Here is a 280283-nt window from a genome sequence, read left to right as displayed (position 1 = left end):
ATTGTGGTCGAGCATTGCAAAATATGTACGCCAGTGTTGATACGAATCGCCACATAATGTTGGCTTTACCGGATTTGTGCAATTGTGTAACAATTGTGTAACACTATAGAACACTCGATGCGAGTTTTTACCGTAGTACTTGCACCGAAGTTATAATACTACTACAAAGAAAGATTTGCTGCCAGGTTACATTTAAGATGTTCTCATCAATACTTGCAAAGAATTGCAAAACACTCAAACTTTGTGTCAGCAACACATAAACAATGTAATGGTGATGGATTTGATTTCACGTCCGTTACTTTCTTCGCTGTGAAACCATCTCACAAAGGTTTTCTTCACTGTTCTTCACACTTCATTCCAAGTAAGTCTTCTTTCACTTTACATAACATAGCAACAGTTTATTCCATGACAAACCTAACAATTAACCACATCTTGTATAAATTGTTACTGACGCTGCCAGGCATGTTTTATTGCTGAATACTGCTCTTCTAGCAAACTTTATTTTATCGACGTTTCGGCTGTTATGCAGCAGTCTTCTTTAGGAGGTATAAAATACTGCTGCGTAACAGCTGAAACGCCGAGAAACGTCAATAAAAAAAAGTTTGTCAGAAGAGCAGTATTCAGTAATAACCAAACCTTGTGTAACTCAGAATTAAAATCGATTGCAAGGTTTTAGTGGTACAACAAGTTTAAAATGCAGTTTGGGTAAAAGGGTAAATTTTGAGTGTAACATTGAAAATATGGCTTTAACAGACTGGAACTAATGTATTGTTGATGTTACATGAATTTATATTACCATACCCTTTAACTGCCACGGGCCGCATCTCTGCCCAAAAAAGGGGGATATTCCTAAAATTATATCTCCCGTTGTAATTGGCATAGCGACCTAAGGTTTTCAGCAACAGACAGCTTGAAGTTTAAACTTTTCTTCGGTGAGCAATGTTGGTATGTTGCATGATTTGTCAAACGTTTACTTAAAAGTTAGTTTAATTTAAGCACTACCTGATACAACCATGGGTATATTTCCTCAACAAACAATACTGGCATTTTGTGTTGGGTTTAGTAAGTTTCCATCCGGTGTGTTAAAAATCAGAATAGATGAAGATTTTTCTTAACTTAAAAATAAGACAAGTTACCTTAAATCGTTGTAATTTAGTCAGTAATTTTGTGTCCAATTCCAGGATTTCTTCAACATGTTTTCTTGGTTGTTGCATGAACCTGATAAAAATTCCACATTAGGTAAGCAAGCAGAATAGGTTAGATTCACAGCATCTTTGAATATTACAGAAAGATAAATATATGCCTTTTTAAAAGCCAAGATTCATTACATTTTCACAATACAATTAAATTATAAATGTCATTGATTATACTGTACAATGTACTTACTGCAGAATGCTAGCACAGAATCACAAGGCTATGAAAGGACATATGTTAAAATTGTTATCATTCACATTTATCCATGACTTTCATAAAGTATGCTCAGGTTTAATCCAATATTTTCTGCTACTTGACAAATTCCTGTAAAATTATTAAGTACAAAGTAATTGGCATTAGCCTTTCACAATATTCAAACAATTTATTAAGATTAATGAAGAATTCCAAATGCAGGTAAATGTAATATGTAAAAAATGTTTGGTGCTATTTGCACAGATTCTAGTCCAATCAAAATTTTTCCACTGCATGTTGTTGTTAGCAACACTCATGACAACAAAAATTTTCAAAAGAACTGCTTACACCCACTATTGACCACCCTTACAAGATATTATTGGAGAAGATGTAGTGGATTTAACACAACAAACCTCACAAACCTACTGATTTTATTTCTTTAACATATGTAACATGCTCCACCAGTCTTTTGTAACATAACATTGCTTTAGGGCAGTGATTCCCAACCTTTTTGTGGTTGCGTACCACTTGGAGGTGAACAATTTCGACGCATGCCACCTAGTTGAGTGTTACAAAGTAACCTAGGGGATGAAGTAACGAACATTTTGGGATCACTTACGTTTTTTTCAATTCGAACTATATCCGCAAATTACGGAAAAGTGTACGCGTACCACCGGTTGGGAAACACTGCTTGGTGCATTCATTAATGTGGTGGATTCAATTTTATATTTGACATGTAGATTTATTTTGAAGATAAAAAAGCTTAACCTGAAAAGACATAAAAAAGCTCTCACATTGTCAATGTAATTCATAATTGAGAAAATAATCCAGCCTTTGTTTGGGCCTAATTGACAAATAGCTCAGTTGCAGGGTTTAAATATGGAAGTGCTTGATCTGCTTTTTGGTGTATTAGAAATCAGATAACAACTTGTTAAGTTTGTCATAATTTTTAAGTAACTTTTCAGAGATGGTTGGGTGAGTTTCGCAGCAGTTGGAATGGCGGAACATGTGATAAATTGCAAAAAAAAAATGATACAACCATGCAGTTCGGAGTGGCACAAAGTTGTTGTAATCTTACAGATTGCACCCCGACCAATAAAAATTAAAAAAAATTGCTGCAAAAATAGCACCACTTAGTGGTTAAAAGTAGGGTTACTGGTCTGTCTGTATCCGTATTAATGATGATCCCAGTTCCAAATTATCCTGCCCGGCTGGATCCGGATAGTTGTCAATCAAATCCTGCCAGATAATTTGGATCCGGCAGTTTGTTAACACTGATTCAAGCGTGTATTTGACCGGTATGGCAAAAATGTTTGATTGCCAAACAGAATGATATGTGAAGGTTAGCTTATCATGAGTGGAACAAATCCAATTAATATGGTATAACACGTCACGAAAAACCTTAATAACAAACAACCGAAAAATCGGTAGTCGGCGAGTATCACAGACTGGGTCCCAAAAACGAGTAATTTGCGATGTTTGTCTGTTTTTAGGACAAAAATGCTTTCCTAACTATCCGGTAAAATTGAGGGGAATATCCGGCCGGGTCTATCATCTATAATACAAGTAACAATCATATGAAAAGAAACCAAATTGCGTTGGTTACCAAAGTTTAAAGTAATAATAACCGCTGGTATGCTAGCCTTACCGCTATGACTTTTATACTAACTAGATACAACAGTATGAATGGCGGTTAGTAAATCCTGGTTGGTTCCTTTTTTTAATCTTCTTTCTTTAACAAACACAACAGTCAGAAGCTTCTTTTGACTCAGCAATATTTTTATTTACGATGTGTCATTTCGGATAGAAATCGTATCACAAATTTAACCAGAGGGCAGTGGCCCAAGTGTTTTATTTACAATAATGTGAGAAATAAAACAACCGAGGGCAAAATCCGGATTATCTAGTCGAATGGTGCATCAGTTTCATCCTAAATTTACAATTGTTGGTTTGCAAAAATATCATCATGAAAAATGTTACGCAACAGAGACGTTACGAAATCAATTTCTAGGAAGCTCATCTATTTTTATCAGCGTTTGGTATTACGCAAGGCCTGAACACAAGGTCAAAACCGATTCATGGGAATTATAATTGCATAACTCTTTGTTTTCTGCAATACGCCCTATCAGTATCAGGTCTACAATTATCGTAGTTGCACTTTTTTATACTCTTCACTTTGGTAAGTTATCTTTTTTTATCGTCGAATTTGTCATTTGAAACGGTCAGCCTTCTTCTTCGTTAACGTCAATGTTGGCAAACTTGAAATCTTCAAATATAGCTGTGTTCACATAATTCTGAAAGAAAAATACTTTGGTTGTTCACAAACAACACAAACATAGCTCTAATGTAATTAGATCAAGATTTCCAAATTATTACTGCGTTCCTAGTAGTGTGAAAAACCTAGTGGTGCAATGTTAATGCAAAAGGCACCGTGGACCATTTATAATTTACTGACATAATATTTTATTTTTTTAGCACACCGGGATTTGAACCCAGGATATCCTGTCCACAAATACCTATCTGGTTTTCATCAGCTTAACCAATGCTGCCAATCAACCGCCGAGTGACATAGTTTTGCAAAGCATCAATGATAAATTGTTGCCAACTAACCCTGCTTGACCGGGCGTCACACATCCGCTCGAGGGCGATACAGAGCTGTGAGAATGTGGGTCGGTCGTAAGGACGATCTTTCCAGCATTGATACATCAGAGCATAACTGCAAACAAATATACATTAAGCAACGCATCACAAATATCACAGTGCGGTTACTTCCGGCCTTAGTTTCAGTGAAGCTACCACAAGCCACGAATGTGGCACAGGTGTGGGGAGCAACTTGAAACTATTGTTAGTAATTTTTTTCGGATGAGTCTGCTGTATTGTTACAAAGCCACCAAACAAATACGGGGCGTTTTTTTATTCAGTTGTTAATCTTTGATTATAGGTTTTTATACTTTCTCGGATCCAAAAGATGTTCAGACAACTTTTGCATATAATCTAATCACGGATTGAAACCCCAGCACATAAACGTACACTTCATCGTCACAGTTGATCGGTTTGTCCATTCGAAAACCCGTCGGCAACTTTTCGTATAACTCCGCACACGACATCCCACAGTAGGGGGTTCCCCCAAGACTGACTATCTCCCACAGCAAGACGCCGAAGGACCAACTTGGCAACAAAAATAAAATTATTATTTATTATATTCCGGTGGCTCAGGCAAGTTTAGTTGCAATAAAAGTGCTTTGCAAATTTGAACCGAACATCTATACATAAGCTAGCTTTTTGTCACCGTACAGCTCACTACAAACGTGCTTTTCACAGCAAATTCACAAATCACAATTCAAACCAGCAGAATCCACGAATTTCGACTTACACGTCGCTTTTCGAAGTATAAACGTTGTAGTTGAGGCTCTCTATCGCCATCCAGCGTATGGGTAACCTGGAAACTGTTTTCTTCACGTAGACTCCCTCACCACGTGACAAACCGAAGTCGGCAACTTTGCAGATGAGATGATCTCCCAGGAGGATGTTGCGTGCCGCCAAATCCCGGTGAATTAACTGGGAAGGTATTGAAATGGTTGAATTACCTTGCAAACCACAGGTGATGCTTTAATTTCAACAGCTGAACATTGCATTGTAATGAATATTTTTATTTTAAAAAAAAAGGATGGTGTTTAACTTCTAGAGCAAACATCCTAAAACCAATATCACACTGTCAGTGGGTGATCTACACACAAAGTTAGTTTGTTTTGAATATGTAACAAAAGTAAATTGTATATTTTGTTAGGAAGAACCTTGCTGGCCTGGCCATGGAACTAATGCAACAGGTTGAGGTCGTTTCATAAACGATATTTCCTATTTCATAGCAAGTTGACACTGCATTAAAGTAAGTGCTTTTGTGTGTGTTGTTACGAATAGATTCGGTGGTTTTGGTTTGATGTTGGGTATTGGACAAACTTGGTATTTTCTTAAACACGCGGGGTCGATTCGCATGGACAGGCCTGAGGACTTTCTAGAATAAATCTTTAATTCAAACCTGTTTTTCACTTAAGTACGACATCCCCTGGGAAACGTCAAAAGCGAACTGGAGCAGCTGAGTTTGAGACAGAGTCGTATAACTGCCATCCAAGTCATCCGCTTTGCGGCTCTTGCGCAGAAACTGGAGGAGGTTACCATTGGGAGCGAACTCAGTACAGAGATACATCGCGTTGTCGTGCTCGCAAGCTCCCACTAACGACACAACGTTTTTGTGATGCCCGATGCGGACCATCGTGTCAAGTTCGGCGAGAAAGTCACGTTTATCATCGAGGGTGCTGCCGTCTGCAAGTTGATAATGGATCTTAAACAGCGGCATGTGAACTTTTCGTCTTACTGCTGGCCAGAAATTGTTGACAATTTATCATAGATATTAAAACAATCTTTAAAATGTGTGTGAGTTGATTCAAACATCAAGCAAACAAACGGTTATACACGTTTTATATCGTTTCTGCGACTGCTTATTCACTTACCATGTTTATTTCATTGCAGCAAATGACTTTCTAAGGAATATTGTTATATTTAAATAATAATATCTTATGCAATTAGATATTTGCGATTCCAAAGATCATCACCCTTTGTCAAAACGCCACATAATTTCATCTTATCATGTAGTATTATCTGCAAGAATGCTAATTTCTCTATTGGTCATTAAACAATGTCAAGTTAATTGAGAGGAATATGTAAGTATTTATATAATATACCTTTAAGCATCTTCACAGCAGTTTGAATAATCTTCCCATCTTTTTGGACGATAGCTTTTACAACCTGGCCGAAATTTCCGACTCCGAGTGGAATATCTTCGAACAGAATATTTTCCCACGGGAGAATCAGAGATTCCGGGAAGATCTAATGGTCGATACGATATTTTATGAAATCTTTAAACGTTTTCAAGCGTACAAATACGAGGTTTTCGAATTCAATTTATGGAAACCATTTTTAGTGTTATAAAGTCGCTAAACTGTGTATTCGAAATTACTGAAATCTACCAAAGTCCGATCAGCATTTGTTCTTGCGACTCTGCCAGAGTTATTGCTTAACCAATGCTGCCAATCGCCCGCCCAGGTTCTGCATTTTTCTGGATCGTGACTTTTTTTTAACATGGTTTCAAAGCACGCCCAATAAAGATTACAAAGAACATGGAAAATAAAATTAATGAACAAACTTTCCGTCAATTCAACCTTAAATTTCTGACATCGAAAAACCAATGCGAGCAACTTACTTGTCCGGAGTAAGTCGACGGCGCCCGTGAGTTTGTCGAGTGTTTCGAATTAACGGAAAGCATTGTTCCGGAACGCGAGTTAATACCGCCACCCTGTGACGAAGAGCCGAATGTTGAGTGTCGGTTGTTGGTTGAAACTGAATCCATTTCTACGTGACTCGGACAAGCCTGCTGTGCGCCCTTGCGACATCTGGTGGAACATATTTTTGATTCGTTATTTTGCTTTTGTGTTGCATGAAAATGTTTATTAAGGTTTAAAACATCTGGTTATTGACAGAAAGTTACAGGAAATAAAAACTTTTTCAAAGTGTTGAACAGAACATGAAGCTTGCAGGTGAATTAAGCTACAGAGTAACAATATTAGGCATACATAAGTTTAAGTGAATACCGGCAATATATAACAATAAACATTATGATGATGACACAAATAACTCCACCCAGAACAGCAAGAACAATCTTAAACACCCAAGTTTGTCCAGTAGGAACAACGTTGTTGGTATTGGATGCATCGAGGATTTCTGAGGAGAGAACAACAATCATTTTTTATGTTATTTTTTTTGAAAATGCCGCTACAAAGGCGTTTCAGCTCGATTTAGCGTAACAAACTGTCTTATTTTTAAGACATTTCAACGATCCATAAATATTTAAATACAAACAAGGACCATATTGGTATGGCGGTTTGCCAACTGTCTGGGAAGATGGATTTCAAAATATTCACCTGATGCTTTAGTTGTGAAACGTAGAACAGGGTTAAGCGAACTGAAACCGACGTAATTTCCGGCCATGAGTTCAATTTCGTAGTGTGTTGAGGGGTTGAGACCATTCAGTTCCTGCGATAAACAAACACTGCAGGTTTGCCACATAGAAATCGTAGAAAAATTAGGGTTAAAATCATAAAAAAAGATTTGTGATTTCTACCCAGTCGGGTCGTTCAGTTTCCACGAGAACAGTAGACGGCAGCGGGGATCCTCCGGAACTGAGAAACCGAATCTTGACGTAGGTGATACGGAAAGACTTGCTAACCGTCCACGTCACAATGGCCGAAGATGACGTCACGTTAACGACTTTTGCCTGATCAGGAGGGGGCGGCAAACCTGATGAAGGACTGCAGGTAAATTTACTGGTGACGTATATGGGGTGGGGCATTTTATGAATGCTGGTTCCATACATAGCAACATAACAACAAACTCGGAAAGAAATAAAACAAGACAACTCTAACCAAGTTTATCAGTTCTCCTTGTTATCTGTGTGGAGTAAGGACCCAAGATTTGAGTCTTGGCGGCAATCTTAAACGCGTAAACCGTGTCGACCCTCAGTGACTCGATCAACACAGACAACTTCTCACCATTTGTTATCTGGAGAAGGAATCAAAAAAGCTTTTATTTATTTTTTTTTGAGCTTTGCAAGTACAACATCCAAACAGAAATACTTTTCGTTAGTAAAGAAAGGTGAAGATACCGATATAGTTAGTGGTTGAGAGCGTGGACGTACGCGTAGTATACACTACTGGTGAAAACACACAGTACATTTTGAACGGGTTTAATTAGGTGGGAATTAATTATTTTTTTTCATTGCACTAACGTAAAATGTCCTCAAGCTTGAAACCATCAACTCGAGGTGCAAAAATTTGGAGTCAAGCAGTTTGAACAGAAAAGTCAAATGCTAGTCTTTTGAGCATACGTTTAAAACACCACTGTGTTCTTCATCACTTCTAAGTAAGAATGAGTTGCAGCAAGGCATGCGCAGAGATAGGCAGTTGGTCGTCTGCGTGCTCCATGATAAGCATATTAGTTTTTGGCTTTCTCTTCAAACATCTGCTCAAGGTTTATAGAAAACTATCTCTATGCATTATATGCTACCTTGGTTCTCCAATGCTCGCTGGTCTGACGTAGGTCATCGGTGTAAATGACCTTGTATGACGTCACATTGCCCACGTGATCAGAGTGGGGAGGGGGCGCCCACCGCACGGCCACAGACTGGGAGTTGATGACGTCAACTTCAATATTTTGTGGGGGGAGGAGGGGTCGATCGCTCATTGTGCGAACGGAAGTGACGTCAGACCAGTCGCCCGCTTCTATGGTAAATCCCCGAATGCGAAACTGATAGACAGTGTAGGTCAACAAGCTCTGAAATTTAAACATTAATTTGAAAGCGGGATTTCCTATAATTCCTGTACTAGTGGATTTTAGCAAAACACAAGTGTAAGGTAATAATAAAGAGAATTAACATGAAGTTACGTCATCGGTAGCTTGCTGTGTCACAAAGACGTCTTTCATGACCCACATATCTTGCAAATGTTTACAAGCTAAATATTTTTTGTCACAAAATGCTAATTAGGTTCTTGCAGTGGACAAATGCAGTGATAAATTTATTTGTTGTTACTAAATGGTGTATTCGTGTCGGGGAGTCTTATACAGTCTTTTGCTACTTTCAGACACTATGACCCATCACAACATTTATCGAAAACTCGCCACGATATTTATCGAAAACTCACCACGATATTTATCGAAAATTCACCACGATATTTATCGTAAACTCACCACGATATTTATCGATGTTATGTTTCCCGGATGTTGACTGTTCAACTTCATCCAATCTCCTTCCTCCTGTTTCATCTCAATCTCGTAACTTCTTAAAACTCCGTTCGGGTTTTGGGGAGAATTCCATTTTAGGAAGATGCCGCTAGATGTCACTTGTGAGGCACGTACTTTCAACGGTTTGGATGGAACTGTTCGTTAACATAATTACGATTTGAAATACAAAAATATCAATTAAGAATCAGGATATAAATTACCAACACACAACGGTTTTAAAGTCGATTTAGATTTTCCGCAAAGAATCTCCAACACCAATAATATCTTGTCTAGGGGATTTTTTTGAAATTTAGGTGGAAAATGTTAGTTTACCATCTTCGAGCGTCATAATCACTATGACGTCACTGAAGTTGCCTGCCCCCTCGTGGTTGAAAGCTCTGACGTGGAAAGAGTATGACGTATGCGGTACGAGCTCGTTGAAATCACGTGACATTTGTGACGTGTTTTTGTGCATTCGCATTGCGTTGGGTGAGTCGTTGCCAACTTCAGTAAAACTGATCTGGGAACAGAAAGCAGCATAAGGTTGTTGATAAACTAAGAACCTGAGAATACGGGTGGGCTGATTTTGATCAGGTAAATGTACATGATCACTCCTGGCAAAAGCAACGAAGGAAAGGAAAGTTTGCTTTTACCTCGTAAAATAAAATGGTGTAGATTTTGGAATTGCTTGGAGTGAACCAAGAAACGGAAACAGACGACGAGGTGAGGTTACTATAGGTCACTCTGGGTCCTTTCGGCTTTGCTGTAAGAAATCATTAACTTAACTTTTTTCGCATGCTTTATTGTGCCGCGAAAGTAGTTAGGTCTATGCACAAATTTTTGGTGGATATTTATGGATATCTTTTTTGACCTCTCACACCGCACTAAAAGTGCACGGCACAATTGCCTTGTTTTTCTGCAATGGGTCAACGTACTTATATGCATTACAGATGATTTTGACACAAAATATTTGATTAAAGCAAAAGAAATAGTAAGTTTATAAAAATATTCATAAGATGGGAGGAAAACGCGACCACCTTTGATTTTATCAGTGGCCCTGCTTTGTCGTGCAGTGAAATAAAATCGTCACAAACGTTGAAACAAATCATTGAGCTTACGTAGTCGACCCATGGTAACTCTGGCCTCTCTCGATAGATCTGAATCTCCCGCACAATTGTAGACCTTCACCCTAACCCCATAAACTTCGTGGGGGGTGAGATGTCTTATTGTAAACGAGGGTTTGTCCTCAGGTTTCTGCAACTGGTACATGTTGTATTTTCGCTTCAGGCCTGAAAATCAAGGTCTTCTGTTTGTTTTTGAGGAAAATAGTCAATGTGGTATAAATCCCCGAAGTACGAATGTAAATTCCAAGCTTGTACCGTTAGAGTCAATATCAGCAACACAAGCGTCAAACTCATGTTATTTCTAAAATAATTTACTTAAGACTTATCATAACAGTAAGATATCATTTACAATATACCGAACGGATTTTTAATGTGGCGCAGGTTAAGAACCCAACTCTAAGTATGGTCTTCAGTCTCCACGTTACACCACGTAAACTTATCGTTCCACCTCACCTAGGGGATAGTAGAAGATCTTGTAACCCAGAATGTCGCCTTTCAGTGTTTCACGTTCGGGGTTTTCCCATTGCATGTAAAGCGTGGAGTTGTTGATTGCATACGATTTTGTGATCACTGGGGGCGCTGTTGGCTCTGTAAAGAAAAAAATACCTCAACGAACAAACAAATGGCAACATGGGTTAAGACTCACGACCCATTGGCTGTATGGGGAGACTGATCGGGATTCTTGGCCACATTAGCCTGGGTTCAAATCCATTAACCATTAACCACCGAACAAACCAGGCAACCAAATCAACCAAAAGACCATCCAGACACCAAGACCACTAACAACCACTTACTTCCACAAGATGTTGAAATGGTTGCAACTGGACCAGGGACTCCCTTTCCACTTTCTCCCCCTTCTCTGTATAAAACCACCCTGAAGTGGTAGCTGGTGTATTCTTTCAACGGACTGATGGTGATGGTATCGTTATACACGTTGCTACTGCAGTGAAAAACACCATTGCCAACTTGAGTGGTGTTTGAAATATATCGACTAAATCGCTCATTAAACAATTTACATGGCAGTAAAACTTGTAATTGCTTCGCTACTTGTTTTCCTGACAAGTTTGCATAAAATAGCATTAGCACGAGCACCTTATATAGGATCTCCAGAAATACATTTGAATATTAATAAATTATCAACCATCATCTTATGGCAATTGGAAAACATACTTTTCGTAGTGGTTGTATGTTGAGTCGGAAACCTTTTTAAACTGAACAATCGTCCTTGTGATTGGTCCATCTCCTCTGAATGTCCGGCTGTTTAGACCAATAGTAAGCTGCGTGGCTGCTTGCTTGATTAGGACCGGGGCGTTGATTGGTCGAGGCAGTTCTTTCAAAATTAAACTTAAATATTTGATTTAGGGTTTATTAGGTGTTATGTCAAATGGTAAAAGGATTTGAAACTTCGTATACAGGATTTTTCTTGTTTTTAAAATATACGGTTTTGTAATCATTTTTTACTCGAAATCACAAAATGCCTAAAAGACAAACCTAAACTTCTGAGTGAAATGAATCTTACCTGAAAGCGTAAAATTAAATGCCTTCCGAGTCGATCCTGCAATGGTCGTCGAAACGCAACTGTAAGGTCCCAGGTACAGAGACACAATCCCCAGTGAAAATATGGCAATGGTTTTATTTTCAAGCATCAGCGTTCGGTTCGGAACAGTTTCGTTATTCTCGCCTCTCTGGAGCGAAAATAATTAATTTTTACTCAGATAAGTGAATTTTGCGTGCATTATCTTAATTTTGTTTCAAAACATGTTGTGGATATTAACTTTGTGTTGATTTCTCCTTCAAACTCATTAGTTTTTAACGGTGTATGATGAAAATTACTTTTTCACAAAGTGATCAGGGACAGCACCACTTTTACGTCAAACTCATAACGTCATATTTATCAACAATGCAAGAGCAGACCTCAAAAAAAGCCTATAGATACTTCCGTGCCCAAATGCAAGCAAACGTAATGTCAATATACTAATAATTTACTTTCAATGAAGGCAAATAAAAACTTCGAATGTTTCTACAGAGAAACAATAAAGAAACACCTTCAACAGAATTTCGCCCTCGATCGGTAGGGGAACCCCCGTCACCAAGCACTGCACTTCCACCCTTTGTCGTGGGTTGACCTTCAAAAAGGTGGCATCGGTTAGTTGCGGAAATGAGCTTAATATGGAAGAAGTTTGGATGCCTTCCCGAAGCCGCGGGAGGCTTGCAATACCGCACGCCAAACAACAATTCCACGATTCGCGTGAGAAAGTTGCTGATGTGATTGCTACGAGGCGATTGAGCTTTGAGGAACAGTTTTCAAACCAAGGTGAATTACACCAAAGACTTTACCTTGAAAGAAGGAGGGATTGCGGTGATACCGACAATATGTGGAGGTTTCTCTACCACTCGAAGTCGGGCTGGTTCATCGTTTTGTTTTCTTCAAAAAAACATAAAATTGTACCTCAGGTAAAAGTTATTTCGTAATTTCATTCAATCTGATCCACAATGTTTGCATTTACTGCGAACCCTGGGGTTTTATTCGAATAATAAAATTCAAACTCACTGAGCGTTTCCTGCAGTGGCCTTGTCCGACTTGCAATGGGGGCCGAACCATCCGGGGGAGCATATGCACCCCCTAAACCTGTCACATTCCCCATTCTTGCATAGGCATTGTTCAGTGCACCCCGCTCCGTAATAATTCGGCGGACAAGCTAAAATAATAAGTAAAGTAGGTCCAGTACAACTGAAACATATCTTATACACAATTCATATTATTGGCTCCACATTGCTTATCATATGAAACATATCAGTTTGTTGCTGGTGCTACAGTACCGACCTATGCGGCATGCTTGGTCTGTTTTTTATCTGTGTCAATAGGTCCAGTACAACAAAAAGTTTGATCTGTTTGTTGTTCTTTGCTTAGACGCGGTCATATACTAGCAAGGCATGCGAAAAAATGATGGTCATTTTCATTTGAAAGTGTAATTTTAATCTCTTTTTTTAATTTGTTTGGAATTTTGCGGCAGGAGATTGAATATATTTGACATCCCAAAACAGTTTTCCAACTCACGTGTTTTGCAATCCGGACCCGTCCAGCCCGTCATACACTGGCAACCGGTCACGTGACACATCTGGAGGGCTCGGCATGATCCGTCGTGGGTGATGTTGGTGCAGGAGAGGGAGCACCCGTCTCCGAAATGAAGATGGGGACACGCTGGAGGATATCGAGGAAATTAAAGATGAACAACACAGGTGGATAGAAGATTCTTGTGTGTTTTGTTCTCGAAAATTGATTTTTTTAATGGAAATCTTATTGTTTACTTCTGCTAGAGAAAATGTCGAAAATGACTACAGGAATCATCTTGTGCAGGTCGGTGACCGGCTCATACACTCGCGCTGATCGTCCTTCACTCCTTTTGGAGTCTCGGGAATGTAGAATTTGTTTACTTCTGTTTTGCCGTTCTGGCAAATGTGTGAACATGTGAAAACATCTTTGTTCAATAAACGCCTAATTTACTTTGCGCTATTTTGCATCTGGGTCGGTTAAATAATAAAACTTCTATATTTTGTTTTCGAATTGATTTTTACATTTTTCGCAATGCTGTCCAGTGAATCCTGGAGGACACCGACATTTTCCTGTTTTCTCGTCACAAATTCCCCCGTTCTTGCAAACCGGACAGGGTCTGGAGCAATTGTGCCACCAAGTGGTCATAGAGCATTCTGAGACAACAGAGAGAAATTGCTTGATCGTAATACAAGAACAAACTATTGCGATATTTTTATAAACTTATCAGCAAAATTTTTGACCAATTCGTTTCTGATGTTGCCAAACATGTTGATAATACAAACTGCCTTTTGTATAACCACGGACGTTTCCTATTACAGAGAATTTTATGCAGTATAGAGTTTATCGGAAAAAACTGCTTCAGTAAAAAAAGGTTGGCCAGTAGAGAAAATAAGCTTATATTTTCCAACGTACCTCTAACTATGACAATTGTAGCGGCTGAAAAAAATCCGCTTTCGTTACTTCTGTGAGCCATGTACACCCCTGCATCACGCTTCGTTACATTTTTAATCACCAGACCGCGACCACCTCCGACCTGTGCATTCAAAAAGTGTCTGAATTTTTATCCTAATTTGTGACGTAAGGTTTTACCTGGCTAAACACTTATCTCTTTGATTGTTATTTAAATTAAATTTGTTTGCTCAATTGGTATTAATTCCTAATGGCTTGCGGGAAATTGACCAACACGAAAATTTTATAAGCGTAAAATCACACGACCATGGACATTTTAAGTGCTACAACTTTGGATTTAGAGAAGAACTTGAGGAATTTGACTGCAGGAATCAACTTTTGCAAATCTGTGACCGACGGATCTGTCTTTGCAAATCAATATAACATTCCCAGGGCTCCAAAAGAAGTAAAAGACGATCAGCGCCAGCATAAGATCTTTAATAGAGAAATATTAATTTCGCCTATTGGCATCTTCAGTTTCTATTTAAATAGAATCGTCTTTTACTTCTTTTGGAGGCCTAGGAATATTAACTTTGGATTTATCAACAACTGCACATGAATGTTTCTATAACACTACCGGCCATATTTTGTTGGCTGGCATCCGTAGCTTGGTGCTGTCTTTCCTCCAAATCACCGTCAAGCTGGATGTGTCGGATGAGCGCGCGGATATCATACTGATCACCACTCTCTCCCCGGAAACCACCAACTGGGTGAAGAGTTTGGGGCGAAGGGAACCTTCATAAAGACCGAAGGAAGAGGAATTTTAGGAAAAAAATAATTTAAAAACTATCTGGTTTGAGTTTTTATATCGATCGACTTGCTGCAGTTTAATAGACATCGTTTCTATTGTTTAGTACAGATTAGATTGGTTACAAGTTTAAAAACTCAGAATAAAAAGTTGACTAACCAATCTCGTTCATTTTGAACGTGACGACCTTGTTTTGACCTTGTCCGCACACATGGGGTCCGACCGCTTTGACGGGATTTCGGCTCCACGAGTATTTCAGTCCAGTGCGGTTTAAAACGTTCTGAACCGAAGCCTAAAGAAATTTTGGAAAAATCTACACCAACTTGGCCACGTGGTTGGTACTATGGAATTTCAAAATATCTTGGGTGCAAAATACTATTCCAAGTTAAAAACATCTGATTAACGATCAAATGCAGTTCACAGATTATGCTTGGTAGGTCTTTTTAGTTTTTGCCCAAAGTATGCAACGATTTGTAAACAAACATTCATATAAAATTTCGTTTCATAGGAGATATTTTAAGCCGAATTTCCATTCAATTTGAAATTGCCCACGCACACGCATGAGCGTCTACTGCGTATATCAAGAAGGAGCAATCTTACTATGATTTGTAAGTTCAATACACAGTGAACTTTCCTCAAGATTTGCCCACAAACAAATAATCCACATCAAGTTACAACATACCCCTGATGTTCGTCTACCCGCCCACGGGAAAAGCCTCCTGATGAAGAGCTGGGATCTGATCGGTTTCTCCGATGTTTCGGTGCAAATAATAGATGTGTTCCCTCTGCTTGGAACCATAGGCGAGTAATTGAACACCACGATTTCACCTGACAAGAAAACACACTTTATTAAACATGATATGGAGAGATTGAAAGAGTGGGGTTTAAAACTTCTTCTGAAAGATACCAAGGTGTGTTTGTTTCGGAAATTAGATAGAAACGTTTGTGCTCTACGATGACTATCTTGTGTTGTGGAAAAATATCAAGTTGTCTGTTTCGTTGAAGCGGATAAACTGGTGTTGATTTTTTTCAAGTCACGTAATTCGTAAGTGAGATGTTTTGTCACGTGTCTTCTGCCTTGTTGCTGTTTAAACTGTTACCAAACAGAGACAGACCTTAACGCCAGTTGCATACAGTCGTTACTGGTGGACGTTTTGGGCTTTCGATTCAACACTGCTGCTATAAAATTGGAAAATGAGAATTTATTCAAATAAGACACACACGATGCTTATTTTAGCGAAATAAATTTGTCTTTGGTAAGAAAGCCGTCTGATTTTGCCTACGGAGATCTTCATGCCGCTTGTAACATTGTTCTTGATATTATTTTTATAAGTTAAGCCTTATGAAGGAAGTGTATGACCTCCAAGCAACATTACACTAGAGATTGCAATACATGGAGTGACAGCATACGTTGAAATACTACATGGTGTCAGAAGTAGGATTGGAACCAACGCCTCCATTCGGAGACCATTGAAATACTACATTTCGTGCCATCTTGTTATGAGATACCGCAGTTGCATAATAGTTTATTTATGCCAAAGAACCAGCAGTTTACCGACTCAAAACATCCGGATTTGTGTCGGTAATCCGGAAATATAACGCCCGATGACCCGACCAACTTGTCACATCAAATATTGCCATATATGGAAGTAGGGGGTATTTAAATTATTAATCAAATACAGAACTTTATCAAAATTTTTGTTTCAAACGTCAATGCCTTCGACGTCATTTCTCTGCAAAAGGTTTTTGCTCGTGGTAGAAATTAAGTGATTGCTACGTCAGTAACTTTTTTTGTAAACGCGCCTTGAAAGATTGAAGAAAACCCGTTGAAGTTCGATGTCGGTCGAGGTCAATAATACAACAAAGATAGTAACATATTCAAATAGTGCTGGAGGTACAGGCCCCTATATTGCTTCCTTCCTAACAGTTTCTGTCCATAATTACGACTGTGACTCATAAAAGTCATGCACTTGTACTTTTCTCATCAACTCAATGAACGCCTGTTGTTTATTTGAGTGACGTCATCGTGGGTAAATGTGAACTCCGTGTCCGATCTTGAGGAAGCAACACAAAGACTTACATGCAACTAACAACATGTAGGAATGGATTGAAATCAACAAGAGCCCTCATAAACCACAGATAAACAATTTAGGTCGAAGACATTTTAGGAACTAAACACTCATCTATACCATATTTTGTAATTGGTCGTTTTCGTTTAAATGTTTTAAGAATTACATAATTATTGATTTGTTGACAACATTTAATTCCTCTCCGCAAATATTTACCTCAATTAAACACAAATTTACCTGTGGCACAGACGATGAATGTAATTAACACAATCCATGTTTCAAATTTCTTCATCTTAATCTTGAAGTGTTTCGACTTTATTTCAAACCAATCTTTTTAATCAAAAATATTCTGAGGATATTTGTAAACATACGTCACAACATTACGAAACTCTCTGATATCATCTTTGTCAAAGTTATAATTTCAAAATCGAACACTCGTCTACCACACTGCCTTTTAGCTTGAAACTCTGAAACATCTTTATGTGAATAGTGTCCCCTCTGCACGAGCAACTGATCTCTTCGCAAATTTTACGTTGGCTGAGTAAATTCGTTTTTGCCCTGACGACAAACTTTATTTTCCCACTGTCTCATAAGGTACAACAGACCAAAATGTTTTGGCCTCACGGTCCAAAGTATGCGAAAACCCGATGCAATCCTTGTTTTGTACTGTACCTTGTCAACGACTTCCGGTTGTTTGTCGCTCGCTTCCATTTTGGTGCATTCTGACGTCACAGAGACCTCCACTGTTGCTTATGACCAATCGGCGCCGGCACTGCCGCCGTTGATAGGTTATGAGAGATTTGTTAATCAGATTATTTGTGAAGTTTGTCGCATTCTTATCATTCCTTATGCCGATGATTGATCACCATGGGTGTGAAACAAGAGTTTTTCCTGGTTTTGATCTTTCAGAGCGACCAAATCGAAAGAATCTTAAACATGATAGTCTTTTCTACTCACTAACAACACCGTCATACATACACGGTTGTATATTCGCTAAAGAAAACAAAAAACATCCAGGGTCTACATGATTTCTTTTTATTGCGAAGCTTTGTCGAGTGCATTCCTATGAAATATCTTGACATTTAGGTTTCAGACACAAAAGTTGTATCTTCACTTATGTTCATGTGATCAGAACTTTTTCCACTTTGTTAAAGCACGAACAAAGGTATCATAACCAAAGGTCTGGATCCCACGGGGCAGACTTGACGCCAGATGTTGGCCGAGGGCGTTTGAAGTACCGCCCGGTATTCACGCCATCTCTGGTTGTGCATTTGACATTTAAAACTTGGCTAGGATTGGAAAGTCGTCTCGTTTCATGAGAACCCGAATCTTTTACTTCGAGAAGGAGCTGCATGACGAGGTGCAAAGAATATAGGGTGTGGCTGAAGGCACCAAGATCGGGGGTTCGAATCCCGCCAATGGTATTGCTGATAAAAATGCGATTGAAGGTTTGTTTCATTTATTCCATGTGGGTAGTTTGTAAAAAATGATCGTCTCCAAACGACGTGGTCCCACACAAGACTTCCAAAGGTATCTAATTAATAAACATGAAAATAAAACATTCAATATAATCGTCTTTCATACAAACAAAATAGCCAATGAAATGGTTGAGAACTTCATGCTACGGACGCTTCGATTGTTTTCTACAATCATTTTCAGTGTAAATTTTGTTTGTATTTTCGGATTTGTAAAACAGCCAGTTATGTTCATAATCGTCATTAGTGCTGATACAAAATAAAATCTACCCACAAGACTGTACTGGCCGCGTTACTATGGTGACGATAAAATATACTGTAAGTGATCAAGAGCGCTTAAAAAGTTTGTTAAACACATTTCCAAGGGGTGTGCAATAAGTGTTGTGCGATAAACAACTTTCACAATACATTAACAATCATTCACGGTGACTTGAACTACGCCCAGAGTCGGCCAACAACATTGTGTAATATTGGGTCCAATGTCACCTGGGCGTTGGTAATGGTGACTGCGGTGAGGAAATAGATCCTTTGCCTTTATAAGCAGCGCGACAAGTTGACTGGAAAAACATTTTCCGGTTTGGGGGGGCATGATGGAGTCAATTCAAATCGGTTCTGCTGGACCAGAGTAACACGTGTTCACTTGGCTGGCTTGTTAATATGGGTTGTACTAGAGGCTGGATATGAAATTAAACCAAACAGTACTTGTATTATAAATAGAAACGACCGCAGACTTCGACTTTTGACTTTTAAGCAATCAATGGTTGCAGTTTGAACCGAAAACTAAACACACCAATAATGCTCGTGCATATCAACTTTTAATAGAAGACTTTCTGGTTGTTTTGACCAACGTTAGATATTGATTTGCAATAGATGATGAAGGTTCAAGCAAGCATCCGAAGCTGGATGATATTTGCACACGAATTTTCACAAACTTAATTGATTTGTCTGGGTTACGGTCTCTGCCGTTTAAAACATCAATGTTTTTCTTTTGTTTAATTTCATGAGTTGAGTGAGGTCAGAGCTCATAGTTGTTTCACAGTTCAATCTTTATTTCTTTTCTTTTTCTATTCGTGGCAAAGTATTTTAGCTTTAAACAGGCGGAGATTAGGTAGCCTACATAGCTTTAATTAAGTCTAATTATAGTCAAAATAGCTGGGTTCATTTATAAATTCAGTGTTGATTTCTATTATTCTTTTCATCTGTTTTGCTTTATTCAACGAATTCTACAAAACAATAGAGGCGTCAATAGAGTTCGGTTAAATTTACCCGGCCACATTATTGTCAACCGCGAGTCTTGGTATATAAGTCGGTGCCAACTGAAAGTGGTCCTTACATCTAAATAATATCGTGACCGACCACTTGTGGCGTGAAGAACTTCAGGTTCTTGTCACTAAAGGCGGTATAGAATGGGAACTGTTCTGGATGAATTATTTCAGGAGTTCGGTCCAAATCACATGTTACCCAGGTACGGTTCGTTGCCGAAACAACAGGTTTTACTTTAACGTCACCTTGTTCATTAAATCACTCCGAATATCGATTTTGCCAGCACAGGAAATACTGGTTTGTTATTCAAACAGAAACATGTGATTGACGGCGTTGCGATATGCGTTTAATTAGATAATCTGCACCATGAAAAGTGTTTAATAAATATACATCATTGGAAAACGAGTGTGTGCAGAGACAGTAGTTGCAATGCTAGCGATTGATTCAACAAAGTTGGTTCATCAACGCGTTTCCACATCCAGTGCGCAAAAACGTGATGAAGGTAAACTCTGACATGATTTGCTCGAGCACGCATGACGCAGTGTTTTTTTGTACTCGTTCGGAAAAAGATGAGAATTTGGTTAGGTTTGCTTTTGAAAGTCTTCGAGGCGTGAATGGAGATCCACGAACCCAATCGTGAGCGGTACGTGGGTTTGACGGTTGACTGACCTCCCATGTTTTGTCTTGCGTACAAAAAGCCTGACTTGGCTGCAATGTGATTCTGTACAGTGTGGTACACCAGGAAGGGGTAACTCGCATTTCTATTGATCAACGTATCAGTGTAGATGTTTGTTTGAAAGTAAATTGTTTTGTTTTCATGCTTGTTGATTTGACAGAGGTTATTTTTTATTTGCCAGTTATCAGACAAGTGACTGGTAACCAGTTGGCTTATTGAACATCATGCTAGCTAGTTCGCTCAACGGCCAACCGGCAAACTAACCATAGGTTAACCCTCTAGGTTTACGTGATCTGTTATTTCAGGGTTACCATCAACGTACTTACAAGATATGGTTTTACCAGTTGTGCATATATAACCAGACAATAGATGTCATAAAACAATAGTTTGCACAAACAATTCTATAAACTTGCGTCTTCAGTTTACTTTGATCTATGTTAAATTTACATTGGTTGTCAAAAACATACTCCAATTTACTTGCATTTAGAGGTCGAATTACAGAAGGATTTTGAGCACTGTAATGAATGTTAAGGTCGCTGTTCTGTTTCCTCTGTTTTTGGGGAGCGTTGTTGTGATTTGCTGCATATTTCAGCTTCACTTCATGAGCAAGTTAAGGAGGTAGGGGATTTCCGTAACTCATATTGAATTCATGACGTATACTTTTACCAAAAACTTTTATTCTTCGGTTGAGCCCTTAAAGGTAACAAAAATAAGCAGGTAAAAACGGTATTTAATTTAACTTGAATATGAACCGAATAGCCAATACAGTGCTGGAAAACATGTAAACGTTTCGATTGTTTCTACAACCATTATCAATACAAATGAAGGCGGATCGGCAAAAATGGTACGGTGAAGTTGGGAAGTTCTAGAAAAAGGCGGGGCCGGTTTTCCAGCACTGTATTGGCTATTCTGTTCATATTAAAGATTTACAAAACCGTTAGTTATGTTCCTAATTTAACCTGGTTTTAATGGCGCAAGTCTTTAACTTGTCGGTTATTTACCACATTGAAATCGTTTAAAGGTTGATACAGGTGGTCACTAAAACATTGCTCAGAATATTTGTACAACTTTCTAGACCCAAAAAAGAAACCGCAAACCCGCAATGTCAACTTGCAAACTTAACGGTGAATTCGACCCCGGGATATTTAACATTCTCGAAACAGATCCCCCTCGATGAAGTGTTTCACAACAAAAGTTGTTCCATCAAGATCGGTAAGAACTTGGCATGCTCGAAAGAAGATAATTTTGCCATAAAATGTGCGAGTATTTGTTAAAAGTCTATTAAATCTCAAAGCAAAAGTAAACAAACAAAGGGAATGATATGATATCACGGATTTTCTGTTCTACCGTCCAAAACGCAACAAAAATAAAATCACAAAAAAATGGTTTATAAGCAATTCATATCACCATGAATAGGTAATCGGTTGTCAAACTATCAGCTAATATAGCAACATGTATCGTGTTTACATGAGAGTTGGCTATTTCGGCGTGCGGGTAAGGGCGACGTTTTGCGACAGGGTTTTTTATTTCCAGTAACCAAAGTTCAACACCGGAGATGTTAAATTGTTCACAGACGAATGTGGTTAACATTAACCTCGCCATAAAGGGATTCACACCTGCAGTGCGGTTGGCGCCAACGCGACAAATCATTTCAATATCTACAGGGTCTTTGTGTCGTAAAAACGTTAATAGGAAACTGCATTTGGTTTTATTATGCGACAATTAACTTAGTTATCTAATATTATTCATGTACCGGGCGTTTACTTACGACATGTGTATTATTTGGTTCGCTTTGATTGTTGGAACAGCAAATGACTGTGTTAGTGGCACTGATCTACAATATTTCGTAAAATAAACATTTTCCAATGTCTAAAAATTAATTACCGCAAAATAATTTGCGCCATTCTCAACAATAATAATCCATTAATCAATTTCTGATATTTTATCACCAAACACTCAATATACAAATAAAATTAATCATAACAAGTCAAAAACCCAACGAAAACAAGCTTCGGATCATCGCGGCTGACGGAAAAGTTAAATCAGATTTAACTCCGCCGTCAGACGCTTCGAGCGAGAAAATCACGCCGTCACGGCATGACGCCGGCTGGTGTGAATCCATCACACATTAGTCGACATTAGTTTATCAAAATAAGCTGTTTGCAAAAGTATTAACCATATAAAGGAACGTAACCTCAGGATTATGATTTGCAGGTATCAGATGGAGAATGACGGTTTTTGTCAAATCTGCAGCTCCCAACTTCCAACGTAGGGAATTGTTTCGCCGCACGTGGGCGTCAGTGAGCTACTATGACGGTCTCGCGATTCGGACAATTTTTGTCATCGGGAGTTCAAACAATCGTTTGCAGAATCTTCTCGATGAAGAATACGAGAGATACGGAGATATCCTGCAGTACGTTGGACCCGATGACTACAAGTTAGTATCAACGTTGCTGGTATAAGCGTTCAGGTGGAATTCAATACAGAAAAAAAAATGCATTAAGAATAGAAAGAAAATGCATTAATCAAATTGAAAGCGTTGGCAATAACCGCAAAGTTTCCGACAAACACATTATATAAGGAGGAGGGTGAACATATTTTCTCCAACAATTTTGATATTCATTCTCGAATTTAGAGCTCTTTCAAACAATTGCATATAACATTTCTGCGTTTTTTCAAACAAAGTTAAATTTTCACAGGAATATCGCCCTGAAGACATTGGCCGGCATGCAATGGTCGGCCGAAAACCTTTCGCAAGAAACTTTTTACTCAACAATGGACGATGACGTCATGGTTGACGTCAAGGCGATGTTGGAAGAACTGAAATTGTGGGATGAAAAAGTGAAAGTGAATAATTGGCCGGAATATCCGATTATTTGCATGTACAAGAAACAAGCTAACACGATACCTATTCGTGGTGATAAAAGCAAGTGGTTCACCTCGAAAGAAGAATACAAATGGACGAAATGGCCGGATTTTTGCCTTGGTGGAATGTACAGCACGTCTGTAAACGTCATAAAGCAACTGTTCGAGATTTCCAAACACTCCAAGCGTTTGAGTATGGATGACGTTTGGATAACAGGTGTTCTGCGTGAGAAGCTTGGCATGCCGGCTGATATGGTCGTCAAACCTTCTACTGTAGTTGCAACACATTATGAGGGTTACAAGGGACGACAATCGGAAGATATTCGTGGATTCATGAAATTCGAGTGGGAAAAGTTAAAAGCAAAACTTAACACGAATAAACTTTGTTTGGTCGAATCGTTTGTAAGCTTCACTAATAACAAATAAAAGTAAGATATTATTATAGTTGTGAGGAAAAAACTCTATTGTCAAGTAAGATATAGATTTTGTACAGATATTTATACATTTCTTTGGAGCAGTATCAGTTAGCCGCCAGAGTTTTATGCCTAGGAAACCTAATAGGTTTACCTGGCCACGATATGTCCTGGGTTCGATTCCCGGACTTGTAAACAAAATTACAAAACTTGCGCTTACCAGGTTGGTTCCCTCAGTGTCTCAAATGTACGCTGTGTGTGGATATCACCGAGTGCCAATTACAATGTCAGACCTTCCAAACAGGCTTAACTAAACAATCCGGTTTATTTGAATTACACTGAATTCCTTTTGGTAATTGAGACGTCGCCCAGGCTTTTCAAAGATCCAAAGAATCCGTTTGTCTATTATCAGATTTTTCGATACCTCCTGAATGACATGCTGGAGGACAGATTCCTCTTAGACAACTTTTCCAAAAACTTATCCACAAATCCACAATTTGGAGACAATGATCTTATGATTAACAAATCAGTTAATAATTTTGTTAATTTTTCCGCAAAATCGAGTCAATTGCATTCGACTCCTTTACGACAAAAGCTTCATCATTTCCACATCTTTTGCTACCCATAATCACCAAGGACTTATTAGAGTTAACTATTATGATTAATTTTTCACGGAATGTCTCAGATTTATGAGAAATTATCGGGTTATTGGACGCAATTAAAGGTTGTCTTAAAAAAACACAACTGCAACGTGAAACCTCATTGCGTGATTAATTGAAGATTTTAAGCGGAATTCGTTAAACCAAAAAATTAGATAAAACTTGGATAGGATCGGAAAGTCGCCGTTGCATGGGAACCCGAATCTTTCGCTCTGAGCGGGCTGCATCTTTAATACAAACAAAATAGCCAATGAAATGGTTGAGAACTTTATGCTACGGACGTTTCGATTGTTTTCTACAATCATTTTTTCAGTGTAAATTTTGTTTGTATTTTCGGATATGTAAAACCGCCAGTTATGTTCATAATCGTCATTAGTGCTGATACAAAATAAAATCTACCCACAAGACTGTACTGGCCGCGTTACTATGGTGACGATAACTGTAAGTGATCAAGAGCGCTTAAAAGTTTGTTAACCACATTTCCAAAGGGTGTGTAATAAGTGCTGCGCGATAAACAACTTTCACAATACATTAATAATCATTCAGGGTGACTTGAACTACGCCCAGAGTCGGCCAACAACATTATGTAATATTGGGTCCAATGTCGCCTGGGCGTTGGTAATGGTGACTGCGGTGAGGAAAGAGAACCTTTGCCTTTATAAGCAGCGCGACAAGTTGACTGGAAAAACATTTTCCGGTTTGGGGGGGCTTGATGGAGTCAATTCAAATCGGTTCTGTTGGACCAGAGTAACACGTGTTCACTTGGATGGCTTGTTAATATGGGTTGTACGGGAGGCTGGATATGAGACTTTCTGGTTGTTTTGACCAACGTCAGATATTAATTGGCAATACATTATAAAGGTACAACCAACCATCCGAAGCTGGATGATATTTGCACACGAGTTTTTACAAACTTTAATAACAAGCCCAGTGCGAAAGATGCCAATCGTGGTGTTTGCTGAAGTCTGCATGAAACACTCGCTCTCACATTGCTGGGAAGTCAACCAAATACCTTAATTGGTTTGTATGAGTTACGGTCACTGCCGTTTAAAAGGAACTTAACGCCATGTCGACCGCAAAGCACCCCAGTTTTCTTTTGTGCAATTTCATAAGCTGAGTGAGGTCAGAGCTTAGAGTTGTATAAAATTCAAGCTCTTTGTATTTTTTTTCTTTTAATCGTCGCAAAATATATCAGCTTTGAAAAGGTGGTATTTAGGTACATAGATTTAATTAAGGCTAATTATAGTCAAAGGATTTATTAGTTTTATTTTGTTTTATTTGCTGAAAAAACGATGAAAACATTGGCTTTGGGTCTGTATTTTCACACAGATCGATGGATAGCCTGCCATGGCAGCTTGGTTTAATCATAGATCCAGTGTAGTTTCTATTATTCTTTTTAACTGTTTTGCTTTATTCAACGAATTCTATACAAAATAATAGCAGCGTCATTAGCGTTTGGCTACATTTATCCGCCTAAAATGAATGTTGTCAACCGCAAGCCTTGTTAGATGTTCCCCAGGTATAGAGAAGCTTAAACGATTCCACCAATGGACAATCCGAAGTATTTTTCAGCACCGGGGTTCGAACCCATGTTACACTGTACAAGAATTTCGTTCACGTTTTCTACTTTGTACATGGGTCGGTCGTCTTGAACGATATCGCTAATTTCAACTGATTGCCAACCTATTTTTTAAGGTTAACATATCACCCTGAATAATTACCAAAACGGTTAATTTGGATAAAAAACGTCTTTAAAGCTGCTTTACTATCTATTGAGAAAGATTAGCGTGTCATCTTTTGAACCCAGGATGTCCTGCGCACGAATCCCAATCAGGTTTTCTTCTTGGTATATTAGTCGGGCGCTTGCCCAATGTTGCCAATCACCCGCCCTGGATCGCTAACCTTAAAGTGATTTTTTTACATTAGTATCGTTAGCGACCACTTGTGACATGAAGAAGTTTACGTTCTAGCCACTAAAGGCGATATAGAGTGGGAATTCGAGATGTATTTGAGGAGTGTGGCCGAAATCTAATGTTAACCCGATGCGGTTCGTTGTTTAAGCAATAGGTATCAGCGTCACCTGGTAAATTAAACCACTCGGAATATCGATTTTGCCAACGCAGTAAATACTGGTTTCCTTTCCAAAGAGAAACATTCGATCGACGGCGTTCCGATAGGCGTTTAATTAGATAATCGTTAGAACTGTTAGTAATTATACATATTCGGTGAACGAGTGTGTGCAGAGACAGTAGTTGCAACGTTAACGTTTGATTCAACGAAGTTGGTACAACAACGTGTTTCCACATCCAGTGCGCATTTTTTCTCGGCGCAAAAACCTGGTGAAGGAAAACTCCGATATTCTTTGCACAAGAAAACATTTCTAATCTTGCGAACAGAAAATGAAAATTTGGTGGAAAATTTCCAATAGTCAGGTTTGCGGTTAAAACTGTTCGAGGCGAGGATGGAAAACTGAATATCGTTTGAGGTGTCTGTGGGTTTACAGGTTGCTCCACTCCCTTGCATGGCATCGCTTCTAAAAGCAGTCTGACATGACTATCGTGTGATACCGTACAGTGAGGTATGTCGGAAGGAGTAACTTGCATTTCAGTTTATCAACGCATCGATGGAGATGATTGTTTGAAAGTAAATTGTTTTGTTTTCATGCTTGTTGATTGTGAAACATTGACAGTATGATTAGTGGTTATTTTTTATTAGCCAGTTAATGTTAGACAAGTAACTGGTAACCAGTTGGCTTATGGAGCAACAGACTTACTGGCTAATTCGCTTAACTCTTAAGGTTAACTAAAGTTAACGTGATCTTTAGTCGGGGTTGCCATCAACATACTTGCAAGACACGGTTTTACCAGTTGCGCATATATGTCCAGCTAAAATCTGCCACAAAAATCATAAATAACACAAATCATCCTAAAAACCTGCGTATTTAGATATTTTTGATCCAAGTTTTAATTATATTGTTTGCAACAACCATGCTTCTGATGTACTTGCATTTACAGGTCGGATCATAAAAGGATTTTTGAACACTGTAATGAATGTTAAGGTCGCTGTTTTGTTTTCTCTGTTCTGGGGGAGTGTTGTTGTGATTTGCTGCATATTTCAGCTTCACTTCATGAGCAAGTTAAGGAGGTAGGGATTTCCTCTACTCATATTGAATCATAACGTATACGATAAGCAAAGTTGAGCCAATAATATGTATGGTGTAAGGTGCATACAGATGGCCACTGTTTCGACATGACGTAAACTTTTACCAAAAACCTGTATATTTTGGTTTTGGTTGAGTAAACTACCGGTTACTAAAACATTGCTCAGAATAACTGTACAACATTCTAGGCCGAAAGGAGAAGCCGCAAACCCGCAATTTCAACTTCGAAATTTATCGGTGAAGTCCACTCTGATGAAGTCGGGATATTTTGTTTACTTAAAACAACCTCCCCTCGATGGAGTATTTCGCAACAAAATTTGTTCCATCAGGATCGGTAAGAACTTGGCATGCTCGAAAGAAGATAATCCTGCCCTTAAAATGTGCGAGTATTTGCTAAAAGTTTGTCAAATCTCAAAGCAAAAGAAACAAAGGGAATGACATTTGATATGATGTCACGGATTTTCCGTTCTACCGCCCAAAAAAAACAGAAAACATTCGGTTTTTAACCAATGGACACCACTATATGCATAAATACGTAATGGGTTGCCGAACAAACCGCTTATAACAACCAATAGTGAAATAATTGTGATAAAACCATTGGCTGTCTTCACATGAAATGAGATAGGCTTCATTGGGAATTTCGGCGTGCTGGTAAGGGCGACGTTTTGCGACAGGGTTTTTGTATTTCCAGTAACCAAAGCTCAACACCGTTAAATTGTTCACAGACGAATGTGGTTGACATTAACCTCGACATTGGGTTCCTACAAAGTCAATTACTAAATTTTCACTCACGCGTTCAAAGATTGAGAAATCCATCACGCCATTGGACACCATATCATCTTTGACAAAAAGACCATTTCATTAGTTGGTCAAAATAAGCTGTTTGCGAAAGTTGTTTTCAACGCATTTAAAGGAACGTAACCTCATGATTATTATTTGCAGATATCAAATGGAAAATGACGGTTTTTGTCAAATCTGAAGCTCCCAACTTTCACAGGAGAGAATTGTTTCGCCGCACGTGGGCGTCAGTGAGCTACTATGACGGTCTCGCGATTCGGACAATTTTCGTCATCGGAAGTTCAAACAATCGTTTGCAGAATCTTCTCGATGAAGAATACGCGAGATACGGAGATATCTTGCAGTACGTTGGACCCGACGACTACAAGTTCGTATCAATATTACGAATCAAAAACATTAAGCAGAATTCGATAAACCAGCAAAAATATTTTTTAGGAATATTGCTGTGAAAACTATGGCCGGTATGCAGTGGGCGGCCGAAAACCTTCCGCCCGAAACGTTCTACTCAACAATGGATGATGACGTCATGGTTGACGTCAGCGCTATGCGTGAAGTAATGGCCGCTTTTAACGAATCGACGCAACGTGAAGGATGGAGGGGATTCCCGATATTTTGCATGTACAAAAAGTTGTCAGATGCAAAACCAATCCGAAATCCTGAAAGCAAATATTTTACCTCGAATGAAGAATACAAATGGACGAAATGGCCGGATTTTTGCCTTGGTGGAATGTACAGCACGTCTGTAAACGTCATAAAGCAATTGTTCGAGATTTCCAAACACTCCAAGCGGTTGAGTATGGATGACGTTTGGATAACAGGCGTTCTGCGTGAGAAGCTTGGAATGCCGGCTGATATGGTCGTCAAACCTTCTACTGTAGTTGCAACTCATTATCAGGGTTACAAGGAACAACAATCGGAAGATATTCGTGGATTTATGAAATTCGAGTGGGAAAAATTGAAAGAAAAACTGAACGTTAGCAAACTTTGTTTGACCGGGACCGTGTGCGGTTTCTCTTAGCATCGTTGGTAAAAGTGTCAAGCAGGAATCCGGGATTCAGTTTGGCAAAAAAATGATTTCTCGGCGACTTACAGGGGAGATCCACAGAAATCTCATATGCATATCGAATAACTATTCTTCGGATTACGCTTCTTTTTAAACAAAAACCAAGGATATTAATAGGCAAAATTAATACCTCTGTTAAAAATTATAGATCTTACACTGGCGCTGATTGCACTTCACTCCTTTTCGAGTCTCACGAATATAATATATTGGTTCGTAAAGACGGAACCGCCAGTCACCCGCCTGTTCAGGCTGATTCCTGTTGTCATTGTTAACATTTTGTCTAGCTGATTGACATACGTGTTATTGGTAATGGTTTGTAGACTTTATTAATATACCATTACCCCACCCGTCTGATATGACACATAGCCCGCATTTCCAAGATCAATTGTGTGCAAATGTTGATGTTATAGCAAAGATTAATTGTTGTATGTTTACCTTTGCAAATTGTAAATGATCTGGCATCGTAGTCGACAAATTTATGTCATACAGTTGTTAACTTTCCCCATCAAGGGATAGCTTTAAAATTTATTTTACAAAATGTGGTCGCAGAATGCCCTGTACTAAAGTACCAAGTAGTGATGGAGTTACTGCTGGTAATGTTTCTTTTTTACCTAAAATTGAGTGTTTTTTAAAGTGCTTCGGAACAATTGTTTGGTTTCAAACGACCTGGTTTTATGAGGCGTGATATATTATCCCAGTAACTGGAATTGACGTTTAATGACGTAGTTTCTGCTCTCCCAAACATCAAACTCAAACACAGAAACCTGAATTTGTTGGAAGAAACCTCTGGGCGACATGACCTTGTCTTTGTGCTTTTCTCTAGTTAATGTTTAAATTTTTCACAGATTACCAAACCTTCTTTTCATGTTTTAGAAATAGAGCCATTCATGTTTTTTATAGTGAGCAGCAGTCAGGGCCACTGTTTCGACCTAATAGGTCTCACGAGGGCAGCTTTAGTGTAGCCTACAATGGTCTTGCCAGTCACTTAGACGACAAGGCTTCCACTTTGTGGTTACTACACAGCCATTCTTTTTTGTTTTGATGAGCAACGGTTCGTTTCCAATTGTAGGCTACACTAAAAGTCTTGTCGTGTAAGTGACTAACAAGACCATTGTCGGCTACACTAAAGCTGTCGTTTCCACTAAAGCTCTCGTTTCCGTTTCCAATCGTTGGTTATCGTCTTGGATAAAACGTTTTTTTAGTATACAGTTTGACCAAGCAAACTGTTTGCGAAAACCCGCAGCTAGTTATATGTTGGATTGGACAATTAGTGGGACAATGGCAAAAGAGTGTCTTCTGTCATACATAAAAACGTGCATCAAATTTTTGAAATCAATTCACTTTGAAACTTTTGCCCAAATAAAAGCATGCTTTTTGCCCAAAAACAAAATTATGGAAACCATATGAACTCCTGTTGCTGCCAAGCACATTGCAATTTAAAATGTACTGCTCTTCTGACATTAAATGTACGTTCTGTATTTTTACGACGTTTCGTCTGCCATTCAGGTATATGAAGTCTCGCCGAATGGCAGACGAAACGTCGGAAAAATACAGAACGTACATTTAATGGAATCCACATTTATCGGATTCTCTTGAGTTGCGACACGAACTGCGTATGTCTGGTTGTTGGGATTTTCAGCCAATATGACATAAACGTATGGAGACATTTTCTACAATATATTAAAGCGGTTGATGTTTTATTGCGAGAGTTGAGTCAGAAGAACGACCAACACAAAAAACACGAGTGTATGAGGTGGCAACCGCTACACGAGAAAAAGGCAATAGCACGCTTCACTGCACTGGACACTACAGTTCGGTCGCCACAATATCACAATAATGTCAACATAGGACTTTGATAACAAGTTACAACAAGATACGCCTTTTTCACGAGAATTTCAAGATCGATAATTAAACTGAAGTGAAACCAAACGCTAACGTGTAACCTTAAATGTGTCGCCAATTTGTAGGAAATGTCTGTAAAGGAAATTTATTTTTTCACTTTGCGGCGCTTTCAGCTAACATGAGAAAAAAGGCTCGCAACTACATCAAATAGAAACTAGGCTTTCACCCAGGGCAAACACTACAGCTATCTGACTCGAGGCAGTAACATATCTTTTGTGTTTGTAAATGCTGAAAATAATGACATGATGATTGGTTTTAAATTTATGAAGTATCTGTAATATATAGTTGCACTAAATAGTTAAATGCTGTACAATAAGCTTCAGTAATCTTTTTCCCTTTTTTCGATTGGAAATATGTTAATGGAGTTATTTAGGAATATTGTAATGAAAGTTAAGGTTGCTGTTCAATGTTGTGTGTTTTGGGGAAGTGTTTTTATTGTTTTCAGTGTTTTCTGCTTTTATCCCTTCAAGAAATTCAGCAGGTAATAATGACATGCGTGTCAGTTAACTGATAAAGTTTTAGGTTAAATACCAAATGATTGATTAACAACGCATCAGCTGAAATCTCTGTAGATTGGCAACTTTTCATTCGAAAGCACATAAGATTAGAACAATAGGTTTCCAGGCTTCCCAGCCCAGGTATTGCAGCCTAGCTGGATCAGCCAATTTTTTCCGACAATTCGTAGCGAGATTTAAAAAATCAAGCTCCCGGTGATGTTTGAGTTAGCGACCCTTGGCTAACCAGGTCCAACGCTTACCAAATTGAAACATATATTGGTAACGTTAACAAACCGTATTTGTATTTAACTATTGCTTATTTGTTAAAGTGAAAGTAATTTGCTTGAATTGGTGTTAAATGAAACTGTAACCTCCAAACCCACACAATATTGCTTTGAAACATCTTTTTGTTTTCATCCAATTTTGTAGCACTGTCGAAAAAATGGAATACATCACGTAATCCCTTGGTTTGTTCAATGAAACATCAGTAAAATATTAAAAATAGCAACATGCTTTACTAAGTTTGAATGGGGTTTGCTGAAAACAGCTCATTACCTCTGACTTTCTGCGTTAATGCAACTATAACACCACACTACACTATAGGACAGGAAATAAATAACAACATCAGAAAATAAAATAGTGACTTGGCAAACCATTAATCGAGACAAACACAGGTGGTTTTGTGAGTAGGTTCCACACGGACAATCACCATCCGCCATATGTAGGAGAAAAGAACAATCACGACACCTTATGTTGTTTGGAAGATGCAGAAATGTTTAATTATGCTAAGTTCATGTTCTACTTTATCTTTTTATCGTTCAGATCCGACGAAGAGAAAGCGGGAACAGAAGTTCTTCCACAAACTTCAACTGCGAACGTACACCCGACACTGGGAGAATTTGTTTACTTAAAACAACCGCATCTTGCTGAACTGTTTGTCAACCAAGATTGCGTTGCTAAGAACGGTGAGAATATTTGTAGCTCATTACCCAACATTTCAAACCAGTCACTGAAAAAAGGTTAAATTAACACACATCAAAGTTATCAAAATTGAATCGGATTATCCCAAAAACCTTTGCTACAAAAACTCCATTCAATATTTAAGCTAGAGATCTAAGTCACGTTTATGATGAGTTATAACTAAAACAACAATTTGATATTAACAGACTAAATTAACTCCTATTCTTGATTTAACTGATAAAGCTAGCAAACCTTGTTGTCAGTAATGGTTGGTAACAAACCTGTGTTATTCCATAAATAAGTACAGTAAAAACATAAAACTAATGATTAACCACATTTCTTGCAAAACTATGTTTTTAACTTTTGACGCATCTGTGTTTACAGACCAAATAAACATGGCACGTTATTCTGGCAGGTTTCGAATGGAAAATGACGGTTTTTGTGAAATCGGCAGCTCAAAATTTCCAGCGTAGAGAATTGTTTCGCCGCACGTGGGCGTCAGTGAGTCACTACGGCGATCTCGCGATTCGGACAATTTTCGTCATCGGAAGTTCAAAAAATCGTTCGCAGAATCTTCTCGATGAAGAATACGAGAGATACGGAGATATTTTGCAGTACGTTGGACCCGAAGACTACAAGTTAGTATCAACGTTCCTAATTTAAGACATTTCAGTGGAATTTGGCGGAAAAAAACTAGTTTAAACAAAACAAGGAAAATGGAATCAAGGTCATTTTAAACCTACCAGACCGTTAATTCATTTCAAAACCTTTGATATTGGAGATTTTTTTTCAGAAAGATCTTTCAAACAATTGCTTGTAACATTGCTGTGTTTCTTCAATCAAAGTTCGATTTTCACAGGAATATCGCCCTGAAGACATTGGCCGGCATGCAATGGGCGGTTGAAAATCTTTCACACGAAACTTTTTACTCAACAATGGACGATGACGTCATGGTTGACGTCAAGGCGATGTTGGAAGAACTAAAATTGTGGGATGAAAAAGTGAAACTTAATAATTGGCCGGAATATCCGATTGTTTGCATGTACGAGAAACGAGTCAACACGAGGCCTACTCGTGGTGATAAAAGCAAGTGGTTCACCTCGAAAGAAGAATACAGATGGACGAAATGGCCGGATTTTTGCCTTGGTGGAATGTACAGCACGTCTGTAAACGTCATAAAGCAACTGTTCGAGATTTCCAAACACTCCAAGCGGTTGAGTATGGATGACGTTTGGATAACAGGCGTTCTGCGTGAGAAACTTGGAATGCCGGCTGATATGGTCGTCAAACCTTCTACTGTAGTTGCAACACATTATGAGGGTTACAAGGGACGACAATCGGAAGATATTCGTGGATTCATGAAAACCGAGTGGGAAAAGTTAAAGGCAAAACTGAACATGAGTGAACTTTGTTTGGTCGAATCGTTACACAGTTTCGCTGATAACAAATAAAAGTCATAATTAATTGTGAGAAATGAACCGCAATTTGTCAAGCCGAATGCAATTAGGACAAAAGCAGGACATATAGATTTAGGGGGGGACGTGATTATCGTGACCTGCTGTATGTGGAGCTCATAAGCGACATCTTCCGGTCGTTATAAGATTGCACTGTGGACACTAGTGACAATTTAGACTGGGGAGTAATCCGATCAGGTACAAAACTTCAGTGGGGCGGGGGTTTGGCAACATTGGTAAAGTCTCCTATCCATATATTTAGAAGAAAACCTGATCGGGATTTCTGGCCAGGATGTAATGGGTTCAAATCCCGGTGTAGTAAAAAAAGTTGAATACTTTCTGCTGTGATTTTTTCAGTGTCCCATAATAATTTCAAATAAAGGTACTTCTGCAAGACATGGCCTGGTACTGGTAGTTACAAATATAAAGCCGTAGTGAATACTTTACTAAATTTGCAGTGAGTCGAGGTCGATCGCTCTCACTGTTTTGGAAATGCTATGGCATGATGGTTTGGGTTAACATATGAATGTGGATGTTGGCGTAATTGTTATTCGTTCATCTTTGCTGATTGTAAATTATTGCCCTGTATCATAGTCGTCAAATTCATACGGTTGTTGACATGTATACGTCATTTGTCGAAGTACTTCGAATTTATTGTTTGGTTTCCAGAGCAAATAACTGTGATTTTATTTCAGCACGAACTGGAAATAACCTTAAATGAGGGTGTTTTGTCCCCTTAAACAACAAACCCAAATACTTAAACCATCGTTTGTTTGCAGAAACATCTCGCCAACGTGACTATGGCCATACCTCAAATATTTTTCCCTCTGCTGATTGGGTAACGGATTTAAAACACAGTAAGGGCAAATAACGGAGACCATGTTTCACATTTGCAACTCGCTGCTGCCTCATGTGGTTATATGACACAGGTAATGACGTCACTGCACAATGGTCTAGGGATTTAACAAGATACGCTTGATTCAAGCTGCAAGTTTTTAAAATAAGGCGGATGGTTTGGCGAAAAATTAACTGCATGAATGTAACACATACAGGTGATTTTCGTAAGAATTATCTGTTAAGAATTGATGACATTTTATTTCATGGAAACCAAAACGGGCGCGAGACTACAACTAAGACATATAGAAATGGGCTTTTTGTACGCAACGGAATGGTATGGTAGACACCAGCTGATTGAAAGCAGGAATTTTTTATCATTATTAGCGACGGAAGGAATGGCGGAATGGATTACTTTCAAATTCATGAATTGATTTTCACATTTTCCATCACATATAATTGAGCATTGAAAAAAATTAAGCCTTACGTAAATCGCAGTAAAACTATAAGGACGCATCTTTTGAAGGCACAAGTAGATGAGCAATACAAACCACTCATTAGACAGAGCAGGGCGGGCGCTATCGGGAAATTGGTCGCTATTATGGTCATTGATTAACCTCAAGTATGTAAACAACAAATAAAAAAATATCCTGCAAAAGGCTAATTTGTACCAGTTGTTTCATACAAACGCTTGTAAATTAGCTTTGAAACATATTTGAACCAAGAGTTTGTGTCCAAACTTAGGAAGAAGTCAATACATTGCCTATATCCTTTATTTGTTCAATACAACATTGTTTGTGATGGCAGTGCAGGAGAGAGTGTGCTTTGGGTCGATCGTGGCAGTTTATTGATCATGTTGTACCTTCACGGTCCAGGACACTTGGTATTACAGCACATGATCAAAACCGCATAAGATTTTTTAACCACAACTTCAAAATAATTGAACTGCTTGATCCCAAGTGTTTGTTTAAATGATTCATAAAATTTCAACCCAATTTAGTTAAATCGATGAAGCGTTTTAGTAACTTTAATGAAATTTTGTCAAAGAGGATGACAAGCGGTTAAGGATTTATATATTTTTAATATGTTGGGGTTTCGCAATATTTGCGGAAATACTTCAGCTGGGCAAAACCAACAGATCGAAGAGCGCTGATCAAGATTCACTACACGCATGTGTTGACAAGCTGCACATTTATGGTTTGTCAACGTTGTGTTAATATTTACAATGAAAATCTTGTGGTAACAGTTGGCCCCGCATATCTTTCGAACCCATGATCGTGGAAGGATTTTGAAACACTGAAATGAACGTTAAGGTGGCTGTTTTGTTTGTTATGGTTTGGGGAAGTTTGATAGTGATTTACGGCATGTTACAACTTCATTCTTGGAACAAGTTAAGGAGGTAATTTAATTATGTACCTTCGCCTTACGTTGACCGAAGTTACATCAAATAAATTGTATTGAAAAGGTTGTTAAATTCTTTCACTAAACATGTTATTGCAAGTACCTGTTTGGAGTTAGCAAAAATATATGTAATAAATCTGTATTTGCATTGAATTGAAAAGTGGCAGATCAAGTGTGGCTGGAATCCTTGGCTGTGATGACTGCAAACCTAATAATCCTGATACGATAGCTGTAATCGTGAAGTAAGGACTTAAGCAGTTGGGCGATTCTACCTTGTCAAGCGATAACATATGCCAATTTTGATATGGTTTGAATTGGAAATGAATGTATGCGACTTCAGCAGGCTACTAAACATATTCCAAGCCTCTTTTTAATTTTTACAGCACGCAATCTCACAATTTATAACGCATTGTGTTACAAGCTTTGCTCGTTTTCAACACAACATTTGTGACATAGAAATATATAACTGTGCGGTTTCTTAGTAGATAAACTCACACAGTTATAGACTTGACTTATCGGCTTTTCAGACGTTTGGGATCTGGGTTCAGGTCGTTTTACATCAGTTTATTATTTTAGGATTATTTTAGGACTGTGTCAGTTTATAATACTTGGAAACTAGTCCAGAGTTAATGCAATTACTTCTATATTTGTCTCAGTTCCGTTGGAGAAATCCCAAACACGAAATTTTTACAACAAAACCTTTCTGTGAACTCAGAGATGACGTCAGGAAATTTTGTTTACCTAAAACAACCTCCCCTTGGTGACGTAATTCACAACAAAAGTTGTTCCATCGAAAACGGTAGGAGCTTGTGTGCAGTTTTGCTTCAAAAATCTCTAAATTTTAGAGTCTAAAAGAATATAAGCCTAAGTGATTCCGTTCCCACGTTCTGTCAGTGAAAAAGTGATAAGATATACCCATTAATAGTTGTAAGGAAACATAACCAGGGGAAAACTTCAGATAATCACATTTCTCTTCACTTGTGACGTCATCGTATTCATAAAAACGTATGCAGTCAAACTTTTGTCTAATTATCATCCACAATAGAAATAAAGTGGTCAATGTTAAAAACACCAGGCAATGTTACGTTCTCGCTAAAATCTAGTTATGCGTTTCTAATATTTTTACTATGTATCGGTGGGAGAATTTTTCTGCACCATTACACCAGATGGACTCTTTTAATAATAAACCGTAACTATGGCACACTATTTACGTATTTGCTGATAATTCTGAGAATAAAAAGACTAGCCCATACTGTTGTTAATATTTGTCATGTTTCATGTACGAAACGTTTCGGCAAGAACTTATGCCATCATCAGTTTAAATGACGCGGTTGGTGTAGCTCCATCATTATATGGAGCTGACCTGACCGACGTCACAGTTAAGGCTCGGGCGGGTGGTGACGTCATGTTGTTATCGGCCACACGTCATTCAAACAGATGATGTCATAAGTTCTTGCCGAAACGTTTTTCGTACATGAAACATGACAATGTTAACAATAGTGTGGCGAAAACGACACACGACACGCGGCACTAGTTCTTCTCTTTATGCTTTCTTTGTTCACTTGCGTTGTTTATTTAAATCACTATTTATTACATATATGCGCGCATCACATCGCACTTTTGTTTATGTTTTTCATCTTTTCTCGCACTTTATTTTCACATCGTTTTTCTATGTTCGCCACATCCCGTAACGCTCCATTGATTTATGTGTAAACCGTTGATTGGTTGTTGGGCCGGTGCAAAGAGGTGCTTTCTGTATGACCCGGTTAGTCTTGAGATGGGCATCGTGCTGAGTGGTTGCTTTGAATGTCGCAAAACGAGTCAAGTATCGAGTATCAAAGGTTTTATTGGCGTTTACTGAGTGTATGCCAACGTTTTATCCTCGTTTTAGTTCGTTTATTTAGTGAAACCAGCGTGAGGGATTTTGGGCTTTAGTGTTGAGCCTTTATTGCAGGTCAGGGCCGTTTAAGTGGGAAATAATTCCGTGACAATAGTATGGGCCAGTCTCTTTATTCTCAGAATTATGGAGTAATTTAAAACTTTATTTGACAGCCATTGCCACGAATCCGTTGTAAACATTTCTATGATCTGATGTTTTTCATACGTATTGTTCGCCCTTGCAGGTATCAGATGGAGAATGACGGTTTTTGTCAAATCTGCAGCTCCCAACTTCCAACGTAGGGAATTGTTTCGCCGCACGTGGGCGTCAGTAAGCTACTATGACGGTCTCGCGATTCGGACAATTTTCGTCATTGGAAGTTCAAAAAATCGTTCGCAGAATCTTCTCGATGAAGAATACGAGAGATACGGAGATATCCTGCAGTACATTGGACCCGATGACTACAAGTTAGTATCATCGTTCCTAACTGAAGACATTTTAGTGGAATTTGGTGAAAAAAAAAATTAGTTTAAACAAAACAAGGAAAATGGAATCAAGGTCATTGTTAAACCTTCTAGAACCGTTAATTCATTTGAAAACCTTTGATATTAAAAATTTTTTTCCTGAAAGATTTTTTAAACAATTGCTTGTAACATTGCTGTGTTTCTCCAATCAAAGTTAAATTTTCACAGGAATATCGCCCTGAAGACATTGGTTGGCATGCAATGGGCGGTCGAAAATCTTTCGCACGAAACTTTTTACTCAACAATGGATGATGACGTCATGGTTGACGTCAAGGCGATGTTGGAAGAACTGAAATTGTGGGATGAAAAAGTGAAACTTAATAATTGGCCGGAATATCCGATTGTTTGCATGTACGAGAAACGAGTCAACACGAGGCCTATTCGTGGTGATAAAAGCAAGTGGTTCACCTCGAAAGAAGAATACAAATGGACGAAATGGCCGGATTTTTGCCTTGGTGGAATGTACAGCACGTCTGTAAACGTCATAAAGCAATTGTTCGAGATTTCCAAACACTCCAAGCGGTTGAGTATGGATGACGTTTGGATAACAGGCGTTCTGCGTGAGAAGCTTGGAATGCCGGCTGATATGGTCGTCAAACCTTCTACTGTAGTTGCAACTCATTATGAGGGTTACAAGGGACGACAATCGGAAGACATTCGTGGATTCATGAAATTCGAGTGGGAAAAATTGAAAGTAAAACTGAACGCAAGCAGACTTTGTTTTTTGTAGATTCTTAACGTATTTATGGCACCCTAGGTTTTTTACAAGTTCACAATCAAATATCGTCGGGATGTTGAAACTTCTGCCAGAATAAATATACGTTCCGGAATGATTAATATCGTCATTAACTTTGATGCTTCTCAATGGATCGAATGCACGGGATCGCCGTGAAGCATTAAACAGATTCACAAACACGTTTTACACACAATAATATTTTTATACGGCGTCATTTATATTTTGAGTGCATATGACACGGCAATGACAACTTTGCGTACAACTAAAGGTACATCTACAACAAACATATATCCAAAGTTTCACGGTTCTACGTCAACTAAAAAATGTAGAAAACTGCACGAAAAGTAACGGCGACCAAAAATCGTAAACCTTTTTGCGCTGAGGAGAAAAGGACATCGCGTCGAAAAAATGCATTGTTTAGATAGGAGAAGGCCCCTTTTTTTGCAGATATCGAATAGTTTCAAACATAGGAGAATCCACAGATTACGTTAAGGTCAGGACAGGGTTTTGCATCACACAAAAATTTGTCATTGTGACGTCACGCATCAAAGGCTTATTTGTCCCTAATTAGCGGAAGACCATAGGGTATAGCAGAAACGACATAACTGTGAGTGGACAAAACGACAATGCTAAACTAACAGTTTGTCTCTGTCGTGTTTTCAAAAGTTCATGTATCACGCGATCATAAATGCTGTAACAACAAGAACACCCTGTCCCAGTAACTGTTTTATTATTACAAAACTAAATAGGACATAATCGGTCGAACAGCGGTCATCTGTCTTCAGCTTAAATTAACATCAAAATCCGTTTATTGCACTTGTTCACTTTTTGTCCCTGTTTAATGCAATATTATGCTTAAACCGGTTTTACAATGTTTTCCATTCGTACGCATAAGGCTTGCTGCCAGCACTCGCGCATGACCAAAGCGCCTTCTATGACGTCACGCAACAATATCTCGCTTTCGCACGATTTCGTTCGCAGCGGCAAAAGTGCGACTTTGATCAGCTGTATCTCAGAAACCAGTCGTCGTATCAAGCTACTTTTTTTGCAAAAAATGTTCTAAAGTTATGAACATCTCTTAGTTTGATTATTAACATGTTTTATTTTTACGTGCCACATGCACTTTAAGTACGTTGCATTTTAAAGGTTGCCGCACCGACACCAAGGTCCTTATGAATTTTTCCAATCAGTTTGTGTAATGTTGATATTTGTCCAGTGAGCTTCATTGTACAGATTTTTCGAATTTATCAATTAAATAAACGTTGAATAAATGTTAAAAAATGTAGTATTCTATTACTCTATAGTAAAACTGCCAAGTTTCTTCGCCCAGTTAGAAAGTAAACGTCTTTCCGTGATTGTTTGCAATTTTGGACAACAAAGGCACAGAATTAGTTTATTGAACATGTACCAAGACATAGGCTATTTGGGTGTTGTACCTTACAAACGGTGATTGTAAATTCTTCCTGATTTCAAGTTCACAACCTGAAAAGAATTAGCAGCTCGTCTTTTCTTATCAGCTGATGAAATGCTTGTGCTTCCGGCATTAATTACCATAAGCATGAGCGAACCTTTCATGTGGTAAACAGGATGTTGAATGAATTACTGCGAACTCGTTACTGTGAAAAATTTACTGCGAAGTTAGGTTACACCGCTCAAGAGACTGTCATCGTTCGCTATTTCACGGTGTTTGTGCAATACTGCGACGGTTAAGACGTCATTATTCGTATTGATCGCACGAGTTACCGTTACACAATAATTTTGGTCTAAACTCCGCGTAGCCGAAGGCAGGATCGACCACCCGAAAGCTAGGTATTGTCGCTGTCGTCTTTTTTCCTTAGTTTTGTTTGGAATTGCGTTTATCGCCTGCATTATTTGTCTTGTAAGAATCCACCAAGCAGTTGCAAGGTTGAAATTCGTTTGTAGCAGATCATACTATTTGCTTGGGGAAATGTTCGAGACAATGGCATTAATTCAGAAAACTAGGCAAGTTACAAACTGTTATATCCCATAGTACTTGCTGGTCCACTGTTTTGATAAGAGACTGACTCTTAAACAACTTTATTCGCACGAGCTTTCGCGAGCTTGACCGTTGCGTCTTTGTATTCAATTGCTTTTCAAAAAAGTCCTTTTGAGACATTCATATTTTGTTTTAATGTATATTGTAATTGAGACGAAGCAACACACAAATAGATGACCGCCTCGAGCGTCTCGTCGGCAAGCCACAGCATAGGGCAGTGCTCATGGAAACACCCGCGTATATGTTTGGCAGCAGATTGTAAATAGTCTTTAAATAAGCATCGGGGTCGCCAAACAGTCTTATGGGCTAGTCTTTTTGAATATGTGGTACAGACGATAACTTATCACAGGAGAATACCAGTAAAAATGACGACAAATGACTAAGGGTTTTTTTCTTTTACAACTAAACATTAATTCAATGGAAATATATATATATATATTGCCACCCAACAACAACAACAAATTAACACAAATCACAACAAAGGAAGTCAAAGAAGGTTGGCGTTATTATTGGTTGTGATTTCACTTCCTTATAAAAACATGGGTGCTTAGAAAGCAGTATGAGAGATATTGCGTCATCAACGTGTGGTATGGCTTCAGCCACGCAAAAGTGCACAAACAAAATAAGTTATATTGGCCTGAAAGGATGAGTATGCCAGGTTTCAACAAGATGAGCTTGAGATGGGAAAAAAGTAAACGGTGTGATTACAATTTGTCAAGAATTATCCGCGAAGGGCAGCCGATATATTAGGGGAAGATTTTTCTTTGTTTATGACGAGCATTTCATAGAAAATGACGAGCATATCTGTTTAGTGGTGGCACTTGTTGATAGGAAAGACCTAGTAGATTGCTTCTCCTGATTTATTTCTCACTTTCAATTTAATTCTTGCTTGAAGGTATTAATAAATTGGTGGTAGATTTTCCCTGTGTTATTTGGACCCACGACCATGAAAAGTTCAGGAAACGTTGTAATGAAAGCTAGGATGTATATTTTGTTTGCTGTGTTTTGTGGGAGCTTCATAGCGGTTTGCTGTGTGTATCAAATTCAACCCTTGAACAATTTCGCAAGGTAAACATGACTTGCAGAACTATTTCAAGAACCGAAGAAGTTCTTGCATTTAAAACATTACCAAACGGCTGAAATCTAATTGATCGGGTTCTTCCCCTTCTAAAACATGACAGTGAAACGACCGTGTTGTTTAACTATTGATGTGAATTTATTATAATTTGTTTTAAATAAATCAATGAAATTGTGTAAATATCGTGCAAAGCATCACATTTTTATTTTTTTTGACAGATTGTGTCAAAGAACCCAATACATCAGGTAATTTATTTGTTTAATTTAAACTAACGTGGAATACTTAAGAAAGTCACGTGACCGAGGTTTCTGAAAAACTTCCTGGCAACAAGTCACCCATTACAAACGATAGATAAAGTTTTGATCGTCATAACGCTGCGTTGCTTTATATCGAAAAAATACCTCACCATTTGGCGACGTCATCACTCCGTATAATTTTCATGGTAATGTCAGTGCTCCATATCAACATGCTTGGTTTGAATGAGGTTTGCTGAAAAAAAACACTTCATCACCTCTGACTTTCTGGGTTAATGCAACTATGACACCACACTACACTATAGAGCAAGATTATCGAGACAGGAGTGTAGGACAATTACTTCTGTCTTATTTAGGAGGAAAATAGCCACGACACGTAATTGGTCAGAAGATGCAGAAATGTTTAATTATGCTAAGTTCAGTTTCTACTTTGTCTTTTTATCGTTCAGATCCGACGAAGAGAAAGCGGGAACAGAAGTTCTTCCACAAACTTCAACTGCGAACTTTCCGACGTCGGAGGATATTCTTTACCTCAGCAAACCGAACCAAGCCGTGTTTGACAACCAAGCTTGCGTCGCCAAAAAGGGTGAGAACCCTTACATGAACAATTCACTGCCTTGCTATGCGAAAGCATGGTAATAATTCTGCATTGTTTAAAACCCGCACAACTGCAAAAAATCGTTTGTTGGCTGTTTAAAGACTAATATAACATGTTGTATTGCAGGTATCAGATGGAGAATGACGGTTTTTGTCAAATCTGCAGCTCCCAACTCCCAACGTAGGGAATTGTTTCGCCGCACGTGGGCGTCAGTGAGCTACTACGACGGTCTCGCGATTCGGACAATTTTCGTCATTGGAAGTTCAAACAATCGTTCGCAGAATCTTCTCGATGAAGAATACGAGAGATACGGAGATATCCTGCAGTACGTTGGACCCGACGACTACAAGTTCGTATCAATATTATTGATCAAAAACTTTCAAAAGAGATAAAAATTCTGTATTATGGAATATTATGGAATGCCGAGTAAAAAACAAACCACACTAAAAATAAGGATCACAGACTTCGCAACCAAGGCATTGCAGCCAAGCTGGATCAGCCACTTTTACCGACAAGTCGGAGCGAGATCCGAAAAATCAAGGTCCCGGTGAGGTTTGAACTCTCGACCCTGGGCTAACCAGAACCAACGCAAATTTTTGTCAGCAAAATTGCCACATTTATAATGATTTTGATTTACCAGCTTCAAGCTGTCGACTATTGACTTTTCAGGAACATTTCGATGAAAACATTGGCCGGCATGCAGTGGGCGGCCGAAAACCTTCTATCTGAAAACTTCTACACAACAATGGACGATGACGTCATGGTTAACGTGAAGGCGATGACGCAGGAACTGAAAAGGTCCTTTGACATGATGAGACGCAAAAGTTGGCCGGAATATCCGATTGTTTGCATGTACGAGAAACGAGTCAACACAAGACCTATTCGTGGTGATAAAAGCAAGTGGTTTACCTCGAAAGAAGAATACAAATGGATGAAATGGCCGGATTTTTGCCTTGGTGGAATGTACAGCACGTCTGTAAACGTCATAAAGCAATTGTTCGAGATTTCCAAACACTCCAAGCGGTTGAGTATGGATGACGTTTGGATAACAGGCGTTCTGCGTGAGAAGCTTGGCATGCCGGCTGATATGATCGTCAAACCTTCTACTGTAGTTGCAACACATTATCAGGGTTACAAGGGACGACAATCGAAAGATATTCGCGGATTCATGAAATTCGAGTGGGAAAAATTAAAAGCAAATTTAAGCGATACCAGACTTTGTTTGATGAATTCCTTGTAAACTGTGGAAAACTAATGTACGTCACACCCGAGAAATGCGCTCGACTGAACATATGATAAAAACATCACATAAGGAACACGCATGCTCTGAAGCATGGCTTTCATACTCTTGGGGATCACTCCCTGGATACGCTTACGCCACACCAAACATATGAGACACATAAGTTCAATACATGCATACGCAACCGCATTTCATGGGAATAAGTAAAAAGTGTCTCATTTGCATGATATCAGTTTAACATCAGGATCTCTCAGTATTAAACTTTTGTGCTTTGTTAGTGTCATGGAGTAGCTGATAACAAAAATAATTTGCAATGCTGGATAAGTGTGTATTCGTATAATTGTGTATTATATGCCATTGCATGAACTATTACTGCGTTGTCGGATATGGTGGTAGAGATCCCCTAACATTCGAATAAAATGAATGTCCGGTACTATTTCAGATTGGCAGATTGTCAGATATGGACATAACAATATCGTCATTACCATGCAGTGTGTGTGGTTGCATAGTTTATTGGTTATTGAAATACAATATCCCTTGTTCTATTTCTTATGTAAGTAAGAACAGTTTAAACTTAAAAGTTGACATAAACTTAGCATAAGTCACATGTTTGTCACCGCTCCCAAATAAGTATCAACTACAACTGTCTCTGGCTTGCGTAACCTTTTTGCGTTAGATTCTTGACTTTTTCCTTTCTGTTTTTCCTTTTTGGCAGTTTTGGTAAATGGAGAAACTGATGATGCCGTTTTAGGCGAAATATATTTTTCTCTAAATAAATCGATCTGAGCTGTCTGAAGATCGCTGTGTTTGGATTTTAATACATTATTATTGATACGGTGTGCGATCGACAGCCTGCCAGGGGCCTTTGGTTTTTTTTTTTTTTTTTTTTTTTTTTTTTTTATCCAGATTTGATTTACTAATCACACTACAACTGTCTCGGAAGTATCACGCAGTTTGTCAAAGTAAAATTCTTTGTCGTCAACTTTGACCTGGTTAAGCTTTGACCCGACAGTAAAATCCAATGTGCATCGTGTGGGAGAAATGCGTTTCTATTTCAGGTAAACAATCATATACAGAAAATATTTTCTAAGCAACCGTTCGCGAGGCGTCCATTGACCTAGCGGCGAACTTTTTTCTTGTATTTGACGATTATTGATCGGAAATCTATTATCGGCAAGCGATTTAACGACCATTGTCTGTAAACCACTTTGTTTGAGTGTCGAGAAAACGACGCAATTGTCAGTTTAAGAGTGAATTGTTCTTTTCTAGTAAAAAGGTCGTCCGGTTGGCGTTCGAAGGCGTCGCTAGGCAACCTAAAGCAATCCCACTACAGTATTGCACGTGCGAAACTATGATGGAAAGATTTATTAACCTATAACTCGTTTGCTTCAATCCGACATTGTCGACAGTATTTTCCTGCGACTGACTTCAATTAGATAAACTCCATATTCACGTTGTCAGGGTAACGGGGTCTATGGAATAACACGTGATGACGTCGCCAACCGAATCTCACGATCAATTCTTGGTACGGAAGGATGAATTTTGTGGAATTTTTTTCTGTTCCAAATTTCTGCATATTTCTACACAATTTCGTAACGTTGTCATGGAAACAGAAACGCAATTATGTTGGACCACACAGGGATTTTGAACCCAGGATCCAGAAGCAGTTGCAACATTTCAAACAACAACGAATTATTTTCTGGAGAAAACGAATCGCTTGGCAACGGTTGCCACAAAAAAGCCTCAGTTTTAACGTAGATAAAGAAATGAGGCTTCATGAGAAAAGTTTATTTCCACAACGATTAGGTTTTGCTTTTTCTGGAATTTTTACAAACGAAGATTTTAAGTTAACCAACTGACGGCAAGTTCTGCCAAACATGCAACTTTTTAATGTTCACATGCCTTTAATAAAACAAACCTAAACAGAAAATCAATCTCAAATAAAATACACTGCTTGGCAGCCAATTCATCACAAAGTGTGTTTTGGCATTGGCGATGGACGGAACTCTCTTCATTTGGTCAACTATGGTTCCAACGACGCAAAGGCTTTCCTTCTTTACAAACACGTGGAGAGGAAAAAATGAAGTTTAATCCCCACTTGAACCACGTGGAAACTTTAACAACTAAAGTTCACCTTCAACTGACCTGACATTTTTATTGGAAACAAGTCAACGACTGCGAATTGGTTGACGATTATCGGAGATTGACCTTTTAACTGAATTATAACCTTGTTTCGTTACCAGGCAACATGCGGAAAACCTGTAAAAATAAAAAACAATAAAAATACTGGAACTTTGAATTCTCTGGAATGAATCCAACCATAAAGATATGTCTCCACTGTTTGTTACCCGCATTACAATAGATTAACAATTCGTCACAAGGTTGTTTGATCCGAGCGATAAATGTTAAACTGTTCCTACGTTGGTGCAAGAACAAGGACTACAAGTTTTATTATGCGACAGCTGTAATCCCGTTTCCGTTTCCAGGAAATCCAATTTACTTTTTGTTTGCAGTTTCCGGGAAGCGATTTAACGACTATTTGTGGCCTTACGACTAACAACGAAGAATAGAAATAATCGTCAACGTAAAAAGTTCTTCGCTGGCAAAAGTTCAGACTGCTTTTTTGAAACCAGGGTGTCGTTCGTTGCCAGACAACCGGAAGATGACGGTAGAATCATGTGTAATTAATCCTGTTTTTCGGTTTTCAAGGTGAGCCCAACAAAATCCATGTTGCTGTAGTAACATTTTTCCTGCTTGTGTAGGTGATGACGTCACCACTTCCATGGAAACATTTTTAGTTTCTCATTAAAACGATCTGGATGCATGTTAATAAAATCATTCCGAAAAGAATCAACTACATCACAATGCGCATTTTAACATGGTGACGGATTGGAATTTCTACAGCGACGCCGACCTTTCGCCTCTTTACAAACCCGTGGGGACTTTTAAAAGTAAAATCGTAAAATGGCTTTCACAGTATTTAACGACTTTTATCTGATCTGATATTCTTCGACCGATAAAAGTTTACGATTACGAGTCGGTTTACGATTATTGGAAAAAAAAAACGGTTTGACCGAAGTATTCCGAGAAAGATGAATAAATTAAATTCACCAACTCCCACAGATTTCCCGCGAAATAAGTTGCCCGATCTCAACAGAACAACAGAGATGAACCACAGTGAAGTCAAATTGGCCCCGGTGCCACAGTCAACAGCTGCACTGGTGAGACCTTATAGGTCAAAACCTGTCTGCAGCTTTTGCATGTATATGATAGTTTCAAGTTCAGCAAATCCACCTAGAAATGTTGGTTTCCTTCTCACATACAAACCGCTCACACCAGACAAATTATGCCTTAAAGTACGCGGGAGTTCTTCTCTGTGAAGCAAAATTCGGTTTCTCCAAACATATAGTTGTCCCAGAAAAGACCTGAAAAATCATCACGACACGAACAGAGTTGACTCTGTGTGTTGAGTCTTGTGTCAAAATGTCAATGCTATACAATTCGATACAAGTTGATTTAAAACTCTTTGCGAACTAGGAGTTACCGAGATTTTAAGAATGGATTAAAAGTGGTAAAACCGATTGTTAAAAGGTCGTTATCCAGGGCACGATTCTTTAGTAGCTTCCACCAAAAGATTCGCCAACAGAAAGTTCTGTTTTATGACCGACTCAAAGTGTGGCTCGATCCTTTCTCGATTGACATCAGGTTGCCAGGGCAACGATACAGCTTATATATCCGACAGAAACTTGTGAAATAAGGTCAGTTAAAAGTGAGCGTAGGTGGATGATATTATCCTTGGGCTTATCTGGCTTTACGAATGATTTGGGCTGGATTATTTGACAGAGTTGCTAAGATTGCCTTAAATCGAGGGAATGTTGCTTTTATGTTCAATGTCCGGTTTTGTTTTTCAGTAGGATTATTTAGGTGGAAAATCATACCCACAACAATCAGTGACGATGAAGTTCAGCTTGATTCTAACGTTCCTGGCCATATTCCACATGGCATCGGCAACCGTGTTTTACCCAAGTAAGATTGCTATATTGAAGGTTGACGATCAAACCACCACAATTTTGTTTTGTACATTCCAAAGCATTATACTAACCAGTGTAGACCCATCTATTATATACATGTTAATACTTTAATACAAATACCCTACTTTATACTCTTAGCACGGAGTAAAATATTATACCAGTGTTAGCAGAAAAATAAGAAACCAAGTAAGGTTTCTATGTTGAATAACCGTGTTCGCAAATTCCAAGCAAAGGTTCGCAAGAAGCCAATGCAACCACTATATATGTTCAGGATATTGACTGTTGCATTGCATTTATTCGTTTCTCTGTGAACAAATATCTCTACCCGTTCTTTTTTTCAAGTTACGTACAACAATTTGGGGTGTTGGGCGGACAAGAGTAGCCGCGCTATCGCCATACAAGAAGGGAAACACAGCATTTTGGATGGAAGTTATTCATCCAGGGACAACCCTATCGCTAAATGTGCAAAAGTAGCTTACGACTCTGGCTACGAAGTATTTTCAGTGCAGGTAAAACTCCACATGGCTATTATTGTTAGACGAAATTGTTTACCTTGAGGAACTCGGAGGTCGAGGTAGCGTCCAGGAATCGCCTTTAGCACGACCACGCGTTTTTGGCCTCTATTTAGACAGTTTTCCCACAATTTTGAACGTGTTGGAATGCACATTCCTGTGTTACGGATTAGGCAGATTTTCATTAGCATTCCTCCGCAAGCTCTGCCCATTGTTATCTACATTTTTGTATTTGTATTTCACATTTTTTCCGTTTCCAGATGTACTTGAAGTTACTTTTAACATAAATTCATTTATATTTGCAAGAATGGCGGCCAATGCGCCACATGCTCTTATGCGAGAACAACATACAGAAAATGGGGGGATTCCAGCAAATGTTCATCGAATGGGGAGGGAGGTCCATGGGCAAACCAGGTCTACGAGATTGCTTCGGTTGGCAAAGGTCAGTATTCTCATCCGTTTAATCGCTTTCGGTTCAACGCTGGTCGGTTCTCGTCAATTCGTAGTCAATTATTTGTTTTGCGAAATCCTATTGCTGTTGACGACGAGAAAAACAAAATTATGATTATGGGCGTCCGCAGATAGAACTCCTGGGGGGCTGAAATCACTTTCGTTGTGAATTTTGTGTTTCTTGATAATGTGCTGGTTATTGGTGTCCAGTGGGTTTCGATGGGGCAAATGCCCCTACCTTCTTCTCCTCATTTGGACACATGTTTTTTTGAAAAAAAAAAACTCAAAATAACTTCGTTTAAATGAATGATTTTTACATTTGATCTTCACAGTAACAAGTCGTTTTGTTTGCCTAAACTACGAATATTACGAGAAAATAAAATCGTGACGTAACGACATTGGCAGTGAGACTACGTCACCTCGGATGCTGGAAGGACACTTCAACCCGGGCTATTCCAACACTGGAGAGGTTGGAGAAGGTTTTGGGTACCGACGCATACAACACCAGAAAAGACGCAGTCAAGAAGTGCGTTGATGCCGCCTTCGCCCGGAACTACAAGATCATTGCTGTGCAGAATGGTGGTTGGTGCGCTGGAGCCAAAGACGCTGCATTGACGTACAAGAAGTACGGATCTTCCAACAGCTGTCGTCACGGAAGGGGGGGACCGTGGGCCAATGACGTCTACGAACTCGACTACGTATATGTTAAGTAAGAACTTGTGTTTCACGGTTCTTGTGAACTACTAATTTTGAGTACACGCTTTGTGGCTAGTGTGAATTGAGGCAGTAATCCAGCTAGGCTGTAATGCATGGCAGTGAAGTCTGTAAACCGAATAGTTAATAGTTGTGTGGATTAAGTTGCATCGCATAAGAGGGATAAATAACGAAAATCCTGAAAATGCTTGAATGAAATCTTGTTCAATCTCGCTTTGTCAAACTTTCCAATGCCATAAACCTTACATTTTTTACTTTTAGAAACTTCATTCCATAAAAGTGACGACAAAGGAGAATCTGAAAGTCATCTCGAATCATATACAAGATATTAATCTAACTCGCTCGTTTATTCTCGTATAGATCCATTGATTAACACTTTTCGTAAGTTTATTTAGCCAACATCACATAATCAGGATTATTGTGTGAATTATTTCGTTGGTAGTTTTATGTGAAAGTTTGTCACGCCAAACACCATCAATACATGGTACGCAAATATAGTGTGAGGGTTTTAACAGAGGGAAGTTATGTAACATTTCTATGGTAGATTTGATTTTGGAAAGTGCAGAGCAATCACGTGACAAAGAAAGTTACGACAACTAAAAACTCCAGGTTACAAACGAGGGTTAAGAAAATTAATTTTACCTCCTTTGAATCGTTGGAATCATAGTTGACCAAATGAAGAGAGTTCCGTCCATCGCCAATGCCAAAACACACTTTGTGATGAATTGGCTGCCAAGCAGCTTATTTTATTAGCGTTGGATTTTCTATTAAGGATTGTTTTATTAAAGGCATGAGATCATTAAAAAGTTGCATGTTTGGCAGAACCGTCAGTTAAATTCTTCGTTTCCAGAAAAAGCAAAACCTAATCGTTGTGGAAATAAACTCTTCACATGAAGCCTCATTTCTTTATCTACGTAAAAAATGAATTTTGTGTGGCAACCGTTGCCAAGCGATTCGTTTTCTCCAGAAAAAAATCCGTTGTTGTTTGAAATGTTGCGACTGCTTCTGGATCCTGGGTTCAAAATCCCTGTGTGGTCAAAACATAATTGCGTTTCCTGTTTCCATGACAACGTGACGACATTGTGGAGAAATGTGCAGAAAATTTGGAGCAGAAAAGAATTTCACAAAATTCATCTTTCCGCACCAAGAATTAAACGTGAGATTCGGTCGGCGACGTCATCACATGTTATTCCATAGACCCCGTTACCCTGGCAACGTGAATCGATATGGAGTTTATCTAATTGAAGTCAGTCGCAGGAAAATACTGTCGACAATGTCGGCCTGAAGCAAACGAGTTATTGGTCATGCCTGAACCCGACATATTAAATCTTTCCATCATAGTTTCGCACGTGCAATACTGTACTGGGATTGCTTTAGGTTGCCTAGCGACGCCTTCGAACGTCAACCGGACGACCTTTTACCAGAAAAGAACAACTCACTCTTAAACTGACAATTGGGTCGTTTTCTCGACACTCAAACAAAGTCGTTAACTGTCAATGGTCGTTAAATCGCTTGCCGATAATAGATTTCCGATCAAGAATCGTCAAATGTAAGAATAAAATTCGCCTCAAGGTCAATGGACGCTTCGCGAACGATTCCAAGGAAATTTGTGTACCATGTATTGATGGTGTTTGACGTGACAAACTTTCACATGAAACTAAATCGCACAACAATCCTGATTATGTGATGTTGGCTAAATAAACAAACGAATGTAGTTTCTAAAAGTGGAAAATGAAAGTTTTATTAAATTGGAAAGATTGGCAAATCAGCGAGGTTGAACAAGATTTCATTCAAGCGTTTTCAGTGTTTTCGTTGTTTATTCCTCTTATGCGCCAAAACTTTAAAACTACACACAACCATTAGGTTTACAGACTTCGCAGCCCAGGCATTACAGCCTAGCACGCTTACTGCGTTAATTCACACTAGCCACAATGCGTGTACTCAAAATTAGTAGTTCACAAGAACCGTGAAACACAAGTTCTTACTTGACATATACGTAGTCAAGTCCGTAGATGCCATTGGCCCATGGTCTCCTCTTCCGTGGAGATATCTGCTAGAGGATCCGTACTTCTTGTACAACGCGTCTCTGCTTCCAGCGCACCAACCACCATTCTGCACAGCAATGATCTTGTAGTTCCGGGCGAAGGCGGCATCAACGCACTTCTTGACTGCGTCTTTTCTGGTGTTGTATGCGTCGGTACCCAAAACCTTCTCCAACCTCTCCAGTGCGGGAACAGCCCGGGTCAAGGTGTCCCTCCAGCATCCATAGGGAAGTAATCTCACTGCCAATGTCGTTACGTCACGATTTTATTTTCTCGTTGTATTCGTAGTTCAGGCAAACAAAACAACTCGTATTTGTAAAGATCAAATGTAAAAATCATTCATTTAAACGAAGTTTATTTTGAATTGTTTTGTTTTCAAGAAAACATGGGTGTCCAAGTTGGGAGAAGAAAAACACAAAGAAAGTAATTTTAGCCCTTACTCAATTTTCTCTACAGACGAACATAATCATAATTTAGTTTTTCCCGTCGTGTCGGATTTTGCAAAACTAATAATTGACTGCATTGAACCGAATTGACGAGAACTGACCTACGTTGAACCGAAAGCGATTGAACGGATGAGAATACTGACCTTTGCCAACCGAAGCAATCTCGTAGACCTGGTTTGACCATGGACCTCCTTCTCCATTCGATAAACACTTGTTGGAACCCCCCCATCTTCGGTATGTTGCTCTCGCAGAAGAGCTTGTGGCGCATTGGCCGCCATTCTTGCAAATAGTAGTGGATTCATGTTACAAGTGAATTAAAGTATATCCGAAAACGGAAAAATGTGAAACAAAAACACAGATAACAATCGGAATGGCAGAGCTTGCAGAGGAATGCTACTGAAAATCTGCCAACACCGGTTCCACAAAAAAATATTGTATTTTTCGCCTACACCTGTTTGGACAACAATATTTTGACGGGGATCACAGGAGTTATTTAATCCAGCGGGCAAGTGTTACTGTAAAAAATCTTGATTTTACATACATACGGATTTGTTAAGATGGACATCCAAAAATTGGGTTTAATGGTGAATTGTGGGGACCGCACGGTTCGTTTGTGCATCGAAGTGTGCATTGCTTTGTTCTTATGCCGTGGTATCCGCTTTATTAAACGTGTGTTTTGTGTTGCTCGCTCTTCCTATACCGCACAACTTACTGAATAAAGCATCAACCGCTTTAAAATAGTCCTTTGAAAAAAAACAATGCGTTTACATACAGAACAAAAATATATTCAAAAACTTCTGTGTCGCTGTCCGGACTACAATTGGCGGCCAACGAAAATTAGATCGGGGTTTATGTTGTAGCAAGTTGTTACAACGGAACAATTACATTAATTTTGTTCAAAGACAAGATAATTAATCAAATTTTCAACAGCAAATAATCCCGCTCACTCAACATATATTTCAGTGGAAGTGTGGCATGTTTACAAAAATACTGAAAAAAGTTGCAACAACATATTGCGAAAACCACTCACGACCACATGACCTACATTACAACCCACATGTTAAAATCACCGAGTTTAAAACCGAACATTGACGTCGGTTTGTCGACTGCAGAACAAACAAACACATATTAAACAGCAACAACAGTCGCAAAATCAATTGGTTTGTCAAGATCAATAGCATGTGTCCAGACATCTGAGGTTGGATCGTAAACTTCAACTGATGTCAGGGGATCGATGATACCCCTAAATAAAATCAAAATAAATGTGAGTATTTTTAAACAGCAGCAAATTCTTACTCACTTAACTGACAACAACACACGTATCCTGTATATTTTTATTACTGATATTGCGATGGAAAAACTACATTTATTTGATATCATTAGCAAGGTTATTTGGTTGTACGCAAATCCCACACTTACATATATTATCCCAGTCAATAAACACCTTAAATTATGAGTAACAAACCCTATAGTGACGTCACAATCACTGGTACAAACATTCAAACGTAAACCTCACCTCCTTCCACCCACAACATAAATCCTCCCATCAATAACACAAGCAGAGTGACGGAAACGAGTATTTAGGAGAGGAGAAACATATTTCCATTTGTTGACTCTAGGTTCGTATTCTTCAACTGTTTGCAGGATGCCACGATCGCCAAAACCTCCTGTCAGATTTAAAGTAAAACTTTGTCCAGGAATTTTCTTGGCTTCTGTTTCGTACTTACGTGAAATATTTGTTCATGTAACTTTAATTACATCATGTGTGATATAAGTAAAGTTACCTCACATTAATGGATAGAATCCAGGAAATAAGAAACAGTTTTAAAAAAAAAAACTACTAGTTTTAGTTAATATGTAGCTTCTGATAACTAACCAATTGCATAGATCTTCCCTTTAATTTCTTCACATGCTAAATAACATCTTGTTTCATTGAGAGAAGCGATTCTTGTGGAAGTTCCAACACGAACATCGAGGAATTCACATGATTGTAAGAATTGTCCGCCATCCCTTCCGCCCACAGAAAACAAAACATCTGAAGAAATTTGGAAATCGGTTGTGTTAATATTTATTGTGACGTCATATTACGATTATGTGGTAATGTTACGTAACAATCATTGAAGTAAGCACTGCGTTTAACGTACAAATAATGGACAGTTCAATATCAAAATGTAAATAAAAACTAAATAATATCATGGTTAATATTCACGAACTCAGTAAGCACGCAAATAATTATTTTAAACAAGGGTTTAATTTAATAAAAACAAGATTTTTGCTTATTTTACACAAAACGAAATTAAAACTCGTGCGCATGATGTCATCATTAAAAAAACAGATTTGCGAGTCCATGGTAATAAGATAGTAAGTATTGTAGGGAGTCTGAAGTTTAAAGCGAATTTTACATTGTTGCCTTGCATTGTCAAGAAAAGGGAAAGCCTTCATAAGTTTTGAAAGATTTAAAACATATTCTTACTGTCAATTGAACACATTCCATGTCCATGTCTTGGTTGTAACATGTTGGCACCAATTACCCATTTGTCTTCTTCTATGTTATAAATCAGGTAGGATGAAAATGGTTTGCAATCTCCACCAACACCCCCGGAAAGGTAAAGTTTCTCTGCAACATGGAATTGTCTTTAAAATAGATTGGGTAACATTAAAACTTGGTTCTTATGCAACTTTTGCTATTGTCATTAACAAATATGTCTGTAGCATAACAAAGTACCACCTACTTAATAAGGTGCACAGATTTTATTCTGTTGAACAAATTGTTGAACAAAAGTTATGTTTTTTTTATATGCCAGAAGAACAGATTATTAGTAGAGGGGCATGTAGTAGCCAATTAATATTGTACAACCTCATTAATAATGTGTTATATTCACTGCTGTGTTCTGGAGGTATTTAAATTTTGATTTAAACATCTTTTGTACAATCATAGCAACCGACCTCTGACAACAGTAGATGCAGCAAACACTCGACCTTCACATAAATCAGCAAATTTCATCCAGCGATCACTTCTCTCCAAATTCATCATCTCACAACTTATTGTTGGACCTTCTCCACCCATTACATAAACTGTGTTTCCAACTTTGGCTGAAGTTGAGTAATTTCTTGCTGTGTTCAGTTTCTGCAAAAAAAATTGTGAAACCTTGTATGCATTTCACACCTCATGCGTTCATCCACATCAATATTTTTATTGGGACTAAGACGTAATTTGACAGTGGTTTTATGCTGGGACCTGTTTATGACTGCAAGCAACTTGTATATGTTTGCATAATTGAGCTTGTTGCTGTTTGTTATGCAACAATCTTTTTGGTTCCCGAGTGCAGAACTTAAAGGTGCCATGACACCATTTTTACAGATTTATTAACCTGCTATACTATACTTGTTGTGTGGAATGGCATTCAATAATTGTTTCTGATTAGGTGAATTTTTTATTTTTCAAAAATGGCAATAAAAAAAATAAGCAATAACATGAAAACAGTGAAAAGCTTTTGTTTATAATCAGTAAGTGATGAAAGGTTGAAAGTTTGAGCTGTCATATATATATCGAAAGCATCGATAATAATATACTTTGTGCACTTTTCATCAAACAATACCGAGTGTAACATAGACGCCTAGCCAGGGGCGGTAACAAATTATCACGAAATCCCGGAAAAATGAAAACTAGTCGCCTATGGAGTGTGAGTTTGGAACATGATCACTAACTGGTTCACAGTGGGAGGTTGAACACCTGGGCTACACCATGAAAACAGACTAGGACTGCACAGCCCAATGTTATGATTGTAGTGCAGAGTACGATGATGTCTCATGCTTCTATTTGTTGTTTTTCTATTTGTGATTTGCCATTCTTGTATTCGATGTTTTATACATTACAAAAAATGCAGAGTTTGACTATTGGTTAACTATGCCCTAGGAAGCTGATGGTAACAACCAATTCACATGGCAAAATCTCGAATGCAACTAACCGGTAAATGTTGATGTTGTTTTGTGGTAACATTCCATTTCACACAATCTCTTTCTGAATTCTCACCACCAATAACAAGAAATTCTGATGAATCTATAACAAGTTTAAATAATATGAATTTCAATGTTAGTAAAAAAGACTGCCTTAGTTAAGGCCCCATAAGAGTAATAATTCCTCAAACTTACTTTAAAAGAAATACTGATTGACCACAGAAAAAATGCTGACCACAGAAGCTTTAAATACAAATACTAATAACCTTCAAAAACAAAAAAAGAACAGGCAGATCATATGCTAAGAGGCTAGCCTGGAAGTTACAGATTTTGATACATTTAACTTTTCACCGAAACAGAAAGCAAGATATTTTTAATATGTTACCCCTGTTTCTTCTGCTTGGTTCTTGGTGTGATGAGTGGGGCAGGGAATGATTTCTTGGAGGATTTCTTTCACTTGTTGAGCTTTCAGATCTTGCTACACTTGGAGATTCAGAGTTACTTCTTTCACCTGTCAATACATTACCACATACATATCCACATGTGAGGAAACACAGTTCTTTCTCACCAAAATTACATATAATAAGCACAAAATCTGTGTTACTTTCAATTATGTTCATGTTGTGGCGGATGCCACCATTTAATTGTGGCGGGTGCTTGATAGCGTTTATTTGTTAGCTCTCAAGAACCCGCTACAATGTGGTTATAAGTAAATGAACCATCACTGCATATCAACAAGTGTAGGAACATAATAGATAACAAACATAATTAATTATTAAATTCATCCAATAACCTCGATGCAATACAGAAATACAAAACATGGAGAAGTAGAACTTCACACTTCTGTGTTGACAAATTTTAGGAATGTTTACAAATGTAAGTAGTTTAATAAGCTACAAACCATTTTAAAAGTTATTGCCAACTGGTAGTTTTGGATTTGTGACATCACTTGAACCTTATACAAACATCAAACTAACTTTATATTTGCTTAACATAAACAAAAGAAGATTTTTAAATTTGACATTCTGGGTACCAGTTTCTATTCCATTTTTTTACAAATAAATACTTTGTTATCAATGTTGTATTTTACCTGGTTGTTGATGAGATGAGTGGGGTGTGGAATGATCTACTCTCAGATTTCTGCCATTAGGTGGTGATAGAGGGTTGGTAACAGGTCTCAGTGTTTCTGGTGTGAAAAAGAAATTCATAGGTACATAATTTACAGAAATTTCAGTTCATAAAATCTGTTCAAAACTTTTTGGTCTTTGCAAGCAAGCTAACATGTAAAGAAATTAGCTCGATATAGCTTGTAATCAGATATTTAAAACAATTCATGTCAAACACTCAGCCTGTGATCATTTTATGCTTGCTGTATTGATTTAGACAGCTGATGACATGCAATATTGGAGTCATTTCTGTACATGATAGCTTGTAGCAAAGATCTAGACTAAATCACTATAATTAGGTGAATATAGGTCCAATCATGCTTTCTGTAGTGTATTTAGGAAATGTACTTCAGACAATCATTTCATAAAACTTTGCAAAGTAACTGCAAAAAAGGATATGGAGCTCTCTTAAACAAACACCAAACTAACATTTTGTAGTAAATTACTTCAGAAATTAGTATTGATTCTGTCACGCTGCAATGCTCAGTGTTTACAATGTCAGATTATTGAAAAATGCAAGTTACCCTTTTTACTTCTCCTTGATGGGTCGGACAAGTCACGATGTACTGGATGATTTCTACCACTGGGTGTGACTTCAGGTGTAGCATGACTTGTAGATCTTCTATTTGCTGTATTTAGATTTTGTAAATAGACATTTAATCCTGATTTCCAAATGACATTTTAAACCCTTGAAACCTTCTAGTAAATGATAAAAGCATTCAAAGGTTATGAATTACAGCTGAATAAAAAATTTACCTCAACCTGGGGTTGGCGGATGCAATTAAGTCTGTGAAGGTTTGAGTAGAAACCTCTATTTGTTATTTGGCGCGTATTTTGCTTCAACCATTTTAACACAGATTATGGCAAAAAGCAACACTATTTTATTTGTCTGCAGTTATAAGACTGCATGATTAAACAAAAGGGTTTAATAAGCAGTGTTGATGTAGATGTGGTCCAAAATATTGAATAAAGAGACTCCCTTGCCATGTATAATTATGCCATGTTAATCATAATTAAAATTACTATGCAGTCAATTCCAACCAGGAAATGGTATCTGGCAGGCATTGACAACAATGGTTTTAACCTTCCATTACAATCTTATTATGAGGCATTAAATAAATTTAATCTGTTGAAATATTCTGAGTTTGATTTTGTATTTTCTATGAGGTATGTAGTTGTGCTGAGACTGAAATAGGCTGAGGCGTACGAGAAAAAACACAAGTCTGTACCCAATCACTTGCCTTGTACTTGTGGTGATTCCTGTTCTCTTTCACTTTGCTGTATGTTGTCCTGTAGTGGTTGATTACTTTCAAGTCCAACACCTATTGCAGTTCTTCCAGATGATGGGTTGGGCAAGTCATGATCCACTGGAAGGTTTTCTTCACTGGGTGGGTTTTGGGGTGTAGCATGACTTGCAGGTCTTCTGTTTGCACCTGGAGACAAATATATCCAGTTAAATGCATAGTATTAAAGCATTATTATTTTAAACATACAAATATTATTATATGATAAGCAATGTGGAGCCAATAATATGAATTGTGTATAAGCTGCAGACAGATGGCCACTGTTTTGAACTACAAGGTCTCATTAGTGCAGCTGCTCTGAATCTTAGTGAATATACAATCACCATTATCTGTTGGGCATCAAATAGGTCTATCCTTTTGGAGAAAACTGTTTGGTCTGCAAAGTCATCTAGAAGAGTCACACCAAGCTGCACTGATGAGATCTTTTAGGTCGAAACATTAGCTATCTGTCTGCAGCTCACAAAAATTATTTAGTTACTGTTTTGCAATCAATTTTGCCATGGTGATTGCAAATTGCTGTTACTACCTCTTCCACTCCTTCCTGGTGATGGATTGGGCAAGTCATCATCAATTGGAAGATTTCTTTCACTGGGTGGGTTTTGGAGTTCGGCATGACTTGCAGATTGTCCACTTGTATCTTGAGACATAATAAAACAGTAAATCAAATGTATGGAAAAATGAATTATGTTTAATTTACATCAAGGTTTTTCGGGAAAGTGTTTTTGTCAGAAATTTCACAAAACTCGCGATCCAAGGTTTCCGTTTGCTGGCATGGTTGCACTAGATTTAATTCAACACTTTGGAACAACGACAAAAAAGGCCAAACATAAGGGCGGGAACATTTTTAGTTTTCTGTCAAACTTAATACTTTGCCATATACTGATCATTTCTGTTATGGTTTTCAAGACAATGAAAATCAGTTGCTAATTCCAACAAGCATATGAAGATGGCAATGAAGTTAACTATTGTGAAAACTTGTGGGTCAGATACCACTGACAGAACAAATAATAATAATTGCCTTGTCTTTGTGAAGGTTGTTGTGTCCGATCTCTTGGTTGAATGTTTTCCCCAAATAGTGGATCAATTACTGGACCAACATCTGCAAAAATATCATTTTACAGAAAAATTGCAAATTTATATAACAAAAAAGTCGCACCAATCCACAAAAAATGTCTTAAAAAAATCAAATCATGCAAATCTTACCATGAAACTTCCCTGTGTGTGTAGAAAACTGGCTGAGTGGGACAGTTGGATTGTGGGTTGCTGTTGGATCCTCGATATGCATGTTCCTTGCAGCATTCAATACTTGCTGCAGAATTACTGTGGGATCTTGTTTGGAAAGAAGTTGTTGGAATTCATCACGAATGTCAACCATGTCTGGTCGTTGATTTGGATCTTGATCCCAACATCTGATCATCGCTCTTTCCATCACATCAACTATTTCTCTGTTGTTTGCATTGCTTTGCTCTCTTAGGCTTTGTATTGCTTCACAGTCAGGTCGTAGACCCTGCCTAATTTTGTTCCAGAATCCTTGTTCTGACTGATATGGTTGTTCACGACTTAGCATCTCAAAATACATAATACCACAGCTGTAGGCATCCTGTTCTTTTTTAGGTCTTGCGTCTTGAAGAAGTCTTTCTGGTGCTGCATAGTAAAGTGTCAACCCCTGTGATTTTGATTGACCGGGGAGTTGAGTTGTTGATCCTGACGTCAGTTGGACCAACCGGGCACATCCAAAGTCACCAATTACGCAATGCAAGTCAGGTGTGATGAAAACATTTTCTGGCTTTAAATCTAAGTGAACCAATCGCTTGTTGATTCCACAGTTGTGAATGTAGGCAACTCCTGATGCTATTTCAGTTGCCATGCGAAGAATCAAACCCGGTCCCAGTTCAATATCTTCATCCAGGAGTAGAATTCTTAAACTTCCACCTCCATAGAATTGCATTACAATCCCAATTGCTCCTGGCCACTTGGTGTATCCATGAACAGTTGATATGTTGTCATGGCGAGATTGCAGTAAGTTTTGGTATTCACGTCTGAATCTATAAAAAGTATAAATAATATGTTGATCTAACTGCTACAAATATTCGTCAATAACCATAATCTTACGTTTTTTCAAACAGGTGTTGTTCACGTTCTCCACCAGTGACTTTCAAGCACTTGACAGCAAGAAATCCAACTTTTTCATGTTTTCCAAGGAAAACTCGACCATAGCTACCTTGACCGATTACACCCCGCTGGATGTCACAAAAGATATTTTCAGCTTTGAACTCTCTCAGCTAAAAAAAAAAAACGACTTTTAAAGATAAATAATACAAAAAATTTTCAGCCAAAAATACAACAGTTTATTATACAACATTCCATGCATACAGCTGTGTTATACTTACAATGTCTAGTCCTTGTGGGTCAACAACAGATGAAGCAAACGCCATCATTCAATTTTTCACCGGCAACACAAACTAAAATTGCTTTTATTCTTCATTTTCCAAAACTGTGCGAGTTAAATGCTGAGCGAGCCCTGAGTGAAGCAAAACTAAATGAGGAAGTTTGGGCTAATCTAGTTTTAAGACCGTTGATTGTTTGCAGACTGTCACGAGTCGGTCTCAAACTGCTACAGTTTTATTTGATGGTTAATCATTTACTTGGAACTGTAACCGTACACTGGCAAAACCTTCAATACTATTGTCAACACAAAATACGTGCAGTATTCAAAAACATAGAAGTGAAAAGAGACACAATTCTGTGTATTTGAAATTTGGAAAACACGAGCCAAGAAATTTTTTCAAAAGAAAAATCAGTCGTACATATTTCTAATGTTCACATTTTACTAATTTTGTATTTCTGATGGAAAATAGTTTCTAAATCGGAAAGTACAATTTTAACAAACACACATTTTTCATGTCAAATTATGTTTATGATAAGTGAGCAAAATCTGTGTTCCTGCTTGTGCAAAACCTAATGCAGTGCCACAGGCAACAGCTGCACTGATGAGACCTGGTCGAAACAGTGTGTACACCCCGTCTGCAGCTCTCATTAAAATAGTTTTTCCATTCAATACTTGGCAAAGAGATGCAAAACACCCCCCAAAAAACAGAGATAACAATCGGCACGGCAGAGCTGGCAGAGGAATGCTAATGAAAATCTGCCAACACCTGTTCCACAAAAAAAAAGATTGTATTTTTCGCCTACACCTGTTTGGTCAACAAAATTTTGTACAATCATAGCAACTGACCTCCGACAACAGCAGATGCAGCATTCTTACGAGCTTCACACAAATCAGCATTCTTCATCCAGCACTCACTTCTCGCAGAAGAGTTTCCGGCGCATTGGCCGCCATTCTTGCAAATATAAATAAGTAAATTAAAGTACATCCGAAAACAAAAAAATTGGAAATACAAAAACATAGATAACAATCGGCATGGCAGACCTTGTAGATGAAAATGTGCCTAATTCGTAACACAGGAATCTGCATTCCAACAGGTTCAAAATTATGGGAAAACAATCTAAATGCAGGCCGAAACGCGTGGTCGCGCTAACGGCGATTCTTGGACGCTGCCTCGAAAATTTCAAATTCAAAAATACAGATGTTTAGACCTTCGAGTTCCTCAAGGTTAACAGTTTCGTCTAACAATAAAAGCCATGTTGAATTTTACCTGCACTGCGAATACTTCGTAGCCAGAGTCGTACTTTTGCACATTTAGCGATAGGGTTGTCCCTGGATGAATAACTTCCATCCAAAATGCTGTGTTTCCCTTCTTGTATGGTGATAGCGTGGTCATAGTTGTCCATCCAACACCCCAAATTGTTGTAGGTAACTTGAAACAAATAACGGGTAGAGGTAATTGTTCACAGAGCAACGAATAAATGCAATGCAACAGTCAATATCCTGAACATATGTAGTGAACGCATTGGCTTCGTGCGAACCTTTGCTTGGAATTTGCGAACACGGTTGTTCAACATGGAAATATTCACAAATACGAGTCGTTTTGTTTGCCTGACCTACGAATATTGCGAGGAAATAAAATCGTGACGTAACGACATTGGCAGTGAGACTACGTCACCACGGATGCTGGAAGGACACTTCGACCCGGGTTCTTCCCACACTGGAGAGGTTGGAGAAGGTTTTGGGTATCGACGCATACAACACCAGAAAAGACGCAGTCAAGAAGTGCGTTGATGCTGCCTTCGCCCGGAACTACAAGGTTATTGTTGTGCAAAATGGTGGTTGGTGCGCTGGAGCCAAAGACGCTTCATTGACGAACAAGAAGTACGGATCCTCCAACAGCTGTCGTCACGGAAGGGGGGGACCGTGGGCCAATGACGTCTACGAACTCGACTACGTATATGTCAAGTAAGAACTTGTGTTTCACGGTTCTTGTGAACTACTAATTTTGAGTACACGCTTTGTGGCTAGTGTGAATTAACGCAGTAAGCGTGCTAGGCTGCAATGCCTGGGCTGCGAAGTCTGTAAACCGAATAGTTAATAGTTGTGTGGATTAAGTTGCATCGCATAAGAGGGATAAATAATGAAAATCCTGAAAACACTTGAATGAAATCTTGTTTAATCTCGCTGATTTGCCAATCTTTCCAATTCCATAAAACTTACATTTTTTACTTTAAGAAACTACATTCCATAAAAGTGACGACAATGGTGAATCTGAAAGTCATCTCGAATGAAATGCAAGATATTTATCTAATTCGCTCTTTATTCTCGTATATATCCATTGATTGACACTTTTCATATGTTTATTTAGCCAACATCACATAATCAGGATTATTGTGTGAATTATTTCGTTGGTAGTTTCATGTGAAAGTTTGTCACGTCAAACACCATCAATACATGGTACACAAATATAGTTTGAGGTTTTTAACAAAGGGAAGTTAGGTAACATTTCTATGGTAGATTTGATTTTGGAAAGTGCAGAGCAATCACGTGACAAAGAAAGTTACGACAACTAAAAACGTCCAAGTTACAAACGAGGGTTAAGAAAATTAATTTTACCTCCTTTGAATCGCTGGAATCATAGTTGACCAAATGAAGATAGTTCCGTCCATCGCCAATGCCAAAACACACTTTGTGATGAATTGGCTGCTGAGCAGTTTATTTTATTAGCGATGGATTTTCTATTAAGGATTGTTTTATTAAAGGCATGAGATCATTAAAAAGTTGCATGTTTGGCAGAACCGTCAGTTAAATTCTTCGTTTCCAGAAAAAGCAAAACCTAATCGTTGTGGAAATAAACTCTTCACATGAAGCCTCATTTCTTTATCTACGTAAAAAATGAATTTTTTGTGGCAACCGTTGCCAAGCGATTCGTTTTCTCCAGAAAAAAATCCGTTGTTGTTTGAAATGTTGCGACTGCTTCTGGATCCTGGGTTCAAAATCCCTGTGTGGTCAAAACATAATTGCGTTTCCTGTTTCCATGACAACGTGACGACATTGTGGAGAAATGTGCAGAAAATTTAAAGCAGAAAAGAATTTCACAAAATTCATCTTTCCGCACCAAGAATTAAACGTGAGATTCGGTCGGCGACGTCATCACATGTTATTCCATAGACCCCGTTACCCTGGCAACGTGAATCGATATGGAGTTTATCTAATTGAAGTCAGTCGCAGGAAAATACTGTCGACATTGTCGGCCTGAAGCAAACGAGTTATTGGTCATGCCCGAACCCGACATATTAAATCTTTCCATCATAGTTTCGCACGTGCAATACTGTACTGGGATTGCTTTAGGTTGCCTAGCGACGCCTTCGAACGTCAACCGGACGACCTTTTACCAGAAAAGAACAACTCACTCTTAAACTGACAATTGCGTCGTTTTCTCGACACTCAAACAAAGTCGTTAACTGTCAATGGTCGTTAAATCGCTTGCCGATAATAGATTTCCGATCAAGAATCGTTAAATGTAGGAATAAAGTTCGCCTCAAGGTCAATGGACGCTTCGCGAACGGTTCCAAGGAAAATATTTTCTGTAGACGAATTTTTACCTGAAAATATTTTGAAGGTAAAATTACTTTTCTTAACCCTCGTCGGTAACTTGGAGTTTTTAGTTGTCGTTACTCTCTTTGTCACGTGATTGCTCTGCACTTTCCAAAATTAAATCTACCATAGAAATGTTACCTAACTTCCCTCTGTTAAAACCCTCAAACTATATTTGTGTACCATGTATTGATGGTGTTTGACGTGACAAACTTTCACATGAAACTAAATCGCACAACAATCCTGATTATGTGATGTTGGCTAAATAAACAAACGAATGTAGTTTCTAAAAGTGGAAAATGAAAGTTTTATTAAATTGGAAAGATTGGCAAATCAGCGAGATTGAACAAGATTTCATTCAAGCGTTTTCAGTGTTTTCGTTATTTATTCCTCTTATGCGCCAAAACTTTAAAACTACACACAACCATTAGGTTTACAGACTTCGCAGCCCAGGCATTACAGCCTAGCTGGCTTACTGCCTTAATTCACACTAGCCACAATGCGTGTACTCAAAATTAGTAGTTCACAAGAACCGTGAAACACAAGTTCTTACTTGACATACACGTAGTCAAGTCCGTAGATGCCATTGGCCCATGGTCCCCCCTTCCGTGGAGATATCTGCTAGAGGATACGTACTTCTTGTACAACGCGTCATGCTTCTAGCGCACCAACCACCATTCTGCACAGCAATAACCTTGTAGTTCCGGGCGAAGGCAGCATCAACGCACTTCTTGACTGCGTCTTTTCTGGTGTTGTATGCGTCGGTACCCAAAACCTTCTCCAACCTCTCCAGTGCGGGAACAGCCCGCGTCGAAGTGTCCCTCCAGCATCCGAAATATCGTAATCTCACTGCCAATGTCGTTACGTCACGATTTTATTTTCTTGCAATATTCGTAGTTCAGGTAAACAAAACGACTCGTATTTGTAAAGATCAAATGTAAAAATCATTCATTTAAACGAATAAAGCTGTCCACAGATTGCTTTGTGCAATTTAATATATAATTATATCGATATGGAGCGATCGACAGCCTGCCAGTCTTTGGTTTTTAAATTGATTAGTTTTTATTCATTAATCACATTATTTAAACGAAGTTTATTTTGAATTGTTTTGTTTTCAAGAAAACATGGGTGTCCGAGTGGGGAAAAGAAAACCACAAAGAAAGTAATTTTAGCCCTTACTCAATTTTCTCTACAGACGAACATAATCATAATTTAGTTTTTCTCGTCGTGTCGGATTTCGCAAAACTAATAATTGACTGCATTGAACCGAATTGACGAGAACTGACCTACGTTGAACCGAAAGCGATTAAACGGATGAGAATACTGACCTTTGCCAACCGAAGCAATCTCGTAGACCTGGTTTGACCATGAACCTCCTTCTCCATTCGATGAACACTTGTTGGAACCCCCCCATCTTCGGTATGTTGTTCTCGCAGAAGAGCTTGTGGCGCATTGGCCGCCATTCTTGCAAATAGTAGTGGATTCATGTTACAAGTGAATTAAAGTATATCCGAAAACGGAAAAATGTGAAACAAAAACACAGATAACAATCGGAATGGCAGAGCTTGTAGAGGAATGCTAGTGAAAATCTGCCAACACCTGTTTCACATAAATAGATTGTATTTTTCGCCTTCACCTGTTTGGACAACAATATTTTGACGGGGATCACAGGAGTTATTTAATCCAGCGGGCAAGTGTTACTGTAAAAAATCTTGATTTTACATACATACGGATTTGTGAAGATGGACATTCAAAAATTGGGTTTAATGGTGAATTGTGGGGACCGCACTGTTCGTTTGTGCATCGAAGCGTGCATTGCTTTTTTCTTATGCCGTGGTATCCGCTTTATTAAACGTGTGTTTTGTGTTGCTCGCTCTTCCTATACCGCACAACTTGCTGAATAAAACATCAACCGCTTTAAAATAGTCCTTTGTAATAAAAAACAATGCCTTTACATACAGAACAAAAATAAATTCACAAACTTCTGTGTCGCTGTCCAGATTACAATTGGCGGCCAACGAAAATTAGGTCCCGGGTTAATTTTGTAGCAAGTTGTTACAACGGAACAATTACATTAATTTTGTTCAAAGGCAAAACAATTAATCACATTTTTAACAACAAATAATCCTGCTCAATCTGCACATTTTTCAGTGGAAGTGTTGCATGTTTATACAAAAAAGTGAAAAAAGTTGCAACAACATATTGTGAAAAAAACCCACGACCACATGACCTACATTACAACCCGCATGTTAAAAATCACTGAGTTTAAAACCGAACATTGACGTCAGTTTGTCGACTGCAGAACAAACAAACACATATTAAACAGCAACAACAGTCGCATTATAAACTGATTTGTCAAGATCAAAAGCATGTGTCCAGACATCTGAGGTTCGATCGTAAACTTCAACTGATGTCAGGGGATCGGCGTAACTCCTAAATAAAACCCAAATTAATGTGAGTATTTTTAAACATCAGGAAATTCTTACTCACTTAACTGACAACAACACACATTTTCTGTATATTTTTATTACTGATATTGCGATGGAAAAACTACATTTATTTCATAATATTAGCAAGGTCAGTCGGTTGTGCGCAAATTCCACACTTACATATATTTCCCAGTCATTAACACCTTCAATTATGAGTAACAAACCCTATAGTGACGTCACAATTACTAGTACAAACATTCAAACGTAAACCTCACCACAATCCACCCAGAACATAAATCCTCCCATCAATAACACAAGCAGAATGACGGAAACGACGATTTAGGAGAGGAGAAACATATTTCCATTTGTCGACTCTAGGTTCGTATTCTTCAACTGTTCCCAGGGGGCCACGACCATAACCTCCTGTCAGATTTAAAGTAAAACTTGTCCAGGGATTTTCTTGGCTTCTGTTTTGTATTTAGGTGAAATATTTGTTCATGTAACTTTAATTACATCATGTGTGATTTAAGTAAAGTTACCTTACATTAATAGATAGAATCCAGGAAATAAGAAACAGTTACAAAAACTACTAGTTTTAGTTAATATGTAACTTCTGATAACTAACCAATTGCATAGATCTTCCCTTTAATTTCTTCACATGCTAAATTACATCTTGCTTTATTGAGAGAAGCGATTCTTGTGGAGGTTCCAACACGAACATCGCGGAATTCACATGATTGTAAGGGTTGTCCGCCATCACCTCCACCCACAGAAAACAAAACATCTGAAGCGCTTGTGTTATTATTTATTGTGACGTCATATTACGATTATTTGGTAATGTTACGTAACAATCATTGAAGTAAGCACTGCGTTTAACGTACAAACAACGGACAGTTTAACATCAAGATGTAAATAAAAACTAAATAATATGATGGTTGATATTCACGAACTCAGTAAGCACGCAAATAATTATTTTAAACGTGGGTTTAATTTCATAAAAAAAAGATTTTTTTGCTCCTTTTACACGAAACGAAATAAACCTCGTGCATATGACGTCATCACTAAAAAAACAGGTTTGCGAGTCCATGGTAATAAGAGAGTGAGTAATGTAGGGAGTCTAAAGTTTAAAGCGAATTTTACATTGTTGCCTTGCATTGTCAAGAAAAGGGAAAGCCTTCATAAGTTTTGAGAAATTTAAAACATATTCTTACTGTCAATTGAACACATTCCATGTGCATGTCTTCGTTGCAACATGTTGGCACCAATTACCCATCTGTCTACATCTATGTTATAAATTAAGTATGATAATGGATTGCGATCTCCACCAACACCTCCGGAAAGGTAAAGTTTCTCTACAACATGTAATTGTCAATAAAATAGATTGGGTAACATTAAAACTAGGTTCTTTTGCAACTTTTGCTATTGTCATTAACAAATATTTCTGTAGCATAACAAAGTACCACCCACTTAATAAGGTGCACAAATTTTATTCTGTTGAATAAATATAACTCTGTCAGTTATTTACAGGCATGTCTGCAAAAGATGGGGTGGCTGACCAAAAAAAAACATTATGAAGTCCTGATGACAACCTCTGCCAATCAAACCTAATTCTTCTGGTTGTACGGCGCATGTAATGGCCAAATTATATTGTACAACCTTATTAATAATGTGTTATATTTACTGCTGTGTTCTGAAGGTATTTAAATTTTGATTTAAAAATCTTTTGTACAATCATAGCAACCAACCTCCGACAACAGCAGATGCAGCAAACACTCGACCCTCACACAAATCAGCAAATTTCATCCAGCGATCACTTCTCTCCAAATTCATCATCTCACAACTTTTTGTTGGACCGTCTCCACCCAGTACATAAACTGTGTTTTCAACTTTGGCTGAAGTTGGGCCTTTTCTTGCTGTTTTCAGTTTCTACAAATAAAATTGTGGAACCTTGTATGCATTTCACACCTCATGTGTTAATCCACTTTATTGGGACTAAAATGTAATTTGACAGTGGTTTTATGCTGGGACCTGTTTATGACTGCAAGCAACTTGTATATGTTTGCATAATTGAGCTTGTTGCTGTTTGTGATGCAACAATCTTTTTGGTTCCCGAGTGCAGAACTTAAAGGTGCCATGACACCATTTTTACAGATCTATTAACCTGTTATACTATAACAAACAAATTATGACGTCATACAGGAAAAATGAAAACTAGTCGCCTATGGAGTGTGACATAGTGTGAGTTTGGAACAGGATCACTAACTGGTTCACAGTGGGAGGTTGAACACCTGAGCTACACCACGAAAACAGACTAAGACTGCACAGCCCAATGTTATGGTTGTAGTGCAGAGTCCGATGATGTCTCATGCTTCTATTTGTTGTTTTTCTATTTGTGATTTGCCATTCTTGTATTCGATGTTTTATACATTACAAAAATTGCAGAGTTTGACTATTTGTTAACTATGCCCTAGGAAACTGACGGTAACAACCAATTCACATGGCAAAATCTCGAATGCAACTAACCGGTAAATGTTGATGTTGTTTTGTGGTAACATTCCATTTCACACAATCTCTTTTGGAATTCTGACCACCAATAACAAGAAATCCTGATGAATCTATAACAAGTTTAAATAACATGAATTTCAATGTTAGTAAAAAAGACTGCCTTAGTTAAGGCCCCATAAGAGTAATAAATCCTCAAACTTACTTTAATAGAAATACTGAATGCACTGCTGACCACAGAAGCTTTAAATACAAATACTAAAAACCTTCAAAAACAAAAAAAGAACAGGCAGATCATATGCTAAGAGGCTAGCCTGGAAGTTACAGAATTTTGATACATTTAACTTTTCACCAAAACAGAAAACAACATATTTTTAATATGTTACCCCTGTTTCTTCTGCTTGGTTCTTGATGTGATGAGCGGGGCAGGGAATGATTTCTTGGAGGATTTCTTTCACTTGTTGAGCTTTGAGATCTTGCTTCACTTGGAGTCTCAGAGTTACTTCTTTCACCTGTCAATACATTATCACATACATATCCACATGTGAGGAAACACAGTTCTTTCTCATCAAAAGTACACATAGTAAGCACAAAATGTGTGTTAATGTGGTTATAAATAAATGAATCATCACTGCATATCAACAAGTGTCAAAATATAATAGATAACAAACATAATTAATCATGAAATTTATCCGTCAACCTTGATGCAATACAGAAATACCATACAGGGAGAAGTAGAACTTCACATTTCTGTGTTGAATGTTTACAAATGCAAGTAGTTTGATAAACTACAATCCATTTTAAATATTCTTACCAAACAGAAGTTTGGGCTTTGTGACATCACTTGAACCTTCTGCAGTTGTAAAACTTTCACCTGTATACGAAGCATCACAAAAACTTTATATTTGCTTCGACATAAACAAAAGAAGATTTTTAAATTTGACATTCTGGGTATGTTTCTATTCGATTTTTTTTTCACAAAGAAATACTTTGTTAACACCTGTTGTATTTTACCTGGTTGTTGATGTGATGAGTGGGGTGTGGAATAATCTACTCTCAGGTTTCTGCCACTAGGTGGTGACAGAGGGTTGGTAACAGGTCTCAGTTTCTCTGGTGTGAAAAAGAAATTCATAGGTACATAATTTACAGAAATTTCAGTTGGTAAAAGCTGTTTGGAACTTTTGTGGTCTTTGCAAGCAAGCTAACATGTAAAGAAATTAGCTCGATATAGCTTGTAATCAGATGTTTAAATCAATTCATATCAACCACTCAGCCTGTGATCATTTTATGCTTGCTGTATTGATTTAGACAGCTGATGACATGCAATATTGGGGTCATTTCTGTACACGATAGCTTGTAGCAAAGATCAAGACTAAATCACTATAATTAGGTGAATATAAGTCCAATCATGCTTTCTGTAGTGTATTTAGGAAATGTACTTCAGACAATCATTTCATAAAACTTTGCAAAGTAGCTGCAAAAAAGGATATGGGGCTCTCTTAAACAAACATCAAACTAACATTTTGTAGTAAATTACTTTACATGTTGGTATTGATTCTATCACGCTGCTATGCTCAATGTTTACAATGCCACACAATTAAAAAATGCAAATTACCCTTTTTACTTCTCCTTGCAGATAGGTTGGGCAAGTCATGACGTACTGGATGATTTCTACCACAGTGTGGGACTTCAGGTGGAGCATGACTTGTAGATCTTCTATTTGCTGTATTTAGATTTTGTAAATAGACATTTAATCCTGATTTCTAAATGACATTTTTAAACCCTCTAATTTAATGTTATAACCTTCTAGTCAATGATAAAAGCATTCAAAGGTTATAAATTACAACTGAATAAAAAATTTATCTCAACCTGGGGTTGGCGGATGCAATTAAGTCTGTGAAGGTTTCGAGTAAGTTTGTGAGAACCTCCATTCGTTATTTGGCGCGTATTTTGCTTCACCCATTTAAACGCAGATTATAGCAAAAAGCAACACTATTTTGTGTTTCTTCAGTTATAAGACTGCATGATTAAACCGATAAAAGGGTTTAATAAGCAGTGTTGATGTGGAGGTGGTCTAAAATATTGAACAAAGAGACTCCCTTGCCATGTATAATTATGTCATGTAACTCATGTTAATCATAATTAAAAATACTACGCAGTCAACAACAATGGTTTCAACCTTCCATCACAATCTTATTTTGAGGCATTAAATAAATTGAATCTGTTGAAATATTTTTAGTTTGATTTTGCATTTTCTTTGGAGTAGGTATGTAGTTGTGCTGAGACTGAAATAGGCTGAGGGGTACGGGAAAAAACACAAGTCTGTACCCAATCACTTGCCTTGTACTTGTGATGATTCCTGTTCTCTTTCACTTCTCTGTATGTTGTCCTGTAGTGGTTGATTACCTTCAAGTCCAACACCTATTGCAGTTCTTCCAGATGATGGGTTGGGCAAGTCATGATCCACTGGAAGGTTTTCTTCACTGGGTGGGTTTTGGGGTGTAGCATGACTTGCAGGTCTTCTGTTTGCACCTGGAGACAAATATATCCAGTTAAATGCATTGTATTAAAGCATTATTAATTAAAACATACAAATATTATTATATGGTAGTCAATAGTAATATGGTATATTCCAATTCATAACACTATAAGAAGCAGTTAGGACTTTAGTTTTAGTATTAGTTGGCAGAATATATCATGTTGGGTAACAAAACCTCTTTTATGTGATGGTCTGGGCTGTGTCTGGTGTATTCGCATCTGGGCAACATCAGCAATTGCTTCATCTGAAAACAGTGAAGTTTACATCAAATTTGTTTTGAGAAGTAGCAATTCCGCAAAATTTGTAATTCCAGCATAGGTGATATAGGCTTTATTTCAATTTCTGACACAACGACCTTGACAGGGTGGAACCAATGCTGGCAAGGCAAGAATACTTATTATCTTTTCAAAAATCAGTTTGATTCAAATACTGTTTGAAATTAAAATGCATTTTCCTTAAATCCTGCAGGTCTCAGTGCAATTTTTATGCTTCTGCCCTGGCAACTTGCATTAAAAAAGGATTACAGACTCTGACATTAACAAACTTAGACCACCTGGATCTTATACATCTACAACTCCTTGGATCCACAACTGTTTTTTAACACAAATTACTTACCTTGTATTTGTGGTGATTGTTCTTCAATTTGATGGATGTTGACCTCAAGTGGTTGTTTAATTTCAGGCCCAACATCTACAAACAAAAATCCTCACCAAATGCACAAATAAGAGATCAAAAGCATGCATATCAATATATAAGTTCCATTGTACATAAACACTATTGTGGAAGTCCGATACAAAACAAATTTGAAATCATGAAACTGACAAATAAAACGCTACCATGAAATTTCCATGTCTGTGTTGAAAACTGGCTGAGTGGAACAGTTGGATTGTGGGTTGCTGTTGGGTCCACAATATGCATGTTCCTTGCAGCATTTGCTACTTGCTGTAAAATTACTTTGGGATCTTGTTTGGAAAGAAGTTGTTGGAATTCATCCCGAATGTGGACCATGTCTGGTCGTTGATTTGGATCTCGATGCCAACATCTGATCATCGCTCTTTCCATCACATCAACTATTTCTTTGTTGTTTCCATTGCTTTGCTCTCTTAAGCTTTGTATCGCTTCACAGTCCGGTCGTAGACTCCTCTCAAGCTTGTGCCAGAACTCTTGTTCTGACTGGTATGGTTGTTCACGACTTAGCATCTCAAAATAGATGATACCACAGCTGTAGGCATCCTGTTCTTTTTTAGGTCTTGCATATTGAAAAAGTCTCTCTGGTGCTGCATAGTAAAGTGTCAACCCCTGTGATTTTGATTGACCGGGGAGTTGAGTTGTTGATCCTGACGTCAGTTGGACCAACCGGGCACAACCAAAGTCACCAATTATGCAATGCAAGTCTTGTGTCATGAAAATATTTTCTGGCTTTAAATCTAAGTGAACCAATCGCTTGTTGATTCCACAGTTGTGAATGTAGGCAACTCCTGATGCTATTTCAGTTGCCATGCGAAGAATCAAACCAAGTCCAAGTTCAATATCTTGATCCAGGATTAGAATTCTTAAACTTCCACCTCCATAGAATTGCATTACAATCCCAATTGCTCCTGGCCACTTGGTGTATCCATGAACAGTTGATATGTTGTCATGGCGAGATTGCAGTAAATTTTGGTATTCACGTCTAAATCTACAAAAAGTATAAATAATATGATGATCTAACTGCTACAAATATTCGTCAATAGCCCTAATCTTACGTTTTTTCAAACAGACGTTGTTCATGTTCTCCACCAGTGACTTTCAAGCACTTGACAGCAAGAAACCCAACTTTTTCATGTTTTCCAAGGAAAACTCGACCATAGCTACCTTGACCGATTACGCCTTGCTTGATGTCACACCGGATATTTTCAGCTTTGAACTCTCTTAGCTAAAAAAAACACTTTTAAAGCTAAATAATACAATATTTTCTCAGCCCAAAATACAACAGTTTATTATACAACATTCAATGCGTACAGCTGTGTTATACTTACAACATCTAGTCCTTGTGGGTCAACAACAGATGAAGCAAACGCCATCATTCAATTTTTCACCGGCAGCACAAACCAAAATTGCTTTCATTCGTCATTTTCCAAGTGCTGATCCCTGAGTGAAGCAAAACTAAATGAGGAAGTTTGGGATAATCTAGTTACAAGACCTTTGATTGTTTGCAGACTGTCACGAGTCGGTCCCAAACTGCTACAGTTTTATTTGATGGTTAATCATTTACTTGGAACTGTAACGTTACTCTGGCAAAACCTTCCATACTATTGTCAACACAAAATACGTGCAGGATTCAGAAACATAGAAGTGAAAAACGACAAAATTCTGTTTTTTTTTAATTGGGAAATCACGACCCAAGAAATTCTTTCAAAAGAAAAATCAGTCCCACATATTTGTAATGTTCACGTTTTACTAATTTTGTATTTCTGAAGGAAAATAGTTTTTAAATCCGAAAGTACAATTTTAACAAACACACATTTTTCATGACAAATTATGTTTTTAATAAGTAAGCAAAATATGTGTTCCTGCTAGTGCAAAAGCTATTGCAGTGCCACAGGCAACAGCTGCACTGATGAGACCTGGTCGAAACAGTGTGTACACCCTGTCTGCAGCTCTCATTAAAATAGTTTTTCCTTTCAATACTTGCAAAGAGATGCAAAACATCCAAAAGAAAAACATAGATAACAATCGGCATGGCAGAGCTTGCAGAGGAATGCTAATGAAAATCTGCCAACACCTGTTTCACAAAAAAAAAGATTGCATTTTTCGCCTACACCTCTTTGGACAACAATATTTTGTACAATCATAGCAACTGACCTCCGACAACAGCAGATGCAGCATCCTCTCGACCCTCACACAAATCAGCAAATTTCTTCCAGCACTCACTTCTCTCCAAATTTATCATTTCACAACTTTTTGTTGGACCTTCTCCACCCATTACATAAACTGTGTTTCCAACCTTGGCTGAAGTTGAGTATTTTCTTGCTGTGTTCAGTTTCTGCAAATAAAATTGCGAAACCTTGTATGCATTTCACACCTCATGTGTTAATCCACATCAGCATTTTTATTGGGACTAAGACATAATTTAACAGTGGTTTTTAAGCTGAGAGCTTTTTATGACTGCAAGCAACTTGTCAATGTTTTGTTGAATGGCATTGTATTCAATAATTGATTCTGATTGGGTGAATTGGTTTTTAATACAAAAATGACAATAAAAAAAGTGAGCAATAACATGAAAACAGTGTAGAGCTTTTGTTTATGATCAGTAAGTGATGAAAGGATGAAAGTTTGAGCTGTTATGTATGCATTGAAAGCATCGATAATAAAATAATTTGCACTCTTTATCAAACAATGAGTGTGACATAGTGTTAGTTTGGAAGTTGAACACCTATACAACGAAAACAGAGAAGGACTGCACAGCTCAATGTTATGATTATAGTGCAGAGTTGATGTCTTCATGCTTCTATTTGTTACGTTTCTTTTTCTGTTTATAATTTGCCATACTTGTATTCAATGTTTTGTTCATTACATAAAATGCAAAGTTTGACTTGTTCATTTGTTAGCTATGCTGATAGTAAAAATCAAAACGTTAATGATTAAACTAAAAGATGTTCATAAATTTAAAACATTTTGGCGGAAAAAGTAGCGTGACATGGCGGCTGGTTACTGAGATACAGCTGATCAAACTCGCTTTTTTACCGCTTCAAACGAAATCGCGTGAAGGCGAGATGTTACGTGACGTCATAGAAGGCGCTATGGTCGTGAGAGTTTTGGCAGCAAGCCTTAAGTAGGAATGGAAAATATTGTTAAACTGGTTTAGTATAGTTTTGGATTAAATAGGGAAGAACAAGTGAACAAGTGCAACAAACGGATTTTAATGTTCATTTGAGCTGCAGACAGATGGCCGCTGTTTCGACCTATTTTGCCTTAGTTGTGTAACAATTAAATATAACAGTTACTGGGACAGGGTGTTTTTGTTGTTAACGTCGTAAAGTGGCACATAAACTTTCAAAAACACGACAGAGACAAGCCGCCAGTATAGCATTTCCACTCACAGCAAAAGAAAGAAGTAAGTTGATTGAATTTTGACCGACATTGTTGAGAAATATGCAGAAAATTGGAGGAGGAAAGAATTTCACAAAATTTATCTATCCGCACCAAGAATATGAGATTCGGTCGGCGACGTCATCACGTGTTATTCCATAGACCCCGTTACCCTGACAACGTGAATATGGAGTTTATCTAATTGAAGTCAGTCGCAGGAAAATACTGTCGACAATGTCGGCCTGAAGCGAACGAGTTATAGGTCATGCCCGAACCCGACATATTAAATCTTTCCATCATAGTTTCGCACGAGCAATACTGTACTGGGATTGCTTTAGGTTGCCTAGCGACGACTTCGAACGCCAACCGGACGCCCTTTACTAGAAAAGAACAACTCACTCTTAAACTGACAATTGCGTCGTTTTGTCGACACTTAAACAAAGTGGTTAACTGACAATGGTCGTTAAATCGCTTGCCGATATAGATTTCCGATCAACAATCGTTAAATGTAAGGAAAAAGTTCGCCGCTAGGTCAATGGACGCTTCGCGAACGATTGCTAGGAAAATATTTCTTCTGTAAACGATTGTTTACCTGAAAATATTTTGGTGGTAAACATAATTTTCTTAACCCATGTTTGTAACTTTCTTTGTCACGTGATTGCTCTGCACTTTCCAAAATCAAATCTACCATAGAAATGTTACCTAATTTCCCTCTGTTAAAACCCTCAAATTATATTTATGTACCATGTATTGAAATCGCATAACATTCCCCATTCCCAATGCTGTGTATGTTGGCTAAATAAACAAATGAAAAGTGTTAAACAATCGATATATACGAGAATAAACGAGCGAATTAGATAAATATCTTGTATTTGATTCGAGTTGACTTTCAGATTCTCCATTGTCGTCACTTTTATGGAATGAAGTTTCTAGAAGTGGAAAATGTAGGTTTTCTTAAATTGGAAAGTTTGGCTACGTAAGACTAAACAAGATTTCATTCAAGCTTTTTCAGGATTTTTGTTATTTATTCCACTTCTGCGATATAAATTAATTCACACAACCACGAGGTTTACAGACTTCGCAGCCCAGTCATTACAGCCTAGCTGGCTTACTGCCTTAATTCACGCAAACCACAATGCGTGTACTCAAAATTAGTAGTTCACAAGAACCGTGAAACACAAGTTCTTACTTGACATACATGTATTGAAGACCGTAGACGTCATTGGCCCATGGTCCCCCTTTCCGTTGCGACATCTTTTGGGGGATCCGTACCATTTGTAGAACCCGTCTCTGCTTCCACCGCACCAACCACCATTCTGCACAGCAATGGTCCCGTACCTCCGGGCGAAGGCAGCATCAACGCACTTCTTGATTGCGTCTTTTCTGGTGTTGTATGCGTCGGTACCCAAAACCTTCTCCAACCTCTCCAGTGTTGGAATAGCCCGGATAGTATTTTATTCGGGGCACATCAAATCCCCACGAATATCACACCACGTGAACGAATATCGCCACGCATAAAATTGAACAAAGCAAGAAGAGAACGCAACAAATAATGGAAAGGGCTTGACGATACACAGCGACTCCTGGCGGCAGCCAGTCCATCGCTGGTATCGCACTAGTTGGCGCAAATACCCAGTAGGCACACGAGAAAAACACAAGAAGAAAAAAACGCAAAACACATAAAAAAAAATCGCATGGGGAGCTATGGACCCCTAGTGGTTGATTTAACATGGTGTATCTGACCACGTGTTGGCGCAGCTAAATGGCGGGCGAAGATAGTAGACACGAATGACAACAGAAAGGAAAAAGGGGCGTATCGGACTCTGCACCGACCCCCAGTGGCCAGTCCGGCGTGGTGTTACTGACCACGTGTGTGCGCAATTTAATGACGAGCGAAAAAAGGTGAACGCGGATAATAACACAAAAAAGAAAAAGAAAGGGCTTACGGGAATCCGTATCGACCCCTAGTGCTTAGTTTGTGATGGGGTTTATGACCACTCGCGGCGTAATCAACTGACGAGCGTGGAATAACGAGTGCGAGTACAAAAATAAAGGCACAATGGCGCGCGCTTACCAAAGTAGGAAGCGTCATCTAGTGGTGAATTTTAGATGTTTTCTAGTCCACGAGTGGGCGATAATGTACGGAGGAAAAAACGCTAAATCGCGTGGCCAAGTTTAAGAATTTATGTTCCGCGAGTGGGCGCTTTTATGGGGTGTCGGTATGCGTGATGTTAAGCGTGTTTACGACATCGGCCAGGATTTCCTCGAGAAAGGGGTTGTCCCTATTTCGCTGGACAGTGAGTCTTAAGCGAAAGGAGGATTTGCAGGATGTTACTAGGTGGCGGGGTATGTCGTTGATGGGGCGTGTGTCGTGTTTAATTCTGTTGCGTGTTTTCCAGATAGTGTGTGTTAGTGCGGTGTTTAACAGTGCTCCTAATGTTTTTGTGTAGGGTGTTGTGTTGTGAAGTTTCGGAAATGTGATGTGTAAAGGGGTGTCGAAAGGACAGGTGTGTAGGTCAGATAAAGTTCGAAAGATGCCGCGAATTAAGGTGAGCAGAGGTTGAAAGGAAGGACAGTTGTGGAATAGGTGAGTAAAAGTTTCAAAGGGGAATTTGCACAGGTAGCAGTGGGGTTGTTGATCCAAAGGAAGGTATGATTTTTGACAGTTTAACGGAAGAATTTTATGTGTTAGCCGAAAATTAAAGGTTTTGAGATAGTTTGGAAAGATTGGGTGGTGAATTTGGTGCCAGTCGTTAAAGGGATGTGGTGTGTTGGTTTCGTCGATGATCCGGATATAGAGGGGTTTGAGTTTTTTGGTCATGAGCTCAGTTTCGGTGAGTTTGAAAGATTTGAGAAGATTGAGAATATGAAGATAGTGCGGAGAAGGTGTTGAAGCGTGTGGAAGAAAGTTTCTAGAACGTAGGTCAAAAAGTTTGCTAAGGGGAAGTCCAATGTTGTATTCTATAAAGGAAAGTTGTGGAGAGGTTGGGGATTCTAAAAGGCGGTGATTGTAATATTGCTTTATAGGAGAGAGAAGTGATAGGTAGAGGGGAATGTTTGCCGCGCCGTAACCGCCATGGTCACGACGGGCTGCCAGGATGTCCATTGGCAAGGTTGGGTTGTGTGGGCCGACGACGAACTTTACCACAATGCCGTCGATCCGTTCTCGTTGCTGGGGAGATAAAGGGTAAGTTTTACCAAGGTAAGAAATTTGGGGCAAAAGCAAAGTTTTTGAGAGGATGCATTTAGAATCAAAGGTAAGAAACGGGTTGCTGATAGATTTGGCGCGGGATTGCAAAGAGGTAATTGTTTTGTGCCATGTCGCGGTAATGTCTGATGGTGCGCCTATCGGGGTGTTTAACGGAGTTATCGATTTAGGGTTCCACTTTATGTTACACAAGGTCGGGTCGTCGATGGGAGGTCGAAGGATGGCAATCGCTTCGGTTTTGGTGGGGTTTAGTTTTAATCCAGAAAATTTACCAAAATAATCAATGAGGCCGAGGGCTTTGGTGAGGGAGTGCCGATGCGCCACCACTAGGGTGACGTCATCGGCGTAAGCGATTGCCTTGGGTGTGTTGCGGCATGGCACTGGGGTTGAGTCGATAGAAGAATTATTTTGAAGGGCAACGAGGAGCGGATCTAGGGCAATCAGGAAGAGGTTCAGACTAAGGGGGTCACCTTGTCTGACTCCTCTCCTGATGGGAAAGTCCCTTGTGGCAAATCCGTTTATGAAGGCCCAGGAGTTGGTGCTAGAGTGAAGTGCAGAAAGGTAATTAGTAAAGCAAGTGGGAAAGCGTTTAAGAGTTAACTGGAGGAGTAGCCAAGAAAATGAAACAGAATCGAAGGCTTTATGAAAATCGAGGGAAATGAAGTAAGTGTCCGAATTGATGGAGGAAGCGTGATGGTGGAGATCGCGTAGGAGAGAAGTCGCGTCGGTGGTGGAAGAGCCGGGGGTAGCGAATTGATTTGAAGAAAGAATTTCGGGTATGAAGGGTTTGAGTCTGAGATTTAGAAGCTTGTGAAGAATTTTAAGGTCCGTATTTAGAAGAGAGATTGGCCGGTAATTATTTAGAAGAGTGGGGTCATTTTTTTTGAAGATAAGGGTAAGATGTCCAAGGTTGTATTCTGAAGGGGTGTAGGAATTGAAATATGAAATGTTAAGAGCTTGGGGTTTTGCCGGAGGGAAAGAGGGAAAGAGTTTTTCTAATTTCATGTTGTGTGATGGGGATTGATAAGGTTTCAGTGTGTTGGTCCGGAATTAATTTAAGGGGAATTTTAGCGAATAAATTAGAGGGGTCAGGTATTGGAAGGTTTTGATTAGAGTATAGAGTTTCGAAGAATTGCCGAGTGTGAGAAAGAAGTTCCTTGGGGGTAGAGAGAGGGAGGCCGTGGTCGTCTTGTAGTTCGAAGATGGGATTGTGAATTCGTGAGGGTAGTAATTCGGAGTAGAGTAATTTATCGGTAATGTTTTTAAAATGGAAGTCGGAGGAAAGAGATTTTAGAATAGAGTCACGGGATTTAGAAATAGAAATATGCAGGAAATTTGAAGGAGAAAAGAATTTCACAAAATTTATCTTTCCGCACCAAGAATATGAGATTCGGTCGGCGACGTCATCACATGTTATTCCATAGACCCCGTTACCCTGACAACGTGAATATGGAGTTTATCTAATTGAATTCAGTCGCAGGAAAATACTGTCGACAATGTCGGCCTGAAGCAAACGAGTTATAGGTCATGCCCGAACCCGACATATTAAATCTTTCCATCATAGTTTCGCACGAGCAATACTGTACTGGGATTGCTTTAGGTTGCCTAGCGACGCCTTCGAACGCCAACCAGAAAGACATTTTACTAGAAAAGAACAATTCACTCTTAAACTGACAATTGCGTCGTTTTCTCGACACTTAAACAAAGTGGTTAACTGCCAATGGTCGTTAAATCGCTTGCCGATAATAGATTTCCGATCAAGAATCGTTAAATGTAAGGAAAAAGTTCGCCGCTAGGTCAATGGACGCTTCGCGAACGATTGCTAGGGAAATATTTCATCTGTAAACGATTGTTTACCTGAAAATATTTTGGAGGTAAAATTAATTTTGTAAGCCCATGTTTGTAACTTTCTTTGTCACGTGATTGCTCTGTTGTTTTATCAAGTGCACTTTCCAAAATCAAATCTACCATAGAAATGTTACCTAACTTCCCTTTGTTAAAACCCTCAAATTATATTTATGAACCATGTATTGAAATCGCATAACATTCCCCATTCCCAATGCTGTGTATGTTGGCTAAATAAACAAATGAAAAGTGTTAAACAATGGATATATACGAGGATAAACGAGCGAATTACATGAATATCTTGCATTTCATTCGAGATGACTTTCAGATTCTCCATTGTCGTCACTTTTATTAAATGTAGTTTCTAAAAGTAGAAAATGTAAGTTTTCTTAAATTGGAAAGTTTGGCTACGTAAGACTAAACAAGATTTCATTCAAGCTTTTTCAGGATTTTTGTTATTTATTCCACTTCTGCGATATAACTTAATTCACACAACCACTAGGTATACAGACTTCGCAGCCCAGGCATTACAGCCTAGCTGGCTTACTGCGCTAATTCACGCAAGCCACAATGCGTGTACTCAAAATTAGTAGTTCACAGGAACCGTGAAACACAAGTTCTTACTTGACATATATGTATTGAAGACCGTAGACGTCATTGGCCCATGGTCCCCCCTTCCGTGGAGATATCTGCTGGAGGATCCGTACTTCTTGTACAACGCGTCTTGCTTCTAGCGCACCAACCACCATTCTGCAGAGCAATGGTCCCGTGCCTCCGGGCGAAGGCAGCATCAACGCACTTTTTTGACTGCGTCTTTTCTGGTGTTGTATGCGCCGGTACCTAAAATCTTCTCCAACCTCTCCAGTGTTGGAATAGCCCGGGTTGAAGTGTCCCCCCTCTTCCGAAATGTCGTAGTCTCACTGCCAATGTCGTTACGTCACGATTTTATTTTTAAATCATTCATTTAAACGAATAAAGCTGTCCACGGATTGCTTTGTGCAATTTAATATATAATTATATCGATACGGTGAGCGATCGACAGCCTGCCAGCCTTTGGTTTTAAATTAATCCAGTTTTTATTCATTAATCACATTATTTAAACGAAGTTATTTTGAATCGTTTTGTTTTCAAGAAAACATGGGTGTCCAAGTGGGGAAAAGAAAATTACAAAGAAAGTAATTTTAGCCCTTACTCAATTTTCTCTACAGACGAACATAATCATAATTTTGTTTTTCTCGTCGTGTCGGATTTCGCAAAACTAATAATTGACTGCATTGAACCGAATTGACGAGAACTGACCTACGTTGAACCGAAAGAGATTGAACGGATGAGAGTACTGACCTATGCCAACCTAAGCAATCTCGTAGACCTGGTTTGACCATGAACCTCCTTCTCCATTCGATAAACACTTGGAATCCCCCCATCTTCGGTATATTGTTCTTGCAGAAGAGCTTGTGGCGCATTGGCCGCCATTCTTGCAAATATTAGTGAATTCATGTTACAAGTGAATTGAAGTATATCCGAAAACGGAAAAAATGTGAAACAAAAACACAGATAACAATCGGAATGGCAGAGCTTGCAGAGGAATGCTACTGAAAATCTGCCATAACACCTGTTCCACAAAAAAATATTGTATTTTTCGCCTACACCTGTTTGGACAACAATATTTTGACGGGGATCACAGGAGTTATTTAATCCAGCGGGCAAGTGTTACTGTAAAAATGTTGATTTTACATATATACGGATTTGTTAAGATGGACAACCAAAAAATAGGTTTAATGGTGAATTGTGGGGACCGCACTGTTCGTTTGTGCATCGAAGCGTGCATTGCTTTTTTCTTATGCCGTGGTATCCGCTTTATTAAACGTGTGTTTTGTGTTGCTCGCTCTTCCTATACCGCACAACTTGCTGAATAAAACATCAACCGCTTTAAAATAGTCCTTTGTAATAAAAAACAATGCGTTTACATACAGAACAAAAATATATTCACAAACTTCTGTGTCGCTGTCCAGATTACAATTGGCGGCCAACGAAAATTAGATCCCGGGTTAATTTTGTAGCAAGTTGTCACAACGGAACAATTACATTAATTTTGTTCAAAGGCAAGACAATTAATTACATTTTCAACAACAAATAATCCCACTTACTCTACATATATTTCAGTGGAAGTGTTACATGTTTGTACATAAAAGTGAAAAAAGTTGCAACAACATATTGCGAAAAAAACCCACGACCACATGACCTACATTACAACCCACATGTAAAATTTCAGAACAAACAAACACATCTTAAACAGCAACAACAGTCACGCCATAAACTGGTTTGTCAAGATCAAAAGCATGTGTCCAGACATCTGAGGTTGGATCGTAAACTTCAACTGATTTCAGGGGATCGACGGAACTCCTAAATAAAATCAAAATAAATGTGAGTAATTTCAAACAGCAGCAAATTCTTACTCACTTAACTGACAACAACACACATATCCTGTATATTTTTATTACTGATATTGCGATGGAAAAACTACATTTATTTGATAATATTAGCAAGGTTATTTGGTTGTGCGCAAATCCCACACTTACATATATTATCCCAGTCAATAAGCACCTTCAATTATGAGTAACAAACGCTATAGTGACGTCACAATCACTAGTACAAAATTCAAAAGTAAACCTCACCCCAATCCACCCACAACATAAATCCTCCCATCAATAACACAAGCAGAGTGATAGCAACGAGATTGTAGGAGAGGAGAAACATATTTCCATTTGTTGACTCTAGGTTCGTATTCTTCAACTGTTTGCAGGAAGTCACGACCACCATCATAACCTCCTGTCAGATTTAAAGTAAAACTTTGTCCAGGGTTTTCTTGGCTTCTGTTTGTATTTGAGTGAAATATTTGTTCATGTAACTTTAATTACATCAATTGTGGATTAAGTAAAGTTACCTCACATTAATAGATAGAATCCAGGAAATAAGAAACAGTTTTAAAATAAAAAAACTACTAGTTTTAGTTAATATTTAGCTTCTGATAACTAACCAATTGCATAGATCTTCCCTTTAATTTCTTCACATGCTAAACGACATCTTGCTTTATTGAGAGAAGCGATTCTTGTGGAGGTTCCAACACGAACATCGTGGAATTCACATGATTGTAAGGGTTGTAAGCCACCATCAACTCCGCCCACAGAAAACAAAACATCTGAAGAAAATTCCAAATCGCTTGTGTTAGTATTTATTGTGACGTCATATTACGATTATGTGGTAATGTTACGTAACAATCATTGAGGTAAGCACTGCGTTTAGCGTACAAACAACGGACAGTTTTATATCAAGATGTAAATAAAAACTAAATAATATGAAGGTTGATATTCACGAACTCAGTAAGCACGCAGATAGTTATTTTAAACGTGGGTTTAATTCCATCAAAAAAAGATTTTTTTGCTCATTTTACACGAAACGAAATGAAAACTCGTGCATATGACGTCATCACTAAAAAGACAGTTTTGCGAGTCCATGGTAAGAAGAGAGTATTGTAGGGAGTCTGAAGTTTAAAGCGAATTTTACATTGTTGCCCTGCATTGTCAAGAAAAGGGAAAGCCTTCATAAGTTTTGAGAGATTTAAAACATATTCTTACTGTCAATTGAACACATTCCATGTGCATATCTTGGTTGTAACATGTTGGCACCAATTATCCATCTGTCTTCTTCTATGTTATATATCAAGTAGGATGAAAATGGTTTGCGATCTCCACCACGACCACCGGAAAAGTAAAGTTTCTCTACAACATGAATTGTCAATAAAATAGATTGGGTAGCAATAAAACTTGGTTCTTATGCAACTTTTGCTATTGTCATTAACAAATATTTCTGTAGCATAACAAAGCATCACCCACATGAAAAAATGCACAGATTTTATTCTGTTGATTAAATATAACTCTGACAGTTATGAACAGGCATGTCTGCAAAAGATGGGGTGGCTGACCAAAAAGACTTTAGAAAGTCCTGATGACAACCTCTGCCAATCAAACCAAAATCTTCTAGTTCTAAGGGGTATGTAGTCGCCAATTAATGTTGTACAACCTTATTAATAATGTGTTATATTTACTGCTGTGTTCTGAAGGTATTTAAATTTTGAAGGTAAAATTACAATAATAGCAACTGACCTCCGACAACATCAGATGCAGCAGCCTCTCGACCTTCACAAAAATCAGCAAATTTCATCCAGCGATCACTTCTCTCCAAATTCATCATCTCACAACTTTTTGTTGGACCGTCTCCCCCCATTACATAAACTATGTTTCCAACTTTGGTTGAAGTTGAGCCTTTTCTTGGTGTGTTCAGTGTCTACAAATAAAATTGTGAAACCTTGTATGCATTTCACACCTCATGCGTTCATCCACATCAATATTTTTATTGGGACTAAAATGTAATTTGACAGTGGTTTTATGCTGGGACCTGTTTATGACTGCAAGCAACTTGTATATGTTTGCATAATTGAGCTTGTTGCTGTTTGTGATGCAACAATCTTTTTGGTTCCCGAGTGCAGAACTTGAAGGTGCCATGACACCATTTTTACAGATTTATTGACCTGTTATACTAAACTTGTTGTGTGGCATGCTATTCAATAATTGTTTCTGATTAGGTGAATTTATTTTTTTCAAAAATGGCAATAAAAAAAATAAGCAATAACATGAAAACAGTGTAAAGCTTTTGTTTATAATCAGTAAGTGATGAAAGGATGAAAGTTTGAGCTGCCATACATTTATCGAAAGCATCAATGATAATATACTTTGTGCACTTTTCATCAAACAATACCGAGTGTGACATAGGCGCCTAGCCAGGGGCGGTAACAAATTATGACGACATCCCGGAAAAATGAAAACTAGTCGCCTATGGAGTGTGACATAGTGTGAGTTTGGAACAGGATCACTAACTGGTTACAGTGGAAGGTTGAACACATGAGCTACACCACGAAAACAGACTAGGACTGCACAGCTCAATGTTATGGTTATAGTGCAGAGTACGATGATGTCTCATGCTTCTATTTGTTGTTTTTCTATTTGTGATTTGCCATACTTGCGTTCAATGTTTTATACATTACAAAACATGCAGAGTTTGACTATTTGTTAACCATGCCCTAGGAAACTGATGGTAACAACCAATTCGCATGGCAAAATCTCGAATGCAACTAACCGGTAAATGTTGATGTTGTTTTGTGGTAACATTCCATTTCACACAATCTCTTTCTGAATTCTGACCACCAATAACAAGAAATCCTGATGAATCTATAACAAGTTTAAATAATATGAATTTCAATCTTAGTAAAAAAGACTGCCTTAGTTGAGGCCCCAAAAGAGTATTAATTCCTCAAACTTACTTTAAAAGAAATACTGAGTGCACTGCTGACCACAGAAGCTTTAAATACAAATACTAATAACCTTCAAAAACAAAAAAAGAACTGGCAGATCATATGCTAAGAGGCTAGCCTGGAAGTTACAGAATTTTGATACATTTAACTTTTCACCAAAACAGAAAGCAAGATATTTTTAATATGTTACCCCTGTTTCTTCTGCTTGGTTCTTGGTGTGATGAGTGGGACAGTGAATGGTTTCTTGGAGGATTTTTTTCACTTGTTGAGCTTTGAGATCTTGCTTCACTTGGAGATTCAGAGTTACTTCTTTCACCTGTCAATACATTCACATACATATCCATATGTGAGGAAATACAGTTCTTTCTCAACAAAAGTACATATAATAAGCATAAAATCTGTGTTACTTTCAATTATGTTCATGTTGTGGCGGATGCCACCATTTAATTGTGGCGGGTGCTTGATAGTGTTTATTTGTTAGCTATCAAGCACCAGCTACAATGTGGTTATAAGTAAATGAACCATCACTGTATATCAACAAGTGTTGAAATGTAATAGATAACAAACACAATTAATTATTAAATTCATCCAATAACCTCGATACAATACAGAAATACAAAACATGAAGAAGTAGAACTTCACACTTCTGTGTTCACAAACTTCAGGAATGTTTACAAATGTAAGTAGTTTAAACCATTTTAAAAAAGTTCTTACCAACTGGTAGTTTTGGATTTGTGACATCACTTGAACCTTATAACTTGATATTTGCTTCGACATGAACAAAAGAACATTTTTGAATTTGACATTCTGGGTACCAGTTTCTATTCCATTTTTTTACAAATAAATACCTTGTTATCACCTGTTGTATTTTACCTGGTTGTTGATGTGATGAGTGGGGTGTGGAATGATCTACTTCCAGGTTTCTGTCACTAGGTGGTGACAGAGGGTTGGTAACAGGTCTCAGTGTTTCTGGTGTGAAAAAGAAATTTATAGGTACATTATTTACAGAAATTTCAGTTGATAAATGCTTTTGAAACTTTCTGTGGTCTTTGCAAGCAAGCTAACATGCAAAGAAATATGCTCGATATATCTTGTAATCTGATATTAAAAACAATTCATATCAACCACTCAGCCTGTGATCATTTTATGCTTGCTGTATTGATTTAGACAGCTGATGACATGCAATATTGGGCTCATTTCTGTACACGATAGCTTGTAGGAAAGATCAAAACTAAATCACTATAATTAGGTGAATATAAGTCCAATCATGCTTTCTGTAGTGTATTCAGGAAATGTACTTCAGAAAATCATTTCATAAGACTTTGAGAAGTAACTGCAAAAAAGGATATGGAGCTCTCTTAAACAAACACCAAACTAACATTTTGTAGTAAATTATTTCAGAAGTTGGTATTGAATCTGTCACGCTGCTACGCTCAATGTTCACAATGCCACACAATTGAAAAATGCAAATTACCCTTTTTACTTCTCCTTGATGGGTTGGGCAAGTCAAGATGTACTGGATGATTTCTACCACTGGTTGGGACTTCAGGTGTAGCATGACTTGTAGATCTTCTGTTTGCTGTATTTAAAGTTTGTAGATAGACATTTAATCCTGATTTCTAAATGACATTTTTAAACCCTCTAATTTAATGTTGTAACCTTCTAGTCAATGATAAAAGCATTCAAAGGTTTTAAATTACAACTGAATAAAAAATTTATCTCAACCCGGGATTGGCGGATGCAATTAAGTCTGTGAAGGTTTTGAGTAAGTTTGTGAGAACTTCTACTCGTTATTTGGCGCGTATTTTGCTTCACCCATTTTAATGCAGATTATGGCAAAGAGCAACACTATTTTATTTGTCTTCAGTTATAAGAGTGCATGATTAAACTGATAAAAGGGTTTAATAAGCATTGTTGATGTGGAGGTGATCCAGAATATTGAATAAAGAGACTCCCTTGCCGTGTATAATTATGCCATATTAATCATAATTAAAACTACTATGCAGTCAACTCCAACCAGGAAATGGTATCTGACAGGCATTGACAACAATGGTTTCAACCTTCCATCACAATCTTATTATGAGGCATTAAATAAATTGAATCTGTTGAAATATTCTTAGTTCGATTTTGCATTTTCTTTGAGTAGGTATGTAGTTGTGCTGAGACTGAAATAGGCTGGGGGTACGAGAAAAAACACAAGTCTGTACCCAATCACTTGCCTTGTGCTTGTGGTGATTCCTGTTCTCTTTCACTTTGCTGTATGTTGCCCTCGAGTGGTTGATTACTTTCAAGTCCAACACCTATTGCAGTTCTTCCAGATGATGGGTTGGGCAAGTCATGATCCACTGGAAGGTTTTCTTCACTGGGTGGGTTTTGGGGTGTAGCATGACTTGCAGGTCTTCTGTTTGCACCTGGAGACAAATATATCCAGTTAAATGCATTGTATTAAAGCATTATTATTTTAAACATACAAATATTATTATATGATAAGCAATGTGGAGCCAATAATATGAATTGTGTATAAGCTGCAGACAGATGGCCACTGTTTCGAACTACAAGGTCTCATTAGTGCAGCTGCTCTGAATCTTAGTGTATATACAATCACCATTATCTGTTGGGCATCAAATAGGTCTATCCTTTTGTAGAAAAATGTTTGGTCTGCAAAGTCATCTAGAAGAGTCACACCAAGCTGCACTGATGAGATCTTTTAGGTCGAAACATTAGCTATCTGTCTGCAGCTCACAAAAATTATTTAGTTACTGTTTTGCAATCAATTTTGCCACGGTGATTACAAATTGCTGTTACTACCTCTTCCACTCCTTCCTGGTGATCGATTGGGCAAGTCATCATCAATTGGAAGATTTCTTTCACTGGGTGGGTTTTGGAGTTCGGCATGACTTGCAGATTGTCCACTTGTATCTTGAGACACAATAATCCAATAAATCAAATGTATGGAAAAATGAATTATGTTTAATTTACATCAATGTTTTTCGGTAAAGTGTTTTTGTCAGAAATTTCACAAAACTCACAATCCAAGGTTTTCGTTTGCTGGCATGGTTGCACTAGATTTAATTCAACACTTTGGAACAACGACAAAAAAGGCCAAACATAAGGGCGGGAACATTTTTAGTTTTGTGTCAAGCTTAATACTTTGCCATATACTGATCATTTCTGTTATGGTTTTCAAGACAATGAAAATCAGTTGCTAATTCCAACAAGCATATGAAGAAGGAAAAGAAGCTAACTATTGCAGAAACTCGTGGATCAGATACCACTGACAGAACAAATAATAATAATTGCCTTGTCTTTGTAAAGGTTGTTGTGTCCGATCTCTTGGTTGAATGTTTTCCCCAAATAGTGGATCAATTACTGGACCAACATCTGCAAAAATATCATTTTACAGAAAAATTGCAAATTTACATAACAAAAAAGTTGCACCAATCCACAAAAAATGTCTTAAAAAAATCAAATCATGCAAATTGTACCATGAAACTTCCCTGTGTGTGTAGAAAACTGGCTGAGTGGGACAGTTGGATTGTGGGTTGCTGTTGGATCCTCGATATGCATGTTCCTTGCAGCATTCAATACTTGCTGCAGAATTACTGTGGGATCTTGTTTGGAAAGAAGTTGTTGGAATTCATCACGAATGTCAACCATGTCTGGTCGTTGATTTGGATCTTGATCCCAACATCTGATCATTGCTCTTTCCATCACATCAACTATTTCTCTGTTGTTTGCATTGCTTTGCTCCCTTAGGCTTTGTATTGCTTCACAGTCAGGTCGTAGACCCTGCCTAATTTTGTTCCAGAATCCTTGTTCTGACTGATATGGTTGTTCACGACTTAGCATCTCAAAATACATGATACCACAGCTGTAGGCATCCTGTTCTTTTTTAGGTCTTGCGTCTTGAAGAAGTCTTTCTGGTGCTGCATAGTAAAGTGTCAACCCCTGTGATTTTGATTGACCGGGGAGTTGAGTTGTTGATCCTGACGTCAGTTGGACCAACCGGGCACATCCAAAGTCACCAATTACGCAATGCAAGTCAGGTGTCATGAAAACATTTTCTGGCTTTAAATCTAAGTGAACCAATCGCTTGTTGATTCCACAGTTGTGAATGTAGGCAACACCTGATGTTATTTCGGTTGCCATGCGAAGAATCAAACCAGGACCCAGTTCAATATCTTCATCCAGAATTAGAATTCTTAAACTTCCACCGCCATAGAATTGCATTACAATCCCAATTGCTCCTGGCCACTTGGTGTATCCATGAACAGTTGATATGTTGTCATGGCGAGATTGCAGTAAGTTTTGGTATTCACGTCTGAATCTACAAAAAAAAAAAAAAAAATATTATGTTGATCTAACTGCTACAAATATTCGTCAATAACCCCAATCTTACGTTTTTTCAAACAGACGTTGTTCACGTTCTCCACCAGTGGCTTTCAAGCACTTGACAGCAAGAAATCCAACTTTTTCATGTTTTCCAAGGAAAACTCGACCATAGCTACCTTGACCGATTACACCCCGCTGGATGTCACAAAAGATATTTTCAGCTTTGAACTCTCTCAACTAAAAAAAAACGACTTTTAAAGATAAATAATACAAAAAATTTTCAGCCAAAAATACAACAGTTTATTATACAACATTCAATGCATACAGCTGTGTTATACTTACAATATCTAGTCCTTGTGGGTCAACAACAGATGAAGCAAACGCCATCATTCAATTTTTCACCGGCAACACAAACTAAAATTGCTTTTATTCTTCATTTTCCAAAACTGTGCGAGCCCTGAGTAAAGCAAAACTAAATAAGGAAGTTTGGGATAATCTAGTTACAAGACCTTTGATTGTTTGCAGACTGCCACAAATTGCTTTCAAACTGCGGGTCTAGTGCATAAAGGTGGGGTCAAGTTATGACGTCACACCAAAAATTACGTCACTGTGACGTCACTGGCAGAAGATACGCACCGACGAAGATTCTCGCCTACACGTACACCAGATTGGAAAGTTTGCAAACTGCGCGGAGGATTTTTTTCTGTCGGTGGTGATTGCGCGGATTGTGCGCGGAATAGCGATTTTTTTGCGCGGATTGTAGTAGATTTTTTTGTTGTTTAGTACACTGTGCCTTTAGTAACAAGCCTATTTTCCCTTTGACAAAAAACACTGGAATAATGTATTTTTAAGAACCGATTCATAATACTTTAATGTTATTACCGTTTACTTGAATAAAATTGCACTTTTCACAGATGATTATATCCGCTTTTTAAGCGGCTGTCAGGTACAATGGCTTGGCGTAGTTGCCACGGGTGGCGAAAGCTAGTCTGGAGGGTTGGGAGTTGGAATCCCGTGGTTACAACTTTTTTTCTCCAGGAACTTATTAATGTTTAATTGGTGTTCTTCTTTCTGGCACGGAGCTACAACGCATTTAACCTAACAAAACCATTTGCCACAAACAACTGTGAAGCAAAAACAAGTGTTTCAAAACGTTTTAACTTTATTTACGCTTGATTTGTAACTTGCCAGTTGCCATCACGAAAATTTATGCAAGAAAGGGAAACTTTGGTTCCTAATTTTTTTGTCTTGTAACCACTTTAGAAGCAGCGCCATGCCTATGTTTACTGCGACGATCTTTCGATACGGCGATGAGTGCCATATCCCATGTTTCTTGCTGCCTTTAACATAGAGTTTGGCCTTCTCGTATAACGCCTCGTCACACTGGATTGCATGGGGCATAGACCAATCAACGATTGTGCCGTTTTTGAGAACTTCAAAACTTTGTTGCCCATCCGTTTCTTGTTTTTCCATTACTCGTAGAATGACTCGGCAACTGCTTCAGTGCCTGTTTTTGCATACATAATATGAAAAACCAAGCAAAATTCCTGACCAATTTTCGCGTATAGCTCGGGGTCGATGTACCTATATGGCGCGGATAAACTTTCTTTCGTTAAATAAGGCAGCATTAAACGATCTTCCATCATCGAAAGAAACTTTGGTGAACGTTTTAGAAAAGAAGGAAAACTCAAGAAACCGAGTTGTAGAAACATCAATTTTAGAAAATGGCTCTTATCTTGGGTCGCAATCTTCCGTCTTAATGTGATCAAACATTACGGCAAAGTGAGTTTGAAACATAGGCTAATCCCCAAACTACATTAAGTAAGGTTGACTGTAACCTCCTATATATGCGCGCAGAAAACTCGGCCCAAGAATTCAAAAACGCATGTTTTTCCAAAAAAAGATCAAATGGATTTCCAAATTTGACGAATGTGCGTAATTTCGCCATTGTAAAATACAGATGGCAAATACTGCATTCACCCCGCTCGACCTTGTCCTTTTTTCGTTGTTCGTGATTTTCGAGAGAAGTTGAGAAAAAAATCAACGCTCAGGTCAGTGAAGCATATCCAAAGAGCCTTCAAACCGAACATTGGCACAGAACAGTTGGGGTCTTGGGGAAAAGTCATCAGTGTTGCAAGACTTGGAGCGATTTGTGCGCGGATTAATAATTTTTGCGCGGATTGCTAGTAAAATCACGAAAATTGCGCGGATTTTTGACCGATTTTGAAAATTCTGACATATTTTCCAATCTGGCACGTACATACATACGCAGTTCTCCTATAGGCATCGGAAAGCCGACGAAAGGCAAAACAGCAACGAAGAAATACGTGTTTGCGCTTCATTGATTATTCAATAAAATAAAAATTTTACAAGCTTGAAATTGCCTACGATCAACCACAAGGGTGTCCAAAAGCAATATAAGAAAAAAATGAAGATTATTGTAAATTTTGGTACGATTGTACAGGAGGGACGGTGTTACAAGATGATTGTAATTTTAATCGAATAAATTTATCATCAACGTTATTATGCACAAACAAAAGTTTATCGATGTTTAAAATAGGGTTAGTAGAGAGGTAGCGACTTGCGTTTTTAGTATGTTTGTTATATGTCTCTTCTTATAATTTGTATCAAATTTAAAGTCTCTGCGACGTCTCCTTCATGGTTACGTACGATTCCGCACTTGGTACCCCCTCTTGCCGCCAACGGCGCCAGAGTGCGTAGAGATATGTGTATGTTTCGAGGTGTACAAGCTAAAGTACTGGTCCGATTAATAAATAAATGGGTACGATTGCACAGAAGAGACGGTGTTATAAGATGACTACAATTTTTATCTAATCCATCTATCATCAACGTTGTTACGTCACAAACAAAAGTTTGTCGATGTTTAAAAGAGGGTTAGTAAAGAGGTAGCGACTTGTGTTTTTAGTATGTTTGTTATATGTTTCTTCTTGTCATTCGTACTAAATTTCAAGTCTCTGCAATGTCTCCTTCATGGTTACGAACTATTGCACATGTTGATAGTTGTTTACCGACCGCGGCGCTGAAGCGCATTAACATGGGTTAACGTTTTGTTTATTTTCAAAAGAAAAACTTGTCGGATTTGATTGTGAATGAGCTCGATTATAAAATTGGTACTCTTCTTCATAACATGTGACAACCAATTGAAACTGACGTAAAATGTAGGTGTTACGTCACAAACAAAAGTTTGTCGTCGATTTAAATATGGTTAATATTTCGTTATCGCCTAGATTTTCAAGTATGGTGGTTTGGTGACACTTGTGGTTGTCTGTGCAAAAAATTAAGTCTGTGCGACATCTCCTTCAGGGCGACGTACAATTGTTCACTTTGTGACATATTTACCGCCAACGGCGCCAATAAACGCTATGCTTAGCTTCATTTTTTTCTTATATTGCTTTTGGACACCCTTGTGGTTGATAGTAGGCAATTTCAAGCTTGTAAAATTTTTATTTTATTGAATAATCAATGAAGCGTAAACGCGTATTTCTTTGTTGCTGTTGTGCCTTTCGTCGCCTTTCCGATGCCTATAGGTCTAGGAGAACTGCGTATGTACGTGTAGGCGAGAATCTTCGTCGGTGCGTATCTTCGGCCAGTGACGTCACAGTGACGTAATTTTAGGTGTGACGTCATAACTTGACCCCACCTTTATTGTGACGTAATTTGGGGTTTCCCCGGTTTCTGGAACATAGGTACGGTACGATTCCGCACTAGACCCCTATTGTCAACACAAAATACGTGCAGGATTCAGAAACATAGAAGTGAAAAGAGACAAAATTCTGTTTTTTTTAATTGGGAAAACACGACCCAAGAAATTCTTTCAAAAGAAAAATCAGTCCTAAATATTTCTAATGTTTACATTTCACTAATTTTGAAGTATTTCTGTATGGAAAATAGTTTGTAAATCCGAAAGTACAATTTTAACAAACACACATTTTTCATGTCAAATTATGTTTATAACAAGTGAGCAAAATCTGTGTTCCTGCTTGTGCAAAACCTATTGCAGTGCCACAGGCAACAGCTGCACTGATGAGACCTGGTCGAAACAGTGTGTACACCCTGTCTGCAGGTCTCATTAAAATAGTTTTTCCTCTCAATACTTGGCAAAAAGATGCAAAGCATCCAAAAGAAAAACATAGATAACAACCGGCACGGCAGAGCTTGCAGAGGATATGGGGGTTATGGTTAATATTCTTCAAATTTAAGAGGGCGCGCGTTTTTTCTCGCGAAAAAGTTTAATATTTTCAGATAGTACAGACACCAAAGAATAACTACCCTTAAGAATTTCAGCGGGAATCGATGTTTACTTATCGTTATGACATAGCAAACATATCATATTCATATTCGAAAATTAATGCAAATTTTTTTTTGATTTTTCTTTTGTTGGAAAGTTCAGCCTGTGATCTATCTTTGTGTGAAAAAAGTAAGTCGCTGGCTTTTAAGATGGCAGAGTTACACGCGGCCAAAGTTTTGTTAACTGGGAATTTTTTTTGTTACCTTTCGCGGCGAGCGCAGAGCGTTGACAAATGTGGGGGTTATGGTTAATATTCTTCAATTTAAGAGGGCGCGCGTTTTTTCTCGCGAAAAAGTTTAATATTTTCAGATAGTACAGACACCAAAGAATAACTACCCTTAAGAATTTCAGCGGGAATCGATGTTTACTTATGGTTATGACATAGCAAACATATCATATTCATATTCGAAAATTAATGCAAATTTTTTTTTGATTTTTCTTTTGTTGGAAAGTTCAGCCTGTGATCTATCTTTGTGTGAAAAAAGTAAGTCGCTGGCTTTTAAGATGGCAGAGTTACACGCGGCCAAAGTTTTGTTAACTGGGAATTTTTTTTGTTACCTTTCGCGGCGAGCGCAGAGCGTTGACAAATGTGGGGGTTATGGTTAATATTCTTCAATTTAAGAGGGCGCGCGTTTTTTCTCGCGAAAAAGTTTAATATTTTCAGATAGTACAGACACCAAAGAATAACTACCCTTAAGAATTTCAGCGGGAATCGATGTTTACTTATGGTTATGACATAGCAAACATATCATATTCATATTCGAATATTCATGCAAATTTTTTTTTATTTTGATTTTAAAAACACGACAGAGACAAGCCGCCAGTATAGCATTTCCACTCACAGCAAAAGAAAGAAGTAAGTTAATTGAATTTTGACCGACATTGTGGAGAAATATGCAGAAAATTGAAGGAGGAAAGAATTTCACAAAATTTATCTATCCGCACCAAGAATATGAGATTCGGTCGGCGACGTCATCACATGTTATTCCATAGACCCCGTTACCCTGACAACGTGAAGATGGAGTTTATCTAATTGAAGTCAGTCGCAGGAAAATACTGTCGACAATGTCGGCCTGAAGCAAACGAGTTATAGGTCATGCCCGAACCCGACATATGTTAAATCTTTCCATCATAGTTTCGCACGTGCAATACTGTACTGGGATTGCTTTAGGTTGCCTAGCGACGACTTCAAACGCCAACCAGAAAGACCTTTTACTAGAAAAGAACAACTCACTCTTAAACTGACAATTGCGTCGTTTTCTCGACACTTAAACAAAATCGTTAACAGACAATGGTCGTTTAATCGCTTGCCGAAAATAGATTTCCGATCAAGAATCGTTAAATGTAAGGAAAAAGTTCGCCGCTAGGTCAATGGACGCTTCGCGAACGATTGCTAGGAAAATATTTCTTCTGTAAACGATTGTTTACCTGAAAATATTTTGGAGGTAAAATTAATTTTCTAAGCCCATGTTCGTAACATTCTTTGTCACGTGATTGCTCTGTTGTTTTATCAAGTGCACTTTCCAAAATCAAATCTACCATAGAAATGTTACCTAACTTCCCTCTGTTAAAACCCTCAATTTATATTTATGTACCATGTATTGAAATCGCATAACATTCCCCATTCCCAATGCTGTGTATGTTGGCTAAATAAACAAATGAAAAGTGTTAAACAATCGATATATACGAGAATAAACGAGCGAATTAGATAAATATCTTGTATTTGATTCGAGTTGACCTTCAGATTCTCCTTTGTCGTCACTTTCATTAAAATGAAGTTTCTAGAAGTAGAAAACGTAGGTTTTCTTAAATTGGAAAGTTTGGCTTCATAAGACTAAACAAAAATTCTTTCAAGCTTTTTTAGGATTTTTGTTATTTATTCCACTTCTGCGATATAACTTAATTCACACAACCACGAGGTTTACAGACTTCGCAGCCCAGGCATTACAGCCTAGCTGGCTTACTGCGTTAATTCACGCAAGCCTCAATGCGTGTACTCAAAATTAGTAGTTCACAAGAACCGTGAAACACAAGTTTTTACTTGACATATATGTATTGAAGACCGTAGACGTCATTGCCCCAGGGTCCCCCCCTTCCGTTGCGACATCTTTTGGAGGATCCGTACCACTTGTAGAACCCGTCTCTGCTTCCACCGCACCAACCACCATTCTGCACAGCAATGGTCCCGTACCTCCGGGCGAAGGCAGCAACAACGCACTTCTTGATTGCGTCTTTTCTGGTGTTGTATGCGTCGGTACCCAAAACCTTCTCCAACCTCTCCAGTGTTGGAATAGCCCGGATAGTATTTTATTCGGGGCACATCAAATCCCCACGAATATCACACCACGTGAACGAATATCGCCACGCATAAAATTGAACAAAGTAAGAAGAGAACGCAACGAATAATGGAAAGGGCTTGACGATACACAGCGACTCCTGGCGGCAGCCAGTCCATCGCTGGTATCGCACTAGTTGGCGCAAATACCCAGTAGGCACACGAGAAAAACACAAGAAGAAAAAAACGCAAAACACATAAAAAAAAATCGCATGGGGAGCTATCGACCCCTAGTGGTTGATTTAACATAGTGTGACTGACCACGTGTTGGCGCAGCTAAATGGCGGGCGAAGATAGTAGACACGAATGACAACAGAAAGGAAAAAGGGGCGTATCGGACTCTGCACCGACCCCCAGTGGCCAGTCCGGCGTGGTGTTACTGACCACGTGTGTGCGCAATTTAATGACGAGCGAAAAAGGTGAACGCGGATAATAACACAAAAAAGAAAAAGAAAGGGGCTTACGGGAATCCGTATCGACCCCTAGTGCTTAGTTTGTGATGGGGTTTATGACCACTCGCGGCGTAATCAACTGACGAGCGTGTAATAACGAGTGCGAATACAGAAATAAAGGCACAATGGCGCGCGCTTACCAAAGTAGGTAGCGTCATCTAGTGGTAAATTTTGGATATTTTCTAGTCCACGAGTGGGCAATAATGTACGGAGGAAAAAACGCTAAATCGCGTGGCCAAGTTTAAGAATTTATGTTCCGCGAGTGGGCGCTTTTATGGGGTGTCGGTATGCGTGATGTTGAGCGTGTTTACGACATCGGCCAGGATTTCCTCGAGAAAGGGGTTGTCCCTATTTCGCTGGACAGTGAGTCTTAAGCGAAAGGAGGATTTGCAGGATGTTACTAAGTGGCGGGGTATGTCGTTGATGGGGCGTGTGTCGTGTTTAATTCTGTTGCGTGTTTTCCAGATAGTGTGTGTTAGTGCGGTGTTTAACAGTGCTCCTAATGTTTTCGTGTAAGGTGTTGTGTTGTGAAGTTGTGGAAATGTGATGTGTAAAGGGGTGTCGAAAGGACAGGTGTGTAGGTCAGATAAAGTTCGAAAGATGCCGCGAATTAAGGTGAGCAGAGGTTGAATGGAAGGACAGTTGTGGAATAGGTGAGTAAAAGTTTCAAAGGGGAATTTGCACAGGTAGCAGTGGGGTTGTTGATCCAAAGGAAGGTATGATTTTTGACAGTTTAACGGAAGAATTTTATGTGTTAGCCGAAAATTAAAGGTTTTGAGATAGTTTGGAAAGATGGGATGGTGAATTTGGTGCCAGTCGTTAAAGGGATGTGGTGTGTTGGTTTCGTCGATGATCCGGAGATAGAGGGGTTTGAGTTTTTTGGTCATGAGCTCAGTTTCGGTGAGTTTGAAAGATTTGAGAAGATTGAGAATATGAAGATAGTGCGGAGAAGGTGTTGAAGCGTGTGGAAGAAAGTTTCTAGAACGAAGGTTAAAAAGTTTGCTAAGGGGAAGTCCAATGTTGTATTCTATAAAGGAAAGTTGTGGAGAGGTTGGGGATTCCAAAAGGCGGTGATTGTAATATTGCTTTATAGGAGAGAGAAGTGATAGGTCAGCGTAGAGGGGAATGTTTGCCGCGCCGTAACCGCCATGGTCACGACGGGCTGCCAGGATGTCCATTGGCAAGGTTGGGTTGTTTGGGCCGACGACGAACTTTACCACAATGCCGTCGATCCGTTCTCGTTGCTGGGGAGATAAAGGGTAAGTTTTACCAAGGTATGAAATTTGGGGCAGAAGTAAAGTTTTTGAGAGGATGCATTTAGAATCAAAGGTAAGAAACGGGTTGCTGATAGATTTGGCGCGGGATTGCAAAGAGGTAATTGTTTTGTGCCACGTCGCGGTAATGTCTGATGGTGCGCCTATTGGGGTGTTTAACGGAGTTATCGATTTAGGGTTCCACTTTATGTTACACAAGGTTGGGTCGTCAATGGGAGGTCGAAGGATGGCAATCGCTTCGGTTTTGGTGGGGTTGAGTTTTAATCCGGAAAATTTACTAAAATGATCAATGAGGCCGAGGGCTTTGGTGAGGGAGTGCCGATGCGCCACCACTAGGGTGACGTCATCGGCGTAAGCGATTGCCTTGGGTGTGTTGCGGCATGGCACTGGGGTTGAGTCGATAGAAGAGTTATTTTGAAGGGCAACGAGGAGCGGATCTAGGGCAATCAGGAAGAGGTTCAGACTAAGGGGGTCACCTTGTCTCACTCCTCTCCTGATGGGAAAGTCCCTTGTGGCAAATCCGTTCATGAAGGCCCGGGAGTTGGCGCTAGAGTGAAGTGCAGAAAGGTAATTAGTAAAGCAAGTGGGAAAGCGCCTAAGAGTTAACTGGAGGAGTAGCCAAGAAAATGAAACAGAATCGAAGGCTTTTTGAAAATCGAGGGAAATGAAGTAAGTGTCCGAATTGATGGAGGAAGCGTGATGGTGGAGATCGCGTAGGAGAGAAGTTGCGTCGGTGGTGGAAGAGCCGGGGGTAGCGAATTGATTTGAAGAAAGAATTTCGGGTATGAAGGGTTTAAGTCTGAGATTTAGAAGCTTGTGAAGAATTTTAAGGTCCGTATTTAAAAGAGAGATTGGCCGGTAATTATTTAGAAGAGTGGGGTCATTTTTTTTGAAGATAAGGGTAAGATGTCCAAGGTTGTATTCTGAAGGGGTGTAGGAATTGAAATATGAAAAGTTAAGAGCTTGGGTGAGGTCGGCCCCGATGAGGTCCCAGTACAGCGAGTAAAACTCGCTGCTGAGACCGTCGGGCCGGGGGTTTTGCCGGAGGGAAAGAGGGAAAGATTTTTTCTAATTTCATGTTGTGTGATGGGGATTGATAAGGTTTCAGTGTGTTGGTCCGGAATTAATTTAAGGGGAATTTTAGCGAATATATTAGAGGGGTCAGGTATTGGAAGGTTTTGATTAGAATATAGAGTTTCGAAGAATTGCCGAGTGTGAGAAAGAAGTTCCTTGGGGGTAGAGAGAGGGAGGCCGTGGTCGTCTTGTAGTTCGAAGATGGGATTGTGAATTCGTGAGGGTAGTAATTCGGAGTAGAGTAATTTATCGGTAATGTTTTTTAAATGGGAGTCGGAGGAAAGAGATTTTAGAATAGAGTCACGGGATTTAGAAAGGTAGAGAGAATTTAGGGATTTTTTAATAGATTGAAAGGAGCGAAAGTTTTCAGAAGAGGGATTGTCGTTGAGAATTTGGCGGGCGGTGTCGAGTTGTTGATGTAGGGTGTAGGTTTCTTCTCGGGATTGTTGAGCCAAACGTTTCGAATGTGTTTTTATCAGGGATTGAAATTTAAATTTAAGTGTCAGCCAGAAATCCATGGGGTTAGAGTGTAAAGGAGCGAGAGTTTGCCAAAGAGGATAGAAGCGATGAAAGTCGAGACGGAAAAGAGGGTCGTTAAGAGTTTTTGTATTATTTTTCCATGTGCCACGGCCTCTGGGTGGAGAAGAGATAAGGTTAAGAAAGACCGAAACTGAGTCATGGTCCGAAAAGGGGCAAGGAGTAAAAAGATGATTGTTGGGAGATAATGAAGAGGAAAGGTAAATGCGGTCTATTCTAGACTGAGAGTTTGGGGCGCGGCGGGAAAATTGACGGAGATTTGGGTTTAAAAGCCGAAAGGAATCCTGTAAATGAAAAGTGGTAATTTTATGAGGTTATAGCTGGGTTGTCGATTGGGTAGTGATGGGTGTCTGTCTAAGGTAGGGTCGGTTACGCAATTAAAATCTCCAGTAAAAACAATTGGGTGGGTAGAAGAGATGTAGGGGTAGAGAGAGTCGAAGAATTTGTTATTGAATATGTAATTTTTTGTGCCGGAGGGTGCGTATATGTTAACTAAGTGAAAGGTGTGGGTCAGGGTTGATATATCGGCCGCAATAATGCGACCGTCAGAGTCAGAAGTTGAATTAAGAATTCGGAGGCTGGAGGAGTTTAGAAGAACTGCGACACCCCCGTAGGCAGAGCCTTTTAGAGGTGCCGAGTTTAAGAGGATGGGGCCGTGGGTCCATTCGGACTTCCACAGGGATTCGGTATGGGGGGTAGAGTGAGTTTCTTGGAGACAAAAAAGGTCAAATTTCAAAGAGGAAAGGTACCGAAATAGGGCTCTTCTCTTGGAGGCTTGACCGATGCCGTTGACGTTCAGTGTACATATGGACAGATAACTTGTCGGCGCCATCATATACATAAAAAACAAAACATTGTGTTAAAGCAAATACAAAAAGTAAACGACCAAAAAAAAAAAAAATTTGTTGCGTATCAATATGTGCGGTTTTTACAGTGTCGATGCATTAAAATCAGTGGGCAGCACGGTTCCGCATGAGCACCGTGCCACCTCTCCATGTTTAAGGTCGCGGAGAGATCCGCAGCTGCACGCAATTAATAGCCTGCGGCATGTTTTGTTGGTACAACGCGATGGGTTATAATAGTTTTTATCTGGTGCCCAGTTTCCGCAAGTACATTTGACATGGATGTCACCACAGAGGCATGTCATATTATTATACTTATTGTTTAGGGCGGAGCGGCAACATTTTGTACGCATTGTTTTCGGTGACGTACCGCTTTTATGGCGTTTTGTCACCTGGATAAAGCCTTCCTCATCGGTTGTCGACGATTCCTTTCGATGCTTCGGCGTTGACGTCGCTGACGGGTTGGCGAACAGCTGGGCCAACGCGGAGTGTTGGTCGTGTTCGGGTGACGCAGGTTTGGTTGTATTATCCAACGCGCCCTCGTGCGGCTTCTCGTTTGTGTTGGTGTTTTCACCTGGTGAGACGGTTTGTTGCACGCACGTTGATGTGACGTCAGACGTCAACATGGGTATCTCGTCAGCTGTTACTGCGCCCGCGTCAGCTGTTGTTGCTCCCGCGTCGGCTGTTGTTGTTCCCACGTCATCGTCAGCTGTTGTTGCGCCCGCGTCAGCTGATGTTGTTGCTCCCGCGTCAGCTGTTGTTGTTGCGTGGGCGTTATCGCACGCCTCTAGCACCGTGCGGGGATCGTTGCATTGCATCTCCTCGCTCGTTGCGGCAAACGACCCAGTGTCGGTTGCTTCTGGAGTCTTGCGGTGTTCGCCGCGCTGGTTCTTATCAGTAGTTGTGACAACCGACCCAGCGTCGGTTGCTTCTGACGTCTTGCGGAGTTCACCGCACTGCTCTTTATTGGCTGTTGTAGCCATCGACCCAGCGTCGGTGGCTTCTGACGTCTTCTCTATCTCTACGCTTTGCGCCTTATCGGCCTTGCTTCTCGCTGCTTCGCGTTTCGCAGCTGCACTCTAAAAAAACTTTATTCATTTTCGCGAACCTTTTGAAAGATAGGGAGTGATTCTGTACCTTTCGCTGTTACCATGTGTGAAGTGATCGTTGAGGCGCGGCAGACGTAACTCCCCAGAGACCTGCCGCCTTTGTTCACGATTTTCGCGCCAATATTTTATTTTGATTTATGCGCTCAACCTGTCAAACACGACGATCTGATTGGTCGTTGCCTGGCGGGCGGCAATATAATTGTAATTTTGCGTCATTCACATGGTCTTGGAAGGCGGTATCACTTGCGAGTAGACTAGATGGAGTTTAGCAAAGTTTGGTTGGTAAGTGCCAATGTAGTTAAATAGGCTACTGAATTTCTGGCAGTTTTGCTGTTGTGTAAACATCACTTGGTAATGTTAAAGTTAACAAAAATATGTTTTTGGCTGTTTAAGTTTCAGTTATAAGCTCGTTTTATAAAATACTTCATCACAATGGACAGTTTGACAGTTTCAAAAGTGTCATCACTTTCGATTGAAGAAATTATCAACTTGCTGAAATGTCGAGAATTGACTGACGAAAATATTGAAGATTTAATGCAAAGTAAGATGGTTTTACTATTAACTAAATCTAACTTGTTTGTTTTTCTTGTGGTATAGGCTAACAGAACTTATCCTAGTTGCACTATAAGGCTTACTTTAAAAAAAATTGTTGAAAACAGTCTAGGCAAATCTTAGCCAAAATGGATATTGAGAATTATACTTGTCCGTATGGGTGTGGATTTATTACAAGGCAAATCAAAAAATTTTCAAAACACCTTCGGCTTCTTCACCGTGAGAAACTGCAGTATATAGAGTGTATGCAAAACAATTGTCGTTCAACATTCAATCGACTTTACAATTATTTAGCCCATCTGCGAAAGTTTCATCCTTTGTCATCAAATGAAATAATGAGTACCGCACAGGAGTATGTACAAAGTGATTTTTTGGACAATTGTGACAGTCCTACATCCACATGTGATGATTTGAAAAAGTTGTTAGAAAACAATTTACTGCACTTTGTAGCTGCTTGCTTTTCGGAAACTTCTTTACGAAAGCTTGGGCAGTCAACCTTGACATGTCCCATTTCGTGACAAAAATCACAACGTTTTGGCTGCCCGGGGTAGTCAATCTCAATTTGATTGTTCGATAGGCGCAAGCGCTCTGGTATCGGATTCACTTTCAGTACCGACGCCTTCATGTACATAACACGTCGGCCTCCATAAACGTTATAGTCATCAAACATCTTCCACCCTCGATAGACAGGGGCGTACTTTTTAAAGTAATCCATTAGGGCTGGCATTTTAATTGTTGGTGGTACTTTGTTAAGGAAAACCCTTATTTCATCGTCGCAGCGAGCTGTAGCGAACACTGCTTTTTGGCTGTTTCGTAATGCGGCAGCCAAGTTGCGCGCCTTTTCCATTGTTGGTGTAAAGAATTTAACCCGTCCATTGGGGTAATTAAACAGCCCAGTTAGAGATAGTCGCACACTGACTTTCTCCTTCTTCAGAAGCGCATAAATTTCGGCGCGTTTGAGCCCGGGGTTAAAGCGAGCGCCAACTTCTAGGTTTTTGTCCGTCTTGAACGGATCTTCTGGCACAGATTGGGCCGGCACACTTGGCCCAGCTACAACACTGGCATAGCTCATTCTGGCACAAAATTGTGTGTTGAAAAAACAGACACACACTGGTCGCTGGCAGATCACCTCTCCTACCTAAGGCAGCAGCCCTGAAAAGGGCGGGCTAACTAACACAGCGACCGCAAGCCTCCTCAAGAATATCATCAACAAAAAGGCAAATTGAGACTGAAAGCGGTTCCAAATAAATGTAAAGACTTCCAAAACTCTCCTCACGCAATTTGATTATTATGAAAAATGGCTAGGCTTGTAAATCGATAGAGTAACTCAAGTGTGATGCTAACTGTTTTCAAATAGAAGTGTTGGAATAGCCCGGGTTGAAGTGTCCTTCCAGCATCCATGGGAAAGTAATCTCACTGCCAATGTCGTTACGTCACGATTTTATTGTCTCGTACTATTCGTAGTTCAGGTAAACAAAACGACTCGTATTTGTGAAGATTAAATGTAAAAATCATTCATTTAATTGAATAAGGCTGACCACAGATTGCTTTGTGCAATTTAATATATAATTATATCGATACGGTGAGCGATCGACAGCCTGCCAGTCTTTGGTTTTTAAATTGATTAGTTTTTATTTATTAATCACATTATTTAAACGAAGTTATTTTGAATTGTTTTGTTTTCAAGAAAACATGGGTGTCCGAGTGGGGAAAAGAAAATCTCAAAGAAAGTAATTTCAGCCCTTACTCAATTTTCTCTACAGACGAACATAATCATAATTTAGTTTTTCTCGTCGTGTCGGATTTCGCAAAACTAATAATTGACTGCATTGAACCGAATTGACGAGAACTGACCTACGTTGAACCGAAAGCGATTGAACGGATGAGAATACTGACCTTTGCCAACCGAAGCAATCTTGTAGACCTGGTTTGACCATGGACCTCCTTCTCCATTCGATAAACACTTGTTGGAACCCCCCATCTTCGGTATGTTGCTCTTGCAGAAGAGCTTGTGGCGCATTGGCCGCCATTCTTGCAAATATTAGTGAATTCATGTTACAAGTGAATTAAAGTACATCCGAAAACGGAAAAATGTGAAACAAAAACACAGATAACAATCGGAATGGCAGAGCTTGCAGAGGAATGCTACTGAAAATCTGCCAACACCTGTTTCTCACAAAAAAAGATTGTATTTTTCGCCTACACCTGTTTGGACAACAATATTTTGACGGGGATCACAGGAGTTATTTAATCCAGCGGGCAAGTGTTACTGCAAAAAAATCTTGATTTTGCATATATACGGATTTGTTAAGATGGACAACCAAAAAATGGGTTTAATGGTGAATTGTGGGGACCGCACTGTTCGTTTGTGCATCGAAGCGTGCATTGTTTTTTTCTTATGCCGTGGTATCCGTTTTATTAAACGTGTGTTTTGTGTTGCTCGCTCTTCCTATACCGCACAACTTGCTGAATAAAACATCAACCGCTTTAAAATAGCCCTTTGTAATAAAACACAATGCCTTTACATACAGAACAAAAATATATTCACAAACTTCTGTGTCGCTGTCCGGATTACAATTGGCGGCCAACGAAAATTAGATCGCGGTTCATTTTGTAGCAAGTTGTCATAACGGAATAATTACATTAATTTTGTTCAAAGGCAAGACAATTAATCAAATTTTCAACAGCAAATAATCCCACTCACTCAACATGTATTTCCGTGGTTGCATGTTTATACAAAAAGGTGAAAAAAGTTGCAACAACATATTGTGAAAAAAACCCACGACCGCATGACCTACATTACAACTCACATGTTAAATTTCAGAACAAACAAACACATCTCAAACAGCAACAACAGTCGCATCATAAACTGGTTTGTCAAGATCAAAAGCATGTGTCCAGACATCTGAGGTTGGATCGTAAACTTCAACTGATGTCAGGGGATCGACGTAACTCCTAAATAAAATCAAAATAAATGTGAGTATTTTTAAACAGCAGCAAATTCCTACTCACTTAACTGACAACAACACACATATCCTGTATATTTTTATTACTGATGACACAAAATTTACTTTTACTTAATATTAATAGCAAGGTCAGTCGGTTGCGTGCAAATCACACACTTACATATATTATCACATTCATTAAACACCTTCAATTATGAGTAACAAACCCTATAGTGACGTCACAATCACTAGTACAAAATTCAAACGTAAACCTCACCCCACTCCACCCACAACATAAACCCTCCCATCAATAACACAAGCAGAGTGAAGGCATCGAGGTTTTAGGAGAGGAGAAACATATTTCCATTTGTTGACTCTAGGTTCGTATTCTTCAACTGTTCGCAGGAAGTCACGACCACCACCTCCTGTCAGATTTAAAGTAAAACTTTGTCCAGGGATTTTCTTGGCTTCTGTTTCGTATTTAAGTGAAATATTTGTGCATGTAACTTTAATTACATCATGTGTGATATAAGTAAAGTTACCTCACATTAATAGATAGAATCCAGGAAATAAGAAACAGTTTAAAAAAAAAAACTACTAGTTTTAGTTAATATTTAGCTTCTGATAACTAACCAATTGCATAGATCTTCCCTTTAATTTCTTCACATGCTAAACCCCCTCTTCCTTCATTGAGAGAAGCGATTCTTGTGGAGGTTCCAACACGAACATCGCGGAATTCACATGATTGTAAGAATTGTTCGCCATCACTTCCGCCCACAGAAAACAAAACATCTGAAGAAATTTTTAAATCGGTTGTGTTAATATTTATTGTGACGTCATATTACGATTATGTGGTAATGTTACGTAACAATCATTGAGGTAAGCACTGCGTTTAACGTACAAACAAGGGACAGTTTTATATCAAGATGTGAATAAAAACTAAATAATATGATGGTTAATATTCACGAACTCAGTAAGCACGCAAATAATTATTTTAAACAAGGGTTTAATTTAATAAAAACAAGATTTTTGCTTATTTTACACGAAACTAAATTAAAACTCGTGCGCATGACGTCATCACCAAAAAAAAAAACAGATTTGCGACTCCATGGTAATAAGAGAGTGAGTAGGTAGGGAGTCTGAAGTTTAAAGCGAATTTTACATTGTTGCCTTGCATTGTCAAGAAAAGGGAAAGCCTTTAGAAGTTTTAGGAGTTTTAAAACATATTCTTACTGTCAATTGAACACATTCCATGTGCACATCTTGGTTGCAACATGTTGGCACCAATTATCCATCTGTCTTCTTCTATGTCATAAATCAAGTAGGATGAAAATGGTTTGTCATCTCCACCATGACCCCCGGAAATGTAAAGTTTCCCTGCAACATGGAATTGTCAATAAAATAGATTGGGTAACATTAAAACTTGGTTCTTATGCAACTTTTGCAATTGTCATTAACAAATATTTCTGTAGCATAACAAAGTATCACCCACATGATAAAATGCACGGATTTTATTCTGTTGAATAAATATAACTCTGACAGTTATGAACTGGCTTGTCTGCAAAAGATGGGGTGGCTGACCAAAAAAAAACTTTAGAAAGTCTGGATGACAACCTCTGCCAATCAAACCTAATTCTTCTAGTTCTGAGGGGTATGTAGTAGCCAATTAATATTGTACAACCTTATTATTAATGTGTTTTATTTACTGCTGTGTTCTGAAGGTATTTAAAATTTGATTTAAAAAATCTTTTGTACGATCATAGCAACTGACCTTCGACAACAGCAGATGCAGCAACCACTCGACCTTCACATAAATCAGCAAATTTCATCCAACGATCACTTCTCTCCAAATTCATCATCTCACAACTTTTTGTTGGACCTTTTCCACCCAGTACATAAACTGTGTTTTCAACTTTGGTTGAAGTTGAGCATGTTCTTACTGAGTTCAGTTTCTACAAAAAAAACTGTTAAACCTTGTATGCATTTCACACCTCATGCGTTCATCCACATCAATATTTTTATTGGGACTAAAATGTAATTTGACAGTGGTTTTATGCTGGGACCTGTTTATGACTGCAAGCAACTTGTATATGTTTGCATAATTGAGCTTGTTGCTGTTTGTTATGCAACAATCTTTTTGGTTCCCGAGTGCAGAACTTGAAGGTGCCATGACACCATTTTTACAGATTTATTGACCTGTTACACTATACTTGTTGTGTGGTATTGTATTCAATAATTGTTTCTGATTAGGTGAATTTGTTTTTAATTCAAAAATGGCAATAAAAAAATAAGCAATAACATGAAAACAGTGTAGAGCTTTTGTTTATAATCAGTAAGTGATGAAAGGTTGAAAATTTGAGCTGTCATATATATATCGAAAGCATCGATAATAATATACTTTGTGCACTTTTCATCAAACGATACCTAGTGTGACATTTGCGCCTAGCCAGGGGCGGTAACAAATTATGACGTTATCCCGGAAAAATGAAAACTAGCCGCCTATGGAGTGTGACATAGTGTGAGTTTGGAACAGGATCACTAACTGGTTCACAGTCGGAGGTTGAACACCTGGGCTACACCACGAAAACAGACTAGGACTGCACAGCCCAATGTTATGGTTATAGTGCAGAGTACGATGATGTCTCATGCTTCTATTTGTTGTTTTTCTATTTGTGATTTGCCATACTTGTATTCGATGTTTTATACATTACAAAAATTGCAGAGTTTGACTATTTGTTGACTATGCCCTAGGAAACTGACGGTAACAACCAATTCACATGGCAAAATCTCGAATGCAACTAACCGGTAAATGTTGATGTTGTTTTGTGGTAACATTCCATTTCACACAATCTCTTTCTGAAATCTCACCACCAATAACAAGAAATTCTGATGAATCAATAACAAGTTTAAATAATATGAATTTCAATTTTAGTAAAAAAGACTGCCTTAGTTGAGGCCCCATAAGAGTAATAATTCCTCAAACTTACTTTAAAAGAAATACTGATTGACCACAGAAAAAATGCTGACCACAGAAGCTTTAAATACAAATACTAATAACCTTCAAAAACAAAAAAATAACAGGCAGATCATATGCTAAGAAGCTAGCCTGGAAGTTACAGAATTTTGATACATTTACCTTTTCACCGAAACAGAAAGCAAGATATTTTTGATATGTTACCCCTGTTTCTTCTGCTTGGTTCTTGATGTGATGAGCGGGACAGGGAATAGTTTCTTGAATTATTTCTTTCACTTGTTGAGCTTTGAGATCTTGCTTCACTTGGAGATTCAGAGTTACTTCTTTCACCTGTCAATACATTATCACATACATATCCACATGTGAGGAAACACATTTCTTTCTCAACAAAAGTACATATAATAAGCACAAAATCTGTGTTATTTTTAATTATGTTCATGTTGAGGTGGATACCACCATTTAATTGTAGCGGGTGCTTGATAGTGTTTATTTGTTAGCTATCAAGCACCCGCTACAATGTGGTTATAAGTAAATCAACCATCACTGTATATCAACAAGTGTTGAAACATAATAGATAACAAACATAATTAATTATTAAATTCATCCAATAACCTCGATGCAATACAGAAATACAAAACATGGAGAAGTAGAACTTCACACTTCTGTGTTAACAAATTTTAGGAATGTTTACAAATGTAAGTAGTTTAGTAAGCTACAAACCATTTTAAAAGTTATTGCCAACTGGTAGTTTTGCATTTGTGACATCACTTGAACCTTATACAAACATGAAACTAACTTTATATTTGCTTAACATAAACAAAAGAAGATTTTTAAATTTGACATTCTGGGTACCAGTTTCTGTTCCATTTTTTTACAAATAAATACTTTGTTATCAATGTTGTATTTTACCTGGTTGTTGATGAGATGAGTGGGGTGTGGAATGATCTACTCTCAGGTTTCTGCCACTAGGTGGTGATAGAGGGTTGGTAACAGGTCTCAGTTTCTCTGGTGTAAAAAAGAAATTCATAGGTACATAATTTACAGAAATTTCAGTTCGTAAAAGCTGTTTGAAACTTTTGTGGTCTTTGCAAGCAAGCTAACATGTAAACAAATTAGCTCGATATAGCTTGTAATCAGATATTTAAAACAATTCATGTCAAACACTCAGTCTGTGATCATTTTATGCTTGCTGTATTGATTTAGACAGCTGATGACATGCAATATTGGAGTCATTTCTGTACACGATAGCTTGTAGCAAAGATCAAGACTAAATCACTATAATTAGGTGAATATAGGTCCAATCATGCTTTCTGTAGTGTATTTAGGAAATGTACTTCAGACAATCATTTCATAAAACTTTGCAAAGTAACTGCAAAAAAGGATATGGGGCTTTCTTAAACAAACACCAAGCTAACATTTTGTGGTAAATTACTTTACATGTTGGTATTGATTCTATCACGCTGCACAAATTACCCTTTTTACTTCTCCTTCCTAATGGGACAGGCAAGTCATGATGTGTTGGATGATTTCTTCCACTGGGTGGGACTTCAGGTGTAGCATGACTTGTAGATCTTCTATTTGCTGCATTTAAATTTTTTGAATAGACATTTAATCCTGATTTCTAAATGACATTTTTAAACCTTCTAATTTAATGTTGAAACCTTCTAGTAAATGATAAAAGCATTCAAAGGTTATGAATTACAGCTGAATAAACAATTTATCTCAACTTGGGGTTGGCGGATGCAATTAAGTCTGTGAAGGTTTTTAGTAAGAACCTCTATTCGTTATTTGGCGCGTATTTTGCTTCAACCATTTTAACACAGATTATGGCAAAAAGCAACACTATTTTATTTGTCTTCAGTTATAAGACTGCATGATTAAACAAAAGGGTTTAATAAGCAGTGTTGATGTGGAGGTGGACCAAAATATTGAATAAGGAGACTCCCTTGCCATGTATAATTATGCCATGTTAATCATAATTAAAACTACTATGCATTCAACTCCAACCAGGAAATGGTATCTGACAGGCATTGACAACAATGGTTTCAACCTTCCATCACAATCTTATTATGAGGCATTAAATAAATTGAATCTGTGAAAATATTCTTAGTTTGATTTTGCATTTTCTTTGAGTAGGTATGTAGTTGTGCTGAGACTGAAATAGGCTGAGGGGTACAAGAAAAAACACAAGTCTGTACCCAATCACTTGCCTTGTACTTGTGGTGATTGTTGTTCTCTTTCACTTTGATGAATGTTGTCCTGTGGTGGTAGATTACCTTCAAGTCCAACACCTATTGCAGTTCTTCCAGATGATGGGTTGGGCAAGTCATGATCCACTGGAAGGTTTTCTTCACTGGGTTGGTTTTGGGGTGTAGCATGACTTGCAGGTCTTCTGTTTGCACCTGGAGACAAATATATCCAGTTAAATGCATTGTATTAAAGCATTATTAATTTAAACATACAAATATTATTATATGATAAGCAATGTGGAGCCAATAATATAAATTGCGTATAAGCTGCAGACAGATGGCCACTGTTTCAACCTAAAAGGTCTCTCATGCTTGGCCGTTTGGTCAGCAAAGTCGTCTTATAGTCACACCAGCTGCACTGATGAGACCTTTTAGGTCGAAACACTGGCCATCTGTCTGCAGCTTATACACAAATATTATTATGTTTCAGTTCATAGTAATATGTTTGTTATATTCTAATTCATTACACCATAAGGTGCAGTTAGGACTTAAGTTTTAGGATAAGTTGGTGGAATATGTCATGTTGGGTTACAAAACCTCTATTTTGGGATGGTCTGGGTTTTATCTGGTGTATTTGCATCTGGGCAACTTCAGCAACTGCTAATTCCTCTGAAAACAGAAAACAATATAGTTTGCATCAAAGTTGTTTGGGAATAAGCAATTCAAAAAAATTCTCTATCCCAAGTGTTTTGTTGTCTGCATTGGTAATATAGGCTTTACTTTCCACCTTAGTCAGGGTGGAAATATGTTAAAATATTCTGTTTAGTTTAGAAACACAAATCTGTACCCAAACACTTGCCTTGTACTTGTAGTGATTGCTGTTCTCTTTCACTTAACTGTATGTTGCCCTCAAGTGGTGGATTACCTTCAAGTCCAACACCTAAATGTATACACTACTGTTTCATAAAGGTATTTTCAATCATTTCAAAGCTTCAAGTCCAACACCTGAAATTAACGAACTTTTTCATAATGTGCATATTCAATCACAAAACTTGTGTTCAATAAAAACAATAAGGTTTTTTACTAAAAAAAATTACCCATTTCTTTTCTTCCTGGTGTTGGGTTGGACAAGTCATCCACTGGAAGGTTTCTTTCACTGGATGGGTTTTGACGTGTGGCATGTCTTGTAGGATGCCCACTTGTATCTTAAAATATGCTAGTTCATTAAAATACAATAAAATATTGACGCAACAAGTAAGGTTATTATTTGTATGATCAGAAGCATAGTTATTTAGTCTGGGTAGTTGTTACCATGCATTTATGTCATTTTTTTATGCATCAGTTTCCTGTTGAGGGTAGGTCAAACTTGGTGAAAATAACCACTGCTTTGGTAATATTTTGGGAATGGGCAATTCAGTGAAACTTGCAGTTCTAACACTAGAATGTTGTACAATTTACATCAAATGTGTTTAGGATCTACTTTTGGGGGAAATACAACAGAATTTCCATCTGTCCTATTTGGATTATTGATTTATATTTAATTGGCATTATTGATTTATATTTAATTTAGTAATTTGAAACAATCTGGCAATTATCTCCAACAAAAGAAGCAATCCATTACAATATTACAAAACAAAATTCTTGCCTTGTACTTGTGGTAATTGTTGTGCTCGTTCAACTGGCTGAATGTTGCCCTCAAGTGGTTGAATCATTTCAGTTTCTACATATACAAATAAAAACAACTCGTATAAAAATTAGCTGAGCACACAAACAACAGCATTTGATTGTTTATAAACCCAACATGTTTAATATTTAAAACTTAATCAATATCAAGTAACAAAATATTTTGAAGGTTCTTACCAACTGGAAGTTTTGGGTTTGTGACATCACTTGAACCTGTTGCATTCCACACACTTTTTCCTGTATAACAAACATCACACTAACCTTATATTTCTGTCATCAGAAAACCAACCACTATTTTTATTGCATGAAATTTTATTTATATTTGCTTTCATATTAATATTACCATGCATTTTGTTTCATTTAACACTTGCCTTGTGCTTGTGGTTATTGGTGTTCTCTTTTAATTTGCTAATTATTGCCCTCAAGTGGTAGATTAACTTCAAATGCAATAACTGCAAACTAAATTATTTGGCTACTATATACAAGCAAAGTGGAGCCAATAATATGAATTGTGTATAAGCTGCAGACAGATGGCCACTGTTTCGAACTACAAGGTCTCATTAGTGCAGCTGCTCTGAATCTTAGTGAATATACAATCACCATTATCTGTTGGGCATCAAATAGGTCTATCCTTTTGGAGAAAACTGTTTGGTCTGCAAAGTCATCTAGAAGAGTCACACCAAGCTGCACTGATGAGACCTTTTAGGTCGAAACATTAGCTATCTGAGCTATCTGTCTGCAGCTCACAAAAATTATTTGGTTACTGTTTTGCAATCAATTTTGCCACGGTGATTGCAAATTGCTGTTACTACCTCTTCCACTCCTTCCTGTTGATGGATTGGGCAAGTCATCATCAATTGGAAGATTTCTTTCACTTGGTGGGTTTTGGGGAGTAGCGTGACTTGCAGATTGTCCACTTGTATCTTGAGAAATAATAAAACAGTAAATCAAATGTATGGAAAAATGAATTATGTTTAATTTACATCAATGTTTTTCGGGAAAGTGTTTTTGTCAGAAATTTCACAAAACTCGCAATCCAAGGTTTCCGTTTGCTGGCATGGTTGCACTAGATTTAATTCAACACTTTGGAACAACGACAAAAAAGGCCAAACATAAGGGCGGGAACATTTTTAGTTTTGTGTCAAACCTAATACTTTGCCATATACTGATCATTTCTGTTATGGTTTTCAAGACAATGAAAATCAGTTGCTAATTCCAACAAGCATATGAAGAAGGAAAAGAAGCTAACTATTGCAGAAACTCTTGGGTCAGATACCACTGACAGAACAAATAATAATAATTGCCTTGTCTTTGTAAAGGTTGTTGTGTCCGATCTCTTGGTTGAATGTTTTCCCCAAATAGTGGATCAATTACTGGACCAACATCTGCAAAAATATCATTTTACAGAAAAATTGCAAATTTATATAACAAAAAAGTTGCACCAATCCACAAAAAATGTCTTAAAAAAATCAAATCATGCAAATCATACCATGAAACTTCCCTGTGTGTGTAGAAAACTGGCTGAGTGGAACAGTTGGATTGTGGGTTGCTGTTGGATCCTCGATATGCATGTTCCTTGCAGCATTTAATACTTGCTGCAGAATTACTGTGGGATCTTGTTTGGAAAGAAGTTGTTGGAATTCATCACGAATGTCAACCATGTCTGGTCGTTGATTTGGATCTTGATCCCAACATCTGATCATCGCTCTTTCCATCACATCAACTATTTCTCTGTTGTTTGCATTGCTTTGCTCTCTTAGGCTTTGTATTGCTTCACAGTCAGGTCGTAGACCCTGCCTAATTTTGTTCCAGAATCCTTGTTCTGACTGGTATGGTTGTTCACGACTTAGCATCTCAAAATACATAATACCACAGCTGTAGGCATCCTGTTCTTTTTTAGGTCTTGCGTCTTGAAGAAGTCTTTCTGGTGCTGCATAGTAAAGTGTCAATCCCTGTGATTTTGATTGACCTGGAAGTTGAGTTGTTGATCCTGACGTCAGTTGGACCAACCGGGCACATCCAAAGTCACCAATTACGCAATGCAAGTCAGGTGTGATGAAAACATTTTCTGGCTTTAAATCTAAGTGAACCAATCGTTTGTTGATTCCACAGTTGTGAATGTAGGCAACACCTGATGTTATTTCGGTTGCCATGCGAAGAATCAAACCAGGACCCAGTTCAGTATCTTCATCCAGAATTAGAATTCTTAAACTTCCACCTCCATAGAATTGCATTACAATCCCAATTGCTCCTGGCCACTTGGTGTATCCATGAACAGTTGATATGTTGTCATGGCGAGATTGCAGTAAGTTTTGGTATTCACGCCTAAATCTACAAAAAGTATACATAATATGTTGATCTAACTGCTACAAATATTCGTCAATAACCCCAATCTTACGTTTTTTCAAACAGGTGTTGTTCACGTTCTCCACCAGTGACTTTCAAGCACTTGACAGCTAGAAATCCAACTTTTTCATGTTTTCCAAGGAAAACTCGACCGTAGCTACCTTGACCGATTACACCCCGCTGGATGTCACAAAAGATATTTTCAGCTTTGAACTCTCTCAGCTAAAAAAAAACGACTTTTAAAGATAAATAATACAAAATATTTTCAGCCAAAAATACAACAGTTCATTATACAACATTCAATGCATACAGCTGTGTTATACTTACAATATCTAGTCCTTGTGGGTCAACAACAGATGAAGCAAACGCCATCATTCAATTTTTCACCGGCAACACAAACTAAAATTGCTTTTATTCTTCACTTTCCAAAACTGTGCGAGTTAAATGCTGAGCGAGCCCTGAGTGAAGCAAAACTAAATGAGGAAGTTTGGGCTAATCTAGTTACAAGACCATTGATTGTTTGCAGACTGTCACGAGTCGGTCTCAAACTGCTACAGTTTTATTTGATGGTTAATCATCATTTACTTGGAACTGTAACCGTACACTGGCAAAACCTTCCAAACTATTGTCAACACAAAATACGTGCAGGATTCAGAAACATAGAAGTGAAAAAAGACAAAATTCTGTTTTTTTTAATTGGCAAAACACGACCCAAGAAATTCTTTCAAAAGAAAAATCAGTCCTACATATTTCTAATGTTTACATTTCACTAATTTTGAAGTATTTCTGTATGGAAAATAGTTTCTAAATCCGAAAGTACAATTTTAACAAACACACATTTTTCATGTCAAATTATGTTTATAATAAGTAAGCAAAATCTGTGTTCATGCTTGTGCAAAACCTATTGCAGTGCCACAGGCAACAGCTGCATTTATGAGACATGGTCGAAACAGTGTGTACACCCTGTCTGCAGCTCTCATTAAAATAGTTTTTCCTCTCAATACTTGGCAAAAAGATGCAAAACATCCAAAAGAAAAACATAGATAACAACCGGCACGGCAGAGCTTGCAGAGGATATGGGGGTTATGGTTAATATTCTTCAAATTTGAGAGGGCGCGTGTTTTTTCTCGCGAAAATGTTTAATATTTTTAGATAGTACAGACACCAAAGAATATCTACCCTTAAGGATTTCAGCGGGAATCGATGTTTACTTATGGTTATGACATAGCAAACATATCATATTCATATTCGAATATTAATGCAAATTTTTTTTTGATTTTTCTTTCGTTGGAAAGTTCAGCCTGTGATCTATTTTTGTGTGAAAAAGGTAAGTCGCTGGCTTTTAAGATGGCAGAGTTACACGCGGCCAAAATTTTGTTAACTGGGAAATTTTGTTGTTACCTTTGTCGGTTTTATGCTATGTTTACTAAGTGGAAACACAAAACCTAACTATAACTCCAAAAAACTCCTACACTGTGCAATTACCACCCTCATTCTGGCAGAATTCTGGCTGGCAGAATAATGTTGCAAATTTGCCACATTTTGCAAGGTACAACAAGTTTCTTTTGGATTAGAATCAAATTACAGAGATGAGCAAGCAGTTCAAACCTCAAAAAACATTTAAACAAATTTTTTCGCAGCTGTATCAATCAAAAAAATCGCGAATCAAAAAAAATCGCCTGGTTTTGAGATTCAGCATAATGGCGGCATGCAAAAAACTTCCCTAATACAAAGAATTCTGCTCGGCGTTCTTCCAATAGGTGCCAATATTGACCAATATCACGAGAACGGAAATTTAATGCTCTACCACATGCAATTAACAAATTTGAAATTAAGGTGCCGGATGACCTTCAAATCGTCCATTGAAGACGACCCACTTTTAGCGAATCAACAGCATAATGGCGTAATGTCGGCATGCGAAAAACTTCCCTATTAAAACAATTCTGCTCGGCGTTCTTGCAATAGGTGCCAATAAAAGATTCAATTTTGTGATTCATCCCCTTGAACATTTTGATGGTTTTTCAACTAAACTTTTCACAGCACCCTGCAGCAAACGTCTGACTGACTGAGAAGAGCAAAAATTTGCAATGAAACTGCACCAAACACGCTGAAAATCGCCCGGGCTACACCACGTGACTTCTTGCTCATTTAACCAGAAAATTAACCCCCAATGCATCACCGGTTGCCTTGTGACGAAACTGAGACTCTCTATCACTTTGTTAATTGCATGTGGTAGAGCATTAAATTTCCGTTCTCGTGATATTGGTCAATATTGGCACCTATTGCAAGAACGCCGAGCAGAGTTCTTTGTATTAGGGAAGTTTTTTGCATGCCGCCATTAAGCTGGATCGCAAAACCAGGCGATTTTTTTAATTCGCGATTTTTTTGATTGATACAGCTGCGAAAAAATTTGTTTAAATGTTTTTTGAGGTTTGAACTGCTTGCTCATCTCTGTAATTTGATTCTAATCCAAAAGAAACCAATTTTTGAGTAAATGCCTGTTGTATCTTGCAAAATGTGGCAAATTTGCAAAATTATTCTGCCAGAATTCTGCCAGAATGAGGGTGGTTAACGTCGCTGTAGTGGAAATCTGCACAGAGGAACGACGTCACGGTCAGGTGGTCGTCAGTAAAACCGACACTTACAAATACGATATGGTCGGTTGAAAAACTGCTTACTGTGTTACCTCATCCACTGAGGCATAACTCGGCAAACCCACATCAACCAGGGACGACATACAAATACTTTCAATCTGTGATTGCCAACATTCAAAAAATATATTTCAAGTAGTAATGCGTAGAATCGACTCAACCAACGATATGATGGTTCCAAACCTCTGGTGTAATATCATCAGGCTGACGTGTACGTAACGCTCAGCATCGCATGAAGTAAATTGCCAGAGTTCGAACGACCCACGAAGCAACATTCATCGCGGTATTGATTCAGATGCTCATTATTACGTCACAATGGAAGCAGAGCAATTCTCGACAAAGACAACTTCTATCACGTCAAAGTAGTTATAATAGTACAGTTCATGTTGTTGATCCAAATATTTGTCTATATCATGTCGCGTTTATAAAGTATGGTGTGGACTCAAACAATGCAGAAACGAGAAATTTACAAAATGAAGAGGAACCAGGCAAGAAAGGCTTACTTACGTCAGTCGCTTAGATAGACACGCGTGACTGGCCGCTAGCCATGTTGAACGTTGAGCGATGTGGTCACAACCAATATATATATGATGTCTTACCAGCACAACCTGGCGTCATTTCGTAACAAATTCATAGTGTTATACAAACGGCTTCGCATATATTACAGAATGGGATTGTACTGACTACACTGATTGCGACAAAACCAACAACTTTAAGCGTATCGTCTTAAAACGCTGTAGCAAGGCGTTGGTTGATGATTGTACAAATATTTAGCATACGGCAATAATTTAGCCATTGGTGAGTGGAATCAGGTACCGTTCTAAGCAAAATTAATCGTTAAATCTGTTTCTGTGATAAACAAATCAATATCAACAAAAGTAAGTGCTTATATGAGTGGACCGAAGTCCTTAATAATGAGACAGGCGGTTAAGCGAATATCGGTTAGCGAGAAAACCGTTCGACATTCCAAAAGTTAACAATTGCATCATAGGTAGCACCTCTTAAACTGAACGAAGTGTGTTCACTCAAAACCAGCTCTTATTTTGGATTCAAACGTTTAAGAATCAACATTACGTTTGTTAACATAAGAATCCTAAGTCAACACTCTGCTAGAAGTTAGGTTAAATTCAAAAGAAAGTAATTTTAATCTAAACACTCTGGATCCAAAGGAAGTCAGAGTTACTATAAGGTATATATATGGGTATTTCGGTTGGTGTTAGTCAAAAACCGTGTATTTCATCTCAATAGCACCACCTACCGACTTACGTCAAAGGCTGCAGAAACAAGGGTTGTGTGGTTCGGAATTGCATTGTAAGCACATCAGTGGTTGCAAGTAAGACACAGTGGTAATTACACTAAAATGGCCATAAACTACAATTTTACTTTAATGTTAATAGGACAACATTTGATTAAGTGATTCCAATCAAAGTATATCAGGAGCACTAAACGAGAAATCTTCCACGACAACGAATTGTTTACATCTGTTAATTAGCGGATTTAAATTTCCGTTTCAAAAATAAATAGGTGAAGTTTCCATATCGGGAATTTACCTATTTGTTTTCACACGGTTTGAAGCAATAATATTTTACGCATCATTGAATATATTCCGAAAAACTATTTTAGCTGCAGGGAGTTGGTTTTTTGGAATAAACAATAACAAATTTTTTCATATATAGTAAAGTTAAATGTGTGGAATTTTTAAACACACTCTGTAGTTTAGTTGCTGGTTAGTTGGCAAGCAGACTTTGGTTAATTCTTACACATTGCATTTCTCATGTTAATCATGATTTGCTGCACAGTACCATCAGATGTTATTGATCACCACAAAGCTGTGCCCGAAGTTGTGGAACACGTCAGCAAGTCTATCAATTGGATACTGTACAACTCAAACACATACCAGACTGTACTTGCTGTCCAGACGTAAATAAATCATTTTTGTTAAACTTGAATCGTTTTTCGTTTGTGTGGAAATCCACAAACGTTTGCTCGTTGTTTTAGTTGTCGATAATTTAAATCACAAAACTACTGTACGGTGCAGATGCGTATGTTTGTCAACAAACATTAGTCGCTAGACGGCGCTATGTATTTATTACTCGGTCGGCGCTGTTGGATTGGTTTTATCGGCGTTATAAAACGTTCTCCAGATTTCTGTGTTTCTGCAGGTCACGAATTCGTAATTGAGACCAAAAAGCTAAAATCCCCAACAAGATTGATGCAAATATCCTCATACTGTCGCGTCAAACTCCAGACTGGTTACTCGGGCGGCGCTGTTGGATTGGTTTTATCGGCGCCATGAAACGTTTACGGTGCTACAAAATCTTGTTACTTCTCTAAACAATGTAAGTTACCATGTCCCTCTGTAATTAGTGGCACGTACCCATGAAATCCCTGTTGTCTTTATTCGAATAAACATCACGGCCTGGTGATAACTATAGGGGTTGTAAACGATAACTGTGTGCCGGGAAACTTCAACCTTCATACACTCTAAGGCGCAAATAGACTCGAAATTGTTAAAATAAGCCGTCACAGGGGGTACACCAACCTTCTGTCATTGAACATATCTCCTATACGCGTTCCTTGGGATGCGAGATCAGAGAATGCAGCGTAACAGACAGATGGAAACGAGGTCTATGAACCTTGATATGAACTTTGATATGAAACCGTAGGAAGAAATTGGATTTTGTTTAAATAATGCAAGATGATGACCTATTTAGTGGATATGTGAAGATGTCAAACAAATGATATTGACATGTATCGCGAAAGGTCAATATTTGGCGTTGTTTGGGGCAAAACATAAATACAAGCAAAACTGGGGATGCATCGGACTCCGCTGGAGTTGAGAACTTTTCCTATTGACAATTAGTTGTCATTATTTGGCATAGATGCTGATGGCAGAAGTAATTCGAAGACGTTGGTGCTGGTACAAGTCGTTTAATCACAAACCTCAAATACTTATTTGTGGACTAATTAGTATTTGAGTCTTCATCAACAAAAGCCTGGCAGTTACGTAACGTTGAAAACTTAATGCCATCATCGTTTGCTGCACCGCAACAGCAATGGGAAACTATGTTTTCAAAAACATGAAGGTGGGAAAGCATTCATTTCTCGTCGTAAAGCATTGGCGTATTCAGGGAGTCCAGGGGATCCACCCTTTTGTGAAATATATTTTTCTGTTTAGATTGCTAAATAAACGCAATCATTATTAATTTTTGTCAAAATCCATGTAAAAAGCAACACTTTCTTTAACGTTGAGCAAAATAAGGCCTTTTTAAACTGACCATTGTTCCCAAACATTGGGCATTGTTGAGAAACAAGTGCCATTTTCCTTGAATCTGACCATAGCAGATCACTGCATGCAAATTTTATGGTTAAGTATAAGACAACTTACATACATTGTCCCAGTAACTAAACACCTTAAATTATGAGTGACATGGTTTCCTGCAAACAGTTGAAGAACACGAACCAAGAGTCAACAAACAGAAATATGTTTCTCCTCTCCTAAAACCTCGTTGGCTCAACTCTGCTGATGTTTAACTAAACACGCATTAAATTGGGTTGTATTTAGGAGTTACGGCAATCCACTGACAGCAGTTGAAGTTTACGATCCAACCTCAGATGTCTGGACACATGCTTTTGATCTTAACAAACCAGTTAATAGCGCAACTGTTGTTTGCTGTTTAAAATGTGTTTGTTTATTCTGCAGTTGACAAACCAGTGTCAAAGATTTTAACATGCGGATTTGTGATATAAGTGGTTGTGGAGGGGTTTTCTGACCGGAGTGGTTTGCGCGTTACGAACCATTGCAGAAATTCCCGCTTGTTGCAAGGAGTGCTTTTACATTTGTGGAGAAATATGCAGAAAATTGGAGCAGAAAAGAATTTCACAAAATTCATCTTTCCTCACCAAAAATATGAGATTCGGTCGGCGACGTCATCACATGTTATTCCATAGACCCCGTTACCCTGACAACGTGAATATGGAGTTTATCTAATTGAAGTCAGTCGCAGGAAAATACTGTCGACAATGTCGGCCTGAAGCAAACGAGTTATAGGTCATACCCGAACCCGACATATTAAATCTTTCCATCATAGTTTCGCACGTGCAATACTGTACTGGGATTGCTTTAGGTTGCCCAGCGACGCCTTCGAACGCCAACCGGAAAGACCTTTTACTAGAAAAGAACAATTCACTCTTAAACTGACAATTGCGTCGTTTTGTCGACACTCAAACGAAGTGGTTAACGGACAATGGTCGTTAAATCGCTTGCCGATAATAGATTTCCGATCAAGAATCGTTAAATGTAAGGAAAAAGTTCGTCGCTAGGTCATTGGACGATTCGCGAACGGTTGCTAGGAAAATATTTCTTCTGTAAACGATTGTTTACCTGAAAATATTTTGGTGGTAAAATTAATTTTCTTAACCCATGTTTGTAACTTTCTTTGTCACGTGATTGCTCTGCACTTTCCAAAATCAAATCTACCATAGAAATGTTACCTAACTTCCCTCTGTTAAAACCCTCAAACTATATTTGTGTACCATGTATTGATGGTGTTTGACGTGACAAACTTTCACATGAAACTAAATCGCACAACAATCCCCATTCCCAATGCTGTGTATGTTGGCTAAATAAACAAATGAAAAGTGTTAAAAAATGGATATATACGAGGATAAACGAGCTAATTAGATTAATATCTTGTATTTGATTCGAGATGACTTTCAGATTCACCATTGTCGTCACTTTTATGGAATGAAGTTTCTAAAAGTGGAAAATGTAAGTTTTCTTAAATTGGAAAGTTTGGCTACGTAAGACTAAACAAAAATTCATTCAAGCTTTTTCAGGATTTTTGTTATTTATTCCACTTCTGCGATATAACTTAATACACAACCACGAGGTTTACAGACTTCGCAGCCCAGGCATTACAGCCTAGCTGGCTTACTGCGTTAATTCACGCAAGCCACAATGGCGTGTACTCAAAATTAGTAGTTCACAAGAACCGCGAAACACAAGTTCTTACTTGACATATATGTATTGAAGACCGTAGACGTCATTGGCCCATGGTCCCCCTTTTCCGTTGCGACCTCTGCTGGAGGATCCGTACCACTTGTAGAACCCGTCTCTGCTTCCACCGCACCAACCACCATTCTGCAGAGCAATGGTCCCGTACCTCCGGGCGAAGGCGGCATCAACGCACTTCTTGACTGCGTCTTTTCTGGTGTTGTATGCGCCAGTACCCAAAACCTTCTTCAACCTCTCCAGTGTTGGAATAGCCCGGGTTGAAGTGTCCTTCCAGCATCCGTAGGGAAGTAATCTCACTGCCAATGTCGTTACGTCACGATTTTATTTTCTCGTACTATTCGTAGTTCAGGCAAACAAAACGACTCGTATTTGTAAAGATCAAATGTAAAAATCATTCATTTAATTGAATAAAGCTGTCCACAGATTGCTTTGTGCAATTTAATATATAATTATATCGATACGGTGAGTGATCGACAGCCTGCCAGTCTTTGGTTTTTAAATTAATCCAGTTTTTATTCATTAATCACATTATTTAAACGAAGTTATTTTGAATTGTTTTGTTTTCAAGAAAACATGGGTGTCCCAGTGGGGAAAAGAAAATCACAAAGAAAGTAATTTTAGCCCTTACTCAATTTTCTCTACAGACGAACATAATCATAATTTAGTTTTTCTCGTCGTGTCGGATTTCGCAAAACTAATAATTGACTGCATTGAACCGAATTGACGAGAACTAACCTACGTTGAACCGAAAGCGATTGAACGGATGAGAATACTGACCTTTGCCAACCGAAGCAATCTCGTAGACCTGATTTGACCATGGACCTCCCTGTCCATTAGATGAACACTTGTTGGAACTTGGAACCCCCTCATCTTCGGTATGTTGTTCTTGCAGAAGAGCTTGTGGCGCATTGGCCGCCATTCTTGTAAATATGAGTGAATTCATGTTACAAGTGAATTAAAGTATATCCGAAAACGGAAAAAATGTGAAACATAAACACAGAGAACAATCGGAATGGCAGAGCTTGCAGAGGAATGTTACTGAAATTCTGCCAACACCTGTTCCACAAAAAAAATTGTATTTTTCGCCTACACCTGTTTGGACAACAATATTTTGACGGGGATCACAGGAGTTATTTAATCCAGCGGGCAAGTGTTACTGCAAAAAAATCTTGATTTTACATATATACGGATTTGTTAAGATGGACAACCAAAAAATGGGTTTAATGGTGAATCGTGGGGACCGCACTGTTCGTTTGTGCATCGAAGCGTGCATTGCTTTTTTCTTATGCCGTGGTATCCGCTTTATTAAACGTGTGTTTTGTGTTGCTCGCTCTTCCTATACCGCACAACTTGCTGAATAAAACATCAACCGCTTTAAAATAGTCCTTTGTAATAAAAAACAATGCGTTTACATACAGAACAAAAATATATTCACAAACTTCTGTGTCGCTGTCCAGATTACAATTGGCGGCCAACGAAAATTAGATCGCGGGTTAATTTTGTAGCAAGTTGTCACAACGGAACAATTACATTAATTCCGTTCCAAGGCAAGTAAATTAATCAAATTTTCAACAGCAAATAATCCCACTCACTCTACACATATTTTAGTGAAAGTGTTGCACGTTTGTACAAAAAAGTGAAAAAAGTTGCAACAACATATTGTGAAAAAAACCCACGACCACATGACCTACATTACAACCCACATGTTCAATTTCAGAACAAACAAACACATCTCAAACAGCAACAACAGTTGCACCCCAAACTGGTTTGTCAAGATCAAAAGCATGTGTCCAGACATCTGAGGTTGGATCGTAAACTTCAACTGATGCCAGGGGATCGCCATACATCCTAAACAAAACCAAAATTAATGTGAGTATTTTTAAACAGCAGCAAATTCCTACTCACTTAACTGACAACAACACACATATCCTTTATATTTTTATTACTGATATTGCGATGGAAAAATTACTTTTATTTAATAATATTAGCCAGGTCAGTCGGTTGTGCGCAAATCACACATTTACATATATTATCCCAGTCAATAAACGCCTTCAATTATGAGTAACAAACCCTATAGTGACGTCACAATCACTAGTACAAACATTCAAACGTAAACCTCACCTTCCCCCCACAACATAAATCATCCCATCAATAACACAAGCTGAGTGAAGCCAACGAGGTTGTAGGAGAGGAGTAACATATTTCCATTTGTTGACTCTAGGTTCGTATTCTTCAACTGTTCGCAGGTAGCCACGACCATCATAACCTCCTGTCAGATTTAAAGTAAAACTTTGTCCAGGAATTTCTTGGCTTCTGTTTTGTATTTAAGTGAAATGTTTGTTCATGTAACTTTAATTACATCACGTGTGAATTAAGTAAAGTTACCTTACATTAATGGATGGAATCCAGAAAACAAAAAACAGTTTAAAAAACTACTAGTTTTAGTTAATATGTAGCTTCTGATAACTAACCAATTGCATAGATCTTCCCTTTAATTTCTTCACATGCTAAACCCCGTCTTGCTTCATTGAGAGAAGCGATTCTTGTGGAGGTTCCAACACGAATATCGCGGAATTCACATGATTGTAAGAGTGGTCTGCCATCATGTCCGCCCACAGAAAACAAAACATCTGAAGAAATTTCCAAAACGTTTGTGTTAATATTTATTGTGACGTCATATTACGATTATGTGGTAATGTTACGTAACAATCATTGAAGTAAGCACTACGTTTAACGTACAAACAAGATACAGTTTTATTTAAGGTTAATATTCACGAACTCAGTAAGCACGCAAATAAATATTTTTAACAAGAGTTTAATTTAATAAAACAAGATTTTTTGCTCATTTTACACGAAACGAAATGAAAACTCGTGCATATGACGTCATCACTAAAAATACAGATTTGCGAGTCCATGGTAATAAGTGAGTGAGTATTGTAGGGAGTCTGAAGTTTAAAGCGAATTTTACATTGTTGCCTTGCATTGTCAAGAAAAGCGAAAGCCTTCATAAGTTTTGAAAGATTTAAAACATATTCTTACTGTCAATTGAACACATTCCATGTGCATATCTTGGTTGTAACATGTTGGCACCAATTCTCCATCTGCCTTCTTCTATGTTATAAATCAGGTAGGATGAAAATGGTTTGCGATCTCCACCAACACCCCCGGAAAGGTAAAGTTTCTCTGTAACATGGAATTGTCAATCAAAAAATTGGGTAACATTAAAACTTGGTTCTTATGCAACTTTTGCTATTGTCATTAACAAATATGTCTGTAGCATAACAAAGTACCACCCACTTAATAAGGTGCACAGATTTTATTCTGTTGAATAAATATAACTCTGACAGTTATGAACTGGCATGTTTGCAAAAGATGGGGTGGCTGACCAAAAAAAAACTTTAGGAAGTCCTGATGACAACCTCTGCCAATCAAACCTAATTCTTCTGGTTGTGAGGGGCATGTAATGGCCAAATTATATTGTACCACCTTATTAATAATATGTTATATTTACTGCTGTGTTCTGAAGGTATTTAAATTTTGATTTAAAAATCTTTTGTACAATCATAGCAACCGACCTCCGACAACAGCAGATGCAGCAAACACTCGACCCTCACACAAATCAGCAAATTTCATCCAGCGATCACTTCTCTCCAAATTCATCATCTCACAACTTTTTGTTGGACCGTCTCCACCCAGTACATAAACTGTGTTTTCAACTTTGGCTGAAGTTGAGCATTTTCTTGCTGTTTTCAGTTTCTACAAATAAAATTGTGGATCTATTAACCTGTTGTACTATAACAAACAAATTATGACGTCATACAGGAAAAATGAAAACTAGTCGCCTATGGAGTGTGAGATAGTGTGAGTTTGGAACAGCATCACTAATTGGTTCACAGTGGGAGGTTGAACACCTGAGCTACACCATGAAAACAGACTAAGACTGCACAGCCCAATGTTATGGTTGTAGTGCAGAGTACGATGATGTCTCATGCTTCTATTTGTTGTTTTTCTATTTGTGATTTGCCATACTTGCGTTCAATGTTTTATACATTACAAAAAAAATGCAGAGTTTGACTATTTGTTGACTATGCCCTAGGAAACTGACGGTAACAACCAATTCGCATGGCAAAATCTCGAATGCAACTAACCGGTAAATGTTGATGTTGTTTTGTGGTAACATTCCATTTCACACAATCTCTATCTGAATTGCAACCACCAATAACAAGAAATCCTGATGAATCTATAACAAGTTTAAATAGTATGAATTTTAATGTTAGTAAAAAAGACTGCCCTAGTTAAGGCCCCATAAGAGTAATAATTCCTCAAACTCACTTTAATAGAAATACTGAGTGCACTGCTGACCACAGAAGCTTTAAATACAAATACTAATAACCTTCAAAAACAAAAAAAGAACAGGCAGATCATATGCTAAGAGGCTGGCCTGGAAGTTACAGAATATTGATACATTTACCTTTTCACCAAAACAGAAAACAACATATTTTTAATATGTTACCCCTGTTTCTTCTGCTTGGTTCTTGATGTGATGAGCGGGGCAGGAAATGGTTTGTTGGAGGATTTCTATCACTTGTTGAGCTTTCAGATCTTGCTTCACTTGGAGATTCGGAGTTATTTCTTTCACCTGTCAATACATTATCACATACATATCCACATGTGAGGAAACACAGTTCTTTCTCATCAAAAGTACACATAGTAAGCACAAAATGTGTGTTAATGTGGTTATAAATAAATGAACCATCACTGCATATCAACAAGTGTTAAAATATAGTAGATAACAAACATAATTAATCATGAAATTTATCCATCAACCTTGATGCAATACAGAAATACCAAACAGGGAGAAGTAGAACTTCATACTTCTGTGTTGAATGTTTACAAATGCAAGTAGTTTGATAAACTACAAACCATTTTAAATATTCTTACCAAACAGAAGTTTGGGCTTTGTGACATCACTTGAACCTTCTGCAGTTCTAAAACTTTCACCTGTATACCAAGCATCACAAAAACTTGATATTTGCTTCGACATAAACAAAAGAATATTTTAAATTTGACATTCTGGGTACCAGTTTCTATTCGATTTTTTTTTTCACAAAGAAATACTTTGTTAACACCTGTTGTATTTTACCTGGTTGTTGATGTGATGAGAGGGGTGTGGAATAATCTACTCTCAGGTTTCTGCCACTAGGTGGTGACAGAGGGTTGGTAACAGGTCTCAGTTTCTCTGGTGTGAAAAAGAAATTCATAGGTACATAATTTACAGAAATTTCAGTTCGTAAAAGCTGTTTGAAACTTTTGTGGTCTTTGCAAGCAAGCTAACATGTTAAGAAATTAGCTCGATATAGCTTGTAATCAGATATTTAAATCAATTCATATCAACCAATCAGCCTGCGATCATTTTATGTTTGCTGTATTGATTTAGACAGCTGATGTCATGTGATATTGGGGTCATTTCTGTACACGATAGCTTGTAGCAAAGATCAAGACTAAATCACTATAATTAGGTGAATATAAGTCCAATCATGCTTTCTGTAGTGTATTTAGGAAATGTACTTCAGACAATCATTTCATAAAACTTTGCAAAGTAGCTGCAAAAAAGGATATGGGGCTCTCTTACACAAACACCAAACTAACATTTTGTAGTAAATTACTTCACATGTTGGTATTGATTCTATCATGCTGCAATGCTCAATGTTTACAATGCCACACAATTAAAAAATGCAAATTACCCTTTTTACTTCTCCCTTTTGAGGTGAAGAAAAATTCACGTATTGGATGGTTTCTTCCACTGGGTGGGACTTCAGGTGTAGCATGACTTGTAGATCTTCTATTTGCTGTATTTAAATTTTGTAAATAGACATTTAATCCTGATTTCTAAATGACATTTTTAAACCCTTTAATTTAATGTTGAAACCTTCTAGTAAATGACAACAGCATTCAAAGGTTTTAAATTACAACTGAATAAAAAATTTATCTCAATTCGTAGTTGGCGGATGCAATTAAGTCTGTGAAGGTTTCGAGTAAGTTTGTGAGAACGCTATTCGTTATTTGGCGTGTATTTTGCTTCACCCATTTTAACGCAGATTATAGCAAAAAGCAACACTATTTTGTTTTTCTTCAGTTATAAGACTGCATGATTAAACCGATAAAAGGGTTTAATAAGCAGTGTTGATGTGGAGGTGGTCCAAAATATTGAACAAAGAGACTCCCTTGCCATGTATAATTATGTCATGTAACTCATGTTAATCATAAAATAAAACTACTACGCAGTCAACAACAATGGTTTCAACCTTCCATCACAATCTTATTTTGAGGCATTAAATAAATTGAATCTGTTGGAATATTCTCATTTTGATTTTGCATTTTCTATGAGTAGGTATGTAGTTGTGCTGAGACTGAAATAAGCTGAGGGGTCTAGAAAAAACACAAGTCTGTACCCAATCACTTGCCTTGTACTTGTGGTGATTCCTGTTCTCTTTCACTTCGATGAATGTTGTCATGTAGTGGTTGATTACTTTCAAGTCCAACACCTATTGCAGTTCTTCCAGATGATGGGTTGGGCAAGTCATCATCCACTGGAAGGTTTTCTTCACTGGGTGGGATTTGGGGTGTAGCATGACTTGCAGGTCTTCTGTTTGCACCTGGAGACAAATATATCCAGTTAAATGCATTGTATTAAAGCATTATTAATTTAAACATACAAGTATTAATATATGGTAGTTAATAGTATTATATTATATTCTAATTCATAACACCATAAGAAGCAGTTGGACTTTAGTTTTAGCATTAGTTGGCAGAATATGTCATGTATGGTTACAAAACCTCTATTATGTGATGGTCTGGGCTGTGTCTGGTGTATTTGCATCTGGGCAACATCAGCAATTGCTTCATCTGAAAACAGTGTAGTTTACATCAAATTTGTTTTGGTAAGTAGCAAAGCCGCAAAATTTGCAATTCCAGCATAGGTGATATAGGCTTTATTTCAATTTCTGACACAACGACCTTGACAGGGTACGTGTAACAAATGCTGGCAAGGCAAGAACACTGATTATCTTTTCAAAAATCAGCTTGATTCAAATACTGTTTGAAATTAAAATGCATTCTCTTTAAATCCTGCAGATCTCAGCGAAATTTTGATGCGTCCGGGCTGGCAGCTTGCAACGAAAAAGGATTACAGCCTCTGACTGACACAAACTTAAACCACCTGGATCTAACACAACCAACAAATCCTAGCATTCAACCAAAACTGTTTAACACAAATTACTTACCTTGTATTTGTGGTGATTGATCTTCAATTTGTTGGATGTTGACCTCAACTGGTTGTTTAATTTCAGGTCCAACATCTACAAACAAAAACCCTCAACTATTACACAAACAAAAGATATAAAGCATGCATATCAATATATAAGTTCCATTGTACATAAACACTATTGTGGAAGTACGATACAAAACAAACTTGAAATCATGAAACTAACAAACAAAATGCTACCATGAAATTTCCATGTCTGTGTTGAAAACTGGCTGAGTGGAACAGTTGGATTGTGGGTTGCTGTTGGGTCCACAATATGCATGTTCCTTGCAGCATTTGCTACCTGCAGCAAAATTACTCTGGGATCTTGTTTGGAAAGAAGTTGTTGAAATTCATCCCGAATGTGGACCATGTCTGGTCGTTGATTTGGATCTTGATCCCAACATCTGATCATCACTCTTTCCATCAAATCAACTATTTCTCTGTTGTTTGCATTGCTTTGCTCTCTTAGGCTTTGTATTGCTTCACAGTCCGGTCGTAGACTCCTCTCAAGCTTGCGCCAGAACTCTTGTTCTGACTGGTATGGTTGTTCACGACTTAGCATCTGAAAATAGATGATACCACAGCTGTAAGCATCCTGTTCTTTTTTAGGTCTTGCATATTGAAGAAGCCTTTCTGGTGCTGCATAGTAAAGTGTCAATCCCTGTGATTTTGATTGACCTGGCAGTTGAGTTGTTGATCCTGACGTCAGTTGGACCAACCGGGCACATCCAAAGTCACCAATTACGCAGTGCAAGTCAAGTGTCATGAAAATATTTTCTGGCTTCAAATCTAAGTGAACCAATCGCTTGTTGATTCCACAGTTGTGAATGTAGGCAACTCCTGATGCTATTTCAGTTGCCATGCGAAGAATTAAACCAAGTCCAAGTTCAATATCTTGATCCAGGATTAGAATTCTTAAACTTCCACCTCCATAGAATTGCATTACAATCCCAATTGCTCCTGGCCACTTGGTGTATCCATGAACAGTTGATATGTTGTCATGGCGAGATTGCAGTAAATTTTGGTATTCACGTCTGAATCTACAAAATGTATAAATAAGATGCTGATCTAACTGCTACAAATATTCGTCAATAACCCTAATCTTACGTTTTTTCAAACAGGTGTTGTTCATGTTCTCCACCAGTGACTTTCAAGCACTTGACAGCAAGAAACCCAACTTTTTCATGTTTTCCAAGGAAAACTCGACCGTAGCTACCTTGACCGATTACACCTTGCTTGATGTCACAAAAGATATTTTCAGCTTTGAACTCTCTCAGCTAGAAAAAAAACACTTTTAAAACTAAATAATGCAATACTTTTTTAGCCAAAAATATAACAATTCATTATACAACATTCAATGCGTACAGCTGTGTTATACTTACAACATCTAATCCTTGTGGGTCAACAACAGATGAAGCAAACGCCATCATTCAATTTTTCACCAGCAACACAAACTAAAATTGCTTTTATTCTTCATTTTCCAAAACTGTGCAAGTTAAATGCTGAGCCCTGAGTGAAGCAAAACTAAACAAGGAAGTTTGGGCTAATCTAGTTACAAGACCTTTGATTGTTTGCAGACTGTCACGAGTCGGTCTCAAACTGCTACGGTTTTATTTGATGGTTAATCATTTACTTGGAACTGTAACCGTACACTGGCAAAACCTTCCATACTATTGTCAACACAAAATACGTGCAGTATTCAAAAACATAGAAGTGAAAAGAGACACAATTCTGTGTATTTGAAATTTGGAAAACACGAGCCAAGCAATTCTTTCAAAAGAAAAATCAGTCGTACATATTTCTAATGTTCACATTTTACTAATTTTGTATTTCTGATGGAAAATAGTTTCTAAATCGGAAAGCACAATTTTAACAAACACACATTTTTCATGTCAAATTATGTTTATAATAAGTGAGCAAAATCTGTGTTCCTGCTTGTGCAAAACCTATTGCAGTGCCACATGCAACAGCTGCACTGATGAGACCTGGTCGAAACAGTGTGTACACCCTGTCTGCAGCTCTCATTAAAATAGTTTTTCCATTCAATACTTGGCAAAGAGATGCAAAACACCCCCCAAAAAACATAGATAACAATCGGCACGGCTGAGCTTGCAGAGGAATGCTAATGAAAATCTGCCAACACCTGTTCCACAAAAAAAAAAGATTGTATTTTTCGCCTACACCTGTTTGGACAACAAAATTTTGTACAATCATAGCAACTGACCTCCGACAACAGCAGATGCAGCATTCTTACGAGCTTCACACAAATCAGCATTCTTCATCCAGCACTCACTTCTCGCAGAAGAGTTTCCGGCGCATTGGCCGCCATTCTCGCAAATATAAATAAGTAAATTAAAGTACATCCGAAAACAAAAAAATTGGAAATACAAATACAAAAACATAGATAACAATCGGCATGGCAGACCTTGTAGATGAAAATGTGCCTAATTCGTAACACAGGAATCTGCATTCCCACAGGTTCAAAATTATGGGAAAACAACCTAAATGCAGGCCGAAACGCGTGGTCGCGCTAAAGGCGATTCTTGGACACTGCCTCGAAAATTTCAAATTAAAAAATACAGATGTTTAGACCTTCGAGTTCCTCAAGGTTAACAATTTCGTCAAACAAGAAAAGCCATGTTGAATTTTACCTGCACTGCGAATACTTCGTAGCCAGATTCGTAAGCTACTTTTGCACATTTAGCGATAGGGTTGTCCCTGGATGAATAACTTCCATCCAAAATGCTGTGTTTCCCTTCGTGTATGGTGATAGCGTGGTCATAGTTGTCCATCCAACACCCCAAATTGTTGTAGGTAACTTGAAAGAGGAACGGGTAGATGTAGTTGTTCACAGAGCAACGAATAAATGCAATGCAATAGTCAATATCCTGAACATATGTAGTAAATGCATTGGCTTCGTGCGAACGTTTGCTTGGAATTTGCGAACACGGTTGTTCAACATGGAAACCTTACACATTTGATATTCACAAATACGAGTCGTTTTGTTTGCCTGACCTACGAATATTGCGAGGAAATAAAATCGTGACGTAACGACATTGGCAGTGAGACTACGTCACCACGGATGCTGGAAGGACACTTCGACCCGGGTTCTTCCCACACTGGAGAGGTTGGAGAAGGTTTTGGGTACCGACCCATACAACACCAGAAAAGACGCAGTCAAGAAGTGCGTTGATGCCGCCTTCGCCCGGAACTACAAGATCATTGCTGTGCAGAATGGTGGTTGGTGCGCTGGAGCCAAATACGCTTTATTGACGTACAAGAAGTACGGATCCTCCAAAAGCTGTCGCAACGGAAGGGGAGACCGTGAACTCGACTACGTATATGTCAAGTAAGAACTTGTGTTTCACGGTTCCTTTTTTTTTAGAATTACAAGAATCGGGAGGAAAATTGTGTTTCACCCAAGAAAACGCATTAATTACGTTGAATATATAGAAAAAAAGAACACGGTATTTATCTAATTAGCTCGTTTATTCTCGTATATATCCATTGATTGACACTTTTCATTTGTTTATTTAGCCAACATACACATAATCAGGATTGTTGTGCGATTTAGTTTCATGTGAAAGTTTGTCACGTCACACACCATCAATACATGGTACACAAATATAATTTGAGGGTTTTAACAGAGGGAAGTTAGGTAACATTTCTATGGTAGATTTGATTTTGGAAAGTGCAATTGATAAAACAACAGAGCAATCACGTGACAAAGAAAGTTACATAGATGGGCTTAGAAAATTAATTTTACCTCTAAAAATTAGGTAACATTTCTATGGTAGATTTGATTTTGGAAAGTGCACTTGATAAAACAACAGAGCAATCACGTGACAAAGAAAGTTACATAGATGGGCTTAGAAAATTAATTTTACCTCTAAAAATATTGCATATGGTCTGTTCAATGTGGATATAACAATGAAATTAGTACCAGAAATTATAAAACAAACGAAACACATCAGGTAAATGCGACTGGACTGCGAATCAACCGAACTACCCAGTAGATAGTTAAAGTGCAACGGAAAATGTTAACATCACAATAAACACAAACAAGCATTGAAAAAACACGTGCGTATCTGTTGAAGATCGAAAACAAACAGCATTGCGTTGCTAAGGACAAACATCCGGAGTTCCAGATGCCTCGCTGTTAGGATGGTATGCAGTTCCCCAAGTGTGCAATAATATTTTTGTTGTTAACACGTTGGAAAAATAGACCACGTTTTTTCAAACTTTGACCAACAGAAATAACCAATAGGGCACTCGGATATTCACACAGAGATCGTAGATTTTCTTTGTATATATCCCCGAACACAAATTGTGTCAACTTAATTCCTATTTGGTTTCAATCGTATCCAAACCTTTTCTCCCAACGTAAAAGCAAAATACACGATGAGGCACGCGTTGCCATAATAAAAAACATGGACTTTTGTTTTTACGCAATTAAGCAACTCATCTTTTATATGCGATGATCAGCACAGACACCAGTGTTGCATTAACATCACCATACAAGGTAAAAACGGGGATTTCCCTAAAAATATTCAAACCCACCTTTTAAAAATCGTGGAAACGCCCACGTGGAAAAAAACGATATAACTTCAACGAAACATTGAAAAGCGCATAAAGTTTGAAGCGAGCAGTGCAATAATCTCATGGTCTAGTTTAGTGAAATTTTTCCTTTGGTTTTATCAGTAATGGTAATAACTGCGGGATCATCTGTTTTTACGTCCTGAGATGGAACTTCAACCGAAGGTGGTTTGTCTGCCACTACCAACACCTGCTTGTTGTATATCTCATCCTCAGGTTCATTCAGTCCACCAGTGGGCAGTAGTGTGTAAGGAGGGGGGGTAACTGTTGTTTCACTGAAAAACATTATGTTAATTTTTTTGGGTTGAAACAGGCGGTTTGCTTCTATTTTTAGTGTTTATTTCACTGGCATCACAGCCAAGCTAGACTGACCACTATTCTGTTTTGAAGTCATAACTTAATTCCTGACACATCAAAAAAAATTAAATTTAAGAGCTGTGCAAATATTGTCATTACGTTCTGATTAGTATGACTCGTTTGCTTCAGTGTAATTATGTTAGATTGGTCAGATCTATTTCAAAAGGAATGGGACAATTTCTTATGCAAGAAGATCAAATATTCCGAAAAACTTTTTCTTTAAACAATTTGGCCAAAACTTTCTGTAAAAACTCTTTCTCCACTTTCGGATTGTTTTGTGCAAAAATGATTTCTAAGAGGATGGATTTTAAAGTTAGATTAGAACATATATAACACAGATATTTGTCATTTACATCAGGAACTAATCTATAACATTAAAAATTGTTGACTTAAAGTTTATCACAGTTAAACAACCAGTTTTATTCCATAACATTTTTATACTCACAGGAAACTTTTCATCAACCAAAACTTTTTCAATGATTTTTTGCAGAAGTGCCCAACAAAAAGAAAAAACAGAAACAAACACCAGGTAGGCGCTGAAATAAAATACCTGCAAGCAAATAGCTGGTTATTGCAATTAAATTATTAACATAATTAAAAACTCATACCGCATTTTTAACCATAATAGCCATGTAATAATCCTGGATGTACTCCACCCTATATATGATCAGTAGACAGGGCACAAGAGTAACAAATGGCCATATATTCATCTAAAAAAAGGATATGTAGTGGAAAAATATCCAAAATTGCCGCAAAACTGGAATTTCAACTTACTGGTGCATAATGTTCTGTAGCAGTCCGCTTTTTTAATCTCATCACAAATGCCTGTTTTATACAAAAAAAAATAGTCAAGTACAAAACAATAATTAAAGTGTTTGTTTTTATAGGTGAGATCAAGTGATGTACGGCAGTTGTTTCTACCAAGTTTTGCTTTCACCAGACATAGCATATTTATGAATGTTACCAGATAAGTTTCTTTATGACAAAAACGGGAGCTTAACAATAATAAAAATCATTAAATAAGATTCCATGGAATCAAGTATATACAATTTAGAGGAAAGTAGCAGGAGCTAACAGATTTAATTAAAACAAAACGCTACAACACAAATAACATTTTAACTAACAAAAAAGCATTAAGTTTGGAATGTTGACACCATTTACATACCAAAATTTTTCCAAAGACCCCACGATGAAATTTATAAAATCCATATCTGTACCATGCAACACCTGTAATCAGCTCAATGCACTAAAAAAACATTTGAAAAAGTCAAAAAATCACTATTGTAGAAAGTCATCCACCACATAGGCCTACTTACGTAAAACATTTCGCTAATAATTGCTAAAAATATGTTTTTGCCACTTTTCTTCCTTTGCTTTCTGCTAACACGCATGGACATGGTGACAGGACTGACATGTTTGTGTCTTTCATCCGAAGAATCGGACTCAGAATTCATCACTAAACGCTGTTTTCACATCTCCAAGCCCAAACGTCGTCAACACATCCGCCAGTTTCCTGATTGAAAACGAGTTTTCATAACAATACAAGTTCTGTCAAGAACTTAAGGTACAACAAAACAATTTTTATACAAAAGTTAAAAAAGCAATGCCAAATACGTAAATTATTTATCGTTGCAATTTGTACAAAACATTAAAATTTATTTCTCACAAAAATACTGTAAATAGCTTTAAATTGTTATTCAACAGAAAAAAGCAAATTTTTTTACAAAATATTTGTTAAACAACTTCTTTCATGTTGTACTTTAAAACATAATTGGCGATTGGGGGTAAAGAAAAACGCACGTTTTGTGCAAAAGTATTTCAAGATAACGCAAACGAATGGGAAATGGTAAGTAAAGGTTAAATTTTAGTTTGTTGTTGTTTTACTTGCTTTTGTTGTGTCCAAAAACGACTTTATCTTGTCAATGAAATCATCACCGATTTCAAATAAATTGCGCAACTTGTCAGCTGTTTTTGCAACACATTGGCGCCACGTGCCTGTTTGGAACTGGCTAAAAAAAATCACCAATCTAAAGTCAAAGACTGCCAGAGAAACCCTAACAACATTCGTATTCGCCTTGAGTTCCAATTAAAAATCGTCGTGTTTCATTTAATTCCGAGACCCCAAAACCTGCATGTTGTATCTAGCTATAGACTACATATCACACGACAATAAACGTTAATCAGATTGTTTCACTGCATTTACACGATGGCACATTATATCACGGACAAAAACAAGGTTATAAAAATATTAGCAATAGACCGGTCACTATGTATTCACAAAGATTCAACCTGAAAAGAATGGGCGTTGGCATTATTTAAGCTCCAGCACCTCGGGTGTTTGATGAATATCACAAGCTTTCTTGTCAAAAAGTGCGAATAATTCTCCAACATATACATAAATTAAGCAAGCATTTTTTGCAACAATTGGTTTGAACATGCAACTTTAAGAGTATTCACTTTTAAAAGTCATTGGATAGTAACTAATACACTATAAGAATACACTGAAAGAAACGTACCTTATTACACCAACACAAAACGCTTATCTGGCATCAAATCAATGTATAATCAGAAAGAATAGGGCTTCACTTATGGGTTTTGTTAATACAACTACCTGCAGCAAGTGAGGAAATTTAACATGGAAAATAATAGAATATGAAATCGCACATAAAATTAGTTGGTGTGACCATCAAAGGTTTCTCCGGTTAGCGGTGTATTATGATCTACCGCTCGGCGGGGACGATACGTAGGATTATGTGGTTGCTTCTTCGTTTCAATGCTTCGGCCGCTTCTTCGTGGGTGTAACCGTCCAACTGCTCCCCTAAATAACGCAAGTATTGTTTTATACAAAGATTAGTTGACATTTAGTATGCCGGAATGAATTTTTTTCTTATGCAACTGAATCGTGAAACCGATGGGAAAGTTCAACTTTGGAACAGATGTTCTTCTGGGACCAGCATGGCTCAGGCAAGACTTAAATGTGGATTTTATACAGTAAATAGCACAGACAAGGGCAACTCCAGCCAGCGAGCTAAATCCATCCTGCTTGCCCATTTCACATCCACATAGCCCGGTTTTCAAATGTTTAATAATTCTTGGCTCGCTAGTGGAAAATTTTGCCTAACTCTAATAAATAACACCAGTAAGTTCCCACTTATTGCGCTACTTCTGCTCTTCTGGCATAAATTAACCTGCTTTATTTTTCCGACGTTTCGTCTGCCATACAGCAACACTTTATCAGGGTCAACCCCGCATAACAGACGAAACGTGGGTCAAATAAAGTACATGAGTAAGTTAATTTATGCCAGCAAAGCGGTCCCATCTAAATTGTAAAATCTCACCGTTAACGGAAACGATCTTGTCCCCTCTCTTCAACCTCCCGTCCACCGCAGCAGCGCCCACTGGCGACACAGATTTAACGAAGATCGGAAGATTTCCATGTGGAGAACCATAACCCCCCACAATTGTGAAACCAAGACCGTCAGCCCCCCTCAACAACTCAATGTCAATTTCCTTGTTGCTGAAAAGTTTAGGGAGAGAAGGATGGTGACTTTTCCCGTGAAGTGAGAAAATGGTGAGCGAATAATACACGCAGAACTTAGTCCAAATAAAACTTAAATAATTGATCATTAACCTATTTTTTTCCAACAAAGTCTGAATGTATGTTTGTCAAAATGTTGTTCAGTATATGAAAGAATATAAATAATAATTTCATTATATTTATACTCCAAGAAACTTGTTGAGAGTGCAGTTTATTCATTTACAACAAGGTTGAATTACACTTAAAAACAAGCAACCTGCTCTGAAAGTCGCCGATGGGATTCGAACCCGTGGTCATCGCGTTAGCAGCACTCGCAGCTTGTGTCAAATATTCGCTCAACTTTCTGATCTCTTCACCTCCATCTTGAACCTGAAATGAGAGGTTATCCGAGGTCAAATGTTACTTAAGTTTGACTGAATATTTCAGTTATTAACAAGAATTGTTCTTCTGGCACTTAAGTTACGAATGTGTTAATTGAAACCAACGTTTCGTCTGCCATCCGGCGAGACTTCCACAACCAATATTTCACGACTTATTACAAAATTACTTCGTCTTGGCGTGCAAATTCCCCGCATTTTGTACGATGTTTAACATAATAAAAATGTTCCATGATACGACTTTTACAGTACCTGCATGAGCACGATCGCGTCCTCGGAACCTTTCAACATTGTGACGACTTCGTCATGTGACTTGTGGTCTGTACTTTGTCCGTTGATGCTCAGTATCTTGTCCCCCACCTGCACATAACCAGGTTTTCTCAATTATTCAATTCATTGTCGGTATTGCTTTGTTTCTTATAAGTTGCATTTTCAAAACGGAGCCGTTCCTAGATGCCTAAAAGCTTGGTAAACATTTACATTAAAAAGCTTTTCTCGATTCTCAACCTCATTCTGTGAGGGAAATGTGAGGCAAACACTTTGCATTTCAGCAGTTATTGCCAGGGTAATGATAAGGAATTGACAAATTCCATTACCTTGAGTTTTCCTGTAGCAGCCGCACCATCCTGTACCATGGCAACGAAGATAGGGACGTCCCCTAAGGGGGAACCGACGCCGCCGGCGATGCTGATACCCAGGGGTTGAGTTGGGGACTGTGACGAACAATGAGAATTATTTTCGTACAAAGCTATGATATGTGTATGCAAATGGACATTTTCCCAAACGGGAAGTGTAATTTTATCACTGCTTTAAATCTATTGCAAACAATTGATTAAATCCATTCCTAAATGCTGCGTCTTGCTGGCATTGATAGATCACATTAAACTGTACGGCTCAAAGTGCACTCACAAAAAAAGGGGAAGTCCCCACCTTATCGATCTCGACGAATCGGACTTTTTGTTCTTCCCGCTCTTTTGTGGTGATCGTTGGTTGGCTGGCTTGGTCATGTGACGAGCCGAGGTAGGGAGACTTGGGAAGTGAGATGAGGTCATCGGGTATTCCAGCTTTCAGGCGACCGATCTGAATGTCCACTGAACCGTGCGCATTCTGTCAGGAACAACGTGGTTAATTCACCACCCAAGTTGTATGCTGGAGTTTGACAAAAAATGTTTTTTATCGGAGGGTGTTATTTGTAACAAAGTAAAAAAAAGTTGGATAGATAAATTGACGAAAAATGCCTTCAGAAATGTTCCAACAATTTAGTTTGTCCCGGCAGGAGATAGCACTTTTGTAACATACTTTTCCCGTGCATAATTTAGAAAACACATCATTAGTATATAGTTTGGGAGTTGCTTATAATGACTCAAACTTAATCAGTCAAGAAGCAAAACCTTCAGCATGCGTGTGGGGCAATACGGTTGTACATGTCTTCGTACAAACTCGCACACCACGACAACCATACTATACCTTGAGGAGTTGGGCCGCCACGTCCTGTCCTGCCATCCTCAGATCCACACCATTGACCGACAGTATCTGATCCCCTTTCCTCATCGTTCCATCCTTCTCAGCCGATCCTCCAGGGACGAGATTGGAAACGAAAACACCGGCTCCGTTTCTGAACGGAAGTAATAAAAATCGTTGGGTTTTTCAACCACCACGTGTGCGTTTGGCCCATACTTTCTACTGCGCGAAAACATCTTTTAAAGATAAAATTTAAGAAATTATTTATCATGTTTCTTGGCAGATACCATATATCTACAGGGTAAAACGCCAGCTACAGCCGGAATATTGTGCCAGGAAGTGACGTAGGATTTCGTAACATTGAAATCTTTACACCTTGCAGTTCTACTACACGGAAAGGGTGTGACGTGTTTGATATACAAGTATAAGGAACAACAGACTACATTTTAAGGCGACAATGTTTTTTAAAAGCCAGGAACCATCTTCAGATTCAAAACAACAGTTTTGGCTGGAATCGAACTCGCAACCTATGGATTCCTCGGGCAACATGGCGCGAAGTCGAATCCACCGAATAATCTGTTTACCTCCTTCCAACTATGCTGAGACCCAAACTCTTGTTTCCTTTCTTACTCAAATGGACATTGTATACGTCATAAAGGTCATTCTCGTCTTCATTGTTCACCGCTTCCCTGTTAAGACAACGAACAGGAAGATTATGGTTTGATTTACGTAAAGATTTGGTTAAATTCATTGGATCATTTTCCTTAAAACTAATAGCATTGAAAGTGTGCAGTTAATGGACCCCTATCAACATCTTGCATGGGAATACCTTTCAAGAAACCCTGGTTACCCGATATAGCGTTTTGTTTGGGTAACTTTGCCAATATGCTTACATGTGTAATAAATTGTAGCAAGTATTGGAATAAACGAACAATAAATTAGACAATATTTATGTTAGTATTAGCAGCAAAAAATCATTCAGTCAAGAAACAAAGCATGCAAATTATCATGATATTAATTCTACCTCAATATTTATACACAAAGTACTAATGATGATTCGACAGTAAAAATGCAAAGCGGTGCACGTAATTGTTTCATTTAAAGATACAGAAAACCCCATATTCTCATGGTGGCTGGATAATGTTGGTGTTGCTTTGAACACACGACATAAAAAATGAGAAATTTTTTGTTCGATTTCTTTTACGCAAAAAATTATTACCCGATATTTTAACTGCACATACTGCTTTACGGCTGTTACATTTTAAAGTCGTTTTTTTTGTCCATATACGTGTATTGTATTGAATAGATTACATACTTTTTATTTTTATAAATTTTTATCGGATTAAAAAACATTTAACTGTATACTTTGATTTAAGCGATATGTAAATTAAAATTTGTGATTCAGTTTTGAAAGTCCAAGTTCGCAAAGAATTAAACGAAGCGCTACAAAACATGCATCTACTGTCATGCTTGTTTCACCAATAAGCAAGGTTTGGCAATCTAAACTTTTTCGACCACTTAAGAAACCGTTTTGACCTGAAACACAAAAAATACCAAAAAATATCGGGTTAGTCGAATTGTTGTAGATGGGACGATTTCGACAAAAAAACACACGGTTATGAACTGTTCGCATGTGGAGGAAATCAGATATAAAATAACACACAAAATGTAATTCGGGTCATCTTGGAAAACAACTAACAATTTAGTTTAATAAAGGTCGAAAATATGCTAAGTCATAACATCAATGATCTTCCATTTTCAACGTTTGGGGGGATTTGTTAGTGGGTAAAAAAAAAATAAGTTTTACTCTGCATCCAACATAATCGTTTGAGCAAAAATCTACTTCCGCAAGATGGCGCACCTGTTCTCATCCCGGTGAACGGTGAGTCGCACCTTCCCCGGTGTGTTCCTCAACACTTCTATCGCTTGATCGTGCGTAGCGTGACGCAGATCATGTGTGTTCACGAATAAGATTCTGTCACCGGGCCACAATCTTCCGTCCTTTGCTGCCGCTCCCTCGTCATACACTGTATGCACGAGGATTGAATTCTACACGGGGAAAAAATACGAAATAGTTTGAATATGTAGTCAGTTCACAGTCTTGCAAACCGCCCTTTAGTAAATTTGATAAACTCTACGTTACACCTAGGGTTTAATGAAGAAATTAAGAAGCCACTTGCCTAAAAATATGTATTGTCTATCATAAGGTCAATTCATTTTGATGAAGAAAGTGTACCCAGCAATAATAATTTGCTTTCACTTTCGCATTCCTACTGGAGAATCCAATATAAAGATATTTTCACAAAATTTCGATTTGAAGACGCCGTAAACACATTCGAGCAAGAAAGTTTTCATACAGGGAAGCTAAACAGGCGACACCCAGGCGTGTAAAAGAGTTGTTTGAAAGGTCGACATGGTTAGCAGTGCGTTGCTGCCTTTACAGCAAGTATTTCTGGGTGTTGGTTGCAAGGCGCACCGAGGTACCACGAAAAACATTTAAAAACTACGCTCGGGTCGCCCAACTTCCTATGCTGGTCGTAGCAACACTGACAACGCACTTTTTGAACATGTTGACCTTTCTTGTATGACGTCATCTATATATTAACACGATTTTTTTTTCAACACAATATGCGAATGTCTCCCACAAATGAACTGTAAAGTTATTATAATGCATTGCGTTATCTCTAAACTGAACTCGGTCAAGAATTTGTTGAAAAACAGAACCTACCAACAAGTTAAAGAGCTATTTTTATAGAAAAATAAATCATTTCCATAAATCAACCCTACAAATGCATCCTATAATTTGCATTGAAACGAATGAAAAAAATCGTGAAACGATGTTGCTCCCAGGGTTTGCATCAAAATTTGAGCCAAAATCGTAAATAATAATAAGGATTTAAAAGAGGTTTTAGTATGCGTTGCTGGTCACCCATATTTGGTTAGAACTTAATCATTTCTGCATGCTACGATATATTTGTGTGTAACAACAAACACCTCCCTTAAAATAAACGGAATTAAATATATCATATTTATTCAACAAATGAAAGTTTCATCAAAATCTCCTGCTGCATTTAAGACAAACAAAGTCTTGTAAATAATCGCAAACAACGCAGTAGGTTTATGTTGGTTTTTAAATTGCAGTGTTTTTGTTTTAGCGACAGCAATGCTGTCTGCAAGCACAGGCAATATATACATATATATGTCCTTAAAAACCTGTAAAACACTCACCAACAAACTGTCCGATCCTCCCACTATGCTCACTCCCAGTCCCGATTTCCCCTTGTTTATTTCGATTGTCGTCTCCCGCCCTGGGGTAATGGGGCAAGTCAGTGGGTCCATGTTTTCCGAACCCACATCCGACGAGGGTGACGTCATACCGCGTCGACCAGACGATGACGACACATCTGAGCGGGAAGAAACGGAACTGGTTTCGGATTGGTCGAGTGAGTCCGACCTGGCAGGCTGTGATTGGTCGGTTTTTACATGGATCGGTTCAAATTTTATTGTGACTAGTTCGAGCGGCTGCGATTGGTCAGAATGCGAAGGACTCGCTTCTGATTGGTGGACGGAAACCACGTGGAAACCCTCTGGTTGCTTAATTTGATTCTGTTTAGTTTTAGGAGGTTGATTTGAAATAGAGCGAAGCGGCTGTGATTGGTCAGAAGTACTTTTAGTCGATTCTGATTGGACAGAAACGGCGGGAGATCCGTCAGTGACGACGGTTTGTCGTTTCAACGATTTTCTCTCAGAGAAAGTTCGCTTTTCCCCTTTTGAGCCACTTTCGATGATCACCATGTTGGAAGCGCTCTGGGTTTGTGTGTTCATTTGCATAGTGCTCAAAGGGCGAGCTTTATTAAGCGAAGTGACCGAACTTGACCTCATCGAAGACACGCTCTGCGCCCATTGGCTGCTTTGAGCTTGCGACGAGCTCTGATTGGTCACTTCTTCGCTGTACAAGTTTCGTGATATCATGGACATGGACTTGGGTCTGTATTTAGTTTTGTCCTTCGAGCCGGCGCTCAGTGTTCGACGTAATTGTGGTTTCCGCAAAACAACAACATCTGGAATCAAGTCTGTTGAAGAGGTCTCGTTGACAAACGAAAGCTCCAAGTGTTTCTTTCCGAGCAGAGGGTTGAACTCAGACATAGCGGACGAGTTTGTGGCACATTTCTATTGGTGACAGGCTGTACAGGGAGTATACACAAGTGTGGTTATTCTACAGCTTCGGTATCTGCTTGCTATTAGTATAAGCGAAATGGATTCTGCAACAAAACTACATCTCGAACTTAAAACTTGTGTTAGTTCAGCTACACAACTATGTACGTATTATTAGCTAACATCTACCTAAACACGGAGCTAAACTCAATGTAATCTAATTAGTTCGTCCACTCAAGCCTTCCGTAGGAACGAAACCAACTGAACAAATTATTTTTCTTGGGATTCAGACAATCTGTCTTAATAGCATTTTTGTCTCATTTTTAGCATAAACATAGAGCACCCAACACAAAGATAACAAGGTAACTTCTGTGCTCCATAATGCAGTAGCAATTTATAATATAGGTGGAACGGATATACTTCATGCGTACTGAATACATCGAGGAGGTCTTATTTAATATGAAGCAACAACACAAAGCACACTGAAAGCCATATCTCCACGCTAACTAACTGCGTTACCACAAATTGGCGAGGAATTTAATTTTTATCCAGTGAACTTTACGCGGCATCCTTCCCTTACGCACACCCCCCAGGTCTTGTAACAACTTGACATTTTCCCCACCATTTACCCCACAGTGGATTGATGTAACCAGCTCATGAACCGGTGGCGACAGCGGAAGGTCGAGATTAATTACCTGGTATCATTGTAGGTTACGGAAGTGAAAAATATCGCATAAAGAATCCCGACCCACGGTTTATGACGTCGTGTTATGCGTGCAGTTATGTAAAACGTTTTACCTCAAACAAAAAAATATGTGAACGTTTCCAACTGCGTTGAAATCAGAGTTGCAAGGATATATGCGATGTATCCAACCACACTTGTAGTTTAAAATCAGTTTATTGAATTGTCAACTAAATCCTACCTAAGCTATAACCAACAAACTTCACCCAAACAGTCCTTGTGTTAAAGATATCACACTCCATAACATCACAACCGAACATAAGAAATTGACAAAAATATTGCAACAAATCGCGGAATCCTCAATCGTATGAAATAAAATAACAGTTTTGAATCCAGCAAACATTCAACCAACGTCAACGCCCCCGCAATATTTACCAACACAACTATTCAGGGCTACCAGGTGTAGACTAAGCAGACTTAACTTGATCCAGCAAAACTGCCTTCCGTGCAAGCCGAGCGGAAAGACGCAAATAACAATGGAAGTTATTTATACGAGAACAGCTGAGGAGACGAAAAAGTGATGAAAATGGGGATGAACTTTCAAGGTCATTTGACCATAACTGGTGGTGGGGGGAGGTGGTAACACTGCGTCGCGACTTTTTTTGTGTCAACATAATGGCTTTTATGCGCTCGTTCGAAACAGTGACGGGAGACGTTAACGCTGTTGGTGGCTCAACGCTTGTCACGTGACTGGATGACGTGCGTGATCGACGGTTTGTAAAATGGCGGAGGGTGATTTTCAGGTGAATGTTCTCAAGGGTTTGAGTTGGAGATTTGGTTCAAAATGTAGATTGTACAAAATACAACAAAAGCGATAACATGATATGCACTGTGGGTATCTACTGGGTATGACACACACAAACACTTTTTCGACAGTATATCTACCGTGCGGGGTTAACTGTTTAAATAAACTACGTCAGATACTTTCTATAGCCTGGTTCACAAGTTCTGTTCGATTAAAAACCTGATGGTTTGTTGGTTTCAGCAAGAAAAGGTCAAAAAATGTCAGCGAACAGTCATAATTCAAACAACCACAAAAGAAAACGAAATTCTCGACGAACTCCTCTACATTTATTACAAAACACACGGCAACCAAATAAAAAAACCAGAAATCAATACGTTTTTACATACAACATACGTTGTCTTGACCAAACTCAATGGTTCTCAAAAACCAACCTCGCCGTCGTCTTTGTAACGATTCAGAGGTTATAAATAGACAGGGATAACACAGATGGTTTGGTTTCTATTTTGCTTGTAGCTCGTATTTCGTGTATGTCAGAAAACCGTATTAATCTTACGTCACCTAACTGTTCTTTTCACGTATTCTGGCACTATTGAAAAAGACTGATTTATTAATTTCTTTTCAAACGCAAGTTGTCGCCAGTTTTCCTTGCTTCGTTAGGTGCGACTTATAACGTAACACACTGGAATGCGAATAAAAGATGACAAACATTGATTATTTTCAAACAACTCTTACACCTCCAAGTTACTTAATGTCGGATTTAGTTCAGCTGTGCCTTTACAACACATCCAGCGAACAAACAATCGAGGACCAAAGTATGAACGGCTTTTGAAAGAAAAGAATTGTGTAGTAATGTTACAAGTTTTTGGCGCAAATAACTTGACAGTTAGTTCATCGTTCGATAAACTTTATTTTAATATTTGTCAATTCAATTACAGCAAAGTCATTCCACTGTGCTGATGTTCGGTAGAATAATGGACTACTAATATTTGAAATATTAACCCTCACTAAGACCAAACGAATGCAACCTGGAATTGCTTTCCGAAACAATTTATCTTCAGCTCAATATTCTGTCTGAATTTGCTTTTAAACACATTTAGTGGCTTTTAGTCACAAGGCTTGCAACAAATTCACTAAAACGTTGCTCTCAACAACTCAGCTCAAGCTCAACCTCAACTTTCGAAATGGCGCTCGTCAATCTGTCCAAATACAACACCTGCTCCAATACAAGTTGCGAAAGTTTAAAACCGGAAAAAGCAAAACCACATCTCGTCGTAAAACCAACCTTCTCTCACCGACCCAGGGTTTGCACAGAAAACTTCCTACCCCAAGCAACAGACCAGGAGTTATGAGCGAGCAGTGCGTCTGTTCCAGAACTACGCCCTTGTTTGCTCTTTAATACGTAACAATACCAGTAGAAAGAACGCAAACACCGCGACCTTCCAAGTTTAGGAAGCGTCACGAATAGCTGTGACGTCACAATGATCGATTGATTAATTACCGAACGTGGGGTTTGTTGCGGAACCCGTAAAACAGGTGTTAAAATAGGAAGTGAAAAACCATAGCAGATATAATCTTGCTGTTGACTTTCAAATGTCAGCTTCTTTCACAAAGGTCTCGGGTGTTCTTGCAACTTATTCGTTGAACCAACATCTGGTTTCGTGGGGTTGTGATCACACACTAAACGCGATGAAAAACCGAATCCTTTTGAGATGTTCTTGTAAACGATTACGTGTGTGGCTTGTGAGTAGATGAACGATAAAAGATAGCCACAAATTGTTTGGTTTGGCTATTTTTATCTTGTGCAAACAAACTTTCGACAAATAGACCCCTCCGACGTGTGTATGAAACGTCCTGGATAACTTCTTCTAACAATAACGTCTAAACGTCTAACAATACACCAGCGATTCCCAAACTCAATCCGGGGGGTTATATGAGCTACTGTATAGTTTAAAATCTTTGGGGTACACTGTAATATTGACTAATGAACAAATTGCCTGCACACTGGCCACTATTTGATTCCCCTGACCACACCTTCTTCAAATGGAAAGAAACGATCGCAGGAGTTTTCAGTTTCCTTCAAAACCGAATAAATCAAGGGAGTCTCAACCTTTTGTGGTGAATCACGAAACTGAGAAGAAAGAATTTCCAGAATTCAACCACAACATTTTAACTTTTGTCAAAACAAATTCCGCCCTTTGTAAAAGTTGAACCGAACAAACCGCACTTCGTAGATGAAAGACACAAGAGCACAAAGCAAATATTTGAGTTGAGTTTGGATTGTCCACCACAAAACCCTGTCTTGGCAGCAAACATTTACACTGCATTCCACAATATGTTCAGTTTAAAACCTCAGCTGGTTATCTGCATTCAATTTAAATTTCTTTCTAATGAAAATCATCTTTTCATAGTGAGCTGCAGACAGGGCCACTGTTTTCGACCTAATAGGACTCATCAGTGCAGCCTTGGTTTTTTTTTTTTTGACCACACCGGGGTTTGAACCCAGCACCAAGCAAGACTCGGCTTCCACTTTGTGGTGACTATACAGCCGTCAATGATAATTATCGGTAGAAAACAATTTCAACTTCAAAAGCAATGAAATGATGATTTTATTGGGGAACAATAACCATGTGTTTCGTCACAAACCTTTACCGACCATCACAACCTACCAGATTTCTACAAAGTTTTACAAAAAAAAACGAAATGTTATCTACAGCATCTACTTTTAGTATGATGTTTATGTCGAAGCAATAAGGCGCGAAAAAATTGCCCACCTGACGGCGCAGGGGAGCCCATTGGTCCCGAAGCGACGGTGAGTTTCACTGTACCACGTGACTGCTTTAGAACCGCAATCGCCTGCGTAAACACGAGAGTTGTCAGAATAAAAGAAGAATATTATGTGATTACGGAGTCAGAAAGTATAGGAAAACCCTGACTTGTTCGGAAACGGCAGAATATAAAAGTATATTTGCCAGTTTGAGTAAAGAAAAAATCGTTTACTGAATATTTCTATTTAACATTTATTTTGTAATAAGCAGAATACGTTTTTTGTTCATTTGATCGAAGCAAATGAATTGAAACATGATCAAATTTACTTGTATCACGCAGAGGTTTAACCCACTAAGCTACACTCACATGAAAATATAGCCAAGATATTAGTTTGTTAGGAGAAAATATATAATAAGGACCTTAACTAAAGCAAATACAATTGCGAATTTGCACTTAAATCATGATTGATAGATTAATCATGATTGTTTTATGTAAATCACAACTAAGAAATTAGAAGAATTTCACATAGGAGTGCATTAACATAAAAAAATCAAATAATCTCACCGTTTCGTAGGAAACTCCTGTTATTGAGTTGTCATCCACCGCCAAAATATGGTCGCCAATATTCAGTCTTCCGTCCCTGTCAGCCGTTCCACCCTTTGCAATGGATTGCACAACTATCCCGTTAGCTGTCTCGGATATCGCAAAGCCCAACCCTGGTACAAAAAACTTATGCATGAGTGATCAATTTAAAGGAAAACCGCAAACAATATTACTGTAACACCGTTGAAACCACATTCCATGTAAGTGTTAAATTGAACATTTAACTCAAGAGAAATCCCCGTTGCAAAAAGTTATGCTGAGTGTTTGAAATTGACCAGTTTTTTAAATTGAAAGTTTGTACAAATGAATTTTTGTGCGATAAGATCTTATAGACTGAATCCCTGCGGCTATTCGTACGACGCACGACTTCTCGACCCACATACAGGAGAACATGGATAACGTGAAGGGTTAAGCTTAACACAGGTTAAAGGGTTCGAGAACGTTGTGTAAAGTTGATGCAACTTAAACCAGATACAAGATAGCTGAGAGAAAAAACGAAGCCAACATTTTCCACAAAGGATGCGATGATTTTCATGACGAACCGCGTTGTAAGTTCAAAATAATCCGACTACCATTCCGAATGCACTCAGAATTTCCTTTGATAATAATTGTGGCGCGGCGGAAAAAAAAAAATTTTGTGAAACACTGATATATTTATTCAACCGATCTTTTGTCAAGAAAAATCTTTTCCACCAATACACTTTATAACGGTGCGCTGTGAATGCAGTCAACCACGGAAAAGGGAGTATTTATGTAACATGCTGAATATTCGTTGTAATGTTACGCAACAAACTTTTCATTATTTCCTCACGAATTCGCATTAATAGTCAGATCGTGATGTGATTTTCGTGAACGTGAAAATACCACCCCTAAAAAATGACAGTAAATTCATGGCAGAATTAGCACAATATCCAAAAGGAAAGGACTTTTGACGCGATATCAATTTTATGGATTCCCGAATCGCCACATTGATATTCATACCGACTTGTTTCAGTCAATATGTATATGTTTTTCTTAACTTTCATATAATTCTTTTATTCCTCCAAATACATCGACATAGACACGCTTAATGTGTTGTAGTGTTGCTTAAATTTTTTTTCACTAAAATACCAAATTTATATTTCACCTTGAAAGTCCTTGACGAGTTTGATGACCCGGATGTCAGAGTATGGACTTTGACGACCGTCGCTGCTGCTGCTCGCTCGACCGTGACCATGAGGCATGTTGTGACCTTCCAATGACCCCTGTCTGTGATGAGATTTTCGGGCGTCTTTTGGCGCCGATGGAACCCTAACAGGATCCACTTTCACCGCTTTTTGGTTCCTGTTTTGTAAAAAAAATACGTAATATCATTTTGTGTGCAAAATGTTTCAGCTGAAAATCGGTAATAAAATCTACTCCAATGGGATTTGAAATGTGAACTAAGAAACAGTAACCTTTTAAAACTCGTACATACATTAAATAAGGGGTAGCAGCACAGTTGGGCTTAAATACGATTCACATATTTTGTCGTGCTCATATATGTGGGCCATCATAATTTTAACTTATTTTGTAAACTTGTCGATCCCTAATAGTGGAATAGTTTACCTGTGAACGACAAAACAAAGTTCATCTTTCGCTCCCTTTATGACGTCAAACGCCACCTGCTGGTTGTTTGGGACGTTAAGTTGGGTGTCGTTGATCTCCAGAATCTCGTCCCCAACTTTTATCCGTCCATCGACACCCGCAGCTCCACGTGGATTCACCCCCACCACGAAGATGTTTTGCTGGGATCTGATGGTAAACATGAGAGGTTCGATTGTTGTCAAAGTTTATGAAAATTGTTGTGGAAAAAGTTATCACAAAACTTGATATTTTTGAAAAAGTAAAAAATAGTTTTTTAAGATCGCAAAATATATTTATTGCAGGCAGAAAAATGTCTTTTATTACTACTTTTTAAATACAGCTACAAATGCATTCTACCTTGTATGAACTCCAATATATGTAAGAAAACATAAAATGCTGCGTTGTTTTTATGTAATAACAAAACTGGAATGGTAAAATAATATTTTTCACAAGTTAACTTCACAACTTTAAGGGGACTAAAGGTCTGAAAATCTATATTGCTAACAGTTGCCTTGTTTGAAACATAGTCACAAAAAAGAGTCACACTGCCATTTATAACGGTTTGTCCAACAAACCTGTCCTTATTCCCTGCAAGACTCAATCCAACTCCTCCACTCCCCTTGTTGAGTTGAATTACGTGAATCTGACCAGGAAGGTTGGAATATTTTCGATTCATTTTCTCTGTAACAAAAAAACATTCTACACTTACAAGCTTGTGTGCATACTGACAAAACTATCCACATATTACTCATAGCAGACGAACAAAGGTGAAAATTGAATGAAAAAAATGTACCAATCACTAACAGTTAAACAAATTGTAATAAAAATAAAAGAGTTGTAAGTTATGTACAAGCTTGCATCCGTGGGCCAAAGGGTATAAAGCTCATCATGCTTACTCTAGAGTGTACGTAATGTTAACTACAAACTAAAAACAAGCATATAACACATTAAACACCTGGTAACAAATAGCAATTTATGCGAAAACATGATGAACAATGCATCTTTCACCCTGGTTTTATTGCTGGAATACTGAATATTCCACTACGTTCAGTGCTAACTAATTGCTTTCTAATAGATGGTTTTTATTTATGCTGCAAAGGGTCGAAAAAAGTTTTAGTCCTTTTAATGCATGACACTTAATGTGTTCATGTGATTTATTAAATGAACATTGGCAGCTCCTAAAATGTTTTAATGTAAGCCTTAATTAGTTATACTAAAGCATTAATTGTTACAAGTATAGTTTGGCACTGCACGAACCTTGTAAATTTTATTGATATTGCAAAAATATTTTGAAATGAATAAAAACTTCACAGTTATATATTGTGACCAAGCATTATTGTCTGGAGGAATATTTGCGCAATATTTCAGTAAAATGTTGTATTTTGTGTAATATTGGTGGATTCTTTGTAACACACATAACCTGTCGTGCAATCAATACAATGAAACACAAACAAGCATGGTGAGAAATATGGTGGGGTTTCAAACAAACCTTCTTTGGTGAGGGAAGGGGCTGGAGGAAGATGGGGAACAGGTGAAGAAGGGTCATCCTGCATTTAAACAAGAACTTCTTATCTTTTTGCAAACTAAATTTTACTTTAAGCTCGAATTACTTTCATTCACAGGCACACGATCTTTTTGGAAGAAAATGAGATGAAAACTTACAAGAAAACAATTTACAATCCAGTTGCACAAGGAAGTGAAACACATTATATTCGTGGATTTCAATATTTTTCTTTTGAGGACAAAAATAAGCAGAAACTTATGTAGTTGGAAAAACTGCAATTTCAACAGTTTTCCTGAATGATAAAATAGACAACTTTACCAAAAACAGGCTGCATAATTTTTTTGTGAACACAAAACAGATCAGACACATTCCAACATGATAAATTTGAGTCACTTTACAATGAAACTTCAACAAGGCCCAGTAAATTATGTTTATTCACACCATGTTAAATAAAGACTTTATTTGTAATTAAATCGTAATGTTATAACCTGTGATACTTCTGGGTTTATTTAAGTAAGGTTGGCTTAAATTTGTAACTTTTATATTAGTTAGGTGACCTAACTTAGGTCTATTTTGTTAATTGTAATGCAAACCATGCAATGAAAATGTTTTGAAACACAACAAATGCTCAACATTGCACAGGCAAGAAGTTAGTGACGATGACACACCATGCAGTTTGGCATTCCATGACACGGCAATAAAACCTGATATTGAAATGTTTCGACAAATAACTAAGATTGATTGGAATATAATGTTATGTTAATGAAATTAAAGAAGATAAATTCAAAAATAAATTCATTTTTATAAGTAAAGGTAATGTTATTTCAATAATGCAATTTTATGTGTTAAACTTAATAAGCTCAATTCACTAGGAGAGAAAGTTAAACCACATGGTCTTGTATGTTGAGTATAAACACATGTTTAGGTAATTCTCAACAATGAGTAAAGAAAACCTTTCCATTCAGTAAAATAGTTTGCAAATACAAAAAAACAAAAACATTCTACATCACACAATGCGAAATCGCTACTTCGTAAAGCAGCCAAACATGACCATGACAAATCAGAAATAAATTTGGGATGAACGTGTATGAAAAAGCAAAACCACGGCACATGAGTGTGGTGTATAACATGCTCAAACCCTGCTACCCTCACCATGAATGCTGCACCGGTGAAATGAGTGCAACGCAGCTTCCCAAAATGCATCTGGTTATGCAAATGATGCTGGTGACCATTCATATTAACAGTTAGTTGTAGTTACAATATCATATAAAGGCAGACTGATTTTTTCTAAATAGCGTATTACTAATTTATTAAGTACAAATAAACATCAATATTGCAACTGATTTTTAGTTGTTCTTAATTGCTATTGACACTTGAGTGACCAATTTAAAGCTTTTTGTACATTATTATCCTCATCAAAGACCATCAACCACAGTTGAGTTATATTATGGTTGTTATTATTCAAAGATAGCTATTTTATGGTCAGGCTAATAAGTTTTCATTTATGTTGCATTAAATGTATTAAAACCTAGATTTTCATCAACTAGCAAGAATATGGGTTGTCCCTCAAGGTTAACAATTAATCTACATTGATCTGTGTCTGGCATTGCTGTAGAACTGCTAAAAATTTTGAAAACAGTTTTATCTCCTAAACCTGCTTTCAGTCTAAAAAACCTGCAGCTGTTCTGTGGAATCTGTCATTAAATTTGTGACAAATATTCCAGCATTAGTTTGCAGACAGAGAAATGCACATGCAGTCATTCATCAAATGAACTGTCACAGTACAGAGGAAGCTTTGATCAAAATAGAAACATCTGACACGATATTTCAAGATAAGTTTTACTTACTTGTATTATTCAATTTTTCTACAATGAATGCCGCATTTTCCAAATTAAGTTTAGTGGACATTGTGACAAACATAATTTTTAAATTAACAGGAAAACTTTTCTTTTTTTACTGACTTCAAAGGAAAGCAAACTAATTTCAGGTAAATGTGATGATAAGTTGGAGAAACACATAAATTTTGTGAGAAAGCGCATTTTTTTGACGTTTTTGTCGTATTGACCAAAACATGTTCAAACCCCACATTATTTGTTGGCAATTAAAAATGGCAAACAATTTTGAAATAAATCTCCACTCAATACACTGACTTAATAATCTCACTCTTATAGCTGACTGCACTTTGATATGTACATTATTCAGACCTCTTGAAACATGCTGACACCAATATGAAAAGTACACCCGTGCTACATTCAAATGACACATTAGAGACAGACAGTCTTATCACATGTAGCGTTTAACCCAGCTTACCTGCATGTTCCCGACAAAACTATGGACGACAAACGAAACTTGAGTTCCCGCTCTCAGAATAGCTTCGACAGCTTGCTCGTGAGTTGCGTTGTTTAAATTCGATTCGTCAACCTGTATTATTGGTCACAACTTGCAATTACTTCACATAAAATCACTTAACTACATGTTAGAAATGCATTTGCAAGTTAAAAACAACTTTACTGCAGTCTATTAAAATGTAATTGATCAGACAGGTTCATACATTGTAAGCCAATACTAACTTGAAAATATAATAGCAAGATATTACATAGTTTAATGCGGGGTTGAATATTCTACAAACAAAAGCAATATTTTCACCTGAACAATCCGATCACCAGGTTTAATTCTTCCATCTCGACCAACCGGACTATCAGGCACAACTTCCTTTATAAATATGCCCTGAAATACAACTTGGCATTACCATGACTGAATAAGACTTCCAACGTGCATTTTAACTGATGCAATCTGAACTTAATCAGAAATATTGTTGTCATGGATACAGAAGAAATTTAATAAAAATTTAAATAAAATAATACAACTTCAGTTTAGGTAAACAACAATACAAGTGTGGATTTTATTAATGGAAGTTTACAGATATAAAATATCTGTTATCACCTGCACAACATCTCCATTTTCAAGTCTGATCTGATTTTGTTGGTCGTTACTTTTTCCACCAACGATACTTATTCCCAGCGACTGACCTGGTGATCTCCAGATAACGATCCTGGTCATAAAAATAATTGTTTAAAGTCACAAATTAGTTTCTTTTCTACATTTGTTTTACAAACAAAACAAATCACCAATACAGATGCCTGCTATTTGACAATCTTGTTATATTTTAGGCAAATTTTGTTTGTGCCTTAATATTAATTTAGTTTTTCCCTCACATTGTGTCAGTCGATGAAATAAAAATAATATTGATAAAAAATGCCACTTCTTTACCTTTCTGGATTTCCCCACAATCGAGAATCGAGGGGCACAGGGGAGGTTTGTTGTCCTCTCATTTCCTCTGAATATAAAATACAAAGTGATGGTGAATGTAACTATGTAAGTAATGGCAAGTACCATAAAAGAATCAAAAAAGATTTAAATTCATTTAGGATAAGCTGTTTGCATTGTCATTTTCATTGAAAGCTTTCATAAATTCTTGCAACTTTCGACAGAAAACACTTGACATTGTTGAAATAAATGAACGCTTAAAAAATTCAGATGTTTATGAAGTGTAAGTTTTGCAATGTTAAATAAATAGGAATTTTCAGGCAATCAGCACACACAAAGCACTGTTCAACATAAAGTTTAAGTCGTAATGTTGGATTGTTAAAATGTTCCTATTGAAGTAGAATCAAACCTTGAGCTTCAAACATGGACTTGAGAGCAGCAAAATGTCCAACACTGTTTGGCGTCTTGGGTGTTGTCGGATCAGTCGAGTCATCTTCAAGATCTTCTGGTATCGGCAGGTCTTGCTTGAAAGCTTCGATATAACGTTTTGGGACATAACCGATGCTGAAAGAAACAATTTTTTCAACAATTAATTTATTTTGTCTAATTAATCAAAAAAATGTGCTAAAATAAGATGTCATAAATGTCTTTTCAAAAGTCTAATTTATACACACACGGTTCTGTGCAGACCAGTAAACATTTCATCAGGGTAACAAGAAAGGCTTTAGGTTAAGATATAATAGACAAAATATATATTTTAACTAAAACGCACGCAATAAACAACAATATTTAAACTTAACACCACAAACTCACGTCACATCGTTGCTGTAAGTTGAATGATTTCTGATCAGCGCTCGAGCCTGAGCTGTACCAAGTCCAACTGCTGAGTCATGGTTAATCCGCCGAATCATGTCACCGATGTGGGGTTCTCCCGCTCTGGCCACTGCCCCACCAGCAATGATGGACCTCACAATTAAACCATCCCCCTCTTTGTCAGGAGTCACTGTAATACCTGAATTTTTTGAAGAATGGATTTAGTAGCTTCAGGCAAAAGGTAAGATTGTTCAGTGATTAATCATCAGCAAATAAGATTATGGTTTTTCTGGTGTAAAGGGGGATTTTTATCAATTAACATTCAGGTGATTTTCTCAGTTTATGACCTTTTTAATGACAACCTTCGCAAAGAAGTTTCTCCACACAAGAAACAATCTGCTAAAAACCTATTAGTCTAATACCAAAGACTTGTGATCAAGCCAAACATGTTATCGATTGTGCACCATAGATAATATTCTTATTTGCTTGCACTCAAAATTTGAGTATCATTGCTCAAACTCAACATAATAAGTGTTAGAATTTCAACATTGTTCCTTGTAAAATATTAGCAACCACTCTTACCCAAGCTGGAATTTCCTTTTGACATCTGCACGATCCTTTCAAACCCATCTATAGGTGGTTTGGGTTTTGGGACGTCGGGCTCTGCAGTTTGCCATGAGGGGGCAGTATAACCGACCGGCTTTGGTGGTACAGAGGGAGTCATGTGACCTAAACAAAACAGCTTGAAAATATTCATTTGGTGGTGACAAAAAAATCATTAAAAGTGAAATTAATCATTCACCACAAAACTAGTTCAAGTAATTAAAAACATAGTGACAATCAGTCTGTATTTTTAAATGTACAACAGAGCTGTATAGCTAATCCAACATACACAGATACCTGGTGGATTTCTCAAAGGTTGTGTTGGTTTATTTTTCGCAATATTTGGTAGATTGCTTGTTATCGCGATAGCCGTCATGCCGGACATTTGTATTTGCTTCACTTCCATATGTTGGCTGTAATATAGAAGATCCAAGACATTATGTAACAGCATAGAAATATTAGCTAAAACACAGGATATATTCATTCAATTAGAAAGTTTCTGAACACTATTGCAGGTGATTTGCTACTCACAACTTAACATAATCAAATAATAAACAAATCTTCCAAATAGTTTTATATTTCTACATTATTTGATATTTTAAATACGGAATTTAATATTGAACAAACGATGTTTCTTCAAGAAAACCTGCTAAATATAATATTTACCACCAGTAAACACATCTACTGACACCACTCACAACATAAAACATGGAAATTCAACAACATTCCAAAAACACCCTAGTGGCACAACAGCAAGTAAACAAACATTAAACTTTGACATCAAACTGACTACAAAAAAAACACAACTATGAATGGGTGTTGTACCTAATCCATATAAACACACACAATCAACTTCATCCTAATACCTTTTCTCCACCTTAGTTGTTTTTATTATTGTCGGAGGCGAAACTTTGTCGTCGCTAAAATATTCATGTATTCATTTAAAAATGTTCATTGCAACTGACAATCCACTGTCAAACACAGCTCTTTTTGAAAGTTTGCACCTCAGCGCACACTTCATTATCAACACAAATTTATTTAATAATAATGTGACTACAACATAATAGCTTGATATTAAAAGTAAAATCAAAGATATTTTTTACCTTGAAGCTTCAGAATCTGATGATGAAAGCCTTGCATGCTGTGGTGGTTCCCTTGCTGCAGCTAACACAAAAAACTCAATGTTATGATGGTTCCACGTTAATTATTCATACTTGCAGACGCAACAGGAACAGGGTTGTCATATTTGACAATGCACATATATGTTTTAATCAATGGGAAACTGGCACAAAAGGTAATTTATTGCACAAGAACGCTCCTTGTCATCTTTACCATTCCTTCTTTAAATAAGGCAGATACAAAAGTTGGGAAATATTTCGAAAACTTTAAAATATTATTTTAGGATTTCATTTGTAATCACATAAAGTATAGGAGTACATATAGTTATAACATGAATAATATAAGTATAAAATATATTTTTCCAAAAAACCTGTTAAATAAACAAGCATTTTCGTTTCTGCAGTGTTATTTTCATCACTATTATTTTTGCTTTGCCTCTTTTTCTAAATCTCACCAACAACTCTCGGAGATTCTGGTGAAAGACTTCTGTTTTCCCAGATTGGTTTATTCTCTTGTTCAGGAGCCGGCTCCTCTGTGAGTTCCGGAGATTGGTGAAGAAGAGGAGAGGTGTGTCCCTGGATGAGTCGAACGCAATCATTAATTGTAACATAACTTGTTTATCTGCTTATTCTCAGAAACAAAACCGCTGGCCAAAGTGTCTACATGAATTTTATACATTTCGGGATATTTTTTAGATATTTCACACTCAATATCTAAGCATATTTCGGCAAATGGACTCTTTGCACTTATTTGGAGTAGTGATTTTTAACCAAGGCTCTATCCCAAAAAAACTATCAAAATTTGGCTGTTAAGCTCTGACTAAAATGAAAGACATCAACACTTTTTATAATAGGACAGCCAAAATTGCTGTGCAACAACAAGATGTTTTAAATTTTTGATCACTTTGTACAATTTTCTGTGTTTTTCTCTTTAAATTTACACTTTCTTCTGAGCATTGGAGGTTCCATATTTGGCTCTAACAACAACAAAATTACTGAGAAAACTTGGTGTTAATCACTGAAATCACTGAGATGTCCGATTATGATAATTTGGGTAATGTGGGTTGTTTTGAAAGGAATACTGATTGTTGTTGTATCGACTTACCAGCGTGTGATGTAACATTGTGGTCGATTCCACTGGAGGGAGCTCCACATTTTCACTCTGAAAAAATTACTTGCAAAGATGAGAATAAACAAGAGGGGTTGTTTAAACCGAATAAGAAACATTTTTTCAGTTTTTTTTCAACTTTGAATTTATTATTTCATGTATGTATCACATATGTCTGTCAAATTAACTAGATAATTTACATCACTTTCAATACTTTGGTCAAATGTTGGCGCAATTTCATCCCTTCCCTAAAGTATGATTTCATTGGAAAACATTGTGATCATCACAAGATATTTTGAAATGTGGAAAGTCATGCAATTGACATAGATTAAGATAAAGTAATTTTGACATATTAAAAATGTGATCAGTCTCAAAAAATACATGCCAGTGAAGAAATAAAAGAACCAAAAACACGTTGACAACATTGATTGAAATTTTACCATTCGTGTGGAAGATGTGCCTGAAAATTGTGGTTTATAGATAGTGCACTTGTTACAATACCTTCATTAAACCTTACAACAAAACACAGTTTTAAAAAAATCATATTTAAAAAAATTGAAGCAATCTTACGTCGGATGAGCTGGACGAAGAAGTTGGTGGTGAAAGTTGGGGGGCAACTGGTACTAAAACTTCCGGTGGCTCTAAAATAAAAAAATAGTTGAGTCAAACATTAAAATAGTTCAAAATTTTGAGTCTGTTTTAAGAGTTTATTTGTTGCTAAAACAACAACTTTATCTAAAACTATGTGGCAAGTAGCCTCATATTAAATAAATAAGTGACTTACATACCCATAAACCTTTGGAACCTCAAATATGCTTGTGGATATGCCTAGGGGCTCAGGTGCCATCTCTGTTTTAATGCTTAAAATAAACTGGTGTGGATTTCTTACCATGCTGAGTTGGTGCATCTTCATCAGTTGTGGATGGAACTCGAAACATGGGTTTTGGTTTTGCAACTCCAATCATTACCATTCCTTTCGGTACAGCCTGAAAGTTGATATATATTGGTTTGTTGGAGGTTCAAACACATTTTTACGTACATGTACATGGTTTTGCAAAATTACAATAGCCAACATGTTTCTTAGAAATGCATGACTCTACTAAAATACTTAATACTCATTTTAACAAATGCACAACAATTTTTAACGTATTTAAGCAATAGAGTCTAATAAATGTAATGATACGCTCTACTTATAGTTCAAACCTTCAGAATCCTGACAGCTTCATCGAGGTCAGCATGTTCGAGAGAGGCATCGTTTACGAATATCAGACGATCACCGGGCTCCAAGCGCCCATCGTGTTCAGCAACACCTTTTTCAACCAGAGATCGAACAAGGACTGCAGTTCGATCCGCATGCATTGGATCCTGTCAATGGAGTGGTAAAATACTGTTATGTCTGCGCCTCACTATAGAAAGGTAGTTAGGTGCATTGCTTATACTCTATTATATCTGCTTCTTGTGAGCAATTTTTCAATATATATGCAATGTGCATAGATATATGTATATAGGAAAGGTGATTGCAATGCAAGGGTTGCCATGCAGCAGTATTGACATGTCCCACAATTTAATCTTTGCCAGGGAAAAAGGTTTACAGTACTTAGCATTACATTGTGTTATAATACATCGTATATATCTTATTATACAAATAGCCATTATTGCTGAGGTAATTTGTTTAACTCGAAAGTTCACTAGTGATGGAAAAAGGCCAACAACCTCTATGTCTGAAGTTCAACCACATGAAACAGATTCAATGATTGACATAAATTATCAGGTTGTTACATAGGACACGCCTATTGTATTGAACACAAACCTGGAAATCGAGAATGCTGAATCCCAAGCCACGTTCTCCCTTTTCAAGCTCAATCACAGTAACTTGATTCTCCCAAGCACTCGCCGGTTCGGGTTCTACAGCTGGTTCAGCTGAAAATGTTTGTTTAGAAAGTCACAGAAACTTTTCACGTTTTATGCGTTTGTTGGAATTCATCAGAATTCTACTTTTAAGCCAACTTTAATTAAAAACACAATAATTTTGGTACAAGTTTATGTGGGAGGTAAAAAACATATTGGGTCAACATAAAAGTACAAAAACACAGTTCATTGAAACAACACGAACAACAGGACAGGACAAACTTTTTCCTGTTGTTTAAAGATTCTTACGTAGTGGGGGAATTGCTGCCATCTCCGAATCCTCGCTACTTATACTCGACAAACTTGCCGGTCTTTTCGGTACCACTGCTTCCTCGGTCATATTAAAATCCTGTTTTGGTGGCATTTCTGGCATTTGCTGCAATAACAACAACTTGTTCTTTACAAAGAGTATCAAAAAAGGAGAGGTGGAAAGGTTTTTTTACTTAAATTGGTATAAATAACAAGTTTTAATTTGGGACAAAACCATTGTTAATGACAGGCCTAGTTTTGTCTTTTGAACTTAATTCAATCCTTCTTTTTCACCTTTCTGATTTGAGCCATGGAATCAAGTGAAGATGATGAATCGGAGGAGGTGGGAGGTTGCTCTTCGAGCATCTCCTGTGGAGGACTGTATCTGCTCATTGCTGCAACTGAAGAAAGAAAAACACTGGATTTTTTTAAGAAAAAAAAAACAATTTAAATTTCTCAATGAATCTGTCCATTCTTTATGCAAGAACACATAATAATATTTAGTTTGTTCTTTGTATTTTGACAAAATTATATTTAAACAGAACACGTTAGAATTTGGCTGTTAGGACAAAATTAATGAGCTGCAGTTTTTAAAAAAATAATAATTAAAGTGATAAAACAAAAAGACTTATCTACGAATCTGTGTGTATAATGCAGTGCATACGACCATTTGACTGTATCATATCATAGTTGTACAATTGTACACTGTACCCAAACAATGAATTTTCCAGTAATGTGTCGTTAGTGTATTACCACAAATATATAAACATAGTACCTGCTGGCTGAACGGGCATTTCCAGAAAGTCCCCATCTTTTTCTTCAAACACGACCGAATCACGAGCTGTATTTCTGTGCCCTTTGTCATGAGGGCGGGCACAGACCATTCGTACGTGGAGAGGCAACTCTTTGAGAATAACGACAACCTCGACGTGGTTTAATCCGAGTAGTTGATGACCGTTCACTTCCAATAACTCATCACCAGCTCTCAGGTTTCCGTTTCTACCAACTGGTCCTTCTGGCAAGATTGATCTGAAGATAACACAATAATTTTGTAATATTTCCTGATCCCAACCTATGTTGTTATTTGTTACAACTTTAAAGATAAGTGAAGTCTATTTCAAGTATATACATGTACACTTGGCAAAATGATACTTTTTGCAAAGGAAAAAAAATTCAAAACACATATTTTTCAGTCTAACAATAAATATTGCATGGCCAATATCTTTCTGTGGCAATTACCAACAAACATACTCATCCCTACCTTATGTAATGATGGGGTCTGTCGTTGTAATCAATGGTTCCTTCCAAACTAATGCCCAGACCACTGGTCAAAGAAAATTTCCTCAACTGTGCAACCTGAAAACAAATGTAATTAAAAATCACAATCTATTGATAAACCAAACAACCATATGTTAGTGTTGAGTCGGAGAGAAATGTTGTCTATATATCTGTGAATTGTAGAAATTTATTCATTAAATTATATTGGGGTGGTCATGACACAGTAGTGACTAAATAAAACTACGTCAATATAATTTAATGTATGCAACACTGGCAAACGGTGAAGTTTTTTAAACACTTACAGCAATTTCATATTGTGACCCCATGATCATCCTCCACTTCTGCTTGATTCTCTCTTCAATATCCATTGGGAGTTCCCCTCCTGGTACAGCACCAAGATTAATTCGATTTTATGAATGAATTAAATACACTTATCTCACGCAACTCACTGAAATCAGCTTCTGGATCTTGCAACACTGCACTGTTTTCTTCCATCTGGAAAGATTCCTTCTGAAAAGTATAATTATTACATTTTTAGTTTCTTACCATTGTTACTAAAGCAGTCATCTGATGAAAATTCTCCGTGGTTATGAGCAAGGGAAATAGGAATACTGCACATTATATGACCACAAGTTAATTTTTCATTCAACTACATAGAGTTAAATGACTTAATTTAACACCTCTACCTTTTTCTGTGGAATCCTTGCCATGGTGAGCTTCACGACAGCTCCTGTGGACTTGAGAGCTTCCACTGCTTCTTTGCTTGAAACATTCTCTCGATCCAACCTCTTGCCGTCAACCTGAAAAAATTCAATGAAAACGTTAGAATCAGTTCAAAAAAGAAACATTTGGAGGTATTCGGGAACAGTGGGGATAAGAACGTACTTAAGGAAAGGATATTCTAGAATAATAACAACACAATGCCATACAATACATGTCAACAAGGAATTACAGCAATTATTTGATCTCCTGGTTTAATCCTTCCATCAATATCAGCAGCCGAACCAGGCGTTACACTTTTCACATAAATCCCCGTCGCTCCATCACTGTCTTTGTCCTCTGCACAATTTAAATTTGTTGAAACATTCCAATGCGCGACAATTTCATAACTCTATTAAGACTAAATATAATACCAATTTATCATTAAATATCAAAACAATAAGTTTTAGTATTTCCACAAGAGGCTTTTTTATATTATGAACATGATTGGCAGCATAAGTAATAGAAGAATGTTCTTACAGATGTTGTTTACAACCTAACATCCAATAACGTAACTCATATATAAGTGTATTTTATTGTTAGGAAACCCAGAGACTGAAAAGGACTACAGTTGAATTTGAATACATTTATAGGTGACCGAAATTCATCTAGTTTAGTTACTCACCGAGTAAAAATCCTCCTATTGTAATCCCAAGTCCTTTTTCATCTTTCACAATCTGAGCGTCGTAAACATTCGCCCCAGGTTGTAAATTCAACTCTTCAACTGCGTCATCACTACTACCTGCGGTATCCAATAAAAATGTTGAAATCTTGTATAACAACAGAAGACAACTTACATCCATTAGTGGTCTTGGTCAAAAATGAGTAAAATCCACAATTAAAAATATTTCCAACTTTACTGATTTTTAGTAAAATGAAGTCCAATTTTACAGAACTATTTTCAACCACAAACACAGTCAACAAAATTAATATTAACATCACTGACAAAGTTTTCTGTGTAGCAAAGTTTCAAGTTTGTCACACAACCAAGTTTTCTTAAAACTTACTGTCAGACTCAAACTCATCAGATGACACAGATTCTTCTTCTTCTTCTGCTGCTTTGTTGGGAATATCACTTTTATACATTCCCTCCTCCGAGCCTTCGTCATCCATTGCACCACGTGCTACAACCAACCTAAAAACATCGTCACAATAACTGACAACAATATAATTTAAAGCTGTTGTAAAGTTTTCAAGTGGAAAAATTTGCAACATAAAAAATATTTTCATATCACTTTTACTTGTCAGAATTATGCAATATTGTTGATAGAGAACTTGTAGAAATAAATTTGAGATAAATATTTTTTTTACAAAACTCATCACGGATTTAAAAAATCTAAGAAAACATAGACATGCTTCATTCTGTTTCTGCAACAACGTATGTTCAATATATTTTTCATTTTATTAATCTAATGATGGAATGAGTTGTAGATGAAACGTGCAAATAAATAAAATGTTTTCAACATTAATATGGGGAAGCTTTCTTATTCTCAGAATTTAGTCAATCATAATTTAACATATGGACAAATTTTGTTTGGAAAATAAGATTTGAAATATTGCCAACCTCACAAACATTCCACATTGTCTAAGAACTTGAGCAGCTTGCTCCGATCCCATGCTTGTAACATCAGTGTCTCCGATTCGTAAAATATGATCACCTGACTGTAATCGACCATCAGAGTCAGCAACACCTTCAGGAACAATCGTTTTCACAACGACACCACCAGTGGCTCTTCCTCCAACGATCCCAAATCCAAGACCACGACCATCATTGTGCAATTCAATGGTTTCGACATCCGACCACTTGGTGTCCTGCTGCTGTGATCAATGTATGACAGTTTCAGAAAAACTTGGATGTTTAGCCAAAAACTAAAAAAGGCTGGTTTGAAAGATTGTACTGGGGTAATGCTTGGAGGTTAAAAAACAATTCAATAAATTGTTTTCTGAAAAATGAGTGTTACAATGCATTGCATAGGCATGTATTACCCTTGACAAAAAGTCCCAAATATTATGCAAGGTTTTAATATGACTAGATTAAAGCTTTTTAAAGGTATAATTATATGCATACATATATATTCAGTAAGCTCACCAATCCAGATGCTTGTGAGAGTGAACTCAACATGGAAGACGACCTTGAAATCTGTGAACCCCCCGAAACATGATTCAAAACGTGAGGAATTATTCCTCTTGCAATCACGAGCTTCACCAATCCTTCAAAAATATTTGAAATCAAATCTACCTTTCTATCGAGGACTTATTTTGTTTTAAATTGATTCACAGCAAACTGTTCACTATCAATATACAAAACTGGCTGGTTTTTGCGCATTTAAATACAAGGCTTGCAAACAATTGACAAGAATCAGCATAAACAACATTCCGTCAAGTTACTCAAAAAGTTAAAGGTTTACCTTTTACTTGTTGAAGGACTTTAACTGCATCTTTGTGAGATATGGTTGGTATCAGAGGTTGGTCATTTATAACCAGTATTTGGTCACTTTCCTTTAAGCGACCATCCATGTCAGCCACACCACCTGGTTTGATGTCCTGAGAACATAAAGGTTTTAACAAACTGACAGTGAAAAAAACTATATGTATTACCAAATGTAAAATGAGTTTTTACGAAATATACAAACACTGAGTTCTCAGTTTTATTTGTGTGTGTGTGTGGTTGTACCTGAACAAATATTCCCAAATCACCACGATTCTCCGACCTCAGTCCAACCACACTAAAACCCAAACCCTCCGAAGGAAGTTTGAAAATTTCAATCAGTTCGGTTTCTCTGCCTTGTGCCGAGTTTGTGATGAACTCGTCCAAATTAAAATCTGGAAAAAACATGTCAAAGGTCAAAAACAACAGTCTGAAGCATTTTCACAAACAAAATCTACATTAAAAAAACAGTTTAATTGTCAAAAGATTGTCTTGTTTGTGTGCAACAACAAATAAATGTGTTACAGAGCTTCTTTTTTCAAGCACACATTGAAGAAAGTAAAACTCACTTTGTGAATTTTCAACCGAATCATCCGTTTTTATTTCCTCTCCTCCAACAACAAGTGCTCCTGAACCAGGGGAAAATTCAACTTCGTTGATGTCAAAATCATCTTTTTTCACCTGGAATTATTTTGAACACCGATTAACAAAAGTAAAAACGTAAAATACTGAACCGATGTTACAATAAAACAAAATGTGCTTTTATTTTGTCTACAGAAAGATCGGTTGGTACCAGGGTGGCAAAATCTAAGAAACTTAAATTTAAATAATTTCAAAATCATCTCTTTTTCCATGATTTACATTAACACTTATTACACATTTTTTGCACCGATTATCAGAATTTTTTCGTATGTTAAATTTGTTTTGCATGTATTATCGGTAAATCTTCCCAAAAGTGAATCATTTTCCCATGTCAATTTTTCCTAATCTGGCATACAGCTGGTATGAACAATCTATGTATAAAAATCTATTTCGTCTACAAAAACTTTGGCAAACAAATTTGTAACAAGCATATGCGTTAAACGTAAAACAATCACCTCTTCTTTGAGTTGACGAATGGACGCTTGTAGTTGGACCATTTGACGAAACACTGGACTTTCCATTAATGATTTCATGGCTCCTAATTCATCGTCATGGGAACTATCTCCCTTCATCTTCAGCTGCTCCTGCACCCGTTGCAATATGGATGCTGCCCTCGTGAGATCATCCTGGGACGGCATTCTTGCTGAACTCACAACAATTTATTCAACAAATGTCAGCCACGAATATATTTGGTAATGATCTAAATCCTTGCATTAATTCTACACTGAAAATAAACGGCGAAAGTAACGGAAAGCTCAGTCGATCAATACAACTGTCAGAAGCTTACACAAAAAAGACCGACCATTCCATAACACGGTCATTACAGTATCGTCTAAGGCCTAAGATATTAAAGTTATCTTGCATGCAGAAGACTGTATGCTACTCCTTACAAACAAACAGAAACATAAGCTGAAATATTTACAATTTTACGTTGCAAGAAATATAATTGCTCCAAGATCAAAACGCCCTAGAGAGTGAAGAGATTTTTAAAAGAGTATATCAATTTATCCGCGTCTCTAGAAACTTTATTTTCATTTTATGTTCAATAGTTATACAAAGAGATGTTAATTTTTTTAAATACGTTATAATTTACCAATAATGTTCAAATTTTTTTCAAAAAATAAAATAATTATTGTTATTGTGCATAATTAAATGACTATACGGACCTGGATCACCGATAAATAAAAGTATTTGAAGAATGTGCAAATTGCCAACCCATGACCGAAAGGATTTTTTACCAGAAAAAGTAGCAGATGAAAACTATTTAATGTCAATTTTTGTACATTCCATGGCAACATTGTACTTTCATTGTGCCTTAACTTGCAAATATGTTAATTGTAAAGACAAGTTAGTGTAATTTTCCATTGCCAATATCTGATCGTCACACAAATGACGTCAGCACCTTTCCGGTGACGCCCCGCGCTCTGCACACTTTCTACGCAATCACTTGAGCTGAATTAATCTTAATGATGTTGTTTTTTAACCACCGCATGACGTTTCTTATCGGAAGTGTTTAAACACTTAAAAAAGGTTCGAGTGTTTGACTGTTTCGCACATGATTTCACGAAAACTGGCTCCCGTTAAGTACGACTTGGTTAATACAGGAGGAAGCAGTCTCAGATAAGCTTCAACTCAACATATTTGTAGTTTAAGAAGTAATTACGTAACAGGAAATGTCAGTAGTTCAAGAATTTTATGCGCAGAAGCAAGTTTCATAACTTCATAATAATTAGGTTTAGCTTCGAAAGCAACTAAATAACTTATGCTGTGAGTTTATGCGACCATGTGGTTTTCGGTCATCGTTACCTGTAAGGTCTGGGATAGGTTTATTTCATTGCAGTCTTGAAACATGCTGTGTACGAGTTCACAAGTTCGTTTGAGCCAACTCGTATGTAAATTAGGCCTATAAACAAAATAGTTTCAGCTTAAACAAAGCGAAGAAAAACCTTCCACGCCACATTGGCGATACTATGGTTCGTCGCTTGAAAGGGTTTAGGATTTATTCTTTACTACACGTTTATACCACCCGAAAAACCACCTACTCTTATAACTTGAACTATGTCAGTATGGGCAAATGAAAGTTTTTTTCGATGACAGCAAAAGTTTTGCTTAGGCGTCTCGTGACCACAAACCCAAGCTGTTGTAAATGTGTCCCTAATAAAAGAGTTTATTGTAGGCCAACTAACCACATGAAAGAAATATCAAACGGTGCACAAGCAACAGGATGTAAAAAACACAGATTGGCAGATATAAACTGTCTCAAAGTTTGATTGAAAAGCCATCGATAACTGAGCGCAGTGTGGAGGCCACAGCAACGGCAAACAATAAATCCGTGGCCGCAGAATCGATTTAATCCTTGGTTAAATTGGAGACGAAAGCAAACACTGAATGGCTGACGACTATAAAGTTCCCGCCCGCTTGCTGCTCGAGTAATCTGACTTCAGTGCATCAAGAGAAGGGAATCGTTTGCGTGAGTTTTTGAAAGGTTTTTGCTTCTCGTCGGAATTTCAAATGCTTTCTCGATGTCAATTTCAGAAAAGTTAGTATTTGCTCGAAACACGGAAACGATAAACTAACTGACACTAGACACAGCGCCAGTTAAGTTAAAACTGTGTACGTCTCAACGAAGAGAAACAGCGGATCGTTTTTGCTATCGCATTCCACCGTGTAAACATTGCTGATAACAGTGATCGCGTTGGAATTCGAAGCGTTACGCGAACTACTTTCAGACAAGTGTAGTTATTTTGTTACTCCGAAGATAACTAATTAGCGATTGGTAAAATGCCACAAGATTACTAAGCAGTACATTGTTTTGTTGAGCGTCTTTGTAAGAATACATTAACATATATTAACATAACTATTTGCTAAATACTACTCTTCTGGCGGACTTTATTTTATCGACGTTTCGGCTGTTAGGCAGCAGCCTTCATCAGGAGGTATGAAATACGAATCAAGCAATGTGGACAATGTTGTGGCACATAAACAACGGCGAGAAACGTCGATAAAATAAAGTTAGCCAGAAGAGCAGTATTCCGAAACAAAACATGCCTCAGTAACAATTTATTATGGACCAATCTTTACAACATTTTAATTAAAATACGCGGTTTTTGGTGCATTTGGATCCTCGTCGGTCTTTTGTTGTCGTAGAAAGTCAAGGACAGTAAATGACCTTGTGGGTTAATATTTCGACAACTTCCACCTAAATATAACGAAACTTAGGGTAGGCGGCGATTGGTTTATTGCTCAAATGTTTGTACTGTGTCGTGATCGATATTAAAAATGGAGCTCTGACTCCACCTTTGAAACAATGTTACGAGGCCCGTGTGGATGAAATGAGACGTGAGATGTTTGTGAACAAATAAATAAGAGTAAATAGCTTATCCTCTGTGGGTCAACGCGCGCCCGTTTTTATGAATGGTCGCTTAATTACCCGTGGTGTCAGTTTAAATATCGGCACGTAGATATCAAATATGATTACATTTCCACGGCCGTAATACGTGCCGTATTAGAGAACGCATCCAGTGCTGTTTTTTGATAATTTATTTCTCTTTCGCTGTGAAGAATCCAAGTAAAAATAGCGCATTGACCTAATGTGAAAGACCTCTGTGTTTAATGAGCTGTGAAGCCGAACTACATCTTGAAACGGAATTGCCATAAAACCGACACAAAGGCCTTTCAATTTGGCTTAGCGAGCTTACACTAGAACCTGCACAGTGAGCGACAGAGTCCGCTTTGTAATTCCGAGGCTTATTGAGAAGAAAGACAATGAAGATCTTGATATTGACAAGCTTCGTGTTCTGCACATTCGCTTATGGGTAAGTTGTTTAATGTTTACCTAACGTGTGAGTGTGTGTGTGCTGTATTTGCTGATGATAAAGTATAGTACCGCGTTGACGGGCGTTCAACCCTTGGTCGTGGTTTGCTATCTGTGAAATAAACAAGATTACTTTCGTATTTGAATGCAACAGCTAAGTTTAACCTTAAAGCAGCGCAAAAATAAACACAAACATTAAAGATAGCGAAGAATATGTTAATCTTCTGGGTTTAGATAGCGTCCACCTTATGCTCACACGTTTAATAGCCAAGAGCAGTGTTCCGCAACCAACGTACTATGGTGTCTTTTTGCCACACCGGGATTCGAACCCTGGTTATCCGGGCCCACGAAAGCTACACCGAACTTTTGCGCCCACCCACAATGCATTTATGTAAACACATTCTTACAAATTGTGTCAAATTTAACAGTGTGATGTAGGTTGAAAAGGGACTTTTTACAGGTTGCGAAGCACTGGCTCTGAGTATGTTATATGAAAAACATAATCGGTCATTAAACTTATATTTTGAAGGTAAAAACATATTTCTTGTATTCTTCACAGAGATAAAGTGTTTCGAATCTCAATAGAATCCGAAAACGACGCAAACAAGGTCAACTCATTGCTTCGAAGCAGCCCCGAGGCAAGTCGAAAAAAAGCGTTGTCGGCAGGATTCGAACCTGCGCGGGCAGAGCCCAACAGATTTCTAGTCTGTCGCCTTAACCACTCGGCCACGACAACCGATGCAGATCGGCGTCGGGTCGAACGGTTTTGTTAGAATTTCAAGCGGTTTCCACGAATCAAGAATTCACAATCGCCCTGCGATTTAAATCCGCTCACACCGTAATGAGGATAATAATGTATTTACCTTTTATTTGTTGCAAATAAAAACTGATCTGCTACTTTTTTACGTTTTGCGGGTCATTTAAAAACGAAACTCCGACAATGTAAAACAATAAAGGTGTATTTTAACCTAACATTTGCTATTTACAACCAGTCAAAACTAAAAAAAAACAAATTCAAAACTGTACGTTATAGTTTTATGGTTATAAATTCGCGGCTATGTTGGTAGTGGACATCATGTTTAACAACCCACAGAAACGCGTATAGTGTGAAGCTAACTGACGTACACTTATGATTTTAATACTGTGTAGTAACTTTACATGACAGCACGATAGCAAATATGTCATAATAATTACTGAGCTGCAGACTGTGTACATTGATTCGACCTGTGAAGTTTTACCAGTGCAGCTATAGTGGCTGGTGTGTCTGGTATAGTTGGATAACTTGACAGGCAAAATTTTTTCCACTAATGTTGCACTCTTTCGTCAACTTTATTCCTTCGGGTGTCTTTTCCTGTACCACAAACTACCGAATAAGCGGCTCACTGGTGATTGTGGTTCAATTGCTTCTGTATTGGTTCAAGTGACACCCGAGCCGTCACTATTGGTTTCAAGCTAGTTTTTGGTACCTTGCAATAGGCGTTGATTCTTTTGCTGTTTATTGCTATAATCACCAAACAACAGAAACAAACATGGTATTTTCTCCTCCAGTTTGACGTTTGGAAAAGCGCGTTGCCATCTCATCCCTACACTGACGTATTAGTTCCCGAAAAACTTCTGCCGTCGACGGAAGCTTATCTCGATCAGAGCGGTCTAAAGCACAACATCATGATATCGGACGTTCAAAGCTTGATCCATTCACAAACTTCACGAAGAAAGTCGAGAAGAGCTGGAGTTACGAATCTGGGGGATTTCGATTATTCGCTTTATCACACGGCTGATGAGGTTAGAGTCGAAAAGTAACATTAACTTCAGTCACAAACAACGAAAACACCCAACAAAGTTACTTTTCATGCGGTGTTTTTGGTGGGTATGGTGACATGGGGCTTGTTGTACTAAACAATGCCAACATAAGTTTTTGTATGCGCACTGTCGTCCGCTGAAGCGCTTAGTTTGCGTATTATGGAGATTGAACAATTTACATGCTGCTTTAAATTTGTATTCATAAGTTATAATTTCAATAAAAGTAATTAAAGTCAAAACATACTAAATTTTCATTAAAAAAAGTAAAAGTTGTCATAAGCACAGCAGACAAAACCGAAAGGGTTTTCGAGCCATCTGTTAATTGTTCATGTTTAGATAGAAGCCTGGTTGGACTTGGCCGCACAGCAATTTGATTACGTCACGAAGATGCAAGTGGGAATCACCTACCAGGGACGTCCCATTAGCGCGCTCAAAATATCCAAGCAGAGCAGTGCAGGCGTCGAGAAGCCTGTCGTATATATAGATGCCCTCATTCATTGCAGGGAGTGGATTGCAACAGCTGCTACTATATTTGCATTCAAAGAGGTAAGGTGCCAGGTGCTGCATTAAATATGTGTTAAGTTTGGGTATTTTTGCTTCGTCGAACCAATGTGACGTGTTGATACGTCTTTAATTAATGCATCTAATGCTTTAGCATCTTAGGCCTGGCCCACGTATACAAACTTTGCGCCGGCGGAATCTTAGTTTCTTTTAAGGGAGAGCGTTTGCTCGCATGTCAGCTTAAATTAACTCGTGTTTGTGGCCGACTTAAGCATTATACGATCCTCGTACGTAAACTGAAAATAAAACGGACAGTGAAAGTGTGTTTGTGAACCAGAACTTTCTGCTGTATGAACACAAATAAATTTCCGTCCATAACTAATCGTACGCATGCATTAATCCGTTAACACGCATCCATAAATACTGGTTTTGTTCATCGTTTTAAAGTGGTAATAAATATAAACTCGGCCAGTTTGTTACTGATGCTGCCAGGAATATCACTCAATAATTTAAGGCCCTTCTTTACTTCACTTGTCCTGATGAAAGTCTGTTGAATAACGACCGAAACGTCGTCCAAACAAGTTTTTTTTTGCCAGAAGAGCCTTAAATTATTGAATAAACTGAATAAATTTAGTTTCTCCAGCAGAAATAATGATCTTTTTTGTGAATGCAGATGTTGCTCGACCCGGTTAACTCTTGGATGCTGGATGAGCTGGATTGGATTTTCATCCCAATGATCAACGTTGATGGTTACATATTTACCTGGGTTGGTCCGAATTCTAATCAATTTGTCCGTCCATAACAAGCAAAATAAACAACGTTTCAAAATTAAATTCCATCTTCTCAAAGTGATATTGATTATTGTGTTATCTACTAGAAAAACAAAAATGCCCACTGAGAACATCTGTATGAAAAAATAATTTGTTTGTCGACGTTATGCTTTCAAGAACAACCCGCCTAAAATTTATCTTTAATGTGATATGATGTTTGTTGCGATCGATAAAAACGTTGATGAAACGTAAATAAAATGTTTTTTCATTCATTTTATCCAATTATTCCAAAAATCCCATCTAAAACGTTGCTAGTATCGCGTAAACTTAATGGAAAAGTTTCCCATCCAGGCTGACCCCAACAACCGTATGTGGAGGAAAACTCTAAGCGGGGGGAATTCCCGGTGTGTGGGGACGGACGGAAATCGGAATTGGGACAATCACTGGGACGGTGGGTGAAGTGGTTTAAATCAACTTTCCTAAACTCCCTTTTGTCAACCGTTTTAGTCTTTAATGCGAGCTAATACATACTAAAAATTGCAAATTATTCTGGATTTATGTGCAAAAAAAGCCATAATATTGCAAAGCTGCAGACAGGGTGTGTCTTCTGGATTTGTTTTTGTAGTTTGAATAAATATTGTTATAACTTCTGGCAACACAGGAAGCCACAACGTGTTTGAATTTTTAGTCGAAAGTGCAACTAGCAGCGATGAACCTTGTTCGTCTCTATTTCACGGAACTCACGCCGAATCCGAACCGGAAGTGCGTCATCGCGCACGCTTTATCGCCGCTCACAACAATTCGATCAAGGCGCTGATAACCGTCCACTCGTACGCACAAGTCATTATTTTTCCTTACAATTTCGCTGAGGGGGAATACCCTCCCAACGTCGAAGAACAGGTTCGTTGTTATGGCAACAGATACACAGAAAATCGTGCGGTTGACCAAGACTTTGAACCTTAGGTTGAAACTTTAAATGCTTGTGCATGATACTGGCCATAGTAATACTTAGTTATTGGCGTATTATTTGTTGTTTGTTGGAATTACTTAGATTGAGGAATTGTTTATTGTGTGGTTTATTCGGTAATTGGAGCCTAATTTAGGCAATGCCTTTTCATATATTATCTAATGGTAACTTTCTCCCATGTTGAGATACTGGCAGACCCAGGTTGATTTGTGTGCGGTACACAGCAGTACATTAACTTGAATTGTGTCGTTAACCAAAGTTCGTGGGCACGACCACCAGCTGTTTGTATTGCAGAACAGCACGGCTGAGGCGATGAGCAAGGCAATATTCGACACACACGGGATGAATTACACGTGGGGCTCTGCGGCAGAAGTTATGTGTGAGTTGGGTTTTAACTTTTACTCACAACTATAGCTATTTCTGATCGCATGTTAGGGCTAGTTAACATTTTCGGAGAATTCTAAAACACTCTGAAGCAGTCACGTCTGCATTTGATCCACCAGTGCAAACGTTTAGGTGTAAACAAAACAACCATCTGTTAGTTTTTGTTTCACATGAAAATTGAAATTTTCCATATACGATCTCTATGGCACGCAGACATAAACGCAAAACCTTCAGGCACCGAAACAATTTGTGTTCTATTATAAGTAATTAGGTCGTGGGTTTGGATACAACTATATAGAGTTAGTCCAGTCGTACACACTCAGTTGTGTAATTGCTGATGGCACACTTTGAACTGAATAGGACAATAAAAAATTAATTAACAACAACATTTCTGCAAACAAACACTAGGATAATTTGTGCGGATTATTTTTACCTTTACAAGCCTTCAAATCTTTGATAATAAACATGGAATATTGCATATATTTCCGACTTCTCTCATTTTAAACAAACCTGTTGTTTTGAAACAGACGTTTCTTCAGGGATTAGCACCGATTGGACCCAAGCTACTGCACAGATTGACATTAACTATACAATGGAACTTCGAGACACAGGAGAGTACGGATTCCTTCTGCCCGCAGATCAAATAATTCCGACGGGGGAGGAGTTCCTTGCTGCGGTTCGAGTTTTAGCGCGTCACGTGAGCGACAAATGGAACAATGGGACGACGTAGTTTTCAACTATTATAGATTTGTTTTTTCCAATGCTGAAATGTGCCGAGAGCAGTTTTTTGCATTTGAAATTTTAAACGTTAGTGAAAAGTTTAAAGACGTTTTTTTTATCAAAACAATGCGATCGCTTTATTTTTGTACTTGATCGGTCAAAAAACATTATTGGCTTTATTTCCTTTACGTTGATACCACTACGTCAGACCTGAGGCCCAGGCAACCGTTGTAAAACAAGATCCTCTTAGTCCCTTCTTGCACTGCACAAAAACATAAGGCCAGTCGAAAAACCTCAAGTTAGCAATGGTTGCCTTTTGCATTGTGATGTTTTACGTAATGGTGTATTTTGTTTTGTTTTTGCTTGTGTTATCATAATACAGTTGTTACTGTCGTGTTTGTACCCTTATACCTTCTCAGCTTTGCACGACCTTCAAATCTCGAGCGACAACCTAATATAATACACAGGTGAAACAGTCCATTATTTGACATCCGTGACGTCATTGCTCATTACTACTATTCGCGGACTCGAGTCCAAGGACTCGGAGTTAAGAAATACTGAGTTAAACCAATTCAAGTTTTCGTGTTCTCTTAATATATTAATAACCATGGTTGTCACAAATGGTTGAAATTTTTGGATTCGACAAAAAGTTTATTGACAGAAATTTTTACAAAAGTGCCCAAAATTTTTGTTAATTTGTAATCATTGTGATATTTACAAAATCAAATAATTAACAAACCCAGTTAAGCCAAAAAAACATCCGACACATACTGTGCTCTCATTGGGTTTTGATAAAAATGACAAAACAACTAAATAAGTTGACACTTCGACCAAACTGTTTTCTTATAAATTATAAAAAAGCACATTTTGGAACCTTCGAACAGCATAAGTTATTCGAACCGAAAACAATATATTGTGATTAAAGGAAAAGTTTATCTTAATTTTGTCGCACACTGCATTACGTAAAGGAAAGTTACAACCAGTGTATAAAAAATTTAAAAAGACCCTTCACCAGGGTCAACAGGTTTCTGTGCTTCCTGTACCAGAACCTTCAGCCCAGCGATGAATTCTTCGCCGTTTGGAACAATCTGATCTGGTGGTAAAAGGAATCCATACTCCCCGGTGTCTCTCAGTTCGTAAGTGTAACTCAATGGGATGTCAGCCTTCTCTCTCGCCCAATCCATTGTTACACCGGAAGCGACATCTGAAACATTCGAAAGTGACTTGAGAAACAAGGGCCTATTATGACGTCATAGAAATAAAACAATTGGTAGTGTTGTAATGTTCATTTGAAGGAACAATTGTGCAAAGGTACAGTATTAATTGTTTAAAAGTTCTTCGTAAAACTATTGGTCTTTTTTGATCAGTTTAATACACATTCTGTTGCCCAACGAACTACAGTCAGACCAAAGACAATAAGAAAACGAGTTTTTCGTACAAATAGTCTGTGCCCCTTGTCCGTAGATATACTCTTTTCCGTGGACGTCAAACATTGCTTCCGTGACCGCCTTGGCCACGTCATCCTGAAAAAAAAAAATTTAAATCTAGTTTTCAATGTAGACGTAGTCTGTGCGCGGATTAGCTTGTAAAAGACTTTTGTACATAGGAGCTTCGTTTTATGAAACATTGACTAAAAAAAACTGCACACATTCTGACCAGTTGTTTTGAATTATCCGGATGAGCGTCCAGTGCGAAGTTGTACGGGTAGAGGAGTAGTTGTGAATAGGAATGGACAGATAGCAGAACTTCAATGTGGTCCTTTTTCTCCATAATGAAATCTGCCTGATGACGTACTTCCGGTTCCGAGTGGGGCATGGGGCCGTGGTAGGTGAGGTCACAAGGCCGTGGACTCGAACCCTCCCCTGACAAGTAATTCATGAGTTTGTTTGATGAGTGAAATCGTCTGCAATTTTCTTTTATCGACAAGAAACCCTGTTTACTAATTTTGTACAATGTAAAGTTCACTGGCATTGCAGTCAAGGCGAGAGCTGAGATCGACAAATAGAAAAGGCCAGTGTATTGGACGATCCTGCTTTGCTGTGCGAAAGCATTATAACACTTCTGCGTTTTCTATACAAAGTAAGTAGAACTGTCCCAAAGTAAAAGTGAATTAACGACTGGACTAACTCTATATAGTAGTGTCCAAAACGAAGACCTAATTACTTAAAATAGAATAAATAATAATTTTTTGGTGCCGGAAGGTTTTGCGTTTATGTCTGCCCGCCATAGAAATCGTATGTGCAAATTTAGAATATGGTAAAACACCACAATACAGTCAGGTCGATATTTGCGTCTGTAAAACGTAGAAACCTGTACATCCTAAAACGTTATGGTTGGTTTTTAATCACCTGACAAGGGACCTTAAATATTAGTAATTTACTGTTACGCATGAATGGGTCGCTAATCACCTGACCAAAATTCGATATCCCAGTTTCTGTTTGCGTCAACTCCAGTGCACGCGCTAGTGGCGGTCGCGCTAAGCGTTTTCCTCCACAAGCGGTTGCCATTCTGCAAAACACAAGGTTATTTAATTTGACGGTTGCATTGATCAAGAGGGATTTCTTAAATAAATATGATTTCACGAAACAAAGTGTTGCAAACCAAGTGGTTCTCATTTTCATAGGTGTTCTGCTAAGCACTTGGAAGTGTTATTGACGAAAATAAAATAAAAAAAGTTATTCAGACGCAAAAATGTTGCTTTTTCAAAATGAAATCAAAACCAGAACATTTAACAAGTCGATGTTGTATAACGGTTTCAAATCATTGGTAGAAACATCAATAATTTGTTACATATTATACTATTGCTTACCCAAGTATGAACATATCCATCAACGTTGACCATAGGAATGTAATACCAGTCGTAATCATTCAACATGGGCATGTAGTCAGGGTCGGTCAACATCTGCACACACGTTCATGTAAGTCAGCAGCACAGCAATAAGTACTTTGTGTTTCATTGTGTTGAGATATACAAGGTTTACGTCGCAAAATGACAAAAGCTAGGCGTGACAAACACAATTGATTTGTACACACCGATTCGTATCGATTCTACAAAAAACATAGTTCCACATTAGGGTATCAACCACGAAACCAAGTGAATGTAAGTGGACAATGAGTATTTGCAAAACATGCTTCATAGAAACTCCTATATAGCTATACACAGGGGGCGAGACTAACCAGCACATTTCGAAATTGTTCCTATTGGGTTATGTCGTAAAACTCACAATGCGCGAGTGTGTTTACCACCATCACGAGCTTGCGTTGCTGAATTTAATGTATTGTTAGTTTAACATTCAGGATTTCCGAGTCCCCAATATTTATTACGTAATATATTTACAACTTGCTAAATCAGGCTTGTGTATTTCGAGAAAGAAGTGTGTTCTTGTTCAAACATATCTTTGTTAAGTTTTATTTTTTAAATGTTGTTTTTTTTGACACAAAAGGCTCTTCTGCAATTCTTATTGATTTGTTGCCACATTTTGGTTTTCATACAACAACCTTCATCAGGATCAAGAATTTTCGCCAAAAGATCCTTTTTATATTATAAATATACCTGGCAGCGTCAGCAAAGAATTTGTCTGTTAGTTGCCGAGGTTTGAAAAAAATGAAAACGCACAGTGATAGCAAAAAATTATGGACATTTCAAAGTAAACTTCCCGACAAACCTGCTTGAAAGTCCACAGAGTGGTTGCCGTGGTGATCCATTCCCTACAATGTATTAGTGCGTCAACGTAAATCGCCCTCTTTCCGGGTGTTCCAGATTTCGCGAAGTGCAGAGCGAATATCGGTCGTCCTTGATACGTCACACCGAGTCGAAGCTTTGTGACGAAACTGTAGTCGCGTTCCACGAAATCCATCCATTGGTAAACCTAAAAGCAACGGTGAAATATGAAAAAAACTTTCAAATTAACAGACTCATTTTTCCGGTTAACTGGTTTAACGTTTGCACCTCAACAAAATACGAACGTTAATACCAACTAAATTCTAACACCACAAAATATGTTCACTTACAACAAATCTCAACTTGGAAAACTACCTAACAGTTATCGATTGATGTATTGTGTTGCAAAGTTTAAATGACCAACGGCGATTCTTTTATCATTTAATATTTGTCGATTGCTTTAACTAAACGACAAAACTAACCGTTAAACTTTTGAGTTAAAAGTGTGATTTTCTTAGAATTAAACAAAACATTTCGTGCAAGTATAAGTTTCGGGATAAACTAATTTGTACCGACATAGTTTAAGTCCCCGAGTCTACATTTGTCTTCACATGTTTTTACGTTTGTGAAATTACATCAAAACCACACGGTATGTTATGCACCGACCTCATCCGCTGTGTGATAGATGGTGTAGTCAAAGTTGCCAATACTCGTCGCTCGCGTATTGGCTCTTTTGCGCTCCCGTGCGGATGATTGTTGGTCGATCGTTTGTTGAACATTCCCGATCATAACTCTGTGTTTGATTCCGTTTTGTTCGAGAATTCGTTCGAGATTTTCGACTTCGCCGAAGGGGACCAGAAAGTGCGCGTCTTGGTTCACTGAACGCGCCGCTTTCCATGGATCCAACTATGAGACCATCAAAACCGTTTGACAAACAAACAATGCCTAACTTTCACTTTGGGACTTGTTGATTTTAATGTTTTAAACCAGTGATTTTCAACCGGTGTTCCGCGGAACACCTGTGCTCCGTGAAAGATCACCAAGTGTTCCGCAAGAAATTTATTAGTTTAACTGATGTTCCGTGGAACACTGGTCAAAAATCGCTTTTTTATGAAAGTAATCATCCACTATCACCAATGTTCCAATGTTGTGTAACAATAAGATTTGTTTTGTAATGATAAGAATGTAATTGCGCGAGTCTGTTGCTGGTTAAGTACAATGCCGCAGTACTTCCAACAATTTGGTGTTCCGCACGATTATTATGATAAAAATAATGTTCCGTGGCTCAAAGAGGTTGAAAAACACTGATTTAAACGATGATAAATTACTGCTGGCAATAGTATATACATATGCAAAGAAATTACAAGCGTGAAAGAACTGATACAAAGCATCAGTTAGCGGGACATTAAAAAAACAGACGTTTCTATAAATTGAAATATATCTTAAGTTAAGGAGGTGAATTTGTTGGACAAAAACCTTGTACTGTGGAGTGTTCACAAGTTTTCCGACGAATTTTAGTTCTTCCTCAGTTCTTGGGGTCACAACCCAAACTTGATCGCTGCAAAAATGTGAAAAAATTAGAGAAAATATTACAGAAAGTTAAAAAAAATAGTCTTTATATAAATTCTTGCTAATCTTTTTTTGTTTAGCATTTCAAAAATTTTTTGTAATAGACTGTTCAATACATGGCTATATAGAGGGCGCCATGGTTCAATGCTACTTTAACAATTCTTGAAACAATGAGGAATTTTACAACACGCTACTTACCCTTCATAAAGTTTTGTTGCCGAATTAATGGTAAGCGAAATTGTCACAAGACAAAGCACTGCTATCACACTCCTCATGGTAAAATTTTACTTAATTCTAATCAACTGAATGCACAAAAAGTTGTTTTCAACATATTCAAATATGTACATGTAGACTGAAAAGCATAATTGTAACAAAAACATCATAAGTTTGTCGTCAATCAATTCGACTGAGACCACTGCCGCTCATGTACGCAACAAGTCTTGCGCTACCTGCGGACCAGGTTGGCTCCAAACTTAGCTACCCCACCCTTAGATAATGTTCAACGGATACATCATAACTCAGGAACAACGCACTTTACGACAATATTACGACCTGTCGCCAATAAAATCTCGTGCAATCGTTCTTAAAATAATGACCTGTTTTATTGGACACAAAAGGAAAGCAAACAGGTGATTGTGACGTCACACAACGGCTTTTGTGGTTGAATTGCATTCGAACGCGGTCATTATTTACTTTTTGCGATTGCCGTTTGCAATTGCAAATATTGGTTTGCTTTTTTTCCGAATATTTTTACCGGATTACGTTGTGATGTCGATATTTCCACATTTCCAAATATTCTTCAACGACCTTTTCTTCACAGATCATTCGATTTCTCGGCAAAATTTTTCATATTTGACCGAATTCTATACCGTTCTACGTTTGACTGGTTTAAAGTTTGTGTTGTAATTTTGATTGCTGAACTAATTCAGTTTCCATGTGATGGTAATTAGTGTACACATATTGTAATGAAACTTCTGGTTGATTTTCGATGTTTTTGGGACAACGTCACAAAGGTCGAACGTAAATAGGACCCCAGAAAGCCTTTCTATAGCAGCGTTTACAGCAAAAGTGTCCAGCGTTCAGTAGAAGGCATTTCCTTGGAAGGTCACAGATTATGATGGAGCTTATGTGAGTCAAGTTAACGACCTGATTAACGACGTTTCTTGGAGAATGTTTATTCGAGGGTAAACATGGTTTCTTAACGACCTGTTTGCCTTAAAATGTCGTAACTTGTTTCGTGGTAAGAAAATTTGCAGTGAGGACTTTTAAGATTTTTTGGTTAAACCAGATATTTTTCAAAATATTTTTGTGTTGGTTTCAAACCACACAAAATCACTTTTAACAGCAAACACACAAACCAGGAAAAGTTCAAATATGTTGTCCTTCCTAATTCATAAAACTTATTTAGGTGAACTATATAGCATTGCTTGTAAACACATGTTTTTTTGAAATTTTTTACAATTTCTATTTTATCTTATCTTAACGAGAGTAACTTTGAAGTGTGTTGTGCTAAGAAGCGCTTTCAACAAGAGTTTAAAGAAACATGAAGAAACACCAACTCTACACGTTGATTTTATTTATAAAAGCACGCAATTCAGCATGACAAGACAAAAAATGCGCAGATATTTCACTGCGCTGATACATCACAATGTTCAGTTGTTGAGAAAACAATTGAGTTAAATTTCATCATTTTTATACAAGTTGCGTAACAGCAATTTTAAGGCTGTTGCTTTGCAGTTATTTATTTTAGTGCATGAAATTCAACAACTAATTGACCTTGAAACAAGGAAAGTCATTCGGGAACCAAAGAAAAATCATAAAATCGTGTATGTACAATGCTCTCATCCGAACGAGTAACCGTAGTTTTGGAATCCAGATCTCGAGGTGGCAATTTCTTGTGGGACGAGAGCGCCCCTGTGCGGCACGCTTTTGTATAGAGGCTTCTTTCTAGATAGCGCTGGCGGAGCGAACGTTTGCTGGCGGGTTGCTGGAACGGCTGGTATCGTTTCCCGGTTGTAACATGCTGAAAATATAAGTTTATTCATAAAATACTCGAAAGCGTATTAAGATGAAAACTAAACCTCTTAGCCTGTTGATAAGCATGTGAGAGGCAAACGTTTCAAACACTAAACTGTGTTCATCATCAGTACGAAATCATATACTGGCTGTATCCAGCAAGAGACAAACGAACAGAACAGGTATCATTATCAAGTGAAGAATATTTAAGTTCAATTGCAGACTTAAACCGTTGGCTTTTATCTTTAAACAAGAGTTTATCATAAAGAATTAGCGTAACGTTCATTTAAGCATTGATTAAAATAAAACATGGTTTGCATTACAACCTCATACAACCAAATCATTTTGAGCACCAAAAAGTCGTTTAATGGAGCTCTCCATAAACTGTCAAAACGTCAACGTAGTTTAAGCCAACAAAATATTACGAAGATGAATGGAACATATCGTCAACTCAATGCAAAACAGTGTGCTGTTTTGTTAAACCATCAATCGCACAGATTCGTCAATTTTAACCGATATTAATACATTAAGTTGGGATCGACCCGGGTGCAAATTACGGTTACTTCCGAGGTCGATGACGGAAAAAAACCGCTACGCAATGACAGGCGAAAGATTCGGGCGTTGATTTTCAATCTCTGTACGTGACGATTTAAGAGCAATTTCGCGATTTCGCAAATTGGAGTCGATTCGTTTGAACAGCAGCAGGTAATTTAAAATCAAACGGTGAAATGACGCAATTGTTATTGAACTTGCTTTAAACATTTTTCTAATGCGGAACTATGTGTGATTCTACGTGACAAAATGTTACAGATATTCCTTCAGTAACGATAACGTTACAAGCAGTATAAACAGATTGCAATCACAGTGCATAAGCTGTCACATGTTCCCAAGCACATTTAATGTGGAAAACCATAAAATAAAGATCTTTTTCATATCAGCGTATTTCAAAAATTTAGTTGAATTCGAAACAATAATTTTGTAAGGTTTAATATGAGAAAATCTAAAAAGTCAGTCGCTGTGCGCAAACGAGTGTTTTTGAAACGAAATTTAGCGTAAATGTAAACATATAAAGAAAGTTTATTTACCTCTTTGTGGTTGTGACCCCGAAGTGGGAACGATATGAGCCCGCGATATTGACGATATCGGCGATCCACTCGATCCGCTCGTGTTTGTCGACGATGAATCGTTGGGAACAACATAACCAGTTGCATTCCTTGGGAAATTGACAAATTGCTGTCTTGAAGGCAGAGCAGTGGCCAACACTGTGGGTTTATAAACTGTGTTCGGGGAAATTCTTGAGGTATTCCTAGCTTTCCTGGCACCTTCAGGACTGTCCAAGTCCGATTCATCGCTTTCCAGATCTTTTTCGTTCTTCTTTTTGCCGAAAATCTTCGCAACGCACAAAGACAACATGCAAGTTAACACAAGGCTTCCGACCAGAAGGCCAACTATGATTGGTGCCGACGCTTCCATAACTTTACCGCAGTCTTATCCACTCTGAAAGACCGTTTTCTCAGGCCCCGCACAACTGATGTAATACTCGAATGCTAACGCGCGACCTTCGATTGTCAGCTGACCTGCGGTGTGACGCTGCTACCCAGAATCGCGACGCCCGATTTTTTCCCCCTTCGGTAACAAAACAAACGTCGACGCGCGCGTTTGATAATTACACGCTTTGCATGGGGATAACGACACGCGTGCGCTGGGAAAATGAGTTGTTCATCGCCACACAATAGACAAATCGACTTTGCAACGGTGAATACGTCATTGGTAGAAACGCCCATTTAAATGAGTCTGACGCGAGTGCATTAGTCTCAAGCACTGTGCAGCAGTCGGCAATCGAAGCTGATTTATCGGAACCAGTTGGTTTTCGTCACCCGAACACACCCAAAAGCCGTCTGTTGCTTAATTTGTTTAGGTTGAAATGCTGTGCAGTGCTTTCAACGAGTTTTATCCAACAATCGTGACTTGGCATACAAAATAACGACCAAAGTCTTTATTAAAATTGCTTTTAATTACATTTATCAAAAGACCACTACAACGACGAAGTAAAATTGACTTCTACAACAAAAGGTCATTCAATGGCAAAGAAAACACAGAAATACACAATGCATGAAAAAAACAGGACCAAACAGTTTCAGTTTGTTAAGCAAAACAGGAATTTGTTTTAGGTCTTCGGCAGCGCTAAGATAAGCGCAATCAGCTTGTTTATGTACAGCAGGGGGCAAGGACAAAGTCAGTACCATGCACGTAACAATTTTATATACAGTAAGGGATATACATTTCTTGTTGAGTCATTATTTCTTCAGATATTTGTTTTCTATGTAAGTGACGTATTCAACTGCTGTGGGGAAATCCCCACGTTTCACATTTTGATAGATATTTCTTATTTCTTCAACACAAGCGGATTTTTCGTTTTCACGATTTTCGCTCTCCGCTCGTCTTGCGGCCATGTCGTAGAACAAGACCGATTCGCAATAAATCTTGCTCTCATCCACCACCTCTTCCTCCTGCTCTTCGTACTCTTCAACGTCTTTCCAGGTGAATGCGATGGTTTGAAGGATTTTAGCTTGCTCCCGAAGATCAGCAGTGGTGACACCAGGTTCAATTTCCAGCATTGCCCAGAATTTGTCGTTCATCTCACGAAGTTGTGTTTGTTGACGGGTGGCGAAGAAAAGTCGGAAATTGGTGAGAGTTCCAGAAAATTCGTTTCTACTTTGCTTAGAAAGCTTGTGGAAAATCTTTTCAAACCGTTTTCCAGAAATGTTTAGAAGGTTTTCATCAATACCTGTACAAAGTTCAACAAAACTTAGCATGCCAAAAGTTCGGCACATCTTGGCCAACTTAGGTACAATACATTCTACATACTTTGGACAATTATTTCCTCTTCCAGTGTAATTGCATCGTCATCATCCGTTTCTTCACGAGGAGAAAATTCTTCTTCCAAGTCAAGTTTGCTTTCTGGGGTTCGTTCCAACGTTCGTGGATCCTAAATTCAGTTCAAAGACAATCAGATGACCATAATTTGTCAGTGTAAGCAACAATACGCTACACTACCTTGGTGTCTTTTTTAAAATCATCGTCGTCTAATGGTAGGTGTGTCTGCGTTACTATTGTCTTCCATGTGCTGTGATGGGTGGGCTGTTCAATAAGAACAACTTTTCAGTTTAATTAAACCTCCTATGTTTATTGAAATCATTTGCACAGAAACTGACAAAGCACCTACTAAGGTTACAGTTGGGTATTCTGTCGCCGTGCAAGGAATTTGTAACGAAACACCCCCGTACACAATGAGGATGCGAACGATAAAACAGAACAATGAAACACTGTGTGGGAAGGCACTAAAATGTAGAAAAATATACTTTACCACGTAGGGTTGCAAAGCCTTTTTCTTCACCGTTTCTTTCAAGTTCTGAGCGCACTCTTCCTTTGCAACATCGAAGTTTTCTTCCGTCATCAGCGTGGTGTTGGTTGCGGTCACTTCAATCGCTTTAAACTTTTCCACTTTTTCGTTGTGCGTGTCATTGAACTCGTCGAGCTGATCATTAATTTTCTCGAGTATTTCCCCAGTTTCACAACTCTCTAGCAGGAGCATTTCCACTTCAATGTCGCTCGTAACGACTTCAACGATGATTCCACTCTTTATGGATTTTACAACGGCACCCATTTCTTCAAATGGGTTAACAATGACTTTCATGAATTCAGCCAAGTTCGCTACATTCCATTGCTGTGAGCTACATTCCGTTGCTGTATCACCAGATGCATGTGGAAAAGGTTCACCTAGACGGACATCAAAGGTTTGTACTGGAACAAATGAATCTGCCGTTTCTTTTCCCGAATCCGCATATTCACTTGAAAACTGTAACAAATAAGTGCTTACATGACAATGTATTTGTACTCCATAAATAAGTTTAAAAATGATTCGTTTCATTTCGTCGCAGTAATGACATGGTAATTATTTCCAGACCCCCTTGTTGTGTTTTGCGCACACCGTTTAACAAACACAATTTCAGGTTTTACATGGAAAAATATATTTTACCTCAATTTGCTGCAGGCCAACTGGCTTGCTTGCTTTTTCTTTACTTTTTTTTGTCATGAATTTCCACGTATTCTGGGATATTTCTTTATTTTTCTCCCATAGCACTTTGCAATTAAGTCGGGCATCGCCTGGAAGGTTTTTGAACAATTCCCCAGATTTAAAAATTTCCTTGATTTTTTCCATCGAGTCAATTTTATCTGCGGCGAATTCAATCATTAAGCTACCTTTGCAAAATCTTATGATTTGTCCTCCGTATTGGATTATTCCATCGGCCAAAGCTTGGACCACGTTAGGTGAATTTAATAATTTGTACACCCCGTAGGAAAAAACACCTATGATGCAAAAATTGGCTGCAACTGCTGGCCTGCCATGCATTCTTCCTTCAACCAATCCCAAATTTATCTCAATTCTATCATGTTTCTTATCATGTGCTCCATGCTCCCCCCCTTCATTTTTATGACCTCCATCTTGTGCAACATGCAATCCCCTTTGGTTTTCGTGACCTCCATCTTGTGCAACACGCAATCCCCTTTGGTTTTCGTGACCTCCATCTTGTGCAACACGCAATCCCCTTTGGTTTTCGGGACCTCCATCTTGTGCAACATGCAATCCCCTTTGGTTTTCGGGACCTCCATCTTGTGCAACACGCAATCCCCTTTGGTTTTCGGGACCTCCATCTTGTGCAACACGCAATCCCCTTTGGTTTTCGTGACCTCCATCTTGTGCAACACGCAATCCCCTTTGGTTTTCGGGACCTCCATCTTGTGCAACACGCAATCCCCTTTGGTTTTCGGGACCTCCATCTTGTGCAACATGCAATCCCCTTTGGTTTTCGGGACCTCCATCTTGTGCAACACGCAATCCCCTTTGGTTTTCGGGACCTCCATCTTGTGCAACATGCAATCCCCTTTGAGTTCCGTGAGCTCCTTCTTCTGCAACATGCAATCCCCCCAAGATTTTAATGATCCTCGATGTCAGCATCATGTCATTCACCATGGTTGTCATGGCTTCAATCTCCCGCTTCATGCAACCCCTTGGATTTTCATAGGCCCCATCTTCTGTGTCATGCTCTCCCCCATAATTTTCATTGCTCACATCTTCTGCTTCATCCAAAAAAATTATTTCCCAGCGCCTATTCCACGCAAAACGATACACCTGGCTCCCAAACATTGCTTCATTACTCTCTTCATGATTTCCATGACCCTGTTGTTTTGCATCACGTTCCTCCCACAAGATCTTCATGAAGCTCAATGTCTGCATCATGTCATTCACCATGACTTTCAAGGCACCAATCTCCCGTTTCATGAAACCCCCAAGTAATACAAGTTCACGAAATTTACTGTACATATTATTTAGAACTGACTGCAGTTTATTTAATCGATCAATTAAAATATCAAAAGAACGGGCCCGATGTTCAGCAGATTGTAAAAGAAATTTAATTTCATTTATTTGATCAAATAAAGCAACAAATTGCTGCTCCACATTTTCCAGATCTTCGCTTTGAGCGTCGCTGCATTCATGCAACAGCTTTAAAATGTTAAACTTTGTTCTGTGCCTCCAGATAAATAGTTCATCGTCATCGTTGGATGATTCGTCTGAATCCATGTCGGACATACTTGGGTAAAAAGTATTTTATAATCACCAAACTTTCAAACTATAAAACAAACTAAAAACAAGTTGAACGAAAAACATTTATTTTAAGACCTCCTTAAGCTAACATATTGCTTCAGAAACAACAGCTGCATGTAAGTAAATTTAAAAAATGTGTATCAAAACACCAGAAGCTTGCCAAGTCTCAGGCCAAAACAACCTGTACGCTTAGACTCCACCTGTTCAAAGGGTGTGCACCTGTTGATAAAATGAACAAGTCGTGTATTAGGTTTCATATCTTTTTTTCCTTTCAAAGCGAACTGAATGTTTAAAGCATCGGTATCAACACAACAAAGCCATAGTCCATAGTTCATTTCAGGTCCATTGTTTCTCAAGGAATTGTAGTCATTGTTCCAATTGTCCGTCCTCTATAATTATACTTTTTTCAACACACATCAGGGTTCATAAGCTACTTTGAACCCTTTTTAATTTTTTGCCGGTTAATAAGGTTAATTAGCTACTACCACATTTTGTTGCCAAAGCTACGTAAATAGCCTACATACTTTTTGTCATTTGAAGGGATTTCTGTGGTAAAGACTGGGTTTCCGCTGCAATTGCATGTCACCTCCAAATTGTTTTTTCTAAAAAGCAGTGGAACTGCCTACGGAAAGCGTTCACTCATAGTCAAAACTTTTCTTGTGGCTTGCTTTTGTAACTAGATGGTTTAAACCACCACCTCCAGCTTGCAACAAGTTACTGTGTGTAAACAACCATTGAGTTTATAGGCTTCGCAGCCCAAGCATTGCAGCCTAGCTGGATCAGTCACTTTCTTGTGTGTAAACAAGCCACATCTTATTACGTTGTTATTTGAAATTTTAAGGGTGTGTACAAAAAAAACAAGTTTATAGCTGGAACACGTAGCGCTACAGCGTGTTAGAACGATCGGTCAAGCGAAGAGTGCAACCGTCTCGCCACAGAATCACATGCACTTTATTTTAGCACAGAATTGGCGGTCGGATGAGAGAAGGACGGCAACAGACAACAAAATATTAAATTTGTGAAAGTTACTGTGCAAACTATATATTTTGACGTAAATTACTGCTGTTTTAGTATGGTTAAAGTTAAAAAGTTGCACACCAAAAAGTTTTACAAACAACTGAAAAGCCATTTAAAATCGCCAGGTGCAAAAAAGACAATTTGCGAAAACAAAAGTGAAACTTTGTTTCAACAGGTAGGCCAAATGTAAAAACGTGGATTTTTTTTAAATGCAATCAATTCAGTTCTATTCGCATTATTTAATTATGTGCCTCATATACAACAAAGGCAACATATTGTTTCATTTAACAAGGTGAACTTCAAGGTGTCCCCACTAAGAGCATGTCACCGTAAGCTTAAGAGAAAAGCTGGAGATAAGTCACATGGCCCTGATGATCTGTTCTTTGAGCCAGGTTGGATTTCTCAAATCTGTTGTAAATGTTTGAAGAGTCTCCACTTGCAAGATTCATATTAAAAAAACAATTTAATTTGTTTAGCAATTAGTCAAACACAACTAATAAAGGAAAAAGTGAAGTTGTGTAGGATGATAACAGCTTCAGTGGTTGCAAAAAATGATCATGTGTCTGTCAATTGTGATGCATCCCCTGAAATACTAGGTAAGAATTTTGAAGCAAATGCCTTTTGGATATTACCAAGCTGGGACAAATTTCAGTGATGCAGTATAAGCCTTATGCAATTTTACTTACACAACCAATTAAACTAGTGCACATATTGGTTTGTAGTTTTCAGGTAAAAATATGTTTAGACGTTGAAAAATCATTCAGCATCCACAAAAGTGAACCAGTTTCTAACGAAGATTTCAAAGGAGGTAGTTTTCCTTGAATGCAAATAAATTTTAACATAACCCAATTGTTTTGTTGTTATGATGTTACTTTTGTCCACATGTTGGTTTTTTTTGTTTTTTAAGTTAGTTGAAATGTGACATTCACTATAATATGCAGCATAAAATATAATATTTGTTCTTCAATAAAAGCTGATATTTTAATGTGGGAAATATATATTCTGGCGTAAGACCCAAAGATGGCCAGGTGGAAATTGTTGTATCAAATGTGGTAAAATGTTATTCCCAGAGTAGAATCCAATTTATTTCATTCATGCAACAAAACCACCACTAAACTCCCTGCAGAGTCTTCACCAAAGAGACCAACTCCATGTAAACCTTCAGAATCAAAGTTAGAATTGCCCTCTTCAGAACATGCTTCAAAAAAGGTTCATCACTTGAAAGCTTGGCTTAATAGTTGTTCGGAGGTTGCAGCAGAACATTCTGAACCAAAAAATGGTATCCAATTAGTTACCGTTTTAATGCTTGGTGCTTATTATTCCATTGTACTAACTTTTGTGTGTAACTTGTGGTGATATGTGTTGTGTAACTTGTGGTGATATGTGTTGTGTAACTTGTTGTGATATGTGTTGTGTAACTTGTTGTGATATATAGCAACTGTTGATATAAAGTTTAGACTCTTTCCATGCTCAATAACCAATATTCTATATGAGAGTTTTCCAACAAAAGACTCACCTTCAAATTTTTTAACCATTACAGAAACTCACGGTGATAGACAGGAACATTCCAGTTTGTATTTGGATCGATCTTCAGATTCTGGTTTGTTTTTCAATTGCTGAGGTTAAAAATATCTTTGAAGTGTAGATGTTGTATTTATAATTAATTGCACTTGCAGATTCATCATCTTTGCAAGATTGTGAAAAAAGAACAGTAAATGTTAGTCCAATGCACAATACTGGAAAACCTTTCGAAGACAGAACGAGCATGGCAACAGTCGGTAGGTTTCATCAGATTGTGACATTTGGCATAAATGTACCCTAAATTTTCCCAGCCACTGATCCATAATTGCTAAAGTACTGTAATTTGATTTGTAACCATTTTAATTCAAAAGTGTATAGTTTATATGGAAGTTAAGTTTGTTACTTAATGTAGATGTCAGCACACCACAACAACATGGATCTCTACACCACACATCGGGGTATCACAGCAGCCAAACAAGATCATTATCTAAAAATGCTGACTCAGGGCTTTTAAATCACCACGACAACAATTCTTTATCTGCCCCAGCCACCATCAGGTTACCTAGCTACAGTTGGCATGGTAACGATGACCTTGACAACTTACCTACTCAGCGCCACCAAGTGGATGTTGTGGATGAGAAAGATGAAGATGACTTACTTGGCTTTAAAGTAGAAAAAAAAACTAATTTGTAATGATGGTTAGGTTTCTTGTCATAATTTTTTCCTGTAGCCATTCGAGCAGCGGTGGGAAGAGTTTTTGGTCAAAGTTTCACAAGAATCGTCACATGACGCACAATCCAGAAACAAAGGTGTGTGATTGAACTTAATTAGCATAAACCCTGCACTGTTTCAGTTTGTGCAATGAACTTTGAGGATGTGCTAGTTTACATTGTCATGATATTAACACTGCTTGTAATGTACAGTGTAACAATGGCATGGCACTTGTACAATTTGCAATACTTTGATAATGCAAAGTTCTTCTGTAAGTTACCATGTCGTCATCAGGATATTTTGCTTGTCAGAACCTTCGAAAGAGTTCGAAATAGTTCCACTCACTCCCACTCAACCTCCAACATCAAACACCAGCAAGCAAACGGAACCCATACTTTGGTCGTGAGTAGGGGCTTTTATACAGCATGTAAAAATACCTTTCTGTGTATATCATTTTTGTCATACTGCTTTTGCAATTGCAATTATTGTGGCTAAGATAGACTGGTAAACTGTAAAGGCCTTTACGGAGCGATCTTACTTGTTATATTTATTGGTTTCCGCCTTAAACGAGCAATCGTATAAAATTAATTACTACATTTTACTGTATTATTTTCGTTATTGTTGTTAGTGATTCTTCTGGGAGCGACATTAAAGAGGAAATTGGACAAATGGCTGATTTGATCAAAGAATCGAGAAAAGGTTTGAATTCAACATAAAAATATTTTTAATCTGTTTGATTAATAAAATATTACATTTATTTCCAAAAATATGCGACAGGGTTTCGTTATTGCAGTTGTGTTGAATTATGTCACAATTTATTGAAGTTAAATCGATTATCACTAGAAGAACCCCCCTATTTTATTTGCAGCTCGCTCACCCGCTAAATATTATGGTTTAAATCCTAATGCTCCTCTTGATGAAGCAGAATCATCCAATCCTCCTCCTCCTCCCCACCCCAAGAACAGATCGTGGGAGTAAGTTTCATATTTCAAAATAAGTTTGATTAAATACGCATATGGAAAGATAGGTTTCATTCATTCGTTAATTATATTGGAGCAAATACTGGAGTTAAAGTTGTCAAGATATGGAAAGGAAGACACTGAAGATTTGAAAAATCAATCTCCCGGTGAGGTTTGAACTCACGACCCTGGGCTAACCAGGGCCAACGCTCTACCAACTGAGCTACAGGAGCTCAGTGGTTTCACGGGGTATATTGTGGCCAAGGTACACTGGTGCACAAATGAACAACTTGTCAGGCAACCTTCACATATACGTAGGGGATCACGTATCATAGACAGTGTGTTTTTAATGTAAATTTTGTTCTGTAAAATATTCAGAAACATTTAATTCCTCTCCCCGATTGCGTGTCAGTGACCTGGTTTACCGGTGGCGAGTATTACGTCATCTACTTTCTTTATTCAGTTACCTTCTGTCGATAGGCGTTCACGAATGACCCCTGATAATAAAAAATGAGGATCTTAACCACTAAAACACAGGTTGATTCTGTGTCGAAGCTACGAATGGTCGTGAGTTACGTCTGACAAGCCGTAGAATTTAAAAATGTCGTTTATTGGCTTCATTATTGGCCCTTGCAGTAATTGTAGGAAGTCCAGTGTTTAATAAACGTTACTTTGTGTTGTTAAGATCAAGTTCGGATGACGAAGTGGAAACAAGATTCGCTTGCTTTGAATCAAGCGACGCTGATTCAAGTAAGTTTATCCTAATGTAGAACTATGCAGGAGTGTTAAAACAAGATGTGAAATAGAAGGGTATTCGAATCTAACAGCGCGTTTCTGTCCGATTGGATTGGATTTCGAAATGTTTATCGATCGTTAAAATACTGAATTCTATTTGCAGCCGGTTTGTCGCCGCTGAAACAATATTACGTAACAATTGGCAACAATCACAGTTTTATGACGTCACAAGGAAGTAACGAGAGTTCGCCGTTTCGCGAAAACTTTTGCGTGTGATTTCCCACTTCCGTACATTTATGATTGTAAACTGAAACGTCAGTTGTTCGATTAAAATAAACTTCAAAAGTTTTGCAGAATTCAGTAAAACTATTGTGAGATTTTGTTCATTAAGTTTGGTCCAAACTCTTTGCTGAACTCTAGTGACAAAATAGAGGATTTATGTCTACCCACATTGTGGCGCCAGAGTGGATGTTGCCTTCTGTTTAGTTTGTCTTTGGGCGAGCGATTGGCAACATCGGTTAAGCGCCCGACTCAAATACCAAGCACAAAACCTGATCGGGATTCGTGGCCAGGATATCCCGCGTTCAAATCCCGGTGTGGTCAAAAAAATCAAATATATCAACATTGATTCGAGCATTGAACACAGAATGTACCAGGGTTGGCGCAAGGAATTTGTGGAGTGGCATCCACATTGCTTTACTCACAAACAAATACTTGAACTGTGTAGTGTAGGTAATACTACAGTTGTCAAGAAAACAGTAGACGTGAAGTCTAAATTGCTTCGTAGCCGCTGGTTTTAAGGACTCGTGAAAAATATTGCGCGGATCGTGATTTAAAAAAGCGGCAATTTTCCATTTGTACGTGAAAATTGTTTTAATTATGCCCTGCAATAAGCGATGTAGGTTTAGCCTTCCCACACCAAGCTGTGATTTACCACCTGTCTGACCAGTTCCTTGCGATTCTCATGATTGTGACGTCATAATTAGCCCGCGGCTGCTAACGTTGGTGCGGTTGGTGACTGCTTTTCAAAAGTTCTGTGTTCGTGATTTGATTTCACAGAAAATTGGTTTTGTGATTGAAAAATCTGTCCGGGCCTTTGGTGTTGTAATCGTCATTTATACAGGAGTTGCCAACATTGCTTGAACTGGGTTACTGATGTGATTGACGCAAATTTTGTTGCAAAACGCACGGCTTATTTATCTTGTTTCCAACATGATTATTTCAGCATTCATTAAATCTGATGGTTTTGCCTTTTTATGAATTTCATCGACAACGTCTATACTTTCAAAGCCATCCTGTACCAAGTACATGAAAGTTTAAGTAACTTTCAACAAACATAAGTATGTTGCAGTTGACTCAAACTTGTAGGAAATATTTTATATAAGTTTGGTTATGGATAGTGTGGGCGAGTTTAATTATGTAAGGACAGAAGGAAAATGCGAACACAAGAAAAATACACAAACAGATTGTTTCGAACCGAGCAAACCACATGCATTGTGTTGGCAGCCAAACATTATTTCAGTACCAAGTTGAGTTTTACAACATTTACATAATTTATAGCACTAAAACGTCACGTACAACCAGACATTTTCCCCTTTGATATCGATTGTGTGTAACAAGATGTTGGTGGGCCATGACTTGCACGAAACATACTAAAAATTGTGACGTCATGTCGTCATCGCATTGTTTCAAATCCACGCAAATAAAAATTTCCAATTTTTTCCATATCGCGTTTTCCGGCTTTTGTTTCACCACAAAGGAATATGGAAAGAGTTATTTCGAACTGACGCAGCTTATATCGATTGTGACGTCATAATCAAGTGGGCACGTGGTAGGGGCGTCCATAGTCTGCACGGGTGGCGGGGTACGGCTGGGGGTAACCCCCGTACCCCACTTGTGGCTGCGTTGCTTGATAACCGTACCCGGCGTCTGGGTAGGGGTTCGACTGGTAAGCGGGGTAAGAGGGCTCCTGGTCTCCATGGTAACCGTACCCCCCGTACTGGGGGTGGGGGTTCTCCACGCTCCTGTTTCTTCTTCCCCCACCGTGTGGGGGGACGGCCGGGGGGGCTTGACTCTCGCGTGAGGGGATTTTCGCGGGATTATAAGCCTGCCAAACAAACATGTGTTTAAACGTGTTTTTGGTCGAATTAATGACTGTTTCTTGAACAACCATGCTTTGTAAGTCAACATTTATTCAGAAGCTTTTTGTTCTCAACTATGAAGACTTTTATGCATAGTTTACGACTGTTTTGGCCACCTTTGATATTTCTTTGGTAAAATCCTAAATTTATTCACATGAACCCGGAAGTCACTAACCGGAGATTTGTTCCGGTTGTTTGTTGCGTTCCAATTCCCACGCCCCTCTGCATCGCTCGCCACCCCCCTAACCTGGGGTCGTTTCTGTTGTTCCCCCCTCTCCGGACCGTCGTACCCCTCCGATCCGGATGAAGGTCGTGACGCAACTTCCGGTCCCACGACCACCTTCCTTCCGGGTCTACTTCCGGATTGTTGTTGTTGTGATTGGTTGTTTTTCTTCTTCTGTCGTTGTTTGTACTTAGCGTAGATGATGCCTATTATGACGACCGCAGCTAGACCCCCGATAAGAACCCCCACAATTACCCCAGGGGAAACACCTGTAAAATATGTGGGATTGGATGTTCGCACATTCAGATATTGCGGGCGTAGGAAAATTAACATTTTGATCATTATGTTAATATGTATTTATTTGCATAGAAGAAGTATTGCAAGTTTTTTAGTCCAAAGTTTGGTTGTAATTTTTGGTTAGTTGCAATGCTGGAATGTAATGCTTTCTAGTATAGGAACCCAATAATAATGTTTTAAGTTCGTGTAGCTGCAGAAAAATGCGATAATTTCCAAAATATGCGCCTGAAGACAAAAGCAAGGTTACAAAATGTTTCCACAGCGTTAATGCCCAGTGAAAGGTTTCTGTTCATTTCCACCTATAGTTTGGCACCCACAGATTGACGTTTACTGCGAAGTACCACATAGTGGAAAAACCTGTTGGCACGACAACTGATGATTCAGTCGGCGACTGATGAGACCGGATTGATGGAATCAGTTTACACTGTGTGTAGTTCACTGACCAATTGCCTTATTTGCTTTGTTTATCTTTTACTTGTGGTTTCGCGAAATACGGCATGTTTTTGCTGCGTTTTTACGTGAAACCTCAAGTAAATCTACAGCCAACGAAGCGACAAAGGTACTCACGAAATACGGCATTTTTTTGTGTCACTTTGGTTTTTAATTTAAGTTTCACGTAAAAACGTAACAAAAACATTCCGTATTTCGTGGAAGTAAAAATCTACCGCCAAGTAAGCGACAACTCACCGTCGCATGAAACCTCGTGCGTTGGTCGCCAACCCAGGGGTTTACATGTGATCTTGCTGTGCGAGGCGGTGGCGCTCCCACATTCGATATCACAACTCGTCTCAGAATTCACGACCCAACCGTTGGATCTGCATTTTATGTCACCTCCTTCTGGCGCCTTGGCAATGTGGCCATTACACGTATCTGAAAAATAACAAAGTAAAGTCTTTGGCTGCAATTTTGGTTGGTTGCAAACGGATGGTTTGGTTTGTCGACAGGGTTTACACCGCAATTTGTTTCACTGCGGTGTAGTTTTCAAGTTTATCAAAACCATCTCCGTTTGGATAAAATTCCAGACCCACAGTAAAGGGTTAATAACATAGAAACTTTTTAAAAACATATAAGCAATAGCTCACTGTAATATAAATGACAATAAATGTTATTTTTAATTTCGTGAGAATAAAACTTACATCTAGTGAGGCCCTTTTTTGTTGACGTCATCGCGTTGCTTTGAATTGTGTTTTTATCAAATTATTATTAGGTCATGTTTTCTACAAGGTTAAAAGTTCTGAAAAAAACGTAGGATAAAGCTGAAATGTATGTAAGTCTTAAAACCGTTCCACAAACATAAATTATCGTTAAGGAGACCGAGAACCTTTTATTTGAGCCCTCAATGAAACAAATGTAATACCTGATGAAGTCTCGCCGCATGGCAGACGAAACGTCGTAAAATACAATACGTTTATGCCAGAAGAGCAGTACATTTTTAAATGTAATCGTGTTTAACTTTATGTAGGAAACACAAATCCTTTAAACAGATGCAAACAAATATTCAAAAACAGTGCCCTGTTCAATACGTGGACGCACATGTTTCACCTACTTCACGTCAAGTACCAAATACGTAGTGATATTAACCTGGACTTTGTTTTTTAGGTTGTTTTCTGTTGTAAGTGAGTAAATATTTAGGATGGGGGAGTTAAACTGTACGTAGATGTTTGGCGCCCGGGGCAAGTTGGTTTGCGGTAATGTGTTGTCGCAGTAATGGATGGAAAGTGACGATACTTTAACATATCAGTGCTGTGGCGGCATGACGGTCAGATCTAATGCCAAGATAGAAATTCAGTTTTGGGTTTACTCCAACCAAGTTGTCGAAAAATATTGCACGAATAAAAAAGCTGTGTTTTACACAAATTTCCTTTTATCTCATCAATAAAGTGATGTCGTTTGCGGATCTATTTTGCGCCAAGAAAAACAATTGAAGTAAAAGTATTTCTAAACTATAGATGCTTAATAGAAAAACACTTTCAAGGAAACATGGTTTAAACGGACGTTTTGGTTTTGGCTCGCGTATGTCTGTGTCTTTGGGGTGTTATTTATTTACTTTGACTTTACAATATGTGTTCGAAGCTGATTATGCAGGTGTTGTGACATTCAATTCGAAATTACCATCACTCTCTTCGTGCCCGAAGGCGGGATATTGTCGTAAATCTCTTGCTATGGTTTTTGAGCTGACACCTGGCATTATCGTTCGTCCTTGGTGAACATTTTAGGCTTTTGGTTCAATTCAAAGCCGAGCTTTCACATAAAATCTAGCGCAACTTTGCGTAGTGGATAAATCGATACAATACCTACAGCTACCAACACAAACTAGACATTTGAAATAATATGATTTAAAAGATATCAATATCTGAAAACATGTGTAAAATCCCTTCATGTTGGTAACTTCCCACACAGATGTTAACAAAAACGGCAATTCATTTCCAACTCTGTCAACCCACCTTTTTTACATTTACAACAACCACACAAAAACTTGATAATAGGAAAACGTAAAATCGGACAGCAATTGTTATGATGTGTTTGTAATCAATCTGCGATTTATCTGAGGAAGATTTAACGACCGTCACGGATTCTTTGAACGTCATCGAATCAACCCACGCCCGGGGACGGACCTGAATCTATCCAGTCATTAAAAACTTCACGTACAAACATTTAATTGTTAAATTTATAAAAATAAGTGAACTTGAACTAGGGACAACATTTATTTACATTTACTGGCTCGAACTTGATAAATAACTTCACTTTTGTTGCTTTTACCTGGCCTTTACAGGAACTTTTTTGCTTTCACATAAAGAAAATGTTTAAAGAACTTTGGGCAAAACCTGTCGCTAAAGCAATTTCAAAAGAAGATGTTTCGAATTAAGCCTGTAGACCTAAGCGTTTAGACTGAATCAACAATGATTTTGGCAGCTCATGTCCTGTTTTATTATCGAAGCCAACAAAATTCATCCAGCAAAATTTCAAAGGTATTTTAATCGGATGAGAGATCGTTAATCCCCGGACAAACTTGCCAGAAGCAAGAAACCAAACGACTTTCCACGTATTTTTTCCGCAATAATTTGTTTCATTAAAATCGCTACAACGACTTCCTCTCCCAGTCCCATGGGACATTTTGCCTCCGTGACGTCATTAAAAGTGACGTGTCGTCGCCTTCAAACGACCTCCGGGCGCAGGAGGTTGGTTTGTTTGTGGAAACGTGGCTTGTCAAGTTTGCTGCTAAATAAATTGTTGACGTAATGGATGTTGTACTAAGGTTGAACTTCAGTTAAGTTTTAATATATTTTTTCCAAAATAAGTCTTGGCTGATACAGAAAAATGATCAAAATGACGCGAAATATGTGAAGTTAACGAAAGTTTGTTATCAGATCAGTTTAACATCACCATGAAGTAACAATAAATACTCGGACAATAGCACATCACTGATTCAACCAATCAATCAAGAACTGCATTCGGCACAGAATTATAAACAAACCAGCCTGCTTATGTCGTTCCTCATCAGTATAATATTCAAGTGTATTTGTTTAATGTTTTACATCAACTAAGGAGACTGTTTCATGAAAATATTTTGAAAAATGTATTACAACCTAAATCTGAAGTTCAATCTTTAGTATAACCTCTATTGCGACAACAACTGCAATTGTATTGCTTTTACCTTCGCTCAACACTACACATACAATTATCTTTCGAATAAATAGCTTAATCTTGTATGCGCTTTCCCGTTATGATTTCTATAAACAATGCCACACAGGCAACCCCGGAATGACCAACAAATTGCCCACTCGATCGTACATAAGGAGAATATTTAAAAGTCGATCAGCTACCGATCTCCATAAAAGCGATCAACCAACTCCATAAACTTAATTAGGAACTCATGTGACGTTGCAATTAAAAGTTGTGACGCAGTAAGCTGTCGCGTTGCAATTTTTAATGAGTTGTGTTTATTTGATCGTTCGAGGTAAAACAAAACATAAAAACAGTTTTAAGAAAAACACGTAACTTCGACTCTGCACTGCATGTATTTTATTACATTTAACCTAAATTATTTTAATGGAAAGTTTGCCATCACAGCCGTTCAAAAAGTCTGTACAAAAGTAGGATCTAGCAACGCTCTCCTTATGCAGTAACTGACCTCTACAGATTATACAACATTCCTTCTTAACTTGAAACGACCAATCTAACTCTAACTTAAACATCCAAGCACATGTCATAGTGGCACAGCACCACTGCAACACGACAAGGTCAGGGTCCTGTAACCCACAAAAGTTCATCTCCACTCCTATCTCACCACAGTGCATGATCGAAGCCAACCAAATTTTTGCATAAATCGTTTTGTTCGCAACGAGACACCGACGCTATCTGATGATGCCTGGAATAAATCCGCAACCGATTGTAGTTTCCCCCGGGGCGTTATACCTGCCGTCGTGGGTTGGTCCAACACGTCTCTCGCACAGTCTCCTCCTCCCTCCCACTGAACACGTAGATAAACTCACCTTGATGAACAACTATTTCCACTGTGGGTTGGATTTCTTCTCCCGACGCACGTGAGTCTCTCGCTTATATAAATGGACGGTGTGTTCTTTACCTTGCGGTGAAGTATGGCGGGTTTTAAGTCAAACTTTACATTTATCTTGCTTTTTAAATTGTCTTGTAGTCTTGTAATGTTACGTTGAAACCTAGATATTTAATAAATATATGCCGGTTAGTAATTTTTTAACTGTGTAATAGTTTATTGTATGAACACAATATGAATGTAATTTTCTGGACGGGGTTGGCTTTATTACACATATATTCTTAAATGCAGTGACACGTTCAACACCATAAAATGTGACAAGTAATATTATTATCATCAATTACACGCACAAAGGTTTTACTTTGATTCCTTAACACGTGTTTTCTCATAATGCTGAGTATAAATAGACTGGCCCATATTGCTTAACACGTGTGTTTAACAACAAATATTAAAATTATCCCGAGCGATCAAGCTTTATTATTCACAAGCAATAAAGCGTTTATTCGTCCAATTATGAATAATTTGCACCAAATGTGTAAAACCCAGAACAATTTAGGGTAGAAAAAAGTCCCGGTTGCAAAGCTTGGTAGCCAAACTTTTTCCAATAATTTTGTTTACTGTTTGGTGGTTGGTAATTTCTTATTGCTTAAACCGCACGGTGTCGCACAAGGGCGAAGGAATCTAACTAACTACAGATACAAGAAAAGATTTTGTTGTTGCAATAATAAAAAAATAAAAAAAAAAAAAAAATACAAGAAAAGATTTAAAGATATACTGCTATTTTTGCTGCCAGGCATACTAATTAAATAAAAACGTTCTTTTGTGCCAGAACAACGTTTTTGATTAATAAAGATTTTAAGATTTTAAAATATACTTTCGGTACAAACAGGTTTGAACGGACGCATATTAATATCTGGTCAGTTCAGTAAAGTTATTCAGAAATCCAAGATGGAAGCCTTCATTAATCGTTGGGAATTAAGATCATATCTGTGTGGATCTCTGCCTTCAACTCAATGACTTCCAATCAAATATATAAACCACAATATGTTCCACATGATGTCATACAACTGTATTTGAAGTTTAATGAGATTGGACATCTTGCTACTGAAGCAGTCAGGAATAACAACACCTCAACCATGGTTCCATATTATTTCTCCATAATATTTATTCGTGTTGGTCGTTATTTAACAACCTTCATCATAGGGTACAGATCATGGCAGTGCTCAACTACGTGACAAAATGCGCAAATAATGCATACAAATTGTTCATGTACAACGAAACAAGATTGAGGTTTACGTAAATGACAGATCTAAGTGAAGATTTACAACCACACAAATCAACCTAAATAGGAAAGGGTTGCAGAATGTTAATAAGAAGTTTCCACTTCGCTCTGCCTCTCCTTCTTCACCTTTACACACGCCCAGTGACTGATGAAGACGCCCGAGGCTACAGCGCGCGCGCTGTTTCGATTCAATGTAGATTTGCAGCTGCTCGTGGGCACACGGGGATGTGTCTTCTAACCTTCTCACATTAGAATGTTTGGTGGCCAAGGAAAGCTCGATCAAGTCCACAATATGTCTGTGCTCTGTTGGAAATGAGTTTAAGGTTGTGTGTTGTACGCTAGGGTGTTGTCACAGCTGTTAAGTATAGGCTACTATTTTTTTCCTGCAAAAGGTAAGGATGGTTGTAAAAAATATTCAAAGCGATAATCTGAAACCTTTCCCGTGCACGGAAAAAGTTTATCTCATGTAAACGTATCGAAGTCGTTTTTAGTGTTCTGCAATAACATGAGAATCCAGTCATGTTTTTTTACAGTCGATAAGTTTGTGATAAAATAAAAAATTGGTGACATAAATTCATTACCCGAAGAGAAAAAAAGCATGTTGGTAAAGAGAAGAATGGCATAATGTTTTTAATATTAAAAAGACTGAAAGCTTTTTGACAGTAGTTTAGAAACCGTTGACACGGATTTTCGGCGCATGCGTTTGTCAGTAAAGGGTTTTATGGTGAAATACCAATCTGTTAGAAGCCTGATCGTTCGTACAGGCGAAACGTCAGAAAATGCAATCTTTTTAAACAAAAGGAACGTCAGATTCGTATTCCATCAAACCTATTTTCGGTTTTCGGATTTTATGGTATCGACTAAATATCTGTAGGTAGCAAATAACCGTGTTTAAATTGTAATCAGGGGTTGTACAATACAGACAGGCGTCGATAAAACACATTGTTCCCACATATTTCTTGTCTTTCTGTCAAAACCTTTCTTCAGTGGCCCAGTGATGTAACAATGGTTTGCTCGCGGCACGGGTTTGTGACGATGGATTTCCGCGTTTTATGACGTAGACAAGCCGAGAGCTTGTTTTTGTGACAACGTGTATATCCTATTAATACCCATTTTCCCAGGCCTGGGGCATTTGTTTAGTTTAGTCCGGACACGAGTTTTTTTGGAAAGTCGAAACCGATTTGCGAATTTATAGTTCTTGTATGCAAATTTCGCTCAGCTATTAACTGACGTCATTATGAGTTAAAAGTTGCAAAACAATCAACTTTGACCCAAATTACAAGACGTTTTAGACACTTTTTAAATCTACAATAAATGTTAAGATTTCTCTGTTGAAATGAAAACAATGTAACTTTTTTTGTCCAATTTTTTTTACCTTTCCGAGCTATTCGTTCCCCGGTGTCACGAATTCATAACCAACCTGCACGAACCTCGTATGTAATTTTTACTTACATGCATTTCAGTATGTGTGTTTTCCTTGGGCTGTTTTATTGACCGACTTGCGGTAAAACTATTCTCAGGCGCAAACCGATCACATCTCGTTTAAAATCGATCGTGAAAATTGAGAAAATTATTCGCGTGTTAAAACGTCACAAAACATAATTCAACAATTGCCAGCTTTGATGTGAAATTACGCGGGAAATTTGCATTCATGCAACTTTCAGTGGCAGGAAAAGGTCAGTGCTTCCTAATGCAGAAGTATTGCCATGCTTTCGCATAGCAAGGCAGGATCACCCCACTGCGTAGACCCTTCCTAATGCTTTGTAACTTGTTATTCGAGGCTTGTTACGGATTGAAATTGCAAACTTGGTTAAGGCTGGGAAAAGTGGTTACAAAGCTATCTGTTGTTCCTGCATTATATTCGTAAGTGGTTTTAATGCGTTGTGTCACAGGGAGTTAATGGAAGTTAGGTCACTTAATCAACCAACTTAGGGATAAAAGCCTTAAATGTGACTGGAAACTAAAGTTTGTTTATCCGGTCGCACGTCGTCTGTTGTTAACAGGCTTGTTGTAATTAACAGATATCTCTTTAACTTATCTCTACGAACACCAAACTCTAGCTGTCATTGATCTCATAAACTATCAGAATTTGAGAATAAATTGAAACTTTTCTTCTCCAACACAAATAAACCTTCATTAAACGGAGTCAGGTTAATTTTTCTTTACGTCATCGCCTTACGTCATATAAGAACCTGTGTTCGTCCTTAATCTGACAGACGTGCTGCCCACTGGTTGTATTGCTGAATGTCGCATAATCAAAACGACTCCGCTTTGATCCAACTGACAATCACAAGTTAATCAATATTAACTCACAACACCAAGGGGGAATACCCACTTCGTATGAACGTGACTCACACTTGTTGTCATGGTAAAGACGATTTCGGCTTAAGCACCAATCAGAAGCAAGCACGAGTCAAATGTTTGGGAGTGATTCCGTGATTTTGGCGCAGCCAGTGTCGGTGGTCAGTTGTTGGCCAAAAAGTGTCCAGAAGTTAGGAAGAATGTGTTAGTGAGTGGAGAAGATTAAATACTTGGTCTTAAACCTGTTACTGTAGTGGAAGTGATGTAGCTGTGTTTTTGATTAATTTAAACCGTGAAGGTAAAATTTGGAAATGCTATCAAAAAAGTTCAAGGTTTTCTAAATGTTTTTAATATTTGCAATGATAACAAAAATGCAAACAAAAACTCCCCGTTGTAGTTTCTTGAATTTTACATACGAATGTTTCTGCTTTAAAGATCAATTTCCAGTTTAGGGTAATACCGGGATTGGGGCGGCCGGGGTCCGCGAAATGTTCTGCAAGCAACTAACAATGGTTTGGTTGCTTTATTTGGTTGTGTGCGTCTTGCAGCTGTGTTTACCCGGCGCGGAATCCTTACAAGCAAGTAAGTTGCCCAAATCTTCACCATAAATAAACACTGGTTATAGTTTCATAATTTGAACATTAACTTCTAAATATGATCCATGAGAGTTCAATTTCTTCGAATCGTCTGTTGTCTCTATGGCTGACAGAAACTCAGTAACGGATCAGTACAAAATATAATAAACAGTCCAAAGTCGTCTGTCGGTTTGAAGTTTCTACGACATATATATTTCACATGTCTGTGCAGGCATCATCGGTATCGCTTATTCAAATAGAATCCAATGATGCCTGCAAACACAGGCGAAATATGTATGTCGACAGACGACTTAGGATTATTTATCATATTTCGAATATGGTCTATGTTTTTTTTTCAATACTAAACAAGTTATTTCTGTGCAACCACAATATTGATACCAATAAATGTTTGCAAATCATCGACCACATGCGATTGTTCATAAATCTTACGACACCAAAGCGAGTGACGTAAAGTGAAAATAAATGAACGCTTTTCATTGTTCCCGCCAATAAATTTTAAGTTCACAACCAACCTTTTGTTGCTAAAGTCCGAACGCAAAACCTTTAAATCCACCTCAAGCAACTGAGAAACAAACACGAATGTTCCGTTTTCTCAGTAAAATGCAGTGAATGGTATCTGCGTGCACCCGAACACGGAAAGTTGCAGTGTAGTTACAATGGAGAGGAGGCGCTGGTTGGAACCGTTTGTCTCCTGACTTGTGATGCCAACTTCGCTCCAAGTGACGAGACGATGACTTGCAGAATGGATGGAAGTTGGCATCCGACCAAGACTCCTACTTGCAACCGTGAGTAAGAATATTAATAGCGGTAGCGACTCAATGCAATTAACATTCTTATTACGCAGTGTTTTCTAAATTGTTGCTCGTGAAACACTGCAAGGTTTTTTAGTTGCTACGAACCGCTATCATGTTGGGTAAACGCCTTTTTTTACCAAAATGGACATTCAGCATTGATGGATTATTAATGAAAACGTTTCTTTCCGTATTATAAAATCTGTCAACTTTTTTCTTTAAGACAAATGTATTTCAGTTAATTGGCATTGGGCTCATTGAAATAGAATATTTACATTCTTTTTGCTTTGGTTCTCATTCACTTGTTTTCCAAAGGCTTAACGAATATGCACAAGCTGTGAGCCAAGTAATGAGGTAACCGTTGCCAACCACCAGTTGTACTGATGGCCTGATAGATCGAAACAATGTGTACAACACAGCGTAACGTTAATGTAATTTTAACCCAAAACTATAGACAGTAGCTCATGGATCCTTTTTTATATTTTGTTATAAAACCTTAGTTTCCGTAAAACGCACCTATAGAATCGCTGTTATATAGGTTTGAAACGTGATTTAGCATAATTGTATTTAACAGTTGGGGTTTTACATCTGCCTTTGCAGCGAAGACAGGATTCCTCATAATCTTATTAATGTTCGTTCAGCTGACGGAAGTCTGACTGTCATCGTTGTTCCGGCTGTGGTCGGAACCATCGTCCTCCTTTTTGTCGTCGGATTCATCTACGCGCAAATGTCCAAGAGATGCCAGACTAGTATGAGGAGCCACGAGGATGTGGATGTTGAAGAAGGAGGAGGTGGAGGATACGTGAGACCTGGAAAGGAGTTTGCGGAGGCTCACAAGACATCTGAGGAGAGTTACGCGGAAGATGTTCATCATAACCAGGTTGTCAAGGAGAAAAAAAGGCCAAAGAAGAAGCCGAAGAAGTTCGGAGGCAAGATGGCCGGGAAGTTTAGGATCGGCGTCCCTAGAGGATTATTGAGGAGGAAGTTGAGAGGACTTAAACCACGGTGGAGGTCATCCGGACCTAAAAGAGTGGTCGGTCGTCCGGATGGAGTTGGTGAATCTTCCGTGTGCGGGGATGCAGACTGGCAAGAGGGATTCAGTGAATCTTCCGCTCCCGAAACCAGCTCCTCATCGGAGGAGGAGGCGATGAAATCATCACTCTCCGAAGAGGAAGAAATAGTGGAGAAAATTAAAAAAGAGGAAATTATTCGGGAAGATTTGAAGAAAACACCCAGTTCAAAAACAAAAAAAATCCCGCCGCCGAGACCTCCGGCACCAAAAGTAAAAAAGTCCTCGCGATCATCCGATCCCAATCGAAAACCTCCGAAGAACGCATCCAGCGGTTATTCGTCAGATGACGCCCACCATAAAAAGAAGAAGAAGAGGAAAGCGAGACATTCGGAATCAAAACAGGAGAAGGATGGAAATTCAAAGAAGAAAGGCAACGATGTGAATCCCTACGATAATTATCCCGTCGCAGGATCAGATCGTCAGTATCTCGATTTTGAGAACGATTACAGGAAGAACGAGCACATATTTGAAGGAGGAGCTTACCATCCTCAGTATCATCCTATTAAGACGTTCCCCATCAAACCCGCGCAGAAGAAGAAAGAAGAATCTGAGAAGGATCGAAAGAAGTCCAAGGATCGATCCAAGAGGAAGAGCAAGGAGGATCGAGAGGACGGAAAAGATAACAGCGCCACGGGAGGAGTTAAATACTACTCCATCAAACAGGATCGGGATGAAATAAGAAGACACAAGAGAAGATCGAAGAGCAGAAGGGATCGGAGTAGGGAAAGGAGAAAAGACTCGAAGAAAAGAGACAAGGATCACGAGAGAAAGAAGACGAGAGATCACAAAGATCGGGATCGATCTCGGCACAAGAGGACGGCATCCGAGAAGAGGAAGAGGCACGAGTCTTCACGCAAGAAAAAGGATAGAGACGGTAGAAAAGATCGCGATAAAAATGAAGAGGACTCGCGTAGGAAGAGAAAAAAATCTTCTCGACCCAGGGATTCATCTGAGAAGCACAAATCCCATCGGAAGACGAGAAAAACATCAGATGAGGATTGAAGAGAGTCCGACATGGTTTTTGTAATGTGTTGGTGAGCAAAGAAGAGTTTGGAATTTGCGGAAAAATCGTGATAAATTTTTTTACAGTTTTGTCTGCTGTATTTTCTCTGGCAACCGTTTTGCTCTGTGCTTTTTTCTGTGTTCTCTCGTTACTTTCCCTTTTTCTATTTTCTCTCTCTAAATGAAAATAAATCCAATTGGTCAACGCGGATGTCAGACTTGCTGAGCAACATTCTGACATCAGGTTATCGCCCGGGGCACTACACGGAAAAGGTTACTCAAGTTCAAAATTGCTGTTCATATGGTTTTAAATGTTACAATGTAATAATACGAGGTCCAAATAATGCCAAACTGTTTCGTCTTAAATAACTGTATGAAAGCAGAATGTTAATTCGCTTATAAATCAGTACCCTGTCTTGGTCATAAAAGTCAGGTTATCGTGTTATAATAATTGCTTTGCAAGGTTTCGGAAATGAGAAAGTGTTACCTCCAAAAACTTCCACTGGCATAGAAATAATATAACTTGTATATTAGACGGTAGATCGTTATTTCAAAACCGTTTAATTCCTACTTTCCATAATTCATAATTCCATGCTTGGAAGCAAATAGTTTAAATAGAGTTAACAAAAATATCAACCTCCTAAAATGGTTTTGATCCTTCGCTGATGTATCTCAGTTACCATCATGGGTTTGTTGATTTATTCAAATGATCATTTGGGTTAGAATATAACATAGGGGTTGACAAAACTTATCGGCCCACGGGCTAGAAATCATCAAAAATTTGATAGGTTGGCCAATGTGACGTGCGAGTGATGTTTGCGTTTACAAACATTACCGTTCAAACGTTGCAACCGATAAGCCCACCAAAAACAAATGACATAGAACTATAGTATGTACGTTTTTTAAGTGCACTAACGTATACCAATGCCAGGCCAGGTTGAAAGACCCAACTTGACAGATTTGTCCCGGCGGCCCGGGTCTGGCCCATGTCTGATATCACACATGTCGTTTAACAAAACATTTTTTCTTATTTAAACGCTAACTTAGAACAACACAAAGCAAAAAACAGCGACAACAAAAAGATACATTGGTGGTGATATAACATCAAACAGTTTGTCAAATAAGTTTTCCATCGACCAACCGCGTCTGACGCGAGATTCGGGTTTTCCAATTTCTTTTCGTGAAGATTTGAGCACGTGTTTGTCAACAATTCGGCAAATCGTGCAACAATTCTCTAACGTGACTCTCGCCATGTTTGAAACCCCGAACGATCGTCGATGCATTCTTTATGACGTCATACAGCATATTGCGAACTGATTTATCCAACTTGCACATTGGAGTTACGTCATTCGTCTTCTTTGCCTCATCTTTAGTGACGTCATGTTTTCTGTAAAAAGGACCTGAAGCCGATTCGGGATCATCGAGACACTTTAGACGCCCCAGGGGTATCCCCAGTTGGGTAAGTACCCGCCTCATCTCCCGCTGGGGATTTCCCTTTAGTTCCTCGTAGTTTATGATTAAACATGAGGGATTCCCCAATTGCGAGAATGTGTGACACAAATCAAACCAACCGGGCATCAGAGATTGGAACTGATAGACTTTCTTCGATGCGTACGAGCTCCAGTCTGCGTTAGATTGAAAACAAATAACAAAATATTTTAATAATTTGGTTCCCATGCAGTATCTCGGCCATAATGAGTTCTACTGCCGTTTGTCTCCGATTGGTACCAAGTTTGGTATCCCACGGTTCGACCTCGACAGTAAAAAGTCTGTACAAAGTGGAATAGAATAATTTCTAATTGTTAATGTATTTATATAAAGTGAAATGTGACCGGAATACCTACTTGTCGTATCTTTTTGGTCGTGATTTAGTTGCTATACAAAGCTATACATATTTCACACAAGAAAACGCCACTCAGTATGTTCGGGCTTAACTGGTGCAAATGCAGCATGTACTTACCTTTACTATCGAAGTCGTCATAATCGGCCATGCCAGTATGACTTTGACCCTTTCGGCGGTTAAACTCGGATAAAATCGAGTTGTACGGATTGCGCAACACAAATATGACGTCATCAAACGAGCAGCCTACCGCCCTCGCGTGTTCGACGTCGTGCACTTTGATACCGAATGTCATGCTGTCGTTGCACGAGCTGGAACGAAATACAAGGCTTTGGGTAATAATTAAATTTCTTTAAAATGTTGCACTTACCAAGCTTCACCGGGAAATCCCCCATGGTACAACTTGGGATCGAAATAAACACTGCCCGTCCAAATACCGGTAGTCACGTGGAACAGATGACGCAGCCAGGTGTTGCCCGAACCAGGAAAACTCGCTAGTGCCACCCTACGACCGTATATTTCACCGCCTGGCATACTCTTGGTGGCGTTGTTGATAAATGATGTTGAATTGCAATCTGTCGTACAGTAGGACGTGGTTATTGCGTCGACGGTATTAAAGTTTCAAGTGTCAAGCAGCATAAAATGGCATTATTTTACAAACTATTCAGAATATCAATGGGAGTTGAGCAACAAATCGTTATTAGTTTACAAATGGATTTTTAAAGATGTGTTCTAACTGTAACGTATCTCCAATAAACCGATTAGCAAAACGCGGTTTCTTACGCCGAATAGTTGTTGTGAAAAAGAACATTTCACACCAAGACAGAAGCTTTATTGACTTACCTCGGTTTGGAAGGTGGTTTCCCCAATTCCTTCCAATTCTTTTCCACCTCACATTTTCCTTCCTCATCTTCGAAACCAGCACTCTTTTCCTCTTTTGTTGTCCTAGCAACGACAACCTCCAACTGGGCTCCCGATCATTCGTAACATCCGACAGGCGCGTCGCTCTGACGTAAGTTGAGGTGCTGACGTCAGTTCCAGACATTGGTGAAGCCCCAGTATTTAAAACAATCAACGTCGAGGTGCCGATAATTGTTGCAAAACTGATCAGACGAAACAAGAATTTGGTCCATTTACGTCTCATGCTCCACAACTCGATGCAACTTGACAGAACACTCAACCTCCTCAAAGGAAATTACACAAGTTCAACTCCTTATGTTTCCCATGCTGTCCTATTTGTACAACTAATATCAACTGGCTTAAAACACTTATTACCAGGGTTACCACAGACCTGGATTAGGAAACATGCTTTTCTAAGAAACACGCTGCGTTTGAATTGATATATACAGATTATGATAGTAATTATGTCACTTTGTCCTGCGTGTTTCCATAGTTTTCTGTCTCACTTACTCGAAATTTTTGTTGGCTATAACAACGCATAAACTTAAATATGTTCGACAATAATTAAACTTACTTTTATTGCAGCCGTGAGACCTTAATGGTGCAATAGCAGGAAAGTTTCTGCCATGTACAATTGCAACGCTTTCCGAAGCCGCACTGATATTGGAAAGTGGGCCATTTCGCCCCAGGCGATTTGAGTACCAACGACTAAATGCCACCTTTCCTCTCCAATATAATAAATTATAACTGGTTACAAGTTGTTAAAATCTTCAACTTAATTTTGATCCAACTGTCCAATTACCAAAAACATTGAAAATTTCTTCATTGCTTGACGACTTTCTCAAATTCAACGATTTCTATTGACACACATGTTTGCAGGGGCTTCCCCCCTATTAAAAAGTTTTAAAAGTCAATCAAGTGTAAATTTGTTGAAATAATCGATTGAAGAAATGTTTGTAATCTAGTTATGTTCCCCAAATACGAAAGCTGAATAAAAGATGACGACATTGCGATCAACACATCGGCTTATTCGGCCTTTTATTAAACGACATGGCCCAATCGGTAAGTAAAATACTTGGATTGCAGTGCTTATTAAAGTTAACAACATAACAAGTAAAAAATAACCTACCATTTTCACACTTTTGTATGATGGCGGGTGATCTGTCAAAATATCATAAGCTGTTTTGCTCTCACCGCTGTCATTTTCCTTTTTTCAAAACTGATACCAGAGTTGACCATATATTTGCATTACCATCTGTGTTGTTGAATTTTGAATTAGATAAATTTGAATTTTATTTCAGGGGAAATTGGCTTAAAACCAGGACAAAGGAAAGTTGAGAAAATTGCAGTGAGAACATTTTCAACAACTGGACTCAGGAGAGAATCATTTGCTGGACAACATGCTGTTGGGAAAATAGACATGGTAAACAATGTTTTTAATGAAAAAGCTGAGATATGTGTTTTATAAAAGGTATCATCTAAAAGTAAACTTCCACACACTTTTTCTAAAATTTAACAATAATCTGCGTAATATAAATTAGCTGATGCATTTAACTTATAACAAATGTTGCGATCGTCTGCGCAGTTAACAATCGCGGAAAAAATCTTGCGCGCAAATAACAAACTTTCCAATCTGGTAAACATGGTTACACCAATGCATATTTGCTGATTTTAAATATTGAGCATATTTTAATTTACCATGGGGTTGTTTTGATAAAATGTATCTTAGGAAATTTTAGAATCCAGTGAATTTGAATAAATTCTTGTCATCCAGAGCTGGGTATTCCCCTATCCCACAGTTGGCACAGAGGATGGTCTCGATGAACTGACAGAATTCAGTCTAAGAATCAGGGAATATCTCACGCAAAACGTAAACTCAAAAATAGTTGAACACAAAGAAGTAATAGATGATGAAATTATTCAGGTGGGCACGCATGTGACTGTTTACTTTGTATTCTGAATGCTGAAGCTTATTTAAAAGTATGACCAAAACCTGTCACTGTACCTAGATTTGACTTAATCCAAATTATTTGATGAAATATAGGATAAAACATTTCCAGAGCCATCGAAAACAGAACAAAAATTATGTTTGTTGTCTTATATATCCCTAGTCCAATTAAGGAATTACGATGTCATAAACTATTTGGCAGTGTTGTGATTGGGTTAAATGTATTAAAGATAAAAACATTGTCTCAACTTAATAAACCTCCTTTCAGGGTCTGAAAGATTTGGGCTTGTTTGGTTTGAGGATTCCCAAGACTTTTGGAGGGATGGAGTTACCCTACCTTCAGTATTATCGCCTACTGGAAGAGTTGTCACTTGACGGCTCTGTTGCCGAAGTGATCAACGAACATGGAATACCTGGATTGCATGTAATTGTATTATTTGAGCATTACTTGATATACCTACCTACATCACTGTTTTTGCCAGATATTCATTTTAACCAGATTTTTTTACTAGTTCCTAATGACTATTTTTAATACTGTATTCAGCATTTTATGGTAGTAAAAAATGTGATGGTTTCAAAGCCAAAAAACTGTTCATGTTCGTTCTACTCTGCCTAAGTTTGGAGTAACTTTGATAGTTCTCATATGTTCCAGGGTTTGTTAACTTTCGGAATTGGAGACCAACATCACAAATACCTTCCCAAACTTGCCACAGGGCAGTTAATTGCAACAGTTGCTCTGGAAGAGAAAGCATCAGGAAGCGATATTGCAGCAATCAAGTAAGTTTGTTGTCAATTATTTGAGGAGATTACCGAACTTGACATAAGTTGTAACATAGTAAACTAGTATTTTGTGCTTTATTGGTACTAAAGACTGTTTTCCAATTGAGTGGCACAACACAGATATGTGCCCCTTAAACATCCTGCAGTCATATCTTCCTTAGTAATATATTGTTTTGTGATAATTTGAATCAAAATCAGTTGTAAGTAAGTTGTGTTTCTGTTTTCTAAACATTGAAAGAAGTATTAACTTTAAATTCAGTCAATTTATTTTGTCTCACAGGTGCAAAGCTCATTTAAGTGAAGATGGAAAGCATTGGATTCTCAATGGGGAAAAAAATTATGTAGTAAATGCTGAAAGAGCAAATTTTATGACTGTGTTCGCAAAAACAGAAGTTGCCGACCTGGACAATGAGATTGTTGAAAAAGTAATTCCATTTTTTCTGCTTCAATTAGCAAAAATTTGTTCTGTTGCATAAAATTTACTTTCAAAAGTTTACACACAAATTGCGAAATTTTATAGATCACTGCATTTCTGGTTGAAAAAGATTTTGGCGGCATCACTACTGAACCTTCAAACCTTATTGGACTGAAAGCTGCAAATAGTAAGAGTCTTTGTGAACCAATTTTGTATTTGACAATATTTTTAAATACTCTGGTAACTTGTTCATTTTGAAGTTTGGTGGTTTTCTTAGTGATTATATTTTGACTGTCAAAAATTTTAATTTTAATTTTTTAAATTGTACATTTTAAACACGTAACCCAACGAAATTCCTAACCATACTTTAAAATATGTCATACTATGTCCTGTGTTAATATTATACTTTCAGTCTGTACTGTATCGTTCGAAGACACACCCGTCCCAGTGGATAACGTTTTGGGTGAAGTTGGCTTTGGATTTGAGATAGCTGTTTCAGTCTTGAACAGCAGAAGGTATTTGCACCAAATTTTGTTTATATTTAAAAAAACTTCTCAAGAACCACTCTAACCTTAACTTGATATGCACAGGCTAAGCTTGGGAGCGATGCTTTCGAGTCAACTTAAGCATGCTGTGAACGACGCAACAGAATTTACGAGTCAGCGAATTAGGTTTGGAAGCAGGGCGATTGATAATGAGCTGGCCCAAGAGAGAATTTTCAACATGACTTTGGATGCTTACGCGCTGGAAAGTATGACTTACATGACCGCTGGGCACATGGACAAAGTCGATGAAAGGGGGAATCGAGAAGATTGTTCTATTGAATCTGCTATTGTGAAGGTTGGTTCTTTTATGTTGAATAATCGTTTCTAATGTATTGACATTTTTTAATAAGACCGCTAAATTTGTGAAAATATCAACAAGAGACTGATGTTGCTTATTGCACCTAAATTAAAATCATGAGTTTTCAAGAAAGGTAACGTTTCCTTTATACTGTTTGGATCAACTTACATATCATTTCCGTAAGTGGTGAACTATATGTCTTAGGTGTTTGCTTCAGAATGCGGTTGGTCTTCAATTTCTCATTATTTTGAACTCACCGGGATGGACTCTTGTAATAGGGAATTACCCTACAGAAGACTTATGGACAATTTTCGAGTTTCATCGATTCTTAAGGTTTTTCATTGAGCATAAGAAAAACTTGCAAACTTTTTTGCTGTTGTGGCTTCTTTTCTTGGTACAACTTCTCTATTTCTAAAAGAATACAGCTTTTGAAACATAACTAACAGTTTTGTAAATCTTCTGGAAAACAACAATATAGCTTATGTAAAATTTATTGAGCAAAACATTTTAAATGAGTTTAACAACTGCTGTATGGACAATATCATTTATGTTGAAGACAATTTAAGATCTGTGGACTAATTTCACTTTACACTGTCATCTTTTGAGTGGAAACCCACTTGTGTCTAAAGTTGAATTGTTTTGTGAAGGGCTCTGATGATGTTTTGAAACAGTACATTGGACTTGGATGCATGCAGTATGCAGCAAGGCAAATGGAGGACAGAATAAGGTTTGTTTAACATAATTTTACTTTCAACACAGGTATGGGACTTAGGTTTTTATGTAACTTTCAATGTTTTCTGACCAATGTACGTTTGTCAAGAATAGGAGCATTTGCCAATCGTTACAATGATGCAACTTTACATAAGAAAGCCAAAGCTAATGATGTTGGATACGACAAGCAGACATCCAGCAATAGCCATGATGATAAACACAATCTTAGCTTTGACTTTTTTAAACAAAGATGTCCTCTCTAAGTTGTTTACACCTACGATGCAACTTTATTCCACCACAATGCAAATTTAAATGTTGTTGCTTTCTGGTAGTCTTGTCCCCCCACTCTTCCAGCTAAACGTTGTTTCAGTATTCGCATCAAATCGTGTAAATATTTACATAAAATAATCTTGGTTGCAGCTCATGCTCAAATTGCACTGATGATGGACACAGTCGTGTTCAAAACGTTTGCATATAATGTATGGCAACATATTAGCTTTGGCTTTTTTGTTAAAATCATCTAATTTAATCAAAACAATCCAGTTACCTACCGTGTAATAAAACAGGGCGGCCAAGGCGGGCGGATTCCGCGAACGATTTACCTGGTTTTGGGACACGTTGAGAATCGAGATGCGGACGATGACAAACCAGTCAACCGTCATTCCTCACCCCTCGTTCGGCGTGAGGGGAACTCCCTTGACGAAAACCTGGCTCGATCCCAAGTTGGAGGTGATCGGGAAAATGCTGGAGGTTCTCACCGATAGCTACGCACAGCGTGTGTTCGACATGCTACGGAAACACGGAAAGGTAGGGGTGTTTTTTTGTCCTTTGGTTTCGGTTGTAATCTCACCATGAAATACGTATTTGGCAAGAACATGGTTTGACCGCGTTACAAATCCTCAAACAGGAGTTTCAGCTTTGTGGAAGTTTCAAAATGCATCAACACTACTTCATGTGCGCCAACTTAACATTGCCAGGCAGTTCATATACGTTTTGTTTAAGCCTAGGCTTCCCAAAATGAGGGGTCACACACCTAATATATGTCGCAATGGTTTGATGTCACTACACTAGTGCAACATTTACTTGCACTATTTCATCAGATTCGCCCCCTCTTTGTCGTTTTATAACAAGTAGCTGTTGCAATAAAATATTGAAATATTGCTCTCAAACGGAAAAGGTCGTGAAAAAAATTAACCGGTTAAAAGGAGTCTGGATCGAAAAACATCAGAAAGCCAGCATTGTTCACTGTCGTGATTGTTGTACTAATTTATTTTCCCCGTGCAGTATCTCGAAGATGAGCAAGTGATCGTGGGTCGTCTGGCGGAGGTTGCGATAAAGTTGTACGCGTTAATGAGTTCGCTGTCCCGGTGCAACAAAGCAGTTATACTTGGTTTGAGGGAGGCTCAGCACGAAATTCAACTCACCTACGCCATTTGCAAGAGAGTGTACAAGGACGCGCACATGATCCTTGATATGATCGGACGTAAGTTCAAGTAAAGCAAGATTCGGTGCATGCACACTTTGCAACCATTATGCAAATGACCTGCAACCTTTGTCCACTGACACTTTGATGACCTTTCGAAACTCGGCGGCACGCTTCAACTAAATATGCAAGGGTTATGACGTCATAATTAGCCCAAATTTTATTTGAAAGCCTTTGATGAAATAGTCTGTTTGCATTTATACCTCGGTACCCCTAGGATAGTCTCGCGGTACGCTGGCTGCAAAGCACGGCTCTATACCGAGCATGGATTTCCATGCGTATTTCCTCACTAACACCATTATTAACACTTGTAAAAATACCTGGCAATGGCATATGATGTTTTTATTTCTGTAACACTTTAAAAAAACATTTATCAAGCAAGCTGCCTATACACGGCAAACTTTCCAAAACAATATGTTTGTTTTCAGCTCTGAAAATCCACGGTCACGCCGAGGTGCAGAAGATAGCGGGACACGAACTTGCCACTGAGCGGCGCTATTTGCCTTCTCATCCGCTAGAGGTCGCTCACCGTTACCACGAGCATCCGAAATACCTCGAACAAAAAGAAAAAGTAATGGAGCTCACAAACTGAAGCGCCACCTGCTGATACGTTTGAAGCGAAAACGTAACCGCCAGATGTCAGTGCCGAGCGTTGTGTGCGTGATACTTGATTGGAACGTTTTTGTCGCGCGTGTAGTCAATAAAAGTTTCATTATGTTTTAACTCTATTGAGAAATCCAGTCTATATTTGAACCAGTGCAAGTTTGTCGCGTTGAAGTGGGAAAATCGAACAAATCTCTGGTTCGCCAAACATTCCGATGTAACCTTGCAACTACGTAGCTTCGGCGTGTTTAAATTTGGTTAACTCTTCAGTTAGGTAAGAAACTAATGAGGTCTTCGGATGGGTATTATTACTACATGATAAAAAGGTAATTCTTTCCCTAAAACATTGCAGCCAAACTGTCAAGGATCACAGTACGGGATTTTGTTTGGTCTGTAATAAGGACATTTCATAAACGAAGCAAAAAAGACCCTCCCACTTTTAAATATAGACGAACTGATGAAACAAATGTACAACAAACGTATGGAAAGGTAGCTTGAACCTAATGGAGAATAACAACAAAACTGAAATAGGTTATACGTGATATATGTTGCTGGACGGTGGTCGCCACTCGTTAAGAGCGTTGTCATTGACGTTTATCGATAAATAAACACAAGATAGAAATCAAAGGTGACATTTCACGTAGCTCGCCAACAGAGCGGATACCACGCAAGGCAGGTTGGGGTGAAAAGAATGTTTTCAACCCTGCGGCTTATTTGTGACGGCTGTTGCAAAACAATGAGGTTTTATTATGACATAATGTCTAAGCAAACGCACAGAAACTTTAGACATAGTGATTATTCTTAATTGTGTTTACTCTATTACTCCCTTTACTGCAGGACATTGCGCGATGGAACAGGCGATATTCCTGGAAAAAGTGATAAATTTTAAACTTAACGAACCAGGCAGTATTTGAATCAGCCAACATAATTTAAACATACACGAAAAAAAAATGGTGGTTATGTATGATAGCATTTTAGACAGCCATACAAAATTCAAGTTGCGTATGTATTAAAATTGCCTTTAAGAAAAGTATTAAATGCTTATGGCATATCAAATTACACACCCAGATACCACCTAGAAACCACAGCGTCCAGCCAAGCCCGAAAAATACACCCACCACTTACATAGCAAGCGTTGCGACTGTAAATAAAAATAGAAAAAAAGACAAACAAATTCCACAATAAAGCCTGATCGACAGCCTCATCAGCCCACGCAATAAAGTTAAGTTCAACAAAGTTAATTTAGTGACCGGTGGAAAATTTACAGATAAACAAACATAACAAGCAGATCCAACGCCTGTCCTCACAGTGAAAAAATGGTTTCCCGCGCTCCACAAATCACGTTGTCACGTCACTATGCTTTGTTATGTGACGTCATCCGAAAGGTTGAATCGATGGACAAATGGTCACTCGGCAAATGAGGCATAAATACCTTGCTGCTGAAACAAAATTACAAATATTAATGTTTGTGAGTGGAATATTAGCATTCTTGTATAGAGGATATGCAAAAAATCCTTTTTTTACTGCGGACAAGTTGCCTATGTTGTTAATAGCGCTCAACTTTTTTTACAAAAACGCATGGACAGCACTAAGCAGCTCCCGTAAACGTCCAACATTTGTTTAATTACAGGGAACTTAACCCGAAACCTGAACCAAAATCTTAGGCCAATTTCCATCCAGGAAATGTAACAAAGAGACAATTCGTTGAAATATCCTCTCACAAGTCAGTTATGAGGTGTTAATGGGGATTGTTATCACATAATAGGAACACAAGGCAATGCCCTTTATTCAGTACCGAATGAAAGTAAGGTCGTGTAAGCTTCGAGTTTGACCTTCATAAATAGCGGTGTCCTTGACCGGGCAGTAGTGATTTGCAGGTCGATCAAGATAATTATTTTCGGTTAATTTGTGGGAAAGATGAAGAGGGACCACATTAACAGTAGCATGATTTCGCGTTTTGGCGGTGGTTTGTGAGGTTTTGGCAATTTACATACTGAGTGAAGAAACCAACATCCTCGAAAAACGAAGGAAATGGGCACTTAAATTTTAATCCACCGCATTCGGTGTCGTTTTAAAGTGAGGTTGGTTACAAAACAGTCACAACATTATTTTAAAAAAACCTGCATAAAACTACTAAAAAAACACATAGCAAAAACTATAAAACTTGAAATAAAAGGGATAACTGTAGAATGTATGAAGGTTATCAGCGATTTTACGTCACGAAATATCAACACGTCACAAACCTGCCAACGAACCTTGAAATGACGAACAGGACGGAGGTTTGTACAAACTGCTGCTTACGGACCTCAGGCAGAAATGTTGGCAATTCAGCGGAAGTGTTATTTGGACCCTTGTTCTTGTTGTTGTTGCTGTTGTGGTAATTTGAGTGAATTTTACAACTTTTGCACCGAATCCGAAATGTACTGTACTTGTTGGTATTGAGGTTGTAGTGATTTGACGAAACGGGACAACTTGGGCCCCAAATCCAAAATGTTCTGTGGTGGTTGGTTTTAGGGTTGTTGTCGTAGGCTCTGTAGTTGTTGTTGTTGTTGTCGTAGGTTCTGTAGTTGTAGTTGTTGTTGTTGTCGTAGGTTCTGTTGTTGTCGTAGGTTCTGTAGTTGTTGTTGTTGTTGTTGTTGTTGTAGGTTTTGTGGTTAAAGTTGTTGGCTTTGGTGTTGTTGTTAATTTTTCTGTTGTTTCTTTTAACGATCCAGGCATAGTAACTACAGATTTTTCTGTTCCTGTCACCATCGATGTTCTGGGAGTTGCAACGGTTTTAAATGTAGTTGATATTTTCGTTGTTGCTTTTGTATTATTTTCTGTTTCGATTCCTTTTGTTGTTTCTTTTGCGACTGTATTTGTAGTTGTCGTTGTGTCTCCGGTCGTTTCAGGGTTTGCTGTTGTCTTTAGTTTAATTGTTGTTGCTTCGGTAGTCGAATTATTTTCTTGTGTTTTCTGTGTTGTTTTTGCCGTCATCTTCTTTGTTTCCAACGAAGTACTGATAATTCTGTCCAGAATTGACTTCGGAGTAGTTGTTTCACTTGATTCTGTCGTTTGTTCGGTGTTTGATTGTAGCTCGCTTGTCACTGCAGGGTCCATAGTTGAATAAATTGCTTCAGTCGCCTCATCTGTATGGTTTATAGGTGGTGGAAATGGGGTTTGCTGTCCTTGTGATAAACCAGATGTCACAACTGTGTTTGTAACTGATGTGGTGTTCTTTGAACTTTTTTGTCTGGCTGTCGATGGTCCAATAACTCTCTCTGTAGTTGTTATTGTTCGGCTTGTCGCTGTACTCAATGTTGTAGAGTCAAAAGACATCGTATGCGAAACAGAGGCTTTACTTGTTGTAAATGTTGTTGTTATTATGTTGGTTGGTCTGGGTTTGATGTACAAGGGTCCTTCATACTTGCGTGCTGATGGATCCTCAATCTCCTCCTCCTCCTCTTCTTCAACTACTTCCTGAATCGTTTCAGCAATGTCGCCACCTTTGTCCTCCGAATAACTGCTTTTGATCAGAACTGGAAATACAAATGTGGATGTAATTCCGGAACGTGTATAAAAATTATTAAAAACGTCTGTAGAATAATAAACTACAAACCTCAAGTTTAAAGCAATCTTGCAGCCAATTTGGAAATATAGAATGTTTTTATTTTTAACTATATTATTTGCAGGTACCAAACCCAACGAAAAAACACGCGCCTTCGCTCAGTAGCGTTAAATTGCATACAAGGCGGCAACAACAACTCCCCAATTTGCATGCAAGATGAAAAATTTGTTGCAGGTGTCGTGTAATTTTTGATCTGTAAAAGCAGGTGCTGATTTGTATGACTTCGTGAGCAACGGATAATATTTGTCCATTTTCCCGATATAAAATTTACAAATCACCACATTTTGTTCAGACGCAGTGTTGTCGCAAAAGATTCTCACCTAATACAAAATCAGAACCTGGTAAATACATTGTTTGTCGGTTTCTTGTAGTTTAAAACTAAGACAAAAGAGTAAAATTAATCGGAATTGCTCTTCTGGCATTTAAGTTACGAAAGTGTTTATTGTAACCAACATTTCGTCCACCATCCGACGAGACTTCCTCAGGGTTATTAATTAGTATGTCTGGCAGCAAAAATAGCAGCAAAAGAGTAAAACTTTGATCGTATCGGCGTAAATGATGCCTAATACGTTCGGCCTGGAAAACTGCAACATCACGAAAGAAAAGAGAATCGCTCTTTGTGACGTCATAAATCTTCCGTCGCGCTCAAAACATCGCGATTGGCCGTAATTACATTTTTGCGCGTGAATTTAGCTTCTCTGTTAAATTTGTTTGGTCACGAACACGAATAATCAGAAATTTAATTTTGTGTTTGGGTTTTTCTGATTTTTCTGGATTTAAAACGAGAATTAAATCTGTAAAATCATGCACCCCATGTTACTATGACGAAACAATCGTATGAGGAAAGTTTTGCACCGTCATGATCTGCGTACACCAGAAAACTCTCGCTTCCTTGAAACGTAAATTTACCCTTTTAATCGAGAAAGCGTTTCCCTTAAGTTCAAGAATTCAAGACTTGCAGTTTGTTCGGTGTAAATTGTGAACACATGCCAGCATCAATGAAAGGTTGCTTGGCTAGGCACATTGTTTGCTGGTTTTACGCCCTTTGAAAATTAATGTGACAAAATAAAAATGATGAGATCGTGAAAAGGCGGCACCGCAGCATAATTAAATTGTAAAAATAATTCATTTTAACGACGAGTCACGTAGGAAAATTTTGTGCGTTCGGTCGTCGATCTATAACGGAACGTTGACGTCTGTAACATTACGCACCCACGATTAAATGAAGTGGAGAGCACGGCCAAGTCGAAAACAAGTGGAGTTATAAGCGACGAACTACCGCCTATAATTATAAACCACGTGACATTTTATCCTCCGTAAGGTTAAGAATGTCACGAGAATTACGGTTCTTGTTAAATTTGATCAAAGTTGGAATTCGCTTTCAACGAAAAGTTTGAAGACTAATATTGTTCGAACATAAACAATAATGTTGAAATATATTTTCTCCTCCTTTCTGTTACTTTTTCTTTAAATTCCACATTTTACCAAACTGTTCAAGACACGAAAATTTACAGAAATCAGTAAAACGCAATCGAATGGTAGATCTTGAAACATAAAATTGCCCATGTTAAATAAATTTAGCCTGATGTTGGTTGTCGCCATTGACTAAATCGTATGCAGCATTCGCATTTCGCACACAGCTTTAACGACTTGTTTCCCGCTTTTTATGGGAGTGTGGCACTTAGTCCGATGAGTGGAAGTTGAAAAAACCGCACGAACTTGAAAGAATCATAATTTTCACAGCTGTCTATTTGCTTCTTTGGACGAGCGTGTAATCAACGCACGCGCATACGAAGATTATATTTTGCAGCACAATGCAAACGCTGTTTGCTGGTATGGTATATAATTATTTTGTCTTTTTGAAGTAAATGTCCCAATTTATTCTTCACGGGTTGTTTTAATCCAAAGTAAGATTTCTATGAGTTCAAAGAAAGATATTGTAAAGTCGAATAGCTTGCAAGAAAACATGTGAACAGGGCAACTTACCGACAGCTGTAATGCTGGAGACAATAAACCCAGTGACCAGCGCCAATAGAACTCTATTCCTCATGTTGCACACCTTGCTCCGATCCAGGATGATAGTTTTTAACAATAGATTTTAAATACTATACAGAGAACCTTGAAAATTAATAAAAACAATCATTAACAAAAAAAAGACATGTGGTTTGAAAAGCTGAATAAAGGATAACTCACTGTGGTTCTACATAACTTATACTTTTCACATATTAAATTTACGATCTTTACTTCATTGCAGTTCAAATGGATCATGTGTTTACTGGTTACACTTCAGTTGCGCAATCGACTCTTAGTAAATTATTCGATTTTATTTTTCACCTTTCTGACACATGGGCTGCGTTGCAGAAAGTTGATACAAAACGCTGCAAAGCACAAAATCCTTGTCTTTTGCTTGGAAGTCCGTCTGGCAGCTCATTACCTCCATATTGCTCAAGTAAACTGGAATTCGTTACTGTACCCACACTTAGTGGTCAACGCTTTTAATGAATTAACCACAGCAGCAACCTTTTTTGCGACATCTCCACTAGGGAAAAGTTGTAGGCAAAACGCCGACGTACTTTTGCCCTGGGCGCGTTCGAATTAGACGTTTGCGTGTGGCCAAAAATTCTTATCACACTGCGGGTTTTAGCTGTGAGGAACTTGCCTTCCGAGTGCAAGCAAACAACAAAACCAAGCGCATTTTGCAAGTGTGGGTAATATTGGTTTCCTTGTGTCCGTCATATTTCTCGTTGTTGTTGTTTGTTTACGTTGTATTTCATCTTAAAATTAGACAATGCATTTTAGTATTTTTTTTGCAGATATTTGTAATATGCGAACAAATTCCATTATAGTTGATCGCCCATTGGCATATGTCGTCAATCTTAAAGATAACGTGTCGGGCACAGAGAAATGCGCAGTTTAAAAGTCATTCGTCCAAAGATACAGTTTCACAAAACGTAATTCTGTGACGCCCACTAGCGTTTGCAAAAAGCAAGAATTCAAAAATGTTCCAGGATAGCTATTTGTGTTGTGGACGTCTTTTTGGGGGATTACTAATTAAGTTTTTGGCCAATAATTTAATTGTCCACCTCTTACCACTTATCCCAAAAAATTCGAGTTTGAAAAAAATTGTTCCAAATACTCATGTGTTTCAACTGACAAATAATTTATTAAGCTATTGAAATTTTAATTTTAAATAACGAAAATGGTGCATTTTTCACGACAACAAAATTAGAGCAATTTGTTACTTAAACTTTACAAACCAGCATGTTTTATCAATTGCGGTCCTGCTGGCCCTGTAAAATTACTTCACTCAATGGAGGGAAATTTAAGTTTGAAAGTTGGCCTTTCAACTTCCAAGTTAAAGTAAACCTGAACTTAATATGTGAATTTATTATGATAAATAGGTAAGAGTGCCGTTAACGTTGTGTTGGTATTACGTGTTAAGTTCAAAGGCTCTTAAAACGCACGTCGGTGAAAGAACCTTGTGATGTTTTTATTATATGCCAAATAATTTTGTTTTACTGTGGTTTATTGTATTTTGCGTACAGTTTGGTGCATTTTTTCGTGTACGTGACAGCCAGTACAGGTAGCGGAGTAGTTGGGTTTTGTGGCAAACACCATTATTGTTCTATGCAAAAATTAGATACGACTAAAGTTTAGTAGTTACCTTGTTATCCATGTTTACTCAACAAATAGTCCTAATAGATCTCTAAACCATTTGTGTTGTGTATTTTATTTGTAACAAAACATAAGCTTGTTTGGTTCCCAGTCTCATTAATATTGTCAGTGTCAGAAAAGCAGAATTGCATTGAGATCTTCATGTCGATGTGTAATTCTCTGTGTTTTTTTAATGCTAGAAATTACTTATGAAAACATCCTGTGGCATTGACTATATTACATAAATGCCCTTATCATACATCAATTTGGAACAAAAAATGTGCACTTTCACAAAAATTTGCCAGTGATCAGCACAAAAAAAATTTAAATATTGCATTAACATACGAAAATGTTCAGATTGACACAATGACTGATTGCCAAAAAAATTCTTTTCGTAAATTGATAACTTAACAATCTGGGGTATTGCATTTCCATTTCAGTTGCAAAACCCAACTTTTAATCGAAGGTGATTAGTTTGGTCAAATCCATCTCATTATGATTCCAATATACTTACACGACCACCCCGCATATATTTTTACCTTTGCTTAACTCAATTCTGTTTTAGATTTTCACATTTTAATAAATGTAAGGTTAATATTACAATATTTCTAGAAGTACTTGCCACAAATATGTCTTTGAGAAAGAAAGCCAGAACTGTTTTTGGCTCTCGGAACAAAGAACTTAATCGAAGCATCCGCATAAAGGACAGAAAGCGAAGAGTCAAAGAACAATTGGTATGTGACATTTTTCATATCAAATTTATTGTCAATTTGCTGTAGGACATGTGTGGTATAGTTGGATTTGCTCTCTATGTAAAAAAAAGTTTCATTATATATTATGTATTGCATGCAAAACAACTTTAGGCCACTTTCATCCAATGGAACAATAGTATTTATGCTTGTTTGTGAAAGATTGTAGTTTATTGCTGTGTATATACATTGATACATTATATCAATTTAATCATAGAAAATATTGTTCTGTGGTGTTACCAGCAATACTAAAACGCAGATAAATACAAACAAAACAAGTTGTCAATAGCCACTTTCACTATGCTTACTTTTACCTTAAACATGTGTAACGTACTTCAGTTTTCTGCCTGAGTGAATCAGACAACATCAAATCCACAAGAAAATGTTGTTTCGGTATATTTACATTTTAAACATTATCAGGGCAAAATGCATTATTTTGTTTGAAATTAGCACATGGAAATATTTTTTAAGTTTTAAATATTTAAATAAAAAACCTTTTTACCCTGAAGCCGAAATAATTGTTAAAAGATATCTTCCCAAATCCTGGTCCCCAAGCTATTTTTAAACTGACGTAAAAGACTGACAATCCAGGAAGGATTGAGGAAGAAATATAAGGGAAGTAATTGTATACTCCCACACAACTCTGTGCCAACATTGTGACATCACAGGAACTCAACAATGCTTTTGTCTTTGTTCCCACTAGTTTTCCCTGTGGGAACCTCACCATGCATTGTGAAGAATTTCTCTTGTGGTGGGTTTACCCCTCAAAAATTTTTAAAATCAGTGGCGTGTTTAAATGAGATGGAAATCGGCATTTATTGGGCAAAATTTGTTTTGTAAAATAAAAATTATATAAACTGGTACCAATCATTGGCCACTATTTTGGGTTTCTTGAATACAGACACGCTAAGACCGATTGATATATTTATACCAAGCAGCACATGATTATGTCTGTTGTGTTTAACACAATTTCAATTGTTTTGGCTTGAGGAAAATACAAATATATATATTTCAAGTCAGATTCGACCAAATTGTTCGGCTGTATTCAAATGTCTTGGGTGTATTTTCTGAGATATTAAAGTAATGTAGAATATGACGTCTTGTGATTAGGAAGTGTTTATCAAGGCACGTGACATCGCGAAGTACGCCTCAATTGACGACGGAAACAATTTGGCAATAGTGACGTCACACTCGGATGATTGATCGTTGAAACTTTTTTCCATATTTGTGAAATTTCGTTACAGATGTTAAAGTTCAGTGTAGCAAATTGAACGGTCCCTTGAATCATATCAATCATTTAAAATCAAAAACCTTCAGAATTATCCGTGTAATTGAAAAATCACGATTTGCTTTTCATCGTTTTTAGTATAAAAATAAAAGTTGCTCGCTACATTTTCTGTTCTTAATTACGTCACTCCGCGATGACGTAATGTTTCTTGCGCTTTTCGCACAGCTACGGTTTACGAGAAGTCGACCTGCGTCTTGTTTGTCATTTGTACCAACAAGTGATGGACAAACATACCCCGGTATCATGCCAAGGGTCACGAAGGGTCTGTAATATGTTGTTGTCTGGTGATGGACTCCTTTCGATGGTTTTTGTCAACACAGCGCCGCCACAGAGAGTAATGGGAGTTTGTTGGAAACTCTGCTTACTTAAGTGTCGCAATTTTAATTGCCCACACCTGCTTGTCGTGAGTTATGAAGTGTTTTAGATCGGTTTTGCCTTTTTTGGATGGACTGTTGCCCTGTTGTGCGCATGGCTTGTGTTTTTACAATTATTTAATGTTTAAAGTCGTTGACACTAACCACTGCTTTGGCATAAAGTGCCTAAATAGTTGTATCAGTGGTATAATTATTTAATGGTTTTAACAAAACACCCTTATTTGGAGATACGATTTTTCGCTTCACGAATTGTATTTTGTGTCGTTGGTATCTTGGCCAACTGGTAAAGACAAAATAACACCTTTGTAATTTTCTGTCAGTTGCTGATATTTTTTTATTTTGTCACCGTGACCTTGAGTTACGTGTCACGAAAAATCCCCGGGGATTGCGTCACAGTGAGGTAAAGCGAATTGGAGATTCGTTTCGCACATGGCACGTTGGTAACTAGCCTACTTGCAAGATCTCCGGCCTCCCTATGGGATTGGCTGGTACAACACGAGGAAGAGTTGAATGAGGACTTTGATATGAGCTTAGTTATAAGTTGTCAGTTGTGGTGTTGTAAGGAGGTTTCCATGTGATTAGTGTCAGTGTAATTTGCCACGCATTTTCAGCGCCATAAGGGTAATTCAACCTGGAATAGTTTTGATAAGGTGGAAAATTATTGTCCAGAACAAAAACCTAACGACTTTCTTTTGCTACTGGTAACAAAACCACACTAAAACAACTGTACCTGTTATCCTAAGGTTGTATGCATGTAACTATCCGCTTGTATAGATGTGTATTTTTGTTTACACACCTTGGTTAATTGGATGCTCGTTGGCCGCCTCGTCGCATGTAAACACACAGTACGTTTATTCCATAAGCTCACTTTTTCCCCGTTCGTAGAGAATGATGGTTTCCTGGAGTTGTTTGAGGTGGGCGTTCATTTGAAGGCTAGCGCAAGCGAAGGATGTTGGTTTGTGAGAGCTTGCGTGGCCATCTAGTTTCGTATATGTCAGGACAGTGTTTGTAAATTAGAGGTTCCTAACCTTTTTTTAGTGTTGATTTCACTGCTAAATCTTAACTTAAAAAACGAGAAAAGCAACAAAAGCTTTAAAAAAACGAAAGTGAAACAGCATACAGAAAGAACGCAGCAAAATTATTCAAATCAAGTTGTATACAAAACTTTGTGACTAAAGGCAAATTTGTTTGCCAGAAGTGTTGATGATTTCCGCAGAATGTTAAGTGAGAGGCGCAAGTATGGTTGTTGAAAATATTTTGCACAAACGAACAGGTTATTTTAGTTGCTATTTCGAGCTTTCAAATCTTTAGATGTACCAACACTATTATTTTGTTGAAAAACTTACTAGTCATTACAGTTTAAAACGGCAGGTACATGAATAGACTTTCAGTTTACGCCAGTTGTTGACAAATCCCTACCACCAAGGAATGCTCAACCCATAAATTGCTGCAGGATTCTTTGCGGGAAATTAGTAGCAACGTTTGATCAGAAGTAAAAAAAAATGGAAACAGCAAACAGAGTCAAATGTTCCTTGCGCTCTCGATCGTCCTAATTTTTTAGCATTGTGACGTAATAACCTCTCTTGTCTAAATGATAATTACCAGTATTACGATATAGTACAAGGAGAATGTATCAGTATAAGATCTGTGGTAAGGAACGTACTACAATGTAGTAGTAGAAGAAAAGAGTGAAAAAGGGCAAAACTGTCCCAAAAAACACTTGGAAGCACTTTAAACAGTTGTGCCGGGAAAATTGCTGTAGCCTAATAGTTCGAAGACAGAAAGTTTTTGGAAAACGCTTCCATTTGCCAGGGCATTTTGCTGACCTAAGTGTTGTTTGGAAGTTGTCAGTTTTTTACTGCCGTAGTTCAGCACTATGGCAACTGTATCGGGTTTTAGTCTTGTACCTAATCTCTTTTTTAAATCTTAATAACGGATAAGGTTTGTGCGTTATTACATCCAGCAAACCAGCATTGTACTTTGAACCACCATTCATAGTAATGAGGTTATAGCAGGTTTAAGAGTGTGGCGATATTTTGAAATCCTCCCGCCAACCATTTCGTCGCAATATTTTCTAGGTTCCTATAACATTGGAGTTAATCTGATGTGTTTTATCGAAACACCGGCGTTCTGTGGTTAATGTGGTAACCGGCAAAGCAGGGCGATTCATATTTCAGGTTTGCTGGCTGTGTGAAGGATAGGACTCGTGACCAGCTGTAGAGCAGCGAAAACTCATTGACAAAATGTCAGGTTTTTGTCAGTTTGCCAGGGGTCGAGTTAGCATTTTGGTGAGAGAGTTTGGGCCAAATGTTGTTGTCGTATTTCTGCGATTCTAACATTATTCAGCTTTGTTGGTTTTAAACATTTTCACCTTAAAAGTTATCAATCGTACTTTATTTTTCGACATGTAGACATATTTTAAAAAAATGATGGGAGATGCTGAAGGTAATGTAACCAATTCCTCGCGACTAGTTATAACGTAAGTATGACGTCATTTAACAAATGAGACAGCGTTCCAACAGAAATTGTGTGAAAAGACTGTATGTAAGCATATCCACTTGTAAACAGGACAGGAGTGACGACTGGACTTAGGTGTGTTAACAAAAAAAAGTAGCCGCGCCCCTGGATGCCATTGTTGCGTCACAAACAACCCTGTGGAGTTAAGAGCAAGTCCGCAGCGCACCTGTTGTGACGTCACACAACATATTATGACGGTTGAGAACCCGTTGACGCGTCTGATGGAACTGACTTCGGGAGGCGGGGAGCCGTCAATTGCTGAAGTTTTGAGCGACCTTAATCTCTTCTACATTCGTCAAATCGGAGCAAGTCTTCGAAAGGTGACGTCATAATCTTATCGCGAGACGACAAACCAATGAAAGCGAATTTGTTCTAAATATCTAAATCCGCTATAAAAGGTGTTTGCGATAAAAACTCAAACCTGACAAGCTGTGTTAATTGTGATCAATCATTTTTGGAGTTGCCTTTTCTCGAGAAATCCAATCAGATGTAAATCGCCTCGTAGCAACCATGTTTGCACCTTTTCATTACTCCAGTACCCAAGTGCGTTGGCAAGACTATATAGGGTTTTTCATCCCTCTGCCAAAACCCAATACAATATTTGTGTTTGCGAACAATCGCATCTTGTGACCGCACAATCGACCAATCGCGCCGAAAATCCAATTTTGTTCCAAGCACCTCGCGACACAACTGCTCCTTATTAGCTAAAGTCCCCAAAACTTTGAAGCCACTCCAGACACGCGTACGCCACGTTCATAACGATTCACGGTGACGAACGCACGACAAGTCTGTCCGCCGCATGAATCAGTGTGCGTTGAGTCGTCGAGGAAGCAATTAACAGGACTTACAATGTGTTTTTCTTGCGACAGTGTTTGTGGTCCAGCGGACTTTTTTGGTATGACGCGTCTGTCGTATTGCCTTGCCGCTCCGTGTTAAGTGGCACCCCAATGGTATGGATTTGACGCATATTTCCTGTCTTGCTCCGAAATGAACAAGAATATTCCGTGACAACTCCATGAGAATTTTCGATTGCCAGATGTTATTTTTAAGCCTTGGGTTTTTTAAAAAGTTTCCGACTGACAGTTAGTTGGTTTCTCCACACTGGGGTATTTGCAGGCGGGTAAAAAAGTTTGATTAAAGACGAATCTTTCGTTCCGAATTTAATTCGTGTTTTCCTGCTCCGTTGATACTCGGTGACATGAATCTGATGCTGACAAACCTTCGCCATTCGATCGTAATTGCTTATAGTTCAACTCATTCGTGAAACATTAATTTTAATACTTTCACGCGCAGCACTTTACACGTTGCAGGTTCATCACACGTAGAGCTTACTTGCCAATCTCAGCGCAATTCTGTATATCTTCGGGTTTACTGTTTGTTTACGTGATGATCCTGCAAGCAGCAATTCTCGACAGACCCGAGTTGAATCACTGCCAACGCTAAACTTTACATTTGGTTTTCGCAGCATGTTGGACTTCAGGAGCGACTGGAGCGAGAAATCAAAATTCGCGATGGCGCTGGCCGCTTGATGGCAGCATGCACACACGAGAATCAACTGTTGGAAGCGGCAAAAACTCTCCATACTTCCAACGCTCGAACTTTTGTTTACATGGCGGAACTGCAGAAGTTAAAAGCTGCAGAGGTTATGGATGCACTTATGGACGACCCGGGGTAATTAATTGAAACATTTGATCATGTTTTTGGATGCGAACATCTTTAATTATCTTTCTTGCTGCTGACGCAGGCATAATATTTCGTCCATTTTGAAGCTCTTTTGGTTAATTATATTTGATCGACGTTTCGGTCGTCATACAATCGACCTTCTTCACGACAAAGTGCGTTCATGTACAAAACACTGTAAATATAAAAAAGCGCGAAAAAACTCTCTTCTATACACATGCAGCATTATTATTAATTATTGGTTTGTTTCAAACGTAACCCTCACCTCAGAATGTCAGGATTTTCAATGACCAATTTATTTACAGTTTTTTCTGTTAAATTGTCCTAATTCTCATCCCGCAGGCCAAAAGTTGGATTTTGTTTCCGAAAAATATTTTTTCATCTTTAATTTACTTTGTTAGTTTGTGCATTTTATTTGTGAATGTTTTTAAAACAACCGCCTTTTTCTTCAGGTTTTCTGAGGAGTCGAAAGTTTGCAAAGGTCGGATTGCGATTTCAAGTAAGAAGCAACAAACTTGTTGTAACGGTGATAGTTAATTCTATTGTGAACTTAATATAGTTTCTTTTTGTCAGATATTCGGATTCCACTGGTTTGGAGGGAAATTTTCGTCAACACTAAACCCAAAGGTAATGAGACAACTTGAAACCTTATAATAACAGTTTTATGAAAGGAAAAACAACGAAACCGTTTATTTGTCATAAAATATTTGTTTGTTTTCTCTTATTCTCGGACCGCCATTCTGTCGCGAGTCATTGTTACGTCACAGTCAGCCACATTTACGAATTATTTTGAGAAGTTGTGTATAAATAAGGTCACACGCCCTTCTCCTCGTGACGTAGTTAAGGTCACCCGTGTCGCAAATTGAGTGTGGTGTCGCATACAGATTGTGTGTATTAATACATGTCGGTTGCTTTTGGGGTCAACTGGTGATTTACGGACACGTTAAACTTATTGCTGACATACTGTGATGTGTCTACAGAAAGAATGCTTTGCAGCGAAGGGGAGGTTTAAAAATAAAGTGTGGCCCGGTTGATAAGTGATGACGTCTTTTTATTTCTAAAAGAAAATTACTCTTTTTTTAACACTGGCATTATTGTTTTTGGGGGTAGCGATTTTCTGCTAAAATGCTGTTTTTCGTTCATTTGTATTGTTTTAATATTTATTGTAGAACATGGGAAACACGCTGTGTTCTGTCTCCTCACCCTCGGTAGCGAAGTACAAGACACCGAGCTTGTCTGCATCGATAAAACCACCACCGACATCTCCTTTAGTGACGTCATCGTTTTGTAAGTACAAGTGACGTCAGACATCGCACCATTATACATTTTAGTGAATACGTTGTTTTATAGTAAAAAATTGTACTCTAACCACCTTACAATGACGTCACAGATTATGTATTGTGTCGTCACTATTACGTGTGTGACGTAACTATAGTTTTGTTGCTTTTAAAGTGAGAACGCTCCGTACGACTTTAAACTTCGTGTGGATATATTCGCTTACCCGATGTGTAGTTCGTCGGTGTCAGCCCCAACACCACAAAAACTCTTCTCCAGACTCAACAGATCGATTGGAAGAAGCGAGGGGAAGAGAACAAGGGAGAGATTGGTATTTTAATTGTATATATTTGCTGCATAATGATGTAATGTAAACGTTTTGATTGGAGCAAATTACCAAGATATGTTTGTGGGTATCAGTATGAAACCACAAAGTCATTTCAAATTGCCATTTTACGTAATTTAGAAGGAAAAAAATTCTTTAGTTTTATTTGTTTATTTATTTTTGTCTTGCAGAACTCGGCACCGAGCCTCAAACTGTGAGTATAAAATTTTTAACGCAACCTTTGAAATGTGTTTTCCCTGCCTATTATGTGTGTAAGAACCGAAATTTTTTACGTAAACTTTTCAAAACTCTGCAATCAACCCAGGGGACCACAGTACGAAAAGTTGGGTACTTTGACCTTGACCTTGGAGGACGTGGGTGACTCGATGAGGTCGCATGACCTTGATAGGGTGCCGGCGGCAGATCTTAAGGTCAACCTTCCGCTGTACGAAAACGTTACGTTCCGCTTGGTTGCACAGCCGAGGTGTCTTACCGACCGATGCGTGACCGGTTTTCTGAATTTTTTGGTAAGTTGCGAATGTTGAACAAACGTTTTTTCATGGTTTGACCTCTTTTTGAACGGTCAACATGTTTGCAGGAAATGGTGGGGGCTGTCCCGAGTTGGTTACTCCTATGGTGCGAAGTGAAAGCTGGTTTTTTGAAAGGTTGGAAAAACCCCGAAGACAGCGCCACCAAGCAGCCGCATGTGGTGGTTGACATCCTGCGAAAGGTGAATGTTTTATTTTTATTTATAAACTGTGATTCTTTGTCACGGAACTAAGGAAATATCAGCAAAGAAATCTGCATAATATCTTTACAATTGTTGTTGGGCTTTTTTATTTTGGTCAAGCCTGTATGATTACATGAAATAATGAAAACCTCAATTCGCACAAAAAAACTTCATTGTTTCTTTCTGGTCCCCGTAGGCTTGATTAAATAATAATTTGTCTCAAATAGTTTTTTCAATCGCGCTTGATGTTATTTCGCAGGATGTGAAAATAAATGAGATCGAGAAGCAGCGTCAGAAGCGTAACCATAGTTTCCAAGTTCGAGATATAACGGAGAGGAATCTGTTTGCTGCGGAAGACAAGGAGGATCTCATCAAGTGGATTCGGTAAATCTTAAATTAAAGTGTTTAAATGTAAAATATTTTACGTTTTAAGAGGACGAAAGTAGTTTGTATCCCTGCAGTAAAATATAAGTCAACTTTTAAAGGTGTCTAATGGCAATGGCCTGGCAGCAAAAATAGCAGCATATATAAAGGCGTCAATTGTCAGGGCGATAAAATTACAAAAAAATATTTCTTTTGCGATCGGAAATTACTTTTCAGCACAAAATCTTCGAGAAGTGCTGTCTCTATAATAATTACAATTACCCCTGCAGAGGTCTCCGCCAGCACAAGAACGACCACGCTGCTTGGAGCGCCGCATGCGTCATCGATGACGTCATCAGGAAACCCATGTTTATCGCTTCGCCCTCGCCGAGAAAGTTGCCTTCAGAACTCATATTCGATCGTGGAGTGAGAAAGACGTTGGTTTACGAACAACTCGGTAGGTTGGTGGTTCGAATCCCGGCCGGGGTTGGGAGCTTAATGTTGCTGCGACCTATGGATAATATCCGTGGTTATGTAAAATCGTTTTTTTTACAAGGAACGTAATTTTTGAGTATTTGCATCATTTTATGTTGTCAATGTCATAGATAATTTACCAATCAAAAAATACGTTTTCTGTATTTTCGTGAAACGCAATCTCATGAATTTCCAACTTAAACAGGCATGGATTCCCCACTTAAAGCCATGACCGAAGCCATCAGATGTACTGACCTACTACAAGATCAAAACGTGGACCCCGAACAAATGACGTCATCCGTACAAGCGATGTTATTGGACAATCAGTCGACGGCTCCATGGGCCGGATTCTTTACCGGGCTTTCGTCAAAACCGGCCAAGGTAAATGTTTCCCTTCAAAAAAAATTATGTTCAATGTTTCCCAAAACAAAACACACTTTGTGTTTTATTTTTTAGAAAAGTTTCTATTTTAACACACACATTACATTTTTAGGTTACCAAGGTAACCAACATCCAAAACGACCGCAGTAACCATGGTTACAATCTCCGTTCCGTTGACGCGTGTAGTCATGACGACAGCACGCCCTCGGAAGACTCCGACCCAAAATCCATCAAGCTTCACCACCAGGGGGTGGTAGGGAGCACCTCCGGTTCCGATGACGCGTTCCTTTCGGATTCTGACGACAACAACATTGATTCAGGGGGGTTCCGTACACCCCCAACCAGGAAAGCCCCTCACTTGACGAGCAGCTCGAAGAAAAAGCGGAAAGCCCCTCTTCCGCCTCGGGTTGGTCACATCTTTTGTGAGACTAAATTTATGCAAAAAAATAATATTTTGTCAGTTGATCGATCAATTTATATAAAATCAGTCAGAAGAAATCCGCTAATAAGTCTTGGTTGGCCACAAGTCTGTCCGGGGATTCCGCTAGTTTTTGGAGTTTGTATATTTTGTAAGAAAAGTATTTCAATATGGAACAATCAAAATCTCGACCTTGGACCAGTGAGTTACTCAAAAAATTAAAAACCTGGCCCAGTCACAGATTGGTTTCTTACCATATAAACTTAGAAAGCAATTCCAGATAATTATGGGTTTTTCGAAACCAAGCTATCCACAATTACGTTTTAACACAAACTTAGTGGTAATCAACCGGTCGATCTATCGTTTAATTTTGCATTGTCTTCGCAAAAATTATAAATAAATATGCGTAACCGTCAACTTTTTAACAGAACATTGTTGCTGTTTACCATATTAACGCAAATTTTTCAGTTTTTTTCTAAGACTCTAACACGGAATTCCCTGGCATGCGAAGATTTTTCGCAAACAAACGTTCCTCCAAGCCTAAATACCTCCTTGCTTTTTTAGGATAAGCCTCCACGGCCCTCTTCAAGATCCACACCGCCTCCAAAACCCCCGTTACCGAAACTCCCTCTTAAAGCAATGTAAGTTGAACATGTGACACTCGAATATCTGTGGTTGTTTCGGTGAACTTTGTCCAGGCGCACACACAGACCGTGCGCCTACGAAGTCTTTGTACAAGTTGACTCTCCAGATTTAACGCCTGCGATAATGAAACTAATACTATCCTGGTGGAACTTCAAGATCAACGAAAAAATGTTACCACTAAGAGAAAAAGACAAAATTCTTGGTTTCGGTCGAAATTGCTACAGCAAATATTGCAGGAGTAATCGTTTCCTGTTCATTGTCCAAACTTTGCTCGAAAGTGATTTGAAATATAAACGTATCTATCTTCCCGCAGTATGGCAAGGAGCAGTTTGTCTTCCGCTTCCTCTCTCGATGACATCCTGGAAGAGAAAAGAGGCGGTTACCAAGGAAACCGCGTTCCACCGAAAACAAGGTTTGAAATATTTGCATTAGATGGCGCACTTTGTTTGTCCAAATCAGTGATTCTCAAACTGTGGCGCAATTTCCAGGTCACCTTGGCGTGACCAAACTAGGACACCCCCCTCATTTTTTTTCTAGATCCGCCACTGCGCAGGTGTGTCGTTTTCGGTCTTCAAGAAAGTTTCTATTTTCGAAAATGGAGCCAAATAACGAGTTTATTTAACATTCACGACTGAAAATTGTAAACATGGGAAGGTCTTGATAGATTTGTAATTGGTTCAAAAAAATATTCTTGTTTAATGCGCTGCACGCGAAATGTTCGGAACACTTCTGGTGTAGCATTTATAGGTTTTCGTCAGTAGTTTTCCCGTTTTTTCGGGGGGAAATGTATTTCTTCAAGCAAAATGAAGCCAATAATATGAACTGTGTAAGCTGCAGACAGATGGCCACTGTTTCGACCTTTATTACTTTAAGTATTGCCTGCGTAAAAAGTAAAGTATGGCTTGTTCAAGTGGCTGGGATTAAGTCTTAATTGTATTCAAATCGATGACGATATCTTTGTTATCTTCCAGGCACCAGAGGCAAAGATCAGCCGACATTTTACTCTGTGGCAAGATTATGACGAGAGGAGTCGCAGACGGAGGTGAGGAGGAAGATCCTCCTGCGAGCAGGGACTCCCTCCACAAATCAAGTCGTTCCTCCGGATACAAGTCGGAAACAGAAAGTGGAAGTTTGTCCTCGGAGTCAAACTCAGTGAAGAGGAGCGAGCGCGTTTGGGAGCGGAGACAGAACTGTGTGATGCCAACTGCTATCGTTCCTCTTGCAAAAGGAGAGGACCACGGCAAGCCAAGGGGATTTGAGAGGAGCCAATCCTTGGATGTGGAGGGATTTCAAAAGATCCAAGCAACGGGAGGTTCAGGTGCGAGACTTCTAGCGCCACCAAGTGAGCAGGAGGTGATATATGCCGAGCCGGATGAATGTCGGCCACGAACCAACACGCTTCCTTCCATTTCTCCGTCGAGAAGAGCTCGCCTTATATCGAATCCGGACTCTTGCTCCCATCCCTCTCCGTCAACAGTAGGAGGAGGAGGAGGATACAAGAAACCGATTCCAACTCCGAGGAGGTCCTATCTCACAGCAGTGGAGGGGAATCAAATGGCGAAGAGCAAACACATCTACGAGATTCCATTTGCTAAGGTGAACGAAGAGCAAAGCACTGGTGGAGCATCTTATAGGTATGTGGTGCCTAAGTAGTATTTATATTTGCCTTGCAATACATGAGGTCGGGTGAGTCAGTGAACCTCTTGTCTTGTAAACGCAATCTTGTAAAGTCACCATTCGACTTATGAATCTTTCAGTGTTGTGTTAAAATACTTGAGGACGTTTTAAAAAAGGCGAAGTTGCCCAAATCTTATATCTGTAATTTGTCGATTTAGGTCCCAACTTAAAGCATGGGTTACAATTCACAACTGGGCTCATTTGTTATAGATTAGTTTTATTCCGCGCCTATTTTTTGTTATTCTTGTGCAGGCAATTACAGTTCGACGCCAACGCCAAAGTTTACAAGCAAGCCAAACCTCCCAGCCTTCCTCCTAAGAAGAAGAAGAGCCAGGTGGATCAGCATCCCAGTGATCAGGGAAGCCGAAATTTAAACCAGGAGGAACCGGTTTATGCGAAAATTGACAAGAAAAAGAAGGTTGCCGAACGAGCTTCGAAGAAAGCAAAGGGCGTTGATGCTTACACCAAAGCTCACAAAGCCATCATAACTGTGTGCAAACAAAGGATGGAAGAGGAAGAGCAAAAGAAGAAGAAGCAGGAAGAGGAGGAGGAGGTTAAGGAGCAGGAGGACATGTCCTCCGAGCCACTGCAGACTTACAGCGTGGTGAATAGGGAGCTGGTGAGCCGTGTTTGATGATTTTGGTTTTTCTGAACTATTTAGGCTGCCACGTACAATCGTGTCGTTTTTTTTATGTGGAGGCAACGAATGTAGCAGAGAAATCATATTTTCCAGTCAGTATTCTTATGTAGTTTGGTGGAAGAAATATTACATTCTTGTGCTTCTTTGTCTTTACCTGATTCCGAAGTGTTATTTGCCGCCATCTTGGACTAAACTTATTTTATTCTCTTAAACGCATCCATAAACTGAACTGGGAGATCAGCAGTTATGCGAGGTCAAGCGTAAGTTGGGATTGCGCAGAGTTTTTGGAACTAATTCTTGCCTGACGTTTAGTAAGCTGTTCCCAAACCGGTTTCGACGACCTTCACTGCCACCATGTTTTCCTCTCATGGAAAAAAAATTTGTCACGTTTGTTTTTATTATTACGTCAAATCTATTATTCCAATTGGTTAAATTAGTTCCATGGTGCTTAACCCATGTAAAAACCTTGCATTTTTTTGGTTTAGAAAACTATCTTCCCTTTTTTAATGTAAAGGTTGAGGCAGAAATCTCGTAGCGTTCGCTTTTTGTTTGTTCCGAAAGTACAGGGTGTGTTGTTTGTGCTTTTTAAACTTCGAAGTGCTTGGCGACAGTAGCGCCTACATATTAGTTATCAGTATAACTCCTATGGTGAAAAGCACCACGTCCCGGCTTGTTTACACAGATTTGACAAACTCTTTTCAACAAATGACAAAATGTATTCCAGTTAAATATGTTTAAAACTTTATATTCTTCATATTTTTGTTTTTGAAATTTAAACGTGTTTTGTGTAAATTTGAAGGCGGAGTTGAGTCTAGAGAACAGAACAGTACAGGAGAATATTGGTGAGGTTCAATACCCAGTGTGGGTTTGACTAACAAACCTTGCCAGCAGCAATATACTGGGGTATTCCTCAAACAACAGTGCAGGCCAGAGCAGCTTTATGGACAGAACTGTTATTTCTGCTTTGTGTATTTTATTCGCTTTTTGTTCGTTAGGTTAAACAATTTGTTGCGTAACAATGGGTTCACATTACAAACGGTTGCTGACGTAACAATCGCATTTGTTTTGTATCTTTGCTTTATCGTTCGAAATCCAACAATGTTAACGCTAGCGTTTGGGTTTATTTAACAATGCTCCATTTCCCTACTTGCTGTTCCATCGTGCTTGCAGCAATATGTTATTCTTTGTGTCGATAGCTGGGAATATTGGACTGTTTAACGTTGATCAGTTGCTGTTGGTGATTGTGTTGCTTGTGTTTTAAATGGTTTCTCTTCTACTGCTAATCATCTCGTATCGCTCTACTTTCTTTGTTCAAGTTCAATTCCATTCCAATAAAAATTTTGCGCAATTTGTGATTGAGGCAACTTTTACCCCACCAACACTTTCTATCGTTCGATTCACCATCGTCGGAACACTAGTCGTATGTGATGAGACGGATGTCGGCAAATTTGTCGACATAAACTAACTGCAGTATGAACGGTATCAAAAAGCGATTGTTTGTCGGAAAAAGGCGATTGTTCTGTTACAAACAGAAGATCGAAGTGTCGAATGTAATATTAAAGTGAATGATGGCAATCTTTCAGCGTACAGTAACACAAATACCATGACAAAAAATTCACCCACGGTTTGGTCGACAACATTTTGGCAGTTTTATTTTATAAGAACACAACAAAAGAAAATTAGAAAGAAAGAAAGTTTCACACAAATTGGGCATTTTGAAGACATTATAAGCCAAGCATTTACAATCAGTTACGCTCTTTGTACAGCAGTAACATGTATTACTGTCACAAATATTCACGGTGACACAACTCTTGTTTTTTGTTGTCGCATTTTGATCTACACACCATCGTTTAAATACATATTTTTTTGACCACTTGTTTTGTTAATTGAGGATATGCCGTGCAAACAACCTGTAAATAGCGGTTGAAATAAGATAGCAAACATTTTACATGAATGAGGTTACAAAAATAAACACAGAGTTTTTTAAGCACCATGAAAGTAAACCCTTCTTAGTCCTTGGCAAACAAGAATTAAAATGTTATCAGACCCAAGGGAGTTTAAACCTTAGAGTTACTTTTTAAAGAGTGTTTGCACGAACTGTGTAATTGTAATTCCCATTGCATGCTGCCACATCACCACTTTTGCTAACAAAGAAACAAAATAGGCACTGGACAAAACGAACATAGTGAACTGTTGTAGAAAACAAAGTCATACAAAACGAAAGGAGTCAAGCAAATGGGATCACAGTTGCAAAGAGAACGCTGCATATAAAATCAATGCAGTCCATAGCAATTAAACGAGTTTCCAAGTAACTTATTGTATTATAACCCACAGGTGAATTTACTCTCACCACAAGTATTGTGGCCGTAAAAAGGAAACTTAACTTTCCAAGTAACAAAAATGTTCGCCCAATAGAAGACTCCTGTGAATGGCTGTTTTTTTGTGTGGTCCTTTTAGGGATTAGATTACAGGCAACAGACAAGACAAAAAGTTGTTCTCTTCAAGAATCACTAACAGAACGTGGTATGAAGTCAACTGCGTCTGGATTAAGATGAGCCTGGAACAAAATTTAAAAAAATATTTGACAACAAATTTAGCTTAAGTGCATTTTTGCATACAATTATCTGTATAGGCACCAGATGTTAAAACTGGATGGGACTTTGTGATTAGGTTCAGTTATGAACTTGATAGCATTTGGTGACATTGACCTCAAGTGACCTGACTGTTGCCCACACAAACAATGTATTAAAAACAATCTTTAATGCATGGGAATTGGAGAGAACATATTCTTTTGTTTATGGTTACATGAAGCAATAAAACATGCAACTCATTTCACTTACATGACTCTCCACAGCTATGACATAATGCAGTGCAATTAAATGAACCCGATTGAACTGTGGTGTGCTGTGTGTCATCAAGACAATTGTGGTATGATATGGAAACAATTTACATAATTACAAATGGCTTTGCTTTTCCATTTATGACTGAACAAGACAGAGCATGCAGATAATTCTCAGGCAAAAAACAAATAACTTATAAAATATTTAAATGTTACAAATTGGGCCACCAGGCGTTCATATGTGTGCGTATAATGTTAAGCTTACTTGTGGAACCAATGCTTCAACATCATTTATTGCAAGTTTATCGAGGTTGCTCTCCACGCCCTGTGGTGTGGCATCACCTGCGCAGAAATATATGTGAGTTCTGGAATTAGAAACCATACATAACCAGAGCGAAATGTATGTTGTATTGGTGATTTTCACACTATATTTCTTATATACAAGGTTGGAATTATTCTGGAACTTTAAAATAAGTTCAGCTGGAAAAAAAATATAATATAGTTCTGAGGTGTTTCTTTTATACTTAAGGGAACACATTATTATGATTTTATGGTCCCTTTTAACACAGGGGTGTTAAAAAACAAGTACATATCAGACAAATAAGAGTGTAAGTTACATGATAAACAAAAATATGCCAGCCAGACAAAAATAAAGTTATTTCTAGAAATCATGAAAGACTGGATCTCCACATATACAACCTGGTTAACTTTAAATATTGGTTGTTGGAATATTTTTACAAAACTAGAATGAGGCACAATTATCTCAAAAAAGAAAACCTAGATATCATTTAGAACTTATTTCCGTTTAAAAAATTAGGGAGTTTATTTAATGCTGGTAGGTCACTCATAAAATATCTAATAAATGGGCTAAAGATGGATAGTCCAATGGACCCCAATACTCATTGTTTATGTCATGCAAATCACATGAGCAACTGACGTCAAATGATTGTGACAGGTCTTACGGACGTTTAGTCACAAACAGGAAGCTATTATACGTGTGCTAAACAGAAGCAATCACAATAGTCCAGTATCACAGACAATGTTTATAGCAAAAAGTGCTCTTTGTAAATGGATAAATTTCCCTGATAAAAATGTTTAGCTTATATTTTTTCAAGGGCCTGTTTTTTTATTGAATAAAAAATACATCAACCACTCATCTTTACATTTGCAAGTGCATGATTATGTTTTATTTTTTGTAAAGGAAATTAGTGTTCTGTTGTATTTAAGCAAAAATTTGGAGCTAAGCTATGGCTCTGCAAGTATAACAAAAATTAACATGAAGAAAGTTTTACTATAAGTCAAGTGACAAGTACCAAAAAAACACCTTAAAACAATAAACCCAAAACTTAAAAGCTGTCACAACAAAGGCCACATTGCACTCATACGTTTTACTTGGGATAAATAATGTTTAAAATTGTACCATATGCAACCAAAATATTTTGTAATTAGTTACCTGTTGCTGACACCATAGCTCTCATCCGATCTTCTTCCTCCCACATGTCTTCGAAGCACTGTTCAATAAAATCCTCTTGTTGTATTTCCTCCATCGCCTGAACAAACAACACCACAAAAATATTGTCATTTCTTCATATTTGGGGAAAAAATAATTGTTTGCATCTAATAGGAGGTCTAAACATGAATAAACCCTATAAACTAATGACTGTTTTTGAATATAGGCAAACTGGTCATAAAAGGATAAAAGTAAGCAGTTTTGTTGGACAATGGGGTTATTTTTGGTCAATTCCATTTCGCCATTGTCTGTTCCACATTAATTTGATGAATACACCAACAGTCAACACCATAGAGCAGTGTTTTACCTGCTGATCAAACTGATCTGAATCTGCCATCCATCCATATTCCTCCAACAAATCATTGGCATCTACGGGTTCATGTGAAACTTCCGCCCTCTCAACCGCTATTTCTTCTCTGGGTTCCTCGCCCAAATCACACGGCTCCAGGAAAACAACCGGACTAAAACACAACCCATAAGTTATTCTGCATTGCACTGTCAAGATTTACATTCTTTGCAGTCTGCACACCAGATTGGAAAGTATTATTTACGCAAAGGATTTTTTTTTCGCTACCATTAATTGCACGGACAATCGAAGCGCTTTTTCTTTGTTAATGCGTTAGCTAATTTTTACTGCACGGGTTATCGGTAAATTTTCGTAAAAATGCGCGGAGGATAAATTCGACGTTTTTTCCAATCTGGTCTGCACAGGAATGTATATGTGTGAGTTATTGCAAAACCATAAAATATTTGGTTTTACAAATTTAAAAAGTAACAATGTAGATCAATTGACAGGTCCACATGCTATGTGCCATACACAGTATATACATGTTTTTCAGTACAAATTGCAAAAAATTGCACACATTTTTAAACCTTGAATCTACATAGGCTACAATACCTGTTCACAGGGTTTTCTGCAATACGAGGCTCAAAAATGCATTCCACAGCATTCACATCAGGTGGAAAATCTTTCGCAATAGTTTCTGGCGGTCCTTTCATAGTTTATTTTCAGAGATACAGATATTGATAATTATTAAACTGAAAAGAAACGAAAGCGTAGGCTACTTTAGTACTTAGAATAACCGACATTTAAAAAACCTTCCATAAGATTGCGCATCACTTTAAATCAACCAAATGGACTTTAGTTGCTACATCACAAAAGTTATAACACTTTTCTTTAACATCTTCCCTCGTCCTCACCTTCTATACTGGAAGGAACTAAAGTTTTTATTATGTTGCGACGTCACCATGCATCACGTGACTTGGTGTCTTTTGTAAACAAACTGATGCAACACAGAAAGAAACAATACCACGAAATGTTTGTGTATCTGATAGGGTGATGTAACAAAAAAAAATTTCTCAAATAATAAAAAAAATAACAAAAAGGACACAAACAAACACAGTGGGATATTTGCTGCCTTCAATGCAGAAGCTTGATTTATGAAAAATTATGTTAAAATTAGTTTTTTTTGTCCGGTGAACTTATTAAAAATTGGATAAACAAAGTACGATTTTGGTGAAACGAAAAGAATACAAACGTAATATTTACCATTTAATTCTTACACCGTTTATTTAATTTTCTGTTTGTTCATAATGGAGTAGCGGTCTGTTTTTCTGTTGTTATTTTGAATGTAAAGTATTTTTTTGCCATCATTTATGCAAGAGGTGCTACCAAAAATGTAAAATATTTTTTTTTAAGACAGGAATTAAATCATGCGACCAAATCAAATACAAAACAAAAGAAAACTGCTGTTTCAAATTCTTTCCTGTAAGCTCATCCATTAAACAAAATGTGCGTTGGTTTGGATTGGAAATTATTTTCTGTTACTTTTTGATTGTCGTAGATCACATATACAAGAACAGTGACAATGGCGGTCGATATGGAATTACGCAAGGTAAATGGCTCGTTCTATTGTATGAAGTGGGGATATATCCTCCGCGTACTTCGGCGAAAAGTTACCGATAAGCCGCACAAAAACAATTAGCTATCACATTAACATACGAAAAACGTTTTAGTAGTCCGGACAATTAGCGTTCGCCGAAAAAAAATCCTCCCACAACTTACAAACTTTTCAATATGGTATCCAACAACAATGTATTATTATTACCGATGGTTCAAAACGCATATTTTGTGTAAGTTACATCTCAGGTCTACACATTTTCCAGGCATTTGCTGAGTTACAGAGGAAAATGATTGAAACCCAAGCACAGATGAGGATCAGTGACGCTCAAATTGATTCACTGAACAAAGAAAAACGCAAGTTGGAAATCACCAAACATGAGATTGAGTCGTTTCCTGAAAACACAAAACTCTATGAAAGCGTTGGACGAATGTGAGTGATGACAGGAGTCGAGGTAGTTGACACAAGGCAGAAGATCTTTTGTAACTCCCTATTTTTTCAACCCATCATTTGAAATTATCAATTGCATTTAACTCAGTCTTAACTAAGCACAAATAAACAAGGTTCATTGGACAAATCTTTTTATGTGGCCTAAAAGCCATTTTTAAACTAATTAAGATTGCTTTAGTGGGAATGGGTTAGACTTATTTTTTGGTTCAGCATCTTAATTTTGAAAAGTGTTCTATAACAAGATTTTTTTAAATCCTGCTGCAAAAATAATGTTTTCTTCATGGACCTTATGCTGTACTGCTATTTTTGCTGCAAGGCATACTAATTATGTTAAGTAGCAGTACATGTGTAACCTTTTTTTGCATTGTTTCTTATAGTGATATTTTTGTCAGGTTCATGCTACAACCGAGAGGGACTGTAAAAGAAAACCTTGACAACAAACATAAAAAAGCTGATGAAAAAATTAATGATCTGAAGGTATTTTATTATTTTTATCAGAGGTTCCCACCAATGACCTGTATGTGGCAGTGAGTCACTTGTAATCAATCTTTGCAGAACGAACAAATTATTAGCTTTGATTCAAGCAAGCTTGTTTTATGTGTGCAGCATCACAAACCAACCACCAATAATTCTTTGTGTTCAGCAAGAAAATTGTTGTAGAACATGTCATGTTTTCGGCATACAATTCATTGTTTGTTTTTCACATTGTGATAGCAAGTTAAATCATGTTAACACACTTGGAATTTAAGTCTTTAATAAAATAGGGTCAGTGAGCTTCAGATATTAGTGTTTCACTCCGTAACTAAAAGGATGTGTCACCTTTAACTTAAAATGCATTCTGACATCATTCACCATGTAAAAGTTTCACCAAATTCAGTCAATAGATTTGTCCACGCTACATTTTAAACTGTTTGTATTAAGTGTGCAATTCCTACATATTGCTCATTTTGATTCCAATGCAACATCATGACGATTTTCACTTATGCTTTTTTGCTGAAAATAGTATTGATGTTTCTGCGTTGGTCAATTTTTGCTTTTTTTGTGGTTAATTGTTAGTTGAATAAATGAAATAAACTGTTACATTGTTATGTGAAGGCAAAGAAGACTTATTTGGAACGAAGTGTGAAGAGCAGTGAAGAAAACCTTCGAGAGATGGTTTCACAACGAAGAAAGTAACGGGTGTGGAATCATCACATTGTTTACATGTTGTTAATGCAAACTTTGAGTGTTGCAACTATTAGCAAGTAATGACAGAAAATCTATTTCAATTCCTCACACTTCCAATGTATGCTTGCATTTATGGCGACTTGGCAACAAATCTGTGCTAAACATCAGTGGAAATTACATATCCTGTTAAACAATAACAGTTAAAAATACTTAAAAAAACATGCTTTGACATTACAAATGTTAGTGTTTTCGATTGCTGTTCAAATTTTGCTTTCACATTTGCAAACTATTTTCCTTAAGAAATAAATTGAATTCAGGAAAATTGGGAACATAAATATGTAGGACTGAGTTTTCTTCTTTAAAGTTTATTGTTTAAAAGAATTTCTTGGTTTGTGATTTCCCAATTTTTAAAATACAGAATCGTGTCTTTTTTCTCTTGGCTTTGCCGCCCATAGACAGGTCCCAGTTTAAAGGTAAAATTGTCCAGCGTAAATTGTGTCCTGAGGAGCATCTCCAAAACAACCGATTACATAAGCATTATTAATTTTCCCAGTTCAAGTAATAACTTAATTGTTATGCTTTTAATTTCAAAGTGATTTTATTTAGTTGTTTTTTAAATTTTCGGCTAAGTCAACCATAGTAGGCTAATATGTTTAAGGACGGTTTTTACAACATTTTGAACCGCCGACATTAGTCAGCATAATTATTATTAATTTAAGCGAATACAATCTATCAGGTAAAAATTCAATTGACGACCGACCGTAATTATTCATGGGTAACGATATTTCGTTTCCTTGGTTACACGAAACGCTCCTAATCAGTGCTAAAAGTTGATTTAGTCTTTTTATGCAAATAATTTTTATTTAAGTTGTTTAGCAAGTTCAGTAATGATTATATTCGTTAAACAATTTTTGAGTAAACTAAAATGTCCACGGTTAGACAACGTTCAAGTCTATAACACCAACAATTGTAAAGTGATTTTAAATTTATCGGCAGGCGCGACGAAATTTAGAGAGGTTTGCTTTGAATTACTTGTACCATTACTACACCAACAAAGTTTTATCTAGAGTTGTGTATTAAAAGATATGTATTTTGTGTCCAGGGTAACATTAAGATTTTTGGAATATCAAATCAGAAAGACGAGTGAAGAAATGTAGTCAAGCCAAGTTGAATTATGGCTTTCGCCTCATCTAACGAAAACCCTGAAGTGATTAATATTGTAAGTATGACATATAGAATGCATTTTGCTAATCACAAACTTATGTTGTGATTACATTTAGCTGAGAGAGTTCAAAGCTGAAAACATCAAGTGTGACATCAACCTGTGCATTGTTGGTCAAGGTGCATTTGGTGGAGTTTTGCTTGGAAAACATAAAAAAGTTGGATTTCTTGCTGTCAAGTGTTTGAAAGTCACTGGTGGAGAACATGAACAACATTTGCTAGAAAAAACGTTAGATTATGATTTTTGACAAATGTTTGTAATATTTGTCTTTTTGTCAAATATTGCTTATGACAACTTTTTATAACATAGCCTTTTGTGTTTTTTTGCAGATTCAAGCGGGAATACGAGAATTTACTGCGATCTCACCATGACAACATATCAACTGTTCATGGATACACCAAGTGGCCAGGAGCAATCGGGATTGTAATGCAATTCTATGGAGGTGGAAGTTTAAACATCCTAATCCTAGATGAAGATATTGAACTGGGACTTGGTTTGATTCTTCGCATGGCAACTGAAATAGCATCAGGAGTTGCCTACATTCACAACTGTGGAATCAACAAGCGATTGGTTCACTTAGATTTGAAGCCAGAAAATATTTTCATGACGCTTGACTTGCATTGTGTAATTGGTGATTTTGGATGTGCTCGGTTAGTCCAACTGACGTCAGGATCAACAACTCAACTCCTGGGTCGAAACACCCAACAGGGGTTGACACTATACTATGCAGCACCGGAAAGACTTCTTCAATATGCAAGACCTAAAAGAGAACAGGATGCCTACAGCTGTGGTATTATGTATTTTGAGATGCTAAGTCGGGAACAACCATACCAGTCAGAACAAGAGTTTTGGCACAAACTTGATCGTGGCCTGCGGCCTGACTGTGAAGCAATACAAAGCCTAAGAGAGCAAAGCAATGCAAACAACAGACAAATAGTTGATGTGATGGAAAGAGCGATGATCAGATGTTGGGATCAAGATCCAAATCAACGACCAGACATGGTTGATATTCGGGATGAATTCCAACAACTTCTTTCCAAACAAGATCCCACAGTAATTTTGCAGCAAGTAGCAAATGCTGCAAGGAACATGCATATTGTGGATCCAACAGCAACCCACAATCCAACTGTTCCACTCAGCCAGTTTTCTACACACACATGGAAATTTCATGGTAAATTTTGATTGATTTTTTTAGTCGTTTTTTTGAAATGGTGCAACTTTTTTGCTTCCGAAGTTTGTAATTTTCTGTGAAAATGAATTTTTGTAGATGTTGGTCCATTGCTTGGGGAAAACTTTCGACCAAGAGATCGAACACAACAAACTCTCCAAAGACAAGGCAAGTATTGTTGCTTGTTCTGTCAGGGGTATCTGACCCAAGAGCGATAGTCAACTTCATTACCTTCTTCATATGATTGTTTGAATTAGCAACTGATTTTCATTGTGTTAAAGAACATAAGTAAATTGATCAGTATAATGCAAAGTAATAAGTTTGAATGACAAACTATATGGTTCAACACACAAGCCCCTTAACTAAAATGTTCCACACCCCATTGGCCTTACTGATGTAAATTAAACATAATTCATTTTTCCATACATTTTATTTATTGGTTTATTGTGTCATAAGATACAGCTGAACAATCTGCAAGTCACCCTACTCCCCAACACTCACCCAGTGAAAGAAATCTTCCAGTGGATGATGACTTTCCCAATCCATCACCAGGAAGAAGTGGAAGTGGTAGTAAAATTTATTGCAACAATTTTTTTGTCAGATATAATCGTCATGGCAAAACAATGATTGCAAAACGGTAGTTAAATAATTTTTGCCAGCTGCAGATACTGTGGATACCGTGTTGACCTATAAGGTTTTTTCATTGCAGCTTGGTGTGACTTCTCTAGACCAGGGGTTCCCAAACTTGGGTCCACGGAACTTTGGGGGTCCGCAATGACTGCAAGGGGGTCCGTAAAGAGCAGCATTCGCTGCAGTATTTTATAACTTGAGTGGTTTCGTAAGCTTCCCAATATGTATAGTGGACAATTATTTTCCACTGATTACTTCTAGATGACTTAGCTGACCAAACGGTTTTCTTTTGTAAGGATGCACCTATTTCGATGCCCACCGTAATTGTATATTCACCACAAACTTGAAGTCTTTCAACCTGGCCATGTGGTCGGCAAAGCCATCTTTCCGATTCACACCAAGCTGCACTGATGAGACCTTATAAGTCGAAAAAGTGGCCATCTATCTGCAGCTCACAGAAATCATATTATTGGTTTCACTTTGCTTGCATAGTAGCCAGATAATTCCATTTGCAGGTGTTGGATTTGAAGCTAATCTGCCAAATGAGGGCAATAATCAGCAAATTGAAAGAGAACACCAATTACCACAAGCACAAGGCAAGTGTTAAATAAAACAAAATATATGGTAATATTAATATGTATAAATAAAATATAAATAAAATTTCACGCAACAAAAAATGTGATAACAGAAACATAAGGTTAGTGTGATGTTTGTTTTACAGGAGAAAGTATCTTGACTGCAGCAGATTCAAGTGATGTCACAAACCCCAAACTTCCAGTTGGTAAGAATATACAAAATGTTTTGTTGTTAATTATTAAAGGGTAAATATTAAACATGGGTTTATAAACAATTTAATGTTGTTGTTTGTGTGCTCAGCTAATTTTTAAATGAGTCGTTTTCACTGTACCGTAACGTATGGTGTTATGAATCGGAATATAACAAATTACTATTGACTAAAATATAATATTAATTGTATGGCTAAATTAATAATGCTTAATACAATGCATTTAACTGTATTTTTGCTATCTTAGATGCAAACAGAAGATCTGAAAGTCATGCTACACCCCAAAACCCACCCATTAAAAGAAACCTTCCAGTGGATCATGAGTTGCCCAACCCATCACCAGGAAGAAGTGAAAGAGGTAATTTTTTCTTAGAAGTAATCCTACTGTTTCCATTGTACAAGATTTTGTTGCTAAAAAAGTTTTACGATCATATAACCTCACTATCAAAAATTACTGTATTCTCTTGATTTGTCGTTTATTCACAACTGATGAAGCAAAAGGTACTCGCGAAAGCTAGTGTGCATTTTTTAATTTAAAAGTCAATTTTCTTAAAAGAGTGCCAAATCAAGAGAGTTCAGTTCGTAGACATATAAAGACTAGTACGGCATGTTTAATAATTTTTAAAAAGTAGGTTGTTTTTAGATGAATGATTGGAAATACCATCATAAAATAGTAGTGTATACGTTTAGGTGTTAACCTTGAAATTGATCCACCACTTGAGGGCAACATTCAGCCTAGTGAAAGAGAACAACAATCACTACCAGTACAAGGCAAGTGTTTGGGTACAGACTTGTGTTTCTGTATTTCTTTTTATTCTCAAAATCTAAACACAGCAAATAGAAGATCTACAAGTCCTTCTTCCAGTTGGTAGGAACCTTTAAAATGTTTTGTTACTTATTAAACTACTTGCATTTGAGAATATAAAGACTAGCCCGTACTGTTGTTAACGTTGTCATGTTTGAAAAAACATTTCAGCAAGAACTTATGCCATCATTATTTGCTTGCATTTGTAAACATGAAATTAATTGGCTGAATCTAATAATTAATTGCGTTTGTTATCTGTTATATTTCAACACATGATATACAGTGATGGTTCATTTACTTATAACCACATTGACAAAATGAAAAGTAACTCAGATTTAGTGCTTACTATGTATATTTTGAACTGAATTATCCTGGATTTTAACAAGACTGACTTTTTACATGACATTTGCACCTGATGAAGTGAGAGGTAGGAACTATTTTCGGCAAAAAGCCACAGGAATTTTTTTTGGCATAAAAGCAAATTACTCAGTTCGGGTATTAATGCTGATTACCTTCAAAATTGGATTTAAAAAATTTACTATTCTTATTAGGCCCTAACTAAGGCAGTCTTTTTTACTAACATTGAAATTCATATTATTTAATCTTGTTATATATTCATCAGGATTTCTTGTTATTGGTGGTGAGAATTCAGATAGAGATTGTGTGAAATGGAATGTTACCACAAAACAACATCAACATTTACCGGTTAGTTGTATTAGAGTTTTTAGCCATGCAAATTGATTTTTACCATCAGTTACCTAGAACATAGTTAACAAATGGACAAGTCAAACTCATTTTATGTGATGTATGAAACCATGGAATGCAAGTATGGCAAATCACAAATAGAAAAAATAACAAACGAAACAAATAGAAGCATTCAAAACATACATTACAGCTCAAACTTTTTGTAAACAAAAGTTCTACACTGTTTTCATGTTATTGCTCAGTTGTTTTATTGGTATTTTTAAATTAAAAACAATTTCATTTAATCTGCAAAAATTCTTGAAAAGTATGCCATACAATAAGTATAGTATAACAGGTCATTAAATCTGTAAAAATGGTGTCATGGCACCGTCAACTTCTGCACTCACTAACCAAAGATTGTTGCATCACAAACAGCAACAAGCTCAATTATGCAAACATATACAAGTTGCTTGCAGTCATAAACAGCTCCCAGGTTAAAAAACCACTGTCAAATTACGTTTTATGCATACAAGAATCACAATTTTATTTGCAGAAATTGAACACAGCAAGAAAATGCTCAACTTCATCCAAAGTTGGAAACACAGTTTATGTAATGGGTGGAGAAGATTCAACAAAAAGTTGTGAGATGATGAATTTGGAGAGAAGTGAGTGCTGGATGAAATTTGCAGATTTGTGTGAAGGTCGAGAGGATGCTGCATCTGCTGTTGTCGGAGGTCAGTTGCTATGATTGTACAAAATATTTTTAAACCAAAATTTAAATCCCTTCGGAACACAGCAGTAAATATAACACATTATTAAGGTTGTACAATATTAATTGGTTATTGCAAGCACCGCAGAACCAGAAGAATTAGGTTTGATAGGTAGAGGTTGTAATCAAGACTTGTTAAAGTTTTTTCGGTCAGTCACCCCATCTTTTACAAACATGCCAGTAAATAACTGAAATAGTGATATTTATTCAACAGAATAAATTCTTATCATGTGGATGGTACTTTGTTATGCTACAGAAATATTTGTTAATGACAATCACAAAAGTTGTATAGGAACCAAGTTTTAATGTTACCCAGTCTATTTTATTGACAATTCCATGTTACAGAGAAACTTTACCTTTCCGGAGGTCATGGTGGAGATCTCAAACCATTTTCATCCTACTTCATTTATAACATAGACGAAGACAGATGGGTACTTGGTGCCAACATGTTGCAACCAAGACATGCACATGGAATGTGTTCAATTGACAGTAAGAATATGTTTTAAATCTTTCAAAACTTATGAAGGCTTTCGCTTTTCTTGACAATACAAGGCAACAATGTATAATTCGCTTTAAACTTTAGACTCCCCACAATACTCACTCACTTATTACTCACAAATATTCCATGGAGTCGCAAACCTGTTTACTTATTGATGACGTCATATGCACGAGTTTTCATTTCGTTTCGTGTAAAATGAGCAAAAAATCTTATTTTTTTTTAATTAAACCCACGTTTAAAATAATTATTTGCGTGCTTACTGAGTTCGTGAATATCAACCATGATATTATTTAGTTTTTATTTACATCTTGATATAAAACTGTACCTTGTTTCTACCTTAAACGCAGTGCTTACTTCAATGATTGTTACGTAACATTACTACATAATCGTAATATGACGTCACAATAAATATTAACACAAGCGATTTCCAAATTTCTTCAGATGTTTTGTATTCTGTGGGCGGATGGTATGGCAGACAACCCTTACAATCATGTGAATTCCTCGATGTTCGTGTTGGAACCTCCACAGGAATCGCTTCTCTCGATGAAGCAAGATATTATTTAGCATGTGAAGAAATTGAAGGGAAGATCTATGCAATTGGTTAGTTATCAGAAGCTACATATTAACTAAAACTAGTAGTTTTTGAAACTGTTTCTGATTTCCTGGATTCTATCTATTAATGTGAGGTAACTTTACTTAAATCACACATGATGTAATTAAAGTTACATGAACAAATATTTCACTTAAATACAAAACAGAAGCCAAGAAAAATCTGGACAAGTTTTACTTTAAATCTGACAGGAGGTGGTGGTGGTCGTGGCCTCCTGCGAACAGTTGAAGAATACGAACCTAGAGTCAACAAATGGAAATATGTTTCTCCTCTCCTAAAACATCGTTACCGTCACTCTGCTTGTGTTATTGATGGGAGGATTTATGTTGTGGGTGGAAGGAGGTGAGGTTTACGTTTGAATGTTTTGTGCTAGTAATTGTGACGTCACTGTGGGGTTTGTTACTCATAATTGAAGGTGTTTAATGACTGGGATAATATATGTAAGTGTGGGATTTGCGCACAACCGACGGCCCTTGCTAATATTATGAAATAAATGTAGTTTTTCCATCGCAATATCAGTAATAAAAATATACAGAAAATGTGTGTTGTTGTCAGTTAAGTGAGTAAGAATTTGCTGCTGTTTAAAAATACTCACATTTATTTTGATTTTATTTAGGATTATCATCGATCCCCTGAAATCAGTTGAAGTTTACGATCCAACCTCAGATGTCTGGACACATGCTTTTGATCTTGACAAACCAGTTTATAATGCGACTGTTGTTGCTGTTTGAGATGTGTTTGTTTGTTCTGAAATTTAACATGCGGGTTGTAATGTAGGTCATGTGGCCGTGGGTTTTTTTCACAATATGTTGTTGCAACTTTTTTCACATTTTTGTATAAACATGCAACACTTCCACTGAAATATGTGTAGAGTAAGTGGAATTATTTGTTGTTGAAAATTTGATTAATTATCTTGCCTTTGAACAAAATTATTCTAATTGTTCCACTGTAACAACTTGCTACAAAATTAACCCGTGATCTAATTTTCGTTGGCCGCCAATTGTAATCCGGACAGCGACACAAAAGTTTGTAAATATATCTTTGTTTTGTATGTAAACGCATTGTTTTTTTATTACAAAGGGCTATTTTAAAGCGGTTGGTGATTTATTCAGCAAGTTGTGCGGTATAGGAAGAGCGAGCAACACGAAACACACGTTTAATAAAGCGAATACCACGGCATAAGAAAAAAGCAATGCACGCTTCGATGCACGAAGGAACAGTTCGGTTCGCCACAATTCACCAATAAACCCTTTTTTTCGTTGTCCATCTTGACAAATCCGTAGTGTCGCCGCACAACACATGTATATACTAAAAAAGGCCCAAAGCGTGTAACTATATTATGACCGAGAGTTAAAACCAAAGTCATTGTAATCACGCGTTCAACGCATGTCCAAGTTGTGATGTCCAATAAAACGACATGGGAAAAAAGAAGAACTCATTTCCGGTTTAGGTCAATTCCTGACCGGACAATTTAATAGGAAAAACCTGCCGAGCTGGTGGCAGGTAAAAAAAATTGTAGCCGGTAGAAGCAGCCACATTATAGTTGTGTTATTAACACGTAATTTGGCAATGAAGTCATATAGGTAACTTAGGCAACCAAACTAACTACGTAAAACAAGTTTAAATAATTACAGGCATTTCTTTGGCAAATAATAAATAAGTTTAATTTAAATACAAGTACTTCTTTCGCAAATGATAAACAAAGCTAAAATAAACATAACTACTTTCAGTTAATCGGAAAACAAAGTCTACCTAAACATAAATAACCTATTTAGGGCACTTAGCTAATCAAGCTATATAAATAACTGACGTAATCGACCAAATCGGCCACCTTCAAGTTGCATTCAAATTGCGCAACAACTCCAAATAAGGCATCAATACGTGTGGCCAACCGCAGACTATATAAGCAGAGCAACTAGTGCCTGCCAAATCAGTGTGTTTTAACTGTTGCTGTGTAAGGGTCTAGGCTGTTGGTTCTGCTTTAGTACACTGTATAGGAGCCCCAATTGTACTGTACTGTACTGTACTGTACTTGGATTTATTCGTTGGAAATTTTCAGTAAATGGATTTATGAACAACTTTGGACTGGCTTGAAGCTTGGTGGATGTGTGTGTTTAGTCGGCAGTTAGACTATTTAGAAGACGCACAGACTTGTGTAAAGGAGTTCTTTAACTCCAACAGTAAACCTTGAGATAGAGAATTGTTTTTTCCCGTTATTGGAATAACTAACTGATGGTGCCAGACAAAATATTGTTGTCCAAGCAGATGAAGAGGAAAAATTCAATCTGTAATATAACCAACAAAGATTCCGCACCAAATTGTCAGGTGGGTAGTGGACACAAACCCAACGAAAAGGGGGTGCAACGGTTGCGGCGCAGCAGGACCAATATCCGTCTGGTAGGAAATGGGGCCAATTCAGCCATTCATCGATGAATCTAAAGCAGTGTTTCTCAAACTTTTTTTATGTACCGCCCCCCAAATACCTTAGTCATTTAACAACGCCCAACAGAACAGATTTAAAAAAACACAGCGAATTTATTTGTTGCTTGTCAATTAATGCGATGGGTGAGGTTGGTGCAATGACAACAATTTCTCAATATCAGGTTTCATGTTGGACAAAAACAATCGTAAGTCTCCTCTATTAACGATATTGTTACGGAATTATTTCGGCAGCTTTGCAATTAAGCGGTTAGATGTTTTTGGGTGGCGATGTTATCCCCCAATTAGCCCTTCCACCTAATTCGGTACTTTGCACAAAACTGCCTCCCTAATTCTGATACTGCCCAGAACCCTGCAATAACGGCTCACCACAAAGCCAAAGTAACCCAGGCTGATTTAACTTATTGGACGTCGTGTTCAACTATAAAACGAATAAAAACAGTACAAAACGCCACTGGCCGGGATCTCGATTGCTCATACACAACACTGTACGCCGTGTTAACAACGCGATGCCCAGAAGAAGACAGGCTCGTTTTAGGGAAATCGTTCGTTAACTTACAATCGCCAACCAATCAGGATGCGCCTTCCGGACACGCGGCACATCCGGGGCATACAAAAATAAGCGGAGCGTAAAATAATAGGAAAGGGAGGGGAGACGAAGGTAATAAAATAGTGTGGTGAAAGTAAGTGAAGTGCGAGACTTAAAAGCGATATACGTGGGTAAAACAATATAATAAATAAAGTGGTAACAACGAAAGAAAACAGTGAAATTACAAGGTGTCAGGAAGAAATGTGAAAACAATGAAATACAAACAATAACTAACAAAAGTGTAAGGTGACGTGGAGGAAATAAAATTCGTTACAATATCAAGACGATTTCTCTTTCCATCTAAAAGAGTGGAGAATGCGCTGAACGCACGTTCCACCAAGTAAGAGCTGAGAAAATTACAGAAAGGTGCTCGCGTACCACCTGGAATGCGGTCGTGTAGGTTGGGAAACACTGACTTAGGCTATAAAAGAAAAATTGCCCTGTCACCAAGCGCCCACTTTGGGAACCACTGCACTAAAGCATCGCCGATGCCTTGTACGAATATGTGGACGGAAGGAATGAGAACACAGACAACAGCTGGTGCTCCGAAATTTCGCAAGAAGTTCTTGTCAAGCATTCCCGCAAGTTGTTTGAAATTTCCATGAGGTTCATGGCTTAGATTGTAATGTGGCCATTCCAATGCTTGTATATAGATGATTTTTATCTTTACGTAACGTGTTCAAACCCAAACCATACCGCATTTGCTATCAAAAAAGTCAGAACTGGCAAATAGGTGCAGTTTTATTATGTTTCAAAGAAAGTACCTTACGTATCTACAAATATATAGCGGTGACATCAAAGAACGGCAGTAAGGAGGCGAATTGAAAAGAACAATTAGAAGAGAAAGAACAATACGATACATTTATTTTTTGCGCCGAAGACGTCCCGCCCAATTTTGCGGTGTAGCAAGCATTAATACCCCTCTTCCTGCAGCACCAATCGGGTCGTTTTCGTTCGAGGTGCCCACTGGCGAGTTCCTGAGCATATCTCCCATCTTATTAATATTCGTCAACTTGTTCAGTGATGTCGTATCTCCTCCATCACTATTCTCTGGAGCATTTTTCCCCTTTCTTTTGCGAGATTTACGGCCGACTCCATTCTCGTCCGCAATACTCTCCGTGTCCTTGTGAAAGTTAAATTGGTGGATTTTAACTGGTGTAAGTTGATATTTTTACAAAAGAAAATACTATGATAATAATACTCATTTTTGTGTGAATTGACCACTCGCGTTGAAACTAGCGCAATATTTTGTTCTAAAATATTCAATTGCGGTGATTGACAAGATAAGCAAGTTGCACTAGCTATGCAAGCTAAACACAAACTAGCCCTGTGCGTTGTTAATTCCGCTACCACATGCACTACGTCATCGTACATTGTTGTCAAACAATCGATCTATTATCTTGAAGCGTTTACTCAAGTGTGACCGGAGCTGGGCAGGACTCCGTGCCAAAATATCCTTGTTAAGAAACTCAAATCTAAAAACAAACAAAACATGCAAACATAAACAAAACATGCAAACACAAACAAAACAAGCAAACATAAACAAAACATGCAAATACAAACAAAACATGCAAATATAAACAAAACATGCAAAACGTAAATATAAACACAGAAATAAAAAACAGCTGTTAACGCAAAAATCCATCAACAAAATATAAAAATAAACTGTTATCTAATATCATTATTTGAACTGTTATAATAATAAAAATAATAACGTATTTATTGGCTCTTCCTTGCTCGCCTTCGTTCTTTTGCGCCCCCTTGCGGACTTCTTCAACACCGACGTGACGTTTTTGAGAGGAGTTCGTTCCATATTCGTACTCACAGCCTCTAGAGCGGCAGTGACTTTTTCCAGTCTTTCCAGGAATCCAGTTATTGGAGACTCCGCGATTTTTTCCTGAAAATCACAACAAACTTACAATGCTTAGGAGGCCAAATTATTCAAACTGTCAAATGATTTGGTATACAGACATTAACAATTTGTTCAGCACAACACTGCAGAAACATATGGAACCCCAGCAAAGTGTGTTTTCCAAGAAGTACAAATTTGTGGTGTCGCAGGGGAATTAAATTTTCTCAATCACTTAATGAAACCGCAAGGGAAACACTGCTTCGTGTCGCAAAATCATAAACAAACTTTCGACTACATTCGAGGGACACAAATAAAATATTTGAAATACCAACCTTAGAAGAAACGGGTTCCTGTTGGACGGAAACTGGCATTGCTGAAGCAGAAACACACTTGTGCTGTAAAGAACCACATGTAAATACGTAACGTTCTAGCAATTAATACACTAGTGTTAGTGCATTGCCCAACAGACAACAGAAACAAATAAAATTGTGCAACCAAATAAAGCAGTGCTTCCTAACCTTTACACATACGCAAAATCGCAACCATTCGACGAAACGCAGTTATTTTTAGCAATTTTGTACAAAAACAGAAAACAGCGTGCACTGTCTGTAGTTCACTTATTATTGTGGCTCATATGCTTCCATAAAATCGGATTAAAACTTCATAAAACAAGTGTTTAAATATATTTCATCCCAAAAAAATTAAGGTGTTGTTGCGCAACATACGAATAAACATTTCAAAGCTCTTTAATGATTGCGTAAAATAAAATATGTTAAAGCCGTGGAACCATTATGTTCACCGGTCTTGCAGCCACAGCACGAAATACGGTAAATTTCAAATGTGAAAAATAATTTTATTGATATATTTTTTGATAAATTTACTGCGCTTGCACCAAAAATAACAGCAAGCTCTTTACTGCTTGTTAACCAAAGAGATGCTGATTGGCCATTTTTAGGTGCAAGCGCTGTAAATTTACCACAAAATGTAACAAAATATGTTTTCACATTTTGAAATCATCTGTAACTTTATAAGTGTTTTTTCTCTGTGACTCTGACAACAACAACATTAACAAGAACACGAATCCTTGAATTTTAATAAAAGTGTGATTCGAAAAACACTACTCACTTTCTGCAGGCGACTTTGCAAATCAACAATCTTGTCCTGTTGAGTGGTTTTTGCCACCAGGAGTTCCCGCTGTTTATTGTAAAATTCTCTTAAGTTACCAAAAAAACACAACGCTGTGAAAAAATACACTTCAAATATCGATAAAAGCGGCGCGACTTTCCTTTAAATTATCGTAAAGGCTGGGTTTTACCAACAATGTCATGTGATCAAAATTAAAAAAATCGTCGCACCGGCACATTCTTTCTCTTGAAGGCCAAGACACCACATACTGCAACGAATCCCACTATTAATGTTGGAAATCGGCTATAAGAGGAATTAATGGAACCACTTCCATCTATATTGATATGTGGTTTCAATATTTGAAGATATTTCTTCGCTCCAACTGCTATTAAATTGCATGTTTGCTCCTGGCCCACGATCCACCTTAGACGCGAATGTCGCAAACATTTCCATGAGACGCAAACGCGTAACATTTTGTTGAATGACACCAAACAGACCAACAGATGAAGAGGCGAGAGTCAGGCAGGTATGGGTATGATTGTGTAGGTGTGTTATTTAGCTTGGCAGCTCATCTCTATGTCATGGGTGTGCGTTGCTTCGTTGCATACGGAAATTTTTTGGCGAGAGTTTTTTCAACTGTGTTTTCACTGCAGAACTTTTGATACGGTCATAGTGCTATTCTTGCTGTCAAGCATTGTAATTTAAAAGAACTGTTCTTCTGGCATAAGGTTACGTCGGTTGCAATAAAAATCTCGTAACCTTATATCAGAAGAACAGTTCAGATACGGTCATTTTTCAAATACGATCATACCGGTTTATGATTGCAAGTAGTACGGATGGGATTGTATTCAAACCTTCATACTGCTGCTGTATTTGGCAGTTGGACGGGCGTGACCCCTTGCGCCCACACATTGCAACAGGCGGGAAATTCTGTAACTGTTTGTTACGCGCAAAGCACATCGGGCAAAAGGAACAGTTTAACTTTATTCTGACAAACAACACCAGTCAGAGGCGGGGTCAGCAGGGGGCGCCACGTAACTACACAGGATCGCGTTGCGGCACAGGGCTCATGTACAGAGTACAAGGCGTCGCGGTTACTACACAAACAGGCATAGAATTAGCGACCACGAGAATTAATTACCTACTGTTCCTTACCAAACTATTTTGGGACCAGAGAGTCACAACTCGGGCTTTTCCAAAAATTGATTTTTACTCTGTAAACAAGTTAAACATTATTTACAAAGATGTTATGCTGTACAATGATAAACGCAATTACCGTATAACCGTGCGCTGATATTCAACTATTGACACTTACGTTTCACTAAAAATTGTCCTCATTCAAATAGAATACAAAGATTAGTTTCCTACAGCAGTGCATGACAACTAATCCACTGCAAACTCAAGACAACAATAGCAATGACAGACGTAAGGATTCTGAAGGGATAACGACTTGTGTGACCTAACAATCATACATTGTGTTGTGACTGCCTTCAAAAACTACCAACTAATCATAACACAATATAGAAAACATATTAAACTTTGGTACTTTAAAAAATGCAGAGACATTGCGATGCAAGTTTTCATTAAACTCGCAAAAAACACCACACTTGCTTGCAACACAAATTTCGCATATTTCATGACTACACAAGGTGAATGAGGGATTGCTTTTCAGTATAAACTTGCCATGGTTTGTGTTAAATCACCACTGTTAAAAAGTATTAGTTTCTTGCAGTTTGTATTTGATATTGTTTGTGGTTGCAAGATTTTTCGCAGATGCTTATGCGCAACATTCTGTTGAATCACACCGAACAAAACATGAAATGAAGAGGCGAGAGCAGGCAGGTATGGGTATGATTGTGTAGGTGTGTTATTTAGTTTGAAAGGTATCTCCATGCAATATGTGTGGGTTGCTTCGGTGTATGCGGAAACTCTGGCGAGCGTTTAGCCAACTGCGTTGCGTTTTCTCATTAGCGAACAAAGGTTTACAAGTGACAGTCACTACACGTTATATGGAATTGTATTTATACCTAGATATGCATCGTAATGCATGTAACATTTAGGTTAGGCCACCAGAATGCATGTAACATTTAGGTTAGAACATTTTGTAGCACAATTTATTTATGATGTAGATTAGGTATTTATTCTCAAAATAAATAACGTTACGACTAAGACCGATTGTAAGATTATTCCATCGATAAAATCAATCATTTTGTTTATTCGAAAAATTGTATTTTCAACACTAATGATGTTGCTATCACAAGATGCATCGTACTGACGTCGAATGGTGGTATGACAATAAATAGATTATTTGATATATCTGTATGTAGGAAACGAATGTAGTTAGGAAACATCAAGCGATGACTCTTTTATCATCTACTGCTGATCCAGAAGTATTACAACTTGTAAGTATCAACATTTTCGTTTAATGCATTAGTTCCAAAAGGGTGGATCGTTTTGATGTTGATAAGAAGTCGTAAGCTTCGTGACGTTTCAGCCGATGCTGAATTATTGTATGACGCAGAGGAATTCGTCATCAGAAAGGGTTAACACGCGGGTAACACAGCTATCTTACGAGGTAGCGGCTTTTTTACACGCAATAATTCATATGCTAACTTTCTAACGATATAAAAATCTTTAAAAAAAACATTTTAATGTTCAAGTATAAATACGTTTTCAGAACTCCGAACATACTAGGTGACCCAGCAAATACTCAGCACCAAATCTAATAATACCCTGCTTTCGAACGTTACTAAGCTTAACTTGAATTTCGTGGGGACGCATGGTCAAATCAACCGAATATTAACCATAATCCCATACGCCCTTTCACGCTCTAGCCCTTATTCAGCGGTACATACACTTTCGGCAATAAAACCAAGCACATAAGGCGACCTAGCAAATACTCTGTGTTTCTACATACCTCGGCAAATGTATAAAAGTGTGCATCAAACGGACGAGAGCTTTCAAACGGCCAACAATTCCACTCATGCCGCTGTTCCTATGGATGTCATCTTTCATTACAAAAACGGTGTTGGTTCCAAACCCAAACCACAAATTCAACATTTTCAACGATAGGAGAGGGAATTCCTCTGTTGCATGACAGATGTTACCACCAGGCATCCTTGAAGCTGCAAAATCAAAAGAAAATATTAAGACGGTTTTGTGTTATAAGGCGAAACGTATTTCCGAGCATTGCTTTCGAAAATATAGAGCAACCTTTTCCGGCTGTTTTTGACGGGAAACCCGCAACGTAGTCTGCTTCCCAGATATGCTCACTCTTGGGTGCAAACATTCAACCAGTTTTGAATAATTTTGTCCATAGAAAATTTCGCGTTTACCAATATTTGTCAGGAGCTTCGCCATTCTCAAATGGTTTCTCAATGCAAATAAATGACTTTCTGTTTTGTTTGTGCTGACCAGCCTTGTAGACCCGATCACTCTCCTCGCCGCTCGGCTCGCCAACGTCAAGCCTAATACCCGCATAATGAGATCCAGCGAGAAAATAATGTTACGAAAACAACGAGAAACATTCCTTTGTTGTAAACAACTCGAAATGAAAAAAACAATAATAATAATCTTTGTAATAAATTAATTTTATGGTTAATATTCGGTTGATTCGACTATACAATACTAAAACATAGAATGAAAACTCTTTTCGTCACGCATGAGTAACACTTGACTCAAATGAAAAATGCATTGGGTTAAATGCGATTTTGGCGTTTTTCAGAGAAACTGCGTCCAAACAGGCGTTAAAAATGAAAATTGCGTTTTTTAGTTGAGAGAGTTCAAAGCTAAAAACATCTTTTGTGACGTCAAGCTGTGTGTAGTCGGTCAAGGTAGCTATGGCAAAGTTTTTCTTGGAAAACATGAAAAGGTTGGGTTTCTTGCGGGGTCAGCAGGGGGCGCCACGTAACTACACAGGGTTGCGATCCGGCATGGGGCTCGTGTACAGAGTGCAAGGCGCTGCGGTTACTACACAAATAGGCATAGAATTAGCGACCACAAGAATTACATGCCTACTTGTCCTTACCACACTATTATGGGACCAGAGAGTCACAACTCGGGCTTTTCCAAAAATGGATTTTTACTCTGTAAACAAGTTAAACATTATTTACAAAGAAGTTATACGGCACAATGATGAACGCAATTACCGTATAATCGTGCGCGGAAGTTGGACACTTGGGTTTCACTAAAAATTTTCCTTATTCAAATAGAATTTACAAATTAGTTTCCTTCAGCAGTGCACATGACAACTAATCTACTGCAAACTCAAGACAACAACAGCAGTGAAAGACATAAAGGGTTCTGAAGGGATAATGCCTTGTGTGACCTAACAATATACATTGTGCTATAACTGCACACCAAACAGAACAACAGATGAAGAGGCGAGAGTCGGCCAGGTATGGGTATGATTGTGTAGGTGTGTTATTTAGTTTGGCAGCGCATCTCTATGTCATGTGTGTGGGTTGCTTCGTTGTATGCGGAAACTCTGGCGAGCGTTTGGCCAACTGCGTTTAACTGCATATTATGGGCGTTTTCTCATTAGCGAACAAAGGTTCACAAGTAGTGATGTTCCCAGTTCCAAATTATCCGGCCCGGCCGGATCCGGATAGTTATTCATCACATCCGGCCGGATAATTTGGATCCGGCAGTTTGTTAACACCGATTCGTGTATTATGGCAAAAATGTTTGATTGCCAAACAGAATGCTATGTTAAGGTTAGCCTGTCATGAGTGGAACAAATAAACGTGGGTATTTATTAATATGGTATAACACGTCACGAAAAACCTTAATAACAAACAACAGAAAAATCGTAGGTCGGCGAGTATCACAGACTGGGTCCCAAAAACGAGTAATTTGCGAAATGTTTGTCAAAAAAATGCTTTCCCAACTATCCGGTAAAATTAAGTGTATTATCCGGCCGGGTCCGGGTATTGAAAGTTGGTCAATATCCGGCCGGGTCCGGGTACCCGGATCCGGCGCAACACATCACTATTCACAAGTGACAGTCACTACACGTTATATGGAATTGTATTTAAACCTTGATATGCACTGTAATGCAGCATGTAACATTTAGGTCAGGCCATCAGGATTGAAACATTTTGTGTAGCACAATTTATTTATGATGTAGATTAGGTATTTATACTAAAAGTAAAAAACGTTACGACTAAGACCGATTGTCAGATTATTCCATCGATAAATGCAATCATTTTGTTTATTCGAAAAACTGTATTTTCAAAACTAATGATGTTGTTATCACAGGATGCATCGTATTGATGTCACATAATGACAATAAAAAAATATTTGACATATCTGTATATAGGGAACGAACGTAGTTAGGAAACATCAAGCGATGGCTCTTTCCTCATCTACTGCTGATCCAGAAGTATTACAACTTGTAAGTTTTTACATTTTCGTTTCATGCATTAGTTCCAAAACAGTGCGTCGTTTTAATGTTGATATGGAGTCCCAAGCTTACTTTGTGGCATATAAAAATTATTTCCATGACAAAATGCGTGACGTTTAAGCCGATGTTGCATTATTGTATAACGCAGGGAAATTCGTCTTCATAATGGTGTCCAGCGAAAAAAATAATGTTACAAAAACAACGAGTAACATTCCCTTGTGATAAACAACTCGAAAATGTAAAAACAAAACAAAACAGTAATAATTTGTTTTGATAAATTAATTTTATGGTTAATATTTGGTAAATTCGACCATAAAACATAGAATAGAAACTCTTTTCGTCACGCATGAGTAACACTTGACGCAAAATGAAAAATGCATTGGCTTGAATGCGATTGCGTCCAAAGTGTTGTTAATTGGCTTAACCACGCTAAAACTTGAAGTAATCAATGCGTTGCAGAATAAATTAACACTTTAAATCGCGATTTCAGATAAGGATTTTACTTGAAAAAACAGTGAAAATTGCATTTTTTAGTTGAGAGAGTTCAAATCTGAAAACATCTTTTGCGACGTCAAGTTGTGTGTGGTCGGTGAAGGTAGCTTTGGCAAAGTTTTCCTCGGAAAGCATGAAAAAATTGGATTTCTTGCTGTCAAATGCTTGAAAGTCACTGGTGGAGAACATGAACAACACCTGTTTGAAAAAACGTAAAAATATGTGTTTGAATTAATTTTTATAACATGTTTGGAGTTTTTGTAGTCAATAATGATCCAACACAAAGCCAAGATAGTTAGATCAACATATTGTTTACATTTCTTGTAGATTCAGACGCGAGTATGAGAATTTACTGCGATCTCGCCATGACAACATATCAACTGTTCATGGATACACCAAGTGGCCAGGAGCAATCGGGATTGTAATGCAATTCTATGGAGGTGGAAGTTTAAGAATTCTAATCCTGGATGAAGATATTGAACTGGGCCCTGGTTTAATTCTTCGCATGGCAACTGAAATAGCATCAGGAGTTGCCTACATTCACAATTGTGGAATCAACAAGCGATTGGTTCACATGGATTTAAAGCCTGAAAATATTTTTATGACGCTTGACTTGCATTGTGTAATTGGTGATTTTGGATGTTCCCGATTGATCCAATTGACGTCAGGATCAACAACTCAACTTCCCGGTCAATCCAAATCACCTGGGTTGTCACTTTACTATGCAGCACCAGAAAGGCTTCTTCAATATGCAAGACCTAAAAAAGAACAGGATGCCTACAGCTGTGGTATCATCTATTTTGAGATGCTAAGTCGTGAACAACCATACCAGTCAGAACAAGAGTTCTGGCACAAGCTTGAGAGGAGTCTACGACCGGACTGTGAAGCAATACAAAGCCTAAGAGAGCAAAGCAATGCAAACAACAGAGAAATAGTTGATGTGATGGAAAGTGCGATGATCAGATGTTGGCATCAAGATCCAAATCAACGACCAGACATGGTTTACATTCGGGATGAATTCCAACAACTTCTTTCCAAACAAGATCCCAGAGTAATTTTGCAGCAAGTATTGAATGCTGCAAGGAACATGCATATTGTGGATCCAACAGCAACCCACAATCCAACTGTTCCACTCAGCCAGTTTTCCACACAGACATGGAAGTTTCATGGCAAGTTTTGCATGATTAGATTTTTTCAAGACATCTTTTGGAATTGTGCAATTATTCTGTAAAAATGATTTTTTTGTAGATATTGGTTCAGTAATTGATCCACTACTTGGAGAAAACCTCCAACCAAGAGAAAGAACTCAACAAGCTCCACGAAGACATGGTAAGTTTGTTTTTCACAATGGTTTACATTAAAGTAGTATAATGCTTTAGTGTTAATGTACAATGGAACTTATATATTGATATACATACTTTATATCTCTTGTTTGTGTATTTGTTGAGGATTTTTGTTTGTAGATATTGGGCCTGAAATTAACCGACCACTTGATGGCAACATTCGTCCAGTTGAACAAGCACAACAATCCCCACAAGTACAAGGTAAGTAATATCTTTTATGAAATGGTTGTCCAAGTTTGTGGGTGTCAGAGGCTGTAATATTCCTTAAATGCAAGCTGCCGTCCAAGAAGCCCAAAAATTAGTCTCACAGAATAAACTGCGGAAGTAAAACCAATACCTCCCTAAATATTTCCAATTTAAATACAGCAAATAGAAGATCTACAAGTCATGCCACACCTGAATTCCCACCCAGTGGAAGAAACCATCCAATACGTATACAGAGAAGCAAAAACGGTAATTTGTATTTTTCAATAACGTGACATTGTAAACATTGAGCATTGCAGCATGATAGAATCAATACCAACATGTGAAGTAATTTACTACAAAATGTTAGTTTGGTGTTTGTGTAAGAGAGCCATAAGACCCTATTTTGTAGCTACTTCACAAAATCTGATGAAATGATTGTCTTAAGTAGATTTAATATATCAGTTAATGGATGTTGTATCTAGTCTATTTATGTTGCAAGAAAACAGATACTCATGTTTAGATAATCATTTCCTAAAAACACGAAAAAAAGCATGATTGAGCTATTTGTCACCAAATTTAGTCTTGGTCTTTGCTGCAAGCTAACATGTACAGAAATAAGCCCAATATCGCATGTCATCAGCTGCCTAAATAAATAGCAAGCATTTCTTTACTCAGTATTTCTTTTTACCAATACCTCCCTAAATATTTCTTTTTAAGTAAATTTTCCTGTTGGAAAATTTAAGTTTCCTCATCTATTTTGCATTCCGACGTTGGTACAACCCTTCTGCAATGGTAAAACATTTGTCCCAGGAAAGTTGCTTTGCAGCCCCCTGGCTCTGTTCCTGCTATCCTTTAGTACAAACGATATTTTTAAAGGCTCCTCAGATCCTAGTTGAGTTTTTGTCTGTAAAAATATTATTTTTTCGTAAAACCTTCAAAATAGTATTAGTGGACTTTTGTGAGTCACAAGCCACAGAAATTATTGTTGGCAAAAAAGCAAATCTCTCAGTTTGGGTATTTATGTTGATTACCTTTAAAATTGGACATTATTGATTTATTGCTCTTATTAACTCTGGCAGACGTTTTTTTACTAACATTGAAATTCATATTATTTAAACTTGTTATAGATTCATCAGGATTTCTTGTTATTGGTGGTGAGAATTCAGATAGAGATTGTGTGAAATGGAATGTTACCACAAAACAACATCAACATTTACCGGTTAGTTGCATTCGAGAATTTGCCATGCGAATTGGTTGTTACCGTCAGTTTCCTAGGGCATAGTTAACAAAGGGACAAGTCAAACTCTGCATTTTATGTAATGTATAAAACATTGAATACAAGTTTGGCAAATCACAAATAGAAAAACAACAATTAGAAGCATGAAGACAACATCGAACTCTGCACTATAACCATAACATTGAGCTGTGCAGTCCTTGTCTGCTTTCATGGCGTAGCTCAGGTGTTCAACCTTCCACTGTGACCCAGTTGGTGATCCTGTTCCAAACTCACACTAATGTCACACTCAGTATTGTTTGATGAAAAGTGCACAAAGTATATTATTATCGATGCTTTCAATAAATACATGACAGCTTAAACTTTCAACCTTTCATCACTTACTGATTATAAACAAAAACTATACACTTAAAACAATTTTACCTAATCAGCACCAATTCTTGAATACCATGCCATACAACAAGTATATCTGCTAAACTGGGGTATACAGAATGTCCCAATGCTAGATTTATTCGTCAGAAATGTATCCGGCTTTAACTAAAAATGTAAAGAAGGTTTGTAAAAATGGTGTCATGGCACCTTTAAGTTCTGCACTCACCAACCAAAAAATTGTTGCATCACAAACAGCAACAAGCTTAATTATGCAAACATGTACAAGTTGCTTGCAGTCATAAAAAGCTCCCAGATGGAAAACCACTGTCAAATTACATTTTAGTCCCAATAAAAATATTGATGTGGATTAACACATGAGGTGTGAAATGCATACAAGGTTTCACTATTTTATTTGCAGAAACTGAACACAGAAAGAATCTTCTCAACTTCAGCCAAAGTTGGAAACACAGTTTATGTAATGGGTGGAAGCGGTCCAACAAAAAGTTGTGAGATGATGAATTTGGAGAGAAGTGATCGCTGGATGAAATTTGCTGATTTGTGTGAAGGTCGAGTGGATGCTGCATCTGCTGTTGTCAGAGGTCAGTTGCTATGATTGAACAAAGCATTTTTCAATCAAAATTTAAATGCTTTCAGAACACAGCAGTAAATATAACACATTCATGGGCGTATCCAGGGGGGGGTCCGAGGGGTCCGGACCCCCCCCTTTTGTGAAATATTTTGGTCTTTTTTGATAACTAAACAAACGCCACTGTATTTTTTTGTCAAAATCCGCGTGAAAACTAAAAATTGCTTTGACGTTGACCTAAAAACCGCATCGTGTTGCATTCGCCATTGTTTCCAAACAGGGAGCATTGTTACCAAACATGTTGCATTGTTACGAAACAAGTGTCATTTTTCGTCAGTTCAGGGACGAAACGTCGTTTTTCAGTGGCCACGTTGTAATGACAAGCGGTTTACTTGCGTGAAATTCAATTAGTTTAGTTGTTAAACTTTCCATAGCATTACACAATTGGGCAAGCCAGAAAGCCACCGTTTATGTGACGATTGGCGCGAACACCGGCGTTCGTATTTTGCGATTCTCGCCCACAATAGTTTATGCTCAGTTTATACCTGAAAATCGGGGAATTCCCTAAAAACATTTGGACCCCCCCCTTTAAAAATTCCTGGATACGCCCCTGAACACATTATTAAGGTTATACAATATTAATCGGTTATTACATGCCCCTCACAACTAGAAGAATTAGGTTTGATAGGCAGAGGTTGTAATCAAGACTTGTTAAAGTTTTTTGGTCAGCCAACCCATCTTTTGCAGACATGCCAGTAAATAACTGACATAGTGATATTTATTCAACAGAATAAATTCTTGTCATGTGGGTGATACTTTGCTATGCTACAGAAATATTTGTTAATGACAATCACAAAAGTTGTATAGGAACCAAGTTTTAATGTTACCCAATCTATTGTATTGACAATTCCATGTTGTAGAGAAACTTTACCTTTCCGGGGGTCTTGGTGGAGATCACAAACCATTTTCATCCTACTTGATTTATGACATAGAAGAAGACAAATGGGTAATTGGTGCCAACATGTTACAACCAAGACATGGACATGGAATGTGTTCAATTGACAGTAAGAATATGTTTTAAATCTCTCAAAACTTATGAAGGCTTTCCCTTTTCTTGACAATGCAAGGCAACAATGTAAAATTCGCTATAAACATTAGACTCCCTACAATACTCACTCTCTTGTTACTCGCAAATATTTCATGAAGACGCAAAACTGTTTACTTAGTGATGACGTCATAAGCACGAGTTTTCATTTCGTTTCGTGTAAAATGAGCAAAAAATCTTTTTTTTATTAAATTAAACCCTTGTTTAAAATAATTATTTGTGTGCTTACTGAGTTCGTGAATATCAACCTTCATATTATTTAGTTTTTATTTACATCTTGATACAAAATTATCCCTTGTTTCTACGTTAAACGCAGTGCTTACCTCAATGATTGTTACGTAATATTACCACACAATCGTAATATGACGTCACAATAAATATTCACACAAACGATTTGGAAATTTCTTCAGATGTTTTGTATTCTGTGGGCGGAGTTGGTGATGACAGACAACCCTTACAATCATGTGAATTCCGTGATGTTCGTGTTGGAATCTCCACAACAATCGCTTCTTTCAATCAAGAAAGATGTTGTTTAGCATGTGAAGAAATTGAAGGGAAGATCTATGCAATTGGTTAGTTATCAGAAGTTAAATATTAACTAAAACTAGGAGTTTTTGTAACTGTTTCTTATTTCCTGGATTCTGACTATTAATGTGAGGTAACTTTACTTAAATCACACATGATGTAATTAAAGTTACATGAACAAATATTTCACTTAAATACAAAACAGAAGCCAAGAAAATCCCTGGACAAAGTTTTACTTTAAATCTGACAGGAGGTGTTGGTCGTCGTGACTCCCTGCGAACAGTTGAAGAATACGAACCTAGAGTCAACAAATGGAAATATGTTTCTCCTCTCCTAAATACTCGTTGCGATCACTCTGCTTGTGTTATTGATGGGAGGATTTATGTTGTGGGTGGATCGGGGTGAGGTTTACGTTTGAATGTTTGTACTAGTGATTGTGACGTCACTATAGGGTTTGTTACTCATAATTTAAGGTGTTTAATTTACTTTTACTTAATATCATTAGCAAGGTCAGTCGTGCGCAAATCACACACTTACATATATTATCTCAGTCATTAAACGGTAGACACTTAAACCACCTCACGGACGGGCGAAACGGGACTTCCATGCGTGGCTACTCAACATTAGTTTTCACGAAGACTTTGCAATATTATAACTCTAATATTTAGTTTGTGTATGCAAAAACGTTGTTACACACTAAGAGCATTTTGTTTTTTGGTAGATTTGCCTAAAGACCGTGAATTTCGATACTTTAGGACGTGTGTAGCATTGCCGAAGCACGTGGTGAACGAAACAAACGTTTCGTTGATGGAATATGTTTTGCTTGCTTTTAAAATATGCAATGACTTGATAACTATTTTAGTTCAGGAAGAATGATATTTCCAACAAACATGTGCGAAAAGCTAGTTTAACATATCACGAAAACCGGGGAAATCCCGTTTCGCCCGTCCGTGAGGTGGTTTAAGTGTCTACCGTTTAATGACTGCGATAATATATGTAAGTGTGTGATTTGCGCACAACCGACTGACCTTGCTAATGATATTAAGTAAAAGTAAATTTTGTGTCCCAATATCAGTAATAAAAATATACAGGATATGTGTGTTGTTGTCAGTTGCGTGAGTAGGAATTTGCTGCTGTTTAAAAATACTCACGTTTATTTTGATTTTATTTAGGAGTTACGTCGATCCCCTGACATCAGTTGAAGTTTATGATCCAACCTCAGATGTCTGGACACATGCTTTTGATCTTGACAAACCAGTTGACTGTGCGACTGTTGTTGCTGTTTGAGATGTGTTTGTTTGTTCTGAAATTTAACATGTAGGTCATGTGGTCGTGGGTTTTTTTCACAATATGTTGTTGCAACTTTTTTCACTTTTCTGTATAAACATGCAACGCTTCCACTGAAATATGTGTAGCGTGAGCGGGATTATTTGTTGTTGAAAATGTGATTAATTGTTTTACCTTTGAACAAAATTAATGTAATTGTTCCGTTGTGACAACTTGCTACAAAATTAACCCGCGATCTAATTTTCGTTGGCCGCCAATTGTAATCTGGACAGCGACACAGAAGTTTGTGAATATATTTCTGTTCTGTATGTAGAGGCATTGTTTTTTATTACAAAGGACTATTTTAAAGCGGTTGATGTTTTATTCAGCAAGTTGTGCGGTATAGGAAGAGCGAGCAACACAAACCACACGTTTAATAAAGCGGATACCATGACACCAGAAAAAAGCAATGCACACTTCGATGCACAAACGAACAGTTCGGTCACCACAATTCACCAATAACCCCATTTTTTCGTTGTCCATCTTAATAAATCCGTATTGTCGCCGCACAACACATGTATATACTTAAAAAGGCCCAAAGCGTATAACTATATTATGACCGAGAGTTAAAACCAAAGTCATTGTAATCACGCGTTCAATGTCCAAGTTGTGATGTCCAATAAAACGACATGGGAAAAAAGAAGAACTCATTTCCGGTTTAGGTCAATTCCTGACCGGACAATTTAATAGGAAAAACCTGCCGAGCTGGTGGCAGGTGAAAAAATTGTAGCCGGTAGAAGCAGCCACATTATAGTTGTGTTATTAACAGGTAATTTGGGCAATGAAGTCATATAGGTAACTTAGGCAACCAAACTAACTACGTAAATCAAGTTAAAATAATTACAGGCATTTCTTTGGCAAATAATAAATAAGTTTAATTTAAACACAAGTACTTCTTTCGCAAATGATAAATAAAGCTGAAATAAACATAACTACTTTTAGTTATTCGGAAAACAAAGTCTACCTAAACATAAATAACCTATTTAGGGCACTTAGCTAATCAAGCTACATAAATAACTGACGTAATCGACCAAATCGGCCACCTTCAAGTTGCATTCAAGTTGCGCAACAACTCCAAATAAGGCATCAATACGTGTGGCCAACCGCAGACTATATAAGCAGAGCAACTAGTGCCTGCCAAATCAGTGTGTTTTAACTGTTGCTGCGTAAGGGTCTAGGCTGTTGGTTCTTCTTTAGTACACTGTATAGAAGCCCCAATTGTACTGTACTGTACTTGGATTTTTTCAACAAATAGATTTATGAACAACTTTGGACTGGTTTGAAGCTTGGTGGATGTGTGTGTTTAGTCGGGAGTTAGACTATTTAGAAGACGCACAGACTTGTGTAAAGGAGTTCTTTAACTCCAACAGTAAACCTTGAGATAGAGAATTATTTTTTCCCGTTATTGGAATAACTAACTGATGGTGCCAGACAAAATATTGTTGTCCAAGCAGATGAAGAGGAAAAATTCAATCTGTAATATAACCAACAAAGATTCCGCACCAAATTATTAGGTGGGTAAGTAGACACAAACACAACGAAAAGGGGGTGCAACGCTTGCGGTGCAACAGGACCAATGTCCGTTTGGTAGTAAATAGGGTCAATTCAGCCATTCATCGATGAATCTAAAGCAGTGTTTCTCAAACTTGTTTTATGTGCCGCCCCCCAAAACACCTTAGTCATTTAACAACGCCCAACAGAACAGACAAAAAACATAACGAATTTATTGTTGCTTGTCAATTAATGCGATGGGTGAGATTGGTGCAATGACACCAATTTCTCAATATCAGGTTTCATGTTGGACAAAAACAATCGTAAGTCTCCTCTATTAACGATATTGTTACGGAATTATTTCGGCAGCTTTGCAATTAAGCGGTTAGATGTTTTTGGGTGGCGATGTTATCCCCCAATTAGCCCTTCCACCTAATTCGGTACTTTGCACAAAACTGCCTCTCTAATTCTAATACTGCCCAGAACCCTGTAATAACGGCTCACCACAAAGCCAAAGTAACCCAGGCTGATTTAACTTATTGGACGTCGTGTTAAATTAAGACGATTAATTTAACACGACGCAATCTGGCCAAGATCCCGATTGCTCACACACAACACTGTACGCCGTGTTAACAACGCGACGCCCAGAAGAAGACCCCGACACGCGGCACATCCGGGGCATACAAAAATAAGCGGAGCGTAAAATAATAGGAAAGGGAGGGGAGACGAAGGTAATAAAGTAGTGTGGTGAAAGTGAAGTGCGAGCCTTAAAAGCAATATACGTGGGTAAAACAACATAATAAATAAAGTGGTAACAACGAAAGAAAACAGTGAAATACAAACAATAACTAACAAAAGTGTAAAGTGACGTGGAGGAAATAAAATTCGTTACAATGTCAAGACGATTTCTCTTTCCATCTAAAAGAGTGGAGAATGCGCTGAACGCACGTTCCACCAAGTAAGAGCTGAGAAAATTATGGAAAGGTGCTTGCGGACCACCTAGAATGCGGTCGCGTACCACAGGTTGGGAAACACTGATTTAGGCTATAAAAGAAAAATTGCCTTGTCACCAAAGCGCCCCCCAATCGGTCATTTATTTCCTAGCGCCCCTCAATCTCCCATTTGGTCTCCAGCGCCCCCCGTACGATTGCAAACTTCCCTAGGGGGGCGCTGGCGCCCACTTTGGGAACCACTGCACTAAAGCATCGCCGCTGCCTTGTACGAATATGTGGACGGAAGGAATGAGAACACAGACAACAACTGGTGCTACGAAATTTCGCAAGAAGTTCTTGCCAAGCATTCCCGCCAGTTGTTTGAAATTTCCATGAGGTTCATGGCTTAGATTGTAATATGGCCATTCCAATGCTTGTATATAGATGATTTTTTAATCTTAACGTAACGTGTTCAAACCCAAACCATACCGCATTTGCTATTAAAAAAGTCAGAACTGGCAAATAGGTGCAGTTTTATTATGTTTCAAAGAAAGTACCTTACGTATCTACAAATATATAGCGGTGACATCAAAGAACGGCAGTAAGGAGGCGAATTGAAAAGAACAATTAGAAGAGAAAGAACAATACGATACATTTATTTTTTGCGCCGAAGACCCGCCCAATTTTGCGGTGTAGCAAGCATTAATACCCCTCTTCCTGCAGCACCAATCGCGTCGTTTCGTTGGAGGTGCCCACTGCCGAGTTCCTGAGCATATCTCCCATCTTATTAATATTCGTCAACTTGTTCAGTGATGTCGTATCTCCTCCATCACTATTCTCTGGAGCATTTTCCCCCTTTCTTTTGCGAGACTTACGGCCGACTCCATTCTCGTCCGCAATACTCTCCGTGTCCTTGTGAAAGTTAAATTGGTGGATTTTAACTGGTGTAAGTTGATATTTTTTACAAAAGAAAATACTATAATAATAACACTCATTTTTGTGTGAATTGACCACTCTCGTTAAAACTAGCGCAATATTTTGTTCTAAAATATTCAATTGCGGTGATTAACAAGATAAGCAAGTTGCACTAGCTATGCAAGCTAAACACAAACTAGCCCTGTGCGTTGTTAATTGCGCTACCACATGCACTACGTCATCGTACATTGTTGTCAAACAATCGATCTATTATCTTGAAGCGTTTACTCAAGTGTGACCGGAGCTGGGCAGAAATAATAACGTATTTATTGGCTCTTCCTTGCTCGCCTTCGTTCTTTTGCGCCCCCTTGCGGACTTCTTCAACACCGACGTGACGTTTTTGAGAGGAGTTCGTTCCATATTCGTACTCACAGCCTCTAGAGCGGCAGTGACTTTTTCCAGTCTTTCCAGGAATCCAGTTATTGGAGACACCGCGATTTTTTCCTGAAAATCACAACAAACTTACAATGCTTAGGAGGCCAAATTATTCAAACTGTCAAAAGATTTGGTATACATACATTAACAATTTGTTCAGCACAACACCGCAGAAACATATGGAACCCCAGCAAAGTGTGTTTTCCAAGAAGTACAAATTTGTGGTGTCGCAGGGGAATTAAGTTTTCTCAATCACTTAATGAAACCGCGAGGGAAACACTGCTTCGTGTCGCAAAATCATAAACAAACTTTCGACTACATTCGAGGGACACAAATAAAATATTTGAAATACCAACCTTAGAAGAAACGGGTTCCTGTTGGACGGAAACTGGCATTGCTGAAGCAGAAACACACTTGCGCTGTAAAGGACCACATGTAAATACGTAAAAAATTAAGGTGTTGTTGCGCAACATACGAATAAACATTTCAAAGCTCATTTATGATTGCGTAAATATCCCTCCCTTCCCCCCCCCAAAAAAAAAAAAACTAAATTATTTCCACGCAAATGAACAAAACATATGTTCTGGAAGTTATACCTTGAGTATTCCGTTACAAACATTCAGACTGTTTGTCTTCGCCCCTAGAGCGGCAGCCATTTTGTTCAGTCTTTCCAGGAATCCAGTCAGCTGCTCTTCCTTCGACTTAATCGCCTGTTAGATAAAAAATGTTAAAGCCGTCGAACCATTATGTTCACCGGTCTTGCAGCCACAGCACGAAATACAGTAAATTTTAAATGTGAAAAAAAAAACTGAAATTAATTTTAGTTGTATTTAGGAATTTTTATGATTCCCTGAAATCAGTCGAAGTTTACGATCCAACCTCAGATGTCTGGACACATGCTTTTGATCTTGACGAACCAGTTTATGATGCGACTGTTGTTGCTGTTTGAGATGTGTTTGTTTGTTCTGCAGTCAACAAACCGACGTCAATGTTCGGTTTTAAACTCAGTGATTTTTAACATGCGGGTTGTAATGTCGGTCATGTGGTCGTGGGTGGTTTTTGCAATATTTTGTTGCAACTTTTTTACTTTTTTGCATAAACATGCAACCACGAAATATGTGTTGAGTAAGTAGGATTATTTGCTGTTGAAAATGTGATTAATTGTTTTTCTGTGGAACAAAATTAATGTAATTGTTTCGTTGTGACAACTTGCCACAAAATTAACCCGGGATCTGATTTTCGTTGGCCGCCAATTGTATTCTGTACAGCGACACAAAAGTTTGTGAATATATTTTTGTTCTGTATGTAAAGGCATTGTTTTTCATTACAAAGGACTACTAAACCCATTTTTTGGTTGGAAATGGGGCCAATTCAGCCAAATTATCGATGAATCTACAGAAACGAAGCGGTTGTTGTGTAAAGGACCAAGTGAAAGACTCGTACTTTGTCCTTCACTATTCCGTGCATTACCTCAAAGTTTCACACATCACCCAACGTGGTAATGAACAAACGACAGAGTAAATTCAATGGTGTTTCGAGTCTACAACCGAACATGACGTACAACGACAACCCACGTTTGCAAGGTCATGACGTCATTGGGGAAAAGCAGCCGTCGGGTTTCGGTTACATCATTTATATAAGTTATGTTAATTGTTGTTGATGACTTAATAATAGTTCGTAAAGTGGGTTAATGGAAGTTTATTAAGCGCAAGTATGTGGAAAGTTCAAACTGCTTTCTTTCCCTCAGCGAATTCCCATTATTTCCCTTCTGAAAACTGGGTACGAAGCACATGATCTCGCGGTGGCCTTGACCCCAGAAGTATCGCCCGCATAAAGAAGTCTCTCGACACGAGCATGGGCATCCGTTGCCATGACTGGTTAGTGATGGCGGAACTACCGATGGTCGTTAATTAGTGAATTATCTTTCTTGCAAGTGAATCGACGTCGACCCGATCGTCGGAAAGCAGAATGTCTTATTCATATTTACTGGGTCCAAGAAATAGGTGGTATTAAATAATTGTAATGACGGATATTCTGATAACTGCAACTACCTCTGTTGTACAACATGGGAATAAGTCTAATGGGTGTTCCCAACAGTTATCCATTATGATCATGCGTGTCGAGCGTTAAACACTTTTCGCTTTTTTCAAGTCCTGTTTGCTTGAAGTGTGGATAAAAATTTGTGCGTAGTCTTTGTTAGTGGGGTTGATTTGCTGAACGAAAACAAACTCTTACCTCGCGTACGAACAACTCTTACAAAAACATCGGTGAAAAACTACAAGATAAATGTAAATGCAGTCTTCCCGTTTGAAGAGAATATTACCTGCCGGATTTGCTCTGCAATAGTTAAATAATCAGCTAAAAGCAATCTTTAACGTGGCGTATCAGTATCGTCAAATTAACTGAAAAATGAAAATATAACTTACGCTTGATTGTTGGAAACGAAATTCCACGGCTTTTACAAAACATCCACATTTGCAGCGACTCTATGGCAGTCGTTTTGCTTGTACTAAAACCAACAACGAACTTGTTTGTTGGCAATCTTGACTTGTCATATGAAATAGTCGCCTGGCAATTTGTTCGCTTGCTCACCAGTGTATCTTGACCATCAAATGAAACAGCGTCCCGTTGTATCGTGGGGTTGTGAGTTCAAATCTTACCTGGAGCGTGTGTTTTCGTATCTTGCATACAGACTTTTGTCCTGGGGAAAAGTGACTTTGATCCAACATGGCAACAATGATATTTTATTTCGCAATAATAAGGATGAATGCGATCGCCAATTAAAATCCTTCGCCCTGCGCATTCCTGCCTTATTACAAGAAACGCCCCGATTTGCAGCGACACTGCTTTCGACTTTTGTTATTCCGCTAGATGTCAGGCGTGTATTTATAAACGGTTCGTGCTGGGTCTGAACCCATGCGAGTATGGACAACTCGTGCGCGTAATAACTTGGACTTTATTTTCGTTCATCTTGATATGAGTTGGGAGTGGTTACGGAAGCAAACCCCAAAGTCACAAATAATACAAAGTCAATGACTGTCAAAGTGAGGTTGTATCAATATAATATTTCAATTGTGAACAAGGTGTACGCCACTACCAGACTGCGTTCACCATAGATTAAATGGGCAGTATTAAATTATACTTCATCATTTCTAATTCTCTGGTTGAAATCCCAAAGTTAAACCCAGTCATCGCACGCGGTGACAAAATTAGGAAACATCCAATGATGGCCGTCGTATTTTAAAATTTAAACTTTTGCAATTTTGTCAAACACTGAGCAAAGCAAGAGTAATTTATATGAGCATAATAAGCAAGCAATATTTTGCTTCACCCACAAAATTAGATTCAACGCTTAGACATAAAGTTTTAGAGAAAGATTGCGGTATATTTCTCTTGTATGCAAATACAATGCGATTCAAACGGTAGATCACGTGACATAGCAAAAACACAACGTGGAAAAGGAAAAAGGAAATGTTACGAAATCTCAACTGAAACTTGCCTTAATCCGTCGCATTATC

The 280283-nt window shown here is 38.0% G+C and overlaps 25 protein-coding genes, 3 long non-coding RNA genes and 1 other non-coding gene across 45 annotated transcripts in view; 12 read left to right on the top strand and 17 right to left on the bottom strand.

Moving 5' to 3' along the window:
• The window catches only part of LOC145902582 (uncharacterized), a 3282-nt gene extending 195 nt beyond the window's left edge, over positions 1–3087 (bottom strand). Inside the window, exons 1-4 of one of the 3 annotated variants that reach the window (XR_014402617.1) lie at positions 1813–3087; positions 1387–1518; positions 1137–1218; positions 1–376 (exon numbers count right to left, since the gene is read on the bottom strand). The exon at positions 1–376 is cut by the window's left edge and continues 195 nt beyond it. This is a non-coding gene — a long non-coding RNA (uncharacterized LOC145902582). Of the gene's footprint in view, positions 377–1136; positions 1219–1386 lie in introns of all 3 variants that reach the window. The other 2 variants (XR_014402616.1, XR_014402615.1) reach the window with 2 other exon arrangements.
• LOC145909562 (uncharacterized) overlaps positions 1–60169 on the bottom strand; it is a 63013-nt gene extending 2844 nt beyond the window's left edge. Inside the window, exons 1-2 of one of the 2 annotated variants that reach the window (XR_014403137.1) lie at positions 60055–60163; positions 59472–59657 (exon numbers count right to left, since the gene is read on the bottom strand). This is a non-coding gene — a long non-coding RNA (uncharacterized LOC145909562). Of the gene's footprint in view, positions 1–59471; positions 59658–60054 lie in introns of those variants that run through there. The other variant, XR_014403138.1, reaches the window with a different exon arrangement.
• On the bottom strand, positions 3196–17511 carry LOC145913013 (angiopoietin-1 receptor-like). Of its 2 annotated transcripts, none has more exons than XM_083000915.1 (30): positions 17398–17511; positions 15774–15919; positions 15251–15383; positions 14921–15078; positions 14308–14428; positions 13917–14048; positions 13399–13542; positions 12892–13039; positions 12678–12765; positions 12386–12466; positions 11860–12025; positions 11511–11670; positions 11135–11280; positions 10794–10928; positions 10335–10505; positions 9870–9979; positions 9550–9736; positions 9184–9371; positions 8503–8769; positions 7863–7998; positions 7562–7737; positions 7362–7473; positions 7032–7161; positions 6644–6833; positions 6126–6270; positions 5423–5706; positions 4760–4944; positions 4417–4554; positions 3997–4102; positions 3196–3680 (listed from the first exon to the last, which is right to left on the bottom strand). In XM_083000915.1, exons 1-30 carry the CDS (start codon positions 17450–17452, stop codon positions 3609–3611), a joined length of 4410 nt encoding a protein of 1469 aa, XP_082857041.1. In that variant the 5' UTR covers positions 17453–17511; the 3' UTR covers positions 3196–3608. The 2 variants fall into 2 exon arrangements, with proteins under 2 accessions (XP_082857041.1, XP_082857811.1); XM_083001685.1 differs by having other exon boundaries at positions 11135–11277.
• LOC145915998 (beta-1,4-mannosylglycolipid beta-1,3-N-acetylglucosaminyltransferase brn-like) lies at positions 21066–23868 on the top strand. Its single transcript, XM_083002810.1, has 4 exons — positions 21066–21192; positions 21650–21786; positions 22789–23011; positions 23274–23868. The coding sequence occupies exons 1-4, from the start codon at positions 21095–21097 to the stop codon at positions 23863–23865; spliced, it is 1050 nt and encodes a 349-aa protein (XP_082858936.1). The 5' UTR covers positions 21066–21094; the 3' UTR covers positions 23866–23868.
• Positions 27558–34342, top strand: LOC145917830 (uncharacterized). Its single transcript, XM_083003121.1, has 7 exons — positions 27558–27655; positions 27860–28005; positions 28614–28836; positions 28905–29414; positions 32754–32896; positions 33307–33529; positions 33685–34342. The coding sequence occupies exons 1-7, from the start codon at positions 27558–27560 to the stop codon at positions 34340–34342; spliced, it is 2001 nt and encodes a 666-aa protein (XP_082859247.1).
• LOC145917825 (beta-1,4-mannosylglycolipid beta-1,3-N-acetylglucosaminyltransferase brn-like) lies at positions 38718–39713 on the top strand. Its single transcript, XM_083003115.1, has 2 exons — positions 38718–38926; positions 39152–39713. The coding sequence occupies exons 1-2, from the start codon at positions 38718–38720 to the stop codon at positions 39711–39713; spliced, it is 771 nt and encodes a 256-aa protein (XP_082859241.1).
• LOC145914575 (beta-1,4-mannosylglycolipid beta-1,3-N-acetylglucosaminyltransferase brn-like) lies at positions 42682–45293 on the top strand. Its single transcript, XM_083002693.1, has 5 exons — positions 42682–42804; positions 43033–43059; positions 43518–43654; positions 43793–44015; positions 44336–45293. Exons 1-5 carry the CDS (start codon positions 42683–42685, stop codon positions 44904–44906), a joined length of 1080 nt encoding a protein of 359 aa, XP_082858819.1. The 5' UTR covers position 42682; the 3' UTR covers positions 44907–45293.
• A 321-nt stretch (positions 60170–60490) lies between the features above and the next one.
• LOC145917817 (receptor-interacting serine/threonine-protein kinase 1-like) lies at positions 60491–63136 on the bottom strand. The gene is made up of 5 exons (XM_083003103.1): positions 62959–63136; positions 61919–62869; positions 61641–61810; positions 60732–61573; positions 60491–60627 (listed from the first exon to the last, which is right to left on the bottom strand). Exons 2-5 carry the CDS (start codon positions 61964–61966, stop codon positions 60491–60493), a joined length of 1197 nt encoding a protein of 398 aa, XP_082859229.1. The 5' UTR covers positions 61967–62869; positions 62959–63136.
• Positions 63137–67507: 4371 nt separating this feature from the next.
• On the bottom strand, positions 67508–75270 carry LOC145909351 (uncharacterized). 2 transcript variants are annotated; one of them, XM_082996744.1, is made up of 17 exons: positions 75167–75270; positions 75003–75114; positions 74730–74899; positions 73821–74662; positions 73600–73674; positions 73160–73228; positions 72786–72977; positions 72061–72168; positions 71460–71555; positions 71260–71319; positions 70832–70957; positions 70467–70558; positions 69689–69869; positions 69155–69295; positions 68569–68727; positions 68219–68366; positions 67508–67947 (listed from the first exon to the last, which is right to left on the bottom strand). In XM_082996744.1, the coding sequence occupies exons 2-17, from the start codon at positions 75048–75050 to the stop codon at positions 67833–67835; spliced, it is 2622 nt and encodes an 873-aa protein (XP_082852870.1). In that variant the 5' UTR covers positions 75051–75114; positions 75167–75270; the 3' UTR covers positions 67508–67832. The 2 variants fall into 2 exon arrangements, with proteins under 2 accessions (XP_082852870.1, XP_082852878.1); XM_082996752.1 differs by lacking the exons at positions 73160–73228; positions 75167–75270 and having other exon boundaries at positions 75003–75125.
• LOC145909594 (uncharacterized) lies at positions 69166–70279 on the top strand. Its single transcript, XR_014403142.1, has 3 exons — positions 69166–69284; positions 69471–69573; positions 69681–70279. It is a non-coding gene; the product is annotated as an uncharacterized LOC145909594 (long non-coding RNA).
• Positions 75271–75594: 324 nt separating the features above from the next.
• On the bottom strand, positions 75595–92411 carry LOC145909369 (uncharacterized). Of its 2 annotated transcripts, XM_082996763.1 has the most exons (16): positions 92318–92402; positions 92151–92265; positions 91876–92045; positions 90962–91803; positions 90777–90857; positions 90285–90395; positions 89696–89887; positions 88951–89055; positions 88350–88445; positions 87667–87792; positions 87302–87393; positions 86272–86452; positions 85744–85887; positions 85146–85307; positions 84784–84937; positions 84043–84511 (listed from the first exon to the last, which is right to left on the bottom strand). In XM_082996763.1, the coding sequence occupies exons 2-16, from the start codon at positions 92196–92198 to the stop codon at positions 84397–84399; spliced, it is 2619 nt and encodes an 872-aa protein (XP_082852889.1). In that variant the 5' UTR covers positions 92199–92265; positions 92318–92402; the 3' UTR covers positions 84043–84396. The 2 variants fall into 2 exon arrangements, with proteins under 2 accessions (XP_082852897.1, XP_082852889.1); XM_082996771.1 differs by lacking the exons at positions 84043–84511; positions 84784–84937; positions 85146–85307; positions 85744–85887; positions 86272–86452 and adding exons at positions 75595–75748; positions 75829–76009 and having other exon boundaries at positions 92318–92411.
• Positions 92412–106798: 14387 nt separating this feature from the next.
• On the bottom strand, positions 106799–117221 carry LOC145909316 (uncharacterized). Of its 3 annotated transcripts, XM_082996713.1 has the most exons (20): positions 116757–117221; positions 116482–116651; positions 115573–116414; positions 115388–115468; positions 114896–115006; positions 114261–114320; positions 114046–114120; positions 113498–113605; positions 113260–113340; positions 112998–113069; positions 112422–112613; positions 111685–111792; positions 111121–111216; positions 110416–110541; positions 110041–110123; positions 109009–109189; positions 108471–108614; positions 107871–108029; positions 107515–107662; positions 106799–107247 (listed from the first exon to the last, which is right to left on the bottom strand). In XM_082996713.1, the coding sequence occupies exons 1-20, from the start codon at positions 116802–116804 to the stop codon at positions 107133–107135; spliced, it is 3000 nt and encodes a 999-aa protein (XP_082852839.1). In that variant the 5' UTR covers positions 116805–117221; the 3' UTR covers positions 106799–107132. The 3 variants fall into 3 exon arrangements, with proteins under 3 accessions (XP_082852839.1, XP_082852846.1, XP_082852852.1); XM_082996720.1 differs by lacking the exons at positions 112998–113069; positions 113260–113340; positions 113498–113605; positions 114046–114120; XM_082996726.1 differs by lacking the exons at positions 112998–113069; positions 113260–113340; positions 113498–113605; positions 114046–114120; positions 114261–114320 and having other exon boundaries at positions 106800–107247; positions 116757–117220.
• Positions 117222–125470: 8249 nt separating this feature from the next.
• On the bottom strand, positions 125471–133944 carry LOC145912389 (uncharacterized). The gene is made up of 16 exons (XM_082999847.1): positions 132786–133944; positions 132511–132680; positions 131602–132443; positions 131381–131455; positions 130935–131003; positions 130562–130753; positions 129842–129946; positions 129241–129336; positions 129039–129098; positions 128611–128736; positions 128246–128337; positions 127673–127853; positions 127137–127280; positions 126569–126727; positions 126219–126366; positions 125471–125945 (listed from the first exon to the last, which is right to left on the bottom strand). Exons 1-16 carry the CDS (start codon positions 132831–132833, stop codon positions 125831–125833), a joined length of 2622 nt encoding a protein of 873 aa, XP_082855973.1. The 5' UTR covers positions 132834–133944; the 3' UTR covers positions 125471–125830.
• A 1012-nt stretch (positions 133945–134956) lies between these two features.
• Positions 134957–137853, bottom strand: LOC145909513 (uncharacterized). 2 transcript variants are annotated; one of them, XM_082996905.1, is made up of 7 exons: positions 137673–137853; positions 137522–137602; positions 137131–137181; positions 136965–137066; positions 136802–136906; positions 136569–136648; positions 134957–136274 (listed from the first exon to the last, which is right to left on the bottom strand). In XM_082996905.1, the coding sequence occupies exons 1-7, from the start codon at positions 137808–137810 to the stop codon at positions 136070–136072; spliced, it is 762 nt and encodes a 253-aa protein (XP_082853031.1). In that variant the 5' UTR covers positions 137811–137853; the 3' UTR covers positions 134957–136069. The 2 variants fall into 2 exon arrangements, with proteins under 2 accessions (XP_082853031.1, XP_082853039.1); XM_082996913.1 differs by lacking the exon at positions 136569–136648 and having other exon boundaries at positions 136134–136274.
• A 681-nt stretch (positions 137854–138534) lies between these two features.
• LOC145909225 (multiple PDZ domain protein-like) lies at positions 138535–168742 on the bottom strand. Of its 3 annotated transcripts, none has more exons than XM_082996559.1 (50): positions 168481–168742; positions 167953–168064; positions 167630–167778; positions 167364–167499; positions 167045–167166; positions 166520–166773; positions 165963–166090; positions 165581–165697; positions 165149–165255; positions 164883–164996; positions 164646–164706; positions 164499–164578; positions 164180–164274; positions 163694–163947; positions 163213–163319; positions 162919–163045; positions 162572–162681; positions 161965–162126; positions 161651–161747; positions 161332–161402; positions 160759–160815; positions 160109–160229; positions 159639–159699; positions 159402–159455; positions 158833–158948; positions 158515–158661; positions 157933–158131; positions 157529–157683; positions 157123–157189; positions 156796–156904; positions 156499–156579; positions 156163–156273; positions 155005–155073; positions 153838–153895; positions 152924–153029; positions 152331–152516; positions 151870–152066; positions 150705–150856; positions 150146–150227; positions 144961–145136; positions 143594–143781; positions 143212–143268; positions 142317–142421; positions 141739–141886; positions 141202–141378; positions 140868–140984; positions 140524–140631; positions 140151–140263; positions 139695–139873; positions 138535–139174 (listed from the first exon to the last, which is right to left on the bottom strand). In XM_082996559.1, the coding sequence occupies exons 1-50, from the start codon at positions 168661–168663 to the stop codon at positions 139077–139079; spliced, it is 6180 nt and encodes a 2059-aa protein (XP_082852685.1). In that variant the 5' UTR covers positions 168664–168742; the 3' UTR covers positions 138535–139076. The 3 variants fall into 3 exon arrangements, with proteins under 3 accessions (XP_082852685.1, XP_082852692.1, XP_082852700.1); XM_082996566.1 differs by having other exon boundaries at positions 166520–166770; XM_082996574.1 differs by having other exon boundaries at positions 166520–166767.
• A 3048-nt stretch (positions 168743–171790) lies between these two features.
• LOC145917815 (carboxypeptidase B-like) lies at positions 171791–176991 on the top strand. The gene is made up of 9 exons (XM_083003101.1): positions 171791–171840; positions 172399–172477; positions 173388–173621; positions 173976–174185; positions 174814–174906; positions 175262–175365; positions 175615–175810; positions 176172–176256; positions 176789–176991. Exons 1-9 carry the CDS (start codon positions 171791–171793, stop codon positions 176989–176991), a joined length of 1254 nt encoding a protein of 417 aa, XP_082859227.1.
• On the bottom strand, positions 172494–172575 carry Trnas-aga (transfer RNA serine (anticodon AGA)). Its single transcript has one exon. It is a non-coding gene; the product is annotated as a tRNA-Ser (tRNA).
• Positions 176992–177725: 734 nt separating the features above from the next.
• LOC145909459 (carboxypeptidase B-like) lies at positions 177726–182515 on the bottom strand. Its single transcript, XM_082996853.1, has 9 exons — positions 182410–182515; positions 182119–182200; positions 181309–181548; positions 180647–180850; positions 179791–179883; positions 179390–179489; positions 178638–178843; positions 178420–178504; positions 177726–178185 (listed from the first exon to the last, which is right to left on the bottom strand). The coding sequence occupies exons 1-9, from the start codon at positions 182484–182486 to the stop codon at positions 177977–177979; spliced, it is 1296 nt and encodes a 431-aa protein (XP_082852979.1). The 5' UTR covers positions 182487–182515; the 3' UTR covers positions 177726–177976.
• Positions 182516–184052: 1537 nt separating this feature from the next.
• LOC145917813 (uncharacterized) lies at positions 184053–185700 on the bottom strand. The gene is made up of 2 exons (XM_083003100.1): positions 185313–185700; positions 184053–184234 (listed from the first exon to the last, which is right to left on the bottom strand). Exons 1-2 carry the CDS (start codon positions 185698–185700, stop codon positions 184053–184055), a joined length of 570 nt encoding a protein of 189 aa, XP_082859226.1.
• Positions 185701–186248: 548 nt separating this feature from the next.
• On the bottom strand, positions 186249–189927 carry LOC145909340 (uncharacterized). The gene is made up of 5 exons (XM_082996735.1): positions 188267–189927; positions 187595–188086; positions 187285–187368; positions 187096–187216; positions 186249–187015 (listed from the first exon to the last, which is right to left on the bottom strand). Exons 1-5 carry the CDS (start codon positions 189878–189880, stop codon positions 186525–186527), a joined length of 2802 nt encoding a protein of 933 aa, XP_082852861.1. The 5' UTR covers positions 189881–189927; the 3' UTR covers positions 186249–186524.
• Positions 189928–196232: 6305 nt separating this feature from the next.
• LOC145909503 (uncharacterized) lies at positions 196233–198735 on the bottom strand. The gene is made up of 4 exons (XM_082996895.1): positions 198636–198735; positions 198187–198369; positions 197155–197471; positions 196233–196945 (listed from the first exon to the last, which is right to left on the bottom strand). The coding sequence occupies exons 1-4, from the start codon at positions 198664–198666 to the stop codon at positions 196655–196657; spliced, it is 822 nt and encodes a 273-aa protein (XP_082853021.1). The 5' UTR covers positions 198667–198735; the 3' UTR covers positions 196233–196654.
• Positions 198736–206036: 7301 nt separating this feature from the next.
• On the top strand, positions 206037–209210 carry LOC145909448 (uncharacterized). Its single transcript, XM_082996842.1, has 3 exons — positions 206037–206177; positions 206788–206976; positions 207624–209210. Exons 1-3 carry the CDS (start codon positions 206084–206086, stop codon positions 209054–209056), a joined length of 1716 nt encoding a protein of 571 aa, XP_082852968.1. The 5' UTR covers positions 206037–206083; the 3' UTR covers positions 209057–209210.
• A 1049-nt stretch (positions 209211–210259) lies between these two features.
• Positions 210260–211865, bottom strand: LOC145909481 (sialate:O-sulfotransferase 2-like). The gene is made up of 4 exons (XM_082996875.1): positions 211740–211865; positions 211267–211471; positions 211017–211207; positions 210260–210681 (listed from the first exon to the last, which is right to left on the bottom strand). The coding sequence occupies exons 1-4, from the start codon at positions 211804–211806 to the stop codon at positions 210260–210262; spliced, it is 885 nt and encodes a 294-aa protein (XP_082853001.1). The 5' UTR covers positions 211807–211865.
• An 856-nt stretch (positions 211866–212721) lies between these two features.
• Positions 212722–218647, top strand: LOC145909436 (complex I assembly factor ACAD9, mitochondrial-like). Its single transcript, XM_082996833.1, has 14 exons — positions 212722–212858; positions 213098–213219; positions 213571–213720; positions 214013–214168; positions 214397–214521; positions 214805–214949; positions 215045–215126; positions 215352–215454; positions 215530–215779; positions 215987–216115; positions 216430–216509; positions 217060–217300; positions 217778–217976; positions 218405–218647. The coding sequence occupies exons 1-14, from the start codon at positions 212795–212797 to the stop codon at positions 218566–218568; spliced, it is 2010 nt and encodes a 669-aa protein (XP_082852959.1). The 5' UTR covers positions 212722–212794; the 3' UTR covers positions 218569–218647.
• Positions 218648–226449: 7802 nt separating this feature from the next.
• Positions 226450–240715, top strand: LOC145909300 (uncharacterized). Of its 2 annotated transcripts, none has more exons than XM_082996702.1 (17): positions 226450–226574; positions 232234–232439; positions 232901–232947; positions 233022–233075; positions 233618–233735; positions 233901–234054; positions 234240–234262; positions 234374–234575; positions 234647–234778; positions 235038–235162; positions 235432–235598; positions 235821–235996; positions 236109–236402; positions 236979–237055; positions 237373–237471; positions 238031–238693; positions 238989–240715. In XM_082996702.1, the coding sequence occupies exons 1-17, from the start codon at positions 226470–226472 to the stop codon at positions 239368–239370; spliced, it is 3024 nt and encodes a 1007-aa protein (XP_082852828.1). In that variant the 5' UTR covers positions 226450–226469; the 3' UTR covers positions 239371–240715. The 2 variants fall into 2 exon arrangements, with proteins under 2 accessions (XP_082852828.1, XP_082852820.1); XM_082996694.1 differs by lacking the exon at positions 226450–226574 and adding an exon at positions 230825–231088.
• Positions 240716–241001: 286 nt separating this feature from the next.
• On the bottom strand, positions 241002–244765 carry LOC145909542 (polyadenylate-binding protein-interacting protein 2-like). The gene is made up of 5 exons (XM_082996928.1): positions 244624–244765; positions 244033–244186; positions 243669–243765; positions 242481–242557; positions 241002–241933 (listed from the first exon to the last, which is right to left on the bottom strand). The coding sequence occupies exons 1-5, from the start codon at positions 244722–244724 to the stop codon at positions 241877–241879; spliced, it is 486 nt and encodes a 161-aa protein (XP_082853054.1). The 5' UTR covers positions 244725–244765; the 3' UTR covers positions 241002–241876.
• A 739-nt stretch (positions 244766–245504) lies between these two features.
• LOC145909552 (prefoldin subunit 1-like) lies at positions 245505–247578 on the top strand. The gene is made up of 4 exons (XM_082996935.1): positions 245505–245620; positions 245892–246058; positions 246469–246553; positions 247172–247578. Exons 1-4 carry the CDS (start codon positions 245594–245596, stop codon positions 247250–247252), a joined length of 360 nt encoding a protein of 119 aa, XP_082853061.1. The 5' UTR covers positions 245505–245593; the 3' UTR covers positions 247253–247578.
• A 765-nt stretch (positions 247579–248343) lies between these two features.
• Positions 248344–255471, top strand: LOC145909388 (uncharacterized). Of its 3 annotated transcripts, none has more exons than XM_082996796.1 (15): positions 248344–248462; positions 248524–248693; positions 248795–249636; positions 249733–249801; positions 250096–250200; positions 250779–250859; positions 250985–251044; positions 251295–251405; positions 251738–251818; positions 252475–252557; positions 253090–253270; positions 253651–253794; positions 254246–254404; positions 254606–254756; positions 255031–255471. In XM_082996796.1, exons 1-15 carry the CDS (start codon positions 248418–248420, stop codon positions 255143–255145), a joined length of 2397 nt encoding a protein of 798 aa, XP_082852922.1. In that variant the 5' UTR covers positions 248344–248417; the 3' UTR covers positions 255146–255471. The 3 variants fall into 3 exon arrangements, with proteins under 3 accessions (XP_082852922.1, XP_082852914.1, XP_082852907.1); XM_082996788.1 differs by having other exon boundaries at positions 250090–250200; positions 254609–254756; XM_082996781.1 differs by having other exon boundaries at positions 250090–250200.
• A 7273-nt stretch (positions 255472–262744) lies between these two features.
• Positions 262745–273295, top strand: LOC145909412 (uncharacterized). Of its 3 annotated transcripts, none has more exons than XM_082996815.1 (14): positions 262745–262821; positions 264658–264816; positions 265740–265814; positions 266358–266527; positions 266643–267484; positions 267564–267644; positions 267779–267859; positions 268025–268111; positions 268972–269063; positions 269869–270049; positions 270957–271100; positions 271552–271713; positions 271917–272067; positions 272839–273295. In XM_082996815.1, the coding sequence occupies exons 3-14, from the start codon at positions 265770–265772 to the stop codon at positions 272951–272953; spliced, it is 2151 nt and encodes a 716-aa protein (XP_082852941.1). In that variant the 5' UTR covers positions 262745–262821; positions 264658–264816; positions 265740–265769; the 3' UTR covers positions 272954–273295. The 3 variants fall into 3 exon arrangements, with proteins under 3 accessions (XP_082852941.1, XP_082852933.1, XP_082852948.1); XM_082996807.1 differs by having other exon boundaries at positions 264655–264816; XM_082996822.1 differs by having other exon boundaries at positions 264655–264816; positions 271917–272086; positions 272839–272967.
• Positions 273296–280283: the final 6988 nt, after the last annotated feature.

This window comes from Ascidia mentula, chromosome 1 (assembly GCF_947561715.1).
Source record: "Ascidia mentula chromosome 1, kaAscMent1.1, whole genome shotgun sequence".
In the NCBI taxonomy this organism is placed as follows: Eukaryota; Metazoa; Chordata; class Ascidiacea; order Phlebobranchia; family Ascidiidae; genus Ascidia; species Ascidia mentula.
The sequence above is the reverse complement of the archived record's forward strand: the minus strand, read 5'-3'. Positions and strand labels throughout refer to the sequence as shown.

What these genes read in the sequence shown, in the direction of transcription:
- LOC145912389 (XM_082999847.1), bottom strand. Translation starts at nt 132,833, where the DNA reads ATGATGGCGTTTGCTTCATCTGTTGTTGACCCACAAGGATTAGATGTT. An exon ending in TCAATCACCACAAATACAAG is followed by an intron (nt 131,004 to 131,380) that starts GTAAGTAATTTG and finishes CACTGTTTTCAG; the next exon opens with ATGAAGCAATTGCTGATGTT. An exon ending in GGAATCACCACAAGTACAAG is followed by an intron (nt 129,947 to 130,561) that starts GCAAGTGATTGG and finishes ATTTAAATACAG; the next exon opens with CAAATAGAAGATCTACAAGT.
- LOC145915998 (XM_083002810.1), top strand. Translation starts at nt 21,095, where the DNA reads ATGAATGTTAAGGTCGCTGTTCTGTTTCCTCTGTTTTTGGGGAGCGTT. An exon ending in TTCATGAGCAAGTTAAGGAG is followed by an intron (nt 21,193 to 21,649) that starts GTAGGGGATTTC and finishes ACAACTTTCTAG; the next exon opens with ACCCAAAAAAGAAACCGCAA. An exon ending in GTTGGACCCGATGACTACAA is followed by an intron (nt 23,012 to 23,273) that starts GTTAGTATCAAC and finishes AAATTTTCACAG; the next exon opens with GAATATCGCCCTGAAGACAT.
- LOC145914575 (XM_083002693.1), top strand. Translation starts at nt 42,683, where the DNA reads ATGAAAAGTTCAGGAAACGTTGTAATGAAAGCTAGGATGTATATTTTG. An exon ending in CCCTTGAACAATTTCGCAAG is followed by an intron (nt 42,805 to 43,032) that starts GTAAACATGACT and finishes TTTTTTTGACAG; the next exon opens with ATTGTGTCAAAGAACCCAAT. An exon ending in AGCTTGCGTCGCCAAAAAGG is followed by an intron (nt 43,655 to 43,792) that starts GTGAGAACCCTT and finishes GTTGTATTGCAG; the next exon opens with GTATCAGATGGAGAATGACG.
- LOC145909300 (XM_082996694.1), top strand. Translation starts at nt 230,960, where the DNA reads ATGACGGTTGAGAACCCGTTGACGCGTCTGATGGAACTGACTTCGGGA. An exon ending in TTTAGTGACGTCATCGTTTT is followed by an intron (nt 233,736 to 233,900) that starts GTAAGTACAAGT and finishes TTGCTTTTAAAG; the next exon opens with TGAGAACGCTCCGTACGACT. An exon ending in AAACTCCCTCTTAAAGCAAT is followed by an intron (nt 237,056 to 237,372) that starts GTAAGTTGAACA and finishes ATCTTCCCGCAG; the next exon opens with TATGGCAAGGAGCAGTTTGT.
- LOC145909459 (XM_082996853.1), bottom strand. Translation starts at nt 182,486, where the DNA reads ATGAGGAGTGTGATAGCAGTGCTTTGTCTTGTGACAATTTCGCTTACC. An exon ending in CTCTGTGGACTTTCAAGCAG is followed by an intron (nt 179,884 to 180,646) that starts GTTTGTCGGGAA and finishes ACGTGTGTGCAG; the next exon opens with ATGTTGACCGACCCTGACTA. An exon ending in CGGATAATTCAAAACAACTG is followed by an intron (nt 178,505 to 178,637) that starts GTCAGAATGTGT and finishes TTTTTTTTTCAG; the next exon opens with GATGACGTGGCCAAGGCGGT.
- LOC145909388 (XM_082996781.1), top strand. Translation starts at nt 248,418, where the DNA reads ATGGCTTTCGCCTCATCTAACGAAAACCCTGAAGTGATTAATATT. An exon ending in CCAATTACCACAAGCACAAG is followed by an intron (nt 250,860 to 250,984) that starts GCAAGTGTTAAA and finishes TTTGTTTTACAG; the next exon opens with GAGAAAGTATCTTGACTGCA. An exon ending in AACAACATCAACATTTACCG is followed by an intron (nt 252,558 to 253,089) that starts GTTAGTTGTATT and finishes TTTTATTTGCAG; the next exon opens with AAATTGAACACAGCAAGAAA.
- LOC145909369 (XM_082996763.1), bottom strand. Translation starts at nt 92,198, where the DNA reads ATGATGGCGTTTGCTTCATCTGTTGTTGACCCACAAGGACTAGATATT. An exon ending in TGCATCTGATGTTGTCGGAG is followed by an intron (nt 85,888 to 86,271) that starts GTCAGTTGCTAT and finishes TTCATGTTGTAG; the next exon opens with AGAAACTTTACTTTTCCGGT. An exon ending in TATGTTGTGGGTGGATTGGG is followed by an intron (nt 84,512 to 84,783) that starts GTGAGGTTTACT and finishes GATTTTATTTAG; the next exon opens with GAGTTCCGTCGATCCCCTGA.
- LOC145917813 (XM_083003100.1), bottom strand. Translation starts at nt 185,700, where the DNA reads ATGGAAGCGTCGGCACCAATCATAGTTGGCCTTCTGGTCGGAAGCCTT. An exon ending in GGGGTCACAACCACAAAGAG is followed by an intron (nt 184,235 to 185,312) that starts GTAAATAAACTT and finishes TTATATTTTCAG; the next exon opens with CATGTTACAACCGGGAAACG.
- LOC145909340 (XM_082996735.1), bottom strand. Translation starts at nt 189,880, where the DNA reads ATGTCCGACATGGATTCAGACGAATCATCCAACGATGACGATGAACTA. An exon ending in TTGGCCTGCAGCAAATTGAG is followed by an intron (nt 188,087 to 188,266) that starts GTAAAATATATT and finishes TATTTGTTACAG; the next exon opens with TTTTCAAGTGAATATGCGGA. An exon ending in AGGCTTTGCAACCCTACGTG is followed by an intron (nt 187,369 to 187,594) that starts GTAAAGTATATT and finishes CTTATTGAACAG; the next exon opens with CCCACCCATCACAGCACATG.
- LOC145909412 (XM_082996815.1), top strand. Translation starts at nt 265,770, where the DNA reads ATGGCTCTTTCCTCATCTACTGCTGATCCAGAAGTATTACAACTT. An exon ending in CAACACCTGTTTGAAAAAAC is followed by an intron (nt 266,528 to 266,642) that starts GTAAAAATATGT and finishes CATTTCTTGTAG; the next exon opens with ATTCAGACGCGAGTATGAGA. An exon ending in TGCATCTGCTGTTGTCAGAG is followed by an intron (nt 270,050 to 270,956) that starts GTCAGTTGCTAT and finishes TCCATGTTGTAG; the next exon opens with AGAAACTTTACCTTTCCGGG.
- LOC145913013 (XM_083000915.1), bottom strand. Translation starts at nt 17,452, where the DNA reads ATGAAGAAATTTGAAACATGGATTGTGTTAATTACATTCATCGTCTGT. An exon ending in CGGGTAGACGAACATCAGGG is followed by an intron (nt 15,384 to 15,773) that starts GTATGTTGTAAC and finishes AAATTTCTTTAG; the next exon opens with GCTTCGGTTCAGAACGTTTT. An exon ending in GCGAGCATTGGAGAACCAAG is followed by an intron (nt 7,999 to 8,502) that starts GTAGCATATAAT and finishes TTCCTTCTCCAG; the next exon opens with ATAACAAATGGTGAGAAGTT.
- LOC145909481 (XM_082996875.1), bottom strand. Translation starts at nt 211,806, where the DNA reads ATGAGGAAGGAAAATGTGAGGTGGAAAAGAATTGGAAGGAATTGGGGA. An exon ending in GGATTTCCCGGTGAAGCTTG is followed by an intron (nt 211,208 to 211,266) that starts GTAAGTGCAACA and finishes ATTTCGTTCCAG; the next exon opens with CTCGTGCAACGACAGCATGA. An exon ending in TGACGACTTCGATAGTAAAG is followed by an intron (nt 210,682 to 211,016) that starts GTAAGTACATGC and finishes AATCTAACGCAG; the next exon opens with ACTGGAGCTCGTACGCATCG.
- LOC145917817 (XM_083003103.1), bottom strand. Translation starts at nt 61,966, where the DNA reads ATGATGGCGTTTGCTTCATCTGTTGTTGACCCACAAGGACTAGACATT. An exon ending in CAACACCTGTTTGAAAAAAC is followed by an intron (nt 61,574 to 61,640) that starts GTAAGATTATGG and finishes TACTTTTTATAG; the next exon opens with ATTCAGACGTGAATACCAAA. An exon ending in ACACACAGGGAAGTTTCATG is followed by an intron (nt 60,628 to 60,731) that starts GTAAGATTTGCA and finishes ATATTTTTGCAG; the next exon opens with ATGTTGGTCCAGTAATTGAT.
- LOC145909351 (XM_082996744.1), bottom strand. Translation starts at nt 75,050, where the DNA reads ATGATGGCGTTTGCTTCATCTGTTGTTGACCCACAAGGACTAGATGTT. An exon ending in TGCAAGGAGAAGTAAAAAGG is followed by an intron (nt 71,556 to 72,060) that starts GTAATTTGCATT and finishes TTTTCACACCAG; the next exon opens with AGAAACTGAGACCTGTTACC. An exon ending in TGGAATGTGTTCAATTGACA is followed by an intron (nt 68,728 to 69,154) that starts GTAAGAATATGT and finishes CAAGCGCTTCAG; the next exon opens with ATGTTTTGTTTTCTGTGGGT.
- LOC145917830 (XM_083003121.1), top strand. Translation starts at nt 27,558, where the DNA reads ATGAATGTTAAGGTCGCTGTTTTGTTTTCTCTGTTCTGGGGGAGTGTT. An exon ending in GTTGGACCCGACGACTACAA is followed by an intron (nt 28,837 to 28,904) that starts GTTCGTATCAAT and finishes AATATTTTTTAG; the next exon opens with GAATATTGCTGTGAAAACTA. An exon ending in GTTGGACCCGAAGACTACAA is followed by an intron (nt 33,530 to 33,684) that starts GTTAGTATCAAC and finishes ATTTTTTTTCAG; the next exon opens with AAAGATCTTTCAAACAATTG.
- LOC145909513 (XM_082996905.1), bottom strand. Translation starts at nt 137,810, where the DNA reads ATGAATTCTGAGTCCGATTCTTCGGATGAAAGACACAAACATGTCAGT. An exon ending in CTACAGAACATTATGCACCA is followed by an intron (nt 137,067 to 137,130) that starts GTAAGTTGAAAT and finishes TCCTTTTTTTAG; the next exon opens with ATGAATATATGGCCATTTGT. An exon ending in TGGTTGATGAAAAGTTTCCT is followed by an intron (nt 136,649 to 136,801) that starts GTGAGTATAAAA and finishes CCATCCTCTTAG; the next exon opens with AAATCATTTTTGCACAAAAC.
- LOC145909503 (XM_082996895.1), bottom strand. Translation starts at nt 198,666, where the DNA reads ATGACGTCAACAAAAAAGGGCCTCACTAGAT. An exon ending in GCACGAGGTTTCATGCGACG is followed by an intron (nt 197,472 to 198,186) that starts GTGAGTTGTCGC and finishes CATATTTTACAG; the next exon opens with GTGTTTCCCCTGGGGTAATT. An exon ending in ACAACCGGAACAAATCTCCG is followed by an intron (nt 196,946 to 197,154) that starts GTTAGTGACTTC and finishes TTTGTTTGGCAG; the next exon opens with GCTTATAATCCCGCGAAAAT.
- LOC145909225 (XM_082996559.1), bottom strand. Translation starts at nt 168,663, where the DNA reads ATGCCGTCCCAGGATGATCTCACGAGGGCAGCATCCATATTGCAACGG. An exon ending in AAGCTGTCAGGATTCTGAAG is followed by an intron (nt 161,748 to 161,964) that starts GTTTGAACTATA and finishes ATCAACTTTCAG; the next exon opens with GCTGTACCGAAAGGAATGGT. An exon ending in ACCTTTGAGAAATCCACCAG is followed by an intron (nt 158,662 to 158,832) that starts GTATCTGTGTAT and finishes TGTTTTGTTTAG; the next exon opens with GTCACATGACTCCCTCTGTA.
- LOC145909542 (XM_082996928.1), bottom strand. Translation starts at nt 244,724, where the DNA reads ATGAAAGGACCGCCAGAAACTATTGCGAAAGATTTTCCACCTGATGTG. An exon ending in GCAGAAAACCCTGTGAACAG is followed by an intron (nt 244,187 to 244,623) that starts GTATTGTAGCCT and finishes GTTGTGTTTTAG; the next exon opens with TCCGGTTGTTTTCCTGGAGC. An exon ending in CAGATCAGTTTGATCAGCAG is followed by an intron (nt 243,766 to 244,032) that starts GTAAAACACTGC and finishes TTGTTTGTTCAG; the next exon opens with GCGATGGAGGAAATACAACA.
- LOC145917815 (XM_083003101.1), top strand. Translation starts at nt 171,791, where the DNA reads ATGAAGATCTTGATATTGACAAGCTTCGTGTTCTGCACATTCGCTTAT. An exon ending in TTCTGCACATTCGCTTATGG is followed by an intron (nt 171,841 to 172,398) that starts GTAAGTTGTTTA and finishes TATTCTTCACAG; the next exon opens with AGATAAAGTGTTTCGAATCT. An exon ending in CTCTGCGGCAGAAGTTATGT is followed by an intron (nt 176,257 to 176,788) that starts GTGAGTTGGGTT and finishes GTTTTGAAACAG; the next exon opens with ACGTTTCTTCAGGGATTAGC.
- LOC145909316 (XM_082996713.1), bottom strand. Translation starts at nt 116,804, where the DNA reads ATGATGGCGTTTGCTTCATCTGTTGTTGACCCACAAGGACTAGATATT. An exon ending in ACACACAGGGAAGTTTCATG is followed by an intron (nt 115,469 to 115,572) that starts GTATGATTTGCA and finishes ATATTTTTGCAG; the next exon opens with ATGTTGGTCCAGTAATTGAT. An exon ending in AAACCCAAAACTTCCAGTTG is followed by an intron (nt 114,121 to 114,260) that starts GTAAGAACCTTC and finishes TTGTATATGTAG; the next exon opens with AAACTGAAATGATTCAACCA.
- LOC145909436 (XM_082996833.1), top strand. Translation starts at nt 212,795, where the DNA reads ATGACGACATTGCGATCAACACATCGGCTTATTCGGCCTTTTATTAAA. An exon ending in CTGTTGGGAAAATAGACATG is followed by an intron (nt 213,220 to 213,570) that starts GTAAACAATGTT and finishes CTTGTCATCCAG; the next exon opens with AGCTGGGTATTCCCCTATCC. An exon ending in GAGTTTCATCGATTCTTAAG is followed by an intron (nt 216,116 to 216,429) that starts GTTTTTCATTGA and finishes TGTTTTGTGAAG; the next exon opens with GGCTCTGATGATGTTTTGAA.
- LOC145909552 (XM_082996935.1), top strand. Translation starts at nt 245,594, where the DNA reads ATGGCGGTCGATATGGAATTACGCAAG. An exon ending in TCGATATGGAATTACGCAAG is followed by an intron (nt 245,621 to 245,891) that starts GTAAATGGCTCG and finishes CACATTTTCCAG; the next exon opens with GCATTTGCTGAGTTACAGAG. An exon ending in AAAAAATTAATGATCTGAAG is followed by an intron (nt 246,554 to 247,171) that starts GTATTTTATTAT and finishes TGTTATGTGAAG; the next exon opens with GCAAAGAAGACTTATTTGGA.
- LOC145909448 (XM_082996842.1), top strand. Translation starts at nt 206,084, where the DNA reads ATGTTCTGCAAGCAACTAACAATGGTTTGGTTGCTTTATTTGGTTGTG. An exon ending in CGCGGAATCCTTACAAGCAA is followed by an intron (nt 206,178 to 206,787) that starts GTAAGTTGCCCA and finishes CCGTTTTCTCAG; the next exon opens with TAAAATGCAGTGAATGGTAT. An exon ending in CAAGACTCCTACTTGCAACC is followed by an intron (nt 206,977 to 207,623) that starts GTGAGTAAGAAT and finishes ATGTTCGTTCAG; the next exon opens with CTGACGGAAGTCTGACTGTC.
- LOC145917825 (XM_083003115.1), top strand. Translation starts at nt 38,718, where the DNA reads ATGACGGTTTTTGTCAAATCTGCAGCTCCCAACTTCCAACGTAGGGAA. An exon ending in ATTGGACCCGATGACTACAA is followed by an intron (nt 38,927 to 39,151) that starts GTTAGTATCATC and finishes AAATTTTCACAG; the next exon opens with GAATATCGCCCTGAAGACAT.